Source organism: Saimiri boliviensis, chromosome 4 (assembly GCF_048565385.1).
Source record: "Saimiri boliviensis isolate mSaiBol1 chromosome 4, mSaiBol1.pri, whole genome shotgun sequence".
NCBI lineage: Eukaryota > Metazoa > Chordata > Mammalia > Primates > Cebidae > Saimiri > Saimiri boliviensis.
The window spans coordinates 157,229,741-157,518,098 of NC_133452.1; the positions used below are offsets into that span (position 1 = coordinate 157,229,741).

Genomic DNA, 288,358 nt, shown 5'->3' on the forward strand with positions numbered 1-288,358 from the left:
AGTAGTCTGGCACCTTCATGGCATAAAAAGAACTGGACTACTTCAGTGTCTACAGGACTTCTTTAGGTAAAAAGGCACATGTCAGTGTCTAAGAGTCTTCTTTAGATAAAAGTTCACACATGGAGCATTTCCTTTTAGAAGCAGCTTAGAAGCAGATGCTTGCATGTGTAATCTTACTAAGAGCTAATAGAAAGGCCAGGACCAAACCTATTTGTTTAGGGGTTGTGCAGACCCATCTAGACATGAGTTATCTAAAGCTACTGAAGGAGTCCAAAATTCACATGCCTTTGACCCCTCTGTGTGATGAATAAGAAAATATAAGGATCACAAGAAACACTTTAGATCTCAATGCACACATTAGTTCTGTAGCAGATACAAATTTGCAAAATATGGCGTTGTTTATGTTTTTGGCTTTCTTTGTTAACATGTTACTTTTAATAATCTGAAATCACAAGTTATTTAAATATAAACTAGTTTCCTAAAGAATGGACCATTAACTGCTGTGGAAAGTATTCCTGTCTTCCTCCTTAACTCCCCTGTGCATGGGCAACACAGCCAGTGGATAAGGCATGGGAAGCACTCAACTTCACCATGGACCCAGTAGCACCAAAAGCAGCAGCTCAGGTTCCCTTAAGCAAAACTTCCCTAGTATCATTTTTATAAGTCGGTTTAGTATTTAATTAGTCAAGTTTTCATCCACATTGCCTATTTTTCTACTGCACTCTGCCAAGAACACTCTTTGGCAGATGGTAAAATAATGAAATCACTGGCTCTAAAACCCAAAATCTTGGAGATAATTACAAGACTTGATACAGGTAACATTTATTAGTCATGAAGAGCTTGACAGCATGGAGAATTTCTCAACCCACACAATTTCTAAAGGGAGAAAAAAAAAATCTTAAAAAAAAATACTGATCAAATTCTGTTTCTGTGACAAGAAAGGAGAAATACACTTTATAAGACCTAGCTGGACAGCTTCTTCATTTAAGCACAGCCTACACAGAGAAGGAAGGAAAGTCTTTACAAAGTCTACTCCATTACTGAGCCACAAAGGCAAATATGCAAAATGTTTGAAAATTTCTCTCTGTTCTAGTTAAATCAATTGGAACTTCACCAGTTAGAAATGAATACCAAGAATAATCTTGGAAATCATTTAACGTAGCTATAAGTGAACAACAATGTCTTCAGATTAACAACTTTCCTCCTTTCTTAGTGTAAAGATCATTCTTGGGCTGGGAAGGAACCCTGCACAGGGGCATTCACTGGCTGTAGCAGCTTACAGTTTTAAGATGTCACCATTTTAGCTATTTTAAAACAAGAAGGCAGGAAGGGAGGCAGAAAGAAAAGCTTGTTTTTCTGTTTTCTAGCTGAAACATAATGATCTTTAAAAGAGAATTTCAAAAGAATGGCTTACTCTATAGATATTATCAAAGACTGGGATTAATTCTCGATTATGAAAATGCAATGATAAACTGGCAACGAATAAAATACACTTATAAGGACTAGGAAAAAATATTTTTCAAAGAAGATTTGTTAAACAGACACTTCTGGAAACAGGGACAGTTAAACTCTAAAACCAGGCATTATTGTAGATATCTGATACAATTTTTAAATAACTCTAATAGACAGTTTTCAAGTAAACATGACCTAGAAGGTGGTGAGAAACAATTCATCAGAAGCATAAAGCACGAAAGAACGTGATCATCATGATAGCTGACGTTTACTGGGCAGGTCATATGTGCAGACACTGTTCAAAGTGTTTTATACACATGAACTCATTGATTACCTACAACGTTTCAGTAAGGTACTTATCAAGGCTTTGGTAGATTAAATTGCTTGTCTAAGGTTGCAGAACTGTTAACAATGTAACTGGAAACTGAACTCAGGAAATATGATTTCAGAATCCATGGTCTTAACCTCTATGCAATATGACCTTGTCCTAATATAAGGATGGTAAAATAAATTTAAAATTTATCTCTCGTCTGTTGGCATAATATTTTATATGGTATTGAGACCCTTATGGAGGTATATAAGTTCTGTAATAATGGAAGAATATGTCTCGTTCAAAGGAAATTGATCTTAGAGCAAGATGTAATAATTTTTCCTGTAAAAAAGGTATACGTGATGTGACTAAAAGAAGAAAGGAAGGAAGGAAAGGCATAAAATAGTTAGGTCATAACATAAAAGAAATACACAGACATACTACAGGGTACTTTTGAAGACAAGAAAAAATAGTGATTTTATTTTAAGAACATTGTAGGCTTTCATATAACATTCCAGATATCTCAGATGATATCCATGGTTAACATTTTGGTACTTTGTATGTATATGTCTATAAGTGAATACACATATATGAATTCAATAAACATTTGCTGAGTTCCTGCTGTCAGATACTGTTGTGGTTTCTGTGTTTAGACTGAAGAACAAGCCTGCTCTCACACTTACGGGAGAAATAGAACACTGTAAAAATATTGTTACTAATAACATATGTTATAAAGAAAAATATATCAAGAAGAAAGAAGATATCAAGGAGCTATTTTATTTGAATGCTGAGGAAAGATCTTACTGAACTGAAATAAAGATGGGGAAAGAGCTGAGAAAGAGAAAGGCAGAGACAAGCAGGAGGAGGAGGTAGAGGAGGAGGGGAGACCAGTGATGGCCTGGAAAGAAAATTCCAAGCAAAGGCAAAAACATGGTGAAAGAACATATTCTGGTTGTTTAAGAATAGCAAGCTGGCCAGGCGCGGTGGCTCAAGCCTGTAATGGCAGCACTTTGGGAGGCCAAGGCGGGTGGATCATGAGGTCAAGAGATCGAGACCATCCTAGGCAACATGGTGAAACCCCATCTCTACTAAAAATACAAAAATAAGCTGGGCATGGTGGCATGCGCCTGTAGTCCCAGCTATTCGGGAAGCTGAGGCAGGAGAATTGCTTGAACGTGGGAGGTGGAGGTTGCAGTGAGCCGAGATTGTGCCACTGCACTCCAACCTGGCACCTGGTAACAGAGTGAGACTCTGTCTCGGAAAAAAAAAAAAAAAAAAAAAAAAAAGAATAGCAAGCAAGTCAGTGGAGCTGGAGAGGTTTCAGCAAGAGGTGAGGAAATTGTCAGAAAAATGAAATCAAAGAACAGGCAGAACCTTGTCATGATTATCACTGTGGGCTTCTTGCTAAAGGGTGTGGGATCCTTTCGTAAGGTTCTGAGCAGGAGAGTGACATGATTTGATTTCCACCTTAAAAATCTCATCCAGATCACTATGCAAAAAAGCAAAATCGGCAGTGTGCTGTGGCTCATACCTGTAATCCCAGCACTTTGGGAGGCCGAGGCGGGTGGATCACGAGGTCAAGAGATCAAGACCATCCTGGTCAACATGGTGAAACCCCGTCTCTACTAAAAAATACAAAAAATCGGCTGGGCATGGTGGCGCGTGCCTGTAATCCCAGCTACTCAAGAGGCTGAGGCAGGAGAATTGCCTGAACCCAGGAGGCGGAGGTGGCGGTGAGCCGAGATCACGCCATTGCACTCCAGCCTGGGTAACAAGAGTGAAACTCCGTCTCAAAAAAAAAAAAAAAAAAAAAACCAGTTAGGAGGCTACTGGAATATTTCACAAAGGAGATGATGGTATGAAGTCTGATATGCCAACTGGACTACTATGTGAAAAATATCTTGTAGACTGTTGGGAAAACTGGTCAAAACTCAAAGGAGAGGCAGGACAGAAGATATACATTTGTGATGCCTCAATATATATAAATAATATTTAAATCATCAGTCCCCTAGAAATGAACATAGGTTAAAAAAATAAAGAAAGAAAGAAATGTGAGGACTGATACCTATAAAATTCCAATACTTACAGTTAGACAATAGAAGAAGAATATATCAAGGGAGACTGAGAAGCAGTAGCTTATGAATAATCCAGAGGCCACAGTTCCTGAAAGTCATGTGAAGAAAGTGTTTTATGAACAAAGCAATTATCAATGTATTTGATTACAGATAGAGACAGAATTACAAATATGTTTGAGCTTTTTAAAACTGGAAATATAGTGAATAACATTTATTCATATTTTAAGCATTTTAAAAATTTTAATTTCTGTGTAACATTCAAATCAGAAGCCATTTTAAGAGACTATAAGATGATAAGATACAGGTCTAGAAAAATGCTTTGTTGATAACCTACCATAGATTCCCTAAGTAAAAGTCATTAGATAAGCCCCTGTTATGCTCTTATGAATGTAATAATCAGTATGAACCACAGCATAAGAGAGGAGGAAATGTGTGGTTCCTCTCAGAATCAGTGTCTTAGGAAGTAATAGATTTTGTAATTACTCAAAATCAAACAATTTAAGTAAATTACCAGTGATTCTGGGGAACTTGGAGAGCCAGGCTGACTAAGGCTGAGAGGAAAGAGGAGGGAAAATTAGTGAATCCCATCTTTTTTCAAAGCCTTGGATTGGTAGATGCTGATATTTTCCCACATAAGGCTTCTACTTGTTGAGCTAGCCATAAAGAGGTGCATAGTGAGGGGGAAAGCTATATGCCTACTGAGTTCACCCCCATGTGTCAAGCCTGTCTAAAATCTGCAACCATAACTTCCATTATATATCATTGGCCAGAACTTAGTCATGTGGCCATGGCAAAGTCCATTGAACCAACTCCAAAATGGACCCTACTATACTCAAGACACAGTGACCCTTGTGAACTGCACATGCACCTCCAGATGGCCTCCCAGAGCCAGAAAGTCTGGAGTAACAGGAAAACCACAGAGGAAGGAGAATGGCTTGCTCCTGCAGTGCCTAATTAACCAACCTTGCAACATTCTGCTATTGTTTCGGCCGCAACAGCTTTCCTGCCTCAACTGATAACCCAACCTTGTGACACTGGACCTTGTGACACCCCCCTTCTCCTGGCAACACTTTCCCTGGCTTGCAAAAAACCACCCTGAACTGTAACTACACTGCCTACCCCAAACCTATAAACTAACTCCTATCCTACCACCCTCCTCTGACTCTCTTTTCCAACTCAGCTCACCCACACCTGGGTGAACAAACAACCTTACTGCTCACACAAAGCCTGTTTAGGTGATCTCTTCATTCAGAGCGTGCCTAACAGCCATCACTCTCCAGATGTGAAAGGGTTTAGTTTTTGATTATTTGTTTGTCTTTAAGCTGAGAATACTGTTGCTCTCAAACAAAATTAGTATTCTATAGTAGGGAAAGACAGGACAATAACTAATGTGTGAACAAACAGAAGTCTCTGGGTAGAAACCTCAAGACACGCTTATGCTTCCTTTTTCAGTCCTAATTTCTCATCATATTTCTTCCTCCAACTATAACGCAATTTTATATTTGTATTTAATTTATTGTACTTTATTCTCTAGGTCTTTACTCAAAGTAAATTCACTCTGCTGAGAACACTCTTTTTCTTTCCCTTACACATGGCTTAATTCTTCCGCTTTTTCCACTCTCAGCTTGAACGTTACTTCCTCAAATATGCATTGCCTTTGTTGTCCTCATTAGCATTAGCATTTTGAATATTATTATTATTAGCTTTGCTAAACACTGAGGACAGGTTGCCTTAGTCTAGTAACCACTGGCTAGCAATTTCTCATAGAATAATTTGCTTAGTCTATACTATCAAGAAAGAGGAATGCAGAGCCCAATGCAGGTGGCTAAATTCCAGCTCATGTTTTCCTCTCTTGAGGTTCCTATTTGGAAGGCATGGGGTCATCCTTTACCTAATTACGGTCCATTGTTTCTTCTCCATTTGTTTTGGTTTCTCTTAGAGAGGCAACTATTATACATAGATTGAATCTTCATTCTTTGACCAATGCTAATGAGAGAGCTGCTTAGGTTCCTCCTTGATCATGTTGTGCAGCTGCTCTGAGCCTTGTCATTGTTTGATTCTGAAAATGCAATCACTTGAATTCTTCTCAGATCTTAGTTACAAGGTAGGAAACAAACTGACTACTCTACTCATACTAAAATAATTCAGGAGGTCTTTGTGTAGAATTTGATTTATAATCCTGATAAAATAAAGTAACATTCCAGAGTTATTAGTGCCATTGCTCAGGTTTTGCTGCTCACCAGTGTGAAATTATCAGAGTTTTCCAGGACTTCCGCAAGGTGGCTGACTAGAGATACCTGGAATTTGTTGCCCCAAGAAGAAAGAACTAAGACAATGAATAAACAGCTAAGATTTGACTGGAGTACTGAAGAGAGAACACTGGAGTGCACTGGAAGGGTAGAGACACACCAATGATGGCTGCAAGTCCAGAAGGGCAGAGTGGAGGCACTGTGCCTCTTCTGATACCCTGGCCCAGACAAAACCTCCTAGGAGTCAGGAAGGATATTTTGTGTGTGGTTAAAACAAACAAACAAACAACAACAAATGCCATCCCCCATTGCCACCACAAACATTTACAGCCCTTACTACAAAAGTATCCCATAGTCCTCACAAGCCCTGAATGTACTTTGGAGAGCTTCCAGGAATTAGTACAGATGCATTGCCCCAGACTAGGAGCATAAGGTGTGCACTCCGCACTCCCCACCTACTTGCTAGTAGCCAAGCTGCTGCAGCATGACACCACCTTGAGAAGAGAGCCACCTCTGGAGTTCACCCTGCACCCTCTCCAGCACTGGGACTCCACTGTATCAAGCCCAAATGGGTGGCTGAATGCCACAACCCCCGCTCCAAGGAGCCTAGGCTAAGGATCACCTATGATTTTTTTTTCAGTACAGTAGGGATATCAACCCCTGCTTCTACATTTTCAGGCAGAGAAACCATCTGTCAGTCCTCCACAGATTAAACCTACCCTGGAGCTGGCCAAACTGCTGCATACCCTCACAGGCAGAGGCCCTGAGCCTCTGAGCAGCTGATACACCCCCAGGGTGATGGAGTGGCTGCCCACCCATGCTTTGGACTAAGAAACAGTCCCACCTCTAGCAGGTCCAATGGTCCTGTGACCCCAGTAAGGACCACAGAAATAGTCCCATAGGGCATCCCTCAAAGGCATTCCCTCAGGCTGGCGAGGAACTGTTAGCTCATGGGCCAAGCCTGAGAAATAGCCTTATGGGCCACCTTTGGTGGGCATGTACCAAACCAGCTAAGCAGCCTTCCACCCACATCCTGGGCAGGAAAAACAGCCCTGCACGTTGCCTCTGGCAGACACACCCCCAGGCCAGCTGAGTAGCTGGGTGCCTACATGCCAGGCCTGAGAAACAGCCCTGTAGGCCACCCGAGCAGAAGCACCCTCACAGCAGCTATGCAGCCAATGGCAGACATGCCCCCAGGTCAGCTGAGCAGCTGTGCACCTGCCTACCAAGCCTGAGAATTAGTCCCAAAGGTTACCCTTGATGGGTATGCCCCTAAACCAGTTGAGCAGTCTTGCACCCATATACCAAATCTGAGAAACAGCATCATGGGCCCACTACCCCACCCAGCAGACACATTCCCAAGCCAGCAGCCTTGAGCCTACATCTCATGCCTAAGAAACAGCCCTGTAGGCTACCCCAGCAGACATGCACACAGGCTAGCCAAGAAGTTGTAAGACTGAAAACTTGTCAAGTGTTGGAGACAGTTGGATATCTGGGTCCAGGAAGCTCCAAGAATCCTACATATATTCAACCCAAACCGATCCTCTTCAAGACACATTATAGTCAAATTGTTGAAAGGCAAAGGCAAAGAAAGAATTCTTAAAAACTGCAAGAGAAAAATGTCAAGCACGTATAAGGACATCCCTGTTAGACTAGCAATGAATTTTTCAGAAGAAACCTTACAGACCTGGAGAAAATAGGATATTTTGAAAACACTGAAAGAAAAATATGCCATCCAAGAATAGTTTACACAGCCAAGATAAGCTTAAGAAATGAAGGAGAAATGACATCTTTCACAGACAGGCTATAACGAAGGGAATTCATCACCACTACATCAGTCTTACAAGAAATCCTCAAGAAAGGGTTATAACTGGAACTGAAAAGATGATAACCACCATCATAAGAACAGGTGAAACTATAAAACTTACTGGCCAAGCTGATTATAAAGGAGAAAGAGAAAGAAAACAAACCTTACAGAACACCCCACCACAAATATAAACAATAAGAGACCAAGTAAGGAAGAAAGAATATACGAAACAACCAGAAATCAATTTTTAAAATGACAGGCATAAGTCCTGACCTATCAATTATAACCATGCATGTAAACAGATTAAATTCCACATTTAAAAGATATAGACTGGCTGAATGGATGAAAAAAACAAAACCCAACAATATGTTGCCTATGAGAAACTCATCATACCTGCAAAGACATATATAGACTGAGAGTGAAGAGACAGAAAAGGATATTCTATACAAAAGAAAGCCAAAAGCAAGCAAGAGTAGCTAAACTTATATCAGACAGAACAGACTTCAAGTCAAACAAAAAGAAAAAAAGAGAAATAATGTATAACACAGTGATCAGTTCGGCAAGAGAAAATAACAATTAAAAATATATATGCACCCAACACTGAAGCACCCTGATATATAAAGCAAATATCATTAGATCTAAAGGGAGATATAGACTCCAATACAACAATAGTTGGAGACTTCAACAACTCACTCTCAGTACTGGACAGATCATCTAGACTGAAAATTAATAAAGCACATCCGATTTAAACTGTACCATAGCCCAAAAGGACCTAACAGTCATTTGCAAAACATTTAACTCAACAGCTGCAGAATATACATTCTTTCCATAAGTACAAGTAACATTCTTCAAGACAGACCATCTGTTAGGACACAAAACAAGTCTCAAAAATGTTTTAAAAATAGAAATTATATCAAGTATCTTATCTGACCACAATGGATAAAAAACCTAGATACTGATAAAAAGAGAAACATTAAAAAACATGGCACCAAAGCAAAAATCAACCAAACTCAAAATTATGAGAAAGAAAAGAATAAAGATCAGAGCAGAAATAAACAAAATAGAGACACATATATACACAAAATATACAAAAATATATTTACATACACACAAGAGATCAATGAAACAAAAAGTTGATTTATTGAAAAGGTAAATCTACAAACCATTAACTAGAGAGACTAAGAAAAAAGAGAGAAGACCCAAATAAGTAAAATTGGAAATAGAAAAGGAGTTGTCACAACAGATACCACAGAAATACCAAGGATCACTAGAGATTACTGCGAACAATTAACTATATATCAATAAATTTTAAAACTTAGAGAAAATGGATACATTCCTGGATATATATAACCTATCAAGATTGAGACAAGAAGTAGTAGAAAATGGAACAGACCAATAACAAGTAATAATGTTGGGTTAGTAATAAAAAGCCTTCCAACTAAGAAAAGCCAAAGACTGATGGATTCACCACTGAATTCTACCAAATAATTAAAGAACAGTTAATGCCAATTCTTCTCAAATTATACCAAAAAATTGAAGCATAGTGAATTCTTCCTAATTCATCCTATGAGGCCAGCATAACCCTGATGCCAAAACTGGAAAAAAAAAAAAAAAAAAAAAAAAAAAAAAAAAAAAAAAAAAAAAAAAAAAACACGCAAACACAAGAAAGAAAGAAACCTACAGGCCAATATCCCTGATAGACATAGATACAAATATCCTCCACAAAATAATATCAAACAGAAACCAACAACATATCAAAAAGATAATAAACCATGATCAAGTGGAACTTACCAGGAATACAAGGATGGCTCAATATATACAAATCAGTGAACATCATACACCACATCAATAGAATGAAGAACAGAAATCATATAATCATTTAAATAGATGCAGAAAAATGATTTTGATAAAATTTAACATCGCTTCATGGTTTTGATTTTTTTTTTTTTTTTTTTTGACAGAATCTCACTCTCTTGCCAGGCTGGAGCGCAGTGGCACAATCCTGACTCACTGCAAACTCCACCTCCCAGGTTCAAATGATTTTCCTACCTCAGCCTTGTAAGTAGCCGGGATTACAGATGTGTGCCACCACACCCAACTAATTTTTGTATTTTTAGTAGAGTCAGGGCTTTACCATGTTGGCCTTTACCATGTTGGTAAAGGCTTTACCATGTTGGTCTCAATCTCCTGACCTCGTGATCTGCCCACCTCAGCCTCCCAAAGTGCTGAGATTACAGGCATGAGCCATTGCACCTGGCTGATTTTTAAAAACCTCAATAAATTAGGTATAGAAAAAAGTACTCTAACATAAGAAAACACCATATATGACAAAACACACAGCTAATACCATACTGAACAGGAAAAAGCTGAAAGATTTTCCTCTAGGAACTAGAGTAAGACAAGGATGCCTATTCTCACAACTGTTATTCAACATAGTATTATAAGTCCTAGCCAGAGCAATTAGGCAAGAGGAAAAAAATACAAGTCATTTAGATTAGAAAAGAGGAAGTCAAATTGTCACTGTTTGTAGATAACATTATCTTATACATTAAAAATCTTGAGGACTCTACCAAATAACTCTTAGAACTGATAAATCAATTTAGTAAAGTTACAGGATACAAAACCAATATACAAAAGTCAGTACTGTATTTATACATAAACAACAAACAAGCTGATACAGAAATTTAAAGGCAAACTCATTTATAATTGCTACAGAAAAATAAAATACCTAGGAATTAATTTAACTAAAGGGGTTTAAAACCTTCACACACAAAAAAATAGAAAACACCTCAAATATATTGAAGAGAACACAAACAAATGAAAATACATCCCATGCACATGAACTGGAAGCATATTTTAACAATATTACTCATACTAACATACTACTCAAAGTGATCTACAGATTCAATGCAATTTCTATCAAAATACTAATAACATTCTTTACTTAAACAGAAGAAAAATTGTAAAATTCACATGGAACCACAAAAGATCCCATATAGACAAAGCAATCCTGAGATAAAAGAATAAAGCTAGAGGCATCAACAGACTTGAAAATATGTAACACAGTTGTAGTAAGTAAAACAGCATGGTACTGTCATTAAAACAGAGATATAGACCAATGCAACAGAATAGATAACTCAGAATTTAATTTACACATCTACAGCAAACTGATTTTTGACAAAAATGCCAAGAACACTCATTATAAAAAGGACAGTCTCTTCAATAAATGATGCTGGAAATACTGACTATCCATATGCAGAAGCATGAAATGAGAACCCCACCACTCACTCGATACAAAATGGATCAAGGACCTAAATGTTAGACCTGAACCTCTAAAAACCACTAAAAGAAAACAGGAAAAATGCTTCAGGGCATTGTTCTTGATAAATATTTTGTGAATGAGAACTCAAAAGTACAGGCAACAAAAGCAAAAATAAACAAATGGAAATAAATCACACTAAAATCACACAGCAACAGCAATAACTAACAGATTAGAAAAACAAATTACAAAATAGAATATTTGAAAACTATTCATTTCACAGATAATCAATATTACAGAACATACAAAGAATTCAAACATCTCAATGGCATTAAATGAACAATCTGATTACAAAAGGAGAAAATGATCTAAGCAGATACTTTTCAAAAGGAGACATACAAATGGCTAACAAATATGAAAAAAATGCTCAGTATCACCAATAATCAGTGAAATGCAAATCAAAACCACAATAGGGTATCATCTCACCCCAGTTAGGATGGCTATCATCAAAAAGATAAAAAATAACAAAATGCTAGCAAGAATGTGGGGAAAGGGGAACTCTTATACACTGTTGATGGGAATGTAAAACAGTATAGCCACTATGGTAGACAGTATGAAGGGTCCTCAAAAAACTGTAAGTAGAATTAATTACCACATGATCTAGCAACCCCACTACTGAACATTTATCTAAAGGGAAAAAAATCAATATATTGAAGAGACATCTGCACTCCCATGTTTATTGCAGCGCTTTTCAGAGTAACCAAGACAGGAAATCAACCTAGGTATTCAACAACAGATCAATGGATAAAGAAAAGAGTGGATATATAAACAATGGAATATTATTTGGCCGTAATGAAGAAGGAGGAAATCCTGTCATTAGTGACAGCATGGATGGAACTGGAGGGTACTAAATGAAATAAACCAGGAAGAGAAAGTTAAAGGCAAAGTTCTCACTCATGTGAAAGCTAAAAATAGCTGATCTCATAGAAGTAAAAAGTACAACAGAGGATACTTGAGGATAGGAAAGGTAGGGTAAGGGAGAAATAGGAAGAGATTTGCTAAAGGATACAAAATTACAGTTAAACTGGAGGAATAAATTCTAGTGTTTTATACCGCTGTAGGAGGACTATAGTTAACAATATGTTACATAGTTTCAAATAGCTAGGAGTATATTGAATACTCCCAACAGAAAAAAAGGTGTATAAATGTTTGAGATGATAGATATGCTAATTACTATGATCTGATCACTATGTATGAAATCACCACTATGTATCCCATAAATATGTACAATTAGCATGTGCCAATTAAAAAATTATATTTTAAAAATTTATCCAGTTGATTGTTGCTAAGCTCTTGAAAACATCACAAACCTCTAATGGGTTCATATGCAGAATCACCTAGCAGGGCTAAGTTGATTAAGAACAGGCTAGCTTGGTCTTTATTTTGTTTTGTTTAATACTAGGAACAAAGCAAGCTGAAACAGTTTTCGCATTAAGTTTGATAAGCCCTGAGCAATAAAAGTAAGGCCTACTTAGACAATACTGAGGTAAGTAAAAATATCTTACAACAGTGATGATTTCTGAGAAGGATTAAGTGGTGATTTCTGATTCTTGGCTCAGTGGGGAGAAGTGATCAGTTATTTGTCTGCTATAGGAAATGATCATTATTGTGCCCTGGGACCCACCACAGTGCACACAGCAGCATTGTGGGTGTGGTGCCTACCACAGTTCTGACTGGGTCAGGAGGTAGGTAACCAACTTACGTTTATCCACATAATCCTTTTTTTTTGGAAAATTTAAAAGAAAAAGTAAAAAGATAAGTCGCTCACCAAGAGTTTGGATATGTGACATTGAAATCAGGAAATTGAAGTGGCCATGTTTCCTGGAACAGGGCCAGTGTTGAAGAGAACATCAGTCTACCCAAATAAAGATGAAGCCACCATGGAGAGGTGAGGTCCTGCGAGTATCTAACAGTTCAGTTCTAATCTGTTCCAGGCATCCTTCTGTACTCCTGGCCTTGGGTTCTATACGACTTTCCATTATCATTTCAGTAAGAAGGCTATCTGAAATTGGCTTGTGTCACTTGTGACCAGAAGAGGATGCTTTTATTTGTTTTCATTTAAATATAGCCTAGGATTTTTACTTTTATATTCACAATTTTCTTTGCATGTACATTTGAAATATGTTGTAACTAATAAATTCTACTTTATGTGAAAACAGAAATGGACTATAATATAAATTTACTTTTATTCACCTCTTCTCTCCACTCTCTTACTTAATTTTCTTGAGACAAGGTCTCACTCTATTACCCAGGCTGGATTGTAGTGGTAGGATCTCAGCTTACTGCAACCTTCACCTTCTGAGCTCAAGTGGTCCTCCAGCCTCAGCCTTCTAATAGTTGAGACCACAGGCATGCACCATCATGCTGGCTAAGTTTTCTACTTGTAGTAGAGACAGGTTTCACCATGTTGACCAGCCTGATCTCAAACTCCTGGGCTCAAGTGATCTGCTTGCCCCAGCCTTCCAAAGTTCTGGTCTCACCACAAGGTCCTCTCTCCACTTTTCTAATAATGGTCAATATAACCTACATGTGACAACCAAGAATGCTGACACTATTGAATTCATTGGGTTCTTGATACTTAAATATTATCCACAGAAAAATTTGTTTTAAAAACATTTAAATGAGTCAGCCAAGTTGTCAGAATTTGGATACATTGGTATGTGTTTACTGTCCTTTCACCTTTCTTATCTTTTAACTTATACTGCATGGCATCAATAGCTAGACTATGTTTTGGTAAAGTGTTTCAAGAATTTTACATTGTGGTAGCTAATCTGAATTTTTCCTTTTTCTTTCTCTTTTTTTTTTTTTTTGAGATGGAGTCTTGCTCTGTCACCCAGGATGGAGGGCAGTACCACAATCTCGGCTCATTGCAACCTCTGCCTCCCAAAGTGCTGGGATTACAGGTGGGAGCCACCACGCCCAGTCCTGAATCTTTCAATGGCTTGAAACAATGTAAGAATGATGCCCTAAGAGTGTAGCGTTTGCTATCGGTGCCTATCCCTATTCCTCAGACTGTGTAATTCTAACAACAGACACCTTCTAATGCCAGAATTTGTATCTCTGTGCTCAGAGCATTTTTTCCAATACAAAGCTAGTCCTGCTTGCCTGTGCAGTAGCCTACAAGTACCAAAGAATTAACGGTTTGACAGAGCGGCTCTCAAGCAATGACAAATGATTGACATGAGATGGCGTAACTACTCCAGCTACCTACTCTACCTTTCAAATGGAATAATTCTGATATGTGGTTTTTAAAAAAAATGTTGACAGTTAAAACACACGTAACACAGAATTAACTATTTAAATTTACAATACAGTGGCATTCAGTCCATTCACAGTGGTGTATGACCAACACCTCTATCTAGTTGCAAAATATTTTCATCACTCAGAAAGGACACACTATTGCATAAAGCAATCATTCCCCATTCCCTCTTATATACAACTCTTGGCAACAAGTAATTTGCTTTCTATTTCTATGCATTTACTTAGTATGAATATTTCTTATAAGTGAGGTAATGTAATTTATGACCTTTTGTGTCAGGTTTCTTTCACTAATTTTTTTTTTTTTTTTTGTGACAGAGTCTTGTTCAACATCACCAGGCTGGAGTGCAGTGGCATGATCTTGGCTCACTGCAACCTCCACCTCCCAGGTTCAAGCGATTATCCTGCCTCAAGTCTCCGGAGTAGCTGGGACTACAGGCACGTACCACCATGCCAAGCTAATTTGTGTATTTTTAGTAGAAAGAGGTTTCACCATGTTGGCCAAGATGGTCTTAATCTCTTGACCTTGTGACCCACCCGCTTTGGGCTCCCAAAGTGCTGGAATTACCAGGTGTGAGCCACTGCACCTGGCCAGCATAATGTTTCTGAGGTTTGTCTATGTTGTAGCATATATCAGTACATTTTTTATGGCAGAGTAATATTCTATTGTATGGGTATATCATTCTTGTTTATCCATCGATTAGTTTATGGCGATTTGGGCTGTTTCCACCTTTCAGCATGATGATGAATATCTGTGGACAATGATGGCAATACTCATTTAGGATACAGTATTATATTATGTCCATTTATTTTAAATTATTTGGGACCTAGTTGTAGAATTGCTAGGTCATATAGAAATCCTACATTTAAGTTTATGAATAATTTCCAAACTGTTTGCCGTAACAGCTGCACCATTTTCCATTCCTACCAGCAAAGTATGAGAGTTCCACATCTTTCACATCTTTGCTAACACTTACTACTTTCTGCTTTTTTTAAAAAAAGTCTAGCCATCCTTGTAAGTATAAATTGGCATCTCACTGTGGTTTTCATTTAAATTTCCCTAATAGTTAATGATGTTGAGCATCTTTTCATGTGGTTAATGACCACTGTATATCCTCTTTGAAGATAGGTCTATCAAGTCTCTTGCCCATTTTAAATTGGATTGTCTTTTTGTTACTTACAAGAGTTATTTACATATTCTGAGTACTAGACATTTATCAGATATGATTTCTCTAATTATGTAGGTTGTTTTTATGTTCTTAATAGTGTCTTTTGATGCACAAAAGCTTTTAATTTTTATTAAGTCCAATTTATGTATTTTTTTTCTTTTGTTTCTTGTGTTTTTGTTATACCTTAAGAATCTATTGCCAAATCTAAGGTCATGAAGATTTTGAAGCATGTGTTCTTATACTGTCTCTCAATGTTTCCAAATTAGATGAACTCTGACGGTAGCTGCCTTAATATTTAACATTTTAGTGACTACATTCCTTGTCTCTCCGTTCCACTTCTCACTCACCTCCTGATTTTCTCCATACCCCAAAATAAAGAACTGGTACTGAAGAGCATTGGCTCAAGTTCTGATCCTGGAAGCAGCTGAACTAAGACAGCCAAGACTGGGGCTTGACATCTTTTTCTCAAAACCCCACTGAAATTTCATCATTTTCTTCTGGCACTCTGCTTTGTAAAGAAAAATGATGCAGTCTTTTCTCTATGCAGGTATTTTAAGGCTCCTTTAAAAATCCATAAACCAAAAAATGAAGCTGTATATTCATATTAAGTGGGATTTCTCTTTTTTCTAGATTGTGGCACTATTTTTTTTCTTCTCTACTTTGATATGCCAAAAAGCAAGATTACAACAAATTTAGTTTAAAGATCTAACTGGTTTTTATTTGTAATTCTAGAACTGAGCAGTATCTCAATCTATAAAACAGAACAGGTATTCTAATGTAGGTAATCTCAGAAGATGTTGACTTTATAGAAAAAGGCTGAAGAAAGCAGAAATAAGGAATGAAAAATAGATGTGATCATTTGAAAGTTACTTTCCTTACAGAGTTAGAACAAAGCGAACTTTCTTATCATGACAGCTCAGGTAAACTGGGTCCTTCTGATTGGTTATTGTGACTCTCCCGATTTTCTGGAAATCTGGCCCATTTCAGAGTTCAGTTTAAGTGGCAACTAGCATTAACAATTCAATTCTTGGGGGGTTTCCTTAACTTTGACGATAACTCTACTGAATATTTTATTGGGCAGTCATTTTTTATTGCATTTTAGGTTTGGGGGTACATGTGAATAACATGCCATATTGTTGCATTGGTACACACATGGCAGTGTGATTTGCTACCTTCCTCCCCCTCATCTGTCTCCCAGAAAGCACAATAACAAGACCAAAGGAAAAGATTATAAAACTGAAAAGAGAATCAATTTGATAGGTTTATGTTGGACTAATAGGAGTTTGAGAACAGAAAATTGAAGGGAGGAAGTTATCAAATACATAATACAGGAAAACTCTCAACCCTGAAGTGCAGAGGTCTTTAAAGAGTCCACTGAGTCCACCCAGCCCAAAGAATGAAAACAGATCCACAGCAATGCATGCCAACCTAAAATCTCAGAGTATCAGGGACAAAGACAATAAGCAAAAAACTTCCACAGAGAAAATATAAAATCCCAATAAATGTTCCAGTGACATGAGGAAAAAAAAAAAAAAAAAGAATTCAATTCTTGTGTGTCCTTTGTAGGGACATGGATGAATCTGGAAACTATCATTCTCAGCAAACTGACACAAGAACAGAAAATCATACACTGCACGTTCTCACTCATAGGCGAGTGTTGAACAATGAGAACACATGGACACAGGGAGGGGAGTGTCACACATTGGGGTCTCTTGGGGTGGGATAGAGGAGGGACAGTTGGGAGCCGGTGAGGGCGGGGAGGGATAACATGGGGAGAAATGCCAGATACAGGTAATAGGGGGATGGAGACAGCAAACCACATTGCTGTATATGTACCTATGCCACAATCCTGCATGTTCTGCACATGTACCCCAGAACCTAAAGTGCAGTAAAATATATATGTATGTATATATATGTATGTGTGTATATATATGTATGTATATATATATATATATGTATGTATGTGTGTGTGTGTATATATATATATGTATATATAAAGAATTCAATTCTGGTTTGGTCTGGTGTACTGGTGCGGCCTCATACAGAAGCTTAGTCCAAAATAATGGCCTCTTATGAATTTATGTGAAACGTATTTTGGCCTTAAAAGGTTTTCTTATATGTTGTTGACCATTGCTTTTACAGTTTTGAAAAAATTATTTTATAGAGAAAGAATTATAAATAAACTTAATGTTTAAGTTTTGCCCAGTATAATTCTTGTCTTCATTTTCTGCCACAGTGATTCTACTCTGAATTGCTTCTAACATGAATTTTAAGCCTAGCATAGTAGTTTTGGTTTGACTACATTTATTTCTCTTGTTAGACATTTCTTATATTTCACTGTTTCTTCCATATAATCCTAATTTATCATATTTTGTTTAAAACATAAGAGAAATTCATTCTAAAAACTTCTATTTTGCAGACAAAAACCTCTGCTTAATTATTAGATCTGTAGTTTTGTTTCAGACGTGATATACAAGCCCTATACTGTCATTTTTATTTTCATTCTCCTTTAAGCAAAAGTAGCTTCATTCAGAGCAACAGAATGCAAACGAGCAAGTGCTGCTCCACCCTGAACTTCATGAGGTTCCCTTCTCAAGTCCCGAAGCTCAAGGGCAAACTAATTTTTATAGGTCCAAGTAAAATGGATAGTCTTTAGCTTTAACTTATACTTTGTAGACTGCTATCCTGGGCTGAGGTAAGAGCTGCTCTGGCTCTCCTTGCCTGCTTTCTAACAGTGAGGAGGTATTTTTATCCTAAGAGCTATGAAAGCCCACAGGCTTTTCCTATCTCTTGCCCTCCCTCTTGCTTAGTGCCGATATGACAAGATAGAGAACATCACTATTATTCCCCACTCTCTACCATGTTATACCTCAAAGGACTTGCAGTTTTCTTCTGTACCATATCTGGGGGGAAAAAAAAAAAAAAAAAAAAAACGTTGTTATGTTTGAGGATGGTGAGGAATCAAAGGGACAGTGAGGAAGGTTGGTGGGATCCGAGAGCTGGGAAGAGTTTGACAGTTTCCTTTCCAGAAGTTTGCACGTGAGTTGATATCTTATTCTGATCCATGTGGATTGTGACAGGGAATTATTTCCTTCCAGGAAAACCTCTGTAGAGAGTTGGCAATCCTTAGCTTTCGCTTGTCTCATGTTTGCACATTTTTATGCTTCCGTCAATAGGAAGTTGGAAAGGGTCACATCCCAAAATTGAAAGGCAAAGCCAAAAGGCTGCAAATGAAACTATGAGGTTGTATGTCTGTGTTTGGAAGAAAGTGGGAGGTGAAAAATGTGTAGGGTCTTAAATAGAGTGCACTCTGTTCACTGCTGCCTTCTTCAGATTTGAAGATCATGGATGGGGTTTGATAATGTGGTGCCCTAGCCCAAGAGAAGACGACAATAAAATAATGAAGGAGGAACCTAAGAGCAGCTAAGCGTGCCTAAAGTAGGAATATATTTCTAGCTCATTTCTTCCCCACTCATAACTATTGAAAAGCAGCTGGCTGTTTCTTTAATTTAATCCTTTGTCTATCTTAGAGTTGACAAAGCAGGTTCTATTTAAAGGAGCCTTTTACATTTTCAAAGGAGAAAAAATGGGGTGGGGGTGGCATATTATATGAGGAAACTTTAAAAACTCTTCACAAAATATATATGTTTCAGGAGAAAAGTATCAGGGGAGAACCAAATGAGTTCGATGTTTCCTTGTTTCTGCAGTCTCTTGACCCGAGTTCTCATCTTGAATCACTACCACATGACCTTGGCAGGTCACATCATTTATTTGGACCCCAGGTACTCTTCTGATCTTCTGGAATTCTTCCTGGGGCTTTAAATGTGTACATCTTCCACTCTGAATTTCCTCTTGTGACCTGCCAAGTTCACAAATAACACGGGAGAGGCTGTCACACTGCATTTAGTTCTGCAGGATCACCAGCATGTGGGTGGATTCAAATCTATGATCTTACTATTTCATTTAACCCAGATGCTACACTTCTTCTGCTTTCTCAGCTTAAGTGAGGTACAGACTTGGACTGAGATGAACTGGCTTCATCCCAAACTGGAGAAGAAAGATATTACCTGGCAAAAACAAATATCTGGAGGAAGAGACACAGTTTGACTGTCCCTTCCATTGAAAGCACATGTCTGGCTTTAGCTGGTAACCTCTTCAGCTTTAAAGCTATATTTAATTCATAATCAGAGCACTGGAAGAGACAGTAAGAATTCACCTCTTGTGCTCCTTTGACTATTATAGAAAAATTGCATTTTCCCAGATAAATTTTGGTAAACCATCCATCCACCTTTGATTAGCCATTATAATGAAAGCAACCTTTGACATAGATGACCCATATCAGTAATTAACCCATTAGTTCAATATATTAGACCTTGAAATGTATTATGTTATTCTTTCCTCATCACCTTATACTTCTGTTCAGGAAAAGAGAAAATTCGCATATTTCATCCAAAGATGACTACTTTTTCATATTTTAATATTATGTTAAAATGCATTTTACAATTGATGTTTTGTCATAATTTTTATTAGCTGAACCTTAGAGGTAATGTTATTAAAATATTAAAAATTATTACATCTTAAAGTTGATAGTGTCTTAGATTGTATCAAATACAGAAGTTGTAATTTCTTGACAACTTTTTGTCTTGATAGTAATGGTGTTGAGGAGGCAACAGAAAGTAAACTTAGGGCCGGGCGCGGTGGCTCACGCCTGTAGTCCCAGCACTTTGGGAGGCCGAGGCGGGTGGATCACGACGTCAAGAGATCGAGACCATCCTGGTCAACATGGTGAAACCCCGTCTCTACTAAAAATACAAAACATTAGCTGGGCATGGTGGTGCATGCCTGTAATTCCAGCTACTCAGGAGGCTGAGGCAGGAGAATTGCCTGAACCCAGGAGGCGGAGGTTGTGGTGAGCCGAGATCACGCCATTGCACTCCAGCCTGGGTAACAAGAGTGAAACTCCGTCTTAAAAAAAAAAAAAAAAGAAGGCCGGGCGCGGTGGCTCAAGCCTGTAATCCCAGCACTTTGGGAGGCCGAGGCGGGTGGATCACGAGGTCAAGAGATCGAGACCATCCTGGTCAACATGGTGAAACCCCGTCTCTACTAAAGGTGCAAAAAATTAGCTGGGCATGGTGGCACGTGCCTGTAATTCCAGCTACTCAGGAGGCTGAGGCAGGAGAATTGCCTGAACCCAGGAGGCGGAGGTTGCGGTGAGCCGAGATCGCGCCATTGCACTCCAGCCTGGGTAACAAGAGTGAAACTCCGTCTCAAAAAAAAAAAAAAAAAAAAAAGAAAGTAAACTTAGGAAGTAAACTTGAAAATTAGAAATTAAATTACCATGTAAATTAAATGGTCTGTGTTTGCCCTGTCTTGCCTTTGGTCAGCTTTTTGAGTGCAGAAGTCAACAGTATATTTTACTTTTTCAATACAGTACCTCATTCATTATGAGTACTTTTATCTACATTGTCATAACACAAGTAGTCATTCATTGTGAGAAGACAAAATCACTGTAAAGAAAAGAGAAGAAATACCATTAAATTTCCAACTTACTATTTGTATTGACCAAACTTATATAACAGCAATCTTTTGCATTACCTTATACAGGAATTTTTCTAAGATAAACCAAAATATTAAACTAGGAAAATTCATTAAGTATATGTGTAATCAAGAATCTCTTATACCAGTGATTTTCAAACTTGATTGCACATGAAAATCACTATGAAGATTTTAGAAAATACCTGTGAAGTCTGGACTTCATCACACAGCAAATTAAAGCACAGATTCTGGGAGTAGGTTCTTGGCATTTTTAAAATATGCTTCTCCAACAACAGAGAAAATGAACAGTTGTATGTGAACAAATTGGATAATCTATATGAGATAGACACATTCTTGGAAACACGCAACCTACCAATACCAAATCCTGAAGAAACAGAAAATCTGAATAGACCTATAACTAGCAAGGAAACTGAAGCAGTAATAAAAAACCTTCCAGCAAAGGAAACCTTTCCAAGACAAGATGGCTTCATTGATGAGTTCCTTCAACCATGTAAAGAAGAATTAACATAAATCCTGATCATGTTTTTCTTCAAAAAAATTGAAGAGAACATTCCCTAATTTCTTCTAAGAGGCCAACATTACACTGTAAGCACAGCCAGAGACTATAAGAAAACTACAGACCAATATCTTTGATGAGTAATGAAATAAAAATCCTCAACAAAATACTAGTAAACAAAATTCAACTGCATATTAAAAGGATTATACACCATGATCAAGAGGGATTTCATCCTGAAATGTAAGAGTGGTTCAATATTTGAAAAATAATCAATATAACATATTAGATCAACAGAATGAAAGGAAAAAAAAACATGACCATCTCAATTAATACAAAAAAAGGCCTTTGACAAAATTCAAAACCCTTTCCTAATAATAAGCTCAATATTAATAATGGAAAGAATCTATCTAAAGATAGTAAAGTCCTACCTGAGAAACATGCAGCTAACATTATGCTCAATCATGAGACTGAAATCTTTTCCTTTAAGATGAGGAATACGCAAGCCTGCTTTCACCGTTTCTTTTTAACACAGTACTGGTTGTCCTAGCCAGAGTAATTAGCCAAGAAAAACATGGCACTTAAATTGGAGAGAAACAACACAATTATATCAGTCACAGGCAACATAATCTTATGTATAGGAAACCCTAAAGATTACAAATAGACACACACAATAGTTAGAACTAAAAAGTGAATTAAGCAATTTCAAAATCCAAAATTAATACCCAAAAATCAGTGGCATTTCTGTACTGTAACAATATACGGTCCAAAAAGGAAATTAAGAAAATAATTTTACTTATAATAACACCAAAAATAATAAAACACTTAGGAATAAACTTAACCAAAGAGATGAAAGATGTTTACAGTGAAAATGACAAAATGTTGCTGAAGGAAATTGAGGACACAAGTAGAAAGATATTCCATGTTCATGAATTTGAAAAATTAGTATTTTTAAAATATCCATAACACCCAAGGCAATAAAGAAAATGTGGTACATATCTACTATGGAATACTATGCAGCCATAAAAAAGAATAAAATCATACTCTTTGCAGCAACATGGGTGGAGTTGGAGGCCATTATCCTAAGCAAATTAATACAGAAAAACAATACCAAATACTGCATGTTCTCAGTTGTCAGTGAAAGTTAAACACTGAGTACACATGGAGACAAAGAAGTAAACTATAGGCACCAGGGCCTACTTGAGAGTGGAGGATGGGAAGATCGGAAGGATTGAAAAACGACCTATCAGGTATTATCCTGGTTACTCTGTGACAAAATTATCAGTACACCAAACCCCAATGACATGCAATTTGCCCATATAACAAACCTGTATGTTTGCCATTTGAACCTAAAAGTTGAAAAAAAAAAAAAAAAAAAGCAATACCCAAAGCAATCTATAGATTCAATTCAATCTGTATTAAAATCCCAGAATCCCAAAATTCTGTTTCATACAGAAATAAAAATAAGCCATTTTAAACTTTACATGGAATTTCAAGGGACCTCACATAACCAAAACCATCTTGAAATTATACCTCCTGATTTCAAAACTCACTGAATACCCATACTAATCAAAACAGTGCAGTACTGGCATAAAAACAGACATATAAATCAATGGAACAGAATAGAGCCCAGAAACAAACTCTCACAACATGTGGTCAAATGATTTCAACAAGGGCACCAAAACTATTCTAAAGTTAAAAGTCTTATCAGTGTATGGTGCTGGGTAAACTGGATATCCACATTCCAAAGAGCGAAATTGGACCCTTAACACCATATACAAAAATAAACTCAAAATTAATCAAAGACCCTAATGTACAAACTAAAACTATGTAATTCTGAGAAGAAAACACAAGGAAAAAGCTTCATGACATTGGATTTGGCAATGATTTATTAAACATAAAACCAAAACCACTAGCAACAACAACAAAAGAAAAAAAAACAGATAAATTGGACTTTGTTAAAATGAACAACTTGTATATTTCAAAGGACAGGAACAGGGTAGCAGGGTGCAATGACTCATGCCTGTAATTTCAGCATTTTGGGAAGCCAAAGAAGGCAGACTGCTTGAGCTCAAGAGTTCAAGACCAACCTGGGCAACATGGCAAGACCCCATCACTACCAATAAAAATTTAGCCAGACATATTGGGATGTGCTATGATTATGCCACTGCACTCCATCACTGATGCAGTGATACCATGACTCAAAAAGTATATGTGTCTTAACACTAGAGCAAAAATGCAACCTAAAGAATGGAAGCAAATACTTGCAAATCATGTATATGGTGAAGGGTGGATATTCAAAATACATGTTTTTTTAAAAAAACTTCTACTCAGCAACAACAACAAAAAAAGCCAATCTGATTAAAAATTGAGCAAAGGACTTGAATGGATATTTCTCCAAAGAATATATACAATGGCCAATAAGCATATGAAGATGCTCCACATCACTAATCACTAGGGAAACAGAAATCAAAACCATAATGAGGTAACACTTCACATTCATAGGATGGCTTTTTTAAATTTAAAAATGGAAAATAATAGGTGTTAGTGAAGATGTGGAAAAATTCAAACCCTTATTTATTGCTGGTGGGAATAAAAAATGGTGCAGCTGTTATGGAAAATGGTATGATGGTTCCTTAAAAAGTTAAATGTAGATCCAGCAATTCCATTTCTGGGCATATATACAAAACAATTGAAAGCAGTAACTTAAACAGGCATTTGTATGCCCATGTTCATAGCAACAGTATTCACAATAACCAAAATATGGAAACAATTCAAGTGCACATTGACAAATAAACAAAATGTAGAATATACATACAATGGAATATTATTGAGCCTTTAAAAAAAGAAAGAAAATTTGACACATGCTCTAAGATAAATGAACCTTAAGGACATTATGCTAAGTGAACAGCCCAATATAAATGACTAACACTAGGTGGTTCCACCTATATGAGATACCTAGAGTAGTCAAATTCATACAGACAGAAAGTAGAATGCTGGTGGTGGGCCGGGGGAGGGGAAAATATGGAGTCGTTTAATGAGTAGAGAGATTCCATTTGGGAAAATGAAAAAGTTCCGGAGATGAATGGTGGAAATGGTAACAGAGAATGGGATTATACTTATGCCAGTGAATTATGCACCTGAAAATAGTTAAAATGGCAAATATTATGTTACGTATATTTGCCATAATTAAACGTTAAATTCAAAAAACCCAAACCTCCCAGGTGTTTTCATACAGCCAAGTTTGAGAACCATGGAGCTGTACCAAATGATTGTCTCAAGAAAGCTTTGACCATTTGAGAGTTGAGTTCTTCTAGATGGAAACACAAACAGTTTAGCTCCACGTGGTTCCCTGCTGCTAACACAGAGCTTGTCACAAATCATAACAATCCTATCTGCTTTTTAGTAGTGGCCCCAATTATGTGTCAGAAATTGTGCAAGGCCAGTTCTCAAACATTAGATTGCATCGGAATTAACTGGATGGCTTGATAAAACTTGACCCGAAAAGTTAGGTATAGGTATTGCATTTCTAATAATTCCCTAATGGTGTTGGGCTGGGGACCACAGGTTGAGCACTACTTTGCCAGCACTTTTCATATTATAACAACATGTACGACAATCTATGTGGCAGGTATCATAGGGAGGCTGAGGCGTCAACATATTAAATGATTTATGCAGCATCACAAGCCAGGAAGTATCAGAGATGGGATTAAATCCCAGGACTCTCAGACTCCCCCTCCCCTCCAACCATTGCCATCTCACTGTGCTCTATAAACATGTCATTAAATGGATAAATATCTTGAGTAGGTTCTTAGCAGACTTCAATGGAAAACTACAATTTGCTTAAAAAATATATTTTCTAAAAATCTTTAAGTCAGTGCAGGAGACAGTCTTTTACAGACTTAGTAAGAGTCCCAGGTGGTATTTGCAAATTTCATCACTTGCCCATATTCAATGACATGCCATTTGAATCTACTAGTGAATTTCATCTGTTAGCAACTTAGACAGCAGTACCTTACCTCTGTCGAATTCTTTTCAGCCATGCTCCCTCTTTTGTGTTAGAAATGTCTTCTCTTTCTATATATTTTTCTAACTTATTAAGCTTACCACTATTCCCAAGTAGAACATTTTCCAAGCCCACAGGTTGGTTTTTGTCTCACTCCCCTCTTTAATTCCTATTTCTATTCACAAGTAGATTTAAATAACTTCTTTTTCTGCCCAAACAGTTCAAACATTATGTTATAAAAATACTGGGCAAAGAAGGATTTTCCCCTTAGTAGTATCTACAGAAAAGGGGGGAAAAGATCAAAGAAAGAGATTAAAAAAAAAAAACACACACATGTAAAGAAAAATAGGGAATAGCAAGTTAGTTGGAATTCCCAACTAGTTGATATTCTTTGTTCTAATGTGTTTAATAATAGCAACAGCTACCATTGATTGGGTGCATATTAGGTGCCAAACTCTGTGCCGAGTAAATAGCTTAAACATACTATCTGTTTTAGTCCTGCCAAGAAAAACATCTGGGGCGGCTATTTTTATCACCATTTTATAGATGTGGAAATAGGCATAAAGTTAGGTAACTTGTCAGATGTAGATAGCTGGTGTGCCTGGATCTAAAAGTCGAGGCTTTCACCCACTATAATCTTTTCTGCAAAAATGAAGGGATAGTAGTTCACTAAGGTGATCTCAACCACTTGTATTAGTTCGTTCTCATGCTGCTAACAAAAACATACCCAATACTGAGTAATTTATAAAGGAAACAGGTTTAAGCGACTCACAGTTCAGCACAGCTGAGAAGGTCCTCAGGAAACTTACAGTCATGACAAAAGAGGAAGCAAACACTTCCTTCTTCACATGGTAGCAGGGGAGGCAAACACCTCTTTCTACATGGTGGCAGGAAGCGGAAGTGCTGAGCCAAAGTGGAAAAAGCTCCTTCTAAAACCATCAGATCTTGTGAGAACTTACTATCACGAGAACAGTGTGGGGGAAACTGCGCCCACGATTCAATTATCTCCACCTGATCCCTCACATAACACGTGGGGATTAAGGGAACTACAATTCAAGATGAGATCTGGCTGGGGACACAGCCAAACCATATCACCAATCAAGGAGAACATGTTGGGATTGTTTTCTACTTTCTGAAGCTAATTTCAAAGCAGAATCCCTGGTACGAATGGCTTGGTGATCTAAGCACTAAAGCCTGATTCGTGTATAACTAAAGAATATCTAAGGAGGTGAGTCATGTATGGCTTTAGAGAATGGTCTTCAGAGTCAGGCTACCTCAGCCTGGATGCTAATTCTACCACAATATCTGTATGTCATTGGACAAAATACTGAATCTCTCTGTGCCTCAGTTTCCTTAGGGGTACCACGAGATAATAATTGTCCCTAACTCAGAAAAGTGTTGTGAAGATTAGCATGAACATCATGTACAGCTCTTAGAACAGTGCTCAGAATACTGAATGCTTAATACACATAGCTATTATTAGCGTTATTATCAAATTTTAAATAGTGGCCTTGTTTTATAATTATCATCCATTTTATGGCAAGATTTGGAGTGTTTTTTTTTATCAATTTCTAGATTTTGTTTTTCCATCCACCCTCATGGTAAAAGATAATACTGCCAAAGCTATCAGGTGGTAGGACAGATGAGTGCCTTTTCCCATTCGTTTTTCTGTAAGTACATCCTAATTCTCCTGGAGGCTATAGCTGTGAAAGAACAACTCAGATGAACCATACCACGAAAATTTGTCCTGCAATTTCATGCAAAGTGACTTCACACAAGAAAGAAATGTTTTCCTAAAATATGTGTGTAGGCTATTGTAATATTCGTGGTTGCAAAATGAAAGCTATTCCTTCCTTTTGCTACACCCTTCAATATTTGCTCAGGTGCAATTTGATTTCCACATGAACTGACTTGGAAAACTTAGCAGTTACAGAGAAGTTGTCATTCCAGCCTCTAGTAACTTCTCAAACAAAATCACATTCCCAAAAAATGCTTACATAAAATATCTCTAATAAACCTCTTTGTGTATTTATGCCTGATTATAAACCCCATCGGTAATCTGCCTTTAAGCATGAGCACATTTTTAATCAAGCAGTAAAGTATTCCGAGTATAAAGTTCAGCAGAGCTGGAGCTGCAGTGAACTGTTTTGTCCCCCCGGTGAAGGAGCTTGGCTGAAGAGTTTATTGCAGTTGCCCTAAAGTTGTGTTCCCTGGTGCGCCTGACTGCTCTTCCCAAGTGGCAGAGAAGAGCCAACTTAAAGATCATGTTGATTTTCATATACTCGGACCCTTAATTCCAGATGGATAGCTTTTTTTCTTAACGAAAGAAGAGTTCGCGAAGTTTATCCCTCAAAGACATCTTTATTCAACAATCGTATGAGTAATAAAATAATAAGTAATAAGACGGAGCTCAGTTGACACCAGAAGTAGATTTTATATTTACAACATATGAGAAGTAGGCAGATTATGTGAGGAAGCATGGAAAGCATGCAGTTTCAGCACAGGGCCACTGTAGCTGGATTCCTATGGGGTGTATGATCACTGGTGATGCCTCCTTCAAGAGCCACTACAAGGGCAGTGGCTTCTGAACTTGAAGCACTCCACTGGTAATTTTATGTCTATCTGTTTGCTGATTTATGTTTTAAATAAATGATATGTAGTCCTTTCAACTGTAGTTGGAAATGCTTCACTGTTTTTATTTCAAGCCTGCATATACAATAACACAAAAGGGAATAAAGAGTAAAGTCGCGGTCGGGCTCGGTGGCTCAAGCTTGTAATCCCAGCACTTTGGGAGGCCGAGGCGGGTGGATCACGAGGTCAAGAGATCGAGACCATCCCGGTCAGCATAGTGAAACCCCGTCTCTACTAAAAATACAAAAAAAATTAGCTGGGCATGGTGGTGCATGCCTGTAATCCCAGCTGCTCAGGAGGCTGAGGCAGGAGAATTGCCTGAACCCAGGAGGCGGAGGTTGCGGAGAGCCGAGATCGCGCCATTGCACTCCAGCCTGGGTAACAAGAGCGAAACTCCGTCTCAAAAAAAAAAGAGTAAAGTCACCTAAATATGCCCCTTCACTTGCTTTAAACTGAGGTGTGATTAATAAATGAAACAAAACATTTTTAAAGTAAATACCATTTTCGAATGCACATTATTTTATTTCAAAAATATGAGATGTATCTGCATCTCTATATGTATATTACATATATTTTTATTATTTTATTCTCTGCTGTTGACTTAAAAATAAATATTTAGACAGAATTTACAGTTAGCAGGTCAATGAGGCATTTAAAGTAGTCTACAAGTTCAAAAGCCGATAAAGTTTAGGTTTAGGACTCTGCACATCTGGCTGGTATTCCAAGTATAGTCATGTGTGACTATATATATTCTTGGGACCTTCAGATGGGAAAAGCTGTCAGCTTCTCAGCTCTTGGGCTGTTGGGGCCCTGGATAGATGCACTCTGTTGTTCTACCTGGGTGTGCCTCTCAATACCTTCGGTGCCACCTAGGTGGTGGGGGTGGGGGGTTCTCCCTACTGAGCTGGTTCTCCGTAAGTGGTGCCCAAGTGTGGGGATTCAAACCCCAGAAGACGGGTTGCATGAGCAATGGAGAAAGAGGCTAAGCTGAAGGTACCCTGGGTATGTTTGAAAAGAATGCCCCAGGTGAGTTAGGGGGAGCCGGGAAGGAGTCTGCAGGAGATTCCCAGGTGAATTAGGGAGAAACCAGAAGTAGCACGAGTACTATTGGAAAAAATTCCTGGGGTAAGTTGGGGAGCTTTGGAGGAGTCCAGGGGAAACTACCAAGTGAGTTAGGGAGAACCTGCAAACAGACCGAGAACATTTGAAAAAAGCTCCCAGGGGTAGCTGGGGGAGCTCGGAATTAGCCCGAGAACATTTGAAAAAGTCCTGGAATTGATGGTAATGTTGCTTTGAGGGAATGTGCAAATGATGAGCCTGGAGAGATAAATTAAGAAAGAGAAAACAAGCTAGAATAGTCTGGATGCAACGCATTACTTCATTATCAGATTATGATTGAATGTGTGGGTCCAAATGCTTGGTACAGTAGGTCCTCACTTAACGACGTTAACAGATTTTAGGAAACTGCGATTTAAAGCAAAACGACAAAAAATAAAAACAACTTGACCACAAGCTAACAGATATAAACAAAAGTTAAGTTCCTATGGTGTTTTTCTGGTCATGCAAACATTACTAAACTTCTATCTATATAAAAGGCCAAACACTTCTAATATTAAACACTGAAATAAATGTGGGTTACACATTCATTTAAGAAAAATGAACACAAACAAATAAGATAATTATTTATCCGCTGATTCCAGCTCAGGCTTGTGGGTGGCCAGAGCCTATCCTGACAACTCAGGAAGACCTCCATCCCATCACAGGGCACATTTGCACATTGCCACACTCACACTGGGACCATGTAGACACACCAACTAACCTAACATGCACAGCTTTGGGATGTGGAAGGAAACCAGAGGACCCATGCAGAAATAAGGAGCGCGTGCAAACTCCACACAGACAGTGGTCTTGGCCAGGAATCAACTTTTTCTCATCAGCATTAACAGGAAATGATGTTGAATGAAACTATGTTAATCCAGGACCTGCTGTATTATGCTGATTCTTACAGGAAAAATACAGATGAAGAGAGTTTTTGATCTGATGCTTTAATTCATATCTAAGTCAAAATAAGAGTAGCTGCCACTAATAACTGTAATTCATGACTTGTCTCAGCCATGAGTATCTTTTTGCCAGCCTGATTTTTCCATTGCGATCTTTCCCAAATGCTATAACCAAGGTTACTCAACTCTTGTCCCGCAGGACTCCTTAGAACCAGCGTTCTTCATCATTGGCTCATCCCAGCTCCCTCTCTTTCATAAAGACCAGTACGTCCCATTTTCTCTCTACATTCCTGTACTATATTATTATATTTTCAAATATTTTTAGGCTGAGTGGTGTCTCTTCCATTTTCTGTGAATTTTGCTATGTCCATGGCACAGACAAAAATCGTTCCATAAATACCCCCCCAATTCTCTCCCCCAAAAAACAGCCAGCTACAACATGTGCAATCAGATTTCTTAAAATGTAGAGGCAGAGATTGTCACTACTATTTGCTTGTGACCTGTCCTAGTAAAGAAAGGCTGTATGTAAGTTAAAAAAAAGTTTGAAATAAACTGAATTGAGACACTTTTGTTTATACAGGTGGAAGAGATCTTAGTGGTGATTTAGTCCCACACCTTCATTTAATAAAAGAGACACCTGAGACCCAGAAAGACGGGGTCTTATCTCTGTGCAGCCACAGCAGACCCAAAGCCAGGTTCTGGACTCCCAGGCAAGGCTCTTGCCACTGCTCCACTCAGCCCCTCTGAGCCTGCCAAGTGATGCACATTTTCGTGCTGAACCCCTAGGAATGAATTCTCAAGCCCATGTTCTTATCCATGTTTAATCACAAAATGATGGTGACTTTGAGTAAATCTCTGAAATCCTCTAGTCTCACTGTTTCCATTTGTAAAATATGTGGCCCTTCATTTGCATCAGTTCATTGAGAGGGAGACGATATAGGGGTGTATATACATATTAAACGACATACAGCAATCTTCTCAAAGCAAGTAGTAGTACTTTTGAAGGCATCATTTAGAAACTGAGTTTTTCTCAACCAGCAATAGCATAATCAAGAGAGAAAATAAATTACCCTCAGTCTTGAAAGCAACAAGAAGACTCTCTTATCCTCCAAGAGCATCATTTAATTACCTACAGTGATACCAACTCAGTGGACCACCTATCCCAATTAAGTGGCAGTGCGTGCTAATTATCGTTAGACTTAATTGGTTTCCCAATTCAGCAACTTTCCTAATCAAGTATGCCCCAGTTAAGCAGGGCTTACTGAACCACCTGAATCTTGCCTAGAAGAAAACAAAAGAAAATTTTCCATCTCAAGTTCAGCAAATAAAACTTAGTCTCACCAAGTCACACTAGGCAGTTTCTAATTAATTTTGCAAAGCATACACTGAGGTTGGGTCCAGGAACTGTAACTTCTTCCAATTAGAAACATTTTCTTAAAATGAAGTAAGATTAAGCAACACATTTCAAACAATGTTTATGGTTTGTCAAAAATGATGTCAACAATAATGAAATAAATGTGTAAAAATTAATATTTACTAATATATCCCCCCTTTCTTTCTTACACGCGTTTTTATGACCACAATGCTGTGATTATTTCATCCTTTTGGATTTTCCACCCCAACATACACTGTGTTTGGTAATAGTATATCCCGAAGGGTAGGTAAGCATAAAGAAAGAAATTATGTTCTTGGGCTCAACTTTCCCAGGGAAATTTACAGGCATATTCGTTTCCTAGCTTAAATTACACTAGTAAAACATGAATGTAAAATTTGCTACTTGAGAACCACTCAGGACGAGGGAGACCTTGGTTGACTAGGCTACGCAATCTGCATAGATCTTGAAAGATCAGGGATGAGTATAAACGGGAAGGAGATATTCCTCCTTCTGGAAAGTTGAACATTTGGGGTGGCATGTAATAGAGACACACGTGCTCTGGTATTAGAAGTTGTGTCTCTGGAGTGATTATTCCAGGTATGCTCAATGACAACTACATTTCCTCATCTGAACAGGTTTATGGGACTCCAGAAAACAGATGGGCAGTTTTGAGCTCTTTTTGGAGTAAACCTAGAATTCTTACCTTAAACCCTTCCGGCCAGAATGACAGAGAGGTAGCATAAAAAAAAAATACAAAAGGGACTCCAAAACTCCCACTCTCCTCAGGTCACCCTCCAAAATGATGAGAGAAGAGCTAAGGTGGGGAGATCTGGTGGAATCAGGTTATGTCCTGAGGTCAGATTTTGCATTTCTTTCCAGGGCAGGAAAACTCTTCATCTGTATCTAGGAAAGAGCCCTGTGGTTGCAGTGGCCTTGGGGAAAGTGGAGGTAGCAGAGACCCGCTGCACGACATGTGTGGCACCAGAAGGATGTGTTGGCGTACTGCCCAGTGGCCTTAGCAAGCCTTGCTCTTGGTAAGCATACTTACTGGGTAGTTGAGGATTGGAGATCAGCAGTGGAAACAGTGAAAAGAGCGGTGGCATACCAAGTGGGACAGGGGGGTGACAAGGTGACAGCACAGAAACCGGGAGGGGGAAGGGGGTGGGAAAGCCACTTGGGATGGAGTCTAGGGCTCTCCCTGACAAGTGCTGTCACATCTCCTATGGCTACAAAAAGGTCTATCCGGGAATTCAAGGTTAACTAAGAAGACTTTAACCTTGTGGAGTTGGCCACAGACTGCAAGATACAGAAGCAAGGAAAGGATTCTTCAGCAATTGTCATTTTCTTGCCCATTGTAATGATATTGCATCGAAGGGGGCTCTTATGCTGCTAACAGAGAAGAATAGTAACAGAAACAAATAATATTGTTAGAGTTGATCTCAGTTTTCTTTGGACTCAGTCAAAATACTTCAGTTTGGGGCTCACATTTCCAGAAAGGAAACAACATGCATAATGTAAAGTGATTTACCTCGTTTTCAATCATCTAGCACACATTATATAAGAGTTGGTGGAGGCTCTTAACGACAGTAAAGCCAGTTATTGGCAACATCAAAACGGAGGAAACCACCTACATTTCTAAGATGCTATTTAATTAAAATCAGTGTTCCCTGCAATATGTGAAATCACCTCAAACACAATTTCCATATTCTACTCATAATTGAATTAAGCTGTTTTGGCCTAAAGCAGAACTGTGAAGCAGAATCATGGAAGGTAGAGCTGGAAGGGAACTCAGATATCACTTATTCCCAGACACTCATTTTACATCTAAGGAAATAACACTTTAATCACTAAATGACTTAGCCAGAGAAAAACCAAGTTTCCCGATTATTATGTAGTACTATTTTTGTCATCCATGTTGGAGGCTTCTCCTATGTACTTTCACGATGCTCTCTGGTCTCTTCCTTCTTAGGAAGCGATCTGGTACTAAGCATACACCGTTGTGTTTTCTGAAGGCCTTTCTTCCAGATCTGATAGAGTCAAACAGCAATAGATCTGGATATGCTGAAGTCTTCTATCTGTCAATAGAACCTTCTCTGAGAAAAGAAAGAAAAGCTCATTTCTGGACATGGCCAGGTAGGCGGGGAACACCAGAGCAATCATGGCTATTCCAGGGGCTGGGGAATCACTGCAATCCTTGTCAGTGAATAAGTGATTCAGGTTCGACTGTAAGATGAGTGAAAAAAACACAAAGATCTAAGTAATTAGCAACACTAGTTACAGTTATTTATGTGGACTGCTAAACTGTTGACCTGAATTGTCATGGAATGACACATATTAAGTATGTGTCAGATTAACTTTGTTGTAAATTGCATTTCATTCATTTATTGTCATTGGCGATTATTGAACACTTGCTCTACCTCAGATTACTCTTTTTTAAAAATTTCTTTTCCCACTAAGCTCCAAGTTTCCCTTTTTAGTAAGTCTTCTGCCTTATCTCTGGCGATAACCTTATCTCTGTTAAAACTGACTTCATTGGTTGCCTGCCAATAGCTACTCACTATCTTTGCTAAAGAAACCAAATTTTGTTCCGATATACCCACATTTTTTTTTTCTCTACAGCCATATTTTTGAGGAAAGGACAGGCCCAACCCCAGTAAATTTTGGTTTGTCTGAATTAATTGTGGTCACTTCATTTTCTTTTCAATGATCTGATTAGAAAGGAGTTGGCCCTGGTTAATGAGATATGAAGGTAAGATTACTGAGAAAGCTCCACACAAATATTTCTTAGCTCTTAAAATGTGTCGAAAGGAAAATATGTGGAGTACTTTTTTTTCACCATATCTTGACTTTACATTAAAATATAAGAATGTGATGCTGGAAGCTACAGCAGCCATCTTGTGACCATGAGGAAAATTAGCCTATTTCAGGATAGCAGATAAGCACAGCAGATGCAAGAGATGGGAAAAATTTAGATCCTCTTTTTTTTTTTTTTTTTTTTGAGGTGGAGTCTCACTCTGTTGCCCAGGCTGGAGTGCAATGGCACGAACTCAGTTCACTGCAACCTCTGCCTCCCAGGTTCAAGCAATTCTCTGCCTCAGCCTCCCAAGTAGCTGGTATTAGAGGCATCTGCCACCATGCACAGCTAATTTTTTGCATATTTTAGTAGAGATGGGGCTTCACCATCTTGGCCAGACTGGTCTTGAACTCCTGAACTCATGGTCCACCCACCTGGGCTTCCCAAAGTGCTGGGATTACAGGTGTGAGCCACCGTGCTCGGCTGGATCCTCCATATATTTGAATAATTAAATTGCCCAACACTGAGCCACCCTACCCAGGATTACGTGTTATATAAGATAATAAAATGTCCTTATTATTTAAGCCTTTTTTTAAGCTTTCATTTTACTTGTTGCTAGGTGCATTTCATAATAGAGCAGTGGTCTGGTGAAGGGAAAAGATTTTGAAGTGAGACAAACTAGTGTTTAAGGTCTTACTCTACCACTCAATATCTGTTATCTATTCATCAAGTATGAAAACGCATAATATAACACATAGGATTCATTCAAAAAAGTTTGTTCATAATTAAACAGTGGCTGTGGGTAATAGCAAAAATTAACAAGGTAAAAGGATATTCAGAAGAAACATCAGGGACGATATCAAAAGCCATAAAGCATGAAACTCTGAGCTAGATTTTTTTTTTAAGTCCAGAATTTATCTTTCCAGAGCATTAAGTCAGAACTAATAAACTTCTAAAAGCTCTGACTAGGTCTAGTTTTGAAACAGAGACAAGTATTAACTGAAAGATTTTATTGAGCATCTTTTAACACATTGTCATGCCCCTTAGGTTATGCAAGAATGAATAAGACATCTAAGCAAAAGCAAAGTTTGTGAAATTGTTACCCAGGCTGGAGTGCAATGGCGCGATCTCGGCTCACCGCAACCTCCGCCTCCTGGGTTCAGGCAATTCTCCTGCCTCAGCCTCCTGAGTAGTTGGGATTACAGGCACGCGCCACCATGTCCAGCTAATTTTTTGTATTTTTAGTAGAGATGGGGTTTCACCATGTTGACCAGGATGGTCTCGATCTCTTGACCTCGTGATCCACCCGCCTCAGCCTCCCAAAGTGCTGGGATTACAGGCTTGAGCCACCGCACCCGGCAAATTACACATTCTTAATTCTGTGGTAGACTTGCATTCACGATACAATGTGATTGAAAGTGACTTGAAGGCGAATAGTTGGTCCGGGAATTGTGGAGGAAGAAGGCCGCTTATAAGAGTGAGTTAGACAGGGCAAGTATCTTAAAGGAATAATTCAGGGGTGTCCAATCTTCTGACTTCCTTGGGTGACATAGGAAGAAGAAGAATTGTCTTGGGCCATACATAAAATACATTAACACTAACAATGGCTGTGGAGCTAAGGAAAAAAAAAATCACAAAGCAATCTCATAATGTTTTAAGGAAGTTTATAAATTTGTACGTTGGGCCACATTCAAAGCCACCCTGGGCCGCATGCAGCCCACAAGCCATGGGTTGGACAAGCTTGGAATAATTGATAGGTCATACAGCTTATCCAAAAATGAAAGAGTAGAAAAGAAATGCAGTAGGAAAACCGATTCATTGGTACAATGAATACTGAATGGGCACTACATGCTAGGCAGTGTGACGGGTGCTTGGTACATGTATCTTTTCTCACAGCTGTCAGTCAGGTTTACCATTTGACAACTCATATATACCACCCACACATGTCTGATATTAACTTCTAAGGTAAAGTATTAAAAATAAAAATATTACTTATATTTCAGAATTGCTTACAGTATTTATATTGGTTATATCACAAGAGGAATTTTATCGTTGGATGTATTTTGTCTTACTTTTAATGAAAAATGAATTGTTATTGGAGAATCTCTACTAGCAGTTGCTGAAAAAGAACCTGGTTCTGGGATATTTCAGAAAGCTCTGGCTGAGTGACATTCTCTGCTGATTTACAAAGTGGCATCGGATCATCTTTCCCACACCTGGAGCAGCTCAGCCAACAGCAGCTCGCAGGTGTCACTAAAGTCTGGCTAAAGGCTGGCTCCAGTGAGTCTAGCCAGGACCAGGCTTAGCGATTCCCTGTCCTGGAGGGGCCTCCCTCCCGTGAGCATGGGCGTGAGTACATGTATGTGGGTGGCTTGGAGTATGTACATTCCCCCCTGTAACTCTCCATCCATCCATTTCAGCGTCTAAATAGTATCAGGCACTTAAAATAACATTAAGACACGTTCCAGCTTGCCCTGCCAGTCAAAGGAAAAAGGGTGGAAAAAAATGGAAACCTTGCGTTTCAGAACCCCAAGGGCTTTCTGATTTGTTAGGTTTAGCAGTTTAGAGGATTAAAAAGGCAGAAATATTAGGAAGAAAAAAGAAAAAAGAAAGAGCCAGCATACTCACTGAAGCAAATCTAATGAACTGCTGGGCCACAGGAATAAATAAAAAAAAGGTTCTACTATCTGAGCAAATCTTATTTATTATTCTTGCTTTACAATTAAAAAATTTAAAAACTAATAATAATTTCCTAGACATTTTTCTTTTTCTTGCTATGCTAGTCACATTTCCCAAATCCTTTATCAACGCTGCTCTGCATATGAATGGGCTGTAATTGAACTGTCACATTCATGAAGGTCAGTAACCTTTCATTAGGAAGAATGTGCCTTTCTTGATAAATTATAAAGTCCTGGAGGATTTGAAAGCGTATTAAAAAAAAAAGAAAAATTCTGTCTACTATACCTTGAAGAACAAAATGGAGATTTTTCTCTGTTATTTTGTGCATGAGGAAAGAGAGTGATTGCTTGTGTTTTTGTTTAATATGTTTTTGTGTGGGTTTTCTTGTCGTTGTTATTGTTTGGGTTTTGGGGATTTTTTTTTTTTTTTTTTTTGAGCCAAGGGAGGGGAATTCTCTCCACAGCCCACCAACCTTGGCTTTTTGTGCTTTGTTTTTTGTCGGCAGCACTGTGCAAAATTGTCTCATGGAAGCTTTTCCTGAGTCTTTAAGCAAAATGAAAAACTTAAATTTCCTTAAAAAAAAAAAAAAAGCACTATTCTATCTGCTGTTTTAAAAAGGAGACATTATGAATGTTACTCTTTCCCCTTAGAGTACACTTTGGTACTGGCTATGGAAAACAGCAAAGTCATTATGTGCAAATAAAGACCCACCTGAGTGATGCATATTCTGATAACCCCACCCTATGATTTAGGCAACAATTAACACAGACAAGCACTCAGTATACCCACTTTTGTGTTCAAGATGGCTGACCTCAGAGCAATCCAGGCCCTGGCGGGGATGTCTGCTTGTGCTTCTGCGTAATTTGACTTGAGACCCCTCTGGAAATTTTCAACCAAAGCTTTAGGCTCACTCAACCAGCACTAACTCCACGTTCCCCTTTAGTTCAACCCATCTTTTGTCCCAAACTACAACTTATGTGTGCCTTTAAATGTGTGCTTGTATTTTAAATGGGAGATACCTGCCAATTTTGATAACAGTTTCTTCATTCAATTTTATCAACTTTAAATTGGATTCAGAAGATTGTTCTGGCATTACTGATATTGAAAGGCACATAAACTAACAGGAAATCTGAAAGATAATAGTGCAAAGACTGAAATGAAGACACGAGGAACACACAATGTACTATGGTTTCTGACATATTGATATGATCTATGTTTATTTGATATACTTAGGGCTTCAATTCCTTAAGAACTGTCTCACAGCCCAAATGTGGACAATCATCGATGGAAAATACATAATCTGTATTTAAAATTTAAGTTTTCCGTAAAACTTAAATTTCTCATAAGAGAAACAGGAAAACAGAAGGATTTTAGCAGAGAAATTCTTTTCACAAAGAATGTTGTTATCTGTAGTTCTATGTGGTCGCAAGGTGGGAATAGCAAAAGAATTTTCTAGCAGAAAAACTAGAAATGCCCTACTGCATTAGGCAGTTCCAACTAAGAAAACAAAACTTACACCAGATAATTCAACAGAAAAAAAGGTAATTGTGGGAAATGTTTTTGAAGACATGAAAAAGCTGAGACAGCAAACAGGGAAGGTGAGTAACAACTACAGAAATTGACGACCACCATGAGGGTTGTAGGGACAGTGAGAAGAGGTGGTGTTACTGGAGCCTCAATGATGACTGCAGCTGCCAATACCTGTGCATTGGGATGTTGCAGCCAAGATGCACACGTACACTTATGAAATACGATTTCAAGGAAATCAAACTAATATTTCCACCAAGTCCATTAGAATTTGCCTCCAAACAGTTCGTTGGTAGAAGATGGTACTGTGGTAAGCCTGCCTGGCAATTTGAAGAAGGGAACCAGCTAGTGGGAGCTGAAGTCACTGATGAAACACAGCAGGCACCCTGCTAGGCAGAAAGAAATAGGAAAAGCATCTAATGACTCCTTCCCTCTTGTGCTTCAATCTCCCAGCTGAGCCCCCCTCTCCCCCTTGTTACCTAGAAGCAAGCTGGTAAGAAAGCCTGGAAAAGGTTGATGCAGGTTCAACCCCTAGTGGGACAGGGATAAGGGCATGGAATGCATTTCAGAGCTGGGAAGAATGGTCTCCAGTACCACTGGCTTATTTTTAAACATTCTCACAATGGCTAGTCTAGGGCAAACGCTATTATCGGGTCCTTCCCATAGGATATATAGGCAGGAAAATAACAGCGTTACATCATGGCATTAAAATAGACAGTCAGCGCTTTATTTCATCTTAATAGCCAACGAAAACAACTCCTGAGCGATTTCTCAAGAAGTAAAGCAAAAGGAATCTTCATAAAGAAAATCCATTTTGCCAGCAAAATGGTCAAACCTAATCATTTTCAATGTTTTCATTACATGAAACTTACCAAAAAGCATAGTCCCTGCTGTGACTCTCAGCAGGGCAAGATCAGTATTTAGTTCCCAGTTTCCTGGGATGGGTGTGATGATACTTGTTGGGTTAGTTGTTGCTCACTGCAGCTACCCATACGTGTGTGTTCAGATGCTGAGAACCACCATTGTGCTTAAAACATGATTTCAAAGAAATAAAACTACTTTTTAAAATAAAATTACTTTGAAAAAGTATGCCAGAATTCACCCCAAAGTTGTTTTTTCTTCTTTAATCCCTTTGAAAAATTTAAATATTTTAAAATATCAAACTACAAAGCTTTCCAGTACCGCAGATAAAAACAGAATATTCTTGGATGTACGTAAGATTTTATTTTGGGTTATTATTACTATTGTTTTTGTTGTTGTTTTCGGAGATAGAGCCTAACTCTGTTGCCGAAGCTGGAGTGCAGTGGCACAATGTCAGCTCGTTGCAACCTCCACCTCCCAGGTTCAAGTGATTCCCCTGCCTCAGCCTCCTGAGGAGCTGGGAATACAGGTATGCACCATAATGCCCAGCTAATTGTTGTATTTTTAGTAGAGATGGGGTTTTGCCATGTTGGCCAGGCTGGTCTCAAACTCCTGACCTCAGGTGATCTGACCACCTTGGCCACCCAAAGTCCTGGGATTACAGGCATGAGCCACCGCACTTGATCTTATTTTGGATTATTATGCAACTTTTTTTAAAAAAAGAAAAGATAATTCAGGGAATTCAAAGTTGTTTTGTTTTTGTTTGGAACTTCCAATCTTCTAATTATGCTGGATTACTTTTTCTTGTGCAGTTGAGAAAGACTTTATATGACAGACTAAAAGGGAAAGAGCTTCCAGTAACTAAGCCTTTGACATAAGCTCAGAGTTGCTAAGCCCTTGAAGAAGACTGAGTTACTCAGTCTTCACACCCACATGATTTCTTGGGTCAATGCTGTCCTTGCTCTGACAGTGGTTTTCAAATTATAATTCCGCAAGTTTCCCAAAAGTATAATATTAGAAGGGAAAAGAGAAATGTAAGGCAGAGGTGCGTGTGGAGGAAGGGGGGTGTTCTGTGCCCTCCACTCCTACCTCAATCATAGGAGCTTCACTAATGAGGGTGCAGATGTGGTGGTTGACTTCCTAAGCCATTCCATACCATGCTTTACTAATCTCTCATCCTGCATGATGAGGAGTTGATTTCTGTCCTTAAGCCAATAACGTAAACTCATTGTTCCTTTTGCTGATTGGTTCAGGAGCTCAGGCAGAAGCCAATCAGCAGATGCCATGCCCCTGTAGACATTTGAACCTGGTTGACCCACTGAGACTTCAAGGACGGAAATTAGTTCTGTTAGGAGAGAAATTCTTTCTCTCATCACACGTGAACAAGGAAGAGTTGCAGCCCTGCAACTCTTCAGATGGCCCCTGTAGCCACCATCTGATGACTACTGGGGGAATCATTCTTGGGATAAAATTACACTGGCATTGTTAGTATAGAGAGAGAGTAAGAACTGGTCCCTTGCAGAATTTATCAAAGAGTTGACTTAAGTCAACCCTGAAGCTCACCCTACATTTAGATGTCTTCTTATATAATACTTTCCCTTTTGTATAAGCCTGTTTCAGTTGGATTTTCAGTTAACAGCAGTAAGAACTATCATAATTGATACAATATCCCACCTATAAAAAAGAATAAAAAAGACTGCCCTAGGGGAGCTTCTAAAAACCCTTACATTTCAGGTAGGCATTTTAACTGGTATTTGTCACTTTTCCAATTCTAAAGAAGTATTCTGAGCCTTAACATGGATTTTAATATGGTGAATGTTCATGTTTAGAAGTCCTTCCTTTGCTTCAAAGGGCCTTCTTGCTCTGTAAGTGCAAGGCTGTACAAATGGGCTTGAACACAAATCTGTGCGGCTGATTAAGGTTTCTGTTGTTATTTTTTTTTTCATGTTTACATCCTCTGCTTCCCCTTCCTCCCTTGTGACACTTCCAACCCTTCTCTTTAGCCCACACTGTGATCACTGCCCTCACTCTGTCCCTGGGCTGCTCAGCATTTTGCTCTAGGTCCTAATTGTGTCTGTCCACTCTAAATATATATTCTGCTATGTGGTCTTCCCTGCACCCTAATTCTCACTTGAAATGTAGCTACTCTGAGTTGCTCTTCTTAAGTGAGCTTGGGGGAATCGCTGGTAAATATGTTCACGCTGAGTTCTTTATGACCAATAATGGCAAAGGAAACCTTAAGCAGGAACCAACACACCTTGTATACAACAGAACTTCTATGTTTGCTTGGTCAACGGAAAGGCCAGGGAAGCGAATATACGAACCTATCTATAGAGTATTTATGATTGATCATAGAACTCTCGAAATCAAATTATAACACCCACAAATGAATCTACAATAGAATCTCAGACACAGTGAGCACTCCTTGGACTGGTTCTGAGAAGAGGCACCTTTCTCAGCATTACTGGAATCACAGCATTTATTTAACCATGTAGTTCATACGCAAAGCCAACCCCAGCGGTAGAGGTATTCATAATCAAAAAAGCCTGACTGCTGGAGACAGGTGTTGGTGGAGGCCCCCCCGCCTTAAAGCTAGCATGAACACCATCCAACATTCAAAGAGCTGCTCACGAGTCTCTGCTGTGGCCTGGCAGCCAGTCCCTCCAACTCTCTTTCCATTCTGTGCTTCCTCATGTTTACACAGCAAAAAATGAAACTGTTGCCAGTGTTAATACAGCATAATTTATAAGCTGAGAAGAGAACTCAGCATGCATTCCCTTTTCAAGGGAAACAGACTGTTACTTTCAGAACCAACTGAAGGGTGGAGACATTTCTTGGGAACCAAGGCAACTGCTGATTCCGTACATCCTTTCCGCCTCACAGGATCTGCCTCTCACGAGGCTGGCAGGACCAACTCACAGAAAAGACGGGTAATGAAAAGCCTCTTCCCTGAATTACAGAAGGCAGATTCATCTGATGAGGCCATTTTATTAGACTCCAAAAAGTCCCTGAAACATCCATTACAGAAGAGGGACTCAGGGGACCTGAGGTCAGGGGCCTCGCTTATTAGAGAAGGACTGTACCACAGAATGACTTTCTTATGCATTAGGGATGATTTCAGAGATACTGCAAAGCGAGGTGCTATCTCTGAAACTGGACACAGGGCACAATTTCCGCTGGGTTTGGTAAAAGATGCCTGTATCCCTATGATACCCATCCTCCTTCCTTCTAACACAATAACTGAGATTGTTTAACTACAGGCGTGTACACGCACACGCGCGCGCGCATGCACACACACACACACTGCTCGTGCTCGCTCTCTCTCTCTCTCTCTCTCTCTCTCTCTCTTTCTCCCTGCCCCCCCGCACCACCACCTCTCTTCCAAACTCCAGGACCGATCTTGTCTCAAAGAGAGCAAAAGGTGAGGTGCTGGAGGGCAGTCGCTGACCAATGTTAAATTTTCTAAAATTGGGTTTCTAGCTTTTTTTCTAGGTCTTACAGTGATTTTTATCCAGTCTCCTAATTACTGAATTTAGGACACTTCTTTTAGGAATCTGCCCTTCCAGATATTCCGTCAGGGCCAAACGATTGACTTCTCTAAGAGCTTGGGTTTGAATTGGACCTTGGACAATGATACCTGCCTTCTTGCTATGCCTTGATGTTTCAGACTGAGGTGTAAGCTCACCTTCCCACCTGCCTGCTCTTGCCATCATTTCCTGCCAATGTTTAGACCCTCGGACTCTGCCTAGCTCCATGCTCTCTATCCAAATGACAACTAAACCCCAGTTTTAACAAAGTATTGAGCCCTAGATCCCCCTTGGGACATGATCTCAGGATCCTAATGGGTCAATGAGGCTGATTATCCTCACATCCCCACCATTAGTGATAAATGAGCCATGGTCCTCAAAGTATCGTTAAGGAGAAGACGTTCAGGAACAAACCGGAAGGTGGCTTCTGCCTGGGAAGAGTATGATAACGACCCTCACATCACATTCCACTGTCATGGCTCCAGCCTACACATCCCTCCTTCTGCTGAACTTGGCCTTAGTCTCTAAGATCCAACCTGGCACCAGAAAAGCATGTAACGGGGACCCCAATAGCACCTACTTAGTATGTTTTGAGTTCCTCAGTGTCTAAGTGACTGCCACACGCAATACTTTCCTTCTTTATTCCCATTGCTAAACCACACTGTCTTTAGACTGTGATGTGTTCTCTCCTACAGTTCTACTGCAATTAAAAATTTATGAAGTTGGCCAGGCGCAGTGGCTCAAGCCAGTAATCCCAGCACTCTGGGAGGCCAAGGCGGGTGGATCACAAGGTCAAGAGATCAAGACCATCCTGGTCAACATGGTGAAACCCCATCTCTACTAAAAATACAAAAAAAAAAAAATAGCTGGGCATGGTGGCGCGTGCCTGTAATCCCAGCTACTCAGGAGGCAGAGGCAGGAGAATTGCCTGAACCCAGGAGGCGGAGGTTGCGGTGAGCCGAGATCGTGCCATTGCACTCCAGCCTGGGTAACAAGAGCGAAACTCCGTCTCAAAAAAAAAAAAAATTATGAAGTTATAAGCACCAATCCATTGCTAGACTATGAGAACCTTATTGGAAATCAGCCATTCAATAATTGTTTACTGCTACTGTTTTCAAGCGTAGTAAGTGGAACATCTAGATAAAAAAGAATGAGACCAGGACAGATAAGTTTATATTGTGGAAGAAAAATAAGCCATGGAGAAATAAATTTGCCTTTGGGTTTTCCGTGAGTGGGGAGTGGAAGATACATGCTTACATAGACTAATGGAATATGGGTGTGTCTCTGGGATTCGCTCAGCTGTAGCATTGCCAGGTGCCAAACAATCCAGAACCGGTAATGGTCAATGTACACCGGACTCCCAGCTCTTTGGGGCAACTGACCTTCCCCACTATTTCCTATATTTCCTAAATACCCAGCTCATCCTAACCCACTTTCTACTAGGAAATATGTCAACCAAACCAACATAAATATAAAGACATTTTGTTCCATGTGATTTGAAATTAATCCTAGAAGCCTATAAAATGTAGTTAAGTCAAAGAAAACAGTATGGAAAACTATTTTGATTTTCCAGGGAACTTCAGGTGGAATTAAGGTAACTATTCTCTTTTCTATGAGCTTTCTAAGAGGCATACGGACAGAGACACTGACAATGTACGGTCAGAGCACACATAAAATAAAATTAAGTTTAGCCTCAGGCTGTCTCCTTACATATTTCAAATTTGGCATAAAGGTTTCTTCATACACAGTGAACCATAACCTACCTGGATATATAAACAGACTGTAATCTATTCTTGTGCTAATCACCAAGTTTTGGCCAAAGGTGTCCAACTGTTCAAACCCTGTTCGAATAAGGCCAAGGCCAAGCTGGAAGCAACCTAGCTGTTTCTGTATCTGGCTTCTGTTTTCCGTATATCACTTTCCTTTTTCTGTTCATAAATCTTCATTGACCATGGGGCAGCCCCAGAGTCTGAACCTGGGTCACAGGCTGCCCAATTCACAAATCATCCTTTTTTCAATTAAACTCTGTTAACTTTAATTTCTCTAAGGATTTTTTTTTCAAAACAAATTCATGGCTTATTTAAGCAAATCTTGTTAAAATAAATAATTTTTTAAACCCAGAAATATGTCCAAGTAGATGATCTTTATCATACTCTCTCTTGATCTCAACCTCTCACTGGTCCAGCACGTTCCTGCGTCTGCCCTTCTGCAAGCCAGGGCATCTTGATGGCTCATGGGAAGATGGCCTCTTGGGCTTGCCTCTGGCCACCTGGTTTTCTTTGCCTGCATTGTTTGATGTTGCCTCTGTGACCTTGGTGTTCCACAGACTGGCAATGTATTATCTGCTTTTAAAGCCACTGAGTTCAGGTGGCATGGGGACAAGAGTCCACAGGTGCTTCTCTAAAACACTGGCTGCCACATACAGGAGTCCTTTAGGGTAACACTTCACATGTGGTAGAAGGATTTTTAAATAATAGGTATTTTTTTTTGCTTTGTTTTAATATTTTATCTGACAAGACCCAGCAAGACCTTTCTGATCAACTAAGTAAAACCCAATTTGAACAAAACATATTTTTTCTTTCTGGTTCCCCAAAAGCTAATCAATATAAATGGGACAGATAAAATTTTAAAATGTCTGACTTTTTGTTAAAAGTGTTACAGGCTTATCTTGTTATTCGATTAATTAAACTGTGAAGATGAAGGATCAAGATGGCATTGCCCATTACATTAGAGAAGGTAAGTCTCTGCTCCAACTGATATGTACATTTTTCCTTCCATTCATTCTCTTTCTAGATAGTTTTGTAAAAAGTTTACTTGATTCTATGAAGGCCTAAGTGAGTGTTTTAATGGAATGATATTTCTGGCCAGGCGCGGTGGCTCACACCTGTAATTTTAGCACTTTGGGAGGCTGAGGTGGGTGGATCATGAGGTCAGGAGATTGAGACCATCCTGGCCAACATGGTGAAACCCTGTCTCTACTAAAAATACAAAAATTAGCTGGGGGTGGTGGCACGTGCCAGTAGTTGCAGCTACTCGGGAGGCTGAGGCAGGAGAATCGCTTGAACGTGGGAGGCAGAGGTTGTAGTGAGCCGGTATCATGCCACTGCACTCCAGCCTGGCAAAAGAGCAAGTTCTCTATCTCAAAAAAAAAAAAAAAAAAAAAAAAAAAAAAAAAGTTTACTTGGACTTTATGAAGGCCTAAGTGAGCATTTTAACAGAATGATATTTCTAACCCTAAAAAATTATAACATATTGAATAGGCAGAACACAGGATTTTTAGACAAGTGAAACTTCTCCACATGACAGTGTCATGGGAGATACATGTCACTGTAAACTGGTGCATGAATCCATGCAGAGAATGTTCAACACCAAGAGTAACACCTAATGTAAACTATGGGCTTCAGGTAATCATGATGTGTCAATGTAGGTTCCTCAGTTGTAACAAATGTACCTCTCTGATAAGGATGCTGATAATAGGGGAGGCCAGGCATATGTGGGGGCCGGGGTATAAGGGAAATCTCTACATTTTTCTCTCAGTTTTGCTGGGAACCTAAAACTCCTCTAAAAATAAGGTCTATTAAAAATTGTAAATATATATTATATATAAAAATAATACATTTTTCTATGACAACAGGATTCTAATACATTTAGACAGCTAACTAGCTTTAGCTATCAAGAATAAATAATAGGGAACCATGTTGCCTTCTCATTGTTTTGAGTTTGGGCATATTAACATAATGATAAATGCCTTCTACCAAAGTACCCTCAAGTAGATTGTGTAGCCCTGGGATGTCTTCAATAAATCAGGGACACTTTCACCATCTGAGTATCTTTTTGTTTTTTTGAGACAGAGTTTCACAGTTTCACTCTTGTTGCTCAGTGCAATGGTGCCAGCTTGGCTCACTGCAACCTCCACTTCGCAGTTTCAAGGGAGTCTCCTGCCTCAGCCTCCCAAGTAGCTGGGACTACAGGCATGTGCTACTATGACTGGCTAATTTTTGTAATTTTAGTAGAGACAGGGTTTCACCACATTGGCCAGGCTGGTCTCAAACTCCTGACCTCAGGTGATCCACCCACCTCAGCCTCCCAAAGGGCTGGGATTACAGGCATGAGCCACTGTCCCCGGCTCACGATCTGAGTATCTTATACCTTAGATGTCCCTGTGCTCAGTTCCTTCATATATAAATTAGAAATATTCTGACTTTTTGGTGTTTTGCAAGGTTTAACTAGTGGATATTAATAAATATACTATAGTCACACAAGAATGAGTCAATTATATGTAGTGGCAGGGACAGAAGACAACCCTGCCCTTCTTTTGGGAATAGTTCAAAAGGCAGAAGTGTAATACTTCTCTAATGTATGACTCATTTATTTGAACTAGTTAATATCTTATTCTTGCTCTTTCCAAATTCCTCAGGAGATTTTGGGTGTCAAACAACTGGAACATTTTAGACATTCTCAACTTCCTAGTTCTCTATCTATAACAACAATGAACATTTTAATAGAATGCTCATTTAGCAAATATTTAATAAGCATTAATAGAATGGTCATTTAATAAACATTTATTCGTCCATGCTAACATCAGATTCAGAAAAAAACAATCTTTTTCCTTACCATCTGAAATATTAAACTAAATATTTCCCAAATCTGCATCCCAATACCACTGATGGCATCAAAGACAAAAAGGGCCTGAAAGTCTAAGGGAGACTAAAGAGAAATGACAACTAAATGTTAGGCTTAATCTCTGATAGTGTCCGCTAATGGAAAAGAAAAGAAGAAAGCTCTAGTGGCCTTTATAGGGACAAACAGGGAAAACTGAGTGTTGATGTTGTTTTGTTTAGTTTTTGTTTGTTTGTTTTTTGTTTTTTGAAACAAGAGTTTCACTCTTGTTGCCCAGGCTGGAATGCAATGGCACCATCTTGGCTCACTATAACCTCTGCCTCCCGGGCTCAAGCAATTCTTCTGCCTCAGCCTCCCGAGTAGCTGGGATTATAGGCACCTATCACCATGCCCAGCTAATGTTTTTATTTTTAGTAGAGATGGGGTTTTGCCATGTTGGTCAGGCTAGTCTCAAACTTCTGACCTTCGGTGATCTGCCGACCTCAGCCTCCCAAAGTGCTGGAATTAAAGGCATAAGCCACCACACCCAGCTGATTGTTTATTAGATAATGATGTTGTATCTATTTTGAATGTCCTGGGTATGATAACTATTTTGGTGTTGTATGAGAATGTCTTTGTTCTTAGTTAGATGCTGAAGTTTTAATAGATGAAGTATCATCATGTAGACAATCAACTTTGAAATGGTTCAAGAAAAAAATGTAAACATAGATGATAGATAAATAGATTAAATAGATAGGTGATGGACATAGAACAAAGGTGTTAAACTGTTAGAGTTGATAATCTAGGTGAGAGAATGACATATGGTTGTTCTTCATACTTTTTTGGGACAATCTCTTCATAGGTTTACACTTTTCAAAATAAAAAACTAAATGAAATTAAAAATAAGCCAGGGGAGCAGAGATGTATGTAAGGTACAAATGACAAAATACTAGTCATGTGTTGATGACTGATTATGCTGGCTGAGGGGTGGTTCATCAAACTAGTCTTTCTATTGTTGCACATTTTAGAAGTTCCTTCCATAAGGATGATATTGTTTTGCTCTGTGTCCCCACCCAAATCTCATTTACAGTTGTAATTCCCAATGTCAGGGGAGGGACCTGGAGGGAGGAGATTGGATCATGGGGCAGATTTTCCTTTTGGTGTTCTCATGATAGTGAGTGAGTTCTCGCCAGATCAGATGGTTCACAAGTATATGGCACTTCCCCTTTTGCTCTTTCTCTCTCCTGCTGCCATGTGAGAACATGCTTGCTTCCCCATTGTCCTTCTGCCATGATTGTAGGTTTCACAAGGACTTCCAGCCATGCTTCCTGTACAGCCTGCAGAACTGTGAGTCAATTAAACCTCTTTTCATTATAAATTGCCCTGTCTCAGGTAGTTCTTTATAGCCAGGTGAGAATGGACTAAAAGAAGTGGTGGTGGTGTTTTTTTTTTTTTTTTCAATAGAGTGAGAATAATCCCTCTTTATCCTATCTCTTAGTTTTCTTCCATGCTTTTTTTTTGAATGAAAGCCTCTCTCCACTTTAAGTAGCCAGAAAACCAACCAGAATTATACTCCTGTTTTTCTGACAGGGCAATGGACTGTAGAATGGGATGAGAAACTTGTGTTAACAGCAACTAAATTACTGGCCCAGTGATTCCCTTTTTTCTCCCTTTATTAACGTCTACAAGAAACCGGTATTTCCAGTGCATTGGCCTCATTTGATGTTAGGCCCCGGAAGAAAAAGAAAGAACGGCATAATTGAAAAGAAAACCTCTGTGGAATCAACCCAGACACCCAGTGATTGACGAGTGAATCAAAAACATGCATATACATGCAATGGAATATTGTCCAGTCTTAAAATGGAAGAAAATTCCAGTACATGCTACATACAACGTAGATGAACTTTGAGGACATTATGCACAGTAAAATAAACCAGTCACAGGAAGACAGTTACCGTATGATCCCTCCTAAATGAGGTACTAGAAGAGTCCAATTCACAGAAGCAAAGAGTAGAAGGGTAGTTAGCAGGAGCTAGGCTGGGGGTTGGGGATTCAGTGGGTATTACTTAGTGAAACAGAGTTTCAGCTTAGGATGATGAAAAATGTTCTGAAAACGGATGGTGGTAACGGTTACTCAAAATGTGCATGTGTATAATAGGGTCTAAACTAAGGCCAGGCACAATGGCTCACACCTGTAATCCCAGCACTTTGGGAGGCTGAGGTGGGCAGATCATGTGGTCAGGAGTTTGAGACCAGCCTGGCCAACATGGCGAAACCCCATCTCTACTAAAAATAAAAAAAAAATTAGCCGGGTGTGGTGGTGGACGCCTGTAATCCCAGCTACTAGGGAGGTTGAGGCAGGAGAATTGCTTGAACTTGGGAGGTGGAGGTCGCAGTGATTCAAGATCATACCATTGCAATCCAGCCTGAGCAACAAGAGCAAGACTCCATATCAAAAAAAAAAAAGGTCTAAACTGTGTACCTAAAAATGGATAACATGGCACATTTTATGTGATACATATTTTATCAAAATCAAAAGAAGAAAGGAAGAAAAAGAAGGCTCTGTCCTTATAGATCTTCAAAGTGTTGAAGCATCCTTGCTTAAATACTTACAATGTCCAGTGGGCAAAAATGTGTTAAGTGAAATAATCCAGGCACAGAAAGACAAATGTCACATGTTCTCACTCATATGTGGAGGCCTAAAAAGTCGATATCATGGGGCTAGCTCTGGAAGGGTGTGGGGAGGCTGGGGGTGGGATGAAGAGAGGTTGGTTAATGGGCATAAATGTACTGTTAGACAGAAAGAATAACTATAATGTTTGATCATTGACAACTTACATGTTTTCAGTTAGCGACAAGAGAGGATTTGAAATGTTCCCACCACACAGGAATGATAAATATTCAAGGTAATAGATACCTCAAACACCCTGACTTGATCATTACACATTGAATTCATGTAACGAAATATCACTCCATAAATACGTACAAATACTATGTATCAATTTCAAAAATGAAAGAGAAAGGCAAATGTAAGAAAAGAAGAAGAAGAAAAAAAAAGTTGTGCTTCCCAGGGCTGTGTAAATTGCAACTACTGGTAGGAACTGCCACATTAAAAGGGAACTCAAATCAGGGTGGCTTGAGGAGGCAGCCTCCCAGAAGGGATGGCCTTTTGAGCTGCCTTGTGGGGAGACCCTGCTGTGTAGCCCCAGTTCACTAGCAGAAGACTAGCAGTGACGGGAGAGGGGAAGATTTCCTGGTAGTGCCTCTTGTAATACCTTGTTAGTGCCTGTAATCAACATGGCTAGGATGAAAGAATTCTGGCTTCAGAACAGAAACACTGTGCTTTAAATTAAATCAGCTCCCTGCTGGGAGCCACTTACTCCCCTTCTTCACCACAGCCAGGGAAACAATTCAGAGGTTTCTCTGCATGGTTAGCAGCATGAGTGACCTTCAGTCTTTCCACTTAAAATCGATTCAAGATGATCACGCTGCCTTAAACAAAAGTCTCCATCTCACTCTTCCCACCTCTCCTGCTCCTCCCAGTATCTCTGTCTCTGTCTCTCACAGAGAGCCTCATGTTTATTTGTCTTATGTGGATGTGCACAGGAGGGGCTAAACCCACCCCAAATGCATCACCCTTCCACCTGGCTCAGAGCTGACAGTGAGATTTTTCATCTCCTCACTCTCCTCTCTCTTCCCTGAAGAACGGCAAGCCAGATGGCCATTCCCCAGCCTCGCAGCATGAGTTTGACTGACAGGAGCCTTTGATAAACCTCGGAAGAATGAAGTCATCTCCGGGTCACCGCGGTTGCCTGGCCTTTAACACCCCACACAGACCACCATTATCTGTTGAATAAGAGACAAAGGAAATTAGCCCTGCTTCCCTATCATCCCGATTATTTCCAGGCTGATTTAAACAAGGAAGCCATGAGATGCCCTTCACTTTTCTCCAAAAGGTACAAATGTCAGCTGTTAAAAAATGCAAACAAGAGGCTTTCCTATGTTAATGGCAGGTTTCTTTGTTACAGCTGAGAAGTGGAAAGTACATTTTATTCACTGCCTTTGAGGAAAGACTTAACAGGCTTCTAAACAACTTCCTTAACTACACATACCTCAGAGCCACTGAGGAGTATGCCTTTGGGGTTTTAGCTGGAAAAAGAAAGGAGGAAGTGGGGCTTCATTCCCAACCTTTAACATCAAAGAACTTGGAGTGACAAAATGACAAGAGTTCTTACCCATTTAACCCTTTTTTTTTTGTAACAGTTTCGCTCTTACTGCCCAGGCTGGAGTGCAATGGCACAAACTCAGCAAACTGCAACCTCCTTCCGGATTCAGGGGATTCTCCTGCCTCATCCTCCTAAGCAGCTGGGATACAGGAATGTGCCACTACACCCGGCTAATTTTGTATTTTTAGTAGAGACGGGTTTCTCTATGTTGGTCAGGCTGGTCTTGAACTCCTGACCTCAAGTGATCCGCCCGCCTCAGCCTCCCAAAGTGCTGGGATTACAGGTGTAAGCCACCATGCCTGGCCTTAACCCTAAATTTGAAGAGGAAAAAAAAAAGAAAAAGATTTCTTTCCTCTTTCCCAAAACAATATTCTTCCACAAACTGTTTCAGTGCCAAGAGAGCAAAAAATGAGGCAAGAGTACCACAGGCCACCCTAGAATTGTCATTTAAGGGGATTGTGGCTGATTGTCTCCTGTCATTGTGTTGCAAGAGGCAGCGTGTATGTATGTGTGTGTGTGTGTGTGTGTGTGTGTGTGTGTGTGCATGCACATGCTCACGTGTGTATGCAAACAACGTATGCACATGTGGGCACTTGTGTATACACATTATAGCACAAAGGCTCATTATTGGCAAGAAATGTGTTGACAATTCCACAGTTTCTGAATATTAGGCACTGGGATAAATAAATTCTCTTTAGATGACAGCCCACACTTCTTCTAAGAAGGCAGTGCTCACGTTGTTATCATTGAGGTCATAATACTTGAAAGCGATGAACGCCACAGAACAGCTCGAAGATTTCAATGAAAGAGAAATCACGCCAATGCCGTGAATGACTGACTCAATCAGTAGACGCTTGCTGGGCATCAGGGCAAGATATTGCACTAGGTCCCTCAAGGGATACAAATTCGAAGGCATAGTCCTCACAAAAGGTTTACAGCCTAGTCAGGAAACAGGAGTGAGATCGGACCTCATTCCTAAAGTAGAACCCACAGGAGCGAAAAGGTGAGAGAAGACCCTCCGAGAAAGAGCGACACTCTGTCTCAAAAAAACAAAAAACAAACAAACAAAAAAACAAAACAAAACAAAAAACAAAAACAAAAACAAACAAACAAAAAAAAGAAACAAAAGCCTGGAGAAGAAAGAGAACTAAGTGTTGAGCAGTCTCATGGGAATGAGAAGTACTTTCATGAATTGGGTTGAATTGTTGAGGGGTTGGATTTTCCGGATGAGGAATTTACACTTCCTTCTTATATTAGTCTGCTCTGACTACCATAACTAAGCACAACGGCCCTTGGGTTAAGCAATAGAAATTTATTTCTCACAGTTCTGGAGGCTGTAAGTCCAAAGTCAAGGCGTCAGCAGGCTTGGTTTCTCCTGTGGCCTCTCTCCTTCGCTTGCAAGATGGCCACTTTCTCTCTGTATCCTCACAGGACATCTCTATGCATGCATATTCCTAGTCTTCTTCTTTCTTCTCATAAAGACACCAGTCATATTAAATTACGTCCTCACCCTAATGACATCATTTAGTCTTAATTACCTCATTAAAGGCCATATCTCCAGATATAGTCACATTGGGGATTACAGCTACAACATAAATTTGGGTTGGGACACAATTCAGTCTTTAATAGCTCATCAGGCAACAGGAATGCAGGGCTGACGGGAGAGGGGGACCCTCGGGATGAGAAGATGTTTTAGAAGCTTAAAGTGAATTAGCGGAGAGAGGGGCAAACTAAGAGATGAATTGGAAGGAAGACAAATAGGCAACAGGTAAAACAGAAAGGATCTCAACTTGACGTTGGCAATAAACGGAACAGGATGCAAAATAAATGTGTTAAGAAAAAAATCAACAGGACTTGATGACTGCTCAGATATGGCAAGCGAGAGAGAGGAAAGATGACTTCAGGTTATTAATTCTGAGAGCCTGGGGGAGTGGCTGGAAGACGAAATGGTGCGGAGGAGGCACTGATATAGAAAGAAGGAGTGGAAAGGTTATGATGTCTGCAACGTAAGCTCAGACACACTATGTTAGAAACCCAAGCTTTGTCGTCTTCTATGTTGGGACCTTAAAATTGCAAAGCATGGAGATGCTACAAGAATTTTTAGTATTGTGGGTTCCAGGGTTGTCCTAACAAAGTGCCACAGAGTGTGTGGCTTAAACATCAGTAATTGATTTCCTCACAGTTTGGGAGGCTGGAAATCTAAGATCAAAGGGTCAGGCTGGTTTCTTCTGAGGCCTCTCTCTTTGGCTTGTAGATGGCCGTCTTCTCTCTGTGTCCTGACTAGGCTGTAAACCTTTTGTGGGGAGTATGCCTTCGAATTTGTATCCCTTGGGGGACCTAGTGCAATATCGTGCCCTGATGCCCCGCAAGTGTCTACTGACTGAGTCAGTCATTCACGGCATTGCCGTGATTTCTCTTTCATTGAAATCTTCAGGCTGTTTGCAGCGCTCATCGCTTTCAAGTATTATGACCTCAATGATAACAACGTGAGCAATGCCTCTTAGAAAAAGTGTGGGCTGTCATCTAAAGAGAATTTATTTATCCCGGTGCCTAATATTCAGAAACTGTGAAATTGTCGTGAACACATTTCTTCCCAATAATGAGCCCTCCTGCGTCTCAATGTCCACTTGCCTCAATGTCCACTTGTGTCGAGTCTGGGTGACAGCAGCAACCTCACTGAGTGGTTCACGGTTTATGGATGAAAGGATATCTCCTCATTCAGCTGAGAGAAAACCCAAAATTACCATGACAGATTGCAGAAGAAGCTTAGGAACAATATATCATTCAAAGTGTAGTGAGGCCCTTTTAGGCAGAAGAGTTCAAAATCAATAAGACAGAGAACAATGGAATAGACCTAAAAGTCACACTGAACCATGAGATGAGCATGGAGGCTGTAATGGAGCTTAGAAACAAGCCTGATCTTGGGCACGGGCAACAGAAATTTAACACTTAAGAACCGTAAAATAATTATTTAAACTGGAAGGTAAGATGCATTTTTTAAAAAAATGCAAAGGAATAAAAGATGGCTAAGGAAGGGACTCATCTCATACAACCTGCTGAAAGGTTATTGTCTGGGGTATAATAATCAATTCTCCATCTCCACGGAAGGTGGGAGAAGCAAGAAAATGGACTCAAAGCAAAGTAGAAGAAATAGAAATGAATGCTGAGGAAGAACTTCTGACAAAGTGCTGAGCGTATCCTCTGGCCTGTTGAAGTCCTAACCCCCAGTACCTCAGAATGTGACTGTATCTGGAGACTGAGTGGTTAATTGGGTGATTATATTAAAACGAGATCATGAGGGTTCACCTTAATTTAATCTGAATGGTGTCCCTTTAACAAGAGGAGATGAGGCTGGGCAAGGTGGCTCACGCCTGTAATCTCAGCACTTTGGGAGGGTAAGGCAGGTGGATCACAAGGTCAGGAGTTCGAGACCAGTCTGGTCAACATAGTGAAACACCGTCTCTACTAAAAATACAAAAAAATTAGCCCAGCATGGTGGCTCCTGCCTATAATCCCAACTGCTTGGGAGGCTGAGGCAGAAGAATCATGTGAACCCCGGGAGGCAGAGGTTGCAGTGAGCTGAGATCATGACATTGCACTCCAGCCTGGGTGACAGTGCAAGAATCCATCTAAAAAAAATAAATAAATAAATAAAAGAAGCGGGGATGAGGGCAAAAACATGCACAGAGAGAAGATCAAGTGAGGACACAGAGAGAAGACGCCCATCTACAAGCCAGAGAGGGAGGTCTCAGAGGAAACCAGCCTGACTGACACTTTGATCTTAGATTTTCAGCCTCCGGAACTGTGAGGAAATCAATCACTGATGTTTAAACCACACTCTCTGTGGCACTTTGTTAGGACAACCCTGGAGCCCACAGTACTAAAGATGTAGCATCTCCCTGCTTCGCAATTTTTGAGAACAGACTAAACAGATTTGGGGGAGAGATCTCATTAAATCTTCAATTAACATTTTTATTCCTTGATGACAGCTCCTATCATTGCTAGTCCAGAAGATTCCCGTGTTCAGAGACTCAGCGTGATTTTCAAATAGTTCGAGTTACACTCAGCACCGCAGAAGCAAATGCCCCCACCTTTGCCATGACTGGTTTTATGGAATCACAGTACAGCAAAACACAAAGTGACCATCGAGGACACTGTCTAAATTCATTATGTAGCTTAATTGGGCCAATTTGAATACTTTTGTAGCAATCCTTGGGTCTCTTGGGACGCAGCGCAATTCTTAAAGTGGTGATTATTTCATGTTTTTACACTTGGAACTTGAATTCTTTGTAATTAATTATGCAAAAATTATAAGAGAGGTTTGTGGAAGTAAAGCATCTTGGTATTGACTAACAATTAGAAAAAAACTTTAATTCAAAACATGAATCCTTCTATACATGTCACCCAGTGGCTAATTAAATAAATGCCTTTAATTGTCAGCAACTCATCTTCATAAGGCTGCCCCTGTGGTTGCGTGAGGGTGGAACTCTGTATTTCTGTTCCTTTGCCTGGCGGACAGTAGCTTATAGTAGTTATTCTTTTAGTCCGCCTGACATGCCTCCCCATCCTACCCTTCACCTTGTGCATGACCCAAGCCCTGGGAAGTAAAGTCCTCTGCAAGTATTTGGCTTAGCTGACAGTAAACAGCCTTCTTTTCTCTCTGGTTGCTAAGCCTGATGAATGACAGTCCAAAGAAACACAGAGCAGTAAGAGAATATCAGGTTTGTTACAAAAGTAAGGGGTGGGGGGAAAGACAGAGAGAGAGAGAGAGAGAGAGAGAGAGAGAGAGAGAGAGAGAGAAACACTCTGGTCCTATTCTCACTATGGCTAGCCCTTTTTCTGACTTTCCCACCATTTGGTTATGTGAACCAAAAAGTCCGTCTTGCTTGCTTATGATACTTCCGATTATGTTGTCACCACATAAAAATAGGAAACTTGGCTGAGAAATAAGTATAATTCACCCTCCCTGAATGTTTGGAAGCCATCATTAGAGAGATCGTATTTTTATTGTCAAACTAAGGCACTTTTGAGAGTGAAATATAACACAAAGTGTAATTATGCTGGGACAACAGCCATAAACTTAGACCGTTCCAGTAAACTTATTGTTAGTCTTTCTACCTCTACTCTTTCCAGTTCACACATCCCTGATTTTTTTGACACTTTCTTACAAGTCATGGTTAGGAATCCCTCACCAGGCTGACTGATATTCTGTGGACACCTGGCAGTTTGCCAGTGTCTCTGTTACAATGTGGTAGCTAGAATTGAATCCAATACTCAAGATGTGGTTAACCAGGGCAGCAGATTACTTGGTTTGGAGCATATATTCCCATTAATCCCACTGATGCAGCCTCAAATTGAATCTCCTTTTGCTCTCACTCTTTCTCTTTAACAGCACTTTACACTGTGGCTAGTACCTGTTTGGTATTAAAGGACCCATAAACAAACGGCTCATTTTGAGAGGGAAGTCAACTATAATCCAGTTAACTTTTGTGGATGGAACTTCACATCTCTCTGTCTTAAATATCATCTTGTTAGCGTGAGTTTATATCTCACAATGTCACTGTTTCTCCCAGTGTCTGCTTTTAAGAGCATATCATCTCCGTATTATTAATGTTGGTATTTTATTATTACTGATGTTGATAATAGCCAATCCTTAGTGCTTCTTATATGCCAGTCCCTATTCTGAGCAGTTTAACTTAATATTCACAATACAACTATGAGATGAATATGATGACTACTCTCATTTTGCAGATAAAGAAATTGAGATACAAAAAGGTTAAGTAGATTGCCTAAGGTCACAGAGATAATAAATGGCTGAGTCAGGTTTCAGTACAGACACTCTTGCCCCGGAATCCGTCTTCTTAACCACCTTGCTATTCCTATCCAATTAATTGATTATTAAGATGTGGAACAGGACAAGATCAAGGAGAAAGGCTGTGGCATCCCACCTTTAATACACAGCACTCAATGAGTTTGTTTTGTTTCATTATCTACTACTGTACGTAACCATAAGATAATAAGCATAAGAAAAAGGCAATGTCATATGTCTTGCTGAAGCTAAGATACACTCTTCCATCCAAATGTTTTACATGCTTACAAAATATCATTTTACTAATCCAATCTAGAATTTTCTCTTGAGCTAATGTCAAATTAATACTTGTTCTTTGTATTCTTTTTTCTTTCCTTTCTCTTCCTTCTTTCCCTCCTTCCTTTCTTCCCCTTCATTTTCCTTTCTCTTCCCTGTTCTTCTTCTTTTTTCTCTTCTTTTTCCCGCCCACCCTTGCTGCCTGCCCGCCTGCCCGCCTGCCTTATCCTCTTTTCTTCTTTCTCTTCACACTTTTTCTTCCTTTCTCTCTCCTACCTTCTTTTCTTTCTTCCTTCCCTTCCCACTTCTTCTTTCCTTTCATTCTTCCCCCTGGCCTCCTTTTTATTCTTTCTTCTCTGTCTCTCCGAAGAGTTGCATTTGCCTGACTGCCTGACTCTCCTCTATTCTCCCATGCTCTGTGATTTATTTATTTACTTATTTATTTACTGTACTTTAGGGTCTGGGGTACATGTGCTGATCATGCAGGATTGTTGCATAGGTACACACATGGCAGTGTGGTTTGCTGCCTCCATCCCCGGGTCACCGACATCTGGCATTTCTCCCCATCTTATCCCTTCCCACCCTCCCCACCTCCCCACTGTCCCTCCCTTGCCCCCCACCAAAAGACCCCAGTGTGTGATGCTCCCCTCCCTGTGTCCATGAGTTCTCATAGCACTTGCCCTGGAAGTCCTCTCTAAACCCAAGCTTCTGATTTCTTTGGCTAAAAATCTGAATTTACTTAGAGACGTTAGGCATCCTGTGGCTTTTTCACCTAGGAAATTTTAGCTGTTAGCAGAATCTGTAAATTTGTATAACTGGTTCAACATAGGCTTGCCAGATCAACCGATGACTTGAACTAACTTTGAAAATCTTTCCTCCTTCTGGGAACACAATTTCACTCTGAGAAATTTGCATCTCAACCTAGCCATTGTAAGAACAAATCAAAACACAAGGCAATGATACCAACCACCATGACCGGCACACAGAAAATGTAATCCCAACCCACCCCATACCCTAAGTGATTACTAGGCCCATGGTTTCAAAGGTAACAAGACAATTATTTGATTAATTCCAAATGCAGAAAGTGAAAAATGAAGTGCCCCAAAACTGGAGAAATACCTGATGCTGTGGTCATCCTAGATACAAGTTGTTTTGGAGACAGAGAAACACAAGGTCATAAATGGAGAAGCAGCCATGGAAATTAGTCTAATCACACAAACACGAGGCCTAAAACAAATTTGGAAAATCTTGAAGGAATTAAAGAAAGTCCAGATATAAATAAAGACGAAAAACAGTACTCCTGACTGATCTGGCTATTGGATGTACAACTGCCTGCCACCAGATAGGGCAGAGCCAGCAGCAACTACTGCCAGCCAGGAAAGGAGTTTTTTCACCTCTCTGCAAGGCTGAATAGAAGGAATTTAATTTGCCTGCTTGGCTCTCATGCAATGCCAGGTAACCTTAGAATAAAGAGGGCTTTGAGGGAGAAAGCCAGACTTCCCTAACGCATTGCCACAATCATATCTTCCTCTTGTCAGATGCCTACAGACACAGCGACCAACTTGTCCCAGACTGCTCATTGCTATCAGTCAGATCCATGAGGCTGTGTCTCCCACAGAGAAGGATGGGAGATAGAAAGGCTCCAACGGCTCTCACTGTGAAAACTCCATGGTGAAATTCCATCAGACAGAAGCCAGCTCTCTGCTGAGTGAATTGGGCCTTTTATCAGTCAGATTTGTATACATTATAGAAAGAGCCAAAGAAGGGAGTTACTATACACTTTGTGTATTTTTAGTTCCCCAGGATTAGTTGCTATTGGACTGAACGTTTGGGGAAGAGAATAAAAAAACGCAACTTCAGTCCTCTGTGTATCTTGGTGGCTTCCTGAGGGCTCCAAGTTTTTCTGGACTTGCCTGTTTGCTTTTCTGATATACCACGGCGCGTTCCTCCGCACAAAGGGCATATTATCTATTTCACGTTCCAAATTTTACCTCTATTTGTTTTTCAAATAATTTACTAATGAGGGCTACTGTGTGTGTGTGTGTGCATGTGCGTGCACATGTGTGTGAATACAGGCATGCACAAAACATTTCATTCATCTGATTGTAGCTTTGAGCCTAACTCATCCTACTCACCCAAAGTGGCACAATAAAGACATTTCTGTTGGCGGAATCAGCAGGAAACCTTTGCAGTCCTCTTACTTTCTTCATTGACTTTAGTTATTGCAGAAGCAGTTCCTTGTGCTAAAGTGAAAACAAAAACAAAAACAGAAACAAAACAAAATAAGTAGGCTATGTGGATATAGAGATAGTATTGCTGCCATTAGATTTACAATGAAAAAAAACCTGACATTGTTGACTTGGTCTTTTACAGAGTTTTGTAAATTGAAACAATTCTTCTACCATTTTATTCACTGGCATAATTTTTCGATCATTCTTATTTCTCTCTCAACTTCCTTTCAATTATCTAAGGTTTCAGTTATTCAACAAGTATTTATCGAGCACCTATTATATGGTAGGCATGTACTCAGTGCTGAGAATGGGATAGGACAAGCATGGCCCTTGCCCTCCTAGACCTACAGGATATTCCATTAAAAATATAATACAGGGTATATATCCAAAGAATTATAAATCATTCTACTCTAAGGACACATGCACACAATGAACAGTGTTCATTGCAGCACTGTTCACAATAGCAAAGACCTGGAACCAACCCAAATGCCCATCGATGATAGACTGGACAGGGAAAATGTGGCACATATGCACCATGGAATACGATGCAGCCATCAAAAACGACGAGTTCCTGTCCTTTGTAGGGACATGGATGAACCTGGAAACCATCATTCTCAGCAAACTGACACAAGAGCAGAAAATCAAACACCGCATGTTCTCACTTATAGGCGGGTGTTGAACAATGAGAACACATGGACACAGGGAGGGGAGCTTGCACACTGGGATCTATTGGTTGGGGGGGGAATAGGGGAGGGACAGCAGGGGGTGGCGAGTTGGGGAGAGAGAGCATGGGGAGAAATGCCAGATATAGGTGATGGGGAAGAAGGCAGCACATCATACTGCCATGTGTGTACCTATGCAACAATCTTGCATGTTCTTCACATGTACCCCAAAACCTACAATGCAATAAAAAAACAAAGAAAAACAAATAAACATGTATAAAATACAAGGATTATTCCCATAAAATCCCTCAAATTACATTGTAGACACTATAATCAGGTATCAATGCAGGGAAGATGGCACATCTCTAGGGACAGAAAAAGAGGTATGGGGATGAAAATTAACCAAAGAAAATAATCTGTTCACCAAGGTTTGTAGACATACTATCTATATTTCTTTCAAAGGCTGTGTACAGAAAACAGGGTCCTGCTTTCTTCTTCCATCCCTAAGAGATAAGTTGATGAGTCTGATTTCCAAAATTCAGGCTGGTTTCCATTTCCTCCTCATCTACACTGTACACTCCCTTCTAGTTTTTTCACTGATGCTACTGAACCTGATGAATAAAACTTCATCAGGCTCTACTTCTTTGGGGTGCAATTTGAGTGTACTAAGGTCAAGTGCCTATCTCTTTACATCAAAGTTGCTTCTGCTCTTGGCTCAGAAAGGCCCCTAGGCTTGGTTTAAAGATCTGCTGTTGCTGTCTTAAAATTCTTGACACTTTCAAACAGGTTGTCCCACTTCATATTCATAAAGCCTTACAAAAGAAATTATGTAACCAGTCCTGTCCTTAGAATTAATGGGAAAATGGTAGAAAATTTTGGACCTAGTCGGTGGAGACACTGCTTGGATGCTAATTTTAAGCTCTTATCCTCCACCTATGATAGATGCCCAAGTTTTGGAGGTTATGTTACTGGACAATTAATCATAAATGCTCAAGAAATAGTCGGGGTGGTGGCTCATGCCTGTAATCCCAGAACTTTGGGAGGCGGGTGGACCACCTGAGGTTGGGAGTTGGAGACCAGGCTGGCCAACATGGCAAAACACTGTTTCTACTACTGAAAATACAAAAAAAGAAAAAAAAAAAAAAGGAAAAAAAAGCTAGGCATGGTGGTGGGCACCTGTAATCCCAGCTAGTTGGGAGTCTAAGGCAGGAGAATTGCTTAAACCCGGGAGGCAGAGGTTGCAGTGAGCATGATTGCACCAATGTACTCCAGCCTGGGTGACAGACGGAGACTCTTGTCTCAAAAATAAACAAACAAAATAATTAAAGTGATTACTGCCCTAATATGTATTTGATGAGAATTTACTGAGCCAATTTCTTACAGATGGACCAAATGAAGTTTAAAGGTTTCATTGACCTATCACTTACTAGCTCTTTGACAGCCAACGTGTTGTTAAAGGAGAAATGAAAAAAAGCCTACACATGATTGTTAAATCATATCTAACAATTCTTACATAGAAGACAATATATTGAATATGGAACTTAGACTCATGAGAACTGGATTAAGATGAAGATTTTGTGTCTTAACTCTTACATGACCTTGTTTGAGCTACTTAACGCATTTGAGGCTTTTACATTTTTTTCTATCTAGAAAACAGGAATAATAATAGTATGTTCCTGGGTCATTGTAAGGATTAAATTAAATAGTGTAGGTTAAAGTGCCTATCAGAATCTATGCCACACAGTAAACACTCAATAAATCATTGTACTGGTTTGATGTAATTATAACTCTTTACTTCGAAATATAATTTCTCTGTATGCATCCATTAAGAAAAATATAGTGAGTTAATTATTACAGTTTAAGAGATAATTTCTCAAAAAAGATGATCATTATATTTATTTTTACATCTCTTCTTTTCATCTTCTCAACATTAGCCAACATTACTACCAGTGACGTAGAATTATTTTCATTAAATAGGATTTATACCCTATACATTTACAGGGAATCTTTAATAAGGCTCAGTCAGATTCCAGGAATTTTGTTGATGTGGTATGTATATGTGCACAGCTATGCACAAGTAATCAGAGTTTTCAAAGTAGAATCAAGTTAACTTACCTCCAAGAGTTCCCCCACTACCACCCCACCAAATTACTACTATCACTCTTTCGAAAACCCAAGCAGTAAAGAATTTGGGGTTTATGTAGAGATGTGTCTGTATGGATTATTTCTACATCAGAAAACAAATAACCATTGTTTGCTTTAACCAGTGCCCTTTTAGTCAACCCACAAAATAGACTGTGTACTTTTTTAAATGTATAAAGCAAAATTCACATCAACTAAATTGGATTTGGCATTATTTTAAGAGGAAACGTTATTCATTACATTCAGTTCTCTAGTAATCTTCTTCTTGGCTTGCAAAGGTGAACACGAGGTTATCATGCAGGTTCATGGAAAGAAAAATGATGGTCTCGGGGGAAAGGGAAGTTTAGACATCTCCAAAGTAATGGTCAGGGGTGTTGTTCAAGAGCTTCTCTATCCAGTGCTGCCAAGAGTACATTTCATTCTAACCATAGACCATGGCAGCTATTCAAGAAGTAAATTCCAAGAATTGTGAACGTGTTTTACATATTTACTCTAAGATAATTGCAATTGTTTCTTGATACACTTGAGTGTTAAATATTTGGCTATACATTTTACATATATAACCCCAAATAACTCAGTGAAATAGCCTCATTTTACAGAAGGTGAAACAGAGGTTTAGTGAATTTGAGAAATGCTCCTGATTATACTTAGACCTGGAAAAATCAGGACTAAAACCAAGCATGTCAAGCACCAAAGGTGGTACTTTTACCCAAACGGCACTCTGTCTCCTATTCTGCTATTTACCCTCCAGCTCTAGACCTCCTCCTCATTTACAACGAAGAAATTTCCATGGCCATGTTTCCACACTGGTGCTCTTGCTGTCATTGGTACCATCTTTGTTGCAAATACAATCATTCCTCCATAATACCATGTTTAAAAGAGCCATTGAATAAGTATGATTTTGATTACCCAATATATCAGCAAAGGACAGATGTGGTAAAATGTAACTTTCTTCATTTACAACTGAGAACATAGAGAAGTGAGTTTGCCCGCAGGGCTTACCATGGAAGAGAAAAGAGTACTTAGAAACCAGTTACTTAATTATTAGATCCACAAGCACAGTGTTCAGATCAGAGGATTCCTAAACATCCTGACCTTATAGCTATCCTCATGCAGTAGTTTATCACCAAAAAATACATTAATACACACGCGTGCAAATGGATATAATACCTCCTACTAATTATCTTTTTAGAAATGACACTGGGCTTTAGTTTAGTCAATAAGTACTTTCAGGATACAGACATCTTTTAAATATATAGCATGATTTTTCTATTTAAATTAATGATCTGGGAGGAAAAAATCAATAATGGTACTAGCTCTTAAAAATAAATCTGTATTTTTCACATTCTACTATTCTAAATAAACCATTTGTAGTAGGGTTGGCAAACATGCTCATACTCAATTTCATTCTGTGCAAGCATGGCACATGTGAGGGACTCATGGTTTGTTTGTTGATGTTGGCTGAGTTAAAGCTTCCATTGCTATCTGAACATGTGAAAGTTTTCAAACCCGCTAACGTGGAGTTTGCACCTGACAGAAGGGAAAAACATTTTAACAAGCTTTATTGCATCTGTTGAGAGAAAATGAAATGAAGTTTGCAATGATATTTGCTTTCTTACAGAGCCGGTGAGAAAGCTGTGGAAAGATAAACATAGGAAAAAAAAAAAAAAAAGAGCGAGAGAACGCACTCAAATTACGCTTTTCTTTCTTCTCATTTCTTGTTTTCCTGACTCCCACCTATTTTTCTCTCTAATTTTCTGCCCAGGCTGAAAAGTATAAAATCCTTTCACATCTCTATATGCCAATTTCCACAGCTTCTGCTTCTTGCTAGCTAGCAAGTAAAACGTGGTCCAGCCATAAGACTGCATGCTGGTTGCTATGCCCTGCACACCAGAAAATCCCAAGGAAAGGGGCAGAACTGTTTCAAATGGCCACAAAAAGCGCTATCCTGGAGAAAGAAAGGGGCTGTATCTTACGGTTTTTTTAACTGGGCATCTTTGAATCAAAATAATTTCCTAACTCTTTTACTAGCTTACTATCTCCTGCCCGCTTCCAAAAAGTATATATAAAATTTGCTTTCTGGATTCAACATGCAGGGTCACTTCATTCAAGCTTCTGCTCAAATGTCACCACCTCTGAACGGCCTTTGCAAAACATGCTATCTAAGATGTCACCCTACACGCTTGACACCTTCTATCCCACTTCCTCTTGCTTTATTTTTCTTGGTAGCAATAATCATGACCTGACACTTCACATCTTTGGTTCATTTATTTATTGTTTCTCTCTCCTTCCAGCATGTACGTACCATGAGAATAGATTGACCACTGTACCCCAAATGCATTGAACAGGACCCCACATCTGATAAAGACTCAATATATATTTGAAGAATTAATTAAATACCTGTGAAAACAAGCTGAACCATATGGAGCTGGCAGCAACATACTGACATGCTATTTTCTGATGTCATTTGTTCTCACCTAATTCCGCCTGAAGAAAACCTTTTCAGGGAGGCAATCTTTAGTCCAAGTTTCTTCCACTTCTTTCTTCTGTTCTCTGTGTAGTCAGCCCAAAGGATATTTGAGTTCAATTTGCAGAGAAATGCCATAGATAGAAATGATAATGTCCCTTCAACTTAAAAGGGCCGAGCATGTTTTGAAAGTGTTTTATGAACTGGAAACCTTTCTATGAGATATTCCACTGTAGCCCCATAAAACCTTACACCCAGCTGGAATTTCATCCTGTTAAATTTGGCAGTGTTTCCTTCCTCAAGTAATGAGTTCAATTCATGTTTTCATTTAAGTTCATACCCAGATACAAATCAGTGTCACTGCCACAGGCAACGATTCGCAGAATTCCCAGGCGCCAGGGCTGAGGGATGGCGGGTTCAGAAGAATGAATGCCAAATTCTCTTTCTCACTGGGGGCTGTGTAGCATTTACTGTCATAAGCCCGCCTCATGCCAGGTCCCATGGAGGCAGTTGGCTAAGTGGGCTTCCGGCTTCTATCTCAACGCAAGCTCCTCTCCTAAAGCCTCTCTGGATTTCCTGTGGTAATCCCTTTTTGTGTCCCTCTGAGAAAGAAACAATAATCGTTCAGTTTTTTTTTTTCTTTCTTTCTTTTTTTTTTTTTTTCCCAAGAAGAGAGTTCAAGAGCACAAGTGGTTTTAGTTAGGGATTCAATAAACGCTTTGGCGAGAATGAGGGTAAGCTGTGTAGAAAAGACCTGGCGGTTCTTCCAGTTGTATTAATAGTTTAAGAGGGATATTTTCCCATGAGGAAAATAGGGCTTGTCCATGCTATGAGAGACTGCCTCCGTCCTTTGCTGATACATCAGGTAATTAAAATCTTATACTTACTCAATGGCTCTTTTAAACATGGTATTATCAAGGAATGATTGCTTTTGCAACAAAGATGGTAACAATGACAGCAAGAGCACCAGCGTGGAAGTTCCTCTCTGCCTGTCAGGGAGTCTATCCTGATTTGCAATGACGCTATGACTTCTTGCAAGCAAACACCTGGACACTGGGCAGGTAGTGCTGAGCTCCAGGACAATGCTAGCATAAGAGTCTTCGTTAAGAACACTGTAGCTAGCGCCTCCGTTCCCCAAGCCAAGTTCTCAGACTTCAAAGAGATCACACCTGTTTGGAGGAGAACAAGCAGTGGAGCACAAGGTCTGAAAATAGCAGGAGGAGAGCAGTTTGAGGAAAGTAAAAAAGAAAAAAGAGATAAACTGAAAAGTAAACTGTTTTGTCTTCTTTATATGCAAGAGTCTAGCTAATTCTCTCTCTCTCTCTCTCTCTCACTCTCTCTCTCTCTTACACACACACACACACTCACTCATATTTGACTAGCCCTTTTATCCAGCTGTAAATCTGTGGCTCTGAGCTTCCATAGTCAGAGGATTGAAGCCATTGTACTAAGAATCCCAAACCTCAGTATAAATAGTCCCACTACTTTTCTTCATGCCAGGCCAGGCAGACAACTGAGCCCACAGCGAGCTGATGGCTGACAAAACCTTCTGTGAGATCTGTCTGTGGAACTCCCTTAGTAGATAGATAGCTATGCCATGCTGTGAGACTTATTTTCTTTGTGTACAAATTGGGATAATATTTAGATGCCTAGTAATGCTTTACAAGGCCTTCTCTATTAAAATAAAATTTAAAAAAAGATAGTTATTTGGCTGGGCATGGTGGTTCACACCTGTAATCCCAGCACTCTGGGAGGCTGAGGTGGGTGGATCATGAGGTCAAGAGATCGAGACCATCCTGGTCAACATGGTAAAACCTCATCTCTACCAAAAATACAAAAAAATTAGCTGGGCGTGGTGATGTGTGCCTATAATCCCAGCTACTTGAGAGGCTGAGCCAGAGAGTCCCTTGAACCTAGGAGGCGGAGGCTGCACTAAGCCAAGATTGTGCTACTGCACTCCAGCCTGGTGACAGAGTGAGACTCCCTCTCAAGAAAAAAAAAAAAAAAAAGAAGAAAGAAGAAAAAAAAGAAAAAAGAAAAAAATAGTTATTTTTCTACTCTCCCTTTAGAGGATTCTTCTAAACCCTAATTTGGTGCCACTACTTAGAGTTCATTATGCTATAATTTGGCATAAAATTGCATGTCTTCCAAATTGTCCCATAACAGGCTGAAATATAGGTATTCATTTAATATAACTTTTATATCAATGTGATCTGTTCATTAATCAATTAATGTGTTCATTCATCAATTATTTGTTGAACATTTGCTAATTCCAGGTATTGCCATAGAAGCTGGACCCTGTGAGAAGGCATAATTAATACAAGTGCTTTGGTGTGTATTAAAAATATGAGGCTCATATGGGAAATAATCAGTCATTAATACACACTGTACATCATGCAGGAGATGTCAATGTATAAAAGCTATTTCAGATTCTAAGGCATCTGGTCCAAGGCACATTCTCTACATTACAAGCAGATTCTATTTTGCTTATTCAAATAATTCTTGCCGTTTTGAATCGTTATATTTTAAGTTGTCATATCTCAACCCGACATGCAGGAAGTGGCCTTGCTTTTCAACACTGTGTTTAATCAGGAGCTTTCATCTGGTGTGACATCAGTGTGCCTGTTGCAAGAAACTGTTTTAAGTCCAAGAGCAAAAGCCATTGTCTCCATTATCTGTGTCACACCTACAGATGAGTTGGATTTCGCTGTGGGATGTTGAAAGGTAGAAGTTCACAACCCAAGGTTTTAGTTCTGAAGGATAGGTTCAGATAGCTGCAGAAATGGAAAAATAATTAATCACCCTATAAAGAGCTACTACAGAGACCAGAATGTTCTTCTGAAACCAACGGGAAGCAGGGCCTGCCGGACTGTTTAAGATATGCGGCCAGTGATTTCTTGAAAGGAGATGAGAGGAGAGAGGGGAGGTTAGGACGGAACCAGCAAGAGCTGTGAGAGGAAGCGGCAGAAGAGAACACGGCCGATGCCAAGCTGTCAGCAGAGAAGGAGTGTGATGCTCTTACGGAGCTGGAAGAGGTCAATAAATCACCATCCTTATCTTGCAAACAGAGCCTGTGACTTCAAAAATTAGCTCATTTATTCTGCACAATTAAATTTATTGAAGTGTGACAGAAAAAGTTTAGCAGGCAGTGAAGCAGAAAGCCAGCAACAGCCGAGGCGAGCATCTGAGTGAATGACACAATTAGCTGATTTTCATTTTATTTATCAATATAATTATTGAATTGTATTTATCCTTTTTCACAGATTTCTACAATTATTACTGCTCGGGCCTCTAGGGAAAGAATTAGTTCAAATTTTCAGTCTAAGTTAATGTGATTATGGAGCTGCTAATAAAAGGAAAGTTCTTTAAAGTGCTATACAATCTTGGATTCAATGTCACTCCCATCATTGGGCTTAGAAACCAGTCCCTTTTTATGTGAATGTGGTAAATTGAATTTAAATTTGTATATGTATGGAATTCCCCCAGGTGGGAACTGAGCTGGGGCCGGCCAGTGCCCTCCTTTCTGGGACTGTAAAGGATTTGTCTTGTATTTAAAACTGGAGACAAGAACATTTTGTATTTCATTTTATTTTTTTGGTTTTGAATATGATGAAAAAAGAAACCCTCAAGAATTTCCTAACCTTTATGAAGTCTGGAAAAGAAAGAAGGGTAGAGGTGATGGAACTGCTTGCTTTTTTGTTTTATCTGGGCTTTATCAGGACCCGGCATTCCACTGTGTCCTTGTGAAAGCACGTCAGAAAGATGAAACAAATAAAAGCTGTTAAGACGGTATTCACGTTCCAGAGGACAGATGGAGTGTAGCCTGCCACACAGTTTCTGGGAACCTAGTTTATCCCCACGAAGCAGCCGTGTAGGAACATACCAGCTGTATGGATCTGAATCGTCTTCTTCCAGTACATCAAGACAATGGGTGCCGAGGCATACTGTTCCCACATGGTCGAAAAACAATCTATTTCCTAGAGTGGGGAGCTCAAGCTCATTCATCATCTCCAAGCCTTTCAGTTAAATGTTTCCTTGGTCTGAGAGATGGCCAGTTTCTCTGTTAAGGTGCAGTGAAGACAACTCAAGTTCAACTTCTAATAAACGCAAGAGAGCATATTAAGTTCCAAAGAAATCTATTGAGCAGTGATTTTCAAGCTCAGAATCTGTAAGGATCATGGAGTACATGTTAAAATGAAGATTCCTAGGTCCCGCCTCCAGAGAGGAGTTTGGCTTACATTTTATAATGATTATTCTATTGGCTGTGGCTTGGGAACCAACCTGGAGAAATAGTGACAGTGCAGAGTAAATCATAAACTTGAATAGTGGCAGCTCTACCAAAGAGAAACAGTACTGCAATCCGTCAAACTTGGAGAACTGCTGACTCACAGGTGAAGAAGAGAACACTAAATTCTGACCCTAATATATCTCCTAACATGCAAACTAAAGCAAGATTTATCGCTGCTATGTATTTGGCATGATCATTTATCTACTTATTATTAATGTGGGACAGTATTCATAGAAAGAGCTAGTATTCCCACCAACAGTGTAAAAACGTTCCTATTTCCCCACATCCTCTCCAGCATCTGTTGTCTCCAGATTTTTTAATGATCGCCATTCTAACTGGTGTGAGATGGTATCTCAATGTGGTTTTGATTTGCATTTCTCTAATGACCAGTGATGAGCATTTTTTCATACGTTTATTGGCCTCATGTATGTCTTCTTTTGTAAAGTGTCTGTTCATATCCTTTGCCCACTTTTGAATGGGCTTGTTTGTTTTTTTCTTGTAAATCTGTTTTAGTTCTTTGTAAATTCTGGATATCAGCCCTTTGTCAGATGGGTAAACTGCAAAATTTTTTCAAACATTGTGAAAGACAGTGTGGCGATTCCTCAAGGACCTAGAAATAGAAATTCCATTTGACCCAGCAATCCCATTACTGGGTATATATCCAAAGGATTATAAATCCTTCTACTATAAGGACATGTGCACACGAATGTTCACTGCAGCACTGTTTACAATAGCAAAGACCTGGAACCAACCCAAATGCCCATTGACGATAGACTGGACAGGGAAAATGTGGCACATATACACCATGGAATATTATGCGGCCATCAAAAATGATGAGTTCATGTTTTTTGTAGGGACATGGATGAACCTGGAAGCCATCATTCTCAGCAAACTGACACAGGAGCAGAAAATCAAACACCGCATGTTCTCACTCATAGGCTGGTGTTGAACAATGAGAATGCATGGACACAGGGAGCGGGGCGCTACACACTGGGGTCTGTTGGGGGGAAATAGGGGAGGGACAGCAGGGGGTGGGGAGTTGCGGGGGGATGGCATGGGGAGAAATGCCAGATATAGGTGAGCGGGAGGAAGGCAGCAAATCACACTGCCACGTGTGTACCTATGCAAATATCTTGCCTGTTCTTCACATGTACCCCCAAACCTAAAATGCAATAAAAATAAAAATAAAAAATAAAAAAAGAGCTAGTATTTATTGTTACTGTTATAACTCAAAATAATTATTTTCTTTTTTAAAGTTTTAAGTTCAGAGGTACATATGAAGGTTTGTTACCTAGGTAAACTTGTGTCACAGGGGTTTCTTATACAGATTATTTCAACAACCAGATGTTAAGCCAGGTACCCAATAGGATCTTTTCTGCCCGTCTCCTTACTCCCGCCCCCCCACCCTCAAGTAGATCCCAGCGTCTGCTGTTCCCTTCTTTGTGTTCATGAGTTCTTATCACTTATAAGTGAGAACATGTGGCATTTCGTTTTCTGTTTTCTTTATTTCTCTTTTTCTTCGACTTTCCCATTTTATCTGTCAGTAAGACCTGTCTGTTCTGCATCCAAAATATGCCTCAAATCTAGCTTAAGTCAAATCTAGTTTATGTCTAATTTAAGTCTGCTACATCTCACTCTGTAAGCTCAGTGTGGCTGAAGCAGAATGGGTAAGAGAGGACTGGTTGTTCATACCAGTGAGCTAGCCAAGGGCCAGATAACATTGGGCCCTGTAGACCCCAACTTTAGACTCCATTCTAAACGTGATGGGAAACCACTAGAGCATTGAGATGTCATAAGCATCAAGATGTGATTCATCCTTTTAAAAGGCTCATTCTGACAGCTAAATGGAGTATATGCTGTTAAAAGTATATGAAAATGAATTCAATATGAGATTAAATTCTGAAGTCACAGGACACAATTTTAGAAAGATACTTTAGTCCATTGTTAATTGCCAAATAAACAGATCTCCAAGGGGGATGGGGGAAGTCTCTTCTTTTATGACCCATTCCTTTGCAATTCATAAACTACCTTTGGCGTGACTGCACCCAATCTATGTGATACTGTAACTTAATTTTTTGTATACATATTTTGAGTTAGATTTCAAATAGTTACAAAGATTTAGCTATCATTTTTCTCCCTGTGCTTTTTGAGAGAGGCTAGCAAGGAACTTCACGGTTATACAAGATAAAGAAAACATATAATTTGTCAGAAGATAGACACAGAGCATATAAATGTCTATCATTCACAAACTTCTATCATCCTGGGCTAACAAGACAGAAATTTTTTATCAGTGTCAGAATTCTCTCTTCCTACCTACCTATTCTTTTTAAAATGGAGGTGTGGTGGGATGTAAAGAGTGAAAAGGAATATAAAGTATTCATGAGTCATGGACAAAGATCTGACTTACTTCTATGATGACTGGACTTCAACATAAAGAGCACAAGAGGCTAGGTGCAGTGGCTCATGCCTGTAATCACAGCACTTTGAGAGGTTGAGGTGGGTGGATCACTTAAGGTTAGAAGTTCGAGACCAGCCTTGCCAACATGGTGAAACCCAGTCTCTACCAAAAATAGAAAAATCAGCCAGGCATGGTGGCAGGTACCTGTAATCCCAGCTACTTGGGAAGCTGAGGCAGGAGAATTGCTTGAACCCAGCAGGTGGAGGTTGCAGTGAGCCGAGGAGCACCACTGCACTCCAGCCTGGGTGACAGAATGAGACTCCATCTCAAACAAACAAACAAAACAAAACAAACAAACAAAAAACCACAGGGGCTAAAACTATGCTCAAGTAGAATAAATGTACTTCCTGTAAGTAAAATAGAGAGGGCCAAATATTTCACTTTCAGTTAAAAAGAGCGGAATGAGATATGAAGTTTACAAGCTGATTTTCTAGTGCCTAAGATGTACCCATGACCAAGGGCTAAATGTCATATTTACAAGTGTGCACAAATTTCAAACACGGCTTTCAAGCTGTTTGTGAACAAGCTAAATGAACTCCAGCAGCTCTGTCTGAATATAATGTTTCCCTGAAATTTCAGTTTCTTTGGCAGACTGTTTAGACCTTGATATCATTTTCGGTTGAGTTCCCATTCATACTCTCTTAATAATACCCAACACCAAATGAACATATTAAAATTTTCAAGAAATTCCCATTTTCTTTTGAGTTGGGATTCCCAGAAATGTCTCTCATGGATTTTAATGCATGTGCTGTAAATGAACCAGCTTTTGCATTTCATTCAGACAACTGCTTTTATGAAACATCCTAGGTGAGGCGCTGATAACTTTCCCGAAAGAGTGGATTATAACTACATATATTGAGACACAAATATTGTTCATCTTTTCAGAGTCCCTCAACTTAGCTCTTTCTTTCTCTATCTCATCTTATCAGTGAGAAAGCCCCATGTCAGGTCACCCTTCCATTACTGGATTTTAATAAAACACTATGCTGTGGGATACAGAATCTGTTTCTGGAGAAATGGTAGATGCATCAGGTGACAAAGCCAGGGGATAGGGAGTTAGCTCCTCATGGAGTGACACTTGGCCAATTAGAAGTGAGACATGTGAGACAGCTAGCCAAATACATTTCTCATTCTTTCTCTCTCTGTGGGTTACCCTGGAGCAAGGTTCTACATATAAACTTTTTGCAAAATCCTCATGTACAGAATTAACAATTCTATTGAGTGACCTGGTATGGCTTATTATAAAGTAGTAGCCAAGGTGATAAGACATTGCATTCCCTTCTGACTTTGCTTCCTGTATCTTTTGCTCTCTCCTTCATTGCTATGGTCTTGTGTCCCCAAGTAAAATGTTAGCACTGAATCCTTGTGTTAGGATCTGCTTCCTAAAAGACCCAGTAAGACACAGCGTTTTTTGTAGATGTGGAAGAAGGAGGCAGTTCAACGTGTTTAACACAGCCATTAAGACTCAAAGACATGAGTAAAGATCAGAATTATCTGTGATTCTTTTTAAAAATACATCTCTGTCACCTAGGCTCGAGTGCAGTGGCACAATCTCGGCTCACCAGAATCTCCGCCTCCCAGGTTCAAGTGGTTCTCCTGCCTCAGCCTCCCAAGTAGCTGGGGTTACAAACAAGGGCCACCACCTTGGCTAACTTTTGTATTTTCAGTAGAGATGGGGTTTCACTAACTTGGCCAGGCTGGTCTCGAACTCTTGACCTCAGGTGATTCGCCCACCTTGGCCTCCCAAAGTGCTGGGATTACAGGCATGAACCACTGCACTCAGCCCAAAACTACAGGCCTTTCACCAACCCCCTGCCCGAGCCAACCTAACACCTACTGAATTTCCAATGGGGGTAGAGTAGCCATAGATTTAAAAATCCCCTCCAATAATTTTGATGCACTGATAGGTTGCCTACAGTCTAGGGAACTACTACTACTCTGACCTTTCCTAAGACAGGGAGTTGGGATTCAGGAATAGGAGACTATTACATCATTTCCTCTACTAGAACCAGTTAGCTAGACAAGCTTTACAAGTTTAGATTGAAATGCAAATATAACAAACAACATAAACCCTTACCAGGGCAATGTATCATGTCAAACTATAAGAAAACTATAATGTAATTTGCCTGTCTAACTCAAGAAACTCAAAGAAGTGGCTTGATCTGTAGGATCACGTATGCAGTTAATAAGCCACAAAGAATGAGACCCTGCCTCAATATTCTTCAGGCCAGTTTCCTTCTCCACTTCTGACTGTGAGGGCAAAGCTGGGACAAGAAACGACTTATCGTGAAAGATTTTCATCTTGTTGTTGGAGTTGCCTGCCCTTTATTTATTTATTTAAGAACTTTTATTTTAGGTTTTGGGTGAATTTACAGGTATGTCACATAAGTAAATTGTGTATCATATGGGTTTGGCAAACAGGTTACTGCTTCACCCCGGTGACAGTAAGCAAGGCACCTGGGAGGTATTTTGATCCTCACTCTTCTCTCTCCCTTCACCCTCAAGTAGGCCCCAGTGTCTGTTCCCCTCTCGGTGTTTATGTGTACTGCATGGTTAGCTCCCATTTATAGGTGACAAAATGCAGTATGTGGTTTTCTGTTCCTGTACCCAAAAATGTTTGAGTGTAAGAAAAGGACCAAAAAAGAAGGCCAGAAATAAGAAAAGTGGTAGCAAAATGGAAAGTAAGGTCTCTCCAAAGCTATGCTTTCCTAACTTCATCTTGGGCTTGGAATTGGCTTAGATTCCCCTCCTTGACGGAGTCACTGACAGCCACATCCTTGGACTTAATCTGACCTCTGATGCATATATTGTAGACCTCTGATGAGGTAAAAAAAGACAATGAAATACGATAAACATTTATTTTGGCTCTGCCTATCTCACTATGTAGAAAACCAAGAAGAAGAAATTTGGGGAACAAAAATCGGAACTTTGACGTAATACTTCTTTTTTTTTTTTTTTTTTGAGACGGAGTTTCGCTCTTGTTACCCAGGCTGGAGTGCAATGGCGCGATCTCGGCTCACCGCAACCTCCGCCTCCTGGGTTCAGGCAATTCTCCTGCCTCAGCCTCCTGAGTAGCTGGGATTACAGGCACGAGCCACCATGCCCAGCTGATTTTTTGTATTTTTAGTAGAGACGGGGTTTCACCATGTTGACCATGATGGTATCGATCTCTTGACCTCGTGATCCGCCCGCCTCGGCCTCCCAAAGTGCTGGGATTACAGGCTTGAGCCACCGCGCCCGGCCCCAATACTTCTTAACAATAACAAAATACGGTATTAGATTCATTCAGCTTGGATACTAAGATGACATGTTTTCACAGTTTATCATTTTGACAAGATTCTGTTAGGGTACATAGCTATTTAACAGAAAGCATTAAAATGAAGTGAGTTAATGATAATCCAATAAACAGATTACTAGAAAGCAAAACAGAATTACTATTTATGCCATGATTGCATGAGCATTTTTGCCATAGTTACTGTTCTAAGCATTTTATGTGCTTTTAAACATTAACCACTGCCACAACGTTATAAATAAGGTATTATTATTCTGATTTTACAGATAAATGGAAAAGGTAGAGTTGGGAAGGTGGGTAGTTAAGAGGTTAAGGAGTTGAATTTGCAATTCAGATCCAACTCCAAAGCCCATTTTCTTTCTTCTATACTGTACATACCATGGGGTTACCATAAATATTAGATAAACTTTAACAACTTCAGCTACATATCAAATGATATCATGAAATAAAATCCTTAATTTAGAGATTTGGGAAGACATTCTTTTTTTCTTTGCAGACTACCACATAGATAGTAGATTTGCTCCTCATATGGAAACAAAAATGTTTTGAAACATATTCAATTTTCTTGAAGTCATTTTCCATCTCTTTTCTCTGGCTAACTGTAGTGTCAAACCATAAATGGCTATGATCCTTGTCCAGCTAAAATTAGCTTTGTTTTAGTCTGGTTACAAAAAGCTGTTGGATGTGAATTCGACTAAGAAAGTTGGATACATTTCAACTGAAAATGAAAGAGCATAGAAAAGAATTTATTTTCCATCAATAAGTTGTGCAACAAATATAACAGATTCGCCAATGCCAGAGCACGTAAATCACTGATTAGTTACTGGAACAGAGTTCTGAAGCACATGTCCCATTATTAATGAGTCCTTTTTGGGTGAAGGGTTTTCTCCAGCCTCAGTCCTACTCTCTCCTCTACAGCATTAATTTCAGTAACTATCACCTTTTGTTAGAAGTACTCCCCCTGATATTAAAATGTTCTGGCTTTCTTATCAGTGGATTATCCCCCAATATTTTTTATCCAAAGTAACTTTACCAAAATATATAAAAACAAATAAAGTGTTTTATATATTTTGTTTAACCTTTACTACTGATAATATAACAACTAAAATTTATTGAGGCCAGATGCAGTGGCTCATGCCTGTAATCTCAGCGCTTTGGGAGGCCAAAGCAGGTAGATCACCTGAGGTCAGTAGTTCAAGACCAGCCTGGCCAACATGGTAAAACCCCATCTCTAATAAAACATACAAAAATCAGCTGGGTATAATGGCTTATGCCTGTAATCCCAGCTACTCAGGAGGCTGACACAGGGAAAATCACTTGAACCTGGGAGGTGGAGGTTGCAGTGAGCCGAGATCATGCCACTTCACTCCAGCCTGAGTGACAGAGCAAGACTCTATCTCAAAAAAAAAAATAATAATAATAAAATAAAAATAAAATTTATTGAGCATTTAGGTGTAAACAAGCACATTTCATACATTTTCTTTTTCACATTGCTCAACCCTCTGTGCTGTAGGCATCATGATTCCCCCCCTCTCTTTTTCTCTCTTGTTTCTTCTTTCTTTTCTTTTCTTTCTCTTAAAACTGTCCAAACTGAGACCCACCAAGCAGAACTATTTGCATAGGATCACATATGCACACATGGGAGTCATGCCTGTTCAACTTCCAAACTCAGCTCCTGTTCCTATAAAGATTGCATCTGCAGGGTGTGGGCCAGCATGTGTAAGGCTGGGGGTCAAAGAAAATAGATCCCTTAGGCTGCTTGAAGGGTGGTGGTGGTAGTAGTGGTAATTCTGTATTTGCTATCCAAAAATAACTGATATTATTAGATTAGGGCAAATGTAATTGCATTTTTCACCATTGAAAGTAGTTGCAAAAAACACAATTACTTTTGTACCAATCTAAATACTTCAATTTTCTGGAAAATTTAGGTTAATACTGAGTCTGGTCCTCACTTTTTCTCAAAAAACAAAACAAAAACATAAAACAACAAAAACTTAAATTTTTTTTTTTTTTTTTTGGCAACCTACCAAATTGATTACATGATTCAAAGGCTTAGTCAGCTTGATTTCTCTCCAAAATACCTCAGCAGGCTCTTTTTAAAAGAAGACATACTTCTAATAAATATGAATTATTTGTGACTAATATTAGATTCTCTTTTGTCTTATTCTTTTTTTTTTTTTTTTTTTTTTTTTTTTTTTTTGAGACAGAGTTTCGCTCTTGTTACCCAGCCAGGCTGGAGTGCAATGGCGTGATCTCGGCTCACCGCAACCTCCACCTCCTGGGTTCAGGCAATTCTCCTGCCTCAGCCTCCTGAGTAGCTGGGATTACAGGCACGTGCCACCATGCCCAGCTAATTTTTTTGTATTTTTAGTAGAGACGGGGTTTCACCATGTTGACCAGGATGGTCTCGATCTCTCGACCTCGTGATCCACCCGCCTCAGCCTCCCAAAGTGCTGGGATTACAGGTTTGAGCCACCGCGCCCAGCTTGTTTTGTCTTATTCTATCGAGCATATTTGAAAGGCGTTTCCATGAGCCTGAACCCTCTGTATTTTAGAGTCTTTGGTGTACGCAGCTTTTTATTACTTTGCCCATGTTGTACCCAAAAATGAAAAATTAAAGACTTTTCAGAATTTTGGAACCATTTTAGTGTGAGGGGGTTGAGGGGATGCTATTACCCTCTCCCTATTTGACTCAAACTCTCATCTGACACCCTGCGCTGAATTTAAACGACATAGCCTAGCCCTTCTGCTTCTGTGGGAGATCACAGCTCTGTCTCCACGAGCAACTGCTAGCTGTTAGAACTCTGTGTTCTCCTGGTAGATAGTTTAGGAGCTTCTGATATTCACTCCAAGTTCCAGGTGACTGTAAAACTCAGAAGAGATGCAGTAAAGAATTGGGAATGAGAACTAACAAATACCAACGTATCACTTCACCCAATTTCTGGCCAGGCAGAAAGGAGGAAAGGAGGGAAGGGTGGAAGGAAGAGAGGGAGGAGGGAAGAAAAGACAGGAGGGAGGGAGAGAAGTGAGGAAGAGAGAGAGGAAAGGGGGAGGAAGAAAGAAAAAAGAAAGAGACGAAAAAGAGAGAAAGAAACGAAAGGAAAAAATGCTTTGGTCACGTTTTTGTTGCTAGATCTACACACACAAAGCCAAGTGGAAAGCTGAAATTAATTAGGTGAGCAGACTAGATGATAAGGCTTTGTAATAGATCCAGAGAACACTACGGTATCACGGACCGTCACATCAGTCTTACTGACAATACGGTTGTTTTGGCCTAAAAAGCAGTTGAAGGAGGAGAGGTAGAAGCTGGAGATGTGTCTGGAGCAGGCAAGATGCAAATGAAGTGGAAGGCAGGGGAAGAGCAAGAAACCAAGGGGCCAACAACCTGGGTTGAGTAAGGCCTGTGAAGAGAGAAACAATATTCATCCTGAGAAAATAATTTTTTTCTTTTTTTTCTTTTTTCTTTTTTTTTAAGATGGAGTTTTGCTCTATCTCCCAGGCTGTAGTGCAGCAGCAGCATGATCTCACTCACTGCAACAACCTCCTGGGTTCAAGCGATTCTCCTGCCTCAGCCTCCCAGGTAGCTGGGATTACAGGCCTGCACCACCATGCCTGGCATATTTTTGTATTTTGGGTAGAGACGGGGTTTCACTGTGTTGGCCAGGCTGGTCTCCAGCTCCTGACCTCAAGTGATCTGCCAACCTTGGCCTCCCAAAGTGCTAGAATTATAGGTGTGAGCCACAGCTACCCGCCAGAAAGAAAATAATTTCTTACAAGCTTCTTAATTTTTTTAATATTCTAAGAAGTCACAGTAGCTATTTCCTTATTATTGTTGACATAGGACTTCATAATTTATTAACTCTTTAAGACTATAATATGGGTCTCATCTATCTGTCTCTTGAAATCTCTCTCCAAAATATATAACTTAGTCATTTATTTAATAACCAAAGTATTATTATGATCTAATCATACTACTGAGTATCCTAAAACATTAAACATCATAAATTTCTGTGTGGCATTAATAAGGAAAATACCTCATCAGGTTCATATACTTATAGTAATAATTTCAAGATCATATATATGGATATTGATTTTTAAAAAGTATTTCGAAAAAGAAAACAGGGCTTTCCAACTTATAATAATAGTCACTTGAAAGGTGTCTTGTGTTTCTTTCATTCTTGTCTTCCGTCTTATTCCTAGCTAACAAAATCTGATTCTCTAAATAAAATAATAGTAGATATGAACATCAGAACATCAGGAAAGGCTATTTTCCTCACATCTGTATTCCACACAGAAAACCCTAGAGGCTGAAATGAAAGGTCTTTTGGAAATTCCATCCTCAGTAGCTCAAAATTTTACACCATTATATTTTCTTAGAAATCTAAATATAACATTCCCAAACACAATTTCCTTTATGCTTCTTTAAATTAGATAAGAAAATGTTGTTATTCATTAACCCAGAATAATAAATCAATTGTTCTAAACATGAAAAACAAAGCAATCTAAATGGATATACTTGTTTCTGCTTTGATAATATAAGATTAGCTCACAGAGTTACAAATTAAGCTACTTAACATGTTATTGAAAATTTGATCATGTGGGTATTCTGTTTTTGCATGTTTTCTTGAACGTTTCACAAGAAACAGAGTGAAATAGATACCAAATCTAATAGATCACCTAATGAAAGACAAACAAATTTAGAAGTTGACAACTCTGTACTACTAACAGAAGAGTAAAAATACATGACAAAATCAAAATTCTTCCTATGGCCTACTGACTCTGAAAATCTGATTTTTTCCCGCAGTAGGTGTTTAAGCAACTAGTTTTAACTCAAATATACAGTTTTGTAGTTTGGCTGTTTTGTACTTGCTGTAAATTTGTCCATCTCTTTGTAACTACTGATAGATGCTCTTGACTTGAATTGTGTGATGTATGATTTGAAACAAAAATCATGTCCTTCACGTGTATATACATTTCTGTTTACAAAACACTTTCACAAACATTACCAGTTCTCACATTAAACCTATGAGCTAAATTACTGTGCCCGTATTACAGAAAAGAAAACAAATGGTTAGAGTCACAAAACGACTTTCCCAAGGACACAAAGCTAGTCAGTAGTAGAAATAAGATGGCAACCCTCCTTATCGGTGTCTCAGCCCTGTCTATACAACTGGCTCCTTCCAAGAATAGCACATGAACATAGGTACTGATTCCTCCCTTCAAGATCCCAACCGGGTCACAGAACTGTTCGGTCAAAGCCAAGTCATCTATTCCTTTTTCTTTCAGTTATCACTTCTGCACCTGCCTTTGTTTTAAGAGAGATAATAATACCCAAACTTAGGAAATAATTCACAGCCCTTCAAGCAAATTGGCCAATTAAAAGTGTGAGTTTATATGCACTACTGTAAAGGCACAATAATTAGATTGGTACCTTATATTCTTCAGGCAACAACGAATTAAAATGGCTGTGTCACTTCCAAAACTTCCAACCTTAAAACAGGGATTATCTTTTGCTTCAAAGTCACCTTCAGGTAATTTTCTCTAAACAGACAAATAAGTATGAAGCTGAATTTTAATTTTTGGATGATTCTTTGCAGTTTTCCTTGAAATGTCAATTTAAAACTTTTTTTTCATTTGTAACATATCCAAATAGAAAAACACATTAAAATTGGCATGAGACCACTAGACATGCATAATTTACTTAAACTTACTTGAATTTACTGAACAAAATTTTTTAACATTATTTCCTAGATATGACAAAATCCTTTGCCTTAGAAAAGCCTAACAAAGATGTATACTTTGACTTTTTGCTAGACAATGCAAAATCCTAAGAACATTTTAATTCCATTTATAACTACCTCTTCTCATATGCTGTTATTCTTATGTATTTTAATTCTATGTATTTTAAAATTCCACAGACATTATAATTATTATTGTCTTATATTTAATATAAATTTAGACATAGGCACATATTTATCCTTTTTCTTGCTCTTCCTTCCTTTTTGCAGCTCTGAATATCTTCTAAGATTATTTATTGTCTTCCTAAAAGGTGCCTTTTATAATTTTCATTAAGTATCTTTTGGTGAAAAGTTCTTAGCACCCCATTAGTAAAGCCTTACCTAGACTAGCCATGTCCTCCTTACCTCTTTCACTTACGAAAGATACATTCAGGATTTTTCTCATTATTTTAAAGTTATAATTTCATTGTATTCTTGCTTCTGCATTTTTTTTAGTGAAGACAACTGTTAGTATAATTTCAATTTTATACTAACTTCACTGAAGTTAATATCATTTTTCTCTGTCCAGTTTTAGGATTTTTTTTCTATGATTTTGGCTTTCAGCAACTCTGCTGTGATGTCCCAAGCATAATTTTCTTTATATTTTATAGTCCTTGAGTCTACAGACCTTCTAAAATATTGGGTTTCATATCTTCTATTAGTTTTGCAAAACTCCCAACCATTGTCTTCTGTAATATTGCTTCCACCACATTATCTTTCTCTTCTCCTTTCAGTACTGCAACTACATGTATCTCAGTCCTTTCTACTATTTTCTTCTTCCTCTTACACTCCAATTTTATTCTTTTTTACTTCAATTTGAATTTTTTTTGTCATATCTTCCAGGATATTTCTCTCTTTCTTCAATCTATCTACATTAAATTAAATATGTTATTGTTTTTAAAGTTTTTGAATTTCCATTCAGTTTTTTCTTTTTTTTTTTTTTTTTTTTTGTTGTTGTTGTTTTCTTTTTTTTTTGAAATGGAGTGTCACTTTGTCACCAGGCTGGAGTCCAGTGGTGTGATCTCAGCTTACTGGGATCTCTGCCGCTTGGGTTCAAGGGATTCTCCTGCCTCAGCCTCCTGAGTAGCTGGGATTACAGACATGCACCACCTCGTCCAGCTTATTTTTGTATTTTTAGTAGAAACAGGGTTTCACCATGCTGGCCAGGATGGTCTAAATCTTCTGACCTCGTGATTCACCCGCCTCAGCCTCCCAAAGTGCTGGGATTACACGTGTGAGCCACCGTGCCCAGACCTCTTTTTTCTATTTAAATATGTTTTAGTTTCATGCAAAAATACTAATCTGAATTCTGAACACAGCAAGCATAGATATCTTTAAATTCTTGCCTACAATTCCATTTTCCAGATACCCTGTAGGTATTTTTCTATTTTTTTGTTTGTTTGTTTGTTTCTCTTGATTCTCAGCCTTCAGTCCTGTGTCCTTGTTCTCATGTTTTTTGGTTCTTGGTTTTGTTGTTGTTTTGGGGATGCGGTCTCACTTTGTCACCCAGGCTAGATGAAGTGCAGTGGCATGATCATGGCTCACTGTAGCCTCTAGTTCCTGGGCTCAAGCACTCCTCCTGCCTCAGTTTCCAGAGTAGCTGGGACTACAAGTGTAAGCCACAGACCTGGTTATTTTCAGTTGCGTGCAGGATATTGCATTTTTTAAATAAAACGTAGAGATAATTTGAAACCTAGAATGTTATCTTTCTTAATGGGAACTTATGTTGGCTGTTGGCAGGCAGTCAGGAATACTTGCAATGCTAAATGATCTTAATCTAATCATGAATTGAAATATTTCGCAGCTGGGTTTCAATCCCTGCAACAGCTTGTTATTTATTTATTTATTTATTTATTTATTTTTTTGAGACAGAGTTTCGCTCTTGTTACACAGGCTGGAGTGCAATGGCGCGATCTCGGCTCACCGCAAACTCCGCCTCCTGGGTTCAGGCAATTCTCCTGCCTCAGCCTCCTGAGTAGCTGGGATTACAGGCACGCACAACCATGCCCAGCTAATTTTTGTATTTTTAGTAGAGACGGGGTTTCACCTTGTTGACCAGGATGGTCTCGATCTCTTGACCTCGTGATCCACCCGCCTCGGCCTCCCAAAGTGCTGGGATTACAGGCTTGAGCCACCGCGCCCGGCTATTTTTCACCTTATTGTAGCTCTTTGGGATTTCAACCAAGAGTCATCAAGTTTACTACAACACCAAGCTTTCCTTGCTAGGCTGGAGACTTCTATATTCCCTGATCTATAAATCTGTCAAAAATTCAGTTGATCTTCTTAGACTCTCAGGCACTAGTTTTTGGAATATATGATGGCCTTAAGAGAAAAGAAACTCTCAAAGGAAGCTTTTTTCTCCTGTGGCTTTCATTCTTCTCCTTGGTTTTCGCTTCCATAATTCCTCACTACCTTATCAGCTTTCTAATGCATCAGTAAAATGTACTTTTATACTATGTCCAGATTTTTTAGTTGATCTTAGTAGACAGCTGGTCAGAATTTCCTAATCCACCATTACTAGAAGAGAAGCTCTGCAATGTTTCAAGAGGAAAACAAATACAGTGGTGTGTCTATGGTACATAGGAGCTTTACATTTGCAGCCAAAAAGGAATTTAGAAATCATCATTTAATAAAACCCTCTTGTTTTATAGATCAGTAAAATAATGGTAGCTTGTTGAGCCAGAAGGATTGGAGACACCCTATCCCTCTGCATGTCCCTGTTTGAATGTAAGACCTTATACACATATGGAGGAGGCCTGAGGAGCCTCAACAGGAAGAAAAAGTTGGAGAATCGTGCCTTAGCTTTACATGTGTTCTCTAACCCACACACAGATCCAACGGTAAAAGTGGAAACTCACCAGGTATGGTGGCTCATGCCTGCAATCCCAGCACTTTGGAAGCCTGAGACAGGGGGATCACTTGAGGACAGAAGTTTAAGACCAGCCTGGCCAACATGCTGAAACCCCATCTCTAAAAAAAAAAAAAAAAAAAAAAAAAAAAAAAAAATTTATGGCATGCACCTATAATCCCAGCTACACCAGAGGCTGAGGCAGGAGAATCACTTGAACCCGGGAAGTAGAGGTTGCAGTGAGCTGAGATTGTGCCACTGCCCTCCAGCCTCGGTGACAGAGCAAGACTCCATCGCAAAAATAAAACCAACCAACAAACAAAACAAAACAAAAAACACAAAATGAAAACTTTACTGACAGAACTTGTTTAAGTGCAAGCTCTTACCAATTATTACCCGGTGATGATACTATATAGATCCAAAGGTGACCACTAAAATGTGAGGCTTAAAAATGAAAACAAAGATTTAACAAACAACAAACTGAGCAGAGACATTAGTGGGTATACTATATGGAGAGGCAGATTCCACAGAATTATTCTAAGCAAGTCACAAAACAATTAAACAAGGAAGCAAGCAAGCAAAAAATAATAACAAAGACCACCACTAGGAGTGAGGATTTGGAATTTAGAATTTCAACAATGCAGTATCCAAATTGTCCAGTGTTCAACAAGAGATTACAAGTCATAAAAGAACTATAAAATGTGACTCATACAGAGGGGAGGAGGTGTTTGTTAGAAACTACCTTTGTGAGGGCCCAAGTTGGACTTAGAAGAAAAAGCAACTATCATAATTACATTTACAGAATATTTAGAAAACCATTTTGAAAGAATTAAAGAAAAACATGACAGTTACCTAGCAAATACAGAATATAAGTGAATCAGTAAAGATTATTTTTTAAATAGAAGAAAATGAAAATTTGGATATCAAAAAGTCCATTAAATGAAACAAAAATTCACTGGAGGTATTCAACAACAGATTTGAGCTAGCAAGAGAAATAATCAGAAACATACAAGATAGAGCAATAAAAATTACCTAATGTGAAGGACAAAACAAAAAAATAAAAATAAATAGAGTTGTTGATATATATAGGAAACCATTAAACAAAACATACATGAAATGGAAGTTTCAGAAGGAGAAAAAAGAGAAAACAAAAACTATTGCTGAAGGAAGTTCTTCAGGATGAAAGAAAATAACACTAGATAGTGACTGAAATTCACATGAAGTAATAAAGACCACCAGTAAAGTTAATTACATACTAAAAAGTATATTTTTCTTTCAAGTGAATTAAAAGCATACATAATACATTTTCTTAAAAAGATCACATGCTAGGCAGTAAACAAGTTTTAATAACCTGAAAACGCAGAGGTCATGTGCTAACCTATCCTGTGTTAGCCAGACAGACTTCATTTTGCTGAGAGCCAGACTGATTCCAGCTTGACCTCCATCTCATCCCTCCTGCCATTTTTCCCATTGCATACCTGGGTCTTGCTACTGTGCTGGGTCATGTTGTACTTAGAACTATGGAAACATATAAGCTTTGTAACCATATCCTGCTTTGCAAGCCTACTTGCTATTGTGAATGCCCCCTCCGCTTGATTGATTATATGACAAAAACTGAATATACCCCTTGGTAACTGAGAATCACGGGAATGACTTGTGTATACCCTTCTTAGAAATCAACTATCATGAGAACCTCCTGCCTCCTAGTTAACAGCCTCCTTATCTAAATTGCTTGTTCTGCTTCTATAAATTCTGCTTCAGCTAGGCTCCCTCTCCCGTACATTAAGGAAGGTATAAAAAGGAATTCAGCCCCTTCCTTGGGGCTGAGAGAATTCTGAGCATTAGTCCTCTCTTAGTCGCCCACTAATTAATAAAGGACTTGTGATTCAAACTCAGAGCATGGCGCTATTCCATCTCTCTTGCCTGGGTATAACAGTTAGACCAAGTATGTTTCCTAATGACAACAGAATTAAATTAGAAGGAAAACCTGAAAGAGATTTGGGAAATCCATAAACATTAAAAATTTAAACCATACACTTCTTACTAACTCATGGGTTCAAGAAGAAATCACAAAGAAAATCAGAATATTTTATACTGAAAGAAAACAAAACAACATATCAAAATTCATGGGATGCGGCAAAAGCAGTGCTTAGTAAGAGTTGTTTGTATCTTTAACCTGATGGTAGAATAGAATAAACATACCAAATCAATAACTTAACATTCCACCTTAAGAAAATAAAGAGAAAAGCAAACTAAGCGCAAATACACCAGGAGAAAAGAAAAACAAGAAAGAAAGAAGCGGAAATCCATGAAATGGAAACAGAAAGCACTAAAGAGAAATTAATGCAACCATGAGCTGGTCATTTAAAAAATCAACAAAATTGACTAGCTAAGGGGGAAAAAAGGCGAGAAAAGATATAAATTACCAAAACCAGAAATTAAAGAGGGGACATCACACGATCTCTATAGACACTAAAAGAAAGGGAATACTATGAAGAAACTTGTGCCAACAAATTAGGTAACTAAGAAGAAATGGTCAAACTCCTAGAAAGACACAGATTACTAAGACTGCAAAAAGAAGATACAGAAAATTTAACAGATTTATAACAAGCAAAACTATTGGATTAATAACTAGAAGTTTTTCAAAAAAGAAACAACCAGGCCCAGAGGCTCCCCTCGTAAAATCTCTGGATTACTTTAAAGAAAAATTAATGCCAATACTTCACAAACTATTCAAGGTAATAAAAGGGAATCGTTTCCAACTCCTTACTGAGAAGCCAGTATTACCCTGTTATCACAATAAAAGAAAAACGTATTGGTATAAAAACCCTCAACAAAATTTTTGCAACTGAAATCCAGCAATTAAGTAAAAAGGATTATATAGCATAATCAAGTAACTGTATTTCAGGAGCACATAATTGCTTTAACATCCAAAAATCAATTAATGCAGTATATCATGTTAATAGCTTAAAGGACAAAAATACATAACCATCTCAATCAAGTCAGAAAAAGCATTTGACAAAACTCGCTCATTTATGATTTAAAACTCTCAACAAAGTAGAAAAAGGAATGAACTTCTTTAGCCTGATAAAAGATCTCTACAGAAAACCTACAGCTAACATCCTGCTAAACAATATACTTTTCCCCCTAAGACTGGAAACAACCTAAGGGTGTCTGCTGTTACCACTTCTATTCAACATATTCATGGAAGTTCTGGCCAATGCACTTAGGCAATAGAAATAAATGGTATCTAGATTGGAAATGAGTAAGTTAAACTTTTCTTATTTTGTACATGACATTAACCTGTATGAAGAAAATTTTCAGGAATCTACAAAACACTACTAGAACTAATAAACTAGCAAGTTTGCAGAATACAAAATCAATATACAAAAATCAGTTGTATTTCCATATCCCAGCACTTAACAGTCTGAAAATAAAATTACAAAAACAATTCCAATCATAATAGAATCAAAATAATAAACTAATTAGAAATAAGTTTAACAAAATTAATCTAAGACTTAAGTACCAAAAATTATAAACACATCTGAATAAAACATGAAAGGCTCTAATAAACGAAGAAACATTCCTTATTTATGGATTGTAAAAGTCAGTATCGTTAAGATATCAATTCTCTTCAAATTAATATATAGGTTTAATGCAGTACCTGATAAAACCCTAGCAAGAATGATTGCAAATGAGTAGTCTTAAAATCTACATGGAAATGCAAAAGAATCAGAGTAGCCAAAATAGTTTTGGAAAAAAACCGAGTTTGGAGAACTTACACTTCCTGATTTTAAAATTTACTGCGAAGCTAAAATAATCTAGAACAATGGATGGTTTCTAACTTATAATGGTTTGACTTATATATATATATTTTTTACTTTACAATGGAATGATAATATGCATTCAGCAGAAATCATACCTTGAATGTTGGAGTTAGAATTTTTTCCCAGACTAGTGATATGCAGTATAATATTCTCTCGCAATGCTGGGCAGTGATGACGGCCCACAGCTCCCAGTCAGGCATGCAATCACAAGAGTAGACAACCAATACTCTACAGGGAACTGTGTGGTCAGCATTTTGGGGGTATCATGTTTTGTGTTTTTGAATCCCATCACGTCAACAAAATGCTCATTTTTGACTTAACGACATTTTCAACTTACGATGGGTTTATTACTATGTAACTCCACAACAAGTTGAGAAACAACTGTACAAATCAGTGAAACAAAATTGATAGTCCAAAAATAAACCCTTACATTTAAGGTCAATCAATTTCTAACCAAGTTACTAAGGTTATCCAATGGGAGAAATGACGGGCTTTTTAATAAATGGTTTGGGGTCAGTTAGGTAACAACATGCACAAAGATGAATTTAGACTCTTCTCACATCCTACAAAACAGTTAAATTCATATGGATTACAAACCTAAATGTAAGAGTTAGGTTTATATTAATTAACTAATTATATTAATTAGTTAATACAATTAACTAATTAATATAATATAAACCTAATTTTTTAGTAAATGAATTAATTATATTAACTAGTAAATGAAGTTAACTATATTAACTAATTAATATAATTAATTAATATAAACCTAACTCTTACATTTAGGTTTATAATCCATATGAATTTAACTGTTTTGTAGGATATGAGAAGAGTCTAAATTCATCTTTGATGAATTTAGTTAATTAGTTAACACAACTAATTAATATAATTATAATATATAATATATAGTATAATATAACTAATAAAATTAATTAATATAAACTAGGTTTATAGAAATTAATTAATTAATGTAATATTAATACTATAAGTTTTCTAGAAAACAGGAGAAAATCTTCATGATCCTGGGTTAGGCAGCACATTCTTAGGTATGGTACCTAAAAAGCACAATCCATAAAATAAAATATTGACAAATTTGATTTCATCAAAAGTTAAAACTTTTGAACTGCAGAAGACATTGTTAAGAAATGAGAGCACAAGCCATATAAGTAAAAAATTATTTGTAAATGAGATATCAGATAAATAACTTGCATCCAACATATATAAAGAGCATTTACAACTTAATAAGACAAACAATTAAAATAGGTAAAAGGCCTTCTTCCCTACCCCACCTCCCCTCTGCCCCTAATGTTGCTGGACCTGTAGGTCGGTGTTGAGCCACAGTTATGAGTTTCTGTTTCTCAGGATGGGGTTTGTTAAAGTTGTCAAGAGTAAGGCCTAGTTTAAGAGATACCAAGCGAAACATAGAAGACAATGACGGGTAAAACTGATTACTGTGCTCAAAAATGCTTGGTGATATAGGCTAAAAATAAGTACAGCATGCCTAAATATAGTATGATAGTCTGTGTAACAAACAGAGATATCATTTGTCAGATTGCTTATGCCCATATAGGAGAGAATATGATAATGTATGCAGCTTACGCATTTGAACCGCCAACATACGGTGTGAAGGTTGGCCTGACAAATTATGCTACAGCATATTGTACTGGCCTTCTGGTGGCCTGCAGACTTGTCAACAGGTTTGGCATGACTGGACAAGATCTAAGAAGTCCAAGTGGTGATGACTGGAGATGAATACAATGTAAAAACCATCAATGGTCAGCCAGGTGCCTTTACCTGCTGTTTGGATGCGGGCCTTCCCAGAACTACCGATAAATTATTTTGGGTCCTGAAAAGAACTGTGGATAGAGGTTTGTCGATTCCTCACAATACTAAACAGTTTCCTGGTTATGATTCTGAAAGCAAGAAAATGCAGAAGTACATCGGAAGCACATCATGGATCAGAATGCTGCAGACTGTATGTGTTACCTCATAGAAAAAGACGAAGACGCTTACAACAAACATTTCTCTTGATAGACAAATAACAGTGTAACTCCAGACTTGAAGGAGATATACAAGAAAGCTCATGCTGCTGTATAAGAAAATCCAGTCTATGAGAAGAAGCCCAAGAAAGAAGTTTTAAAAAAGAAATGGAACCATCTGAAAGTGTCCCTTGCCCAGAAGAAATATCTGGTAGCTCAAAAGAAGACAAGTGTCTTCAGAGCTCTGGAGTAGGCTGCCTAAGGCTCAACAGAACAATTTTCTGTGAGAGCTTTTCAGATAAAGACAATAAACTTATTGACTAAACAAACAAAAACAAAGAAATAAAAAACCAAGCAAAACATCTGAATAGATATTTCACCAAAAAGGATGAATGCTAAAAAGCACATGAAAAGATGCTCAGTGTCATTAATCATTAGGACAATGAAAATCCAAGATAAATGAGATAGAATTTCATACCCACTAGATAACCATAATCCAAAATACAGACAGTGACAAGGGTTAACTAGAATGTGCAGCAAATGGAATGTTCATACATGGCTAGCAGGAATTTAAAATGCTACAGCTGCTTTGGAAACAGTTTAGCAGCTTCTTAAAAAGCAACATATAAAGTTACCAAGTGACTTTGCAATTCTATTCCTAGGTGTCAGCCCAAGTTAAAGTACATGCCCATACAAACATTTTCCTGTGAATAACACTATCCATAATAACCAAAATGTGCAAACAGTACAAATGTCCAACAACTGCTGAATGGATAAACAAAATGTGGTATATCCCTATCATGGAATACTATTCAGTCATGAAAAGGAAAGAATGACTGACACATGCAACAACATGGCATAATCTCCAAAACATTATGTCAACAGAAAAAATGGAAGGCATAAAAGACTACATTTGTATGGATCCTTTTATATGAAATGTCCAGGAGAAGCAAATCTATAGAGACAGAGCAGATTAGCACTTACCTAGGGCTAAGGTCAGAGAAGGGACTGACTACAAACACATTCAGAGGCTCTTTTTGGGTGAAAATACATTCTAAAATTCATTTTGGTGATGGGCATAAAACCCTTTAACTTTACTAAAAATTATTAAATTATACACTACCATGGGTATATTTTATAGTATGTAAATTATACCTCAATAAAGCTGCTGTTGTGATCATTCTGCAGATATAAAACAAGCACCATCCAAAATTCAGTTTCGATGTTGTGACAGATGATGCCACATACACACCAAGAGGTTATGAAAACGTTTATAATGCACATAATGAGACTTCCTGGGGACAGCAGGGCAGGCTTTCCAAGTTGGTCAAATAATGGCTTCAACAGCGAAAAGGGGGAGACCAGCTTGGGTTTTTTTTTTTTTCTTTTGAGACGGAGTTTCGCTCTTGTTACCCAGGCTGGAGTGCAATGGCGCGATCTCGGCTCACCGTGACCTCCGCCTCCTGGGTTCAGGCGATTCTCCTGCCTCAGCCTCCTGAGTAGCTGGGCTTACAGGCACACACCACCATGCCCAGCTAATGTTTTGTATTTTTTAGTAGAGACGGGGTTTCACCATGTTGACCAGGATGGTCTCGATCTCTTGACCTCGTGATCCATCTGCCTCGGCCTCCCAAAGTGCTGGGATTAGAGGCTTGAGCCACTGCACCTGGCCCAGCTTGGGGTTTTTATTGTGGCTAGGTGGCGGGACTTGAGTGAGGATTCTCTTCGTGAGCAGGACTTACATGATTTGAAACTCCCAGAATTACCAAAGAAGGGGATAGCTGGGATTTATTTTAGGCTTCTCCAAATGTGAGCTGAAGGGGATGAAATACGGATGTAACTTCAAAGTTATCAGCAAACATCAAAAAAAAAAAAATGGAGACAAATTCTTGTTTAAAACTGTTGAAAACATTCTTCCTACTAGAAGGTCTTGATTTATTCCTCAAGCCATTGTACATATTCCCTACGCATAGCACAACAAACTCTTTCAGCGGGACTTGGCAGTCTTTGCTGCCCATTCATTATTTCCCTCACCAGATGATGAGCTGCTTAAGAGTGATCCTTAAAGTCCAATTCTTTCATAATATGTGGAATATGGTAGACATCATAATTGTTAAAAACAGGTGACAAGACTATGTGGAGTGATTAAAAGCAGAAAAGAAAGGAGCAGACAAAAATGAGGTGGTGGCTGGGTGCGATGGCTCACCCCTGTAATCCTAGCACTTTGGGAGGCCAAGGTGGGCGGATCACTTGAGGTCGGGAGTTTGAGATCAGCCTGGCCATCATCGTGAAACCCTGTCTCTACTAAAAACACAAAAATTAACCAGGTGTGGGTGGGGCACACCTGTTATCCAAGCTACTTGGGAGACTGAGGCAGGAGAATTGCTTGAGCAGGAGGCAGAGATTGCAGTGAGCCAAGAGCATGCGACTGCACTCCAGCCCGGGCAACAGAGTGAAACTGTGTCTCAAAAACGAACAAACAAACAACAACAACAACAAAACAGGTGGCTAAGGAATAATCTTCCCGAGAAACCATGCTCCTCCTGTTTTCTACCTCAAGTTCTATGATTGGCTCCATCTTATTTGATTTCTTCATGTTAAGAAAATGGAAAGTAATAGTTTAATGAAAGTGAAGTTAATATTTCCTTCATTGCCAAAGAAACAATGTTATATAAATGTTCATTGTTTCTTGCTTGACTGCTAAGTATATACTTTCAATATTATGTTTTAACAGCCTTCATTCTTGCCCTTTTCCTTCATCTCCTTACATTCAGAAAAATATTAATCCTATGAATATGGGTACACCTTGTACCTTTTTCTCCAGTCTCTTATGTCCCAATAAGTTCCAGGCTTTACAATATCGTTTTTATTCAATGGGTTAACTGTAAGTCCTTATTTGCCAAAGAAAGTTCTTTTACTGGTGTTCTGAGGAAATTATTGATAGATGATTTTTAAGTGATTTAGTCTGGATATGAACTTCTATAGTCATGCTGCACATTATCTACGGATAGACTTCAGGAATTTTTAACTAAGATGGCAGACCGTTCAATTTTAGATCAATCTTGTATAACTGTATGTAGCTATGCCATAGTGTTGTAAGGATATTTAGTTTTGTTAGATCTTTCTTTATATCTCTGTGTGTATATAATTTATAACATAAAGTCACTGACTTAAGTCAGAATGCAAAAGTGCTAGTCTTGGGTATAAATCATACCCAACTCAGTAAATCATATTATCTCTTTGAGTCTCAAATTCTCTGTAAAATGAAAGTAAAAACCCTTGCCCTGTAGTAAAGCAAATACTGACATGTGGTTGGAAGCTTGGAAAAGGGTGTAATTTCAAACAATTTAAAGATATTATTAAACCTATTTTCAGCTCCTAAAGAGATGACCCAGATATATAATCAGTTGGGAACATAAGAGATTCATATACAAGTATTAACAAGAAGCCAAGAGCTTGTCCATACAGAGACTGTAAGCGGTTTTCAAGTTTGGATGAAGCAGTGTGTACTTAGATGATGTGATCAAGGATAGTCTCTGAGGTATGTGTGCAGATCCTTTTGACTCACTAACTCACACCCACTTCCAACCCATTCCTCTTGACCTAATTGAATTACAAATGTGGGAAATTTAAGTGTTAATTTGTCATGCCTCTTTGCCTATACACTTGGCAGCAATATATTTTTTGGTCAATAAGATATAAAGTAATATCTCTGGGTTCATTTGGAAAACTTTTGCTAACATGGTGAGAGGACAGATAAGGGGAGGCAACACTCTCTCCTGACTCCTTTTGTCCTTGACTTGGTTGCCGTGATGTGATGATGCCTTAGAAATCCAGCACACTAAAGATGACGCAGTGGATTACCTCCCTCCAGATCTCTTGTGCTACGTGAAAATCAATGTCTTTATTGAGCCGTTCTTAGTTGGGTTTGTTGCAGGCACAACAACTTTTTAGTAATACAAGACATTGACCGCATGAGAGGTAAATGATTTCTCTAGGACTGGCTGGAAGAAAGACACCCACATTGCAATGGCCACAGCTAGAATAAGCTGATTTAAACACAAAGGAGACAAACATAGTATAACAGGTTTTGTTTCCCTGAATTTTGCACCAGTAACTAGAGCCCTCATCTGGTGCTACTGACAGGATTTCTCACATGTGCTTAGAATACCCTCTTGGTTTTAGCCTCTGTTGTTCAGCAAGTGTTTCTTCAGAGGGATGATAAGTAGGTAGATAATAATTAAGTGGAGATAAAGATTTGAGTCAACATGCAAAAGTACTTTCTAACAACCAGGACTACTCAACATGACCCATGTGACATTTACCCTCTTCTAACAAACCAATCCATTGGAGAAGCCATGGAATGGGCTCCCTGGGTGTAAGGCAGGATGCTTTTAACTCTGAAAGTCTAGAACTATCTGATTGTGGGTCCTTATTAGATGCTATCCTTGTGCAATAAGCAGCAGCCTCTTCCTGGCCAGGCGCAGTGGCTCATGCCCGTAATCCTAGCATTTTGGGAAGCTGAAGAGGGCAGATCACGAGGTCAGGACATGGAGAGCATCTTGGCCAATATGGTGAAACCCCGTTTCTACTTAAATACAAAAAACTAGCCAGGTATGTTGGTGCATGCCTGTAGTTCCAGCTACTTGGAGGACTGAGGCAGGGGAATCTCTTGAATCTGGGACCTGGAGGTTGCAGTGAGCTGAGATTATGCCATTGCACTCCAGCTTGGGTAACAGAGTGAGACACGGTATCAAAAAAAAAAAAAAAAAAAAAAAAAGGAAGCAGCTTCTTCCCACAAGGAGTTTAGAATTTATAGCATAAGAAATTCTCTAGTGAAGAAAGAAAGATATTAACATGATAAGGAATTTGTCTATGTTGCCTTATTTAAACTTAGCTTATTTTGTTTTATATGTGCATTGGGGAGTAGAAGTTATTTTCATACAGTCACCTGGTCTGCTTCTGAGGATATCAAGTGACCATTTAAAGTGGTGCCCCAGGCAGCATGGGATTCTACTGTTATCTGGCTCAGAAAGCAGCTTATGCAGGCCAAAAAGAAATGAAATGATGATTGTACTGCAGACAGCATAACTGATCTCTTCCTTTAAATGCTAAAGGGACAAAGGTATTTGAGGATAATTTTGTCTGCATCACTTCTCCAAATCTAAATAGCCATGGAATTTCAGACATCCACAGTACTAAGAACTTTTAGTTACCCTCTGCAAATTTATTCAAAACTATTTTTTTTTTAAGATGGGGTTTCACCATGATGGCTAGTCTTGAATGCCTGACCTCAGGTGATCCACCCACCTCAGCCTCCCAAAGTGCTACGATTACGGGTGTGAGCCACCACACCCAGCCTTATTCAAAACTATTTTATGGGCCAAAGGCAGTGGCTCACACCCGTAATCCCAGCACTTTGGGAGGCCGAGGCGGGTGGATCACCTGAGATCAGGAGTTTGAGACCAGCCTGGCCAACATGTTGAAACCCCGTCTCTACTAAAAATACAAAAAGTTAGCCAGGCATAATGGCAGACGCCTGTAATCTTAGCTACTTGGGAAGCTGGAGCAGGAGAATCGCTTCAACCTGGGAGGCAGAGATGCAGTGAGCCAAGACTACACCACTGCACTCCAGCATGGGCAACAAGAGCGAAACTCTGTCTCAAAAAACGAGGAAAAAAATCTATTTTATGTTAGGCACTTTATGTGTATTGTCCAATTTAATCCTCACATTAATCATTATCCCCATATTATAGGTGAGGAAACTGAGGCATAAGAAGGATAAGTGTCTTAGCAAATTAACATGGGAACGGAAAACCAAATAAAATGTGTTCTCACTTCTAAGTGCGAACTGAATAATCAGAACACATGGACACATTGTGGGGAACAATATGCACTGGGGCCTGTTAGAGGGTTGTGGGTGGGAAAGGGAGAGGATCAGGAAGAATAGCTAATGGATGCTGGGCTTAATAGCTGGGTGACTGGATACTCTGTGCAGCAAACCACCATGGCACATGTTTACCTATGTAACAAACCCGTTCATCCTGCACATGTACCCCAGAACTTAAAATAAAAGTTAGAAATGAAAAGAAGAAGAAGAAGTGATTTTTATCACGTATCAATAGCTAATAAGGAACAAAGTAAGATTCAAATCTAGGTTTATTTTGGCTTCAAAACTTATACTCTTGCTATGTTATTTATTTGCTTTATATTATTTAATGGTGTATGTTTGTGAAGTTCCATTTAACACTTTTTTTCCTATTTATCTAGACAAGGAGAAACTGCAATCACATGGTAGCTGCTCAGTTAACACTCTTAGGGCATCACTGTGTGTGGTTAAGATCCAGCATGATATGGTGGACAAGCATGGGCCCCACAGTGGCTCATGCCTGTAATCCCAGCACTTTGGGAGGCCAAAGGCAGGCAGATCACAAGGTCAAAAGATGAAGACCATCCTGGTCACCAAGGTGAAACCCTGTCTCTACTAAAAAAAAAAATGCAAAAATTAGCCAGGCGTGGTGGTATGCACCTATAGTCCCAGCTCCTGGGGAGGCTTAGGCAGAAGAATCACTTGAATCTGGGACGCGGAGTTTGTAGTAAGCTGAGTTTGCGCCACTGCACACCAGCCTGGTAATGAGAGAGACTCCATCTCAAAAATAAATAAATGAATGAATGATAGATAAGCATGGCAAAGCACCTTATATCAAAGCAGGACAGATAGATATGTGTAGGGAACATCTGAACCACGTACCTTTAAAGTTATTCTTCAAGAACTCCAACACTTTCGTTTTATTGAAGAAAAGTATCAAGGTTAGTAGGTGTCAAGGAAAATTTTTCTTTGGACCCTTTCTCTTAGTTGCTACCCAACCTCTGACAGTCATGTTTATTATTTAATCTTCAAAGAAAAACAATATATTCAAGTATTTTAGGTAGTCAATAGTGAAGTTCAGATATTACAGTCATTTTATATTAAGAAAAGTAAAGAATTCCATGGTTTGTTTGAAACTTGTGCCATGTAATATATTCTAGATAATGATGGCTGATAGGAGTATTTATGATTATGTAAGCATTTTGAAATTCAAACAAATCCTATGGGTTAATCTTTGTCTAAAATAGAAAATGACTCAGACAAGCACACTAACATTCACACACAAGGAGAGCACTTATCTCTCCTGCATACATTTCCTCTCAGGACTAATTAAAATGCCTCTTAGAAAGATTTAAACTCGTATCTTGCTACGCTAGCTTCTCCAAAGACAGACAGCAGGTGGGGAATTTAGAAACAACATTTCAGGAGGTGAGGGGGTAGCGTTTTAACCAGGGTATATGCTTCTCACAGCCTCCGCATCCTTCTATGAGAAATGACTGAGTTGGACTTGATCTCTTACGTTTGTTCTTGGCTCCAAAATGCCACAATGCTATGAAAATAGGTACCAATTATCCATGCCAAATGTTACCCCTCTAGAGTAGGATTAGAAAACACAGCATCTTCTAAATCTGATACTTCCATTATAGAACTATTTATCCGAGTCAAAATGGATGAGTAACAGAGTTTATAAAGGCCTAGATGATCAAATGGTTAATCATGCTTAAGCAGAGGTAAGATAACGCAACTTTGAACATTCTTTCTTTTCTTCTTATTTTAAAAATTGGCTTCTATATGCCCTCAATCTTCACAAGTAAGGAAGGTACACTCCACAGACATATTGCTAGGAGGCTAAATGAACCACACAGCATGTTGAAGCATGTTCATCAGCAGATGCTGCATCCTCACCTTTCTTCACTGAGTGCTACAAACTCTTAGCCCTCAACTCTGTTAAACTCATCTCTACATGTTGTAACCAAGGCAGTGTTTGTGCAAAAAAAAAAAGGCATGCCTCTTATGCAGGTAAATCCACAAAGCCAAAGATGGCATGCATATCTCTTTATTTCTACACAAAAGAACCCCAAGTTTCCACTTCCACTTCATTCTACACCTTTTCTCTATTTGGAATCAGTGAGTGACAGCAAAAGGGGCAAAGAACAGAGGCCTTGGAGGCAACACAACACATCTACAACCATCCGATCTTTGACAAACCTGACAAAAACAAGCAATGGGGAAAGGATTCCCTGTTTAATAAATGGTGTTGGGAAAACTGGCTAGCCATGTGCAGAACGCAGAAACTGGACCCCTTCCTGACACCTTACACTAAAATTAACTCCAGATGGATTAAAGACTTAAACATAAGACCTAACACCATAAAAACCCTAGAAGAAAATCTAGGCAAAACCATTCAGGACATAGGCATAGGCAAGGACTTCATGACCAAAACACCAAAAGCATTGGCAACAAAAGCCAAAATAGACAAATGGACCTAATCAAACTCCACAGCTTCTGCAGAGCAAAAGAAACAGTCATTAGAGTGAATCGGCAACCAACAGAATGGGAAAAAAATTTTGCAGTTTACTCATCTGACAAAGGGCTGATATCCAGAATTTACAAAGAACTAAAACAGATTTACAATAAAAAAAAAAAAAAAAAAAAAAAACAAGCCCATTCAAAAGTGGGCAAAGGATATGAAAAGGCACTTTATAAAAGAAGGCATACATGAGACCCACAAACATATGAAAAAATGCTCATCATCACTGGTCATTAGAGAAATGCAAATCAAAACTATATCGAGATACCATCTCACGCCAGTTAGAATGGTGATCGTTAAAAAATCTGGAGACAAAAGATGCTGGAGAGGGTGTGGAGAAATAGGAACACTTTTACACTGTTGGTGGGAGTGTAAATTAGTTCAACCATTGTGGAAGACAGTGTGGAGATTCCTCAAGAACCTAGAAATAGAAATTCCATTTGACCCAGCAATCCCATTACTGGGTATATATACAAAGGATTATAAAGTGTTCTACTATAAGGACACATGCACACGAATGTTCATTGCAGCACTGTTTACAATAGCAAAGACCTGGAACCAACCCAAATGCCCATCGATGATAGACTGGACAGGGAAAATGTGGCAAATATACACCATGGAATATTATGCAGCCATCAAAAACGATGAGTTCCTGTCCTTTGTAGGGACGTGGATGAACCTGGAAACCATCATTCTCAGCAAACTGACACAAGAGCAGAAAATCAAACACTGCATGTTCTCACTTATAGGCCGGTGTTGAACAATGAGAACACATGGACATAGGGAGGGGAGCATCACACACTGGGGTCTGTTGGGGGGAAATAGAGGAGGGACAGTGGGGGGTGGGGAGTTGGGAAGAGATAGCATGGGGAGAGATGCCAGATACAGGTGAAGGGGAGGAAGGCAGCAAACCACACTGTCACTTGAGTACCTATGCAACAATCTTGCATGTTCCTCACATGTACCCCAAAACCTAAAACACAATAAAAAAGGGGGGCACAGAAGGGACTTTTTGAATATGTATATTAGTCTTCTTTCACACTGCTGATAAAGACGTACCTGAGACTGGAAAATTTATAAAAGAAAGAGGTTTTTTGGACTTACAGTTCCACATGGCTGGGGAGGCGTCATAATCGTGGTGGGACGCAAAGGGGAGCAAGTCACATCTTATAAGGAAGACATCAGGCAAAGAGAAAAAGAGTTTGTGCAGGAGAACTCCTCTTTTAAAAACCATCAGATCTCATGAGACTTATGCACTATTGTGAGAATAGCATGAGAAAGTCCTGCCGCCATGATTCAATTACTTCTCACTGAGTCCTCCCATGGCACGTGGGAATTGTGGGAGTTGGAACAATTTGAGATGAGATTTGGGTGGGGACATAGTCAAACTGTATCAGTATTCAAAGGCAATAACAAAACAAAATGGCAAACTACATTAGCAATTTACATGTACATAACATATATTTTTTTTTCAAGAAAAGGCTTCTTTGTTATTTTAATTTCAGAACAGCAATAAAGACTACAAAACTGAAGATTTTAAGCACTTTCCTGCTGAGCTTATGACTTAATTTATTTTTTTAATTTGTTATAACCACACAAAAACATACATTCTTTGGAGACCTCAGTAGCCTGAGTGCTGCATGTATTATTTGCTATAAGAGATGGATGAGGTAGCAGAGGCAATTTCTAATGGAATCCCTTGGTTTTCACCTCCTCCCTCCACATCCTTCCCTACAAATTTAGTTGCCAATTCAGCATTATGAATTTACTAAGTGTTCCTGGTGTGTTTTATGGGGAGAGAGAAAGAAGGTATAAACTGTAGGCTAAAAAATAAACAAAAACCAAAAACTCCTTTCTACGCTTGCCTTGCAACTTTTAGCTTGAATGCAATAGAGGACCCTCTCCTCTTCCATAAGACATGTATGTTCACATTTAGCTTGAAGCCCTCAATATTCCTAGAGGGTTTCAAAACCCTCGATGTTGCAAGAATGTTTCAGTCTGTGGTTTTAAATATTTCAGGGGACTAAGTCATGTCCCAAGTCTTGATAGAATACCCATGTCACCAGATTATGAGGTCATCGTTATTATCCTTTCTTGATAGTATTACCTTCCAGTCTAGGATTTTTGGTATTTGGATTTTTTTTTTAATCTTGCTATCTGAAAGAATAGTAAAAGGTAGTTCAAAGCTTAGATAAAAGACATAAAAGTCATCTGTGTTACATATGAGTGTTTGAAGGAGAAGTTAAAGATCTGTTTGCTAGAGGTAATGAACTAAAGCCCTCCTTGTATCCATTTTCCAGAGAATACCCCTGAGGGTAAGCACCAGAAAATGGCATGGATTCCCCATCCCGCCAGTAGCACTGCCAGCTCTGAAGCATAAAAGAGGGTCAGGTGATAGAAGCCAAGAGGATTTTGACAAAAGCAGCATTTCCCACAGCTGCAGAAGGGCTGCCACAAAAGAAAATTTAGGAATTCAAAACTTTCTCTGACTCTCACTGCAAATTTAGATGGCTACTGTGGTATAACAGTAGAAATGTAAATTGAGACCTAAAAATGTTTCTTGGATGGAAAAATGTTTACTACACAATATTTAGTGAAATAAGAAAAATGCAAAACTAAATGGTATGAACTCACATTTGGAAAGGAACAGAAATGAAGATAAAACATCAGAGAGTGAGTGAGTTTAGAAAGAGAATGGAAGTAATTAGACAAATATGTTAATAATAGATGGTAAGATGATCTATGATTATTTAAATTTTTAATACATTTTTGTGTTTACTATAAAATAGAAAATAGATATTCTAAACATATATTTAGTGGGGGGGAAGCTGTTAAGAAGCTGAATTACAGCCTTAACCGGTTTAACATATAATGATCACATCTTTCACATTTGTGCCATCTTGTCATGAATTATTTCAATTTTCATCTTGCCTCTTGGAGGCTGAAAAATGAAGGCACTAATAATTCCAAAGATCTTTCAATTGCCTTCTAATTATAACAGAGTTTAGATCGATGAAAATTTTGAAATGTTTATTATGAACACAGTATCAGGGCTGAAAATAAATGTTTCTGGAATAGCAAAGGACTGAAAGTCTCATTATGAGAAATAAGTTAGGAGAGTGTATAAGGTGGTGAAAAAAATGAAAAGAAACCATTGTTTGCAAGGAAATAAGCAGGGTAAGTTGTGTGATCATGTTTCTCACATTAGAGGTGAGATCTCTCATACGACAGTTTGTCCCTCTTGGAACATAACCACAATGTTTATTTTCCTTTTCCTTACCATGGGGAAACCTAAAATAGGTACTCCATGATTAACAACTGTAACTACTGTTTACCGGTTGTGTGCCATGTGCCAGATTTATCAGGAAACTTGTAATACAATATTTTACACATACTGTTGTATATAATTCTAAGAAAAGTTCCCATCTTTATAATAACAAAATTGTGGCTTAGAGGTTGAGCCACTTGTCCAATGACACACCCATAAAAAGGACGCAACCCACACTTGAACCCATGTCTGTCTGACTCTGAGCCTATGCTTTTTCCAACATTCTACAGAATCCTACAACAGCTAAGGGGAATGCAAGATATTATCTAAAAAGCTGGTTGGGCTAAGAGAAAGCTAGAATTCCTCTTAGGCAGATAACTTTATCTTTGGTTAGGAAGTCACTTCAATTTAATATTTGGTTATGGAGGTTGAATTAGTTGGAATAAGAAAATAGTAATTAAGTGATTTAAGGCATAAACAAATGTATTTCTCACTTACATAATGATCCAGGGTGTCCCAGTTCAGGGCGTGGCTGTCCTCCATGTGACTATTCATGAGCCCAGTCAGAGGTCATCTCCGCCATCCTCAAGATGTGATTTCCAAAATGTAACCGCTCCAACCCTTGGAAGGAGAAAAGAACACAGAGGAGCACACTTATGAGTATCTACAGGTCAAGCTTGGAAGAGGCACCTGTCAACTGCACTAGCATTTTGCTAGTGGGAGCAGAGTACCCTGGCAATACCTCCAGAAAGAGGACTCAAGTTGAAGAGACAAAGCAGAGCAGAGATTCAGAAGGCTGTAGAAACAGGAAATTGCAGTTAGAGCCAAAAGGAAAATCCCTAATCAGTCTTGGAGAAATTTGGGCAGGCTGAGTTTCACAGAGTATGGGCTTTGGGGCATCCAGCCATTTTATTGAAATATTCACTGAGGGTAGTCCCAGAATGCTGGAGAATTTGAGGATATTCTGGTTACAAATAGCATGGATAGCTGTGGTAGAGAAGAGTGATCACTGGACTTAAAAGCAGAAAGTCAGGCATCTTAATCCAGACTTTGCTACTAACTAGTTATTTGCTTTGGGGTAAATCTTTCCATCACCCTGAGCCTCAACTTTCTATGTCACTAAACAACAAAAAAAATATTAATTACTCCACAGGGTTGTTGACTAATGAAATGAGATAAAGTACGTGAAATGCATTGGGACTTGTAAAATGCTATACAAATGGAAGGTAAAATAGCACCATTGACCTAGAAAATTCATTGAATATGACCCCTTCACATGTGTTTAAGATCCGTTCATGGTTAATAGTGAGGAGAAGAGGAAGGGCTAAAAACACTATGAGGGAGAAAATACACTGAAAAAGAAGCTTTTTGGGGTTGGAGGAAGATTTGAGTGCAAAAAAAACCCCCAAAACCATATATCAATCACAGATTAGTCATGTATTTCAAATGAATTTTGCCAAAAATTTGATCAATCTCTTTGTTAATATTTGATATTTTTACCCAGTAAAAGACCAAGACATTTAGAAATACCGTGAACAAGAGAAATTGAGCATATTTTAGATTTAAAATCTAGTCGGCAATTAATTTTGCTTGTGTGTGTGTATGCACACGTGCATGCATGGGTGCATTTAAACGATGCTTTCTAATAGCTGTGATTACTGTGATTTCCTAGATTTTACTTGCATTTTGCTCTGTAGAGTTAATTAAATACCAGAGAAATGTATTTGCTATCTCAGGTTCCACACACTTGTGAGGATTTTGTCATTGACTTTGGTCCAAACAGGACACCTTTAGAAACATAGCAACACTTACGTGCTCTTGGGAAAAGCTAACACATCATTAGCATGTCAATATTGCGATTTCCCCGCTTAATATCCCTGGCTCACTCAATTATATATATATCAAAAAAAAAATCCTTGGAACTAGGAAATTAATTTCTACATACTTTTAGACTATATCTACCAGTGAAGGGTACACAGGGCTTTCTTGTACATTTTCTTACAACTTCCTGTGACCTGTAATTGTTTCAAAAATAAATACTTTTCCCTACATATATATATTAAAATAAGTATAAATATTATATATAATTATATAATTTTTATATATTATAAATTATAAACTATATAATCTATACATTATATTTAATATATAATGTTTTATATATTTAATACATGTGAAATAGTAAAATTATATCTATATATAGATATAATTTTTTTGTTGTTTGAGATGGAGTCTCAGTCTGTCACCCAGGCTGTAGTGTAGTGGCACAATCTCGGCTCACTGCAACCTCTGCCTCCCAGGTTCAAGCAATCCTCCTGCCTCAGCCTCCAGAGTAGCTGGGATTACAGGTGTCCACCACCACACCCAGCTAATTTTTGTATTTTTAATAAAGACGGCGTTTTTGCCATGTTGGCCGTGCTGGTCTCGAACGCCTGACCTCAGGTGATCTGCCCACCTTGGCCTCCCAAATTGCTGGATTACAGGCGTGACTGGCCTCTCTACATATTTCTAATACAAATTTACATTCAGATGCTATCCAAGTTATAGGACAAAAAGGATATTCTAAAAGAGAGGTTTCTTAGTAGAAGGCATCCTTTGATTCAGAAGAAGCCACCATGAAAAAAAAAAAAATGCAGTCATTACAGCTAGGTTCTTTCTTTTGACAAAACCCCCTAAGGAAAAAAAAAAAGGCACTCTGTAAGATTCTAAAAATCTGTTGGGTGGGCCTTCTCAAGGCTCTGTCATCCAATCAAAGCACTGTTATTTGGCATGTATTTTCATACTTCAAAAAATATTTACTGAACATTTTTAATGTGAGAACTACTGTGCTAGACTTGTAGAGAAAAACAAAGACATCATCCAAAAGGCTCAGTCACTGAAGTCATCGTCTTTAATCTCTTCCTCATTCTCTGCCTCCAAATAGCCTCTAAATTCTATACATTCTTTTTCGTAACTGCCATGTCATTCTTTTATTCCCATTCCCACTGCTACTTTCTGAAGTCACAGGACCAGCTCTCCCCACAATGTGCCTTAGACTTGTCTCTCTCCAACTTTTTTTTAACATCACCATCAGCACTATTTTTTCAAATTGAAATATCATGTTGCTCTTAAAATCCTTTATAGACTCACCATTATGTCAACTGGCTATTTTCAATTCCCATTTTGTGCAGTGATAAACTTCCTTAAAGCAAAGGAACCTCAACATATAAAACAGTTGAAATCAATTGGTATTATATAATAATTTATCTGTTTAGTCCAAACTAGTTTATTACAATACCAATCTATGAGAACATTGAGATATTGACATTATCACCAAAATTTGAAAACAGACTTGTGTATAAAATTGTAATCTTGTATCAGCCTCAATATCCAATTTTATTTCTGAGTTTGGTTTAAAATTCAGAGTCATTAAAAATAAAATCAACCCCAATTGACATTGATAAATACTTGAAATTAGGAACAGGTTTTTAAATAGATACTTTGGCAAACTCTTTTTTTTTTCCAATTAAATAGAATGACAGAAGCTTTATTTTGAGGGTTGTGCAAAAGGATGGGAATTGTGTCAGTCATCTTTCATATATTTCAATATGGTTTCTTATATATTCGTGAAGGGTTCCTCCTTCTATTGCAGTTATTAAAACAATTTTAAAAGATAACAATATAAAATTCAAATCAACCACCATAAAGCAGAATCAGACATGTTCATGGTTAACTTCTTAGCATATTAATATGGCCTATGAAACCTCTATTGTCTTGTTCTTACATATTTTCTCCAATTTTGTCTTCCCATCTTTGTCCCCAGGCTCTGGCCCCTATCAACTATTTCTGGCTCTTTAAAAATGCCATGATTGTCAGCCTTTGGTTTCCTTTCTCTCACATTTTCCTCTGTCTACAATGTCCTTAGAGCAGGCGTCCCCAAACTGCGGCCCCCTGAGGCCATTTATCCGGCCCCCCACCGCACTTTAGGAAGGGGCACCTCTTTCATTGGTGGTCAGTGAGAGGAGCACAGTATGTGGCGGCCCTCCAACGGTCTGAGGGACAGTGAACTGGCCCCCTGTGTAAAAAGTTTGGGGATGCCTGACTTAGAGTTTTCCTTCTATGAAATCTCACTTCTCTCCAGATGGTCTGGCTGCTCTCTTTATGCCCCATCTACTCTAGTGAAATGAATCTGCATTATGACCTTTATTGCATTGATTTGTTTTTACTTATAACCTTCATCTCCAGACTTGATGGAAGGACCATGTGTTGTTTATGTTTGTGGTAAATTTATATTGTGTTCAGTTAGCTTAGTAGGAAATACAATTCCCAGAATCCCCTGCATGGCTTTTCATTGGGGTTGGCATAAGAGAGGATTGTGCAAGATTCAGGGGCACACACGTGTCAGCATCCACTCATCCCTGGTGGTCAGTGTGAGGCATCAATGGCTGCAGCAGCTCACAAGCATCATTGCTGATTCTGGTTCATGCTTTGGTAGAGACCAGCTGAACCGACAGCTTCTCTCGGCCCTGCCAGATTCCATTCCAGAGCTTCTCCAAGTCCAGGGCCTGCCACGTTTGCAGCTTCACAGAAAAGGACAGTAGCTTCTTGTGCAGATCATGTATGCCATTGATTTTATGAGTTCCAGGTTGCCTTCACAAGTTCTGTTTGTCATTACTCCCCCTGCTTCAGATACAACTTTTCTTCCCAACTGCTGGCCTGCCATGATTTCGAGTCCACTAGACATAGAGATAACAGACTTCTGTGAACTTCTTCATGAGTGCCTACAATTGAGTAAGGTCTAATTCCTGGAATAAATTACTCACTCAGTATCATGCATAGTGTTTCTACCCCATAGACCAAGCCCTACCTACACAAGGTTATATTCCAGAATGTAAATCAATATTTGATCCTCAGCAGGTATTCATTCAATAAATACTCTTCACCCTCATTAACAATTATGGTTAACTTTGGTGGCAAAAGTAGGGAAGATGTAAGCCAGAGAAGAAATTAACAGGTACCTGGAGGTTTGGCTTTATAGATACCAGAACGATAAGTCATCTTGGATATGACTATGTACAAGATGAGTTGAGAGGAGATAAATATGTATAAAACAATGTCTGCACATTTTTTTTCTAGGGAGAGATTGGGTCCATTGCTTGTCAACAGATTCTGAAAGAACCAGTGTTATAGGTATAGCCCTTATTTTATAGATGTGAAAATTATAGCTGGGAGATCCCCACAACACAACAGAGCTTCACTAACAGCTAGTCTATACATAAAGTATATTTGATCTTAGCCAAAAGACCAAGAAACAGCTGGTCCGCAGATAATCTGACTCCCAAAATCCCACTTTAGAATCTGCTTCCTCAGACCACTTCTGGCACCAATTCTTTTAGGTTAGGTTCCTTGAAATACAGACAATGAGATGGACATTTTCATTACAGAAACCTATCAAGAAAATCTGGCGGCCATGGAGGTGTGCCACACAGATCTACCCACAAGACAACCTGCTACAAGGAAAGAGTTTGAGAGCCTCCCGATGCTACAAGTTAAGATTTTTTGCAACCTTTACACTGTGATCACAATTTCCTTGGGCTTCTCCAGGCCAGTGACTGGCCACAGCAGACATACTAAAGCCATTTCTGCCTGACTCTGGACTCCTCTGATAATCACTGTTCTGATATACTTTCTCAGCCTCATCAAGACTTTCTCAGAGCTATGCTGAAGGCAGTCTGAAGTTTTCCCTACCCATCCTACTTCCTTCCCTATTTCCTTTCACAGATGTCAGACCTGTAGCCCAGTTGGAAGGCTCTCTTGATGACTCCTGCTTCCTCTGCTTTTCATGTTTCATAAGTATTTTCCCTAATATGTACATATTTACATGTCTAATTTCAGTTTGACATCTACTTTTTGGAGAACCCTAACTGACACAGGAGTGCTCTCAGGAAGAACTCCTATCAGGGATTCATAAAAAGGAAGAATGTAAAGGGAGAAGTTAAACTCTAGTGCATTGGCAAGAAAGGGACGGTCTGCTTCTGCAGGGAGCTCTGGACCTGAGATGGCCCATCAGTTTTCCCAAATGGAGGCAAGAGGATCAATCATCTGTACCTTGCATCCATGAGTCATTGAATAAAGGCTCCCACAAGGTAGCAACACAACATTGGATGAGTCAACTTCCTTTAGCCGAGGACAAGTCCCAGGGAAAGCCTCAGCTGTGAACCACCACAGCAAACACTGCTGTCAGCTAAGTGAGTGTCTTGCTCCCCAAGGGCAGAATGTAGTTGCACACAGCATCTACTTTAAAGAGGAAACTTCAGACTATTGTTATAATTAAAGAACCATGGTAATAAACTGCCCCCTTTATAAAGGGAGAACATCACCTTTGATAACACTCTGTAATTGAGTGGAGTATACTTCTGTTATTAGGGCAAAAGTCAATGGAAGAGAATCCCACCAGCAGAGCCAACTGGGAGACAGAGATATACCACCTATCAATGGAGTGTGCTTTGTATGAGTTAGATGCATTTCTTCCTGGTGTTCTTTGTGCCACAAGGAGATGATATTTCTTCCTCTACTCTTTATGAAGAGAACAGGAGATATATGGTCAATTGTTCAGCCAACCTAAAGTCAGGCACAAGGTCAGGGTAAAGGGAGTTCCTACCCTTATTGATGCATACAAAGCATTTTCTCACAGCAAATCAAAATAGCAGTGGCTATTCTTTAGTAGTCTAACTAAGAAACAGGAATGTTTCTCGCAGCATGGCACTTGCCATATCAAGTTATTGAATTCCAAATAATCATATGAAATAAGTATCTCCATTAAATGGTTGACCCAACTGATTATTAGAACGTTGATAGTTTTTCCCAATGTTACACAGCCAAGAATCAACAGACTTGTGATCAGACCCAGTTTTCCTTGGCTCCAAGGATAATTTTCTTTACACTCTCCAATGCTTTCAAATTCACTTGGAAACTGGAGTTCCAAATGAAAATGCTTTTACTCTCTATCACACACTTCACTTTAATGGGAAGATGAAAGCCAAAGCCTCAGAGGCCCTATACCATAATGATCAAGTCCATTGATAATTATGATTACGCAATAATTTCATAGGTTGTTTGTTACGGCAGTAACAGAATTCACCTGAAGATTGGGAACTTGTTCTGTGACACGCGTGCTCTCTGCCAGCATGCATTCACTCAACAGCATTTGTTTAATAGTATCTGTATTCTTCCACCTGTGTTCCCTTATTTGGCAATTCTCAACATACAGGCTCCTGTGTGCATGTGCACACACACACAGACACACACACACATAAAGATTCTTCTACTCTTCAATTACTAGGATGCAGCAGGCTGTTAGGGGTTTTCATTCTTTTTCCATATTCAATCTTTTGATGTGTTGTCTGTACTATTCTTTCCCCATGAGCTAACGAGGCTGTCTCTAAGGAGGGACTCAGGGGTAACCAATTAGAGAGAACATGTGAGGGTGATCAGAATAGTGCAGCCTGCTGGGAGGCTGTCATTTACAGACTTAAAGGCAATGCAATCACTGCTAAAGGCTTGAGTTTCAACCAGAGCTGTAACATTCCAGCCATATTCTCAGTCATCTGAATTTGATGGGTTGTTTTTTGTGCTTTACACTGTTTAATTTTTTTCTGTTTGATGAGTAACCATTGCTTACATTAAAAAATGCCTAATCATAATGGTAATCTCTATGCAATAAAATATGGATGAAGGTAACCTGCTCATAAACTGCAAGGCTGTGAAAAGAATCTAACAACCATTTGAATATATATGTAAATTACTGATGGTTGCGAATAGAATTTCAACATATAAATGAAGAAAATGGAAGAAAATGGTGCCACTCTCTGTGTGTAAAAGCCAGAGATGAGGCCATGTTACAGTGGTAAATTCAGGTGTTCCCAAATCAGCATATGTAAAATGTAAGGTTATAGTAACACAGCCAAGTCTCCCTAAGAGTATTTGCCATCTTCAAATGTATACAACCAGACCACCGCAGAAGAACAGAGTGGGAAGGGGCCTCTTCACTTTACTTTGATGCCTCAATTTGTTCATAGTAAGAAATCAATCCTGACTTTTTTTTTTTTTTTTTTTGAGACGGAGTTTCACTCTTGTTACCCAGGTTGGAGTGCAATGGCGCTATCTCGGCTCACCGCAACCTCCGCCTCCTGGGTTCAGGCAATTCTCCTGCCTCAGCCTCCTGAGTGGCTGGGATTACAGGCACACGCCACCATGTCCAGCTAATTTTTTGTATTTTCAGTAGAGACGGGGTTTCACCATGTTGACCAGGATGGTCTCGATCTCTTGACCTCGTGATCCACCCGCCTCGGCCTCCCAAAGTGCTGGGATTACAGGCTTGAGCCACCGCGCCCGGCAATCCTGATTTTTAAAAATGTACTTGAGTCTTGGAAAAAAAAGTTGATCTGTCTTTTTTTTTTTTTTTTTTTTTGAAGGAATGAAAAAGGATGGGAATAAAATGAAGGGGGATGGTGATGAGAAAAGATCATTCTGTCTCTCTGCCACCCCACCATCTCAATAAATGATGGCCACATTCAGCAGACCACTCCCAATTTCTCCTAGCCAGAGTTCCTAAGTGTCCTGGCTAACTGATGCTGGATTGAATCTGTAACAATTTCCATCAATTATTACGGGGCACACAGACAGGTTTTGACATAATCCAGTGTTAAATGGAAACACAAACAGAAGGATGGTGTGTCTAACCAACATAAACAGATGTCAAGGAGTGCAAAATTATGCCTTTCTGTAAAGTATGTCTGTGTGTTTGCGCTAACATATGCCCAGAACATGTGTATTTTGAAAGGTAAGCACTAGAAGTAATGAGTAAAGAAACAACAAAGCTTCTCTTTGAAAAAAAAAAAAAAAAAAGGAAAGGAAAGGAAATTACTGTTGTGGTTTCAGCATGTTAAAAATGTTTTAATATTACATTTTGCATCCATTGAGGGGTGGGAGATGGCAGACAGGTTGTTGTGACTACTGAACTGGGACATCTGGGAACACAGGGATGTGGGCTGCGTTGGTGACCTCGGTCACAAGGATTCACTCTTTAGAACGTGAGATCAACTTTCTCTGATTTAAAAATGAGCTGATCTCCACAAGTGTTCTTCAAGGGCAGGACAGAAATGGAGAACCAGATGAAACTGAGAAAGCAAGTTTAAACAGGAAAAGACAGAATTCAGCTAGGAGCTCTTGAAGGGGGCTGATGTAGAGTTAATGGTGCTGGATATTACCTTAAAAAGGTGGATGAGGACACCAAGCTTCCCCACCAGAAGGCAGAATCAGACTTATAAATAGGTAAGTGAATATTCTTCAAGCAGTCCCAACAAGGGAGGGCTCAGGGAATGAATGTCCCAGTGGGTGCTCTCCGTCAGGTAATGTGCTAGGCACTTCGTAAACGTTATTTTATTTAATCCTTATAACAATTCTATCAGGGAAGGAAAATATTTCGCAATTTGCCAAGCAAAAATTTAGGGTAACACAGGATAAATGTTTTTCTGAGGATCACACCACACAGCTAGTATTTAAGCCAAGTTCTGTCTGCCTGACTTCTAGGAACTGGGACCCAAGGGACCTTCAGGAGCAGTAAACACACCTGTACCAGGGTGGTGGATGACCTGGGGGTTCTGGGGGGTTCATAATAGAATGTCTTAATTAGTGAAAGAAATTGGGAAACAGGTTCTTGAAGGTATTGGAAATTCTCCGGAACTTGCAATAGTATCAATTTGAATCTAATGCAGACAGTCTGAGGAGCTTGTTCTTACTGAAGAAGATTTGACAGGGAGACCCCAAAAGACCAAGAGGCTTCTGTGGGTCTTCAGTAGACCACTCAGAGCTCCCTTGAAGAAAGAAGCTGTGGTGAGGAGTAGACAACCTGGCTGACAACATCCAGGGCTGCTCCTTCAGGATCCGCTGCAGTGATTATGCAGAGGCAATGTTCTCCCAGCCAAGGGTGAGCCGGTAAGAGGGGAAGCACAGCCAGCTTAACCCACAGGAAATTGTGGCGATGTAAGTTAATAGAGGATAGCATCACTAGGGGTGAACCAGGCAAGCAGCCATCGAGGGTGTTGTTCAAATCTGTAATCCTCTGCAGGAAAGAATCAGGGAGCAGGAAGCAAAAGGACATTTATCCCAATAAAACATCATGAGCTTTTGCCACTGATTTGGTGAATGTCTTCCTTTCAGGAGAGAGGAGAAGGAAGAGTATGAATTCACATAATTCACATGTAACAGGTAATTATATTTTTATACAGTTTTACATCCAACTCCATGCTCATTTTCCTACGCAGTATTTTAACATAGTCCAGAACGTCTAGAGTGTGTGGACATCTAGCAGAATATCACAACAATCCATTATATCCATCAAATCAGGATGATAGGAAAGCGAGGCACAACTGGCTAACGTGCTCTTGGCATTAGTAGGAGTCACCCACTCCACAAGGACAGAAATAAACCCTACAACAATTTAAGAACTTGTCTCTTCAGTGAGAGTTTTAGAAGTCCAGGAGTCAGGGGGTACACTGAGATACCCCTTCCAAAGTAATAATTAATTTGCAGCATCTTATACTCCCTACCATTAAGGAAAAAAAGCACGATACCTGAACGAAAGACTGTTTCAATTTTGGAGGGAACACATTCTACACTTAGGATGCTTGTCCGGCCTATATGCCAGGTAACATGGAGGTCTGCCAGATTTGAGAGTTATGCAAAGCAGAAAAGAGTTCTGGATCAGGTTTAAGATGTAGTTCAAGGAGCTCTGTCTCTTGGGCCATACTATTCCATAGACATATAGTGTTGGTGGTATCGCTGGTGGAATAAGATGCAGTGTGGAGCTTATGGAAAACCAAAGTGAGAGGAATCACAAGCTCTGGCCCCTGGCTTTTTGGAGCAAGATGCCATCTGCAGCAGAAAATTCAATGCCTTTTGAGAATCAGCTCCTGGCATATTACCAGACCCAGGCACAGAAAGAACCTTTACCACTAAGCACCAAGTGAACATGTATCTGGAACTTCCCATTAAGGGGTAGGTTTCATCAAACCCACCAAGTCATAAAGGTAAACTACTCAGAAACAGTCCGTTGCCCAGGACCAAAGCCGTAAGTTAACTGCAAGAAGAAACAGCACAGACTCTCACTTCAATCACTGCTAATGCTCCTCTCCCTATTCACCCCTATGTCTGTATGGGAGTCCTCATAGGATGACCTGTAAGAAAAGGAAAAAGCCTGTTTGTTTTATGAGTGGATTAGCCTGGTACATTTGTGAAAGCTGGAAATAGATGATGGCTTCATAACAGCAACTTCCAGATGTGGCCTTCAAAGCAGTGGAAAGCAAAGCTCTTTCCGGCTAAGAGAGTTGTAAGTGGTGTATCTGCCCATCCATTTTGTACAGAAGTGGCCCAAGGCAAAAAATACGTACAGACTTCAGGGCAGTGATCAACAGCCTGGCCATTTGGTCAGGACCCTGGCAGAAAAACGTCTATGAGATTAGAGACCAGGAGGCCCAGGGTAGGGGCATGTGAATGAGTACATGGGAGTGGGCATAAATTGTGAAGATGTTTTGCTGCATGTTATTTTCCATCAGAAAGCATCCACCACACAGGAAGTACTGAGGAACCAAGTGGGCAAAATAACTCAGTTCATACCAGCCAGCCTCTGTTCGTGGATACCCTGGAACCAACACAATGGGCATGGGATCAAGTGGCCATGTAGGTAGAGACAGATTATATGCTTGAGTCTATGAGACATTTTCAGGCCAACCCAGCTACAATTGCCTCTGCTAGCAGCAGAGGCCTATGCTGAGTTGCTGGGACAACACAAGTTGAAGAGACCAACTGGCCGCTTTGTGGTACATTAACTACGTTGTCACATAGCATCTCAGGGCTAGACAGCTATACTAAGCATAATTTCCCCCTCCATACGAGCAGAGCTTCAGCCAACACCACTGCCAGAGGCTTTCAGAATGTCTGATTCACACGCATGAGATCCCACACAGCACAGATAACCCTTACCTTAGTGATGGAAGTGTGAGTTTGGGCCATGACAATGGAATCCACTGACTATATAACGAACCACAACAACTAAAAGCAAAAAACCTGTTGGGCATTAGAACAGCTTGCTTGAGGCATAGTGATACACCAGCTCAGAGCCAATACTCTGCAAGAATAAGGTGGTATCTTCTGGGATGAGTATATACACTAAGTAAGATACCTCCATATAGTACTCTTCCTACTAAAAAAAAAAAAAAAAAGGATGCAAGGCTTTTCAAACCAAGGAATGGAGCGGCTCCACTCACAACGACCTATTGGAGGCACTTGGTGCTTCTCATCCCTGCTTCTCTGAGTTCCTAAGGGATAAATATTCTGGTCCCCTAAGAGGGTGTACTCTTGTCTGGGGACAGGTTTCCTCTTGAACTACCAGGTTCAGATGCTGCCTGGGACTGCTGACATTCTTGTATACAGGACCAGCAAGAAAGAAGAGTAGCCACCCTGACAGAAGTAGGAGATCGAGCTGCTGTTGTATAACACAGGCAAAGGAAAGAACATGTAGCACCCAGGCTGTCCACTTGGACATTCTCAATACCCCTTTTCCACACTGTAACCTGATGGACATATGCAGGAACCCTGACCAGAGATGGGTATAAGAACCCATAAGGGTCTTAGACACCCTAGGAATGAAGGTTTAGATCAGGTGTCCCCAAACTTTTTACACAGGGGGCCAGCTCACTGTCCCTCAGACCGTTGGAGGGCCACCACATACTGTGCTCCTCTCACTGACCACTAATGAAAGAGGTGCCTCTTCCTGAAGTGCAGCGGGGGGGCCGGATAAATGTCCTCAAGGGGCCGCATGCAGCCCGCAGGCCGTAGTTTGGGGACGCCTGTTTTAGATCATATCCCCAGCTAAGCTACCGTATGGAAGTGACAGCTGAGGGTGAAGGGTGTTTGGAATGAAGAGTGGGTAGCACAGTAGGGAAACGATGGGTGGCAGTTGCATTTTGAGACCACTGGCAGCTGCAAGGGCTGGAGTTTGTCCCACTATCTTCCCTTTTCTCAATTTTCTTTTATGAGAAGATGAAAGAAAAGGGGCTCACAGGAGCCAGGGAGTTGCTGCTATATGGATTTGTGGGGAGGTAGAGCAGAGCGGTTCATGGGATAGGCTGTCTTGCCATAGAAGTGAACTGCCCATGAGAGGCCAAGGCGGGTGGATCACGAGGTCAAGAGATAGAGGCCATCCTGGTCAACATGGTGAAACCCCGTCTCTACTAAAAATACAAAAATTAGCTGGGCTAGGTGGTGTGCGCCTGTAGTCCCAGCTACTCGGGAGGCTGAGGCAGGAGAATTGCTTGAACCCAGGAGGCAGAAGTTGCGGTGAGCCGAGATCGTGCCACTGCACTCCGGCCTGGGTAACAAGAGCGAAACTCTGTCTCAAAACAAACAAACAAACAAAAGTGAACTGCCCATAGCTCCCTTGAAGAGAACAAACCTGTTAGGAGGAGTGCAATGAGTGGACAGGGCTGCCACAGTTTTCATGTTGAGGTCGAGCTCTCTTTGGGCAACTTCTAGCCAATGACTAAGGATGATGGTGGCGAGGCAGGCCATTTCTGCCCAGCGCAGGAGTCTTTTCCAGTCTTTGCTCTAGGGATTCCCATCAGCCTGGTTGAGACTTTTTTGGAGCAGTGCTACCACCAGAGGCTCTTGCTCTTTCTGCACATCCTTCTTCCTTCCCTCTCTTCTTTTGCAGATGGCAGACCTGCATCACAATTTGAAGCTCACCCTCTATCTTCCGTTCCCTCCTCCCTTCAACCTTCACAGATATTTCTTTCAATACATCTTTTCTTTTTTTTTCTTTTTCTTTTTTTCTTTTTTTTTTTTTTTTTTTTTTTTTTTTTTTTTTTTGAGAAGGAGTTTCACTCTTGTTACCCAGGCTGGAGTGCAATGGTGCAATCTCGGCTCATCACAACCTCTGCCTCCTGGGTTCAGGCAATTCTCCTGCCTCAGCCTCCTGAGTAGCTGGGATTACAGGCACATGCCACCATGCCCAGTTAATTTTCTGTATTTTTAGTAGAGATGCGGTTTCACCATGTTGACCAGGATGGTCTTGATCTCTTGACCTCATGATCCACCTGCCTCAGCCTCCCAAAGTGCTGAGATTACAGGCGTGAGCCACTGAGCCTGGCCAATACATCTTTTCTAATTCTGTCTTTGCACCCTTTTCTCAAAAGACGGGAAGTGACATAAGAATTACGGAAAAAGGAGTCAGAGACTAGCTTGTGAGAGCTATACTCTTGCATTTCAATAAGGGCTATATGCTTACATTTCAATAAGAATCAAGGAACCGATTCACAGTTCCTGCTTGGAGATTTCTGAGACCTTGATCACTGTCTCAGTGCTTGTTTCTTGTTTGCTGCTGTTTGGTTTTGTTGTGTTTACTTACAGTAAAAATTCCCCAAAATAGAAAGGAGGAGCAGTGCCAGTTTTAAAGAGAGAAGTTAGACACTGTGTTCTGGTTTTCTGCTACCCTGAGCAGAAAAGAATCCAGCAGAGAAAAGATGCTGCTGGCAGGGAAAGCGATAGCAGGATACTTAGCCACAGAGGAGGGGGAAAAACCAAACATCTGTGTTATACCACCTTGGGCCAGGTTGCAAACTTTCCCACTAAGATGCATTTAAAGCATTTAAGTGTCCAAGTTGGTCTTTAGTTTTCTGTAAGCAAAGTGATTTGGATTACAAGGTCCTCGGTTTGGCATTTTTGGAAGTTTTTGAATAAAACATGATCTATTTTAGTAAGCCTACTAAGGACAGGGATTCTGAGGCACAGGAAAAGAATAAGAAACAGAGCTATGTTCATAACTGTTCAGGCACATAAAAGGACATTTTCCTAAGATGATAACTCAATTTCAGAAATAACTTTTACTGTGATGAGAAGTAACAGATTAATGGAAAAAGTGGTGCTGAGGCAACTAAGGTGAGAGGAAACAGAATAGAGAATATTGGCAAAGATCGTGAAAAGGTATAAATATGAAAGTCAACTGTACGAGAAAAATCACTACCAATTAATAATAGTTGTGGTGGCAGGAGCAGACATCCTGGCATCAAGTACTGAAATAGGACATTCTCAGGAATTCTTATCAGAAACTTGACAAACACCTGAAATCAAATCACTTAGACATCATTTCTGAAGGTGACTAACCTCATTCATTTTATTTCAGCCCACCTGAGATTAACTGAGCCCTATTTAGAGAAGCACGACCACGAAATCCACCCACAGACTTGTGAGAAATATTGAGTGGATTTCTTAAGCCATTAAAGTTTGATGTGTTTGTTATACATCAATTGTTAACATACACATAGAGTAGCATCATAAAAATTTTAGATTATATTTTCTGTTAATATTTGTTTTATTTTGCATAATATTTTATAATATTTTCACCTTTTACCATTTCCAAGCCTACCAAAGAAACCAAAATAAATAGCATCATATGTATCTTCTTCTTACCTTTTTCGATATTCTTAGGCTCGCATATACACTGAAACACAGGTACCGGCTCTTTCCTAAGGGTTTTGTTTAAGAGATCATACTGTATATTTTTCTCTGTCTTCCTTTGCTCATCTAACAATACATGGTGGAGATAATTCCAAGTCAATGGATCTAGATACAGCTCATTCTATTTAAGAGCTCCACAACATTTCATTATATAAATATACCACAGTTTATTCAACCATTCTTCTGATCACAAGTATTCCAATTTTTAACAATTTCTTGTCACTACAATGCTGTCATAAACATTCTTCTTCTACTTTCCAAAAATTTTTAGTTCTATGCTTACTCTAAACCTTTTCTAAACTTCTAATATTCTTATATACGGGTGCTTTTATTATTATCACCTAATTTTCTAATATTCTTATATGTCAGAGCTTTTATTATCACCTAATATTCTAATATTCTTACATACCAGTACTTTTATCATTATCACCTAATATTCTAATATTCTTATATACTGGTGCTTTCATATCTATAATGTGATGAAGACCCGGAGGAGATAGCTAGGTCAATGGGTATGCATATTGTTTCAAATAGATATATCCAGAATAGTAGTCTGTAACCAGGAAGAAATTCACATTTCTACCAGCAATATGGGTTATGCCCTTCCCTCCACAACTCATCCCTGCCACTGATTCTCCTCTCTAGGTCTTGCCATCAATCTTCAATTTGGCATGACCATACGTGGATACTGATCGTGGCTCCCATGAACACCAGCAGGAGGGACAAAGTTCCTTCTTCCCACACTCTTCTTTGTTGCTTCTGACACAAAGGTGGAACTCTGTGGCCGCACTGATGGTTGAGTGACAGCCTGGGCTGCTGTCGCCTCCCTTGTGTGATATCCACACGGACCATCAGCAGTCCTCTCCCTGAAGATGAGAAATGTCCCTCACTTCCACTCTCCCGGCAGCTGCTGGAGCTCTCAGTGTCTTAACAGAGACTTGAGGAATTCTTCATTTTTTTTCTTTTTCTTTTCTCTGGCTTTCTTTTTATTTTCCAGAGCCTTCTCTGCTTAAAGCTCCAGAACAGATCTGCAGGGCAAAGGGTGGGAGCCAAGGATGGGGAAAGCACTATCCACAAGCACTGTGTACTGAAAATACTCCTTCATTTCACTCACTGCACATTGGCCATGTTCTCGGAAGAAGTGTCCTAGATTATTCTGTTCCTCAAGGCTCCAGTGGCTTAGACCACTACTGACCTTCCAGAGATGTCTGCGATTGTAGTGTGTATAGTCTGGGATCTACTTTATAGCCACCAAAGAACATTACTATACATGGATGTCAAAGGGAATTAGCTTTTCTTCATTATCTGTTCTTATCTTTCAAGAATTTTCAATATTGACTAATGGTCCTCACATTCACATATTTGATCCTCACAAATTAATACACAGTCGATAGCAAAAAACAGAAAAGAAGTCTAGAGAAAACTAAAGGAAAACAAGATAATCCTGGAATGACTTGAAAGTCTTTGCTCCTCTTTCAAATATAATTTCTTTTCTCTGACAAACAGAGAAAAGAATGAAGAAGATGGAATTTCTGAGCAGCAGGAAAGAATGAACAAGATGGAATTTCTGAGCAGCATCTGTAGGGATATATATGGAAGCACAGGCTACAACATGATCTCTGGCCTCTATGCCATTGGAAGTGGCAAGAGAAAAAATGTGTATAACGATGGCCAAAATCAGCCTTCTTCCTTTCAATCTGTCTTTGACCTTGAATTATTTATTATGCTCAGAAGCACAATAGAGATCAATGTGACTGACATTGTAAGAACCAAAGATTTTACTTCCATGGAAACTTACTTTTCAAAAAGTCACTGTGTCTAGGTTAACCCAGCTGGCAACATAGATATGATTTTCCTTCTCTCTACATTGTTCCTTCTTGACTAGTCAGGCAGTTGAATGGCTCTGTAAGCAAGAGACCATTGAGATATAAAACAAGGTGATGACTCACTTTGAACAGGATGGAACTGACATGCTATCATCTTGTAGAGATGTAACTGCCAGAAACACAGTTGGAATTTTGATGGGTAATAATTATTAAATCTGAATAATTAAGCATATCTATTCTTAGGGATTATTTGACCTAATAATTATTACCCAGAAAAAAATATGTGTGTCTTTGAAATCCACATTTTCTCACCAACGATGAGCCTGTCAGTTCCATCCCAATAGACAGTTTTTGTTACGGTCTAATGTTAATGTAAGGAAAGTCACTGGAAATCACAGTTTATAACAGTATACACTTACACATACTGTTTAGTGAAGTATACACTATCAAAAGACTTTGCTATTTATGCACAGAACACCTAACATTCTGATTCATTTAAAAACAAATAGAGTGTGACCAGGCAGCATTTCACACTTCTCACTCTAGCAACTTCACCACAAGAAAGGAAAAGGACAAGCGGAAGATCAACATTTATTGGCCACATATAGATGCTGATTATTTTACGTTCCTCATTCCATTTAATACTCACACTACTTTAATATTAGTCTTTGGTTATGAGGAAAGTGAAGATTTGAGAGATAAAGTCCCTTGCCTGGTTCACAGAACTGGTCAACGATGAAGGTGGGATTTGAACCCACATCAGCTTGGCTATTCCTCATGCTTCACGACATAAGATATATGTTCCACAAAGTACAATTCAATTTTTCTTAAAAAAAGCAAACTATTTGACTAATAACTTCAAGCTGCATGTCCAGTGGAATTCAAAAGTCACATGGATTTGTACAACGAACTGATGTTTCAATGCTACTTCTTGCCTATGGCAACTACTTAAATTTATGTTCTCCAATTCTCTGGGGAGTAAAAACTTCTTTTTAAAATTGGCACAAGGCAACTTTTAAAGGAAAGATGAGAACACCAAGCTGGGGCAGAAACAGACAAGTCACCTGGCAGAGGGAGAAGCCCAGGGATTACCAGTAGCTGGCATGGTGACATGGTAACAGTGGCAGCAGCATGCATTTTACCCAATTCCTCTTATTCAGCCATCAAACCAGGTGGCCAGAGGAACAATAAGGGCGTGGATTTATATTCAGGATGTTGCCAAATGTTTTTCTCAAGAAAATATGATTCAAATATGTTATATCACTGGCGTATTTACAAGGTCAAGGAACACCCATAGTCCTTTAATACTTTCTTTCTGACACATCAGAAAGGAAGTATTAAATCTGACACATCAGAAAGGAAGTATTAAATCTGGGTTTAAGAGCAGGACTGACTGTGTGAGCCCCATAAAGTATGTTTTGTTCTCTTAGGCATCGTGAATTTTGTTAGGAATCAGCCCATGATAAAGAACATGTCAATTTGACCTCCAAAAGTCTCTGGGAACTATATGCATTTGTAAGCAGTACAAGTCAACCACAGAGATTTTGTTTAGGGTAAACAGACAGAAACATGAGACAGAAAAGGAAAAGTTCTATATTTCAATGTCTTTACTTTCAATATGGGCCGATGAGTACAGATCACTGCTTTTAAAATCACCCGCCATGAAATCAATTCAGTGGCACTGATGAATGTTATTTTAAAATGAAATAAAAAAATAGAAGAGCATATTGCCTATGGTAAAAGTAAGAATAGTTTCATTAAAGTGTCCTTCAGTTACATACATACAGGCATCATATGTCTTGTGTGTACTGGGACACATACATAGAATTTTTTAATGTGTGTCACAAATAAATGTAAAAGCCACTGGTCTAGGTGACATCGAAAGTGGCTTCCAGCTCTAAGGTCACAGGATTCTGCTTTCTTGTAAGTTATTGGCATCAAGCACAACTTACTGTAGCCTCCAAGTTTCCTGTAGGTTGCTTAGAGATGGCTAAAAATGGTCTCAGAGGGGCTGATGTGTCAGAGCTGCAGTCTGCCAAATCCAGGGCAGCTCCATTTTCATCTCCGGTACACAGTGTGTTAAGCAGCAAGGTGTGCATTCATTAAGAGCAATACAGCCTCTGGAAACCAAAAACAGCTTGAAACTTACATGCCCAAGAAATCCAGAGCCTGCAATCCCCTCAACAGGCAGGGAAGAGATGCTAAAATGCCCCCTATGGGCCAAATACATTACATATATTCTGCATTACATGGTATCTATATTAGTTTATTTCACTTTCACAACACTTTAGGCTATTATGTCTCTCTTCCCTCTTTTAATAGTTGAATAAAATGAAGTTTATAAAAATAAATAAGTGACACGTTCAAGGCCATAGATTTGAATTCTGCTAGGTCTGAACCAGGCCTGTGTGATTTTAAAGCTATGTACTCTCTGAAGCCCTGCTGTATCTCCACCAACACATATTCTTTATCCCCATTGCTGATAGAAAAAAATGTTGCCAAATGTTTTCAGGAAAAGCAACATGAATTTTCTTTGGGATTACTAAAAGAATCTCAAACTTGATTGAACCTAATATTACAGTTGGAAACAAAAAGTTTTTTTTTTTTAAAGCAAAAATTAGGGGTGAAAGAAGAATAGGTAAGAATGTAGAGGAAATTATAGGCTGATAAGGTCTCCCATACCAGACAGTTCCTTTTAGAATGACTCTCTGAAAAACAAAGGGAAAAAAAGGGAGAATGCTGAATTCAGCTTTCACAAAGTCATGAACAGCTGGAGTGTTTCTGCATGATTTATCTCAATGTAACAAGTTTGGAATTTTTAAGTTTTGGGAAGGAGAGATGAAATGAAGATCACATTAGTTTTGGGCCCTTTGATGCCTAGACGTCTTCAACTTGGAAATCTAGATAATACGTTCACTGAACAGCAAAGATCTGAGAATCTTCCCTGGGGCTGGGAACATTAAGCTTCCTACCTCAGGACTACTTTACACATTGAAACCAGCCTGTTTTGTGTGCAGGCATTTCTTGGCTTTCTTGCTACAGTTTAGGACTCTCCACCGACATTTTCAGCATTACGACCAGGACAACAGGTCACGGGAGACGTTTCTTCAAACATTGAGTTTCTGATTTATTCAAATTTCTGTTGTGGGCTCCCAGAAAAGTACCATGGAGACAGGACAGATGTGCCAGTGAACTAGGAACATCTGGAGAGTTTTGCTGAGTGGGTCAGGATACGCTCCAGAGGTACAGTGACCTCTCCTTATTTGTGGTGACAGGAGCCCCTACTTCAAGATTGGCAGGGGCCCCAGAAACCTGCCAGTTTACATTGCTAGACTAATGATGAATGGGACTCTTACAGTCAGTGCCACATTTTAAAGACCTTGTTTGGACAGTAAATTGGCTTGAAATAAAACATGAAGAATCTGGCTGTGATTTCAAATGCCCAGGTGAGATGGTTTCAAAGCCTGGGGGAAAGGGCAAAGGGGATGTGAATCTCCAATCAAGAAACTAAATAGCAGCTGTTCCCATAGGCAAGAAGTACAAATGACTCCCATACTGAGACAGGCTTACACGAGATCCAAATTAATCTTGGTGAAACTGTGCTCTAAATGCTTAATATTAACAAGCATTTACTAAGACAGTTGCATTCTTTTCTCTCTTCACAATTTCAGAGCCTAGCCAACCCCTCCTGCCCTTCTATTTGTTTGTCATTCTATTACAGTATCTGGTTGGGTTTTTTTTTTTTTTTTTTTTTTTTTCACTTCTGCAGAGAAAAAAGGCCACTCCCAAGAATGTGCACAAGGCTAGAATCATAAGAAACAACAACAACAAATTGTTCATTCTCATTCAGGACACTGGCTATAGATTCCACCCAATTATTATTTCTCCCACCTATTTAGTACACATCAGGCGGGTACTTTCATCCTCAGGAGAACACAGGCACACCAAATACTTGAATATACTCTCTTAATATGCAGGAGGTGAGAATGAACTTTAGAAGTCCAATTCAAGGTCCCATCTTGACCATAAGTCTTTATTAATTTTTTTTTTATTTGACAGTGAACTTTTAACTCAAATAGTGCCTGTTTTCCTAAAGGTTTCAGACTATTGCCCAATTCAGTGATGAAAAATGCTTTTTCCAGCTTCCAACTTCTACTTGATTTAAATATTGCCCAAGTTGGTCACTCTCAGGAGCTGATAAAGCGCTAGGTACAGGCTGTGATAAGTACTTGATTTTAAAATATAAATATATGCCAGTCATCTGCCCATGGGATATCAGAGAAGTACTGAGGAATTGTTCTTATTTCTCTTTATCCTGCCACTGTAACTTAAAAAATTTTTTTTTAATTGAAACCTCATAGTTAGAAAATAGCGGCTGCAAGCACAGGAAATTAGAAGTATGAAGATTTTGCTAGAGCACATGAAGTTTTCAGTGGTCTAACTGAGGGAGTAAGGGCAGTCAGGGGCCCAGAACTGCAGAGGTAGGACAGATGTTATGTGGGAAATGTGCCCACTCTCTTTTATCTGACATTCCTTAGACTTATGCCAGTATTCCTTACTCTTAACCTGTTCCTCTTTTGTTCTTTTCCTCTTCTACCCACAAGCAAACAAACAAATTAAAATGATAACTTAATTCCAGGCTGTTGATTGAGAAATGTGGAGTAACTGTCAGAAAGCCTCACAGTATAATGCTAAGAGGAAGAGGCTAAGTTCAGATACTTGAGCTGCCATGGATTGAAAGGATCAACATTATGAAAATGACCATATTGCCCAAGGCAATCTATATATTCAATGTAATTCCTATTGAAATACCAATGTCAGTTTTTACAGAATCAGAAAAACAAATCCTAAAATTCAAATAGAACCCAAATAGAGCCGAAATAGCCAAAGGAATCCTAAGCAAAAAGCACAAAACCAGAGGTATCACATTACCTGACTTTGAACTATACCGCAAGGCTACAGTAATCAAAACAGCATGGTACTGATATAAAAGCAGATACATAGACTAATGGAACAGAATTTAAAAACCCGGAAATAAAGCCAAATACATACAAGCAACTGATCTTCAACAAAGCAGACAAAAAGATACACTGTAGAAAGGACTCTTTATTCAATAAATGGTGCTGGGAAAATTAGATAGGCACATGCAGAAGAATGACACTGGGTCCCTATTTCATATACAAAAATCAACTCAAGGTGGATTAAAGACTTACATATAAGACCTGAAACCATAAATATTTTGGAAGAATAACTAAGAAAACTCTTCTGGACATTGGTTTAGGCAAATACTTTAAGACTAAGACCTCAAAAGCAAATGCAACGAAACAAAAATAAATTAACGAGACAATTAAACTAAAAAGTTTCTGCATCACAAAAGAAATAATAAACAGTAAACAGTCTACAGAATGGGAGAAATATATTTGCAAACTATACATACAACAAAAGACTAATATCCAGAATCTGCAAGGAACTAAAACAAATTGACCAAAAAGTAATTATACCATTAAAAAACAGGCAAATGACAAGAACAAACATTTATCAAAAAAAGATACACAAATGGCCAACAAACATATGAAAAAATACTCAACATCACTGAGCATCAGGGAAATTCAAACTAAAGCCACAATGAGACACCATTTCACACCATTCAAAATAATCAGAATGGCCATTACTAAAACGTCAAAAACTGGCTGGGCACAAGGGCTCATGCCTGTAATCCCAGCACTTTGGGAAACAAAGGCAGGCAGATCACCTGAGGGCAGGAGTTTGAGACCAGCCTAGCTAATATGGCAAAATCCCATCTCTACTAAAAATACAAAAATTAGCCAGGCAGAGTGGCACGGGCCTGTAATCCCAGCTACTCAGGAGACTGAGGCAGGAGAACTGCTTGAACCCAGAAGTGGGGTTGCAGTGAGCCGAGATCACACCATTTCACTCCAGCCTGGTCAACAAGAGCAAAACCCATTCTAAAAAGAAATAAAAATAAACAACTGATAGATATTGGTGCAGATGTGGTGAAAAGAGAACACTTATACACTATTGGTGCAAATGTAAATTAGTACAACCTTTATGGAAAACAGTATGGATATTTCTTAAGGAACTAAAAGTAGATCTACCATTTGATCTAGTAATGCCACTACTGTGTAGTCATCCAAAACAAAAGATGTCATTGTACCAAAAATACACCTGCACTGTTTTTATTGCAGCACAATTCACAATTGCAAAGATATAAAATCAACCTAAGTGCCCATCAACTGATGTGAGAAATTCACATCATAGAATACTACTCACCCATAAAAAAGAAGAAAATAATGTCTTTTGCAGCATCTTGGAAGGAACTTGAAGCCACTAACCTAACATGGAACCAAATAGTGCATGTTCTCACTTACAGGTAGAAGCTAAGCTATGGTTACATAGGAGCATATAGAATTCTATAATGGACATTGGAGACTCAGAAGAGAGAGTGGGAGTGAAATGAGGAATGAAAAATTACCTATTGGGTACAATATACACTATTCAGGTGAGGACTACACTAAAAGCCCAGACTTCATCATGGAACCAAAACCCAGTTGTACCCCTAAATCTATTGAAATTTTTTTTTTTCTTAAATAAAGACACCTAAGCTGGCATCCTGGCTGTGTGGCTGGTAACTGTGACATACGAACTCCCAAATAACTAAAGAATATGATTTTTCATTTAAAATGCCCTTTCTCCACACCAGTTTGGCACTATACCTATACGTAAGGTTGTTCCTGTCGAGAGATGTGAGGACAATAAAATGGTGTGAGTGATCAAAAACCAAATATGTGACGATTTTTCTCTCTTAGTTTCAAGGTCAGTATAAGTATAAAGTAAACGTGGACTGCTTCTCTCACGGGTTTCTCCTATTGAATGAATCTCTTTCATTCATTCCTTGGGGTTTGCTTCATCTCTTGTGGTTTAATTTGGTGCCTCCGGAGCTCTCCTCTACTTTTGCCCAACTCTTCAAGCATGTCTCCCTATCTGTGGTTTTTGAATCAAGAATGATCTGATGGCTATATTCACAAACACCATGGCTTTTCTGAAAGGTTTCATTACAAGGCTTCAACCAAGTTCCCTTTTCCTTGACTTTTTTCCAGAGATATGATGCTCTGGGAGTTAAGACTCAGAGGAAGAAAGAGATACAAGTCTATGCCTATATAACATAAAGCCAGTGACTAATACATTGTTCATTAAATATATACTCTGGCCAGTGAAGCTGTCTATTAGAAAAGTTGTTTGGCAAATTATATGAAAATAAAAACATCATGTGTATGAATGTTTCATTTCTCTTATTAGTTGTCATAGTGTAGAATCAGAAATATAGAGGTTACAAATACATGAAAGAAATAGGAGATAAAAGAAATCCATCGGTTATTAGGTTGGTGCCAAACTGATGCATTACATTTAATGGCCAAAACTGCAATTACTAACCAACCTAAACATTTCTTGGGATCTGGAAAAACGAGTTTTCAGTGTACATTCTATAGGTTTCATGAACAGGACAATTTCATATACATATTTCTTGATTAGATTTCATTAAAGAAGCAAAATAAACACACACACACACACCCCACACACACACCTAAAACTTCCTCTTTTACAATGAAAATTAGGTTTCCAGATTTATTTTTTTGTTTTCCCTGTTTGTTCATTTGCCCCTTTCTTCAAAAAGTCAAAGTGACAAAATTCCAGAGTCCAGCTGTAACCTCTGGGACTTAGTTTTAACTCAGCTCCATCTTCCTTCCTGACATACTCCCTCAGTGAAAGGTAAACATCAGCTTTATTTTTTTGTTAGTCCACCCTCAATTAAAGCATTTAGGGACTCGTAATCCATATAGCATATTGTGCAGGATGTATCTATGCCCTCTCCCTTCCCCTTTTTCCTCTCTTTTACCCATTTCTCTTCCCATTAACTGTTCACTCTATCTGCACAAGAAGGAAGGAACCATAGATGCTGTTAAATGCTCAGGTAAAAGGGTCAACACTATTCTGATAATTAAAAAGAAGTGTCTCAAATGAGGTAGGTAGGGGATTGTCTGTGGCTTTTTGCATGCTCGTAATTGGGAACTGTATTTCACCATTGCAACTAGCCAAACGAAGACATAAGAATTGACTCTCTGAGCTACACCATCTAATTTAATTCTAGCGATGCTCCAAGAAAGGTCACTGTGTAAGAGATAAACCAGGGTCTCTCACCTTCCCCTTTTTTCTTCGCTCTCCTCTAATAAAAGAATAGCTATTCCATGTAAAATTTTTAAAGTAAATTTGAATGCTCTGCCTCTACTAATAAGCACCCAGAATGATAAAATACAGACATAACTCACACAATATGAGCACTGCTGAAAGTACAAACACATCATTTTCTATTGCAAGCAGAGCAAGAAATAGCTATTTTTATGGATCTGCAGAGTGATTTGATTGTGTACAAAAGAAGCAAGTGAAAATCACACCAGAGTGAAAATTGTATTACACACATGAGGAAGATAACTTAACAGTCTGTGCACAACTAATGGTTAGATATGAAATGAAGTCCATTTGAGGCCTTAACGGGAAAAATAGACTCTAGAACTTTTTGTTGGAAATGGATTTTTAAAGAACAAACATTTTGTTGCTGATGTCATAGTGGTGATTTTTTTGTTTTGTCTTTCTCTGTTAGTTTAGGGCAATTATTATTAGGGCTTTGTCAAGAAAAATACTTGAAGAACTAGTAAGTGGTGATTGCTCACCCAGGAATTACAATTCGATATATACTTTCTTGATATGGCTTACATTCATTATGGTATTTGAAAAAAAACAGAGAACCCAATGGAGTTGTTATTAGGATTAAATGAAGTACTCAACACCATAAATAAATACATACTTTAATGAGAGGCACATATCAGGTGCTCTATAAATGTTGGCTGTCAGGGATAACACATTTACAAAGCCTGATGTTTCTTACCACACAAAGAATTCCAATTTTTGCTTCTGCAAAAATTCAGTTTGGGATGAGCAATTGGTCCAGCCCCACCTCCTAACTTTCTCCGTAGAAAATACAAAGTTCAATCGGCAAACAAACAAAACGCCTACTAGTTAGAGAAGAATAATTTCTTGAGGATGTTGTTAACAGAGAAAAATACACTTGCCTCTTTTTTGCTTGACTTATTAGAGTTTTAATCATATTTGACAAAAAAAAGAAGGGAGGGAGGGGGAGATAGGTAAAATAGGAAGATAACTACCAGGCTATTTGCATGAGCAAGGTCATGAGCGAAAATAACCAACCTATCCACTAACGTAAAATAAACTTAAATTCAGATACTGCAATTTCCCCTATTTCAGTTTCCCCAATTTGCTTATGGTAATAAAATTTTATTAATTAATATTGGAGAAAAACACATTTATCTTATACTGAGAAGTATCACTTTCCATTTAGGGGTGCTTGGATTGTAATGATAAAAGCAAAAATATCTGGGATCTTTCTACTGTGCCTGCATATTTTTATGGACAAAATTTATTTAACAGAAAGTAACCATTTCACTACTTCAGGAGACTATCTTCAAATTTAGATATGTATGGACATAGGCATATATATATATATATATATATATATATATATATATACACACACATCTATATAGACACAATTGTTCCTATATACATATAGATACATACATGTATACATACAAACATACATGCAGAGAAAGTTTTGTCAACAATGTAGTTTAGTATCCTTTAAAAAATGTTAACATTTATCACAGATCTTAAATGTTCAATTGGTGTTTATGACCATCATATGCCTGTGTACAAACATCATCCAAAACAAAATAGAGAACACTTCCATCACTGGACAAAGTCATCTGGGGTTCCTTTTAAATCAACCCCCATTCTCCAGAGGCAACCACTTTCCAAGTTCCATCTCCATAGATCAGTTTTGCCTGTCCTTGGAATGTTAACAAATGGGATAATACAGTATGTTTTCTTTTGTGTCTGGCTTTTTTCACTCAACATAATGTTTTTGAAATCATTGCATGTTGTTGAGCTTATCGTAATTTGTTCCTTCTTATGGGTATACTATATGAATAATCCACAAATTATTTAGCCATGTTCCTGATAAAGAACATTTGGTTTGTTTTCGTTTTTTTTGGCTATTATGAATAAGACTATTATCAACATCTTGTAAAAGATGCTGTAGGGTCATATGCTATTCATTTTCTTGGGTAAATACCTAGGAGTACAATTACCGGGTTAAGGGTAAGTACGTGTCTAACTTTATAAGAAATTGTCAAACCTTTTCAGCATGATTGGACCACTCCTATCAGCACTGTGTTAGAGTTCCATGTGTTCCATATCCTTGCAAAAATTTTGTATTGCCTGTTTCTCTTTTAGCCAATCTAATGGGTGTTCAAGAGTCCCTGGTGATAGATTTAATATGCTTTCTCCTTGTGATTAATGATGTTGAGGATATATTATGTTTTTGGCCTCTTTTGAGAAGTGTATATTCAAGTCTCATGACTATTTTATAGTGGGTTGTTTGCTTTTTATTGTTTTGTAGGAGTTACTTTCATACTTTGGATTAAATTATTTTATGATACATACATGCTACAAGTATGTCAGGCTTGCATGTCCATGTTTAACGAAAGACGTGAAAAGAATATTTTAATTTGGATAAATTCTAATGTATCAATTTGTGTTTCCTTTCATCTTGTCTGAGAAATATTTGCCTATCTCTAAGTTACAAAAGTAGTCTCATATATTTTTTGCTAAAAGCTAGATTACTAAAAATTAGTTTTCTATATATGTGTGAGTCTATTACTAGACTCTTTATTTTGTTACAATGATTCATTTTTCTTCTTGACACCAACACCACACTACCTTGATTACTGTGACAATGTAAGTTTTGAAATCATGTAATGCTAATTCTCCAACTTTGTTCTTTTTCAGAGGTGTTTTGGCTACTCTACGTACCATGCATTTTATACAAATTTCAGAACAAACTTGTCAATATCAATTTATGCCAAAAAAAAACTGAGTTTTAATAGGGTTGTAGATAAACCATCTAACAATTTAAGGAGAATCGACAGCTTAAACATTTTGAGAATTCTGACAGATGAACAAGTTACAACTTTCCTACGTAATTTGGTCTTTTAAAATTTTTCTCAGGAATTTTTTGTAGTTTTTACTGTACAAATTTGCAAATCCTATGACAAATCTCTTCTTTCAATGCTATTGTAAATGATATAGTAACTGTCTCATATATTTTGTTACGGTAACTAATTTACTTTTAATAATTGTAAAAGTAATTATTTTAATTCATCAGACTTATGCTTCTTGAATTAATGCTTTCAGTTTGTCTTTTTTGAGTAACTTTCTATGTGGACTATGAGTTTGATTTTAAACTTTTGAGGAGATTTTTTGTATTAATGATTTTTATAGCTTTTAATGTTCTTTTCAAATTGTTTCGAAATAACTTTAGCTCTGAATATTAAAAGTAAAAAGAAACTTATTATGTAACACACCACTACACAGGAGGAGAATTTAACATCCTTTTAGGTCCTATACTCCAATTTTATAGTGCTTAGATGTATTATCTAAATTTTTAAATGCCATTTTTATATACAGTATGAATACATACTATTTCAATAATTGCTTTTTAACTTTATAATACTTATAAGGCATGTATAAAAATGATCTAGAATTATCTTCGCACTTAACTGGCTTAAATGATTGATTTTTTGATATCATGATTTGTTCATTTTATGTTTTCTCTTTTATTTCCCAGGTAACTAAGTAGCATATTTTATTATCTTGTTCTTATAGCAAAAAAAGACATTCCATATGTTTTGAATGCCCTCACACGCACACACAAAAAACCCACAAAACTTGGTTTTTAAAGTATCTAATAAAAACTTTTCTTCTGAAAACACTGCAGATTGTCTAAAGAAGTTCTAATAGCCTTTTAATTACCCTCACAATAAATGTTTTAGATATCTAAAATTGGCCATGTTTTAATCTCTTTTAGATTATCAATTTATTTTTCCATTAGGATACCTACAATTTTTTTTTTCTTGATTTCTCCATTTTAGATTTTTGTCCTAATGGATTTTTGTCTGGTTACTTTTAAATTAATTTTGCTTGGGGTGTAAGGAGATCTTTAGATTGGGAGACAATTATTACTTTTTCTCAAAACATTTTCTTTGGTTATGTTACTGATTATTGAACCAATTTTTTTTATCTTCTCTTATTAAATGTTAATATTCTAAAGGCATAATGTGTTATTTTTACTCAATGTTGATCACCTTTATTCCAATTTACTGTGTAAATTCTTGGAAGGCTTCCTCAGTTTGTCCCCAGGTAAAAAAATTCAGTCTTCCTGAGTATTCATTTGACTCCTTGCTCTCTTTGATAAGATTTTATTTCTGCTATTATATTTATTGTGTTCTCACAATCTTTCCTTTCAAAATCTCTCTCATCTCCCATTCCATCATAATACCTTTTTGCTTTGTTCTCTGGAATTCCTCTCACATATTTCTCAGTGGTGTGATTATACATTCTACTGAGACTATCCAGGGGTTTTCTAAAGCTTTATTCTGCCTTCTCTAGCAGAGATCATATTTGAAAATACAGTCATTGTTTTAAATCTTTGTAATAATGTGCCTTTTTTATTTCCAATGCTTTTTATCAGTTGTCTCAATGAATTCAGGCTATTACAAAAATATTATATAAAAAATATAATAGACTAGGTGGCTTAAACAACAAATGTTTATTTCTCATAATTCTGGAGGGTGATAAGTCCAACATTAGACACTGACAGATTCAGTTTCTGGTAAGGGTCCACTCTGGTTCATAGATGATCATCTTTCCACTGTGTCCTCAGACGGCAACTTGGACGAGAGTGTTCTCTGGGGTATTTTTCATAAGAGAAACAACCTCATTTGTAGGGGCTCCACTCTCATAATCTATTCACCACCCAGACGCTCCCAATCTTAACACCATCACCTTAAAGCTTATAAATTAAAAATAGGATTAAAAAAAAAACTTTTATTATAAGTTCCAAGGTATATATGCAGGATGTGCAGGTTTGTTACATAGGTAAACACGTGCCATGGTGGTTTGCTGCACGGATCATCCCATCACCTAGGTATTAAGCCCAGCATTCATTAGCTATTCTTCCTGATGCTCTCCTTCCCCTTACCTACCCCCTACCCACTTGCCCCAGTGTGTGTTGTTCCCTTCTATGTATTCAAGTGTTGCCAGCATTCAGCTCCCACTTATAAATGAGAACATGTGGTGTTTGATTTTCTGTTCCTGCATTCGTTTGCTGATGATACTGACTTCCAACTCCATCCATGTTCCTGCAAAGGACATAATCTTGTTCCTTTTTATGGCTACATAGTATTCCATGATATATATATATATGCCATGTTTTCTTTATCCAGTCTATCAATGAAGTGCATTTAGATTGATTCAATGTCTTCACTATTGTGAACAGTGCTGCAGTGAACATATGCATGCATGTATGTTTATAATAGAATGATTTATATACCTGTGGGTATATATCCAGTAATGGAATTGCTGGGTCAGATGGCATTTCAGCCTCTAGGTCTTTGAGGAATCACCACATTGTCTTCCACAATGGTCGAACTTATTTACACTCCCACCGACAGTGTAAAAGTGTTCTTTCTTCTCCACAACCTCACGAGCATCTGTGGGTTTTCGCCTTCTTAGAAATGGCCATTATGACTAGCATGAGACGGTAACTCATCGTGGTTTTGATTTGCATTTCTCTAATGAACAGTGATTCAACAACATACAAACTTTTACAGGGACACAAATATTCAGTCTATGATACCAGACTTGATGGATTTCAGATTCCTACTTCATCTATCCTATAATCAGAAGATTTCTAGCCACAAATGATATTTTTGAATAGAAATGATTTGTATCTTTCTCTTTTCCCCATTCAATGTCATCTTGGGTATTGGAAGAATCCTTTTAACAATTTTAACCTGGAAGATATAATTGTGATTATCCTTCCTAGTAAAATTTCTATAATCATATATGCATTTAACTCATGTTATTCTGCCTAATTATTTGGAGTTAATTGTATCTCTACTATTTCTTTCACACTCTAAACCTACTGAATACACAGCAAGAAAACAAAAGTGACCAATTTTCTGCTCTCAATGCTCTTTTTATTCTACATCTTAATCAACCACGGTCTGCTTCCTGGAACCATACGTATCAGGACACAATACACTACAAGTAATCCTGTTTCGCATTTATACCAGTTGATACTCCACCTTCTGTTGTTCTCTGGGGGTTTCAGTTTCTAAATGAATCTATGAGACGAGGTGTCAGTGAGGTAGAAGAATAAGAGTATGCTGGTTGCCTCAAGTGCACATTCATGGAGCAAACAACTAAATTCCAATGGTACGAATGCAAAACCTCAAAATCTTTCTGCTATTGTATTTAATGTGTTCTTGTGATCTTCTTTTTAAAAATGTCACTCATCCCCTTTTCCATCATAATACCGTATCAGTGGTGGGATTAGTGGTTCACCTTTTCAGGTTGGCAGTTTTTCCGGGTTTCTGGAATGTCTTCATCACATTCTCTGTTAAGCTCCACGTTAATCTTAGCTAATGAAATTTGCTCTTAGATTTGGCAAAAATGTACTGGTATCTTTTGCTTTTATTTTTGTTGTCCATTTTTGTTATTGTTGTTGGTTTTCCTTTGCCATCATACTGATTTGAGGAAAAAATCAGAACCACTATGTTAAGGACAGATTATCTGACCACATTTTAAACAGGAAGGCCATTAGAATCTTTCTTCATTGCCATGGAAAGCCTTCATTCATTTATTTCACATTAATCTGTCAGCAACCACACACATAACATTTGACTTTCTGACCTTCCCCTACTCATACTGTCAGTACAATGCAAAATTAATCACTGTTTCTGAATAAGTCAGCCTCTGATTTTTCACTATTCAGCACACCAATGCAGAAGTCTTACAGCGAAAACACCCTCTAAAACCATTTCACCAATGTCAGAGAAAGAGAGGAGACTCTTTGTACAGCCCAGGCACACCTTTGAAACACTACAGGTTCAGTTCCTGACCACTGAAATAAGCTAATATAACAGTAAAGCAAGTCACTTGAAATTTTTGGCTTCTCAGTGCATATGAAAATTAAGTTTACACTGTACCATCTAACACTAATCAGACTAGCTATTATTAAAAAGTTGAAAATATAACAGATACTGTTAAGGCTGTGGAGAAAAGAGAGTGCTGATACACTATTGGCAGGAATGTAAGTTAATCCAGCTACTGTGAAAAGCAGTTTGAACATTTCTCAAATAACTTAAAATAAAACTAGCATTTGACCCAGAAATTCCATTACTTAGTGTATACCCAAAGGAAAATAAAAAATTCTACCCAAAAGACACAGAAAGTCACATGTTCATCACAGCACTATCCGCAATAACAAAGACATGGCATCAACCCAGGTGCCCATCAACAGTGGATTAGATAAAGAAAATGTGGCACATGTACACCATGGAATACTATACAGCCATTAAAAATAATCAAATGATGTCCACTGTAGCAATATGGATGCAGCTAGAAGCTATTATCCTAAGCAAGTTAACACAGAAATAGAAAATCAAATACAGCATGCTCTCACTTATCAGTAGGAACTAAACACTGAGTACATACAGACATAAAGATGGGACCATTAGACACTCGAAATTACTTAAGGAGAGTGGGGACAAGGGCTGGAAACCTACCTAGTGAGTACTATGCTTACTACTGGGGTCATGGGATCATTTAACCCCAAACATCACTGTCATGCAATACACCCATGTGACAAACCCGCACATCTACCTCCCGAATCTAAAATCAACACTGAAATTATAAAAATCAAAACAACAACAAACTAGCCGACTCTTTGATTCACAGGCGACAGAATGAAAATTACGTTCACAGCATGAAACGTTAATCTCCTTATACATCTCCAGCAGAGATCTAAGGTGACCAAGTGCATTGTCAATGAGCAATATTTTGAGAAAAATCTTTTCTCGGAGAAGCAGGTCTTAAAAGTGGGCTTAAAACACTTAGTAAACCATACTATAAACAGATGTGCTGTCATCCAGGCTTAATAGTTCCATTTACAGAGCACAGACAGAGGACAGTTAGCATCATTTTTAAGAGCCATAGGATTTTTGGAATGGCAAATGAGCATCAGCTTCAACTTAATTTATCACCTGCATTAGCCCCTAACCAGGGAGTCAGCCTGTCCTTTGAATCTCTGAAGCCAGGCATGGACTCTCTCATCTGGCTACGAAAGTCCTAGATGGCATCTCCTTTAAATAGGATAATGTTTCATATACATTGAAAATGTATTGTTTAATGTAGTCCCCCTTCATCAGTTATCTTAGATCTGCTGGATAACTCGTTGAACTTCTCCACCAGCACTCTCTGCTTCACCCTGCACTTTTAGGTTTTGGGGATGGCTTCTTTCCTTAAATATCATGAATCAACCTCTGCTAGCTCCAAACTTTGTTCTGCAGTTCTTCCACCTCTCTCAGCCTTCACAGAACTGAAGACAGTTAGAGCCTGTGGATTAGGCTTTGGCGTAAGAAAATGTTGAGGCCAGTTATGGTGGCTCATGCTGTAATCCCAGCACTTTGGGAGCCCAAGGTGAGAGGATCACGAAGTCAAATTTTGAGACCAGACTAGCCAACACAGTGAAACCTCATCTCTATTAAAAACACAACAAATTAGCTGGGCATGGTGGTAGGTGCCTGTAATCCCAGCTACTTGGGAGCCTGAGGCAGGAGAATTGTTTGAACCTGGGAGGGGGAGGTTGCAGTGAACCGAGATCATGCCACTGCACCCAGCCTAGATGACAGAGTGAGACTCCATCTCAAAAAAAAAAAAAAAGAAAAGAAAATGTTGTAGCGGCTGCGCGCAGTGACTCACACCTTTAATCTTAGCACGTTGGGAGGCCATGGCGGGAGAATCACGAGGTCAGGAGTTTGGGACCAGTCTGGCCAACATGGTGAAACCCTGTCTCTACTAAAAATACAAAAAATTAACTGGGCATGGTGGCGGGTGCCCGTAATCCCAGCTACTCAGGAGCCTGAGGCAGGAGAATCTCTTGAACCCGGGAGGCAGAGGTTGCACTGAGCTGAGACTGCACCACCACACTCCAGCCCAGACAACAGCACAAGATTCTGCCTCAAAAAAAAAAAAAGAAAGAAAAATGAAACTGCTGTGGCTAGTTTGATCTTCAATTCAGACTACTAGAGTTTTCTTCACATCAGCAATATGTTTATTTTTCTTTCCTGTCATTCATGTGTTCACTTGAAAAGTACTTTTATTTATTTCAAGAACTTTTCCTTTGCATTCACAACCTGGCTGTTTGGCAAAAGAGAGTTAGCTTTTGGCCAGTCTCAGCTTTTGACAGGACGTCCTCACTAAGCGTAATCATTTATAGTTTTTTGTTTAAAGTGAGAGATGTGTGAGTTTATTTCACTTGCACACCCAGAGGCTACTGTAGTGTTGTTAACTGGTGTAATTTTAATACTGTGTCTCAGGACTGGGGAGGCCCCAGGAGAGGGAGTGAGATAGGAGAGTGTCTAGTAAGTGGAGCAGTCAGAACACACACATTTATCCACTGAGTTCACGGTCATATATGGTATGATTTGTGACACCCCACAACAATTACAATAGCACCAGCAAAGATAACTGATCACAGATCACCAAAAAAAAATTACAATAACGAAAAAAGTTTGAAATACTACCAGAATTGTCATGATGTAACACAGAGACAAGAACTGAGCACACACTGTGGGAAAATTGGCACCAATAGACTTATTTGAAGCAGACTTTCCACAAACCTTCAATTTGTAAAAAACACAGTATCTGCAAAGAGCAATAAAGTAAAATGCAATAAAATGAGGTATTCCTATATATGAGTGTAATGAAACAGTTTATATTCTCCCTACTTTCCCCTCATTGTTTTCACAGCCATTAATCTTATTTCCACATGACCAGCAGACACCTCTTGCCATCTTAGTGAGGTATGGAAGTAGTGGGCTGACCCAAAAGGACATTGAATCAGTATTCTAAAAACTTAAGCTAATTCTGGGTGTGTTACTAACAAGGTTTGTGACCTAGGTCGAATCACTGAACCCCACTGGCTCTCATGTTTTTTTTTTATCTATAAAATCATTTTCCCTTTCAACTCTCCTTCTATAATGAAAGAAAAATATTACACAAATGTTCATGGAGTGAAAGCCATTAACAAGGTACATCAGATTACCCAGCTATGCTACGCATTTCCAAGCCTCATAATTTATATAACCCCAACTTTCAGATCAACTCTTTCTTCATGTGGCAGAGTTTCTCTGAGCTCAGAGGCTCAGTATTAAATTAGTCTAACATCTCTTTCCATTATAACCCTACCATGCAATTCTAGTTATTAGATTCTTGACTTTTTGGACCAATCATTGCTTAGATTCATTTTCCCTTCCTAACTTCATGCACCTGTGACCTGAGCATTGCCTGGTGCCTCACATTTGGCTTACTGCTCTGCTTTTGGTGTCTTGAAATTCTTAAGAATTTTATACCTGAACCTGTATCTTGGGAGTGAAGTCCTTTGGGACTATGGAACATGTATGTGTCTTAAGCAGTTTGGGCTGTAATAATAGGTTCTCACAGATTGCATGGCTTGAACACAAACATTTCTCATAGTTCTGGAAGTTCCAGATCAGGAGGCCAGCATGGTCTGGTTCTTGTGAGAGCCGTATTATAGGTTGCAGACAACCATCTTTGCTTTCTGGGCTGTTCTTACAAGAGCACTAATCCCATTCCCCAAAACCCCATGCTCCAGACCTGATTATCTCCCAAAGGCCGCACCTCTACATACAAACACATTGGGATTAGGGTTTTATCATATGAATATATGAATTTGGGGGTAACACTAACATTCAGTCCACTGCACATATGAACAGAAGAGATATGCACAATATGCATGTCCACCATCCCTTGCAGCCCCACTTTCACATAGTATTCAGGATGCCCCACTGGCCCAGAATTCTGGTGAGCCCACGATGCCTTGGAGTTGAGTGAGACCGAGAGTGTATAAGGTAAACATGTTACATCTGCAAGTGGGGAAGGCAGGATAGGGAGGCAGGGATCCCTGACTCCAAGAGTCTCTTTCTATTCTAAACAGAACTCGCTTCCAACACCAAAAGAAGATGGGGACATGCTAAGAAACACGAACAAGGAACCTCATCATGATCTTTCTTACATGTGATTTTCCTGTATTAACTAATCATTTATGTTGAAAAGGAATAACATTCAAGGAAAGGCAACACACAGTCCTCTCTCTTTTTTTTTTTTTTAAATCCTTCTTTACTCTGGTAAACTCAAGGTACAGAGTTTTAGTAAAATGTGGGCACATCAGGAAGTCAAAAACAGTTTCACTTTTCCACTGCCTGGTAAGAACAGAATACATATGCACACATGAGCCTGTTCATAATGAAGACCCTTGGGCCCCACCTTTAACCTGCAAAATCGGAATCTCCATTTTAACAGGCCCCCAGGGTGATTTAAAAGGACTTTAATTTTTGAAAAGCATCAGCCTCAATTTAAAATGATTTTTAAATGGTGTGACAGAGAGAAAGAAAGAGGACAGAAAGGAAGAATGAGAGGGAGGGAGAAGAAGTAAGTAAAAGCAAAGCACCTCTATAAGTCTTTCATTTCATCTATGCTTAGTCTGAAGCTGGGGGCTTTGCTCCATTCTTTCCTTTACTCACTTTTCTTCTTTTTGTTTTGTTTTTTTTTTTTTCCAAGTCTTTTTTGTTGCTGTTGTTATTATACTGAAGAGCTACATGAGACAGAGAGCTTGGCAGCCTTCCCACAATCCTCAGCATGTGGGAATACCAAGTCATAAAGTGTGCGCCCTGCCAACCGGTGGTTCCATGTAAATGTCTCTGTTAACAACCAAGACTGCTGCTAGCAGCCATCGGAGCAAAGCGGCAAATCTGTTGCTCTCTCCGGTGTGGAAAATACTACCGAAAAAGTCACCTAATTACTTGATTAAGATATATCAATCCTGGGAATTGCTGATCTAGAACATTCAGTCTCTGACATTTAGTTCATTCTTGATTAAAACAGAGTAGTTTCCACCTGACTCTTTGTCTTATCTCCCAGTACTGTGTGCCATGAGGAGAATTCTAACAGAAGAACCTTTTTTTTTTACGGGGGAGAGAGAAAAAAAAAAAAAAACAACACCTCAGTTTGTGGTCAGATCCTTTCAGCTGTTTCAGTACAGACCTTCAATAAGCCCCTGTGTTCATAATGGGAAAGACTAAGGCTCTCTACCAGCCTCTGATAATAATTGAGAAAATCGTTATTTCTTTTAAGCATCCTAAAACTCTTATTTTTTAAAACCCTGAGAATTTTGTCCCATACCCAGGCTACAAAAACCCAATCCCCTCCACCCATTTAAATGCATCGTGGAGGAGGAGTTCTTCTTGCACATTCTCACACCGAAATTTATTTCCATTTCTTTCTCCCCCTAAAATGTAGTTTACCTGATTCAGCCATTATCCACCTGGGGCAGGAGTGAACGCAATTTAGTGGCAAGTGGATTCTTTTGGTCATGATGGCACACATCACTTGAAGAGCATCAGGTGGGGCCTACCTTCAGGAATCAACAGCACCAAGAATTGAATAACAATAAAAAAGTTCTTCCAAAGATTGAATTTTCTTTGAAAGCTAAAGTGAGAAGAACGAAGACCAGGATAATACCCCCAAGAAGCTATATTGCGTGTCAGTTATTTCAAAGGAGCAGTTACTATTTGCAACTGAAATCGATGGGCCTCACTTTACTCCTAGAAACACCTGCCTTAACTTAAAAAAAAGAGTGAAAAGTTATTGTTATTATCATCTTCTGATTGATATTCAAGTAGGGCTGTTTACCACAATTCCATAGTTTCTTCCTCATATGACCGCCTGGCTATTGCCACATAAACAAAAACCCCGGGCGGGGGGTGGGGGTTGTTTAGAATGATCCCAGCTTTCTATTTCCAAAACATAATGAACCACGTAGCAAGTCAGTATCATCTGGGACCGCGCATACAGCCAGAAAAAGGAACCCTGTTTGGCCCACTGCCAAAGCACCACATCTAGTCCATCCGTGTGATCTCAGGCTTTAAAAAGAAGTGACTTGGTTTATTTGGTGCTATCTTAAAACCAGAATCCAGTAGGGAAAATGAGCCTTCGGTGCCTCATTTTTAGCACCACAAGGACACAAATTTGTTTCAGCTGGCACAAAGAGAGATTTATAAGCTAGAATAATTTCCATTTTACCAAATCAATAGATGGAGTTTTCAGAGTCAAGTCATTGCTCTCCTATCCTATATGGAAATGATGTAAGAGCAAGGTGTGGTGTATCTTGACCACTGTAGTATTAGTCAGGGTTCTTTAGATGGACAGAATTAATAGCATATATATATATATATATATATATACACACACACACATATATATATATGAGAGATTATTAAGTATTAACTTACAACATCACAAGTTCCCACAACAGGCTGTCTGCAAGCTGAGGAGCAGGAAGAGCCGGTCCGAGTCCCACAACTGAGGAACTTGGAGTCCGATGTTGGAGGGCAGAAAGCATCTAGCACGAGAGAAAGAGGTAGGCTGGGAGGCTACGCCCATCTCGCCTCCTCACGTTTTTCTGCCTGCTTTACATTCGCTAGTGGCTGACTAGATGGTGTCCACCTGATTAAGGGTGTGTCCGCCTTCCCCAGCCCACTGTCTCAAATGTTAATTTCCTTTGGAACACTCTCACAGACACACCCAGGACTAATATTGCACCCTTCAATCCAATCTAATTGACAGTATTAACCATCAAAAGTCCACCATTTGTCAAGTTGAAACCATACACATCTCCTGAGCTCATACATAAACTTCAAATAAAGACAATCATAAGGTAATAATTACACCTAATACAACTACCCTTTGTATAAGTGGGAACTCACTAATCCCCAAACCAAATACCATTACATAAAGTTCACAATACTTAAATGCTGATATGAAGTCAATAAATCTTATCTCACATGATAAAGGAAAAGGAAATAAAATGAAGGCATTTTCTTAGTACAAGTGTATATATGCACTAATATGTTTTTAACAAAAGAAAGAGGAAATACTCATGACAATTACAGTCCTCATTTCTGCAGCTGGTCACAAGGTTGCAGCTGGTATTGATGACTACCTTCTTCTACTGCCCATTCTGTATTCCCTTTGCCTTCAGCAAGCACCTCAGCAGGTCATGGTGTTTTTTTTTTTTTTTTTTCCTGGGGGAGTGACCCAACCTTCATGGCTGAAGGGTCTGGGTCATCTGTAGTCCTGCCTGGGTTGGGCTGCTGTAGTTTCCCATTGACCTTCATCACAGGGCATGGTAATACTAAGAGATGCCCTAATGGATCTCCCGTATTCCATGTATACTCTTCCCTGCCTCCATTGTGGGGTAGCAGACTGATTTCATCTTGATAGTCTGGGTCAATCACCCCAGGCAACACTGTAACTCCATTCTTGGCCTGTTGCCTTAAAGGTAGGAGGAGCCCAAAGTGTCCAGGTGGCAATCTTAACTTGCAGTTCAATGGAATCGTTCTTGCGTCTCCTGGTGGCAGCGTTCCTCCTTCTGGAGCTAAGACCTCTAGGCCAGCAGAACGTAATGTTATGGGAACAGAAAGCAAAAATTTTGCAAGTGGATCACTGGGGTGATGGTGAGTGGTGCCACTTCCACTTCCACCCTTTGATTCTTGGACCCATGAATCCTGGCTATGGGAGAAACAGTATCACATATTGGACCCTGATTCAGAGCATACACCGCCTTCTGGAGAACTTTGCTCCAGCCCTGAAAAGTACTGTCACCTGGTTGGCATTGTAATTGTGACTTCAAATGGCCATTCCATTGTTCTGTCAATCCAGCTGCTTCAGGATGACGGGGAACATGGTAAGACCAGAATTCCATAAGCATGAACCCACTGTCACACTTCTTTAGCCGTAAAGTGAGTGCCTTGGTCAGAGGTAATGCTCTGTGGAATATCATGATGGTGGATAAGACATTCCTTGAGTCCACAGATGGTAGTCTTGTCAGAAGCACTGCATGCAGGATAGGCAAACCCATATCCATAGTGTCTATTCCAGTGAGGATAAATCTCTGCCCTTTCCTTAATGGAAGAGGTCCAATATAATCAACCTGCCACCAAGTGGCTGGCAGATCACCCAGAGGAATATCAAGTGCCATATCAAGGGCTCAGTGTTGGTCTCTGCTGCTGGCAAATTGGGCACTCAGCAGTGGCCATAGCGAGGTCAGTCTTGGTGAGTGGAAGTCCATGTTGCCGAGCTTATGCGTAACCTCCATCCCTGCCACCATGGCCACTTTGTTCATGGGCCCAATGGGCAATGACAGGGGTGGCTAGGGAAAGAGGTTGATTGGTGTCCACGGAATGGGTCATCCTATTCACTTGATTATTAAATTCCTCCTCCACTGAGGCTACCCACTGGTGAGCACTCACATGGGAAACAAAAATATTCACAATTTCTGACCACTCAGAGAGGTCCATCCACGTACCTCTTTCCCAAATTTCTTTGTCACCAAGTTTCCAATCATGTTTCTTCCGAGTTCCTGATCACCCAGCCGAACCACTGGCTCCAGACCATCAAGTCAGTATATAATTGCACATATGGCCATTTCTCCTTCCATGCAAAGTGCACAACCAGGTGCCCTGCTCAATGTTCTGCCACTGGGAAGATTTTCCCTTCACTGCTATCCTTCAAGGATGTCCTAGAGAGGGGCTGTGGTGCTGCAGCTGTCCACTTTCAGGTGGTGCCTGCATATCATGTAGAACCATTTGTGATTCAGGCCCTAGTCTTCTCTTCCTCTGTCAACTGATCATAGGGAACTCCCCTTGAGGCCATCGGTGCAGGCTGGTGGAGAGAGGGCAGGGTGGCGGAAGTAGAGACCATGGGCATTTGAGTCACTTTCTCATGTAACTTGTGCTTTCAGGACCTACATGAGCCTGATCACATATATACCATTTTCACTGTATATATGAAACTCTCTATTCTTTTTAATGGTTTCTTAGGCTCCTTATGGCTATCCTCTTAATTCTCTGACCACATTTTTATGTCTCATATGTTAGATGTTTTTCCTCAAACCAGATATATGTCATTCCCCAGGGTTCTCTCTTCCAGTCTCTTCTCTTCTATTTGCTCTCCTTACATAATTTAATCTATACCTATGACTAACACTTAAACTCACAATTTTCAAGTGTATAGCATCAATTCCATTCTCTTTTCTAGGCCTGAGCTCCTATTCATCTTCAATCTTATGACCTTCAGACAGTTCATTCACACCAAGTCTAAATGTAAACTCAAAATCCCATTGTCCTTAAAATTTTACCTTTCCCTGTGTTTCACTGCGGTACAATTAACAGGACCCAAGCACAATTAACAGGATCTACCTCTAGTCCATAAACTCAACTAGAAACTTAAGATCAGTCTGTTTATTTTACTAGACGATACGCTACATGATTTTAAGAACTTTGCTTCACTAGTCCCCATATACACAACAGGTGGCAAATCACCAGGTTTATGGCAGGTGTTCAATAAATATGTCATCAACAGATTAGTAAGTCCTTGACTCATTCTGTTCCCTTCTCATATTACTCACCTGGTCACTAAATTTTGTAGCTCTGTTCTAGAAGCATTTCTGGAATTCATCCTTTTTCCCTTCCCAATTTCTACTGTCCCTGCAATGGGCTTCTCACTTCTCTGCATCTTGTTCTTCTCATGGTCATACATCCTCCACACTGCCACAAAAGTTATTTTTCCAAAACAAAATTCTAATCAGGTTGCTCTCTCAAGGGAAAATTCTTGGTGATCTCTCAAACTCTTCAACAAGGGCTTCAGTCCAAATGTTTAGCTTCTCACCATCTGGCATTTCTCTAATATGCACCTTATGGTCTACCCAATTGGACTTGTTTTCATTCTAAAACACAGTGCATATTCTTCTCTTACCCATCAATTTGTTCATACTCTTCTTTTGTCTGAAATGCTCTTTCCACTCTTCTTGTCTCCTGGCAAGGCAAATCAACATTGTCTCTTCGGCAAAATTTTCTTTCCCGTAGATTCTTCCCATCTTGTTTGCCCATTGCCATTTGCTCAGCATTTTCTCAAGAACTTTTCATATTATTTTTATTTCATGTTGATTTTGTCTGCCACATCGTAAGTTTCTTAAAGAAGGAACCATGCTGAACTCATTTTTTCCACTCCCACTCACTATCCACCAAGTATAGCATATAGTGGCCATTCAGTGCATATTTTAAAGTCAGTCATTGTGTGGCATATTGAGGAGAAACTGTCCATATTGAGTATGAAGAGAAAGCATGGTGGCATGCTTGCACCAAAATTCTGGAAGACTTTAATATACCACACAAAACTAGTGATTAAAGCATTAATACTATCAAAGACTTAAATATAAAAGTACTACAATGAGACACTGGAGAAAATCTCTAGGACACTGGCCTGGGAAACAGTATCATGAGTAATATCCCACAAGTGCAGGCAATGAAAACAAATCCAGACAAATGGGATCACAACAAGTTAAAAAGCTTTTGCACAGCAAATGATACCAAAATAAACAAAGACAACCCACAGAATGGGAGAAAATATTTGCAAACTACTCATCTGGCAAGGGATTAATAACCAGAATATACAAAGAGCTCAAACAACTCTATAGGAAAGAATCTAAAAATCTGATGTAAAAATGGACAAAAGATTTGAACAGACACTCTCAAAAACAAACATACAAATGGAAAAGAGGTGTATGAAAATGTGCTCAGTATCACTGAACACCAGAGAAATGCAAATCAAAACGACAATGTCATATCATCTTACCCCAATTAAAATGGCTTATATCCAAAAGACAGGCAATAACACATGCTGGTAAGGATGTGGTGGAAAGGGAACCCTTGTACGTTGCTTATTGGGTGTACATTAGTACAGCCACTATAGAGAATAGTTTGTGGATTCCTAAAAAAAAAAACTAAAAATTGAGCTACCATATGATTCAGCAGTCCTACTGCTGCATATATCCAAAAGAAAGAAAATCAGTATATCAAAGAGGTATCCTCACTCCTATGTTTGTTGCAGCATTGTTTATAACAGCTAAGATTTGGAAGCAATCTATGTGTCCATCAGCAGCTGAATGGTTAAAGAAAATGTGATATATACACACAATACAGTACTACCCAGCCATAAAAAAAGAATGAGATTCTGTCATTTGCAACAACATGGATGGAACTGGAGATCCTTAAGTTAAGTGAAATAAACCAGGCACAGACAAACATCATATTTTCTCACTTATGTGTGGGATCTAAAAATCAAAGCAACTGAACTCATGAAAGATGGTTAACAGAGAGTGGGAAAGGCAGCAGGGGCCTGCAGAGGAGGTGGGGATGATTATCGGGTATAAAAAGAAAATAGAAAGAATAAGTAAATACCTACTATTTGATAGCACAATAGGGTGACCACAGTCAATAACTTAATTGCACATGTTAAAAGAACCTACAGAGTGTAACTGGATTTTTTTGTAACTCAAAGATAAATGCTTGAGGGCATGGAGACCCCATTTTCTATGTTGTAATTATTTCATATTGCATACCTGACCAAAACAACTCAGGCACCTCATAGATATATACATCTACTATGTACCCACAAAAATTTAGTATAATTTTTTTTAAAAAACATTATTCCTATTAAAACTCAATTTATGCAATGGAACAGGGCAAAGGGCTGAGGGAAGAGACAGAGAGCAGTTAGCAGTTTGTTTTGATGTGTGTAAGAATCATGTGGACAATTTTCACGTTACTGACCTTGAATCATAAGCCTCCAAGAACTGCACCCACACATGGTTTCCTGATGAGGTCAGCATGAGCCCTACTCCAGTACTTGCTGCTATTGTTTATCTAAGCAGGAGCAAGTGACAACTGGTACAGGTTCAACCTGCAGTGAGTGAAATGAAAAATGGTTTGGCACAGACATCAAAACTATGTTAACATCATCAAGCATCGCGGTGGTGGCGGGGAGGGGGCAAGCTTTATGCTACTTTACTTTCTGAAAATTATCTTTCCTCTATTTACAATACATTATGATTCCCTGAATAGGTGCTAATAGATGTGTGAGAGTCTATGTCATTATATACATATATCTGTATTTCATTGATTCCATCAGCAAAATAAACTGATTAAAGATGTTTCTATATCAAATAGAATTAACATTAGTTTTCAAAAACTACAATATGTTCTGCTTGAAATAATACTATGTTGTTTAAAGATCTCTGAACCGAGTCTATATATATATAGATAACAAAAGACCACAGTTGTATTTTTGAATTTTATCATAACTACATTTCACTTGACATTTAGCTCATGATATCCTAAATCTAATATAGCAAGTACTATGTTACGTATCAATTACATATGAATATGTAAATATTTGCTTGTTTGTTTTATTAAGTACATGATAAAGATTTCTATTATTTGATCTGAAATTTGCCTAAGAAAGGAGCATTGCACTTGGTAGACATATAGGAAAATGTTTCTACTCAAATGAATGATTAATATAAAGAGGACTGGCCTCCTTATTTGGGAATCTAGAGCCACATATGAGTGGGAACCTTGTGGCCCACTGCTAAGCCATAGAGTCCTGCCATGCTGGGGTTGAAGGGGGAAAGATTCTTAGAAATCCCATCAGGGCCAACTTTCTCAGCATCCATAGATATGTATCTTGCCAAAGAAGATAATCCCCCTTCCTCCCCGTTGCTATTGGTTTGATGTTATTAAGTCGTTCAATTTCAGACAGAAATTCTCCTCTCACTATTACAGGCAGGTATAAAACCCAACTGAGACAGTAACAATAAGAGTACACTGATTTAACCACATGATAATTAGGAATAAACAAAATCAGAACTTTTATAAAGTCTTTTTAAGTTACTTTTTGAATGAGTAACATCTTCAGGGAAAGTAAGCATAGGAAATAAATCTAAAAGCATGACAGAAAGGAAATTTCCAACTTGATGGGGAAGAGCATAATGAAAAAAGACTTAAACAAATGAAAATAAATTTGTACCTATTGAAATCACTTGCTCACAACTGATCAAAAATAAAAACCAATAATAGTTATAATAATTGAGTGTTATTATATGCAAAATAATAAGCTAACCATTTTTATAGGGTTATCTGATTTAACCTTCTAACAGAATCCTGGGAGGCAAGTAGTATTATCCTCATTTCACAAATAAACAAAGGTTGTAGGTGTTCATTAACTTGCTCAAGGTCATATAGTTTAAAAAATTGTTCAATCAAAATGGAATTTAGGTCTATATGCCTCTAAATCCCATGCTCTTTCTTGTAAAACACAGGCCATATTTATGTAGTGCTTTGCACACTCGAAGTTCTTATACGTGGGTGCTCCTACTCCAATTCCCATTTCAAAGTGAAACAAAATTTAATAACAGTTGTGGAAAGATTGGATTCAAGACAGAAACTGTGTTCAGCCTTAAAGATATTAAAGAAAGTAACATTTCACATATCCGAATTTTGATACTTGAGAATACCAGCTTGTGGTCATGGTGGGGTACTTTATTTGAATTCAATGGATAGGTCAACCTGGGAATTTGGTTTGTAATCTGCTGCAACTCCAACGACCAGCTGACTTCAGCAAAATAAATCAATGATCCTAACCAAATCTCATGTGGTTTAGAAGAGCTGACCAAATACATTCCCTCAACTAGAGGAACCATCCAGTTATATTTTGCATTTGATATTAACCATGTTAGACTGCCACTAATGAAGGCCAATTGAACATTTATTACTATTTTTATTATTATTGAAAAGCAAGCTAGACAGTGACTCCCTCAGGAAACAGTTATTGAGCTTCTACCGTTGACCAGGCACTGTTATAGGTGCTGGAGAGTCCACAGGAGCCATGAAGAACAAGGTAATTGATTACACAGGACTTTTGCTCTAAGAAGAAAGAGTGACTCATTAAAAAGAAAGAAAATTATAGAGAAAATGCCAGAATTAAACAGGGTGATGTGAAGGGATGTGGGGATGGTACATCCTTTGCATGTTCAAATATGGCCTTTTAATTAAATGACTTTTAATACACATCAAATGAAAAGATTATCAAACATTCAAGACAGTTTTTTTTTAAAGTCCTAAATACATTCTTAAAGTTTATTAGTAAGACAATCACTTATTCTGGGCAATAAATATTCAAGCCAGTTTGGCTATTATAAAGAAAGACGTAACAGGTAGGTTACTCCTTGAAATAGCCTATGGAATACAGCTGCCTGTCAAAATGATTTACAAATTCCACATTTGTTTTTTTATTCTCCTAAGATCACTGATGATTAATTGTACATTCATGAGTTTTAAAGAAAGAAACAATACTAATTGGGCTTTATGGGGGACCTTATAAAATTGTGCAAGAGTCAGAGAGACTGATGAAAGGAAAAGTAGTGCCAGGAGGGTGACTAATGCGATTACTTCCTTATGAGGCTGTAGCTCTCAAACTCTCGATACCAATTTTAACAGAACAAAGCAGATTTGAAGCTCATGCACTAACTTTTCGCCCAAAAATATTTGAAAATTCATTTTACTGCAATTAGAAACTTTATTCCAGGAGAAGAAGAGTTTTTCTAACCAGAATTAGATAATTCTCATACTTGTGAACAAATTGGCTTTAGCCAGTGAATAATACATGTAAACACAAACACCAAAAAATGTTACCAGAGAGTACTTTTTATTTAATATGGAAATTCTAGTCAATCAAAAGTATAAAAGCATAAGGAATTTATTCATTATGGCCATTTCCTCATATAACATCATGGTTATGAGTTGTTCTTTTTGTAATATTTATTGTACATTTAAAATTAGGATTCAATGTATCTGCATTGGATTTTTTTTTCTTTCTAAACAGAAATCTCCATCTACACTTATGTAATAATGACAATTCATTCTTTAATTAATTGTAACATTCTCAACGTGACCCTCATTATGGTATTTCAGAAATATAGCAGAATTACAACAGCTTCACTCCACTAAAAAGTGTTTCATTTTGTACTGAAGATGTATTCAACCATGTCTTTCAGCTCTTCCTAAAAAAAGTCGCCTATTAACCTTCAATACAGTCAGAAGGATTCCAGGAGCAAAATGAAGAACACTGAAAGCACTGTTTGACTTACAAGACTAAGAGAATTTAAAAGACCCTTTTAAATGAATAAAATAAGCATTTTTTAAATCCCTGTTATCTGTAGTCATATAACTAACCACCCTAAAACTTAAACTTCTCATCTCTCTCATTTCTCTGTGAATTAGCTGAGCACAGGTGAGTGGTTCTTCCTTGGGGGCTCTCAGGCAGCTGCAGTCTGACTCAGTTGACTGAGTGGCCACAGTAGGTCACCCCCATGGCTGGCAGATGATGCTGGTGGTTGGCTGGGAGCCTAGGTAGCTTGTCCACATGACTTGGGCTTCTCCTATCATGGCAGCTGAGTTCCAAAAGCAAGTGATCCAAGACACTAAAAGAAGAAATGTACTGGTTTCCCATTACCGTGTGCCAAATTACCACAAACTTGGTGGCACAAAACAATGCCCATTTATTATCTTACAGTTTCTATAGGTCAGAAACCTGGGCATGATTAGCTGGGTCTTCTGCTCAGGATTTATCAACCACAGTTACAATCTCAGCAGAGGCTTAAGATCCTTTTCCAAGCTCACTTGGGCTGTTGGCAGAATCCATTTCTGGCAATTCTAGAACTTGAGGCAATTGCTTTCTTTGAGATCAACAGGGGAATGTCTCTGACCTCAGGAAAGGCCTAATCTTTTTTGTTTATTAAAAGAAAAAGCGGCCGGGCGCGGTGGCTCAAACCTGTAATCCCAGCACTTTGGGAGGCCGAGGCGGGTGGATCACGAGGTCAAGAGATCGAGACCATCCTGGTCAACATGGTGAAACCCCGTCTCTACTAAAAATACAAAAAATTAGCTGGGCATGGTGGCACGTGCCTGTAATCCCAGCTACTCAGGGGGCTGAAGCAGGAGAATTGCCTGAACCCAGGAGGTGGAGGTTGCGGTGAGCCGAGATCGCGCCATTGCACTCCAGCCTGGGCAACAAGAGCAAAACTCCGTCTCAAAAAAAAAAAAAAAGAAAGAAAAAGCACAGCTTTAGTGAGACATAACTCACATACCAAATAGTTCACTCATATAAGGTATGAAATTCAATAGTTTTTAGCATATTGACAGAGCTGTGCAACCATAATTGCTTTCTAATTTTAGGACACTTTTGTCAACCCAGAAACAAATCTTGTGCCCATTGGCAGTTATTTTCAATTCCACCCCCAACCCCAGCCCTAGGCAACCACTAATTGATTTTATCTCTATAAATTTTTTCCTATTCAGTTATATTATATTAGTGGAATCATTCACAGTCACAAAAAACTTAGTGACTGATTCACAATCTCAATCACTAAGTCTTTTGTGATTTAGCAAATGTTCTTAAGATATAACATATCGTGTACTTGTACTTTATCCCCTTTTATAGCTGAGTAATATTTTTAAGGATATACCACATTGTTATCTATCTATCAATGTTGACAGACATTTAGATTGTTTTTATTTGGGGATTATTGTGAATAACGCTATCATAAATATTCATGCAGAAGCTTTTGTGGGCCCATATGCTTGTATTTTATTTCGTTTTATACCTAGGAGTGAAATTGCTATATCATATTGAGGAACTGCTAAATTATTTTCCAAAGCAGGCACACCATTTTGCATTCTCACCAGCAACGTATGAAGATTCCTATTACTCCTTATCCTTTTCAACACTCGTTATTCTCTGTCTTTTTAAAAAATTATTATAACCATCCTAGTGGGTATGTGTATCTCATTGTGGTTTTGATGTGCATATCCCTAATGACTAATGATATGCAGGCATCTTTTTATGTGCTTATTGGCCACTTGTATACCTTCTTTGGGAAAATGTCTATTCAAATCCTTTATTCAGTTTTAAAAACTGAGTTTTCTTTTTTTTTATTTCTGAGTTTCAAGAGTTTTTTAATATATATTATGAACACATTTCTTACTAGGTATGATTTGCAAATATTTTCCCAATTTCATGGGTTGACTTTTCACTTTCTTGATTATATCCTTAGAATCATTACAATTTTAATTTTGATTAAGTACAATTTATAGTATTTTATCTTTTACTACTTTGCTTTTGATGTTGTATCTAAGAAATAGATCAAATCATTTTGGAGCAAATCAAATTGCCTGCCCTAAGTTCGTGATGTTTACCTATGTTTTTCTAAGAGTTTTATGGTTTTAGCTCTTGTAGTTAGGTCTAAAATTCACTTTGTGTTCATCTTTGTGCATGGTGTGAGGAAGGGATCCAACTTCATTCTTTGGATATCCAGTTGTTCGAGCACTATTTGTTGCAAATACCTAGCCCTCTTTAAAAGGATCACCTGACTAGTTCTAACCTAACCAGGTTAATTCAATTAATTCAAAGCCAACTTACTAGGGATCTTAATTATATCCAGAAATGCTTTCACCACTGCCATATGAGGTAACATAATTCCTGAAGTGACATTTGTCATAGTCACAGGTCTCACCCCAAATCAAGAGAAATCTACAGAATTAGGCATGCACTCTATGAGGTAAAACTTTGCAGGACAACTTAGAATTCCCCCTACCATGGGTAACTACCACTGTCTTCAGGCCTGGACTTGAAAACTGACAGAACATCATTGCCATCATATTCTAACCATTAAGCAGTCATAGGGCCCACCAAAATGCAAAGAAGGAGTGATAGGGTCCATCTTTTCATAAAAGGAGTTCCTAAAAACATGTGCCTGCCTTTAATTTGCCACAACCTGTGGTCATAAAAAGAAGTTTTACAGATGGTTGCTTACTTATTTATTTATTGGATACAGTGTCTTGATCTATCACCCAGGCTACACAATCTCGGTTCACTGCAACCTCCATCTTCTGGGTTCAAGTGACTTTCCTGCCTCAGCCTTTGTGTAGCTGGGACTACAGGTGTGCAACACCACACCTGGCTAATTTGTTTGCATCTTTAGTAAAAATGGGGTTTTTCCCTGTTGGCCAGGCTGGTCTCAAACTCCTGACCTCAAGTCATCCACCCATCTTGGCCTCTCAAAGTGCTAGTATTACAGGCATGAGCCACCATGCCCAACATAGACATGGATGTTTATTAAAATGTTTTAATTTTAGTTTTCTTTCTATTTTAAGACTCTTAAACACTCTGAAAATCAAGAAGACAATTTATTGTAATGTCTGAAACAGAATACAATAACTACTTAAGTTTTTATACTGAAAAGAAATTAGAAACCCGATTCTTACAGCATTCTGGCCTGTTCTATTGGTGAATCACCTTGGCTGTTTCACAGTGTGCATTTCTTCTTTGTGAGCAACAGGTAACCTATGAGTGACCTTAGAAAGATGATTCAACTCATATACAGAAACAGTTTTCTCAGAAGTAAGAGCTCCAAAATGATTTGATTAGAACTGAAAGAGAAGGCCTCATACCCCAACAAATTACTGTTTACTCCCCCCTCCAGCTTACTTCTAACAATGTAGAATAAAAATACCAAACAGCATTGACTATTCTATGCCAACTTTTGTTAATGTGTACAAGAAATGAAGACCTATGCCAATATGCAAAATTCACAGATATAAGCAGCCTGTAGTGGGTAAGACATTGTGCAAAACTTGTCCTCATGCACAAAGATGGACAAAGTGGTTTTTCAAAAATTATTTTAAGCAAAGTACTTCATTCCTGCACAAGTGAACAGGCCTATCTTTGATATGTAAGAAACATACTCTGGAACTATATGAAAACCAACTCTTTCTCTTTCTCTCTCTCTCTCTCTCTCTCTCTCTCTCTCTCTCCCTCTCGTCTCCCTCTCCCTCTCTCTGTCTCCCTCTCCCTCTCTCTCCCAACCACCCCCACTCTGGCTATCTCTCTGTATCTTTTTTTCTCTCTCCCAGAAAAAAACTGAAATGTAAATCTGAGGAAGGTTGATAGAATACTATATGAAGGAGAAATCAGGATATTACAATAAAGGTAGACTTTCTTGGACAAAAATGTACAATTACTGTATTAGCCTAAGCTGGAATAAGTGTCTTTTTTTCGTGATCACAAGGCAGAAAAAAATAATGCAAAACAAAACAAAACCAAAAAGTAGGACTCAAAATAAAATATCTAGCTTGGTCCCAGAACAGTTTTTAAAACTTATCCTGATTAGTAGGCTAACAAAAAATACTCATGTCTGAGCTTGTATCTTCATTTTCTCAATGGTGATAATCATACCTGACATACTTATCTCAAATAAGAATCCAGTAAAATATGTTTGTACTTTTTAAAAATATGTTTGTACTTTTTTATAGTTTTATTTTAAATTTGGGGGTACATATGCAAGTTTGTTATATAGGCAAAATTGTGTCATGGGGGTTCATTGTACAGATTATTTTGTCACCAAGGTATTAAGCCTAGTAACCATCAGTTATGTTTCCTGATCCTCTCCTCTTCTCCCACCTTTATCCTCTGATCACCCCACTGTGTGTTATACCCTTCTTCGTGTTCATGTACTCTCATTTAGCTCCCATACACGAGTGAGAACATAGATCTATACATTGCTTTGGGCAGTTATAGACATTTTAATAATATTGATTCTTCCTATCTATGAACATGGAATATTTTTCCATTTGTGTCATCTCTGATTCCTTTGAACAATGTTTTTTAGTTCTCTTTGTATAGATCTTTCACCTCTCTGTTAGCTGTATTCCTAGGTTTGTGTGTATGCATATGTGTAGCAATTGTACCTGGAATTGTATTCCTGAGTTTGCTCTCAGCTTGACTGTTGTTAGTGTATAGGAATGTCAGTGAGTTTTGCACACTGATTTTGTATACTGAGACTTTGCTGAAGTTGTTTATCAGGTAAAGGAGTTTTGGGGCTGACACTACAGGGTTTTCTAGTTACAGGATCATGTCATCTGCAAACAGGAATAGTTTGACTTCCTCTCTTCCCATTTAGATGTCTTTTATTTTTTTTCTTTTATGATTTTCCTGGTCAGGACTTCCAATACTGTGTTGGATTAGACTGGTGAGAGAGGCCATCTTTGTCTTGGGCTGGTTTTCAAAGGTAATGCTTCCAGCTTTTGCCCATTCAGTATGATGTTAGCTGTAGCTCTGTCATAGAAGGCTTTTATTATCTTGCTGTATGTTTCTTCAATACCTAGTTTTTTTGAGTTTTTAACATGAAGCAGTGTTGAATTTTATCGAAAGCTTTTTGTGTCTATTAAGATAATCATTTGGTTTGCCTTTAGTTTTGTTCATGTGATGAATCACATTTATTGATGTGCATATGTTGAACCAACCTTGCATCCCACGGATAAAACCTACTTGATTGTGGTGAATAAGCTTTGTGATGTGCTGCTGGGTTCAGTTTACAGTACTTTGTTGAGGATTTTTCTTTGATATTCATTGATAATAATGGCCTGAAGTTTTCATATTTTGTTGTGTCTCTGCCAGATTTTGGTATAAGGATGATGCTGGCCTCACAGAATGAGTTAGGGAGGAGTCCCTCCTCTTCAATTTTTTTGGAATCATTTCAGCAGAATGGTACCACCTCTTCTTTGCATATCTAGTAGAATTCAGCTGTGAATCTGTCTGGTCCTGGGCTATTTTTGGTTGGTAAGATATTTATTACTGACTCAATTTCAAAGCTCATTATTAGTCTCTTCAGGGAATCCATTTCTTCTGGTTCAGTCTTGAGAGGGTCTATGTGTCCAGGAACTCATCTATTTCTTCTCAATTTTCTAGTGTATGTGTATAGACGTGTTCATAATGTTCTCTGATAGTTGTTTGTATTTCTTTGGGGTTTTGATAATATTTCCCTTGTTGTTTCTGATTGCGTTTATTTTAATCTCCTCTCTTTTCTTCTTTATTAGTCTAGCTAGTGATCTATCTAACTTTTTTCAAAAAAAGCTCCTGCATTCATTGATATTTTCATTGAGACATGATTTGTTGTGTATCAATCTCCTTTGGTTATTTCTTTTCCTCTTTCTTTTTTCCTTTTATTTATTTATTTATTTTTTTTTTGAGATGGAGTTTTGCTCTTGTCACCCAGGTTGGAGTACAATGGCACGATCTCAGCTCACTGCAACCTCTGCCTCCCAGGTTCAAGCAATTCTCTTGCCTCAGACTCCCGAATAGCTCAGACTACAGGCACCCACCACAACACTCACTAATTTTTGCATTTTTAGTAGAGATGGGGTTTCACCATGTTGGCCTCCCAAAGTGCTGGGATTACAAGCATGAGCCACAGCACCTGGCCTGGCTATTTCTTGTCTTCTGTTAGCTTTAGGATTTTTTTGCTCTTGGTTCTCTAGTTCCTTTAGTTGTGACATTAGTTGTTGTTAGCTTGATATCTTTCTTTTCGTGTGGCATTTTAGTGTTGTAAATTTTCCTCTTAATGCTGACATAGCAGTCTCTTAGAGATTCTGGTATGTTGTATCTTTGTGCTTATTAGTTTAAAAGATCTTCTTGATTTCTGCCTTAATTTTAGTATTTGCCTAAAAGTCATTTAGGAAACAAGTTATTCAGTTTCCATGAAATTGTATTGGTTTGAGTGAACTTTTTAATCTTGATTTCTAATTTGATTGTTTTGTGGTCTGAGACATTATTTGTCATGATTTCAGTTCTTTTCATTTGCTGAGGAATGTTTTACTTCTGATTATGTGAAAGATATTACAGTATGTGTCATGTGAATATGAAGAATATATATTCTGTTGTTTGGGGCTGGAGAATTCTGAAAATGTCTATCAGGTCCATTTGATCAGTAGGGCATTAAAGTCTCCCACTATTAATGTGTGGGAGCCTAAGTCTCTTTCAAGGTCTCTAAGAACTTCATGAATCTGGGTGCTTCTGTATTGGGTGCATATATACTTAGAAGGGTTAGAGCTTCTTGTTGAATTGAACCCTTTACCATTATGTAATAAAGCCCTTCTTTGTCTTTTTAAAATTTTTCTTGGTTTACAGTCTCTTTTTTTCTGAAACTAAGATGGCAACCATTGCTTATTTCTGTTTTCCATTTCCTTGATAGATTTTCTCCATCCCTTTATTTTGAGTATATGTGTGTCACTGCAGGTGAGATGGGTTTCTTGAAGATAGCATAACACTGGGTCTTGGTTCCCTACTCAGGTTGCCACTCTGTGTCTTTTAATTGGGACATTTAGCTTATTCACATTCAAGGTTACTATTGATATGTGGGGAATTAATCTTCTCATCATGATGTTAGCTGGTTACTTTGCAGACTTGTTTATGTGGTTGCCTTATAGTGTCACTGGTGTGTATACTTCAGTGTGCTTTTTTCGTTGCTGTTAACTCTTTCTCTGTATGTCTTTTAGCATGCTTTAAGCTGCTTTGAGAACAGCAAACTTAAATTATCTTAAACAGCCAAATAATTTCCTGTCACATGATTTCCAGAGGTAGCACTAACTTTAGACTTGATGGCTTCAGTAACTCTGTGACATTATTAGGAGCATATGTTCTTGCCAACTCTTCTTTCTGTTATCAAGAGATCTAGCATAATCCACACCAAATCTCTCATTCCCCTAGTAACTATAAAATGGCTACGAATCTCTCATTCCCCTAGTAACAGCAGGGCCTCCCTGCCTCCTTCTTTACATCCACAGAGAAAATAGAATTTCTTCCCTCCAGACTTTACACCCATTCCTGGACCAGTAACACCAATCAACGAACTATGTGATGCTTGACTTATACATGGATTCCTGAAAGGCTCTGGCTTGATTCATTGGGATCCATTTTTGGAGCCGGGAAAGGAAAAATTTCTCATGAGTTGCAAGAGCCGTGAGATGGATATAAATACATATGAGCAACACTGGAGATCTCTGAAGGGGAAATATCAGGGAGGAAATGGAGGTTGTGTAAGCAATCAACATCATTCAATATAGACTTGGAAGTCACCAGGAAATAGCACATTTTAATAAATATACAATAAGATATTGTTTAGTTGTATTTCCTTCAAAGGTACCAGTTCATCTTCCCCTACAACTTCTCCTAAACAACTTGATGGGGAGGATCTGGCTTTCATGGTGACTATAACTTAATCTACCCTATTTAAGGTAGATTTTGAAGGTGCATTTTTACACATAATGGCATTAAAATTATGATACAAGCAAGAAAAGTCCAAGATGTCAGTATAAAACATGGTGAGGGAAAATTTTGATGAGTTAGAAATATTTTCATGAGAACAGCAGCTTTTAAAAAATGTGTACACACACAAAAAAAAATGAAACATCCTTATGCTATATACAAAAATTAACTCAAAATTGATCAAAAACCTAAATTTAACAGCTGAAACGATATCATTCTAAGAAGAAAACAAGGGGGAAGCTCCATGACATTGAATTTGGTAACGATCCTTTAGCTAGGACAGCAAACCATTGGAAATAAAAGAAAAAAATAGATAAATTGTACTTCATCAACATTTAGAACTTTTGTGTATCAAAGGATACTTATCAACTGAGTGGAAAGAAAGCAACCAACAGAAGGGAATAAAATATTTGCAAATTATATATCCAATAAGGGTCTAATATACAGGATCTATAAAGAACTCCTACAACTCAACAAGAAAAAAAAAAATTTGATTTTTAAAATGGACAAAGAATTTACCCAGCAATCCCATTACTGGGCATATACCCAAAGAACTATAAATCATTCTACTATAAAGATACATGACATAGTGTACCATGCCAGAGTAAATGGCAGCCTCGAACCATTGCCCAGCCCCTTACCTGTGGGCTGTGAGCACTGAAGGGGGTTGTACAGTGTTAAAAAAATATAAATAAATAAATAAATAAATAAATAAATAAATAAAAGATACATGAACATGCATGTTCATTGCAGCCCTGTGAACAATAGCAAAGACCTGGAACCAACCCAAATGCCCATCAATGATAGACTGGACAAAGAAAATGTGGTATATATACACCATAGAATACTATGCAGCCATAAAAAATGATGAGTTTGTGTCCTTTGTAGGGACTTGGATGAATCTGGAAACCATCATTCTCAGCAAACTGACATAAGAACAGAAAACCAAACACTGCATGTTTTCACCCATATGGGTGTTGAACAATGAGAACATGTGGATTCAGGAAGAGGAGCACCATACACTGGGGGCAGTTGTGGGGGTAGGGGAGAGACAGTGGGGGGTGGGGAGGGAGAGAAGGGTGGGAAGGGATAACATGGGGAGAAATGCCAAACACAGTATGCACCTAAAGTTAAATAAATAATTTTTTTTAAAAAAAAAGAATTGAATAGACATCTCTTCAAAAATAAATATACAAATGTCCAATGAGCACACAAAATGATGCTCCACATCACTAATAATTAGAGAAACACAAATTACAACTATGAGATACCACTCCATATCCATTAGGATAGCTACTAAAACACAAACCAACAAAAGAAAATAACCAGACTTGGTGAGGATTTGAATAATTTAGAAACCTTGTGCACTGTTGGGAATGCAAAATGGTGCAGCTGATATGGAAAACAGTATGGTGATGCCTAAAATAATGAAAAATAGAATTAATATTGATCCAATAATTTCATTTCTCATTATATACCTAAAAGAATTCAAAGTAAGGTGTCAAATATATTTGTATACTCATGTGCATAGCAGCATTATTCACAATAGCTAAAAAGTGGAAGCGACCCACGTGTTCAATGACAAATTAACGAATAAATGAAATGTGGTAGATACACACAATAAAATATTATTTAACCTTTAAAAGGTAGGAGATTTGACACATTCTACAGCATAGATGAAACTTGAACAACTTATACTAAGTGAAACAAGATAATTATTATATGATTCCAAATATATGAGGTACCTAGTATATTCAAATTCATAGAGACCAAAAATAGAATGGTGGTTGCCAAAGGGCTTATTGTTTGGTGTATATACAGTTTCAGTCTGGGAAGGGGGTGAAAGGTTCTTATGATGAATGGTTGTGATGGGTTGCAACAATGTGTGTGCATTTACTACTACTGAACTGAATACTTACAAACGGATAAGATGATAAATTTTATGTTATGTGTATTTTCCCACTTTTAAAAACAGGATACAAAAAAGTTTACAATTTTGTTATATTATTTCTAAACTGTCCAAAACATATTACTTATGTAACAAGAAAAACACTGATTTAATGCAAATACCTGTTTATCTCCCTAACTTTTAAGGTCTTAAGAAGATTGAATTCCTATTCCATATCTGGTGGAAGTTGAAAATTCTCTCCAAGCTTTCTACTAATTCTTAGTTGTGAAGTCTGCCTCTGATTCTCCATTCCTAATTTCACTGAATTATTTTGTTATAAAAAATTTTATACACCCTCAAGAAAACCATTTTCCTCTACATTGTTTATACAGACTCTCTTTAATTTCACAAAAGCAAAATGAAGCATTAAAACCCCTCACAGAAACATGTATTTAAAGAGTTAACTAAGGATTTGAAGAGATGGGAAGCAGGGCTTCTTTATACCTACAGCCCAGAACATTTCAAACTGAGTATCAAGAACTTAACTCTTACAAGTCATTTCAGTTTCTCTACTCTGGTCATTTCAAACTTGTAACATCCCAACCTCACACCACATTGGCCCATTATAGCTTCTTCCTTTCATTTTTAAATCATTTCTCCTCACATATTCTCTCTTGTATGGAGTCTCCCTTTTTCTCAAAGCTCAAGATTCTTCTCTTTCATATCATCAGTTCAGACCTCTCAAGCCGCTTACCCCCAAAATCAGCTCTGAAACTGCCCATGGGATTAGCAGAATAAAGGACCCTGTGTTTAAGTTATTCTCCTTCTTAGAAGGTAGCTGTAGTCATAATGGGCATTTTCCCCTTCATTTCAAACTGAGGATCAGAGCCCCAATCTCCTTTTCCACAGTCTCCCATCTTTCCTCTCACCTACACTGCTATAAGCTGCATTCACCTCCTTGAAGACAGTAAGCTGCCATTCTTCTCTGCTGGCATAGTTTGTCTGAACCTAATCAGGCCGAAGGCCTGCGTATACAATTTTGCTGACCACCATTTGCAGGGGCATACAAGGGGTCCATTTCCCGAGTCTTTCCAACAAGTGCTGGAACTAGTTGTTGTCATAACCCATGACAATGAACTCTACTGGGAATTGCAAGAGATTATTTTTCTTCTTGCATCTGAAAAAGGAACTCCTTGGTGCTCTCTTAGGCCTTGAAAATTGAGTGGAAATAAGAGAAGACATATTTTATATTTAGCTAAAGAAACACAATGTAAAGCAAGATTCATTGATCTTAGGCACATAGGTTCTTCGAGCACTTAGTAGCTAACGCATACCACAAAAAAGAAATCCATATTATTTTGATAGTGTAAAGAAATTTACTTGTAAAAGATTTCAAACCAGTCATTTATTATTTTTTGAAGTCCATTCCATTTATTCCTTAGTCTATAAATTGAGTACCTAATCTATGTCCTTTTACCCATTAACATAACTCTCCAAAGATGTTCACAGAATGCTGTCCACTTGAGAACAAGGTAGGAGGAATGTAAAGGTAAGTCACAGAAATTACCTGAATGGTAAATAAAAAAGATTCCGTAATTTTTTAACTTCAGAAAGCAAAGAAAGAGCTCCCAGGCCAAATATAGCCAATGGATAATTATGAATAAGTCACTAATAAGAAACTTTTAAGCTATCAAACCAGAAAAGAGATTAGAAATTTAAGAATGGTGGAGAAATCATCTAGGTGTCTATAACTGTTTTGTGTGGCAGCCAGATGAATAGAAACATTTTTCCTAATGTCGTCAATATTTAAGAGTCTGAAGACCATCTACAGGTGTTCAACAAAGTGGACTTCAATCTATGAAGTGATGAAAGCAACGTGATCAGGTGAGGTACCAGAAAACCAGGTTCTAAGGTGAGAGTTGTCACTGACTCAGTAGGAGACTTCAGGTCATAGTTGCTTAGTCCCAGCCATCATTCTTTCTTGTGTTCATTCAGTAAGTATTTCTTGAAATATTTATTGCTATATGCTAATAAAATAAGTTCTGAGTTGCAAGAATTGATTAGAAATGGTCAGTGGCCTCAGATAGCTCCCAGTCTAGAGGGAAAGACAAATAATAATGACGTTTGTTCTATAAATAAATGTCTTTAGTTTTAGAGTGACATCATCTACCAAGTATTGTAGCAGAAAGCAGACCACATTATTGCTCCACATTCCCTAATGCTGTGGGAAATGTCAGGCTGTTGTGTCTGGTAGGTACTACAGCCACAATGTGAGAACCCAGGAACTTTTCAAGAGTCTATAAAAAGTGTTTTCACCCTGAAAAAAAACAAAGCCCCCCCACCCCCGAAAAAAAAAACTATTGGCTGCCAAATTTAAAAATAAAATTGCAACATGAAAAATCATTTTTCTTGCTCTGAAGTCACAAAGTTACTTATTTTTCAATGGCAACTCAAAAGATATGGTTAACACATAAATTACCTTTCAAGTTAGGTGTTTGTTTTAATATATTTGAAAGAATATGGGCTGGGCTTACAGAAGTAGGAGGGCTTAGGACTCACAAAGGTCTATGAATAGTCAGTCACTGTGTAGAAAGATACGGGTTCAATCCTGACTCAGTCACACATTGGTTGGGGCCTTGAGAAACTACCTTGGATGTCTTAAGCTATAGTTTAGTATTCTGTAACATGAGGATGATCATATCCAACTTTAAAGTATTTTAATGAGTAACAAATAATGTTTTATATGGAAGTTGCCTAGCATAATGCCTGGCACACATTGGTTGCTCAGTAACTGTTATTTTAATTTTCTTCCATGTATAGTAGGCACTACTGCTGACATATTTCTCTTTTTCTCCGTGAAGTGACATTTTTGTATTTTGTTCTTTCAAATTATATGTTTAGACATCGAGATTCTAATGTGATCTCAGTCATGTCATCTGCCTTTTTCTGAAGTTTTATTTTTAATTGACAATCATTTGTAGAATACGGTGTGTTGTTTCAATACATGTATACCATGTGGAATCATCAAATCATGCCAATTAACATGGCCATCACCTCAAATATATATATATCATTTCTTTGTGGCGAGAGCATTTAAAGTTTAGTGATTTTGAAATATACAATGCTTTATTATCAGCTAGTCACAATGCTGGGCAACAGACACCAGAACTTGCTCCTCCTGTCAAACCGAAACTTTGTGCCCATTGACCAGCGCCTCCCCTCTGCTTGCCTCTACTCCTCAATCGGCCTCAAGTGGCAGGAATGGAATCAATCACAGCATATTAACTTTAACAAAAAAATGTATCTAGTCCTGCTAAAGTCTACTTCACTCTGTGCATATCTGATTGTTGTTCTCCTCCCAAACACTGGGCTCTGAGGAAACTGTTAGGAAAACAATGATATACCCAAAGATGTCTTGACTTCTCAAGGTGAAACTGTTGTAAGAAGAGGGGTTTACCTGGCTGATGCCTACGATGGTGTTTACTCAAGAGACACTTTATGGTCTCCTCAGAGAATTTCTCACCCGACACCCAAGCTTCTCTCATTCTTTCTTTTTTTTTTTTTTTTCTTTCACTGAGACTCTGTGAAAAATAACACATTTTGCTGTTTAAAAAAAGTCATTTATCTCAATTACTGCCATGCTTATTTGTATGATTTCTTTTTAAAATTAGAAAGACTTGAATGGCTCTTGGAGAGTTTATTTTTATTTTATATTTGGTGTCTGAAATCGGGAACAAGTCCCACACCTCAAGATGTAGAAAAATCTGCATGAGGAACAGATGAGAGAAATTTTCACACCTCAGCTTGCATTTCTCTGACTTCTCCAGAGGTTGTCATTTTTGTTTCAGCATTGTTTTCTTGCTTCTATATCCCAAAGGCAGTATGTTATCCTTTCTTAAAGGTTTTATGTGCTTTCTTGTTAAATGGGCATTTAATTAGGTGATCACATTGACTTTATTGATATTAGTATTGTATGCCACCAGTAAAAATGTTACTATAGGTAATTATAATAATTAAACCAAACTCACCCACCTGGTCTCTGCCCCTTAAAAGTTTGATCTACTTTTAGCATTTTGAGTTTGGGTTGACCCATCACACCTTTGCTGTCACGGAGGCTACTCAAGAGCAGGAACAGCCGGGCGCGGTGGCTCAAGCCTGTAATCCCAGCACTTTGGGAGGCCGAGGCGGGTGGATCGCAAGGTCAAGAGATCGAGACCATCCTGTTCAACATAGTGAAACCCCGTCTCTACTAAAAATACAAAAAAGTAGCTGGGCATGGTGGCACATGCCTGTAACCTGAGCTACTCAGGAGGCTGAGGCAGGAGAATTGCCTGAACCCAGGAGGCGGAGGTTGCGGTGAGCCGAGATTGTGCCATTGCACTCCAGCCTGGGTAGCAAGAGTGAAACTCCGTCTCAAAAAAAAAAAAAAAAAAAAAAAAGAGCAGGAACAACGAATCTTCCGAATCTCCCACTTTACCCAGAAATATCACATTGTGCCATCTTTGGAGGCAAACGTATTTGGCTCCTAAAGGACAAATTTTGGTCACGAAAAACTATTTATCGATAGAAATATCATTAAAAGTGTGTATGTTTTCAATTGCAGTGAAGTCCATGAAGAATTCAAGCCATGTCAGTGAAAATCGCTTCCCAATGCATTCTGCGTAGGTTCAAAGAATCTCTAAGTCTTAGTTATAAAAGACTTATTTTATAGGAAAGAAGATTCAAGTTTAGGTGAGTTAGTGAGTTTTCCAAGGTGGCCATTGATTTGATCAGAAATAGGAATAGAATTTATGTCTTCTAGGATGCCTAGTGATCTTTCCTTCACACTAAAATGTTCTTGCACTGTGAGCCTCTGCTTATAACCTTTAAAAAAAACCTCAGGTGGTTTCTGGGAAAGAAGAGAAAACTATTATCTAAAAATCATGCCCAGAACCATGTGTCTCTGGGCCTAACTAACATGTCAGGGTCCTAAGTTGGCATCTTGCATCTTCTGCCTTTCTTAAGTTCCACTTCTTAAGTTTTTATACTAAGAGTAACACAAGGGCCAGATACTGTGTGATACTGTTGTTTCTCAGAGAAAAGTGTATGCTTTCACATATTCAGAGTAATTCCACATTGGTTTTTTTGCAGAAAAAAAATTACTATAGTTTTTAATCCACTCCCAGTTTGTGAATTTTTTAGCTGAATAAAAAGCAACTACAGTTCCCTTTTGAAGCAATATGGAGTCACAGGATGAAAACTCAGAAAAATTAAAGCATAGATAGCTGCCTTCAGCACTTAACAGTTACGGAAAAATCTTTTTTAAACACATTCTCTGGTTTGTTTGTTTGAGAAAGGGTTTCACTCTGTCACCCAGGTTGGAGTACAGCTACATGAACCTAGTTCACTGCAGACAACCTCCCAGGCTAAAGGGATCCTCCCACCTCACACTCCCACGTAGTTGGGACTGCAAGTGTGCGCCACCACACTCAGCTAATGTTTAAAGGTTTTTGGAGATGGGATCTCACTATATTGCCCAGGATGGTCTCAAACTTCTGACCTCATATAATCCTCCCACCACCTCGGCCTTACAAAACGCTGGGATTACAGGTTGCGCCACCGCACCCAGCCTTGCATTACCTTTCTTAATCCTACCAAGAACCATAGAAGATGGAGACATAGAAATCATCATTTCCATTTTGCATATTAGAAACTGAAGCTCGGCTGGGTGCAGTGGCTCGCACCTATAATCTCAGGACTTTGGGACGTCGAGGAAGGCGGATCACAAGGTCAAGAGGTCAAGACTATCCTGGCCGACATGGTGAAATCCCGTCTATACTAAAATATAAAAATTAGCTGGGTGTGGTGGTGCACACCTATAGTACCAACTACTGGGGAGGCAGAGGTAGGAGACTTGTTTGAACCCAGGAGGTGGAGGCTGCAGTGAGCTGAGATTGCACCACTGCACTCCAGCCTGGCACCTGGCAACAGAACAAGACTCTGTCTCAAAAAAAAAAAAAAAAAAAAAAATAGAAAAAGAAACTGAAGCTCAATGAAGGTACATAATTTGACCAAAGTTACTCAAGCAGCAGTGAGTAGACTGATTGTTTTAATCTTGTACACCAGCAGTAAAAATCTGAATACTCCCTTCCACATACATATCTCTTTATAAACTGCACATACATGACACTCCATTAATATGTTGAATATGCTACAAAACGTACAAAATGGGAATTTTAAAGGTAAGATAAACATAAAATAACCATTTTTTTTACATCAATGAAATAAAATTTTGTTCACACACAAAAAGTAGTACTAATGATATTTTTAGTACAAAAAGTATGACTCAACATGCTCTATCTGTTTGCAGAATTGTATTTAATACTTGTGATTTAGCAATATGAAATTCTGGTTCTAAATTCAGTTTATTTGGATACTTGATTTTATGGCCAGATAAGTGGAAAAGCCACTCAACACTAACATGTAAATATAAATAGAAGAAGTGCATTGTTGATCATACTGATTAAACTGTGGAAATTATTTTCAAGTTCATCCACTAATTATGCAATGTTTTCTCTTAAAATTCTGCTAAAAAAAGTCCCTCTTATCTGACTTCTGCTAATTATTCTTGCCAACTAATCAGAAGATATTAAGGTACTGCAACTTTGTATTATTAACAAATAAGCTCAGACTTCCAGTTTTAGCTCTGGCAGATAAAGAGCTTGGAAGTCATTGCTCTCATTTTCTCAACAAGATAAAGTTGAACCAACTGAAAAATCAATGACTTTTCTTGTACCCACGAAGTAGCAGGGCAAACCACAACCCAGAAATCTCAGCTGAGATTTGCTTATCTGGACAAGAACTACTGGAGCCTTAAACTAGTAAAAACATATAAGTAGTAATTTTGATGACTTACAGGAGATGAAACACATACTAGGTTACAACTGAAAAAAATCCAATCTTAGGAGGGCCTCATCACTTTTACATTTAGAAACTCCAACAAGCCTTCATGGAGAAGAGACGAAAAAAAATTCCCATCAGGTTCTGGCAGGGACAATCATAGTGAAACACCCCCAGAGCATTCTCCACGTCAAAAGCCTACTCTCCAGTTAGTGGGGAAAATACTTGACCAGAGTTTTATCCCACCTGGAAAAAGGAAATTTCTCTGACTTCCTGTCTTAGCTTAGAAGGGAACAAAACTATGAAACTTTTGCAAAGGTCAAATCCCCAGAACTCAGGCCTGATGAAAACAGAGACGCCATTATTAGATTACAGAACACTTCCCTTCCCCTACCTTTCCACCACACCAGCAGGACTCCAATAGAGTAACAGACTTACAGCTGAAAGAGCACATTGCTATTTATGGGCTCCTGCTAGTTTAAGCCTTCAGTACTTCCTGTCCAGATGATCCCAGCTGAGATTTCTGATCTTAGTCCAGATTCAACATTTTCGTCCATTCATGCTGCTATAACAAAATACTATAGACTGAGTGGCTTAAACACCAAAGGTATTTCTCACAGTTCTGGGAAGTGAGAAGTCCAAGATCAAAGAGCCAGCAGATTTGATGTCTGGTGAGGATGCAACTCCTAATTCATAGATGGTATCTTCTTGCTGTGCCTTCACAAGCAAGAAGGGGCAAATCAGCTCCTTTGGGCCTCTTTCTTAAGGGCACTAGTGCTAATCATAAGGGTCCTACCCTCCTGACCTAGTCATCTTTCAAAGTCCCCCGCTTCCTAATACCATCATATTAGGCATTAGGATTTCAATATATGAATTTTGTGGGAACACAAACATTGAGACCATAGCACACAAATTCTAAGTGAGGAGTTTTTCTTACGGAGGCATGAAGCGGTAGAAACATAGACACTAGAGGAATTTGAGACCAATACCACCTATAGTTATAACAAACGTTCAACTGGGCCTAACTCCTAGCCAGACTGAAGTGGCTATGTTACCTGAGGTGTATACCCTGGGGTTCGTCATCACGGGCCAGGAAAATTTAGGACATGGACACACACAAGGAGTTTAGGAGTGGAGGTTTAATAGGCAGAAGAGAAAAGAAAGAGAAACAGCTCTCTCCATAGAGAGAGGGGTCTCCAAGCAGAAAGGACTGGCTGGCAGTTAAGGGGCCAGATTTTATAGTCAGGTTTGAGGAGATGGCATCTGAACTAAAAAGAACTCACAGATTAGTCCAATCAGGCATGACATTTGTATAGCGCTCTGGAAGGCTGGTAGCCCCACCCTAATATTATGCAAATGAGATTTCCAGTTGATGGGTGCCATCTTGTCTGCTGCTTACTGTACACGTGGCTGGCAGAGAAGAGAAGATGGAGCCGCCATCTTGAATACATCTAGATCCTAGTTCCTGCCGGCATTCACCCCAGTAAGCTCCCAGCTTGCTTGTCTATGTCTGCAGCCAGACTTTACAGTCACACTCTTTGTTGGAAAATGATCTGGAGCTGCTTTTCATTAAAAAGAAAAGCTTTTCCCAGGACTTCTGTATCAAGATTAACACAAATCTTCACACTAAAGGCCCGATTACCTCAGTTCCTATTACTTTATGTCATGCCTTGTTTTCAACAACAAAACCAAGTAGAAGACGTGCTAAAAACCAAATTTAAAAAAAAAAAACCCTCAGATATAGACACAGATTTTGGAATTATCAGGCAGATAATTTTAAAATGCTGCAATTAATATGTAAGAGCTATAGGAAAAAAGGTAAACAACATCCAAGAACAGATGAGTAATGTGGGCAGAAAGATGAAAATTCTAAGAAAAAATCAAATATATTCAAACCCACAAAAAACAATCTGTTCTAATTGAGAAAATATTTTTTTAAAAAACTCATAATCAAACAAATAATGGCACCGCCCTCAGCCTCTCTCTCACATGTCAACCTAATGAATGAACCAGTATCAATCTGTCTGTTAAATGTATATGTACCTCACTTTGGTGACAACTGCACTGTAACCTAACAGCCAAGTCCCCATCTACATTGGGCAATTGATCTATGAAACAAGAGCTCATTGATGTTGTAATTCAACTATATCCTCCAATTATTGCATTTTTTTAATAGAGAGAGGAATAATACCTTCCACTTAACCTGCCAGATGCCCTAAATTAATATCAAGAATCAAAAACTAGTCACGGTAAACCAATATTTAAAAGGAGAGAAATCAGCTTCATTAAGAGTCAATTCAACCCAGGTGTGGTGGTTCACACCTCTAATCCCAGCACTTTGAGAGGCCAAGGCAGGCAGATTATTTGAGGTCAGGAGTTCAAGACCAGCCTGGCCAACATGGTAAAACCCCATCTCTACAAAAAATACAAAAAACAGCCAGATCAGGTGGCGTGACCCGGTAGTCCCAGCTACTCAGGAGGCTGAGGCAGGAGAATCGCTTGAACCTGGGACGTGGAGGTTGCAGTGAGCTGAGATCACGTCACTGGACTCCAGCCTGGGGGACAGAGTAATCTCAATAAAATAATAAAATAGTGAAAAAGGGTCAATTCACTGTTCACTTAATTTGGAAATAGAGTTGTCCAGTTAACATTTATCAATTGTTTTAACTGATGCTAGTAGGAATTAAGGAGTCTTGGGTTTGACACTTTGTCTAGTTAATTATGACAGAACTGTAGTGTTCACCCAATATTCACCTTCCACCTTCACTTCCCAGCCCTCTTTAAATAAGGCAGAGCCCCATAACTATCTCTGGCCAATGGGCTGTGAGCAGAAGTGACAGGGAGGTAAGAGCTCTTCATGTAGGTTCTCTTCCTTATGGTGGAGCCTCTGTCAGCAGTATCCCTAAGCTTCCATGAGTAAGAGAGCCTCATCCCACCTCCTTTCATACATGCAACTACACTGGAAATGTAGCATAAGCAAGAAAAACACTTGTTTGATAAAGTCATCAAGATTTCCAAGTTTCATTTATTATCTTAGCATAACTTGGCCAATCCTGAATGATACAGTAATCCTGAGGCAATTATGGTTCCTGTTTTCCTCTTCTGTAATAAGAAGGAAACTGCAAATGCACTCTATCTGCTCCATGAGTTGTCAGGCAGAAGGAGTTATAGGTTAATTAGTGGGTAAAGCCCTTATACATGGATTGGAAAATGCACCCTAGCACTACATAGGGAAACACTGTAGTTCCTATGGATGCTATCTTTCAGAAAAAAGGGATACATTTTTAGTGTAAGGATAGAGATGGCCTCAATATTGGACTAGGTCCTTCTAATCAGAATAATAAATTCTAACCTCATTTGATTTACCTTAAAGCAGCTGTCCCCAAACTTTTTACGCAGGGGGCCAGTTCACTGTCCCTCAGACCGTTGGAGGGCCACCACAGACTGTGCTCCTCTCACTGACCACCAATGAAAGAGGTGCCCCTTCCTGAAGTGCAGCAGGGGGCCGGATAAATGGCCTCAGGGGGCCACATGCGGCCACCTGGCCGTAGTTTGGGGACGCCTGCCTTGAAGTGTTTTTGCAAATAAAGGCCTTCTATTTGGAATTTATTTATTCTCCCTTCCTCCATGTGTACATCCATGCACATCTGCTGCTCCATGACCTGTATAACTATAAATGAACAATTAAATGAATAATAAACTTAATGCATAATTATAAATGTTTATTTCTTAAAACAATAAAACAATTTTGTCAGATCAAGACTCTGGAATATGTTATTCTCCAATTATGGATGTGTTGGCCTTTTGCAGAAAAAGAAAACTACGTGGAAAGATGCCAAAGTCAGAGAAGAATAGACTCAGGCAGAATCTGCCTAGATGTTTCTTCAGCTCTAAAGCTCTGAATATTACATACAATGTTCATGAATAATTAAAAACTAAAAGCAGAAAAGTTATTGTTGAGTGACATTTTAAATGACCCACAAGTTAGTTCTTTCACTAAGTTAAAAGACAATAAATACAATAGTGGAGGCAATGTTTTGTGTTATCACTATGATTCATTACTTTAAAAATAAGCCGCTGTTCAAAAAGGAAGGTATGTCAATTTTGTTTTTTTCTGTGTGTACAGCCTAATGATTTATAAAAACAAAAGTGGGTACGTGGTCTATACATTGTGTTAGAGATATTAATAATCTAACTGTTGGAAGTGGTAAAAATTTTCTCAATTCTCCTACTTTAAAAGACATTACAACACAGCATGTTGAAATCTAACTAAATGATACTATTGAAATATTGTGTTGTATGTTTTACATCTGAACCATTGTATCTAACACTGAGAGGTCTTTTTAAACAACATTCTGGGTTAAGAATTTTATAAGTCACTTCTCAATAATTTAACTTTTTAATTTTATACTGGGTTTTAAAGATTTATAGTAAGATAAGCACTTTATAATCAACTGACTGTCTATGTACAAAAAAAATGGAAAGAAGAGAAACTTAAAATTTATGAATATTCTGCACCTAACTCTAAACATTAAATGTTTACCCTAAGCATCAGTCCTGATCACAAAGGAAACATTTTTAGCATATATTGTATACTTGTCTTACTCTAAGACATGGTTTCAAGTGCCTCCTATGAGTCAAGCACAGTATTTGTCATTAAAGGACAGTTTCTGATAGCAAGGAACTCACAGACTAGTGAGAAAGACATGAAAACAGATAACTACAATGAAAGTACTGCAAGAAAAGATCCTTTGGGGAAGCTATAGAAACCCATGGGAAGAGGAGCAACCCAGGCTGGAATGGGCACAACTATGAAAAAGTGAATAGGATTTAGCTAAGAGAAAGACAGTGAGGACAATCTTGAGAGTGTCCTTTTAAGAAAAGCTTAAGCAACAATGCTGAAGAAAGTGGGTATCTTTGAGAAACTTCGAACTGCGTTGAACGCTGGCTATATGACTGAATCACAGGCAGTGTTGCCCAATGGAACTTTCTTCATCGAAGGGAATGTTTGTATCGTCTTCTGTCCAATGCAGTAGGCGACTGTAAAGCCACTAGCCACAGATGGTTGTAAAGTACTTTAAATGTGGTGAGTGTGACTAAGGAAGAGAAATTTAAATTTTATTCTATTTTAATTTATTTTAAATTACACTGAAGCAGCCACCTATGGCCAGTGGCTATCCTCCCAGCAGCACAACTCTAGATTATCAGTTGTTGAAACATGAGGCAGAACTAAGACTCCCACTTTGAAGAGTTTTGTAAGCCAGGTTAAGTAGTTTGGATTTCAGCCCAAAGGTAAAGAGAAGTTATTGGTGAAGAATGTTAAGCAAGGAGGGATGTGATCGAATTCCTTTGGAAGTATCACTCTGACAGCTGTGTTTAAGACGCAGAGGAGACTCAAGGCTTGAGGCAAAGGCAGCAGATAAGCTTATGGTTAGAGTAATACAAATGAAAAATGAGAACCCCATTAAAGACAAGGGTGGGGAGTATGAGGAGGAGGAGAGAGATGTGATTGAATGTGAGATGAAGGGACAGTAGAAAGAGACATTCTAGTGTCTGGATTAAACACATAAGGAGAAGAAGGTGTGAGTCACCAACATGCACGATAGCAGCTAAGAAAAATGTGAAGGGTTGCTGCTCGACTTAAGTGACGTTGAGTACGAACTGCCTGTGGGACAGTGAAGTAAAAAAGACATAACCAGGATTTAGGTGACTATGTTAGCAAATAAACAAACAAACGAAAATAGCACCTAGACATCCTTTGTCCAGTCTTTATATTCATTGGCAGAAATTTCACAACAAGCTGTTAACATCTTTTACCTTCAAAGGACTCAGATTTATACACATTCAATATAAAGCATTATTAAAGGCAATGCAATCAGATTCATAAAGTGCTTGTAAGTTTCACTTTATACCTCAATTATCATTAAGTAACGTTTTGAAAAGTATCCCATTTATTTAAACGTTTGGACTTGTTATATTTTGGATCAACTTGAGATTAGTAATCTCTCAGATATGAAATTAGGGTGTCTTTCCAAACTTTCCAAAGGTGCATTCTGGTGATGGATAATATTCTACATTAAATAGGTTTAATTTTAGAATAACATGAACATTCTTTTACTAGCCAATGAAATAAATATTTGCTTTCTTTAAAAAAAACCAAAAAACCTTCTCATTAAAAAAAAAAAAAACTTTTATTATTTCAGAACCTTTTCTCAGAACTGATTTGAATCCACTATTCCGTTTTCCACAGATGATAATTATGGCTCATCTCAAGGTATACAAAAGTTATAAAATAGAAAATATCATCTCAAGTCTACATAAAAACTGTTTTGGGGCCCTCAATCCACATCTGACCTCTAAAAAAAAATCTTTCTGAGAAAGTACAGTCAACTAAATGCATTTCAATTTTAGTTACAAATAGTAGCAGGGTCATTGGTTCCAAGTGCCTCTTTGGAACCTCAATGTTCCTCCAGTGATTTGTATATGCCTTTGTAATTTTCCCACTGAATGTCTCATTCTTTGTTACGGTTCCTTTAAAATTATAACACACACCTTCAAATTACAACCTTGCTGTACCCTAAAAGTTTGTCTGGGTAGGAAGCGTTGCACCCAGAATATATGTTTGCCACAGAAACTGCTGAAAAATGAGAACACATGGACACAGGGAGGGGAACATCACACACTGGGGGTGGGGGCCGAGGGGAGGGATAGCATTAGGAGAAATACCTAATGTAGATGACGGGGTGATGGATGCAGCAAACCACCATGGCACATGTATACCTATGTAACAAACCTGCACGTTCTGCACATGTACACCAGAACTTAAAATATATAAAAAAAGAAAGTGTTGTAAAGGTTGAAGAGGTTCCCAGGTAACACACAAATGCCTATCAGCCTTGTAGATGGAGCTAATGGCACTGCAGAATCTTAGGCTTTAGGACATAAGTTGTTCAGGACCCTGAGATCTGGAAGGCAGGAGTGATGACAAACCTGGGGAAGGGCTGTAAATTGAAGAGGAAGACGAAAAATAACGCTGAATGGTGCCAAGAAAAAAGACAAGGGCTGAGATTGAACGACTTTTTTTTTTTAAAGGACACAAACAAAATACTTTTGAAATGAGGAAGAGGGAGAGAGAAAAAGAGGGAGAGAGAGAGAGGCTATATTACAGTTTGAGGTTGTTTTCAATTTTGCTTTCACTCTAACCCTCTGGTGGTTACTGAAGGTGGAAATAAAGAGCAGGGGAGAAGTGAAAGATGAAGGGGAGCTTTCTGTCTCTTTTTCCCTCTCCTCCCTGTCCCAGAATTGGCTCCTTCCAGCCATGCTCATATTCCACCCCCCATTCCCTAAATCTGGTCACATCGTGTTGATATAAAAAACTGTATACAAATGTTTAAAACTTCAAAAAAAACAAAGGCTACCCAGCAACCTGGGTATATACAGATAATTATAATATTGGTTGCTGTCTTTTGGAACAATTGCATGCTGTGGTCACAGAGCTGTAATGAAGAGCTCATGCTGTGAAGTGAAAAGTCTCCTTTTCCTCTGGGATTAGATGCATATTTGCCTTCTTCCAGAATGGTTTTGGAACACGGGGAGGGCAGAAACGGCAGAAAGGAGCAGCAGAAGAAAACTGTCTTAATCTCCCGTTTTGCTAGCCTGGAGAAAAGGTGCTTTTGCAGGAAACTCAGTTTGCAAACACTGAACATCTTTTGTGTTCCTTGTTGGCAAAGCAATTGATTCTAGTTAGAGATTGGCTGGGTGCCACTGTGTAAGCAGTTTGTCTTTTCTGTTCTGAAGAGTATAGTAGGAAGAGCTACAATTGGGGCTTCTTTTCATCATTTCTTATTATAGTCTGTTTCTTCCTTTTTTTTTTTTTTTTTTTTTTTTGCCTGCTATCCCTTCTGCCAGGACCAACTGCATGGGATTCATAGGTCACATTTCATAATACTTTTTAAAAAATATAAACAACAAAAATATACCTTTTGAAACATTTTAAAAAATAAGTAGAAGAAGTCAATTTTTAACCCATATGCCTTCCTCCCTAATGTGATTCTTTTACTTTTTCCTCCTGAGAACAAAACAAAACCAAAACCTTGTGCTATGAGTAGAAAAGGTAACAGATACATACCAAAGGTAATGATACTTAACCACCCAAGAGCTATGAGCCTCCTGATCCAATAATCTTATATGACTAGCATGTATTATGCGCTTTTATAGTAAAAATGCCTTGGCCAGGCATGATGGCTTATACCTGTAATCCCAGCACTTTGGGAAGCCAAGGAGGGCAGATCACCTGAAGTAAGGATTTCAAGACCAGTTAGACCAGGCGTCCCCAAACTTTTTACACAGGGGGCCAGTTCACTGTCCCTCAGACCGTTGGAGGGCCGCCACATACTGTGCTCCTCTCACTGACCACCAACGAAAGAGGTGCCCCTTCCTGAAGTGCGGTGGGGGCCGGATAAATGGCCTCAGGGGGCCACATGCAGCCCGAGGGCCGTAGTTTGGGGACGCCTGAGTTAGACCAACATGGAGAAACCCTGTCTCTACTAAAATACAAAAACTTAGCCAGGTGAGGTGGCACATGCCTGTAATCCCAGCTACTCCAGAGGCTGAGGGAAGCGGATTACTTGAACCCTAGAGGCTGAGGTTGTAGTGAGCCGAGATCGGGCCATTGCATTCCAGCCTGGGCAACAAGAGCAAATCTCTGTCTTAAAAAAAGCCTCTATACGGACTTCACCCATGACTCCCCAGAGCTCACGCAGATGCCCTTATTTCTGGCTCAACAGTACTTGCAGCAGCACTCCTAAAGCTAGAGTGTATTCAAACTTCGTAAGGCTAACACAAAGGTGGACCACACTTGAGGAGCCAGCGACAGCTGCAGCCACCATTACTTTACTATTTAATTTCTTTCATAGATCTAAACATTGTAACATTAAGTATATTTAAATTTCAATTCAGTTGCAGAACTGTTTACAATAGCAAAGACCTGAAACCAACCCAAATGCCCATCAACAATAGAGTGGACAAAGAAAATGTGGCATATATACACCGTGGAATACTATGCAGCCATAAAAAACGATGAGTTCATGTCCTTCGTAGGGACATGGATGAAGCTGGAAACCATCATTCTCAGCAAACTGACACAAGAACAGAAGACCAAACACTACATGTTCTCACTCATAGGCGGGTGTTGAACAATGAGAACACATGGACAGAGGGAGGGGAGCATCACACACTGGGGTCTGTTGGGGGGCTCAAGGGAAGGGAGGTTGGGAGGTTGGGGAGGGATAACATGGGACGAAATGCCAGATATAGGTGATGGGGGGATGGAAGCAGCAAACCACATTGCCATGTATGTACCTATGCAACAATCCTGCATGATCAGCACATGTACCCCAGAACCTAAAGTACAATTAAAAAAAAAAAAAGAAAAAGAAAGGAATGAACATCTACTATTGATACGTTATTATCTATTAGCTCCTGTTTGTCCTCTGTTTAAAAAAGTTTAGATACTTTTATCATGGAAATAATTATTCAAATGATTATATATTAAACATTAATAATTGGCTTTGGTGTAATTGACACTTTGAAAGCACCAGGAGCTGAGATAGTTGCAGAGAAGCCACGGAGGCACTGAGGCCTCAGAAGTGCAGCTCCCCTCCCCTCACAAAGCGGGGACTACAATGGTGGCCGGAAGGGGATGGGCGAATCCACTTCCTTGAGGCAACTGCTTTCTCATTAGCAAGCTGTGATTTCAGACGGACTCTGAGCAAAATCTATTTTGAGTATGTACTTGAGTGTCTGGGCTTGGGTTTGGAAGATGAAGCCCACGCTGAGAAAGCAGATCAAAGAGGTAAGCCCTGACCCTAGAACCGGGAAGAGAGATGCCTTTTGTTTGCTTTCACATATTGAAGAAGACTTAACTGACTCTCCTTCGTGACAGTGAAACAGGTTCTGCAAAATACACACCCAAACTTGTTCTCTGAAAGGCAATATCCAGCAGGAAATCCAAGCAGGAGGCCAGCAGCAAAAGCCTTGATTGTTGCTGCATGGATTAATTGCTATCAATGCCAAAGGTACAAGGAGATTAACAAATATCTTTATGGCAACTGAAGAATCTGTTAAAGGGTTAACATGTAAGGGTATTTTATTAATATGTCATGGAATATTTTGAAAATATACTACTAATCAAGAGTTTTTCACTATACGGTTAATAGGTCATTTTTGCATTTTAATGAATTTTAAAAAACATAGTGAGCCCAGCACATTCCACTGAAAAATTTAACTTAACTATTTAGTAATACATGTTTGTGAAGCATCCTTGACAGAAAAACTAACCATTAAAAACTAAACAGTGTGGCCAGGCACACTGACTCACTCCTATAATCCCTCCCAGCACCTTGGGAGGCCGAGGCAGGTGGATCACTGAGGTCAGGAGTTCGAGATGAGCTTGGCCAACATGGTGAAACCTCGTCTCTACTAAAATTTCAAAATACAAAAATTAGCTGGGCATGGTGGAGGGTGCCTATAATCCCAGCTATTCAGGAGGCTGAGGCAAGAAAATAATTTGAACCTGGGAGGCGGAGGTTGCAGTGAGCAGAGATTGTACTATTGCACTACGGGGAGACTCTGTCTCAAAAAAATAAATAAATAAAACAACAAAAAAAAAACAGTGTATGTTGTTCCCCTCCCTGTGTCCACGTGTTCTCATTGCTCAGCTCCCACTGTGACAATGTGTGGTGTTTGGTTTTCTGTTCCTGTGTTAGTTTCCTAAGGATAATGGCTTCCAGCTTCATCCATGTCCCTATAACGCACAAGATTTTGTTCCTTTTTATGGCTGCATAGTATTCCATGGTGTATATGTACACATTTACCTGGAACTTAAAATAAAAATAAAAATAAACCTAAACACATAAACTCAAAAGTGCTTTATATTGTGATGGCAATAACCCCAGTGTTTGGAAACAAGTTTCGGGCAAAAGCATGAAGTCACATTTTTGAGTCGAAGTTTATTTCTCAATAGGAAAACAGTAAGCTAAAGGAGTTAATAAATTCTTTTAAATAATTAGGGTTGGCACGGTGGCTCACAACTGTAATCCCAGCACTTTGGGAGCCCAAGGTAGGTAGATCACTTGAGTCTAGGAGTTCAAGACCAGCCTGGGCAACATGGGAAACCCCATCTCTACAAAAAATAAAATAATTAGCCAGGTGTGATGGCGGATACCTGCAGTCCCAGCTACTCGGGAGGCTGAGGTGGGAGGATGATTTGACCCTATGAGGGTGGAGACTGCAGTGAGCCAAAATTGTGCCACTGCACTCCGGCCTGAGTGACAGAGCGGGACCCTGTCTCAAACAAACAAAAATTAACGGAGTGGTAACATCATAATTAAGACTACTTATGAGTAATTGATAGTGAAGATTATTGATTTATTATTTCATTTATCTGCTATATGGTCATATAGAAAGCCTATTCTATTTTATTTCATTTCATTTTAAAGGGTGGTTTATTTTCATTATAATATAAACAAATACATGCTCATAAAGGAAATAAAACAGAAAAATTAAAAAATGATCCATAATTTTGGCACTTAAAAACAATCTGTTAGTATTTTGATCTATTTTCCTTTGATTTTATTTCTTTATCTGTATATATTTGTAAATATTTATAATATATTGATCTATATACATACAAATTTTTGTTTCTTGCTTTTTAGTTTTTCCATACCTGCTTTTTCTTTAAACACTCATATGCATTTAATAAGACATTTCTCTTTTGCTGGTGATAAAGGACTATGGACTTTCAGATTTAAAAGATTAAAATCACCATAAATTTGCTGACAGTGGAGATAACTACATCTTGGCGTATATCCCTTTCATTGCAGTTTATGCAAATCTATCCATTCATTCATTCATTCATTCAGAAATTTTTTTGGAGGAGCTGTTATGTTCTAGCTCTGTCTCTCGTGTCAGGAATACAGCAGCGAATGAAACAAAAATTCCTCCTCTCATGGAGTTTACAGTCTAGGCAGGGGAAACAGAAAATAAATAAAGAAATAAAATATGCAGTTTGTAAACAATGGTAAGTCCTATGGATAAAAAGAAATCAGGAAAAGGACGGATAGAACGATTTGCCATTGAAATAAGGTAGTCAAGGAAGGACTCAATGAGACTAAGACATTTGAGCTAAGACAGAAAAGACATGAAGAAGCAAGAAGATGGAATACCTTACAGAAAGATGAGTAAGTGCAAAGGTCCTGAGGTAGGCACGTGGCCAGTGAATTCTAGAAAAAGTAGAAGGCTACATGCAGATAACTGAGAGTATATAAGATGAGACTCAAAAAAGGATGATGAGTGAGATTCTCTTCATTTTCTCTGCATGAGATGGGAGGCCAATGAAGAATGTTGAGTAAAGAACTGACCTGATCTAGTTTATGTTTTAACAGTCTATTCTGGAATTTTGTGTTGAGAAAAGCTACAGAGAGATAAAGAGGATCAGTAGGAGGTTATTGCTATCATCCTTGTGTGCGAGATGGTGGCTTAGGCTAAAGAGTTAAGAGTAACAGTGATTCAAAGACTTGGCATGTCTCTATAAGGTTCAGATAAGATTTGCTGATGTAGGGTATGAGAGGAAGAGAAACATTAAAGGTGAGTCCACTTTAGTCTCAGCACGTATTAGGATATAGTTGCATTTACAGATGCTCCTCAATTTATGATGGGATTAAGTGCTAATAAACCCATACTAAGTTGAATATATCCTAAGTAGGATATGCATTTGATACACCTAACCTACCAAGCACCATAACTTAGCCTAGCCTCCCTTAAACGTGCTCGGAGATTTACATTAGCCCACAGTTGGGGGAAATCATCTGGCACCACAGTCCCCTGTAGAACATCGAGTGTTTACCCTTGTGATCGCGTGAGGAGCTGTCACTGCCCAGTATCTCAAGGATGTCAAACCACATATCACTAGCCTTCATGATATGGGAAAAGATCACAATTCCAAATTCAAAGTATGGTTTCCCCTGACTATGTATCACTTTCACACCATGGTAAAATAAAAAAATGTAAATCAAACATGTAAGTTGGAGATAGTCTGTGCTAAGTTGAGAAGGACTAAAAGAGGGACAGCTTCACTGGGAGAGACATGAAATTTAGCTTTAGACATTGACTTAAATGGGATACGGGAATCTACATTTGAAGGGAGTGGTCCAGTCTAGAGATAAACCTTTAGTAGTTGTTAGAACGTTCATGATATTTAAAGCCATGTGATAGGATGAGATCATGGGAGGGGTGGCAGTGAGGAGATTGACTGGGGCAGAGAAAAGAGTGTCTAGATAATAGGGCAACAGATGTGTTATGCAGACCTCTGAAAGCACCTAAAACAGTACACTGGGGAACGGAAAGAAAGCGTCAGACTTAAATCTGGTAAGATTTTAAAATTCAATATATTATTATGCTATATACTGCTCATGGATTTAAAATAATATGTGTGCATGTGTATATACATCTAAAAACAGTTTAAGGGGTCAGAGATGTAAAATGCTTGCACAACACTGTGCTGTGGCGAAAGAACTGGCGGAAAGCTGAAAAGGTCCTTGGCTCCTGAGTTGTGTTATGGTTGATCTACAATCAACCTGTGTTTGCTTACATCCTTGTATATGAGTAAAAAGGCCACTACGTGACCAACTGCTTGGCTGCAGTTAGGATAGGCTCTGTAATGCCAGCTCTAACGTTCTTGTCCAGCACACTCACGCTGGAGGCCCTGAAGCCCTGGTGCCTGCTCAGCGTTCACTTCTGCCACCTACATTCATGAGAGTATCGTGCAGAGTGCCGTGCTGGGCCTCAGCCATAGCAGCTAGAGGAATATTGGTTGCACAGTGAAATCGGAGGGCTTGAGAATATTGCTCTGCTTCCTTTGTTCTGTTTTTCTGCAATTATTTTATCTGAGAGAGACCCTCTGAGGTCCCTGCATTTATCCTCTGAGAAGGGAGCCCAGCACAGCAAAGTCTGGAGGCTGCTTAAAAACCCTGCGTGTGGCACTGTGATCATTTCTCGTCATTTATTTTTGCTGAAGCTATGTACCTTTGATTAAACCTGGCATGGCACTTTAGAAGTCACTGATACACATCAAAGAAGTTAGCGCTCCTAGATCAAAATAGACTGAAGGTTTGGACCTGAACCAGCGCTGCTTGAACACTAAGATCAGACCACAGCAGGAGGCAATTGCTTTTGGACAAGAATCAGGAAATAACCAAATGGATTTCCTCTATTTCTTCCTTCATTAGCAGCATGGCAAATGTCTTCATCCTTTTAGAAGAGAAATCTTCATTGGATTTTTATCCATAAACCAGTTTGGGGGGTAAAATTCGAGGTGGGAAACTTAACTTCTTAAATTGTGAAACTTTATAATAAAGATGAACATAATTTCTGCTGGATGAATGGAATAAATATCCCAATTTTTCTTTTTATTTTATATGCAATTGCTAATAGAGTTCCAAAGCACTTGAAGAATGTATATTTACTTTGTTTCCATTTGGTGATCTGAGAACAATTAAAAAGATCACACAGACTGATCAAAAATAGGATCCCATGGAAAAATGATACATGTAGCTATGGCTATGAGGAGATTGTTCCAAAGAAATTTTGAGAGAATGGAGGAGTTTCATTTTTATATAATCTCTCCTCAGAGGTGAGTACTTGACTTGTAATATACATCCAGTAAGTCTTTGCATAAATTATTTTAAATGCCAATTTCTAAATCATATGTAATATAAATAAATATATTAAACAGATCATACATCATCTATCTAAAAATAAACTTAGTTGAGTTGGTAGAAGGATAAGCATAATTATTAGAGCAAAACATCCAATAACCAGTAATTCCATTTCGACTTATTTAACAATGAGATTTCTAAGTGCTGAGATTAACAACCTTATTTGTTTTTCACAATAGTTCCGTGATTTAACTGCGTTATATATCCCTTTCTACGGACAAAGCCATGGTGTCTTTGAGAGGCAATTAATGCACCTATGATCAATCAACTATTTATAGCAGGCACTGGCAAATTTTTTCTATAAAGGCCCAAACAGTAAATATTTTAGGCTTTTTTGCACCATACAGTCACTGCTGCATCTAGGTCATTGTTACAACTACTCACCTCTGCTGTTGTAGCATGTAAACAGCCATAGACTATACACAAATAAAGGACTGTGGCTGTATTCCAATAAAACTTTACGGGCTGATATTTAAATTTTATATAATTTTCATGTCATGAAATACTACTACTCAGTTGATTTTTTCTCTGATCACTTAAAAATGTGAAACACATTCTTATTTCACAGGTTGCACTGAAAGAGCTGGATCTGGGGCAGAGGCAGTAGCTTTACCAAGCCCTGATAGAAGCGGCAGGCTCAGGAGTTAAACTTAGATTTTCTATCACAGCTCATGTTCTTTCCACTACACCATACGGATTTGTTTCATAATTGAGGAGATACCCTAGTCAGAGACTTGAAATCTGGAGAGTTTTACTGCTGTTCCTACTTTTAAAATTAAGTGTAAGACTCAAACATTTTCAGCTTCTGGATCCAAAAAGAAAGATAATCACTGGTGGTAGAGTAATTACCAAAGAGAGAGCCAATAGCAAGCCCAACGAACACTTCATTGTCAGCTAGAGGGTTCGGCTAAAAGTAAATTTAATACTCATTAAGAAATGAACATTGCTTTAATGCCACTTCAGAGGCTGGTAAATTGTAGCTAGCTCTAAGCAATTCAGGAAGCTGGCCCATTACTTTAAGGCTGGCATGTACTTACAAACAAAACCTTCAGAAGGCAGGAAGATCGGAAGAAGTCCCATTGTGGAAAGATGAAGTGTCCCCTGAAACAGCCCAGACTTGGAATTCCATCCCTAGCAAAGGCAATAGGCACGGTCATAAGTAGAAGAGGGAGTGAGTGTTGGTTGTACTGAAAATATGGCATGCCAACTTCATAAAGTACAGCTCCACAGAGGAAAGGTTTTGAGAATTGCACCTGCCCATGAAAATAGTGATTAAAAACACATTCTTATCAAGGTACATTTCATCATTTTTATATTTGTTCTTCCTCCCATTTCATGATTTATTACAACCCCTCTGAAGCATGAAGCTGAAATTCATCTCCTTAAACCTCTCTTCCCTGAGTGATTTTGTTGGGATAGAGTGGTTCCTAAGAGCTTAGCAATTGCCGGTGTGCTCTGGAATAAAACTGTCAGTGTGATTTAAAAATACATGTTGCAGAAAATAAGGAAACACATTTTAAAAACCTTGCCATTTCATCTTCTGTGGAAAACAAAGGCAATGAGAGAGTTGGAAATAATTTTTAGAAAGGCTTTGTTAATTGTAAGGCATTTACAACCTCAAAATCATGTCACAGTGCCACAGGAACTAGACGGTATCCAAGTGTCTCAGATCTAAAATAACAGGAGCTACTTGCCGAGGTGATAGATGACTTTAGAGAAGTGTACTTAGATAAGTAAACCAGTGAATGAAAGAAGGCAATGTGATTAACTACATATATATACTTAACATACACTTTTTTGGATACTTTGGTTTTTTTCTGAATTTTAGAATGCAAGGAGTTAATCCTCTTGCATAGTCCCCTTGTCTTTTTGTTCTGGCTCTTCTATGACATCATGAAATTGAAATATAGAAATTAACTCAAAATGCTAGCACTGTCTTCAAGTTGCTTTTAGTTTTATATCTGCCTAAAGGCTAACCTTGATGAACTTCCTCCTCTATGGGTTTGGTAGGTGAAACATAGAAGCTTGTGGGACAAAGTTTCATCAGAATAACATTAATATATCTCTGCTCATAATGAATATTCTCTGCTGCACTACTCGGAAAGGAAAGTGCTTACTCATGCAGTATTGTGAATGGATAAAGGAAGAAAGGAAGAAGGATTCTATGCAGAAGAGAGATTATTTTACTCCTGTCACTAAGATAGATAGGTACAGAGATAGATAGAATTTAAGTGTGTCCTCTAAGCAGACAGACAGGTATTTAAAATTTTGTAGACAACTTCTTGCCACCTCATTTTCATGAAACCTATAGAAGCTGTTTATTTGTGATAACACCATGGCAGACAGCAAGGAGTATGAGAACAGTTATTAGGAATTTGGTATAAAATATTATTTTATTTTACTGACATTGTAAATTTTTGGTAAGAAAAAGAAAATGCAACATATTAGGAAAGACACTGATTATTTCTAAAATAAAACTTCAAACACTTAAAGAGAAATCTGAGCTTGCTTTTTATAATACTAGGTTTTAAGGTTGAAATGGTTCTCAATGATTCCTAGCCAAGGTCTCGCAATGATGGTGTCATCAAATTTTCAGTATTTGCTCTCTGAGATATTTCCACGTAAGAAAACAGTGTATGTTTTAAACATTTTTGAAACCAATCATTTTTGTTGATTTTTAAAATCTAATAATTTTTCATTTTCTTAAATTATCAGCTACATTACTGAAATTTCCTGAGATAGTATGTTTGGACTTGAAACCCAGACGAATTTTTTTTCATATTAAATGTTTCAGAAATGACGAAGCTTCAATATGCGAAGCATACATACAGTTGCTAGGACAGCCACCTGGAAGATAGCTCATGTGTTGCTAAAGAGCACATCCAGCAAACGGACATGAAGTATATAATTCATGTAAAGATAAGGATTCAGGGGCTGCACAGCATTGCACTCACTGTAGCCCCCCTCCTTCCAACCCTGATTTTCCACCCTTTACCTGCCTTTACCTGCAGGACACTTTTGGGCTGAGCACCACATACTCTGTCTGAGCACTCTGCACATGAAATCTAGGAGGTCTTGTACCCTGGTTAATAGTGGGCTACCACAGACATTGCAGCTGGTATAAATGCATATGTCCAGGTCTTTAAAAATCTCCTTGGCTATGCTCAACTGTCATGGTAGACTAGAATGATGGATGCCACTCATGGTCTTCTTTATTACAAAGGGGCTTTTCTGGTGGGCCTTTAATAGTTCCACAGGGTCCAAGAATACAAGGAAGAGCCCACATGTGCTTACCCAGACCAGGCCACAGCTCCATCTGTAACCTCTAGCTTCTTTTTTTTTTTTTTTTTTTTTTTTTTTGAGACGGAGTTTCGCTCTTGTTACCCAGGCTGGAGTGCAATGGCGCGATCTCGGCTCACCGCAACCTCCGCCTCCTGGGTTCAGGCAATTCTCCTCCCTCAGCCTCCTGAGTAGCTGGGATTACAGGCACGCGCCACCATGCCCAGCTAGTTTTTGTATTTTTAGTAGAGACGGGGTTTCACCATGTTGACCAGATGGTCTCGATCTCTTGACCTCGTGATCCACCCGCCTCGGCCTCCCAAAGTGCTGGGATTACAGGCTTGAGCCACCGCGCCTGGCCCTCCCCTAGCTTCTTGACTTCCTAACCAAATGGACCAGTGTCTAGCCTTAGAACACCCCTTTTCTATCCACAGATAAACTGAAGACTCTGAGGTTCTAGAAGCCACCTGACAGAATTCTATAGAAGAGATATGCTTCCAGCCAACCTTAACAAGAAAGGAGGAATCTTCTGTGCAGCCTGTAGACCAGGACCTTTTGTTGTCAACTCCTTTCCAGCCATTACACATCTCACACTTATCCCAACTGACAACAACCTCAACCAGGGAAGCTATAGTTACTTATTCCTGAGATTTCTCACCTGCCTGTTCCAAGCATGAGGCAATTGTAAAAGCAGAAAAACAGAGCTTGATCAATGTCAGATACACAACGGAAAGAACCAAGCATTAGTATTTATTATACAGGTAAATAAATATTAATGTTAAAAAATTCCCTTCTGTAAATCAAAACAATTTTTCAACTTACTGTCATAAAATCTGTGATCTTGGTGAAATCACTGAACGATAAAGAACTTTAAAAATGTTTCTAAAATAAATTACATCTCTTTCCTAGATTTTGCTTTCTCCTGAGATTTTTCATAGAAATTTTAATTTGACCTTGGATAACAAGTTAGGATTGGCATTAAAAATGTACATTTTGCATGAGATAAAAATCAGATCACTTGTAATTCCAATTTTTAGTGTTTTCAAAATAATCATTAATATATGTCAATTACTTGTTAAAATAGTCCCCATTCTTTAAGTTATCTAAATACCTAAATAGTCTACTGGTAGAAAACTCATTCGGAAAGCACGAGATTTGAGGTTCAAGTCTATGAGACCAGGGCAATTCACAGGCAACAAATCAAGCATTACAAAGCTGATCTATTTAGACACTACTTGTCATGTCTGGGTAGACATCACAGGTACCACGAAAAACAGCAGAAAGAGCCAAGACTACAGGGCTACATTCTAGTTATTTGGTTACATACATACAGCCATGGTCTAGCAATTTAAGCGGTAGTATTTAATAAAAGAGAAAGCAAATTAAAACTGAGTTGTATTGATAAATGTGATTAACGCAATTTAAATTTCAAGGCTTTAATATTTTAATAGGCTTAGTCTTTTGTTCTTAGTCACATGCATAATTACTTTTCCTCTTTCTTTTGATTTAGTGACAGAAAAATATGAATAATCTCTGTAGAAAAATATACAGTGGGAAAAACTGATCTAAATGAGAATAAATGTTGCCACAGTCTTGTGGCTACATTGTATATGACCAAGTGCCACAATAAACCCTTATAATCTCACTGACTGTGGTTAAAAATAAACACCTTATTTCCTCTAAGTATGATGAAGCAAGAGAATGTTTATCTAGTTCGTTTTTAACTCTAATAGTTTCTGTCAAAATTGAAACAGGCAAAAAAATGTCCAACAATAAATCCTAGGACATAGGCTGGCTGCCACACAATTGTTTGTTTTCTCCCATTTTCTTAAGCACAGAATACACTCAAATTCCACAGAACAGGCAAAATTCAGTGGCTTCATAAGTAGTGTTTGAGAACATACTTCAATGGTTTATCACTGTCAAATTCAAAGGTTCTCAATAAAAGCGTATTAGAATCACCAGGAGAATAGCTTTAAAATACATATTTCACAAAAGATAAAGTATGCAAATCAATACATAGTATACTTACCTCCAATCCACTCTAGTTTGGTGACCTCTTAAACTCAAAAAGACCAATACAGGAATGCTATTTATGCAGGACTACTTGGAGATTCTCTCTCTCTCTCTCTCTCTCTCTCTCTCTCTCTCTCTCTCTCTGTGTGTGTGTGTGTGTGTGTGTGTGTGTGTGTGTGTGTCTCACATCCATGAAACACATCCATACACCAGCTTCTGCAGAGATCCCAGAGCCTGCCTTTCTGCAGAAGGCATGGTTAGAATGAGGATTTGCCAAGCATACTTCCTTCTGTTTCCTGGTGGTATGATCATCACTCTGGCCATGTTTTCCTCTCTTTCCCCTCATTCTGCCATGGAGCTTATAAGAGCCCAGACTGGCAAAGGCAGAGCCAGTGCTTGCCCATAATAATTTGGGGAATTCTGTGGCCTCATTCAGAAACCTTCAAACATTCATGGGTTTTGGTAGGCCATAGAGTGGAGTATAGGAAGGGGCCCAGATTTCTCTGAGCTGTTTTCCCAGGAAACATGGGTATCTAAATATCAGAAATGGCAGTTCTGTCTTAATAGTACCTCCTGTTCATGGACAAATTCTGTAAATTTTCATTTGTCAGGATAAGTACAGTCTATGAATACTTACTTATTATGCAGTTATACTTTCCTGTTTTTTTTTTTTCTTTTTCTTTTTTTTTTTAAATAACCTAATACTCTCCTCCAGAAAAATCAATCGCACTTAACATTGACTAACAGGATCTCCCCCTTTGGCTACACATTCGGATCACCTAGAGAGCTTTTTAATATACTGGTACTTGGGAACCACTCCCAAAGGTTTTACTTTGATTGCTTGAGGGTGTACCTCGGCATCTGGATTTTTTCTAATATCACCAAGGCCCTTTTTATTAACTTTTATTTTAGGTTCAGGGGTACATGTGCAGATCTGAAATACAGGTAAATTGCATGATGCAGGGGTTGGGTGTAGATTATTTTGTCACCCCCTGATAATAAGTCTAATGCCCAATAACTAATGAGGTAAAAGACCTCTACAAGGAGAACTACAAAACACTGTTCAAAGGAATTAGAGATGGCAGGTAGCTTTTCAACTCTTACCCTCCTCCCACCTTCCACCCTCAAGTAGGCCCTGGTAGATGCACTTCCCTTCTTTCTGTCCATGTGTACTCAAATTTTAACCCCCATTTATACGTCAGAACATGCAGTATTTGGTTTTCTGTTCTTGTGTTAGTTTGCTTAGGATAATGGCCTTCAGCTCCATTCATGTTGCTGCCAAGGGCATGATGTCATTCTTTTTTATGGCTGCATAGCATTCCATGGTATCCATGTACAGCCTTTTTAAAATCCAGTCTACCATTGATGGGCATGTAGATTGATTATGTCTTAGCTATCGTGAAGTGCTGCAATGAACATATGTGCGTATGTGTCTTTTTGTGACAGAATGATATCCATTCATACACACACACACACACACACACACACACGCACACACACACAGGATTCCTGGGTCCAATGGTAATTCTATTTTAAGCTCTTTGAGAAATCAACAAACTGCTTTCTACAATGGCTGAACTTTTTACATTACCACCAGCAGGGTATAAGCATTCCCTTTTCTCTACAACATTGCCAGCATCTGTTAATTTAATAGTAGCAATTCTGATATAAGATAATTTGCATTTTTCTAATAATTAGTAATGGTGAGCATTTTCAACAAAGTAGGCATGAAGGAACAGACCTCAAAATAATGAGTCATCTATGACAAACTCACAGTCAACATCATATTGAATGGAAAAAAGCTGGAAGCATTTACCCCGAAAACCTGCAGAAGACAAGGATGCCCATTCTCACCACTCCTATCCAACACAGTACTGGAAATACTAGACAGAGCAATCAGGCAAGAGAAAGAAATAAAAGGTATCCAAATAAGAAAAGAAAAAGTCAAACAATCCCTGTTTGCAAACAATATGATTCTACACCTAGAAAGCCCTACAGTTTCAGCTCCCTGATCTGATAAACAACTTCAGCTAAGTTTTAGGATATAAAATCAAGGTACAAAAATCAGTAGCATTCCTATACACCAATGTCCAAGCTGAAAGCCAAATCCATAATGCAATCCCATTCACAATAGCCACAAAAAGAATAAAATACCTAGGGATACAGCTAACCAAGGAGGTGAAAGACCTATACAACAAGAATTACAAAATGCTGCTCAAAGGAATCAGAAATGGCACAAACAAATAAAAAGTATTCCATGCTCAAAGATACAAAGAGTCAATATTACTAAAATGACCATACTGCCCAAAGCAGTTTACAAATTTCTATAAACTATCAATGCTATTTCTATAAACTATCAATGACATTCTTCAATTAGAAAAAAAAAACTATTTTAAAACTCAAATGGAACAAAAAAGAGCCCCAAAAGCCAAGGCAATCCTAAGCAAAAAGAACAGAGCTGAAGGCATCACATTACCTGACAAAAGTATACTATAAGACTAGAGTAACAAAATCTGCATGGTACTGGTACAAAAACAGACACATAGACCAATGAAATAGAATAGAGAGTCCAGAAACAAAGCCATGCACCAATAGCTATCTGACCTTCAACAAAACTGACAAAAATAAAAAATGGGGAAGGGACTCCCTATTCATATTCAATAAATGGTTCTGGGATAACTGGCTAGCCATGTACAGAAGATTAAAACTGGATTTCTTTTTTATACCATGTATAGAAATCAACTCAAGATGGATTAAAGACTTAAGTGTAAAACCTAAAACTATAAAAACCCTGGAAGATAATCATTCTGGACATAAGACCTGGCAAAGATTTTATCATAAAGATGCCAAAGCAGTTGCAACAAAAACTGACAAATGGGATCTAATTAAATTATAAGGCTTCTGCACAGCAAAAGAGCAAACAACCTACAAAATGGGAGAAAATATTTTTTCCCATTTTTCCCAAACTATTCATCCAACAAAGTTTTAGTATCCAGAAGGAACTTGAATTTACATGCAAAAAAACAAAACAAAACAAAACAAAATTTAGAAGTGGGCAGGAGACATGAAAGACATTTTTCAAAAGAGACATATACATGGTCAACAGCATATAAAAAAAGGCACCTGGATTTTAGAAAACTTTCTAAGTAATTCTAACGCAAAGCCAAGATTCTGAATCACTGCACTACGGAGAAAATATTCTGGCTGAGAGTGCAGGGAGTTTTTTTTTTTTTTTTAAGTGAGGAAATCAACATAATCTTGTGTTCTATTTCTGAAAGAGAAAAAAAGACACCTATTGCTCTAGGGGTAAATGATAGCCTAGTCACCTTAATTTAGAATTTGCAGCTTTGTTCACTGTTTTACAGTCTCCATGTTATTAATTTTCTGTTTCATAAACCTGACAAACCTAATTGTTAATTACCTACCATACAATCCACCCTCACAGCAACGGTTTCTCTCAGAACCCTCATCTGATATAAAGCTATAGTACAATACCCACTATATTAAATTTCAATTTAATTATCTTTATTACAGCATCACCTCCTTGGAGGAAATTATTAACTCTGAGATGGAGAGAAAGGTATTGCAGGGAGCCTTGCCCTAAAGCCTTGTGCTTCTATACAGGTTACAGTTGCAGGCTCAAGAGCAGCAATAAATTGGTTGAAAAAGGAGCTTCTCTGACATATCCTTGTCTCCCCATGATGTGATCCCTCAAAGGTCCCTACTGGCACACACAACATGAGTGGCATAAGAAATAGGTCCTTCACACACACAAAAATGCACGTTTGTGTATGTGTGTATGTGTGTGCACACTTCAGTTGAAATCAAAGAATGATTCTCAAATAATTAGCCCAGGTGAGAACAGGAAGCTGTCCATGGACAGTACGTATTCATCACACTGCAGTTAATCTTTTAAGAGTTATACTTCACCTAGCACTATATACATTAAAAATAAATAAATAAATAAAAAGCTTTGGGTGTCCTGCCTTAAAACTTTTATTACTTGAAGTGACTTTCAATGACTCTCTTTAAACTTGGTTTTAAAATTAAAAGAGCTAGAACCCTACAAGCTTCCCAAAAGTAACTGAATCCCTAAATAACACGAAGGGGCTTGAATCCCATGCAACTATGGTAGTAGGTGACTGAGAAAAAATAAACTAGAAAATGGGATCACAGAGCTCTGAGGCTGTGTTATTGAAACGAAACAATGAAATAAACTTTATTTCATTCCAGCATTTAAGTAACAGGTATTTACAAAAAGTCCTTTGGGATCAACTGTTGTCAGGAGTGAACTGTAACCATGCCACACACATGCCTCACCACTCCTGTTTTGGTTCTTTTTAAACGTGTTAGGAGGTTTAGGCACAGAGAAATTCATTTGTCCACATTTCAGACAATGGAGTCCAACATAAACAGACAATACCAGTGACACTTGAAATCTTCAGTGAATTGGGGTGATCAGTATGTAGCTAGGACACCAGCTTTAGCCTAAGTTGGACTTATCATAGGATACTGACATCTTTTGGGATCCTAGAGACGTGGCGGGGAGAGGGTTCAAACTAAGAATGCTCTTTGATGAGAAGTCATTTAGGGGGAGAACATTTTGAGACATTTAAGTAAACAGCCATAGAGGAAAGGGCATTTTGAGTACACAACGTGCCTTTAATTCACATAACCCCACCCTCTGCTTAGGGAGAGAGAGTTGTAACAAAGAGGAAAACTTGAATTAGATCTGATACTAAAATTTCTGTGACAGATCGGGGCAAAAGCGCCTTATCTATTGAGGGCTCTAACAAAGTGGAGATGAGCAGAAAACACTCTTTCCAGAATTAGTAAATACTGGAAGCTAGAGGAGGTAGGAAGTGGCTTCATGGCAACCCTGCTGCTGTGCCTTTCATGATCATTAATGGATCTGATGGAATGAGACAGTGGAAAACAGTGAGTATCGAGCAGTAGCTGACATGTCTGTATTAACGGGGGGAATTATGGGGGTATGAGAAGGGCTTGTTTTTATGATCAAATTGGTATGAACTGAGTAAAGACAGGTGATTATTTAATATTTAGAATCTAAGGAAGATTCTTCCTGAATTGTAAATTGGCAGCCTCACTGGGTACACTGTGTGATGCCCATAATCCCAGCACTTTGGGAGGCCCATGCAGGCAGGTAGCTTAAACTCAGGAATTCAAAACCAGCCTGGGAAACATGGTGAATCCTTCTCTCAACCAAAAATAGCAAAAAATAGGCGTGGAGGTGCATGTCTGTAGTCCCAGCTACCTAGGAGGCTGAGGTGGGAGGATCACCTGAGCCCAGGAGGTTGAGGCTGCAGTGAGCCATGATTGCCCCACTGCATTCCAGCCTGGGTGACATAGTAAGACCCTGTCTCAAAAAAATAAAATAAAATAAATGAATAAATAAATAAGTAAATCGGCAACCTACTTAGCCAAAATATACAATCTTTCTATTCTTTATTATTATTACAAATTTGTGCAACATGTTGCCTGTAGACATTTAATAAAATTTGCTCATTAATTGAGACCTATATGAACAACCAGTATCACGTTCCCATGGTTCCTTATTTGGGCTTTCCCCTGCTGTGCACAAAGGTTCTATATGGTTTTATTATATCCATCAGTCAGAGCTCAGTCAGGGAAATTGAAACAACCTGAGGAATTTCTAATGGAGGTAACAATACAGAAAACTGGTAACTCACTATTGGAAGACCTAAAAGAGCAAAAAGGAGACGGTCTGATCAGTAACTGCAAGATGATGCTTCTATCCTGTCAGTGACAAGAATAAAAGGTAAAATACTATTCGAGAGCTCGTGATCTCTGCGATTTAAGCTGCTGGATAATCTCCTGCTGCTGTCAGAGCCACCACTGCCACTACTTGGCAAGGCCATAGAAGTAACCTGCTTCTTCGGCTACTCTGCCTATACACTGCCTGAAGCCAAAAGGGGAGAAAATGTCCACAATCTTTAAACAAACAAACAAAAACCAACAAAACAAAACTTTAATATTGGGGTACTCGTGCAGGATGTGTGGGCCCATTACATAGGTCAACCTGTATCATGAGTATTTGTTGTACAGATTATTTCATCACCCAGTTAATAACCCTCTGGTTATTTTTCCTGACCTTCTCCCTCCTCCCTCCCATCACCCTGAAAGGCCCCAGTGTGTGTTGTTCCTCTCTATGTGTTCGCGTGTTCTCATCATTTAGCTGCCACGTATCCATGAGAACTTGTGGCTCCTACGGTGGCTTGCTGAGGATAATGGTCTCCAGCTCCTTCCATGTCGTGGTAAAAGACATCATCTCATTCTTTTTTATAAAATGTTCTCAATCTTATTCCCACCTTCCAATCTCTTCGTAGGACCTCCTGCCAGAAGAGTATAAGAAAGCTGCTTGGTCAGGAGGAAATCTTGTTAAAAATAAAGTTTGCAGACTTCCAGCCTGCTTCTAAGAGAGAAACACAGATGCACGCGCATGGAGCTGATAGACAAATAACCAGCCCATTGGGTTACACAACTCAAAGTTAAGCAGGAGGCCAACAATATTGCAACAGTCCTGTTAGATTAAATTCCATTGCCAAAGGGAATCTGTTTGGTAAAAATTATACGTGATTGTCTGCTACACAGTATAACAGGCAACCAGCAATTTTCTTGTTTTGTGATCCATAGAGTTAGCTTTAAAAGGCTTGCTTCTATTAACAAAAATTTTGATTAGAAAGCATTAATAAAAAGAAAATATACATAGTATATTACAACCAATACAGTTAATATGCATAATATATGTTTTATTAGATTAAGAAAAATTGCCAGAAAAGAAATCTAATGCTTGTCACAGGGCCAAATACAGTATCTGAGGATAAAATTTGATGAAAATAGCATTATGAAAATTCACTCTCATTAGATGATGGCTTTTTTATGTCAGCTCAATAACTTCCAGGAAATAAATGAAGACATTTTAAAAATCAAAGTGATACAATCATATAAGTGGTGCCTTATAAAAATTGCGAATGGTACAGTATACAGCTCCAAACCATGACAACATTAACCACATCAGGAGAAAGGAATGGATTATCATAAGTCTGGAGGTAAGCAAAGAAGCAATTAATATCTCTCCATCAACTTTGTGGAGCTGTTATCTTAATTTTGTGGTATTTTGAATAGAATAAAAAGTATTGAGTAACAAAAGCAAGATATTAATTAACAGAGGTGATTTCTGGGACTTGTTGCTACACATGCTACATTTTGCCTTTTTATTGGAGACTAGAGTGTTACATTTCATTTTTGGAGAAAGTAATCACATACTTTTCCAAAGCAAGTTAGCAGTCAAATAGAATCTAAATGACAAATACTATTTCTCCTCAAAGGTGGTATCTGCAGACCACACATTTTATGAAAGAAGGATCGAGTCCAAATTATTACAGTTTCTTTATTCACACTGATTAGACTATGCCACACGCTGATAGGTGGTTCAAAGCAAAAGCTATATAACTGGTTTAGGATTTTCCAAGTTCCTTTATTGCTAATAAGTATCTATTGTTCCTAGACCAAGAATCCCAGCCTATGAGGAAGCTAGTAGATCACTCCTCCATGTCACAGAGATGACTCTGGTGGGGTGGACACAGTGGATTAAATATCTGAGCAGATAAGAGAGGCAGCCTTCAGACACACTCCTCTTCCAGGAGTTTAAGGGCCTGAGACTGGGGAATAGCTACTAGCACCAGCAGCAATGTCCTGGAGTCAGTCTCATGAAGCTTAGGAACTTGGAGTAATTACTCTAATTCAGGTGATCCTCTACGACAGAGAACCGTGGCGTGCAGAGAGGGAAGGCACTGTAACTAGAAGAGAATATTGGATATGCTGGCCTTATTATGTAGTCTATTAGTAATCCTAGGGCAGCCTCCAGCCAAAAAAAAAAAAAAAAAAAAAAAAAAAAAAAGGAAGTATCTTACTTTATTTGGTATTTCACCTTTCCTGTGCCTGCCTCCCTAGTCAGTCTAAGTATTTATCCTGATTTCCCCTTAGAAAAGACATGTGCCCACCCTTTGCAACATTTGCTATGTTTATGAAATACAGGGTACAAATTACATATTTCATAAAGAAGAGATATGTTTGTATTAACACGTGATCTTATGCTTATAATCTCTCTCTTAAATCTGGATGTATCTTATTGCCAAAGTGAGTTCATAACTCATTTTTGTAATGGTTTTTTCTGTTTTATCAGTACGTAAAGTGACGGCATATTTTAAAATCTTTGGTGTTATAGATTAGATAAGATATGGCACTTAGTAAACATGAAATATTGGACAAATTTCAGACTTCTACCGCATACAACGTGGAGATCAACACTTAACTAATGATTTCTTAAAGTTTCTTCCACCTTCAAAATCTGTCGGGCTATATACAAAGATCTTTAGCAAAAAAGGTATTTGATAAAGAAATTGAGATACCAATGACAAATGATCTATCAAGGAAACTTAGGCTATTGTTCAAAATTAATAGGCAGGAAATAATTTAGTTGCAGACAAGATCAGGCTGCCAGAGAGACAGAGAGAGAGAGAGAGAGAGAGAGAGAGAGAGAGAGAGAGAATAAGCTCATAATAAAACTGCATATACAATATTTAACATGTTTTCATATTTCTTAAAATGCACACACTGCATTACCCAATCTGCTACAGTGAGGAGTAGCAAACACAATCCTTCTCCATATTACATATTTTAAAGAATTGAGAAGTTACATTTATAATTTGTAAATCAAATTAGAAATTTTCTGATTGGAAAAAAAAGAAGAAATTAGATGCCCTCCGAAATGCCTGAGAATGCTTCCTTGTGGACACTGACCTAGGGAAAGCCACTCAAGTCATTTCATCTATTGAAGATATAATTATTTTGATCCTGTAAGCTATCTCAAAATGTGAATGTCTTCTGTGTTATGATAAAATGCTCTTTCCCTCTAGCCTTCTGAAACAGAGTGCACTCAGAAGGCCTGCTAGACGCCTTACAGGGACATATCAGGCATTCTGCAAGCTGAAAATTCTCCACTTTGATCTCCCAGCAAGCTGACTGTGGCACAGTGTCCCACGGAGTTGAATGCACCACACAGAAGGTTCTTTTCACTAAAGTGCACACAGGGAAATTTTCATGAGGCTCTTATGAAATGGTTTGTTTTAGCTCTGAATGGAGGAAAAGAAGTAGAGGGGAAAAGGGGAAACGGTCTTGGGACATAAAGATCCGGTTGGACCTGGTGTGATTTCTATTACAGTAAAGTCTGTTTGAGAAGACCAACCTCAAAGTGTGAGACTGTCTCAATACAGCACATGAAAAATGGAAGGCAAAAAGTAGCTGGTCTGTAAACACCCACAAATCAAATCGCCAGTTGATATTTCCTGAACAAGAATTCTTTGAGTTACAATGGGAACAGCTTCTTGGTATATAAAGAGCATGAGTCTTCTCTTTGGTTCCAAAGGAGCTTTGTCATGACTTGTAATGAGCTGAACATTGTAATGCATGTTCTAAAAAAAAAAATTGACTATGACTGTGTGTGCAAAAATACAATGCACATGCACCAGGATGTTAACAGCACCTGCACAAACTGAGATTGCAACTCTATTCTCAGCTTATCTTTGCTTTTCACTCACTGGGATCGTTTCTGTTTCAATGGGAAGGAAAGCCGCACACGCAGGCAGAATTCATACATTAAACTGGAGCTACCACTTTTATATGAATCAGAGCTCAGTAAACGAAACAAAAATCTGAAAAATTTTAAGTCCAAATATGATCTATCAGATAAATACAATAAGCTTCCACAATGACAATGTTAATAGGAACAGCTGATAAGTAACACAGGCTTTTCAACTTGAGGTTGGAATTTAAGAGAGGTGCTACACAATTATAGGCTATTTAAATTTTTTGACTATACACAGAAAAAGTAATTATTCAAACTTTAAAATAGTTCTTAAAAATAGCATCATTAATAGAGTTATGGAAATTAACATATAGGTAGGTGAAAATAGATAAATAACAAAAAATGGTTATATTTATTTGTTCTTTAAAAATGCCAATAGTTAACATAGTTCTCTAAATCTAATCCCTCATCTATTCATGGTACACAAGTGACAGATTTGCTGATTAACTGAGAATCGATAAACTAGGTAAACAATAAAAACCATGAAAACTAGCAAATAGTGACTACTTATATCCCCCAGAAGTGCCATGCCTTATGCTAAATACTTTATATTCTTATTTAGTCCTTCAGTGCTTTGCTGGATAGGTAGGATCTTGTTATGCTCTGAATTTAACAGATGATCAACCTCAGGGTTCAAGTTTATGAACCTTGGCTCCGTCACATAGCTAGTGAGCAGCAGAGCTGAGCACTGTTGCATTGCACTGCTTCTCCTAGGCCTAGTCATCACGTTTCTCAGTCGCTATACCTATAATTGGCAAAGGCCAGAACGACATCAAATATGCTGTTATTTGGGCAAAAACACATTTTTTAAACGTGCGAAGTGACAGTGCTTTCTACAGTAAGGCCAGTTGAAAGTGAAGCGTATCACTAATCTGAATCATTGAAATATTACAAAATGAAGACTCGGAACACCAAAGAACTTCATATTAGAAAGAGTCTTAGAGGGCATCATATCCTCTAAGACAGATGGCTACACTTAAACACTTCCAGTGATGGGGCATTCACCACCCACCAGGCAGTTCATTCCAATTTTGAATGACTTGAATTTTTAGAAAGGGCATCTCACTACATGGAGCCAAACCTCAGAGCTGCTATCACTTCAAGTAATTACTTTACTGCAAGCTGTATCACTTGATCATTGAAGGACCTACTGTCTCATTGTAAAATGTGGAAGGTGAAGTATATACAAGGGGCAGTATACCCAATTGCATAAGTGGCATGTCCAGGTTTGGATCTCTTTCTTAGCTGTGTCAACAACAGTAAAATCCAATGGCAAGCCTGGATTATACTGCAGAAGCCCAAATAAAATTTACCAGCAAACCAAGGGCATCCCACATCACATAATGACTGCGCTTTGCTGTATCAGCTTCATGTCTGTTGTGTTGGTAAAGACATACCAAATCTCTGAAGCAAGATTCAGAACTGGGCACGGTAGCAGCAAACATGCAGTAGGTCTGTGAACAGGTAATTGCCACTAAAACCCCTCTGAGTGAGGGGCGAAGAAGGACATGAGCTATAATTCACACGTGTAGTGTGAAATGGAGGACACACAGAGAGCCGACGGGTGACTGTGGCTCCTCACATTGCCAGCTCGCCTTAGAGAGAGGGGCTGCTGATGGAGCAAGGCATGGTGCCCATTTGCACATGCCCACTCCGCACATCCAACCAAAGAGACTAACATTCAGGGAAAATATTTGTTCTCAAAGCAAATAGAATCAGCATACACGTTAATCTGTTCTATAGATACACAGTGCCGCCTCTTAACCAAATGCCTTACTCTTGAGCAGTTCACCGCACTCTGTAACCAAGCGGCAGGACAGGAGACTGTAACTCCTTCATTTCTAGTGAGGAGGGCAAGGTTTGCTCATATTGCCTAATGTTTTATATACATTCTGTCTAAAATTAAGATACCAGCATGACTCAGGCTTGACTGTATTCTAAATAGAAGCTACATCAAAAGAACTTATGAGTACGCTTCCTAAGCCAGGGTCATGAATTGATACTTTGCTGCTGACTTCTTGTGCCCCAATCTCTAAAAGAAGCTCTAGCTGGCCTCCAGAATTGGCACAATTCTGTGATGTCTCTCTGACTCGAAAACCTATTGTTAAAAACAAACTTCTTAACAGGCTGACTGATTTTTACGAGCATTCATAGACATCCAATGTCTTCTGATATTAATTTTATTGAGTTTTTAACTCAAATGTTATGTAAAATGCATGTTCATTTCTTTCTGCATTTCAATCTATTTTTAAAATAGTTCAAAGTATTTGAATTTCAAAATAAGCTGTCACCTATTACAAGGTATCCCAAAAGTCTTAGTGCAGTTTTGAGCTTTCATAATTTAGGAAGAAACAAATGCTATGAACTTCCAAAGAGCACCATTTGTCATATTTATAGTTACCTTTCCTCTAGGCTAATGCAGTTTTGTGAATGTTTCGAAATCTGTTTTTAACTTTTTCCAGTATCTCTTACTGAAAATGGTACATACTGACTAGAAAAATAAAATGAAAAAAATCAGTCAAGATTCATAAAATTGCATACATCTTTAAAAATATAAATAATTACTATTTTAAGAGACACTTGAACAAGATGGTACATTCATACTTCCGAAGTCATTAAAGCTTAAAAGTGAACTAAGGCTTTTTTTTTTTGAAGACTCTATAGAATGTTCCAGCTCTGGAGCCCTGCAGAGACAGCCTATGTCATATGGGAATAACCCCAAAGCCATCTCTGTATTTATGCTTCTTTACTCCCTGCCTGGCAATGAACAAGCATCATAAAGGAAGACACCTCTCTTTAAGATGTCATTTCCACGTTGTGAATGCATAAATTAACGGTGGAAAAGTTTCAAAAAGAGCATCTTCCCCAGGTCAAACCCTGGGCTCTGCCCCAAGGCACATGATTAAAATTTAGAGAGCAACATTTCACCCACCATATCATTATAGAATCGAATCATAATAAAGACAGAAGAGATTTTCTTACTTGAGCACTCAAAGTCAAAGCTTACGAAGAGTCTGCTTGAGGAAATTTGGACATACGTGCAGACTTCATCCATTCTTTCAACTCTCAAGAGTGGAGAACTATAAGAAAGTTGAGTGTTTTTTGTTTTTTTTGTTTTTTTTTTTTTGAGAAGGAGTTTCGCTCTTCTTACCCAGGCTGGAGTGCAATGGTGCGATCTCAGCCCACTGCAACCTCCGCCTCCTGGGTTCAGGCAATTCTCCTGCCTTAGCCTCCTGAGTAGCTGGGATTATAGGCACGTGCCACCATGCCCAGCTAATTTTTTTGTATTTTTAGTGGAGACGGGGTTTCACCATGTTGACTGGGATGCTCTCCATCTCTTGACCTCATGATCCACCCACCTCATGTGTTCAAGTTTTTGTTTCCCTTCTTTATGCCCCTTTTCTGCCTCCCACCTTCCCAATTCCTCAAAGAGACACGAGTGTCACCACCACAGAAAAATCAAACTAGACTGTGAGAAAGCCAGAGAACTCTTTATCACTCAGCCAACATGAAATAGTCAAGCAAAAAATCATCTTCCAGCCTAGTCGCATTGACTCATTTTAAGAATCAGAAAAATAAAGGGAAGAAAGTTTTATCATACTGTGTTTTATCAACCTTGGCATAGAAGTCTGAGCTGGAACTTAAGCATTCCCCTCTCGAAAGAGTACAGAGTCAAAGACACTACAGAGATCGCTTATGTTAACCACATACACTGTAACCTAGTTACAGGTAGGGACCACACTATTCGTTGTCCAATCACTAGCACAGAGCTAGCACATGCACTACAATCAGCAGATGTTTGTTTCACAAAATGTAGCTGTCAGGACACTATAAATTCTTATATTATAAAAAGCTATTAGAGTATGTTAACTTTTTGCTTCCTGTCTATTCCAGATTGCAAAAAAAAAAAAAAAAAAGAAAGAAAGAAAAAAAAGAAAAAAAAACCCCGTCTTTTTAGAGTAAAGGGATAATATTGTATTCTAATTTTGATGGAAAGAACAAATTCCAGGAAAGAATTGAATTGCAATCATTCTTGTTTGAATTTTTAAAGGAGGAGGAGGAGCAAGGGGCATATGGGAAGACAAAGGACACCAATACAAGAAAGAAACTTAGAAAATGGCACTGAATACTGAGAGACACAGAAGAGGACCCGAAGAGACTGCAGTGGGACTGGGACTTGGAATCACTTTCTGTACATGTTTTAAGTATTACTTTTTGTGTACATGGCATGTAAGATCCTCATCCACTATCTACATGAAAGATTGGGGTGCCAAACAGGACTGCCCCATGTGGGCTTTGTTTCCAAGTCAGCTTTCTCACAGGTGTCTCTGTTTTCTGACAAATGAAAGGAACAAGTTCATTGGAACGAGGAGGGTGTACTGTCTCTATCTGCCGTTGGCTGGTTTGCTTCCTTCGGGGACTTCATGAAGGAGCAGCATTTGGGCAGGAGGGAAAGAGCTTTGGAGTTGTCAAATAGCACTAGTTAAAAAGCTTCAAACTGGATCCTGCCAGTGTGTGACTGCTGTGGAAGAAAACACCTGAAAACAAGACATGCATTTTTAATAAATAGAGACCTAAAGAGTTATTTTTATCTGAGCTGAACCTGACATTATTCTGTGTTTCTATTCCTTTGGAAACAGTAGAATTTTCAATTCCCATGTCATCTTCAGAGTGCTGTCAGGAATGTGAATTCGTGCAATTATCTTTTGGATGAATGGAAACTAAAGGTAATCTTTCCTTGAAGGATAACCCTTGCTCAGCCTTAAATATACAAGAAATGCTTCATTTGTCACTTTCTCTGACACACTGAAACTATACCAATAATTGTTTAGACCTCTTGCAGAGATTCTCTGCTCCTTTTTTGTATCAGAAGTTTGTATAAATGTTTCTCACATGAATTTTAAATTGATCGGTATTTAGGTAAACTGGAGACTTCTTTGTTTGGAATTCTCTCCCAGTCTTTTGCTCATAAATCAAGGAACTGAATGGACTTAAAGACTTCCCATCATTTTATAGATGACGAAACTGAGACCCACAATGTCTGATATTTGTGGAGGACCATCTTGCTGGTTCTGCAGACCCAAAACACACCAATTCTTCAGGCCTTCCACTGTTTCTTCTGTTCAATAATACAACATATACCATCAAAATTAGCTGCTGCTTTTAGAGGCACACTGCTAGATGCTTTAAACATATTAAGTTATTTTTATTATCTCCTTATAATTATTATTCTCTTCATTTAGATAAGAAGCCTGAGAAAGAAAGCTAATAAGAATTCAAAAAAGTAGCGTAATGCACCCAATGTTACAAAGCTGGACAGTGGCAAAACCTGAACTAGAACACAGTTCAGACTGACCCCAAAACCAGAATAGCTAAGTGAACATATCACCGAAACTCAAAATAAAATGAAAATAAAAATAGAGGCTGGGCATGGTGGCTCACACCTGTAATCCCAGCACTTTGGGAGGCCAAGCCAGGCAGATCACCGGAGGTCGGAAGTTCAAGACCAGCCTGACCAACTTGGAGAAACCCCATCTCTACCAAAAATACAAAAAAATCAGCCAGGTGTGGTGGCACATGCCTATAATTTTAGCCACCCGGGAGGCTGAGGCAGGAGTATCACTTGAACCTGGGAGGCAGAGGTTGTTGTGAGCCAAGATCATGCCATTGCACTCCAGCCTGGGCAACAAGAGTGAAACTTGGTCTCAAAAAAGAAAGAAAACAGAAATACAGGCACATGTCTCCTTGGGTACCATAACAACAACAACCACAAAAGTGAAAATCAGACTGTTTCTTGAACTAATGGGAAGAAACTCAACCTAGACATTAGAGTCCCAGCCAGCTCCATAAATCACCTGAGGAAATATTGGTAAAAATTCAGCCTCACTGAGTCCTGGAGTCATGCTCTCTAAGACCAGTATGAATGCTACCTGTTCCACCTCCTTCACCAGGCCACTGAGAGGATCAAATAAGAAAAATAAATATAAAGAGGCTTCCAAATATTTACCAGAGAATTATAATTTTAAACTCTAAGCCTCAGTGGAAAGGGTCTCAAAATGTCACATTCTTCTTTATTAATTGCAGAAATAAACAGATGAATTAATACCAAAATTAAAACGAACACTTCTGCAACGTGTTGCTTAGGGGAAAAAATTACAGAAAAAAATTGCTTCTCTGATTTGAGAATCCTCTTGCTATTTGTATCACGGCAAGAAACACTGAAAGCCAATGAGGGTGCGCTTGGTTGATGAGTGTGCTGCCCCAGTTATATCCACCTAGAACCTCAGGCTGTGACTTGATTAGGAGACAGTGAGTTTATGGATGTAATTAGTTAGAGACCTCAAGATGAAATAAGTCCTGGATTTAGGGGGATGATTTCCCTAAAACCAGTACCTGGTGTTCTTATAAGAGGGGAGGGCACAGAGACACAGGGAGAAGGAGGCCACGCGAAGGTGGAGGCAGTTATTGGAGTGATGCTGTCACAAGTCCGGGAACACCAGGAGCCACCAGGAGCCACCAGAGCCTGGAAGAGGCAAGAGGTTCTCTCCTAGAAACCTTAGGGCACGCATGACTTGGCTACCACCTTGATTTCAGACTTCTGGCCTCTACAACTGTGAGAGAACAAACTTCTGTTGTCTTAAACCACCTAGACTGTAGCTGTTGGTTCCAGTCCTAGGAAACAAATAGAAAAGGTAATGTGCCTTCATTCTTTACGTTCTCAAGTCACTAGGGAGGTGGCTTCTCCACACTCATCCTCAGGTGCTCTCCTGCATGGGTGAGGCCCCTTGGACAGTACTGTACTGGTTGTTTATAGGCAATTTCCACTCCAATTGATCAGGGCTCAGCTGCTAAACAGGATAAATATCTCAAATATCCCCTCAGCTCACAGGTATTATAGGGAAGCAGTATTCACTTGTAAATATATGATTCGGTATAGCTGCTTATCTATTATTATGTTTGATATAATTTTGTGTTCAGAGCTTTTCATGAATAGACTGATGCTGGATGGAACTAGAAGCTCATCTGAGTCAAGAATGAAAATGTTGGTGATAAAAATTGCACATTATAGATTTGGGCACATCTTATGGTCTCAACAGAAAAGGTCCCCAGGGACGATAATTACTTTTACTTTTCACCTTTGCTACAGAAAGAATATAAAAGACAGGAAATGGGAAAGAGCTGCTTCAGCTTATTAAAAAAGAGATGGTGTGCGTATCTTTTAAACTCTGTTTACATATTAAGGAGCTTGAGATCACCACCATGGTCAAAAGGTACTGGGACTCTGCACAGAAGACCCTCAATTCATATTTGATGGAAGGACAAACAAAAAATGATTTTCACACGTATCTTAACTTAGGAAAATCACTGTAGGATATGCTAGAGTGTGTGATCATACAGACTGAAATATTTGGTAAATTATAAAGCATTGATTTGTATAGGGCGCCGTGGGAGGTGGACGTTTCTTAGGCAGGGTCAGCTCCAGGAATACCCTGCTCTTCCCTTTTCTTCCTAATTCCTCCAGTGTCACTGGTATTAACGACATCTTAACCAGACAGATTAAAAAGCTAAATAACCATGAGGGGGCTGCTGAGGAGAAGCATACAGCTTAGCTGTAATGAAATTATAATGTTTAACACTCTTCACCTCACTGATCCTGTGAACATACCCTAAGGCCCCACCCCACATATGTCTTCCCCAGCAATCATGAAGGCAAAAGAATAGAAACAGGTGTTCCACATGAACGCCTACCCCGAGGGCACCACCTGTGTCCACATAAATCCAACACAAACAGTATCCAGCTCAGTTGCGAGCAAGGTTATAGGACTCATCACGCTCCCCTGCCAAGGCAGGAAAATGAGGACAGGTAATTTGGCTCTTTTAAGCATCAGAGACACAGTGCCAAATAACATCGAAGGGGACAAAATTCTCTTCCGTCTTGAAATTCTTAGGGAAAGAAGTAGAACTCAGCCAACACAAAATGAAACTTCTAAAAGTGCATTAAAAACATCAGGCCAGGCATATGGCTCATGCCTCTAGTCCCAGGACTTTGGGAGGCCAAGGCAGGAAGTTCGTCTGAGCCCTGGGCAACATATTGACACTCTCTCTCTACAAAAAAATTTAAAAATATTAGCTGGGTGTGGTGGTACATGCCTGTTGTTCCACCTACTCAAGAGGCTGAGGTAGGAGGATGACTTGATCCCAGGCGGTTGAGGCTACAGTGAGCCATGAGGCATTCCAGCCTGGGTGACAGAGCAAGATCCTGTCTCAAATATACATATATCAATTGTCAGAGTACACATAGCTTTATTTTACCACGTGGCTCATTCACAAGAATATGCCGAATTATACTCATCAGGAATTGAGGATGCTATCAGCTCCAGAAATGGCCATAGCAAGTAGCTGCTTGGGAGTCCTGTATTTCACAGGGCCCTTTTGTCCCAAGGGTTGGTGGTAAAGCTCCCTTTCCTTGGCAACAGAACTACAGGAGAAGTGGCTGGACAAGTGTAGCTTGTATTTCTAGCTTCGGTAAGGGAACCTCATGTGAAGATATACCAAATCTTCTTAACACATCTGGCAGCCTGAAGCAGCAAGGCAACATGGATATCTAAGAGCGGGGAGACATTCAGGGAAGACAGGGCTAATGGAGCCACAGGGTGAAGTGTCTGATCTGCTCCAACAACCTTCTCAGTACCAACCAAGGCGACTTCTCCTCCCAAAGCATTGCACGTGATTAAAATGCTATATTCTTCACAATATTCTGGGGAGTCACATTTATTGTGACTCTTAGAGATTTTGCCTTTAATGGACAAAAGTGAGACCTATTGTATCCCAGGCCGCCTGCTGAATGGTTGCTTTGGGGCTGCAAATCTAAGAACTTGCAGGGGGCGGGTGGAATGGTTGCCATAATTTCCTATGTTGAAAATAACACTGCCAAGCTAGATGTGCCAAAAGAAGCATTTGGAAATGATACACTAAGAACCAGAGAGCCTCCTTGAGAACAGTCAGTGTCACAATCACTGGATTCAGGCTACTATGAGTTACAGTTACAATTTCTGCAGGACAGTGTTTCTTGGGAAATATTTCAGATCTTTGGTATTTTTGCATGATGGATATTATTGACATAATGTTGGACCCAACACCTAGGCCTCATCAGCCCCACTATTAATAATTTGTGAATGCTTTATGATCTTTGGGTATGTAAAGGTGCACCCTCAGGTACACTGGCTCTGTACACTTCACGCACTCAGTGCACAATTGCCAGTGTGTGCGAAGTTCCTGGGGCCTCTCCCCGAAATGCTGTGTGAGAAAATAAGATCTCGTATCATAATTTTTTTAAAAAAAGAATGTCTAGGCTGGGCGCAGTGGCTCACGCCTGTAATCCCAGCACTTTGGGAGGTCGAAGTGGGCAGATTACCTGAGGTCAGGATTTCAAGACCAGCCTGGCCAATATGGTGAAACTCCGTCTCTACTAAGAATACTAAAATTAGCCAGATGTGGTGGTGGGCACCTGTAATCCCAGCTACTTGGGAGGCTGAGGCAGGAGAATCAATTGAACCCAGGAGGCGGAGGTTGCAGTGATCTGAGATCGTGCCATTGCACTCAAGCCTGGGTGACAAGAGTGAGATTTCATCTCAAAAAAAAAAAAAAAAAGCCCAAACTGTATATCCCTTTTAAAATTTTTTTGTAGTAGTTCGTATCTGTCTAGTGTATATAATACTTAATGTACTTTGTTCATTAAATTAGCTTACTTGAAAAATAATTCATTTAGATACAGGCAAGAATCCATTTTTTAAATTTAAAAAATCCCCTTAAAATAGGAATAGTTTCAGTCTGTTTTGTTCCTACAGTTTTAGCTTAACAGTTGAAATATCATGTCATTCCCCGTGGGTTTTCAGATATTTCTTTCCCACAACCAGGATACCAGCAAACAGAACAAACAGGTCAATGGTTTTCAAAGTGATTTCTAGATGCACTTTTTTTTTTTTTTTTGAGGTGGAGTTTTGCTCATCACCCAGGCTGGAGTGCAATGGTGTGATCTCAGTTCGCTGCAACCTCTGCCTCATGGTTCAAGCAGTTCTCCTGCCTAAGCCTTCCAAGTAGCTGGGATTACAGGCATCCACCACCATGCCCATGTAATTTTTTCTATATTGACAGTACAGGCAGGGTTTCAGCATGGTGCTCAGGCTGGTTTCGAACTCTTGACCTCAAAGGATCTGCCTGCCTCAGCCTCCCAAAGTGCTAGGATTACAGATGTGAGCCACTGAGCCCAGTCTAGCTGCACTTTTATGCAAATGGGATGCTTGGATGATAATTCCAATTGCACAGGAATGTTACTTTGCAAAATGTGTACAGATTTAAAACGTAAAAGAAAAAAATGCTTGCCAAACAGTCACTGAAAATCGCAGAAATTAAATGCACAAGACACAATTCAAGGCATTTAATATAACCAAATGGCAGTGGGGTTTGCCTACCCCATTGCCACAGACTAATGGCTCAAGTTACTGCTTTGCAAATCCAATTTCTTGCTCAGAATGTTGCTCATAATTGGCGTCTGGGCCTGGATGCCCATTCAGATGTAGGAAATAGCTGTTGTTGATATTTTGATGCCGAAAAGGGTCTGTCAGATTTTTCTTTCCTGTAACCACTCACTTTCTCTTTACCTCTTGTCACATTTCACACACTGCACCCCCCCTTCCCCCGCCACATCTTCTGCTCATTTTACCCACATTAAAGCTGTAAGTAAATAAATGACAGGCTGTGGCCTATCATCAGGTGACAGATCATCCTGCTTGGGCTCTGAAGAACAGAGACGTTGTCATCTGTCTGGTCCCCCTCACATTCCCTGTCAGCCTCACCGCATCCGGGTGGCGCGTCACAGTCATCGGAGCAAGATGAATACAGCCATGTAAACATCAGCTTGGGAGCTGAGTCAATCAAACATGGGACTCTAACTGCAACAGACGCCCTTCGCTGCCAGAAAAGAAAAGCACTCAGAGGGAAACGCCTTTCAGCGGCCTGCTTCGGCTTCCACTGCTGCTACTTATTTTTAAATTGAATTTAACAGGTTGTGGGTTTTGTTGTTTGTTCTTTTCCAAGCTGAAAGGGAAAAGTCATATTCCCGCCCCCCACCACCCCATCAAGAGTAGGAGACTTAATACAAATCTCACTGCGTTAGAGCTGATCAGTAGTTACTGGATTTGCCCAATTAGCCAAAGCAGAGGCAAAATCAAAGCCATAGCCCACAAGGGCTCTTACAGGGCTTTATAGCCTCCACCAAGATGAAAGTGAGGCAAGTTGCAAGAAATGACAACAAAGGAGATGATGAAACATCTCCTCGCTGAGCTCAAGTGGCATTTGGAAGAGTAATTTGGAGGGCTGTTCCAAAATAAATAATGAACCATGTATTAAAATAAACAAAGTCATAAAAATGTCAGGAGGAATGCCAGAATAATAATGATTTCCCAGTGCGAGAGAAAATTCAAAGGAGGATAAAGCAACTTCTTCCCTAATGGAAACAGCCAGTGCTCTCCGTCCCTATGGGCTTTCCATCTCCTTCCGGAGACGATTTAAGAAGCTTTTGGAGCTGCCATTTTAGAAGCTGTCTTTCACAGTACATAAGAAGAAAAAGTGAATGGATCATTCCTTTGTTCTGTTAAAAAAAGTAATTGTCAACCCCCACGTAGCTTTCTCATCGCGTATTTGCAGTGCATCTGAAAAGACTCATATGAGGAGGGCACCTTCTGCTGAGATTTCTTGAACACCCTGACACTCACCTTGGGAGCAGCCATTGGCAAAACAGAAGATGAGGCCCTTTGGCTAAGCATTGATCTCTGAAAACAGAGTAGTTTCATTATTTCTCTATCAGAAAGACCTTGTGTCTCTATCCAGCAGCCTAAAGCACCAGAGGAATAGAGCCAGTGACAACACAATTACCTTAAACCCTAGGGGTTCTGAGGCAGTGACACTTGCGGAGTCTATACGTAGCATCAAACTAAAAGCTACTGAATACTGAGTTGATATCCCTATGTTCCTTTATTTACCATTGAAGATCCTGAAAGTCCTGGTCCCAGCCTAAATTTTCAGCCATACTTCTTTTTCTTTTATTACTCCCCTTATACCCCACTCTCTTATTTTATTTTTATTTTATTTTATTTTTTTTTATTTTTTTTTTTTTGAGACGGAGTTTCGCTCTTGTTACCCAGGCTGGAGTGCAATGGTGCGATCTCAGCTCACCACAACCTCTGCCTCCCGGGTTCAGGCAATTCTCCTGCCTCAGCCTCCTGAGTAGCTGGGATTACAGGCACGTGCCACCATGCCCAGCTAATTTTTTGTAGTTTTAGTAGAGACGGGGTTTCACCATGTTGACCAGGATGGTCTCGATCTCTTGACCTCATGATCCACCCGCCTCGGCCTCCCAAAGTGCTGGGATTACAGGCGTAAGCCACCGCGCCCGGCCTTTTTTTTTTTTTTTTTTTTTTTTTTTTTTTAAGATGAAGTTTCACTCTTGTTGCCCAGGCTGGAGTACAATGGCGCAATCTTGGATCACTGCAACCTCCACCTTCAAGATTCAAGAAATTCTCCTACCTGAGCCTCCCAAGTAGCTGGGATTACAGGTGCCCGCCACCATGCCTGGCTAATTTTTGTACTTTTGGTAGAGACAGAGTTTTGCCACTTTGTACAGGCTGTTCTGAAACTCTTGATCTCGGGTGATCTGCCTGCCTTGGCCTCCCAAAGTGCTGGGATTTCAGGCCTGAGCCACTGCACCTGGCCTACACTATTTTTAGGAAATTATATTACTATCATTGGCCTGTGCTTTCCTATATCTGGGGTATTGCTTTTATTATCCCCATTCCTGGAATATGTCTCATTCTTCCATGTATCAGTCAAACATACAACTGGCCTAGAAATTCTACCTGTAGACATTCATCAACAAGAAAACAAATTTCCTTCAAGATACTCTTTTCAGTATGTTTATAATAAAAAAAAAAAGATAGCAACCTCAAATTCCCAACATTCTATAATACTTAAATTATATTTCAAATATTTTTATATAAATTATAATACACTATAATAAATTATAATACATTCATATATAATGATGCAATATTCAGACAATAAAAAATACCATAAATTAATACTGACTCTCATGAAATAATATTCATGATATATATTGTTTGATGGAGGAAAATAACCTACAGAACCAACCTGTACAAATGGTTTTGCTTATATAAAAAGCAACATATCTAGCCGGGCGCGGTGATTCAAGCCTGTAATCCCAGCACTTTGGGAGGCCGAGGAGGGTGGATCACAAGGTCAAGAGATCGAGACCATCCTGGTCAACATGGTGAAACCCCGTCTCTACTAAAACTACAAAAAATTAGCTGGGCATGGTGGTGCATGCCTGTAATCCCAGCTACTCAGGAGGCTGAGGCAGGAGAATTGCCTGAACCCAGGAGGCGGAGGTTGCAGTGAGCCGAGATCGTGCCATTGCACTCCAGCCTGGGTAACAAGAGCGAAACTCCGTCTCAAAAAAAAAAAAAAAAAGCAACATATCCATATTCATAATTGTATTGAGAGCATAGAAATACCCACCAATGTTTACAGGTGTTATTTATGGATCAAGAAATTATTTTGTGTATATGCATGCAGTTATCTATATTTTAAACCTTTCTAAAGTAAACATGAATGGCCTCAATATAGAAAATAATTTTAATGTAAACTATTCTTCAAACCCTAGCTCAAATGCTTTTCTTCCCACACAGAGCTTTTCCTAAAACTTCATCAGTAAGTTCTTCTTTTTCTGAACTCTGTTTCTATTTTACACTGTTTAAATTCTCTGTGGGGTTAAATATATTTGTGTATTATTAAAATATAAACTGCATGAGAGTAGGAGTCCTAATTTATTCCTGCATGTACACTTGTAGCAAATGTTTAACAAATATGCATTGTATGAATCAATATTGTGTGCCTAATCAGTAATTCTAAAATTTAGCTGCATATCAGAATTACTTGGAAAGTGTTTTAAAAGCACAGAGTCCTGGGCCTACCAACGCTTTTAGGTCAGAGGTGGAGAATTACGGTCCTACAGCTCCTCCTGGACAATTCTCAGTTTAATCTAGGAAATTCTCCTTCCTCCAGGTACGCTCATGCTATCCTGTCCACATGCTTGGGCTTTGGGTTGTTAACGCCCTGAATTAACTCCTTCCCTTGCAAAAGTGTATAAACAATCATTAACTGATCAGACTTAATAATCAAAGTGCCTGGAATATTTTGTTTAAACAAATGTTTGTTAAGTGAATGGTTATATTCTCCTGTCATGTTGCTAATGATCAGAGCTTTCACTCGTGACTTCCACCAGAGTTCGCTTTCTAATTACCTTGATTTCCCCGTGATCTGTCTCCCCAACACCCACCTAATTGTCTTCTTGAGAGCTGATTCACCTCTTAGCCTGATTGTAATATTTTTATAAGTACAGATTTTTCAGCCAGGTTGGCACAGGAAAATTAGCTGTGCAGAAGCAGGAAGCTTCGAGATCAACATCAGAAGTTCTTCAGTGGCTAACGGGATCTGGGGTTGGGTATTTGGTAATGGGATCAATTCATGATCTGAGAGGTGAGTCAGGGGCAGTTAGGAGCAGTGAAAATCATGATCTGGTGGTAGAGAGATGGCAGGAGACAAGGATATTTCAACAGCATTAACTCAGGTAGAGAGCTGCACATTGGGTACATGGCACTTCCATCCAGAAAGTTTAAGTAGGGAAATGGTTCAAAGAATTCGTCCATATACCTTCTCTACCCAATACAAAGCATAGCTAACTGTTTGTCACTGTCATTTATTGTCACTGTTCCTTATCTGCTTTGTTCCTCACCCATCTTCACTAAATTTTCACTTGCCTGGTCCTAAATCCCAGGCTCCCTTCAATCCTCTGGCATTTATTAGTCAGTCCAGTCCTGGGAGTCATTGTATGTATCTGACCAAAGAAAAGATTGGGGTAGAAGGTGCCAATGGGAAGAGAAACAAAACATGAAATTGAACATGAATTGGCCATTCAGACTATTGTATTGCTATAAACTACCCTTCACCTGAGCAATCATTATATTCAAACGATATAGTACATACAGTGTCATATACTGCAATGTGATCCAACTGCAAATCCTTCTATGTAAAGGTCAAATTTGCCTTTTCTGGGTACTCACGAATTGCAGGTTTTAAAAGCCTATTGGCAAGCACTGAGATCTGCTTATCTCAAGTTTTCTGTTTGAAACCAGTATATGCGGCAAAAATACATTCCAATTTTTATTTTTAGTAACAATGAAGAAGATAATTTGGTAACTGGAATGTGTGTGGATGTGTGCTAATATCAGCACCACACTTTTCACTGTCCAAATGTGCCCTGTTTTTAATTGAAATAAAACAACTATCAGATGCTTCAGAAATCACTTTAGAATAATTTTGAAGACATTTGTTCACAGAAAAAAAATGAGTCTTATTATCATATGATTTAACGATTTAAAAAAAAAAGTCTAGTAACTTTTAGGGAAATTAAGTAATTTTAGTTTTGAGAGCCACTTTCTCCATAAGCTAGTTATCTGAAAAATACAATTGCATAAACCACCATTCTGGGTATTTTTCTTTTGCATGCTTAATTGACTGAAGGATGTAAGTTTTTCCCTATATTTTCCATATATTTACCTTGAATTATCATTTGATGCCTCTTATTCCAGACCTCTCTTTTTTTGAGCATCTAGTCTGTGACCCTAGGTCTCAGTTTTGTTTCTGGATTCTCTGTAGAGATCTGTCATTCAGATTTTCAGAGTAAATAAACTGATACTTTTTTTTCTCTTCATGAATTGTATTTTATAAAAATCTTGAATTTGTCTACCACCCTTCCCTTTCCCTTACTAAGACAGAAAATATGATTAATCCATGGAAACAACATCCACATTAATTAAAAATTTACAATTTTCCTCCTTCTCAGGTGAAAAGATGGGCACACAGGAAAGTATCCTTTTAACCTTTGCTGCATGCATGGCAAGAGTCAGGTGCGAAGGGACTGTGCACACACAACCAAGGCAATGGTGGGAGTGTGAGAGGGAGACAGAGACAGAGAGACGAGAAGGAGAGAGAGAGACAGAAGAGAGAAGGAGAATGAGAACAACGAAGAAAAAGTACGTAGCATATATATGAACACTAAACCAGAAGTGAAAAAATACGTCATTTAAGAGTGCACACTCTAAGGCCTGAAGTCTAAAAGAATGAAGTCCAAGGGACTTTGGTGGTCAGTGAGATGGTATCTGTGCCATTACAGACGGTCCAGTTTTATCTTTTCACAAATATGCTTCTTTCTCCTGCCTACTCCCGCCCATTCACACACACACACATACAGTCACATACATGCACATTCACACACACATATATGCACACGTTCACACACCAACACTCACATATACACATTTCACACACACAATTTACACATTCACACACACACACAGACTCACACTCTCACACACACCTACAAGTTAACATACAGATACATACATATGCACAGACTCACTCACACACCTCACACAGACTCACTCACACACATCTACAAGTTAACATACAGATACATATGCACACACACATGTGCACACACATAGACACATCACACACACATATATGCATGTTCACATACATACACATTCACACACTCACATACAGACTTACACATGCACACACTCCCACACAAATACATGCATATACACATTCACACATATGCACACATTTACACACACACACACACAGGCACACATACATGCATATACACACACACACTCTCACACACCTGGGTAACAATTTAAGAAAAGCAGAGTGCAACCCCTGCACCTGGCCTACTTCTCCCAAGATGGCGTACAAGTTGGCAGGAGGAAACTTTTAGATCTAAAAGGCTCCTGCTTTGAGAAAATCTATTATACATAAATACAACCACACAGCACATATACATGGGAGTATCCAATGACTCAACCCAAGAATTCTTCATAGGTTAGAAGGATCTGCTGCAAGATTTTTCTAAGTAGTGAATACCATTAAATCATTTGAAATAACATATAATCTATAAATAAATGTTAAAAAACGAATCCCAACATCATAAATTCAGCAAGTGCTCTCCAGATTTTGGGGGCACTTTCACTTTCAAACCATATTTTTTGTCATTTTATACAAAACTATGAAACAAAATTAACTCCCATGGGCAACACACATAGTCTTATAAAGACTCTCAAATGTTGGTTCTGGATAAGTACTTTGGCTCTAATCTGCTATATTTCTCTTTCACTTTTAGCTAGCATAAAGTTATAAAAGTTTACTCTAAAAATTAAAATAGTTAATAAAGAATGTTTTAAGGAACTTTCATAAGGAACAATATACATATCCCTACAATAAGCCCCTGAATGAATAACGTTATCAGAGTAATCTAGGGTTAAAAGAATTAATTAACCTAAGTTTTGAAATTGAATCCTGAAAACCATGGATGCTGCCTTTCATGCTAGCATGCAAAATTAAGCCTGCATCTGTTTCCATTCAAAAGTTCCATCAGTGAGCAGTCTGAGTTGGCTTGTTCCATAAGTAATTCAGAAGGTAGGACAGCGAAAAGATAAGAGGGTTCATTAAGTGATTAAAGTTATTGGAATTGATAATTTTTTATAGCAAAAGATTTCACAAAGAAAATGTAACTGGAGGGAAGTTTGGATTAATTTTTTCTTTTCTTTCTTTCTTTCTTTTTTTTTTTTAACTTTGGGGGAAGGGAGAGAGTACAATTAAATTAAGGGAGGTTCACAAATAGTGTGGGAAGCCAAGATTCTAATTTATATGAAGCTCTTCAAGGCCTCATAGGGGTCATGATAAACATGATTTGGAAGATAATCAATTGATTTGAGTTGACCAGAATTAATGTGCCAGAATAAAGAAGGGAGACTGAGGCTTCTCCACCTTCTGCTTGGGTGTGGAGCTTGTACCATGATTTGAATGAGTTATACATAGACTGAGAATGCTTTTTGAACTTGACAGAGGCATCTTCACACAAGTGCCCACACAGTCAACTTATTCATGCATCCAAAGTCTTGTAAGCACTGGTGAGAGAGTGCCCTGCTTCACCAGCATGGCAAGGGATGAGGACAGCACATGTTCAGGGAGAGAAGCAGTCAGCGGCTCCTGCAACAAGGGGCAAAGGACTAGACGTCCACCTCAGTATCTCAATCTTCTCCAAACCATGAGAAAAATCTCAGTGGCTCAGAGCTTCCACCTTCTTTACTTAAAGAAGCCTATCACTTTACAGATGTTTCCTAACATATTTCGAGGAACCCTTCAGGAGTTCTATGAGTCATGCATTGGGCCTGTCTTTTACACACATCTGTGGTTGGCCAAGTTAGGGCTATGCTGCCTTAGCATGTAAGAGTTTCCCAAGAAGGCTGGGCTGCATGGAATTCTTCCCTCACTGCTTAAGACACTGTCATCACCTATGAGTAAGTGAAGAGAGACTAGAACATTATTATCTGTATGTGATGAACCTCACCTCAGAATACACTCTAAGGCCATGGTGAGTCAGAACACCACTGCAGCTTGGTGCCAGTGAGCTTGATAATACAGATCCATATCACCACTTTTGTAAAATAAGAAGTACATTTCCTCCACTGCAATTAGGAATTAGGATAGGGGAACCAGAAAACACTGCTCAAGCCTCCAAACTTTACAGAAAACTTACTAATTAAATAATTTTGTCCCTAGAGTTTAAAATACTATTAGAATGGCTAATCCAGAATTTTATTTTTGAGTCAACACACTGTACCTAGTACTATTACTTTCCCCCAAATTGTGGAGGGTGTGAGACATATATATCCATATCTATATATATAGATATGGATATATATATATATATATATATATGTGTATATATATATATATATATTTCCATATTTCCATCCCTGGGATAAACTCAGTAAGCTAGAGTATAGAAATAATATTCAATATTTACATTGATATATATTTTTTAAAAATAAAGGATATCAACCACACTGAAAATTATCTGAAAAGAGTTTGGGTAGAGAAGAGTCACAACAGAGTTGATTTAGGATTTGTTTTCAGTCCAACCCTACAGTTCCCACACTAACTGCTGAGGGAGCCCTGGTGCTGTGGTGATTCACATGGGCACTGCAGGACGGACCATATTTAGAGGGAAACATAGTGGCATTTGTCAAATACCACATGAGCTATTATTACCACAAATTTTCTTGGTCAAATTAATAACCAAGCTTGGACCTAAACTCAATAAATGGAACTATTAGGTTTAGGGTGTTTTGGTTTTGGTTTTGGTTTAGCTAGACGCACTATGGAAAAAAGCTAAGACACTAAAGATGCTGCAAATGGAGTAAGTTTGAGAACCCATGGTCTAGCTAAGTGATCATAGCTGGCATCCCCGTGCTCAATCTCTGGTAAGAAAGACAAACATGGCAAAGTCCTATTCTTTGGAATGGTTTGCAAATAAGGTAATACTTTTGCAAAAACTAATTTTCCCAAAATATGGGAATTTTGACTTACTTTCATATTGATGTGGTTAGACTTTTATGTCCCCACCCAAATCTCATCTTGAACTGTAATTTTCATAATCCCCATAATTTCCAAGTGTCAAGGGAGAGACCAGGTGGAGGTAACTGAATCATGGGAGCAGTTTCCTCCATGCTTTTCTCATCATAGTGAGTTCTCACGAGATGTGATGGTTTTATAAGAGGATCTTCCCCATTTGATACGCACTTTTCCTTCCTGCTGCCTTGTGAAGAAGGTGTTTTGCTTCCCCTTCGCCTTCTGCCACGATTCTAAGTTTCTTGACTGTGAGTCAATTAAACCTCTTTCCTTTATAAATTAACCAGTTTCAGGCAGTTCTGTATAGCAGTATGAAAACAGACTAATACATATATTTTCATTGTGAAAGCAGTTTAATATAGATGAAAAATACAGTCAACCAGCACTTCTTTCTTTTTTCTTAGTAAGTTAGAACTCGGAAAAAATTTCAAGTTCACAGACTGCCTAAATATCTTCTTCACACATCATTCAAAACCTGGTGGTTCATGAAAATGGTAGCATGAACAAGACATGCACACCCATGAGAAATCATGTTTCTTCATATAATAGGTCATGGTAGGAAACTCATCCTAAGTAGGAAGAGATATTCCTAAATATATAACACAGGCTTCCTGGAACCATTCACATGAAATTTGACCCTAAAGCAGTAGTCCTCAACCTTTTTGGCACAAGGACTGGTTTCGTGAAAGACAATTCTTCTATGAAACAGGGTGGGAGGGTCTATTAGTCTGTTTTCTTGCTGCTGCTAAGACATATCTGGAAGGAAAAGAGGTTTAATTTGACTTATAGTTCTACATGCCTGGAAAGCATCAGAATCATGGCAGGAGGTGGACAGCACTTCTTACACGGTGGTGGCAAGAGTGAAAGTGAGGATGATGCAAAAGCGGAAACCGCTGATAAAACCATCAGATTTCATGAAATGTGTTCACTATCACATGAATAGCACAGGAAAAACTGGCCCCTACGATTCACTCACCTACCCCTGGGTCCTCCCACAACACAAGGGAATTCTGGGAGATACAATTCAAGATGAGATTTGGGTGAGGACATAGCCAAATCATCGCAGAGCAGAAATGGGGTAGGAATGGTTTCAGGGTGATTCAGATGCACTACATTTATTTTCCACTTTATTTCCACTATTATTATTTTGTAATATATAATGAAATAATTATACAACTCACCATGATGTAAAATCCATAAGAACCCTGAGCTTGTCTTCCTGCAACTACGAAGTCTCATCTGGGTGTGATGGGAGACAGGGACAGATCATCAGGCATTAGATTTTCATAAGGAGTATGCAACATAGATCCCTCCCATGTACAGTGCTCAGTAGGGTTTACACTCCTATGAGAATCTAATGCCACTGCTTATCAGACAGAAGGTGGAGCTCAGGCAATAATGTGAGCTATGGGGAGTGGCTGTAAGTACAGATGAAGTTTCGCTCACTGGCCTGTCACTCACCTGCCGTGCAGCCTGGTTCCTTACAGGCTGCAAACTGGTACCAATCTATGGATCAAGGACTAGGGACTACTGCCCTAAAGAATTTACTCCACTACAGCTTTTGATACTGGATGGCCTGGAGAGCAATACCCCAAAGTGAAGGCCATAGAAGCAGCTCTCTGACCTCCTGTCCTCCTGTCTCCTACCTCTCATTCTCCCCAAGGCTAGCAATAGAAACTAGAATCCCTCTTCCCCAAGTCATGTCATATAATACAGAACTCCTTTTCCTCAACATCAGCCATACAATCTAAAAATACTGTTCTAACTTTTCCTTTATCTTTCTATGTAAAAACTAACAGTAAAGAAATTAATCTGACTTATCATATTTGACTGTAGATCATAAGACCCCCATTCTAGAGAGGGTTATGCCTAATAACCAGAAGGAAGGAATGTTGCCTAGAGAGGCCAAGAAGAATCTAGACAGACAGGCCTTGCTGCATTTTCCCACTCAGTCTATTACCATTAGATGACACCCTTTTTGTCCAACCACAGTTCTACATGGCAGTTCATACTTTATTGAACCTAAGCATAAAAATGGACAGTTTCCCCTGTATCTTTGGGTCTTCATTTTGAAGGCTCTCATGTCATGTATAATACCAAGTAAATTTCTTTGCCTTTGCTTCTCCTATTAATCTGCCTTTTGTCAACTGATTTTTAGAGAACTTTTAGAGGTTGAAGGGGAAGATTTCCCTTGACTCCTGTATTACTTTGGGTGTCATTTGTCAAAAAGGTAAATGCCGTATAATGTTGTGAGCTATAGGGTTTCTGTTAAGATGCTATTTAAAGGCTGCTGTTGAAATATTCTAAAACCTTATCATTGGCTGGGCACAGTGGCTCATGCATGTAATCTCAGCACTTTGGGAGGCTAAGGCAGGCATATCACGAGGTCAGGAGTTCAAGTCCAGCCTGACCAATATGGTGAAACCCTGTCTCCACTAAAAATGCAAAAATTAGTTGGGTGTGGTAGCACATGCCTGTAGTCCTAGCTACTCGGGCAGTTGAGGCAGGAGAATTGCTTGAACCCAGGAGGTGGAGGGTGAAGTGAGCCAAGATCATGGCACTGCACTCTAGCCTGGGCAACAGAGCAAGACTCCATCTCAGAGAAAAAAACAAACAACGAAAACAAACAACAAAAAAAACCCTTACCATTATTTTTTCCTAAGACAAATGTTTTCAAGGCATATTTTACAGGGAGGAGTTAATAATACAGAGTAGAAATGACCCTTTTCTATAGGATGTCTCTGTTTCAGTTAAATTCTGCTGGAGTTTGTGATGGGTCAACTTGAATAAAATACAACATCCACATGGCCTTGAATCCCCTTCCCTGTATAATTCCAATCTCATATTGACTCCAAAGAGGAATTTCCAAGATATGGAGCAGCGGCGAGGCAGCAGCCAGTACACTCTGAATGAAGTGGTGAGAAATGGTGACAAGATGGAAGATGCTGGTGTTCCCAGCTCATCTTCACTCTTCTCTATTCTGTGTCCAGCTCCTCTGTTTCAGTGGACACTGTTGACCAACGGCAGCCTGGGCCCACCAGCAAATGCTTGCCAGCAAACTGACAAAAGCAGCTGCCACACAGAGATATGGCCCCACCTTCCCATCCACCTTGGGTGGTGGGCTTTGCTCAGCTTCTGACTCCCTGGCGGCTGACTCTCCTGACACCCCCACTCCTGGCCATCCCCACTCCCCTAGCTCCTTCTACACTGTAAATATGCTCTTTCCTGTAATAAACCCCTGGTCCCATGGCTCATAGTAGTTCCTGACTAATACACCGTATGTGCTGTAGACATCCCAAGTGATGAAGGAAATGAAAAATGATTCTCCAGTAAATGTGAATTTTCTTGTAAGTAATTTCCTTATGGGGACATTGAACTGGAATAAAAAGTACCTTTCACTAATCAGTTCTGTTTTTAAAAACATCCTAGACTACTGCTCCTTAAATCCTTTTCATATCACTAAAGAAATCCTTTTCTTAATACTAAAGAAGACTTGGCGTGGGGGGAATAACACATATATGCACAGATTGTCTAAAATACATTGAAGTTACTCAAATATCTTATGGACGTTTCCCCCTGAGGAAGAAGAAAATGTTTCTACAGTCAGGGAAATAGTCCTATTTGCTGTAGCTTTCTCTTTCAGTGAAGCAGTTTCTTTCCAGATTTAATAAACAGCTTTCAAAAGGGGTATAAAAATGTCTGCTCAAAAGCCTGCACTCCATTATTTGTGGAAGTGCCTGTGGATTCACAGACCTGTTTCCAGAGGAGTGGATTATCATCTTGTGATAACTCATTGCTCAGCACAGAGTAATACAGTTCTGTGGTTAAACAAAAAAGCCATTCTTTTTTGGTGACAAAATATGAAGCTAGTTATTAGCAATTTGATACAAAAAAGTAAAAAGGACTCAAAATGAGAAGTCAAGCCAGGTTTGGCATCTATTATTCACAAAAAACCTTCTAGTAATGACAACTACCCCAATCATAGAAAACTCCTATTCAGAGGACTCATTATCTTGCTTGATTGTCAAAAGTACAGATGATAGATAACATCCAATGACTGTCAAAATTAAAATCAAATCAATTTTAATGAAAGAAAATAGACAATTTCTGTTTGTTGGTTTCAGGAAAAATGTAAGATGATGAATTTCTGAAACCTTTAATTTATCACTGCACCCTTAAAGTACCCGTTTGTGCAAATACTTTCTATATTATCAACATCCTTTTTTTTTAAAAAAAAAAAGTAGTATATCTGCTTAAATACTGAGCACTATTTCTCTGAATTCCAGTCTCCTGAGTTTATTCCCAGAGATATCTTTTTCTATATTATCTCAGAGTTGCAGGCTTCATCAAAGGTCATCAGATCCACTGATTTTTGTCAAATATCCCCATGTTATTTCATCTGATAAACTGTAATTTCTTATTGCCCTTTTGAAAATTGAAAGAATGGGAAACAATAGCTGTTTCTTTCCCTAAAATAAACAACCTCCACTAAAAATTAAACTGAAAACTCAGACAAATAAAAATCAAAAGAAAAATACGAGAAGGCTTACAATTCAGAAGGTTTAATCTCATTTAATAGTTCATCTGTATTTCTATTTATTTTCCACATGAACATAGGGCCAAATTCTCATCTCTGTAAATGTTAACGTAATGAGAACAAATTAATGCATGTGACAATTTCCTTCTGAAGTTAATATTTTCAAGATGAATTTATCTCATATCACAAAGATCACACACTATAAACACTGGAAGGTTGAAGCCAGCCATGTCTATTAGCCATATGTTATGTTAGCATTCTTTTAAAGCAATACTTACACTTAATTTTATGTCACCACTGTGGCCCTTGCGAACTGTGGAGGACATGAATGTATTAATATAATGCATTTTTCTGTTTCTTGCAATACATAAAAAACAAAACAGCCAAATAAGTGAGTATCAGATGGCTGGCCCCGAGGTTTCATGTGCCTTATCACAGCTGATCTGACCCCAAGCAGCATTTTATTTATCAGTGTCATTACATTATGTATATTTAGTATGGCTCAGGAAGCAATACTTTAACGCTTTCACATTTCTGCAGCTTATGAGTGGCCAGCATGGTTCTTATCAAAGGAAAGGCATTCAGTATATATTGGCTAAAAAAAAAATGGATCAGGGCCGGGCGCGGTGGCTCAAGCCTGTAATCCCAGCACTTTGGGAGGCCGAGGCGGGTGGATCACGAGGTCGAGAGATCGAGACCATCCTGGTCAACATGGTGAAACCCCGTCTCTACTAAAAACACAAAAAATCAGCTGGGCATGGTAGCACTTGCCTGTAATCCCAGCTACTCAGGAGGCTGAGGAAGGAGAATTGCCTGAACCCGGGAGGCGGAGGTTGCGGTGAGCCGAGATCGCGCCATTGCACTCCAGCCTGGGTAACAAGAGCGAAACTCCGTCTAAAAAAAAAAAAAAAAAAAAAAAAAAAAAAATGGATCTGAGAAAGAAAGCAACCAAAATAAACTAATTTGAGTAACACCCTACACTGCTCCCAGTGACCTCAGTGTCTTTGTTTTTAAAAGGGCTAGTACCATGTTTGGTAACTGCAGCCTGTCTCGATACCTTCTGTCCCTGAATCTTCAGACAATCTCTAAATCTATTTACTGCAAGCTCATTGCTTACATTAAAGATGTAGCAAAAGGTTTGGCTAAAAGTTTATCTGAATCAGCTATTTTAGAAATAATTTACAAGTAAATACCTACAATAAGGTATGTGTAATAAAGTATATACATACTTTACGTGTTAGAAGCCTACCAAGGGCATCAATGCTAGTGATTTAAAGACTCTGAGCTTGAGGAAGCTCCTATAAATCTGTTACCTTGACGCTAGTACATCAGTAGGAAAATGAGGAAAGGCATTAATGGACTGGGTACTGAGGAGTAAAAAAAGTACAGTGTCGTTTCCACATTGCTTTTCTGTACAGATGCTACATATAAAGTGAAATAGTTTTGCCAGCAATAAAAATTATAAATAAAAGCAAAATACAGTTTTTGGATAACAGAATAGCAAAGTGTTTCTTTTCTCTTTCCCTTCTTTTTCCTCTTTCCTTCCCTCTTGCTTTCTTCCTTTTTTCCTTCTAGATTTTTTTTCTTTCTTTTTTGTTGTAGGTGGAAACTAAGTTGGTTCAAATATTCTCAATAGTCATTTAACATCTTCTTGAAGCTTTTAAATATCCATCATTACAGGCGAAAACGGGCATTCTAATGCTCTGCTCATCAGACTATAACATTAAAAAAAAAACTTTACAAAGGAAAATTTATAAATATATTTTAGTATTTCAAATGTTTACATCTATTGAGCATTTCTACTTACATCAGCTTTTTCTAAAAGAAAGTAGTCTCACAAATGTGCAAAGGTACATAATGGAGAGAATCTGATAACAATCCCAACATCTATCAATCAGTAAAGGAAGTGTTAAATGAAACTCTAGTTCATCTGTATAATGTAATAGTAGGCAGGGATTATAAAAACTAGACACGTGAATATATTGATAGAAACATTGTTCAATATATGATGGCAAGATGAAAAATAAAAAGTAAATTACAGAACAGTATACTAAATGTAGTCTAATTTTCAAATATTAAGAAGAATATATAGTAGCATGTCTTTCTGAAACATTTAAATTTTCAGAATTTTATATTTCATTTATAATTGGGGGGGAGAGAGAGAGAGAGAGAGAGAGAGTGTGTGTGTGTGTGTGTGTGTGTGTGTGTGTTGAATTTGACTCAGAAATTTCATTAGTAGAGATTTTTTCCTGATGATGAATAATATGCTTCTTACAACAAATTATTTAAGAGGAGAATGAGTTGAATATTGCATGCATATACTCAAATTCTTTTTTTATTATTATACTTTGAGTTCTCAGGAACATGTCCAGAATGTGCAGGTTTGTTTTACAGGTATACACATGCCATGGTGCTTTGCTGCACCCATCAATCTGTCATCTACATTAAGTATTTTTCCTAATGGTATCCCTCCCCTAGCCTTCTAACCCCTGATATGCCATGATGTGTGATGTTCCCCTCCCTGGTTACATGTGTTCTCATTGTTCAGCTCCCACTTATGAGTGAGAACATGCGGTATCTGGTTTTCTGTTCTTGTGTCAGTTTGCTGAGAATGATGGTTTCCAGCTTCATTCCTGTCCCTAAAAAGGACATGAACTCATTCTTTTTTATGACTGCATAGTATTCCATGGTGTATATGTGCCACATTTTCTTATCCAGTCTATCATTGATGCACATTTGGGTTGGTTCCAAGTCTTTGCTATTGTGAACAGTGCCACAGTAAACATACGTGTGCATGTGTCTTTACAGTAGAATGATTTATAATCCTTTGGGTATGTACACAGTAATGGAATTGCTCGGTCAAATTGTATTTCTGGTTCTAGATCCTTGAGGAATCACCACATTGTCTTCCACAATGTTTGAACTAATTTATACTCCCTCCAACAGTGTAAAAGCATTCCTGTTTCTCCACATCCTCTCCAGCATCTGTTGTCTCCTGACATTTTAATGTTTGCCATTCTAACTGGCATGAGATGGTATCTCATTGTGGCTTTGATTTGCATTTCTCTAATGACCAGTGATGATGAGCTTTTTCTCATGTGTTTTTTGGCCACAAAAACCTCTTCTTTTGAGAAGTGTCTGTTCACGTCCTTCACCCACTTTTTGATGGGGTTTTTTGTTTTTCTTGTAAATTTATTTAAGTTCTTTGTAGACTCTGGATATTAGCCCTTTCTCAGATGGATAAATTGCAAAATTTTTCTCCCATTCTGTATGCTGCCTGTTCACTCTGATGATAGTTTGGGAACCACTGGCTTTGCTGATGTGAGAAACCTTCTGTCCTCAGGAAGACAGGGCTGAAATTATGGCTATCTGTGCTGGCTTTGGCCAGAAGATCTGAAGGAGAGTCTGGGATCTTTCAGTGGGCAAATTGCTGGTCTTGCCACAAATTTGCATCGTTTCAAATGGTTTTAACACCAGAGGCATAAAGTTGCTTATTGTGTTTGCAGAGTTTGGTTCTGAAAAGGAATTGGGAAATGGTCTGATTTTCTACATTTTTAAAGAATAAAAAAAGACACTCAGCAAGGTGAAGTGATTTGATGGAGTCTCCTCATCAGACAGAATATGAACTGAAGTCAGCTATCAGTTTTATATCACACACTATTGTCTACCCATCAAAAAATCATAATAGGAATCTTTCACAATTATTCTTCTAAAAGTCAGTATTATTTTATATCCCAAACAAATGAATATAAACTTTTATTTAATAAAATCTCCAATGTATCTTCCAGTCATGCTATAAAACATCTGTCTATTTTGAACAGCACTGGGATATTACCTATTCAAAACATAGCTAAAGAGATGCCGTGAGTTGGAAGAGAACTGAGAGCCCAAATAATTCACAGCTAAGGAAACTAAACGACATAGAAATTATTAAATTATGTTAATATTTTTAAATTGTGCATCCACTAGGATCTTGTAATTCCTAATGTGGTCAGTGATGCAGGTAGCATTGACAACCTATTTAGGATGGTAAAAAGGCAGGCAAAAGGTATGGTGTATGTAACTGACAGTGCTGATTTTAAGAGGCATTGGTAGAATTTACCAGCCCTACAGGTCCAGGGAGTGTTGGTAACCACAGTCCCTAAGCCAGGTACTTTTAGCCACATGATGAAGACTTGTGTTCATGATTAACACCCTGGTTGCCTCTGATGCTTTAGTAAATATAATTGTGCAGTGTCAAAATGCCCTTTCTTCTTAAAATTATGGTGATAATATATGATAGATGCAGTTTTCCCCCCTTCCTTGCAAATGTAAAAGCTAGTCACCCAATGTCAGCCCCTCGTATTTTCAGGGCACAATCTTGTAAGACTCAATTATGACACTGACCATCTCTCAACTAAAGTGTTTCTTATTAACATTATGATTATGAAACTTTCAGAATGGAAGAAAAAGTTTTGGGAGCAACATTAAGGAGGTTTTAAAGGTGAAAGACAAAATCATGCCAACATTCTGCACATAACATAATAAATAATTTCACATGGAGTATATTCTTTTCCATCTTTGTTCACATGATTACATATTTTAACACAAATATAATCATGGCATAACTGTAATTTTGAGCCCTGTTTTATCACTTTAGCACCATGCTGTGAACATTCTCATTAGAATACCATTAAACAACAAGTGTTCAGGTGAAAGATACGAAAGCAATGAACCCCCTGAAGAACTGATAACCACATGAAAATTTCCTGTTCAAGTCCATATATTTTAAACCACTCAGGAATTGGAGAAATTGTTTCTTTTGCTTTAAATTTAGCTTTTATTGACAATCCAAAATCGGTAATCACGCATTAAAGCCCCTAAAAAATATGGCGCTGATTTTCAAAGAGAAGATATGCATTGCAAGAAGCTAATGGGCCTTTTGGCTAAAGACAAAATTCTCTTCATTCTTTGCTCTTATTAGGGAGTTTGTGATTACGCTCATTCTGGTATTTGATGATGTTTCATAGATCTGTAGTGTTAACAAAAATGGAGGCAACAGTTTAAACGTACCCTACGTCCAACCACCGTAACCAGTAACTACACAGGCAAAACTTGTCATCCTGAAAGCTAGCTCTAATTATAAACAAAACAGAAAATGTAAGCTTTACACCCTTGTCAGAATGATTCAGTGAAATGAAACCAATCAGCTAGAGACAAATCAGCTTAAACAGCTCGGCTTGCCTTACAAAGGATGTTAATGTATAACAGCCAATTGCAAAAAAGGTCAAAACATTTCCTCCTTTATGCTTTATAAACTGTGCTGTAACTGCCGTAAGCAGAGCTTCTAACCATCTTCACTTCAAAGTCTCTCAGTTGGCAAACAGCTCTTTTGTATACACAGTAAAATTTTCTAACTTGATCAGATTTGATTTTTGACAGTAGAAATCTTTGCCACGTGAGGCTAAAATGACATATGTGTGTCTGTGTTCTAAACGGAAAAAATGCTAACCGTGTCCAGTCATCCCAACTGATGGTCATGAGTGAGAAAGATAAGCAGATTTAAGAGACCTGCGGAAAATGACATTTCCCCTTCTTTCTGTGCTCAGAAGTACACAGGGCATGGTTCCACCAGAATGCTGCATGGGGAGGAAAGAGTTTCACATATGCACTGCTGATTTATATATATAATTGTACTTTAGGTTCTGGGGTACATGTGCAGATCATGCAGGATAGTTGCATAGGTACACACATGACAATGTGGTTTGCTGCCTCCATCCCCCCATCACCTATATCTGGCATTTCCCCACAAGTTATCCCTCCCCAACCTCCCTACCCCTTGCTGCCCCTCTCCTAGTCCCCAACAGACCCCAGTGTGTGATGCTCCCCTCCCTGTGTCCATGTGTTCTCATTGTTCAACATCCGCCTATGAGTGAGAACATGTGGTGTTCGATTTTCTGTTCTTGTGTCAGTTTGCTGAGAATGATGGTCTCCAGATTCTGCTGCCCATTTCCTGAGCTTCCTCAGGCTATCATCCTTCACACCTTACTCCCCCACTAGACGGTCAGCTCCTGTATCACATATGAGTGCTTTATTCTTCCTTGTACTCCAAGCCCTAACCATAGTTGTGAACATACTGGTGCTCACTGAATAGTGACTGAATTTCCAAATTAATCATGAAATAAATTTTTATTTGGTTTGGTTTTTACTGTTGTTGTTGTTGTTGTTGTTGTTGTTGTTGTTTTGAGACAGAGTTTCGCTCTTGTTACCCCAGGCTGGAATGCAATGGCGCGACCTCGGCTCACCGCAACCTCCGCCTCCTGGGTTCAGGCAATTCTCCTGCCTCAGCCTCCTGAGTAGCTGGGATTACAGGCACGCGCCACCATGCCCAGCTAATTTTTTGTATTTTTAGTAGAGACGGGGTTTCACCATGTTGACCAGGATGGTCTCGATCTCTTGACCTCGTCATCCACCCGCCTCAGCCTCCCAAAGTGCTGGGATTAGAGGCTTGAGCCACCATACCTGGCTGGTTTGGTTTTTTGAGATGGAGTCGCATTCTGTCGCCCCAGCTGGAGTGAAATGGCTGGATCTCAGCTCACAGTAACCTCTGCCTCTTGGGTTCAAGTGATTCTCTTGCCTCAGCCTCCCGAGTAGCTGGATTTACAGGTGCCTGTCACCACGCCCAGCTAATTTTTGTATTTTTAGTAGAGATGGGGTTTCACTTTATTGGCCAGGCTGCTCTTGAACCCCTGACCTTGTGATCCATCTGTCCTGGCCTTGCAAAGTGCTAGGATTACAGGCATGAGCAACCATGCCTGGCCAGAATTTTTTTTTCTATTTCTACAAAAAAAAAAATGCTATTGGGATTTCATTAGGGATCATATTGAAGCTACAGATTCCTTTGGGTAGTATGGACATTTTCACAACATTAAGCCTTTCAATCCACAAATACAGAATATCTTTCCATTTATTTGTGTCTTCTTTAATTTCCTTAATATTTTGTTATTTTTATGTATAAGCATTTCATCTCCCTAAGTTTATATTTAATTATTTTATTCTTTTTTATGCTATTGTATATAAAATTGCTTTCTTAATTTCCTTTTTGGGTACATTGTTCTTAGTATGTAGACACAAACGATTTATGTATGTTGATGTACCCCACAACTTCAAAGAACGTGTTTATTCATTCTGACAGGTGTGACTGTGTGCCTGTGTAATCTTCAGGGCTTTCTATACATAAGATCATGTCACCTGTGAACAAAGATACTTTTACATCTTCCTCTTTCATCTGAACTATTTTTATTTCTTTTCCTACACTGATTTCTCAGGCTAGGACTTTAAACACTATGAGTATCATCGACTTGTTCCTGATCTTAGAGAAAAAGTTTTCAATTTTGCACAATTGAGTTTCACTACTGAGTCAGAAGTTGACTTTTCATGTATGATCTTTATAATGCTGAGGTCGTTTCCCTCTATTGCTAGTTTGTTGAGTGAGTTTATCATTAAGAGTATTATATTTTATCAATGCCTTTTCTGCATCAATTAAGGTGACATTGGATTTTTGTTATTCATTCTGTTAAGGTGATGAATTACTTTGATTTTCACATTTTGAATCATTCTTACATTATAGGAATGAATCCACTTGATCATGGTGTATAATCCTTTTAACGTGGCATTGCATTTGGATTGCTAGTATTTGGCTGAGAATTCTCACATCGGTATTCATTAGAGGTACTGGTCAGTAGGTTCTTTTTCTTGTATTATGTTTGGCTCCAGTGTCAGTGTAATACTGGCCTTATATAATGAGTCTGGAAATGCTTCCTCCTCTCCAATTTTTTAAAAGAGTTCCAGGATAATTGGTATTAATATTTTAAAAATATTTGGTAGAATTTGGTTGTAAGGTGCAGGGGAACCCTGTTGGTGACCACGTACTTGGTTAAAATGACAGTGGTGTTAGCACAGGGGCAGTGGGGTGCTCAATATTTTCTAAATTACTTTGCGATTTTTTCAACCCATTGGTTTTAAAAGAATGTGTTTTACAGTTTTTACATATTTGTAGACTTTCCAGTATTCCTTCAATAGTAATTCTTAGTTGTATTGCATTATAGTTGGAAAAGACACCTTGCATGATTTCAATTTTCTTAATTTGTTAAAATTTGTTTTGTGGCCTAAAATGTAGTCTATCCTGGAGAATGTCCCACACGTACTTGAGAAGAATGTGAATTCTCCCGTTGTTGGAAGCAATGTTCTGTACATGTCTCTTAGGTACAATTGGTACACAGTAGTCCCCCCTTATTCTTGGTTTCTCTGTGGTTTTAGTTACTCATAGTCAAACAAGATCTGAAAATATGAAATGGCAAATTCTGAAAATAAATAACCTAAGTTTTAAACTGTGCATCATTCTGAGTAGCATCTTGCTCCATCCTGTTTGGAACATGAATCACCCCTTTCTGCAGCATATTCATATTTTAGATGTATTTTTCCTTCCTTTCACGTATAGCTTATGTGTGTCTTTAAAACTAGTCTACTGTAGACAGCATATGGATGGATCATGGTTTTCTGTTGTTTTTTATCTTTTTTCTATTCAGCCAATCTGTCTTTTGATTAGTTTAATTCATTTACATCTAAAGTACAGTTGACCTTTCAACAACATGTGTTTGAACTGTGCAAGTCCACTTACGTATGGGTTTTTTTTTAAATAAATGTTACACCCTGTGCCTGCCTCTCCTGCCTCCCCTTCCACCTCCTCCAGCTCCTCCACCACTGACACCCCTGAGACAGAAAGACTAATCTCTTCTCCTCCTACTCCACCTCAGCCTACTCAATGCGAAGACAATGAGGATGAAGAACTTTATGGTGTCCATGTCCACTTAATTAATAGTAAATGTATTTTCTCTTCCTCAGAATTTTCTTTTTTATTTCACTTATTTATTTTTTATTATACTTTACATGCTGGTGTACATGTGCAGAACGTACACATTTGTTGCATAGCTATACATGTGCCATGATGGTTTGCTGCACCCATCAACCTGTCATCTATATTAGGTATTTCTCCTAATGTTATCCCTTCCCCATGACCCACTCCCTGCCAGGCCCCAGTGTGTGATGTTCCCCTCCCTGTGTCCATGTGTTTTCATTGTTCAATTCCCACTTATGAGTGAGAACATGTGGTGTTTGAGTTTCTGTTCTTGTGTTAGTTTCCTGAGAATGATGGTTTCCAGCTTCATCCATATCCCTGCAAAGAACACGAACTCACCCTTTTTTGTGGCTACATTGTATTCCATGATGCATATGTAACACATTTTCTTATCCAGTCTATCATTGATAGGCATTTGGGTTGGTTCCAAGGCTCTGCTATTGTGAACAGTGCCACAGTAAACATACCTGTGCATCTATTTTTACAGTATATTGATGTATAATCCCTTGGGTGTATACCCCATAATGGGATTGCTGGGTCAAATGGTATTTCTGGTTCTAGATCCTAGAGGAATTTCCACACTGGCTTCCACAATGGTTGAACTGATTTACACTCCCACCAACAGTGTAAAAATGTTTCCATTTCTCCACATCCCCTTCAGCATCTGTTGTTTCCTGCCTTTTTAATAACCATCATTCTAACTGGCATGAGATGGTATCTCATTGTGGTTTGGATTTGCATTTCTCTAACGATCAGCGATGACGAGCTTTTTATCATAAGTTTGTTGGCTGTATAAATGTCTTACTTTGAGAAATGTCTGTTCATATCTTTTTCCCACTTTGTGATGGGGTTGTGTCTTTCTTGTAAACTTGTTTAAGTTCTTTGTAGATTCTAGATATTAGCCCTTTGCCAGATAAATAGACAGCAAAAAATGTCTCCCAGTCTGTAGGTTGCCTGTTCACTCTGATGATAGTTTCTTTTATTGTGCAGAAACACTTTAGTTTAATTAGATCCCATTTGTCAATTGTGGCTTTTGTTGCTATTGCTTTTGGTATTTTAATCATGAAGTCTTTGCCCATGCCTATGTCCTGAATAGTACTGCCTAGGTTCCTAAGGTTTTTATGGTTTTAGGTCGTACATTTAAGTCTAAATAAAACAAAGCGTGAAGATAAGATTACAGAAAAAAGAATAAAAAGAAACAAATCCTCCAAGAAACATGGGACTATGTGAAAAGACCAACTTATGTTTGATTGGTGTACCTGAAAGTGATGGGGTGAATGGAACCAAGTTGGAAAACACTTTTCAGGATACTACCCAGGAGAACTTTCCCAACCTAGGAAGACAGGCCAACATTCAAATTCAGGAAATGCAGAGAATACCATAAAGATACTCCTCAAGAAGAGCAACCCCAAGACACATAAGCATCAGATTCACCAGGTTGAAATAAAAGAAAAAGTGTTAAAGGCAGCCAGGGAGAAAAGTCGGGTTACCAAAAGAGGGAAGCCTATCAGATTAACAAAAGATCTCTTTGCAGAAACCCTACAAGCCAGAAGAGAATGGGGCCAATATTCAACATTCTTAAAAAAATTTTTCAACTCAGAATTTCATATCCAGCCACACTAAGCTTTTTAAGTGAAGGAGAAATAAAACCCTTTACAGACAAGCAAATGCTGAAAGATTTTGTAACCACCAGGCCTGCTGTACAAGAGCTCCTGAAGGAAGCATTAACACACAATTGGTACCAGTCACTGCAAAAAAAAAAAAAAAAAAAAAAAAAAAAAAAAAAAAAAAAAAAATTGTAAAGACCATTGATACTATAAAGAAACTGCATCAACAAATGGTCAAAATAGCCAGCTAACATCACAATGACAAGATTAAATTCACACATAACAATATTAAACACAAATATAAATGGGCTAAATGCCCCAAACAAAAGACACAGACTGGCAAATTGAATAAAAAGTCAAAACCAATCAGTGTGCTGTATTCAGGAAACCCACCTCACATGCAAAGATACAGATAGGCTCAAAATAAAGGGATGGAGGAAGATTTATCAAGCAAATGGAGAGCAAAAAAAAGCACGAGTTGCAACTCTCATCTCTGATAAAATTGACTTTCAACCAACAAAGATCAAAAGAGACAAAGAAGGGCATTATATAATGGTAAAAGGATCAATGCATCAAGAAGAGCTAATGAGCCTACATATATATGCACCCAATACAGGAGCACCCAGGTATATAAAGCAAGTTCTTAATGACCTTCAAAGAGACTTAGACTCCCACACAATAATAGTGGGGAACTTTAACACTCCACTGTCAATATTAGATAGATCAACGAGACAGAAAATTAACAAGCATATCCAGGACTTGAACTCAGATCTGGACCAAGTGGACCCAATAGACATCTACAGAAATCTCCACCCCAAGTCCACAGAATATACATTCTTCTCAGCAATTGACCACATAAATTGTAAGTAAATCACTCCTCAGCAAATGCAAAAGAATGGAAATCATAACAAACAGTCTCTGAGACCACAGTGCAATCAAATTAGAACTCAGGGGTAAGAAATTCACTCAGAATGGCACAGCTATATGGAAACTGAACAACCTGCTCCTGAATGACTATGAGGTACATGACAAAATTAAGGCAGAAATAAATAGGTTCTTTGAAACCAATGAGAACAAAGACACAACGTACCAGAATCTCTGGGACACAGCTAAAGCAGTATTTAGAGGAAAATATATTTCATGAAATGACCACAGGAGAAAGCAGGAAAAATAAAAAGTCGATATCCTAACATCACAGTTAAAAGAACAGGAGAATCAAGAGCGAGCAAATTCAAAAGGTACAAGATGACAAAAAATAACTAAGATCAGAGCAGAACTGAAGGAGACAGAGAAACGAAACACCCTTAAAAAGAAAATCAGGCCAGGCGCGGTGGCTCATGCCTGTAATCCCAGCACTTTGGGAGGCCGAGGTGGGTGGATCATGAGGTCAAGAGATCAAGACCATCCTGGTCAACATGGTGAAACCCCGTCTCTACTAAAAATACAAAAAAAAAAAAAAAAAATCAATGAATCCATGAGCTGGTTTTCAGAAAAGATCAACAAAATATACCACTAGTCAGACTAACAAAGAAGAAAAGAGAGAATAAAATAGACACAATAAAAAATAATAAAGGGGATATCACCACTAATGACACAGAAATACAAACTACCATCAGAGAATATTATAAAACCTCTACACAAATAAACCAAAAAATCTTGAAAAAACGGATAAATTCCTGGACACATACACTCTCCCAAGGTTAAACCAGGAAGAAGTCAAATTCCTGAATAGACCAATAACAAGTTCTGAAATTGAGGCAGTAGTTTATAGCCTACCAACCAAAAAAAAAAGCCCAAGACCAGATGGATTCATAGCCTCATTCTACCAGAGGTATGAAGAAAAGCTGGCACCATTTCTTCTGAAACTATTCCAAACAATAGAAAAAGAAGGATTCCTCCATAATTCATTTTATGAGGCCAGTATCATCCTGATACCAAAACCTGGCAGAGACAGAACAAACATAGAAAATTTTAGGCCAATATCCCTGACGAACGTTGATACGAAAATTCTCAATAAAATGCTGGCAAACCAAATCCTGCAGCACATCAAAAAGCTATGCATCACAACCAGGTTGGCTTCATCTCTGGGATGCAAGACTGGCTCAACATATACAAATCAATACATGTAGTCTGTCATATAAACAGAACCAATGACAAAAACCACGTGATTGTCTCAATAGAGGCAGAAATGGCCTTCGACAAAATTCAACACCCTTTCATGCTAAAAACTCTCAATAAGCTAGTATTGATGGAACATATCTCAAAATAATAAGAGCTATTGCTGCCATGTAAGACATGACTTTGCTCTGTACTCACCTTCCTCCATGATTGTGAGGCCTCCCTATACATGTGGAACTGTGAGTCAATTAAACCTCTTTCCTTTATTAGTTGCCCAGTCTCAGGCATGTTTTTATTAGCAGCATAAGAACAGACTTTTATACCATTCCTCACATTACTGCCTAAGCTCCATCTTCTGTCAGATCAGGGGTGCCATAAGAGTCTCAAAGGAGCATGAACTCTATTGCTAACTATGCATGTGAGGAATCTAGTCTGTTCACTCCTTATAAGAATCTAATGATCTGTCATTGCTTCCCATCACCCCCAGACAAGACTGTCTAGCTGCAGGAAAACAATCTCAGAGCTCCCACTGATTCTATACTATGGTGAGTTGTATCATTATTTCATTATATATTACAATGTCATAATAGAAACAAAGTGCACAATAAATGTAATGCACTTGTATCATTCCAAAACCATCCCCTCCTCCTTGGACTGTGGAAAACTGTCCTCCATGAAACCAGTCCCTGACCCCAAAAAGGTTGGGGACCACTGCCCTAAGAGGAAATGAATAAAGCACAGTGAAAACAAAGATGAATTTGCAGGCAAATGCTGAGCTCCAATCATCTCACAGGATATGGACAAAAACTGGTTCAAGGGTATAGCTCTCCTGGTTAATAAATGTGTTTTACTCTTCACTCATCATATTTGGGAAACCTCGGGCAATGATAAATTAATTGACCTCATGCCATTTAGGTTAGATATGGAACCACAGCAAAGAAAATTCTTGATATAATATATGTAAGTTTTTACACAGTATATTTGTATATAATTACCTCTAAGTTTCATGACAGAAGTCCTTAAAAGAAACAGAGCTAGTTGAAACATTACAATATAAAAAAATTCCCTTGAGGCCTAAAGGTTTTTCATTGACTTCAAAATGATTTACAGATCACTTTGCCTACTTTCCAATATTGGATACTTCCCTTTTATTACACCCACCTTTTGCATTTCCATACCTTTGTCTGTCTCTCTACTCAATGTGTTATTCTTCTGTTAATTATCCTTATTATCACCTCTTCTCAAACAATGCAATTTCTACACTTGTTTTCCTACATGCTGCATTAATTTATTTCTTCCCATCCATTTCCCCATCTCCAGACATGATGTATAAAATCACTGAATGGATAATGAAAGCCCGGATTCTATTCTTGGTTTTGCCATGATTTCTTCTGGCAACTTAAGCAAATCTTCTTATTACACGAGTGTTAGATTCACCTGAAGCAGAGTAGATTGACCCAGTATCTCTAAAATATGTCAAAAATGTGTGGATAAGATAAACTTTAAACTATTTGCTTCTCAGCAAGGAAAGTAACAAGTAACAGGTGTTTTAGAAGCTATGAGTGCAACACTTCACAGCAATATACCAGATGTATATGGGCAGATTATCTTCAGAGCTGCCAAGAAGATGCGCAGAGGCATTTCCATCAAGGACTACAAACCGTGCACTAAGCTCTTCCAGCCATATTGCCAGACATGCCTCTAGAGCCAACAAAACTGGGTCTGATTTAACACAATTCAGCATCCCTATTTTCTGAGAAAATATACGCTGCAGACTATAAAAGTATATATAATTTATATAAAAGATAATTTTATTAATTTTTTATACATAATTACATAAAATTTATATAAAATATAAATCTGAATATTGGATTACTAAATACATAATATAATTATGTAATGTCATGCACAATAATTGTATGTATTTTACTTACATTATTTCCAATTGGTTTGTAGAACTACAGACACGTTAGTCTCTAGTTCCTGCCTCTGCCCTCTCTCATTGCTACGTCCTTGTCCTGAGCTTCTAGCTCACAGAAGTAACTAACTTTCCTCTTCACAGATATGGTTACTAATTATACCAATACTTAACACTGGATACAGGCAGGTCAATCCATATTTCATCCAGCAACTCACAGGGCAGCCTGATTAAAGGTAATTAATTAGCTAGTCGATTACTTGAATTGCTCTAGAATTTCGAGTAGCGAATATAGCTATTCCCAAAGAAGAAGGAAACAGAGAAGATGAACAGTAAGAAACAGTGTTGATATCAGTGGGATCTTATCAGCCATGAAAGGAGGTAAAAGGATTAGAGTGTGCTACTCTCTCTACAACCCTCCAAAGCTTTCCTACAGCTACTTAGAGAACTCAGGCATCTTTCCTCTGACAAAATGGTCCAACACATTTGACGTTTGTCTGTCTCCCACATCTCATCTCTGTCCACTCTTTCTCTTGTTCCTTACACTCCAGTCATACCATTTTCTGATTTTGTTGTTGTTACTGTCTTTCTTGTCTTAGACAACTGTGTTTCTTATAACTTCTACTCGGAATAAATTTCTTTGCATGGTTGGCTACTTCTCACTCTTCAGAATTTAGCTTAAATGGCACTTGTTCTCTTACTAGCCAACCTACATTAGAATCTTCCTCGTCATTCTCAAACCCATTGGCGTGAGCCTCTCTTCTGCTAAATTAGATTTTTTCCTTTTTTTATTGTCTACCTCCTCCTACCACAATAAAGTACATGAGAGAAGAAGGGCCCTTAATTCTCTTATTTTTTGTTGCATCTTCATTGACTAGAACAATGAATGGCATTAGTATTCACGAATTACTAATAAATACATGAGTGAAAAGATAATAAGGTAATGACACCCTAATACTGCCATATATCTGATGGATTTCTGATTACAGTCCCAGGTTACAATAGAGTCACTTTTTTTTTAAGTGACTTGCATTTCTGCCCTTGCAACCAAAAGCCTTCATGAGACTCTGTGTGAGTTTGAGAGACAGGTAGGTCATCTGCCACCACACCCACTGGAGACTTCTCCCACACTGGGCACATTCCCAAAACAGTCCTGTGGATTCTCTGCATGTTTCTATAACTGGTCATACAGGATTTCTAATTAATTTGCACAGGCTTTGATTTCATACAATTTTTGGAGGACAGAAAATACGCTTTTTATAATCACATTTTATTTTTGCAGTTGGCTGAGTTTATATCCTGACATTCTTGGTTTTTTAATTTCATTAATTTGTATTCTACCACAGCTGGTAGTCTACTGGGAAGTTTATTTTTTAACTTTATGAACTTGGTTAAGGCAGAGAGATTTCAAATATGGCAAAAAAAAATTCTAACTAAATGTATTCATTGGTAAGTTAAAGTACATGGCATTGCAAATAATGAGCTTCAATATTCAATTGTAACTCCTTGTGACAACAAAAGTTGTGACTAATTGAAGATATACAATGAGGTATTGATTATGTTGAAGATGCCCTTGTGGGAAGAATAAGGGCTAGAGTCATCCCTTTTATTTCTAAGCCCTTATAACTGTAACTATCCTCAGCTATTTTTAGATTTTAATACCATGATCCCAAAGCATTCCATTTCCATCTAGAGGTGCTCAGCATCTTTAACCACACTGCCCTCCACCTGCATAGAGGTGAGGCACCCACTCCCTAGAAAAGTTCCCTTCTCTCCATGTGCTAGTAATTTCTAGGAATTTCTCCAGAATCTGGGTGCTCTATCTTCACCTACTGTAGTTGCTTGGAATCTGGTTCTTGCTGGTTTTTTACTTTTGGCCTGTCCCTTCAGATTTCATTGGTTCTGTGGCTTGTGTCCACCGAAATTTTTATTTTTAGTTTGTTCTATATCTTATAGCTGAGAGTCATCCCTGTCCACTTCCACAAAAAACCCAGCTTCTTGAAACCCCTCAGAGACCCAATGCAAGGTCCACCAATTACTTTGGAAAGGAGTTTAAATAAATTTTCCTGTATCTCATTACAAATCATTATCAGATTTACTTGTTTCAAAGTAATAAAATAATTGTGTAACACTAAAATCTTGCAGTGAAACAACACTACACTCACTGAGTTTTCAGGGTCTATTCCATTTATTCACTACTAGAACAATAGAAAAAAATGTTTATGTCTCTATGGGTAACTAGAGAAGTTGAAAATAACACAGAAATGGACTAGAGGGCTGACAGTGGAAATGTAAAGAAAAAGAAGTGAGAGATTCTAGAACTGAAAATGTGATAAGGACCTGGCTACTGTATATATATTAGGCACAAAGGAGATAAAAGTTTCTATAGTAATGACAATTTTTCCAACCTGAATGACTGAATGCTTCATACCAGTGGCAAACTGGCAGGTGAGAGAGACAGTGTGGTGATTTCTCAAGGATCTAGAACCAGAAGTACCATTTGACCCAGCAATCCCATTACTGGGTACATATTCAAAGGATTATAAACCATTCTACTATATAGACACATGCACTCATATGTTTATTGCAGCACTGTTCATAATAGCAAAGACTTGGAACTAGCCCAAATGACTATCAGTGATAGATTGGATAATAAAATACAGCACATATACACCATGGAATAGTATGCAGCCATCCAAAATGACAAGTTCATGTCCTCTGCAGGGACATGGATGAAGCTGGAAACCATCATCTCAGCCAACTGACACAAGAAGAGAAAACCAAACACTGTATTTTCTCACTCATAAGTAGGTGGTGAACAATGAGAACACATGGACTCAACAGGGGAACATCACACAGCAGGGCCTGTCAGGGAGTCGGGGTCTGGGGGCGGATATCATTAGAAGAAACACTTAATGTAGGTGACGGGTTGATGGGTGCAGCAAACCACCATGGCACGTGTCTACCTATGTAATGAACCTGCATGTTCTGTACATGTACCTCAGAACTCAAAGTATAATTTAAAAAAAAATAAGCAAGTAAAGAGGAGAACAAGAGCAGAGTGAGTTGGTAATTAAGGCAATTATTTAAAAAGTAAAACAAATAGTCAAAAATACATGTAGTTGTGTATTTTTAACTAATGTGGGAGTGGTCAGGGAAAATTATTAAATCAACTCATTCATCCCTGCAACTCATATTTTAAACTACCCCTTGGGTTCTGCTACCAAGTTGAGCATAAGGTAAAAGAACCCAGGAATTGAAGAGAAAAGAAGTGCTCGATGAGTTAAAAGAATCAAGCAGGTGCAATGTTAACTAAGCCAAAACGTAAAGAAATTTCAAGAGAAAGAGAGTAGAAAACAATTTGAAATGCTAGAGATTTCAAAACAAATGCATTTGTAGCTTGAAGATTACTAAATAGTCAATAAACAGATAGAGCAGGAAAGGGGGAAATACTGCTGTGTAGCACAAGAACTGACTGCATTTGCCTTTTCAGTCTATGACGATAGTATTCATTTTGGGAAAACATTCTACATATAAAAAAGTACTTCAGTGATCTGTTTGAGTGCAAGTGTGAACAAAAAAGGCACTTTCCACCCTTAAAAGAGGGTTTAAAAAACAAATAATTTCTATGCAAAGCAGAGTGAAAAAATACATATATTGTTGAAAGAGAGGATCTGTCAGGCATGGTGGCTCACACCTGTGATCCCAGCACTTTGGGAGGCTGAGGTGGGTGGATCTCTTGAGGTCAGGATTTCAAGACCAGTCTATGTAACATGGTGAAACCCTGTCTCTAGTAAAAACACAAAAATTAGCCGGGCATGGTGGCATGTGCCTGTAATCCCACCTGCTTGGGAAGCTGAGGCAGGAAAACCGCCTGAACCTCGAGGTGGAGGTTGCAGTGAGCCAAGATCATGCCACTGCGCTCCATTGTGCGTGAAAGAGTGAGACTCAGGACAGGACAGGACAGGACAAAGGAAAGAAAAGGAAAGGAAAAAGAAAAGAAGGCCCGGAGCCTAAAGATAAAATTAAAAATAATAATAATGATCAATGTGAAGATGAGCTAGGTAAAGAAAGAGCCCTAGTACCAAGTTAAGGGCCTTAAGAAGAGAGGAAGTGAATGCCCTATTTTCAGCAATGGCTGATGATTTTTTTAAGACTATGACGTCTAATAATAAATTAATGTCCACATGGTATTTACTATAACTATTCATAAGAGAATAGAGAAATTAGCGTGGTGTCTACCATGGGGAGAGCCAGACACCAAGAGAAAGAAACTTCAGGTACTGCGAGTGATGATTAAGAAGAAAATTACTATGTGGTCCAATAAACAGTTACCAATCTCCATGAAATCCATGGGAATATCAGGAATAGTTTCAAGACCTGACACGGTGTTGCTATAGATGAAATGTTTGTATACCCTTCAAAATTCATACGTTGGAGCCTTAATCTTCAGTGTGATGGTTTTTGGAGGTGGAGCTTTGGAGGATAATGAATGAAATTAGTGCCCTTATGTGAAAGAGACGAGAGAGAAATGATCTCTCTCCACCACGTGAGGACACAGAGAGAAGTCAGCAGTCTGCTAACCAGGAAAAGGGCCCTCACCAGAAACCAGGCCATACTGGTCACCCGATTTCGGACTTTCATCTCTCAGAACTGTGAGAAACAAACGTTGGTTAAGTCACCTAGTCTATGACATTTGCTATAGTAGCCCAAACCAACTAAGACAGGGATAGAGTCTTGCGTCAACACATCTGGATATTAAAATAAAGGGTGATCTTCAAAGTCCAGAGAACTAGATGACATCAAGTCATCAGACTCGGGCTACAAGAGTTTCACCGTTTGCACTTTTCTTTTTATAATCCGTGCTGCCATCACATGCCTGTACTAAGCAGGTAATGGCTTATTTGGTGTCATTTAAGGAATTACTCTCTGCTTAATATGATTACTCTCCCCACACTTTCTGAATATTACAAGTTATCGATTAATGTGGATGGTATAGGAACATATCAGTTACTTTCACATTGGTCTATGAATTCGTTAAAACAAATTCTCCTTCCTCTAGAGGCCAGCTAAGATTATCCGAAAGTTCTGATGAGAAGAGAGAGGGGAGAGAGAGAAGACACCGAGAGATGGAAACCCAGTCCACAGCAAGAAGTTTCAGGGCCCAACTAGCAGCACTAACGCCCTGGGTGCTGCAAATGATGAGGCAGGGTGAGAGGAGATGGGTGTAATGGTGCCCAAGGTAATTCCAACTATTTAGAAATTTTACCTAGAGCACTGCATTTTTTTTTAATTCAAATTGTCAATTTCCCCATCATTCTTTTTTCTTAATCATTTCTGCTTCTTCACATTCCGTTCTTTCTAAGTGATCTTTAATTATTTGTTTTAGCTCTCTTTTCTTTCTCTGGGTGTCTGAACAAGCTTAGAAATGGTTAAATTCAAGCTACAGGAAAAGGAGGTGAGATTAACAGAGGGACCTGTCAGCTAGTTGCCATTGAGTTGCCTCAAATCCCAGAATCTGGCAACATTTTTCCTCAATTTTGACTGTAGTATCTGTTTAGTTCACAGACAATCCACCCATATACAGTCAACTCTTCAGTAATTACACACTGAAGATAGGCTTTGAGACCCATCCAAGAAGTAGAGAGTCGAATTGTCTTCTGAGTCTAATTTCTCACCTCATCTGTTTATTTGCTCTGAATAAAGCCTGTTGGATTAGAAAGGGAATCACTTACACATCCCAAAGCAGCTCTTTTAGCTACAGCAATCAGTCTGAAATCCTGAGTTCTGACGATGATTAACATCTCTATGATCTTCTGTGTTGGACTGAAGTCTCTCCATCTAAGAAGAATACTTGGTAAAATATTTTAAAGCAATCACAAAGCTATTGCTTAGAACAGGTTTGAGTAAATTATGACCCACAGGCCAAATCTGCCCTGTTACCTGTTCTTATAAAGTTTTCTTGGAACACAATACATGTTCATGTACTGTCTGTTGCTGCTTTTAAACAACTGCAGCAGAATGGAGTAGCTGCAGCAGAGATCATCCGATCTCTAAGGCCAAGAATATTTATTATCTGGCCCTTTATAGAAAAAGTTGGCCAATCCCTGACTACAACATCACCTCTTCCAATATAGGCCTCCTTAAATTTGTATGGTTCTTGTTCCTCAATCATGCTTAACTGATTTACTGCTAAAAGGATATGAATATCATGGGAACTAGCAAAATCATAAATGAAAAATAAATATTTGAAGTATCCCCAAAGCTGCACGTGCCACAGTCAGTTTGGTGATTCTCCAACTCTCTTTGACCATTTTGAGGAGAACACAGGACTTCCAGAAATCTGCAGCTCTCCAGTGGAGTATTTTCCAACCCTTACACAAGTTCTTCAAAGATTTTCAACTATTACTTAGCAAGCCTGAAGCAACTTACTGTTATCAGGAGGTAGGATTTTGATTTATAAAACAGTGCAGCAGAGCAAAAGGTATTAGTCACATTTGTACTAGATGAGATATTTATAACACAATTGCTATCAGCTCCCAAATTTCAAAACCTTTTGAACCACTTTAGTTTAGAATACATTTCAAACACGATTCAACTAATGATCAACATTCAAAGGTACTTTAAAAAATACAAGTTAGAGAAGATATTCAAACTCTTTAGTATAAATATAGCATCTTAATATCTCTAATTATACTCGGTAGTGTCAGATTTTCTCATTATTTACTATTTCCTGGAAGCAACTTCATGACCATAATCTCTAAAACCTGCCCATAAAGTGAAAAAGAGTAATGTTCCTAAAACAAGTATTCTTTTATAGAAAATACCAATGGCGTGAGCTTGAAAATGTGTGATTTTAAAAAAGAGAAATGTGGTTGGACCATTTTGTGTATAAAATAAATAAAATTTGAAAAATATTTTCATATCCCAATTGGCGTATTTTTCTCAGGTTTTTAGATCTGCTTATCTGAAATGTTAATACCATTTTTTTTAACTCAATATAGGCACTGCTGTGTCTGCCTTTTTCTTAAGTTCTCGTGCCTTTGTTTTTAACCTGTTTCTAAAGGCTGTTTCAGATCACGATTAACGGGTGAGATAATCCTAAGTTTATAATTTTTGTACTCATTACATGTTGTAACAAATATACTGCCAGGCTTCCATAGTCCAGAATTTCTTAAGATTCTAAGAAACTGATTTTAAAATATTTTCCACACATTACATTTAGAGAACATTCAGGCTTTAATTTGATGTATCTCAGATATCTTAATTTAACAAAACAGTTCTAACTGGTTCCAAAGATGATCTAGTTCAGAGTTGGCCACCTAAACTAAGATGATATGCCAAATGGCAGCGTGTTCACTCCTTGCTTGAGGAGAGTCCTGTTCCTGTGATTTAAGGAGATTTTTCTGGGTTTAAGAATCTCCTTCTGACTGGTGCAAAGTGGTGATACCCCATTAATGATCTTTCTTTTTTTAATTTTTCCATAGGTTATTGGGGTACAAGTTGTGTTTAGTTCCATGAGCAGGTTCTTTAGTGGTGATTTGTGAGATTTTGGTGCACCCGTCACCTGAGTAGTATACACTGCCCCCTATTTGTATTCTTCTATCCCTAGCCCCTCTCCCACCCTTTCCCCCAAGCCCCCAAAGTCCACTGTGTCATCTTAGGCCTTTGCCTTTCTCATAGCCTAGCTCTCACCTATCAGTGAGAACATATGATGTTTGATGTTCCATTCCTGAGTTATTTCATTTAGAATAGTAGTCTACAATCTCATACAGGTCACTGCGAATGCCATTAATACACCTTTAACAACTGAGTAGTATTATATCATATCCGTATCTAAATATACATACAGATATAGATAGCTATATACATAGTTTCTTTATCCACACATTATCTGATGGGTAATTGGGCTGGTTCCATGATTTTGCAATTGTGTAAACATGCGTTTATGCATATGCAAGTATCTTTTTCGTATAATGACTTCTTTTCCTCTGGGTACATACCCAGGAGTGAGACTGCTGGATCAAATACTAGCTCTACTTTTAGTTCTTTAAGGAATCTCCACACTATTTTCCACAGTGGTTGTACTAGTTTACATTCCTACCAGCAGTGTAGAAGTGTTCCTGATCACTGCATCCACTCCAACAACTACTGTTTTTTTTTTAACTTTTCTGATTATGGCCATTCCTGCAGGAGTAAGGTGGTATCTCATTGTGGTCTTGATTTGCATTTCCCTGATCATTAGCGATGTTGAGCAATTTTTTGTTTGTTAGCCATTTGTGTATTTTCTTTTGAGAATTGTCTATTCATATCCTTAGCCCACTTTTTGATGGGATTGTTCACTTTTTCTTGTGAATTTGTCTGAGTTCATTGCAGATTCTGGATATTAATCCTTTGACAGACGTACAGATTGGGAAGATTTTCTTCCATTCTGCAGGTGGTCTTTTGACTCTGCTGACTGTTCCTTTTGCTGTCTAAAAGCTCTTTAGTTTAATTAAGTTCCAGTTATTTATTTTTGTTTTTATTGCAGTTGCTTTTGGGTTCTTGTTCATGAAATCCTTGCCTAAGCTAATGTCTAGAAGGGTTTTTCCAACATTGCCTTCTAGAGTTTTTACAGTTTCAGGTCTTAGATTTATGTCTTTAATCCATCTTGAGTTGATTTTGTTCCCCTTAATTTTAAATGTAGCAGAAGCAGCTTAGGGTTAATCTGTAAAATTCTCCTACATGTATTATCTTATTCATTCCCGAGAATAGTATGTTGTTATTACCTGTTTTTTGCGAATGTGGAATGTGAGCTCAAAGAGGCTAAATTACTGGTTGTGAAGCAAGATGGATACATAATTTGTATTCAAACCTGTATCTTCCAACTCCAAGATCAGATCTTACAAAAAGAACAGATGTAATTAGAGTTTGGACAGATATCAGAGGTCAATGCAAGACAAACAGGTAAGCAGTGCTAATCTCCAGGACAGTCTGGGTATTAAAGCAGGTGGAACTTTTGCAAAGTCAGGGTGCACAGTGGATTCAAAGCTAGGAAGACAAGGATCATAACAATAAAAATACTAAAAAATGCAGGAAAACAGAAGACCCAAAATACAATGGGAACGAGGGAACACTCAGAAGCTGAAGAGGAAAGCAAAGCTGATGACCAAAAGTCCTAGCAAAGAGTCAAAAATCAGAAAGTTACAGGAATTGGGCCAGGCATGGCAGCTCACACCTGTAATATCAGCATTGTGGGAGGCCAAGAAGAGGGGATCAGCTGAGGTCAGGAGTTGGAGACCAGCCTGACCAAAATGTTGAAACTCTGTCTCTACTAAAAATACAAAAATTAGCTGAGCATGGTGGCACATGCCTGTAATCCCAGCTACTCGGGAGGCTGAGCACCTGGGAGACGGAGGTTGCAGTGAGCCGAGATCATGCCATTGCACTCCAGTCTGGGCGACACAGCAAGACTCCACATCAAAAAAAAAAAAAAAAAAGAAAAGAAAAGAAAGTTACAGGAATTGATGAAACAAGAGAAAGCAGTAGAAAAATATGATTTCCTCCATTTATTCGTCAAGACTTCATTGACTATTTTATTTCTGGCACATTGCTACGCTGAGAATGCGTTAACTAAGCGCTATCCTGGCTCTCCACAGTGTTATAATATTGCAGGAAAGATAAAAATACAGCCAAGTTAACATCCTCTTCTTTTTTTCGGGGGGGGGGGGGTGGGGTGAAGAGAGTGCAGTGTCACTCTGTTGCCCAAGCTAGAGTGCAATGGCAGAATCTCAGCTCACTGCAACCTCCGACCCCCGGATTCAAGCAATTCTCCTGCCTCACAATCCGGAGTAGCCGGGATTACAGGTGTGCACCACCACACCCAGCTAATTTTTGTATTTTTAGTAGAGACGGGGTTTCACCATGTGGGCCAGGCTGGTCTCCAACTCCTGACCTCAGGTGATCCGCCTGCCTCATCCTCCCAAAGTGCTGGGATTACAGGCATAAGCCACCATGCCCGGCCTCAACTTATCTTCTTAATACCACTAAACTGTATGCTTAAAAATGGTTAAGATATCAAATTTCAAGTTGCACATATTTTAGCAGAATTAAAAATAATTCTAAATATACGTTTTAAAACAAGATAAAGATATATAAGCACATAATTACTCTATGATATTACAAATCCTAGCAGGAATGTCATCTATAAAATTGTGTAGGAGTACCAAGAAGAAATCATATACAGCCCCAATGGCAAGAGATAATCTTTATAACTGCTTCACGAGCAGAAGCTCTCATATCATTCTTAGCTGAATTGAGTTTTGTAGAGCAAAAAAGCTTAAGAACTCTTCACTGATTTATGGATGAAGAAGGCCGAAAGGAATATAGTTTCACCAATGTTTAGCAGCAACCTACTGATAACCAGCTGAGACAGAATAAGAGGATATAGCACAGAGGTTAAAAGACCCAGGAGATGCAAAAGCATGTCAAGAGAGAGGAATGGAGGTGACCTGAGAGATGATGCAAGAGAGACCCACAGACTCCTCCTGCTTCAGTGTTGTTTCAAATCAATTCTCGTGCTAATTAATTAGGGTGACTGTACCATCTATTGACCAAACCTAGTATCGAGAGCTAAGTGGACTTCTGTTAACAATTATCCAGGGCAACTGGGATAAATGGTGATCTTATATATTTGACTCTGGCTGTGGGAATTTCACCAAGTTCCCTTTGGGAGCTTCCATTTAAGTGGGAACTATAATAACTACTCTAGAACTGTGAGCTTTTAATTTGAAAGAGCGTGTGTGTGTGTGTGTGTGTGTGTGTGTGTGTGTGTGTGTGTAAAATGCCAGTTTATTGTAGACAACTCAAAAAATATTAATGATAAGTAATTAACTAAAAGTATCTATTTATCCCAATTCCAACTTCGGCCTTATGCCACTAATACACATTCATTAATGGCAAGCAGAAATGACAGCGTAATCACGAAGTTTAGCAGCTGAATGAGTAGGGAAGCCCACTTGCACGAGAACATTCTTGATCTATTTCTGCCTGCCAGGGGGCTTCTGCTGCAGCTGATGTAACACTGCAGACCTCTGCATGGCAAACGGAGGTCATCCGAAGGGAGTTATTGCAGATGCAGAACCAGACAGGGCAGTCACGTCAGGGAATAGCTTTATGTTCAAAAGAAACACCAAGCAATTTGTACGTTCTTAGGTCTGACCATCACAAGTGATCCCTTTTTCCAACTCATGGATTCCTTCATCCCTGCTCCTTGTTTATAATGGCTGTATGGAGCTAGGAGAGTCATTGTTGCAAAGGAGCAGATCTTACGTTTGTTTCTCTCTTGTTTTGTCCGAGTAGCCAAGTGAATGTTGCAAAGTTATAGCAAAAAGTAGGTGGACAGTTCGCCAAAAATAAGGGAAAATATTTTCTTTGCTATCGTAGGTGACGATCAGGACCTTGGGAGATTATGCTATAGACAAGCCAGAGCATGTGGACCCACCTCTACTTCAATTTCATTTAGGGTTTATTTATTAATAGCTCAGGTTCCATTTTCAATATGGCTTTAGGGCTGAAGGCACAATGTAGGGAGAATAAAATTAATTTTCTCAATCTGTACTGGTCCTAAAAACCCACACTTGTAGCCCAAATGTATCTAATAATTTACATGCAGGTTTCTCTCCTTGTATATACTTTATATGACAGGTTTTGTGACTAAGTATCTGTTGACCTTCACTTTGAATCGCTTGACCTCTCAGTATCTCTGCTTTGCTTAAGCTTAATGGCAACAATAATTTCTGCGCTCTAAGACAGGTAGAACATGTTCTTATAAAAAATAAAACCCTTTATAATAAAAGATGGTAATGTAGTAAACCAGAAACAAGTTTCAGGTTTTCTTACTTCCATGAAATTACATGACCTTAGACAAGCCACTTTATTTCTCTGCGCCTTGTATTTCTCATCTGTAAAATGAAGGAACTAGGCTAAGTCCCTGCTAGTTCTAATGTCCCTTAAAACCCCTTCTAGTTCTAAAGCTCTAGCATTCTATTGTTCTAAAGCCAAGCCCTTCAGACAAGCAGAGTATGAGGAAGAAGGTAAGTATTTCTTATACCCTGTAGATATTTTTTAAAAGAAAAGAAAGGACAAGAACATTGTTGTTCATTATTGAGATTTGGCAAAGCAGGACTAGACAGATCTCCTCTCTTACGGAATAATTTGTTTTCTCAAGAAAAGATGCCATGTGCCTTTCTTGGGTGAGCACTTAATTTTCAGAAATAGAATCAATCCCAATGAAATGAAACATTCCTCACAAGCGATAAAACACAAAGATACTTGTCACAGCTTTAATAATACATGGCTATATTTAAAGCAACTCTATTGACCTGGCAATGACAAGGTGCTCTTCTGAAGAGCCATAAGAAATTTCCAAAGCAACAAGCACACACTTTCACTTTATACTCCAGGGGCACATTTTGCACATTTATAAGGCAAACACAAACACACCCACACAAGAAGTAAAAAATATATATATATATATTATGTATGATGGTTGATTTTAGGTATCAAGTTGACTGGATTAAGGGATATCCAGTTAACTGGTAAAGCATTATTTTTAGGTGTGCCTGTGAGAGCGTCTCTGTACAAGATTGGCATTTGAATCAGTAGACTGGGTAGGGAAGATCCACCCGCAATGTGAGCAGGTACCATTCCATTGGCTGAGGGTCCAGATAGAACAAACAAGCAAAGGAAAAGTGAATTTGCTCACTCTCTCTGCTAAAGCGAGATTCCCTTCTGCCCTCGGACATCATAACTCCAGGTTCCCTGGTCTGTGGATTCCAGGACTTGCACCAGTGCCTCCCCGCCCTCCCTCCCACCCCCTGCCCCCATCCCGCCCCCATCCCTGATTCTTGCACCACTGACTTATGCCATTGACTTCCCTGGTTCTGAGGTTTTTCAGACTTGGACTGAGCCACTCTAATGGCATCCCAGGGTTTTCAGCTTACAGACAGCCTGTCCCATGGGACTTCTCGCTTTCTATAATCACCTGAGCCAATTCTCCAAATAAATCCCCTCTTATCTCTCTCTCTATCAATCTGTATCTATCCTGTTTTTTTTTTTTCCTCCCTGGGAAACCCTTACTGATATACTAAGTAATTTTCTTTAAAACCTCAAAGAAAAACGAAAGTAAAAAATTTATTTCTTACACGTTTTGAAGAAATAGATAACTTACATTTTGATTTAATAAACATGATTTCAAGTTCTGCAAAGGTAAAATACTTTTTTAGGTTTAAATATCCAAAGTAGGGAGAAGCTTCCAGAATTATTCAGCTTGATCTCCTGCCTATGTGAACCACCCCAGAGTCTGCTGCACAAAAAAATACCTCAATACTGGTGCTTAGGAACTGAAGTTCTTGTCCTGGTACCTGGGCGAAATATAGGCTGAATTCCTTTTTTGCAAAGGAACATGTTTGCATACCAAATATTATACATTATTCAAGTCATTCCAGATAGGTGGTGGTTTGTCCTTTGCTGAAACAACGAAAAGTACAATGATGACGACCACAAAAGCAACAGACATTCAGAGAAACAAGCTCTATAAAACCGAGCATCAGGAGTGGACTGAGTCAGAGTAAAAGAACTTTCTTAAACTTACTTCTAATCCCTCAGTTTAGTTGAAGTCCGTTTCTTTCCTCAGTGAAGACATAATTGCTAGGCCTCCTTAAGCCATGGTTTTCCATACACGTAAAGAAAGTTATTAGTTAAGCTTTTGCTTTCCTTCCTTTGCTTCTAGTGTCAATTAGAATTTTTTTTTAAGTCACACTTCCCTGTTTTCGGGATGGAAGGCAGAGTAACTGCTGTTTCTAGAAATGCCTTCTCTAGAAATGCTGTTTCCAAAAGAGCATTCTTAGAAATGTCAAACTGACTGGTTTTTATGACCCAATAAAGTAGAATCATGCAACCAAATTGGAAACATCACTTTGAGATCTATTTGTTTTCCTGAGTATTATATACAGTTCTTGCTTGATTCTTTGTACAACATTACCCAACACAGTTTGGGACCCTCTGTCTATAGCTTCCTTTCCTTTCCTTCTACAAGCTAAGCATCCCTCATCTGAAAATCTAAAATATGAAATTCTCTGAACTCCGAAACTCTTTCAGCACTGATTCAACTCCACAGGTAGAAAATTCCACACCTGACCTCATCTACAAACTTTGTTGCATACGCAAGATTATTTAAAATATTGTGTAAAATTACCCTAGCTTATGTACATAAGGTACATAAGAAATATAAATGAATTTCATGTTTGGATTTCGGTCCCATACCCAAGATATTTCACTATGTATTTTCAAATATTTCAAAATTGGAGAAAAGAAAAAAGAACAGAAATTCAAAACACTTTTGATCGCAAGCATTTTGGATAAGGAATACTCAACTTGTATTGCTATTTGGCTGTCAGTCTAAGGGAGAGCACTTTTCCATCAGGGAAAGAAGGAAAAAGAAGCTATTGGCTAGCCTGACCCTGCTCTCGTATTTCCACACATTTCACTACTGTGATCCCTAAAATGTTGAGATGACACTGGTTCCACCAAAGGTGGAGTGTATTGGTGGAAATACCAGGTAAAAACAACTATCCAACATTCTTGTCTCACCCCACTCCACAGACAAACCCATGGCTTCCCATAGGCCCTCTGAAGCAGGATGACACAAGGCAAATATTTTCTTTATTAAAAGAAAACTGTTCAAAACCTTGCTGCCAAGAAGTGAGCCACAACTTGTAGCTAAAAGTAAGAAAACAAACAAACTGAAGTAGGCTTTTCAGTAAAGCTACAAAGAGATTTTCAGGCAATGAAATTTTGCTAAAGGTTCTATCAACAAAGGATGGTGGACATTTTCCTGAACACAAAGTTGTGGATATTTTTGCATGCTGGAAATCATGTGATTGCCTAGGAACACAGAAGAATGCCATACAAACGCCCCGGGCCCACTGGAAGAGAAAACTCTGTGAAGTCTACAACTGTGATATTTTAAGATACTTTTACAGAATGTACCTAATTATGTCATTCTCAACCTTAAGCCTACATGAACGCATATCAGAGCCAACATCTTTACATCATGCACACATGTTTAACATCTCACTAATGCCTATAAGCAGGAAAATAAAGTCTTTGTGTTAACAAAAGGATCACACAGCTTCCTTCAGATGACACCCACTTCTGTGTAGCCAGACCATCCAACTCCGAAGCTTTTAATAAGCCACTTGCCCACAAATTAAAAGAGATTCTCCAATTCCATCACTAAAAAAGAATGTTATTTCAGCATCACAAGAGTAAATAAAATAGTAATCCTAGTGCTATAAATTATGCATTTTTCATCTCAAAGGACAAAAAATAAAGCATCTTTCATTTCTATGAATCCTGAAGCAGTTAACAATTTATACACTAGCATGTGGGAATCAGTTGATTCATCAGTGAAAGCCAACCTGCTCTGGAATGTTGTGGTATTTTGTTAATAGCACACACAAGCCTTATTGAAAGATGAGAAGCAAGGAAAGGTTACTCCATTGCTTTATGTTTGAGAGATTTGAGTAGAGGTGATAGGACTCTAACTGCAATTCACTCATAAGAGTTCTCTCTCATTTGAGCTCAAGACTTCCCAGATACAAAGGTATAATTCTTCAAAGGTCATTGTGAGCATACCCATTTCTTCTCATCTGGATTATTACAATACACTTTTTTGAAGCAAATATTTATTCACATAATTCAACCATTGAAATATCTTGTCACTGTCCTTTGCCTAGTGTGAAACTGCTTAGTATGGCATGAAGGGTTCTCTACCTTCTAGCTGTTGATTTTGAAAGATCCTCCACCATTCAATAACCCTGGATGAGTTCTTCTCAGCTTGTCGGAGGGAAGGATCCAGGGTAAAGATAAGGTGACCATATACCTCGTTATTCAAACTGAGACCCATATGACAGTACGAGGAACACACAGCAGTAATATTTACATCAGAACATCAAGAGTAAACCTGGGAATGTCCAAGGCACACTGGACTATGGCTTTCCCCCGTTAAGGGAACCATCTCATCAGAGTTTCTAAAAGGTTTGTGTAGGGGGTCATACGCAGTTTGATAAAACATGTTTAATATTCCTGGTACCTTTGCAACAGAATTCACAGCTGAACGACATATTTATGGCTGGCTTAGCTTCTCTAGAAGACTGGATGAGAAAGCGTTATAGGAGTTTTGAGTTTTGAAAAGGCTGGATAACACTGTTCTAGAATCAGGACGGCAAAATTCTTTCTGGAAACCCACCAAGCTCTGTGAGCTGCAGGTACAGCCATGTAGTCCCACTTCAGTGCTCCTGAAGAGAGCTGGCATGATCGGAAAGAGGAGCTCTTCTCCCAAGCCCTTGTCTCTGGCACTGAATGAAATTCTGGGTGAGTGCCAAAGGCATCACACAAACGTTGTATTTTCCTCATTCACACATTAGAGATATAACATCATTGCTGATGACTAGTACCAAGGGCCCTATTTTCACATTCCATGCCAAATATGGCATCTCCTTAACGAACTAGATGTCTGTCCCTATATTTTAGACCGTGGAGTTAGTTACAATCAAATAGGAAACATTTAATCTACTGAACTATTAACATCACTCTACAGGTATTTACAGTTTTCTTTAAAAAACATATTTTCAAATACATATTCAACACTGAGACTCTATAGTACCACAATACAGCAGCGGACTGACTTGGCTTCTGAAAAGTACCTTAAAGCTCCCTTCCCCAGCCTTGAGCTCTGTTTGTGTAAGAGTTAGGTTTTCTGCTTGTTTGGTTTTAACTTAAAAAAAAAAAATGTGGCCGGGCATAGTGGCTCATGCCTGTAATCCTAGCACTTAGGCAAAGGCAGGCAGATCACCTGAGGTCAGGAGTTTGAGACCAGCCTGGCTAACATGGTGAAACTCCGTTTCTGCTAATAATACCAAAAAATTAGCCAGGTGTGGTGGTGTGCACCTGTAATCCTACCTACTCTGAGGCTGAGGCAAGAGAATCGCTTAAACCGGGGAGGCAGAGGTTGCACTGAGCTGAGATTGCATGACTGCACTCCAGCTTGGGCAAGATGAGTGAAACTTCATCTCAAAAAAAAAAAATTGTAATCTAAACTCAAATTGGGCTGCACTCTGAGGTATATGAAAGCACATACCCACAGCCCACAGAAAATAAGCTGCTTTCACAGCTGCAAGTCTTAGATTTTGCTAACATTGACAACGTCAGCTTGTAAGAGCCTTTACACATGTACACATTCAATCAATACATGGATTGATACTTAGGACGGATCTAGAGGCAGTTAAAAAGAGCAGTGTTCAAGAATAATGAGGAAGAATGATTTGTTTCCAGCCCTGGTTTCTGAACACACTGCAGAGCTCAGAATAGAGTAGGTGTTCAATAAATATTCGTTGAATAAGTGTTGAAAGAACACCTATAAATCTCTCTCTTCTCACAATGACTCAAACACATAAAGCAGAATGATAGCCCTTGGGCTAGGAAGGTTGGCCTGCCTGATTCCAAGTGGGAAGAAAACAGCTTGGCTGCCTCTGCTTAACCTCAAGCTCTTAACTTTCCTATAGCTTTATTAGACAACTCATCTTTCCCTCACCCAAGACACATTCAGGAACATACGCATATCCTAGGTTGAAAAAGCAGTACTCTGCACAGGACAGAGTCAGCTGTAATGACAGGCCATGAATCAGGAGAGGGCAGCTGGTTTCCAGTATTCACCCTTCCTTCTGTGAACCTAAGTAATCTGCTAAGGCCAACTCTTAAAAACGCTGGCTAATACACATTGAGCCTATCTTAGCAAATTAAGTGCAGTTCAGGACCACCATGATTCTGCTATACACGTTCTGTTCTGTGGTACACAGTGACGCTGTGGCTCTCCACTCACTGAGAGCTTTCTTAATCAAGTGGAAGGAAAGACCCCTAAGTGTACACCACTTGACCAGGCACAACTACTACCACCAAAAGAGGAATCGGCATTCGCTTAGGGGAGAAGTTTTTATACATCTGGCATTATTTGGGAACAAGGTGTTCCAGATCTATGAATCTGCCAGAGTTCAGGAAATGGCAGACTCTGTATGAAGAAGATACGGAAGCGACGTGCGGTACCTAAGGATGGAAATCACACCTGTGCCAGGAGGAAGTGGGGGCGGAGACAGGACAAGAGAATCAAACCTCTAAGAGCTCGTCAAGAGAATGCCGGGAATTCTGAGTTTCTCAGGACGCATAGGGATTGGGGCAGATTTCACATGAGTCTGAATGACAGAGTGACTCTCTAATAACACTGGGGAATCAAGAAACTTGCAAACAGATGTCACATGAGCCTGAATGACAAAGTGACTCTCTAATAACACTGGGGAATCAAGAAACTTGCAAATTTGGAGCTAGAACCCGGGTGTTTTCAACCAGTCAGGAGCTCTTTCCCAACATCATTTTGCCCTTCACATATGCGATAACACGCTCTACAAAGTTGCCCAAGTTTGAGAGGAATTTTTAGAAGATAACTTTATAAAGGACAGATGTGTTTTATATTTATATTTATGTAAAACACATGTATATGCGTGTGTGTGTGTGTGTGTGCGTGTGTGTGTGTGTCAGAGAGAGAGAGAGAGATGGGGGGCTTTATATAACGCACAGTGCGGGTTTTATTTTCTCCCTTCTGCATCTGTAAGCTCATTTTTAATCAGAGAGCCCTTTCACAACCCAGGCAGCTGAGGAAGAAGATCGGCCCTTCAGGGCTTCAGGGCCAGCCGGCTTGTTCCCACTTGCTACAGAGGTGAGGAGCAGTGGTGCTGCCAGCTGCCCCGACAGTGACTCCGTCTGCCTTGCCCCCACCATCGCCCCGGGCAGTGCCAACACCTCCCCAAGCCAACTGCTGGGTTTCTGAAGGCACCCTGAGATCCCAAGCGTTACCTGGCAACTGCGCACCTGTGAGCCGGGTCAGCCAGGCAGGTGGTGCTAACCTGTGTGTTCAGGTCTGAGGGCGCCCAATGCATCCGTGTGCTTCCTCATTACAGCTCACTCCCTCAGCCCAGAGCAAAAAGAGCTGATTGTTTTCCTTCTCGGTTTCCTAGAGACAACAGATGCACTGATTAGCTCTCTCCATTGAGTGTTCAAAAAGGCCACACTACACACCACAGCATTAACCTTGAACATAGAACTCTGAAGAAAGCGCCCAGTTTTATTTGGGGAAAATATCTCTGCCAGCAAACCCAATCCTTAATTTGAGAGATGTAAGGCAAATAACTCAGAGTAGTTCATAATAAATAATAATGCATGGATGTAAAAAGAGAAAAAAATTATGTAACAACTATGCTTTCATTTTGTTTGGTTTTGCTTTGCTTTGATCTCTGTTCTTCCCCAGTCTGTCGCCACCAGAAGAGGAGAGGAAAGATGGCTCTGGGATGGGCCTCTCCGGCCATTTCAGGGAACCCTAGCAAGCACCAAGCCGCTCAGGGTTCGACTGGCTGTGACTCTCCCCTGTATCCAGAGTTCCCGCTGCTAGCATGGAAACCTGACATTGACCTCGCTTCCTGTCTGCTGACCTTGCTTGTCTCAGGCACCACTTTCCGGAAGCAGCTGAACAACTCCAAGGACAGAGAACGAGGCTGCTGCAGTGGCGCCCCCTTCCGTCACCCCAAGGGGCATCAGCCGGGCAGGGAAGGACCCACCCAGTCAAACATGGTTGTCTGTATGCTGCTGGGGCAACCCCAATAAATATTTTGTAAATGTTTTCTCAGTCCCCCTTAGTGCATGTCCCATAACGCTAGCTTTGTAGCTGTAGGAATCGATGAAGTTATATTAAAGATCTGACTTCCTTTATTACATTACTCTAGTTATCTCTTCTGTTCTCTGCCCTTATTTTTTCCCCAGCTGTTGTTCCTCTCCTCTCTCTTTCCACCCACATGTGACTTTTTGTCCTTTTTTTTTTTTTTTTTTTTTTTTGGAGGCAGAGTCTCGTTCTGTTGCCAGGCTAGAGAGCAGCAGTGGCATGATCTTGGCTCACTGTAACCTCCACCTCCGGTGTTCAGGCAATTCTCCTGCCTCAGCCTCCCAAGTAGCTGGGATTACAGGTGCACACCACCATGCCTGGCTAATTTTTGTATTTTTAGTAGAGACGGGGTTTCACCACGTTTGCTAGGATGGTCTTGATCTCTTGACCTCGTGATCCACCTGCCTCGGCCTCCCAAAGTGCTGGGATTACAGGGGTGAGCCACTGCACTGGCAACTTTTTGTCTTAACCCCTGACTTTTTGCTGTTCTGTCTCTTTCATCCCATTCGTCCTTATCCCATGGCTTGTGTGGCCTGAAAATGTCCAAATTAGGTGTTTACACCTCCATAAAAAGTGTTTTCTGAATCACCCTGTTAGTTCAAAAAGGTACGAGTATTAAGGAAGCCAAATGGTAAAGTCAGTCAGTTCGCAGCCCACTGGATTCCAAAGACTTTTTATGAGTAGGTAATCCTCAGTCTAAAGATGCAAATACTGGTTGCTTTTGTTCTAATCAGTTCCATTTCTTGTGTTTCGGGGGTCACTTCTGAATCACGTTATTTCCTTAAATCTTTCACTGTGAAACTTCGCCGCTAAGAGGGCTTGTTCTCTAGTTACTTTACACGTACTGCTTCCAGGTTAAAGCCTCGCCAGCTCTGAGCTGCCAGAGGTAAGGTGAGACACTCCGCAGAGCTCCTGCACAAGTATCTGAGCACGATCATGTGAGGTTGCAGGTGACTCTGAGATTCTTCCACTTTTTCTTACTTCCAGGCTTCTTACAGGGACTCAGATGTTTTCTTGCAGTTGAGAAAACCGTTGTGCTGCTACTGTTGGTTTTTCAAATGTGATACTTTAAAAAATTTTCAGTGCAGGAATGGAATAACAAACAAGTTGTTTTTTAAGAAAACAGAATCGCTCCCTTTAGGGGTCTTCTATAATTTACTTTGTTTCTCAACACTGGGATTTCACAAACCTGTTCCTGGCTTGCAATCTCACTTGGAGAAAGAAAATCTCCAGCTTTTGTTGATAAGGTTGATTGTGTTTTGAGTTTTCTTGTTTTAAAATAAGAAACATTTACATGTTTTATGTGCTCCATATATATAAAAAAGAAATCATTAGCAGTGCCCAAAGTTAATAGCCTAAGAATGTAAAGCATAATATATTGCAGTGTCACTGACAGAGTGAAAAAGATTTAACATAAGACTCAGGGAGAAAGTATAAACAGTATGAAACTATTACTACTCCAACTAGTTCTGAAAGAGCTCAATGTGAAACCGACCAGAAAATGATCATCCCACGACCATAAATATAAAGCACTAAAAAAGACAAAAGGTCTCCAGCATTCTGAAAAATCCATAAATAAAAAGCACCCCCAAAGCATTTGCTGGCAAAAGTATTTAGTGCAGCAATAAAAAAGAGTATTCATTTTCTTTATATTAAGTGATTTTTTTGATGGAATCTGTACAATTAAACACTACATAAGAACATCAGAACTGGAGTTTGCGTTTGTACCTAATTGAGTACAGAATCAGGACAATGAGGAATCTGAAGAGGCTATGTGCTTTACATTGCAGAGTCAAGGTTACTTGTAATATTTTGTTAAGTAAAAAGTGTCCCATACTGAAAAAAATCATTTTTGAATGCACATATATACATGCTGACACACAATATGAAAACAAGGTTCTCTTTTATAGCTTTATATTTAAATATAAGAGTTGCATTCTGAGGTAGATAGCTCTGCTCCAAAAGACAATTCTATCAGGCCCATCTTCCTATCAGATATATTTTAGTTAAGGAAGATGCTATCTTATTTCATTTTGTTGATATTTATTAGGCTACATAAGAAAGGAAGATTTTTCTTAAAGGTGAAGTTGTCAGCTCAAAGGAAGCTACAACAGACCTCAGCACTAAGTCCTAAGCACTTAGAATAAGTAGCAGCAAATTAAATAATAAATGTGACAAATTACATACAATATCATCTTCATTCAGCAAGTTAAAGACTTGCACATCTTAATAGAACATCAGGGATCATAATGTCACTAATGAACCTAATAATGCTAATCATAACAGTAGTGTTACCTTATACGTGTTTTGTCCTTTGATGAGTCCAAGTGACTACAGTGGATGAGTCAGCAGTTGCACCCCTCACATTCCTTTTATGGTGTACAGAGGCCATTAGGGCCCCCAAATGGACAGAACTGCTGGTAATGAAGGCACAGTGACAGAAGCTGGGATAACCTTTGCCTCCACCCCAATATCAGTCACAAAGGACTTGCTAGTGCAATGTCAAGGGGAACCATGTGCCCTTCCAATGTCTCGACTCTCCTGAGGACATGCAAAAGGGAAGTATGATCACCGCTGGTTTGGATCATTTGCAGTTTCCAATAACTGCCTTAAAAATTACCCACATGGATAGCGGTTTCATGTGGGTGCAAACTAGTAACTGACAAACTCACTACAGGTCTTGATCCATTGAGAACAGTTTGCCTATTGCAAAAGGGGGTTCTTAAACTGGTCCAAGCCTACTTGTTTTATACAAATCTTTTCTCTCTGACAACAAGAGCAATTTGAGACATAGACACCTGGTTATACCAAAGAGTAAATCGAACCATGCCACTTCAGAATTTACAAAGAACTTTCCAGATATTAGGCTCTGTAACCACACAATAATCCTTTAAGATCATTATTGCTATTACCTTTTTTCAGACAGGAAACTGAGGCAAAGAGAAGTTCAGTGACTTCCCAGAGATCACAAGGCACTTAATGTTCAAGCCAGGATTCAAGTACAAATCTCCTGCTTTGAAATGCAGTGTTATTTCCACTTTATTCCAGTGCCTGTATCAGCAATTGTGAATGCCTTTTAAACATCTACAATGTGGAATGCACAATGATCTGTAATGATTATATATGGATGGAGGTGGATCAGGGAAAAGCAAATTTAAAGCTAATTCTCAGGTTCCAAATCTATGCAGTGGGAAGGATTTCCCCTGTATCAACAAATATAGGGCATTATTGAAGTGAAATGGGGTTTAGAGGCAAAGACCATAAGTGTAACTTTAAGCTCAGTGTTTGAAATTTTGTAGTATATCTTGGAGGTGGCCAATAGCCACAGAGCTCAGGAAGGAAGCTGAGAATTGGGATGAGATTACCGCAGGAAGCTGGATGAGATCAATTACAGAAAAGAAAGCAAGGGAGGAACTGCTGTGAATAAAATATCAGGGAACATAGATGGTGGGGAGGAACACACATATTAAGAAAGACAGAAAAAGCAGTCTCATTACAGAAAGTGGAAAAATTAATCTTAAGATAGGGAAGGACACTACATCCTCAACGACAAAAAAAAAAGACAATGAAATGTAGTAACTGTGTAAAGAAATTGTGACCTGGAAGGAAGTAGCACTGAGGAAGTGCATGCCGCATAATCCCAACTTTCTCATTAACAACACACGAAAGAGAAGGGATATGTCCTCAAGAGTAACATTTTGGGATGGCTACTGCAGGGGAAATTAGAAGGAAGTAGAGATAAATAAAAGCAAATCTGCTCAGTAGGGAGGACCTAAGTGTATTGAGTGAATTTGAGTATGTAGTAGAGAAATCATCATAGTTACCAGGAAATCATCCCAAGGATAGAGAAACAGAAGAATTTAACTGGGTTTAGGAAATAAACAAGAAATTTACACTGTAAGGTAAAAAGAATGAGAGAGATTTTAACATGACTTGACAAGTTAGCTAAGATGGCTAAACATAAAGTCTAGGCTATAAAGGCAAGAGAGAATGGAAATTTAAAAAAGATTTCAACAAATCAGGTTCAGTAGGTACGGGGGGATAGAGTATACAAATACAGTCTGTGTTGATTTAGTAGGCTGGACGTGTAATCTCAAATTCTCCATTATTTTTCCTTCCCACTTTCATTTTCAACCATTTACATTATCTGCCTGTCCCCTGAGAACATTTGAGTTTGTAACTATTTGTTAAAACTTTGTCTCCCTTCTCTCTTCCTCATTATCTCCTAAATACCCTTTGTATTAGCTTCCCGTAGTAGCTGTAAAAAAAAATAGCACAAACTAGGCAACATAAAACAATAGAAGTATATCCTCTCACAGTTCTGAAAATCAGAAGTCAGAAATCAGGGTGTTGGTAGGGCCATGCTCCTTTTGCAGGTTTAAGGAGAAAACTGTTCCATGCCTCTTGTCACCTTCTACTGGTTGTCACAAGGATGTATCTTTGGGGCCACCATTCAATCCACTTTATACTTCAACCTATCATCTATCCACATCCACTCCAAAACACACACACACACACACACACACACACACACACACACACACACACTGCCACTTAACCAATCTTCATTAATAGCACTGTTGGCTTTCTAATTTTTCTTTTCTAATTTTTCTTTTCTAATTTTTCTAAGCTTTGGTTTTCATGAGGTTTTCTACAGTATTGGACATCATTAACAATTGCAGGTGTCTCCAAACATCTCCTTGCTGGACTTCTAGGATCCTACTTTCTTTTTTCATTCTTCATGCCATTCCTGTTGGGCTCGTTTGTTAATACCATCTACTCCCCCATCTACCTCTTAAATGGTGATGTACACCAGAGAGCTCCCTCTTCTCTCCTCATGTTTTACTCTCTGAATAAAGTCACATTCACAGTGTCAACTACATCTCTGTGTTCACTATACCTCGTCTATATCCAACCCTGACTTCCTGCCTGATTTTTACACTAGCACCACCCAATGGAATTCGCTGTCGATGGACAGATTCTGTATCTTCATTGTCTAATGCAGTAACCACTAGCCACATGTAGCTACTGAACACTTGAAATGTGATCAGTGCTACTGAGGAGCTACATGCTTAATATTTTTCTTTTAATACACTTAAATTTAAATAGCCACATGTTATATTGACTATCTTGCTGGATAGCGCAAATCTAGTCTCCTCTACTCTGTATGTCAGTCCTAGCAAATTTGTTGCCAGCCATACGGTAGGTCTTTGCACATACTCTTCTCTTTGCTTGGATAAGCCGCCATTTATCCTTCAGGACTCAGCTCATCTGTGAAACCTTTTCAACAACTCCAGGTTGAATGACTTTACCCCACTTTCTTCTTTCCACAACTAATTTTCAGTAACGTATTTATATATAAATACATAAACTTAATTTATATGTTTATATCTATTTCCCTCACTACACCCCGAACTCGTTGAAGAACAAGGTTCTATCTCTCTTTCTTTACAAGCCAACACAGGACCTGGCCCTTGCTCAGTGAATCAATTAAGGCAATGAGTGACTGCCCTGGGCTTAGAAGTCACCCTGCATTGTCTTAGAGATAAAGCTTATCAAGCTGCCAACTTTAAAATACAAGGGGCTTCCACTCTCTTACATAATCTCCTCATGAGAATGGCCAGGTAGGGACAATTCAGGAAGATTTTAAATCTGTGCATTAGGTGACACAGAATCTTGTGTTGTCTTTGTTTTGGTTTGATCTTTGTTTTAGTTTTTAATGTTGCACTTTTAGAAGCCTTAAAAACTACAAGTTGGCTAAAAACTGTAACATGGCTAACAGGGCACATGAGCCATTTGGCTGTCTCTCTTCAGGCTTAAAGTGCAAATCATTCTAGGAATCACTCTTTTCTGGAATCCGAAATACAGTCATTCAGAGAATTCCAAACAGTGATGCATGATTTTTCAAAAACATGCTTTTAAGAAAAGAGAGCTGACATTTTTTTTTTTTTTTTTTTAGCCAGAGAAGAAAAGGAGAGAAAAAGAGAAATTCTGCTCTCATTTTGGCCATAGGATGTGCATGGAGCGTGTGCATCGGTTAATGGGGTGAAGAACAGCATTAGTAAAGGGTTAGGCAGGCATGCACACTGTAGAGAAGGTAACTCATGGAGCCTTTTCCTGTTTCTGTGCATTCAGCCCAGTCTTCATTGCCTATGGCTGCTCTTTTTATGAAAATTGGCTCATATTTAACTGCTATAGCTGTTGGCATTGAGGCTTAGTTTCACCCACAGAGGAGGCATTCATTCACATTTTAGCTATCATTTCCACTAAAGCTTGCAAGTACAAATGGTACCCAATCTAAATGGGTAAGGCACAACCAAATAAATATATCCCCTAAATACCCTAAATATGGGGTATCTAGAAATACAGTGGTGATACTTATTGAAAGTGACATTAACTACAAACCTAAAATTTGCCTTACTAAGTATATAGAAAAGCCAACTAATCTTTGTGCAGAAGGCAGGGAGTAGCAATTCCATTAAGATATTATATGGAAAAAAAAAAACTTCAGTCACATTTTGTCTATTTCAAGCTCCATTTTATTCATATTGTAACTTACAGAATCATTCAGTGAAATAGAGTGGGAGGAAGAATATGGGCTACAATTTCCTTGGAACCTTGGTTACATTTTTCTTTCCTGTTTTATCTTTGCATGCAGGCGACATCTCCTTAATGAGAGTCTTCAAACTTCTTTGCCTTTTAGAAGTATCTCTGCTGTGCCCTGGGACACCAGTCACTGATTTTAGCTTTTAAATACGCATGATATAAAGTAATTTTTCCTTAGCACTATTCATTTTTTTAACCTGTCTTAAGGAGAATTATAAGTCTGATTAATGGGCAGAAAGATTTGGCCCTTGTTAGAGTCCTTATCTCTATTCCTCCCTGATGCATGATGCTTCCAACAGCCTCTGAATACTTAAGAATGATATCTGCAAGTGAATATTAAAATAAAAGTAAAAAGAAAAATGTGATTGTTTATCCACAGTCCTGGCATTAGTGGTGACCATTTATATTAAAAGAATTCATAAATATATGCATACATTCAGTCATACATTCATGTATTCATTCAACAAACAAGAGGCAGTGTGCTTGGCACTGTGAAGAGTATGGAGTGACTTTAGGTTCTATTAAATTAAAATGAGACAGTGGCCAACCATTAAGCTTTACATTATATGATAATGAAAATGGATATGGGAAGGGAAGTAAGCATGGAAGGTCCTATTTCTTCTGTTTTAATTCGGTAGCTAGCTATGTATACTTAATTAAGTAGATAATCAGGAAACACCTGGGTTCAGTGAATTAATAAAAATCAATGACACATACTTGTGATGAAACAAATGACCAATCTTGGAATCCACAGGTGCTACAAAAATATCCACAAATAACTAGGCAACTAGTCCCATCATCACCAGGAGGGAATGCTTCGAGTCAAACATGCATATTTATCACCCAAGCAGTTCTTAAAGGTGAAGTAATCCTTGTAGGTTTACTCATGAGCTCAAGGAAGAAGAATTACTTAAAAATACTAAGTACTTAGGTGTGGGAAGTAAAATTAAAACACAGGATTTCAGTGAGAGCTTCGACTTGACTTATATAATGAATAGAAGTGTGCTATTTGGCCATGTCTACACCTTCATGTGCATTCATAAAACCAGACAACTATGTGAATTTCTTTTGTCTTTGGAGTAATCAAGCAAAATAATATTCTACCACTAGAATGGCACTAATACTAACTCTCTGGAAAACAGTGTATTTTTTCTCCACTTGGGCAAAATATGAGTAAGTTAACTAAAATAAGCTGGAAAATATTCCTGACTCGTTCAAATGCAATCTGTGAGCTCCAAAAATAAATAAAGATTGCTCCTAAGAAGTCTAGAACATGATAGGATGCAAAGCAGTGGTAACAGATTAAGTACTCTGGTGCTTTCAAACATCTGAATCAGCCTGTTCTGCCTGGTTAACATGAAAATAAGATGTGAGCAAAGATCTTAAATTGTAACTTTTCTCACAGGTCCTCAGATTGGAAATTTTAAAAATACAGTTGATGAAATTTAAGTAGTGATCATTGGTGGGTGTAGGGGGCCATTTACAAATGAAACATATTACAAATTATTATTTCATAGTTGCTGATGGATATCAGGTACACTTAACAGCACTGCCACTAAAAAAGAGAAGAGATTATACTCAGTTATAAAATAAATATGTTCTGCTTAAACATACACATTTATAGGTACATACACACACAAAGACTCATGCAAGTGCCGTCTCTCTCTCTCTCTCTCTCTCTCTCTCTCTCTCTCTCTCTCTTCCCAGCCCCTCACCAATGTCTTATCTAATTCTTAATAAAGAGGAATTCGAGCCCAAATGACAGTGGATATAAAACTGATTACAAAGCAAAATTTTCAGGTGATGCAGCCTGGGAAGATGTAAATGTTTCGATGAGGAATTATGATGTCACTTATGTTTCTGCCCAAAGGAGGGCCCCATTTCAGCTCAATCCCAATCAGGAAGTTATTCTTCACACCAAAGGAACATATTTTATACATGGCTGCGTAGAAGACAGAGCATTTAGATGCTAGAGAGCTAGAGCAGAAGGGCCTTATATACTCAGATGAGCAAATTTCTGTGATGATAATTTCTTCCTGGAAAAGGATTTTTTCACATGGCCCTGGAAGAGGAAAATGCCATCTTTCAAATATTCTTAACAACGGACTTTGAGTAGATACAAAAGCTGAGACTTGCAATCTTGTGGAAATGGTAATAAACTGACCCCAGCTAGAGGGTGAGAGCTCATGTGAACTTATATCAGCCTAGACAGCTGCAATCAGCTGAACCTCAGCCTACCCTCATATCTGTGAGAATAAACACTTATTTTTTTCACTCACTTAAATTTTCATGATTATTTGTTATGCAGCAGTAGCTAACTGATACAAAGAGAATAACTATCATTGGGTATATGAAGACGTTTTCCTTCCTTTCTGGAGATGAGAAAATGCTAAAAAAGATTCACGTTAAAAATAAGAAAGATTAGTATTGTTAGCACCTTTATATGAGGGTTTCAATAGTGGGAAAGAAAAATGTTGAAGCTTTAGACCCTAGAAAGAACAAACTAAATGATCTTTTTTCCTTCAGATGTATTGATTTCAGACACAAAGTCACAGATAAGTCTATAAAAACAGAAATGTCATTTGAAACTCTGTCAGTTTCTAAAAACAGGTAAGAAATGTGTCCTTTATGCTGAGCTACTCTGCCACAGTATAGCAGGTCAATCTAGTACTTTTGTTGAGACATACCGTTTATCCTGGTCCTCCTTAACTTGAAACTAGTTTCTCAGAACAAATATTCTCTTAAGAAATGACAGACAGCTGCCATCTTGCGTCCCCACGTGTGTGCGCCTAATCTCAGCTGGTCCACCCGAGACCCCCTGAGCACCAACCCTAGTCCTCCGCGTGACCCCTTATCCACTCCGACAAGATGAAAGAAACAATCATGAACTAGGAAAAACTCGCCAAACTGCAGGCACAAGTGTGCATTGGTAGGAAAGAAACTGCTCGCAGCAAGAAGGTGATTCATAGAACAGCCACAGCTGACGATAAAAAAACTTCACTTCTCCTTAAAGAAGTTAGGGGTAAACAGTATCTCTGGTATTGAAGAGGTGAATATGTCTACAACCCAAGGAACAGTGATCCACTTTAACAACCCTAAAGTTGAGGCATCTCTGGCAGCGAACACTTTCACCATTACAGGCCGTGCTGAGACAAAGCAGCTGATCTTAACCCAGCTTGGGGCAGACAGTCTGACTAGTTTAAGGAGCCTGGCTGAAGCTCTGCCCAAACAGTCTGTGGATGGAAAAGCACCACCTGCTACTGGAGAGGAGGAGGAGGATGACGTTCCAGATCTTGTGGAGAATTTTGATGAGGCTTCCAAGAATGAGGCAAACTGAATTGAGTCAACTTCTGAAGATAAAACTTGAAGAAGTTACTGGGAGCTGCTACTTTATATTATGACTGCTTTTTAAGAAATTTTGTTTATGGATCTGATAAAAATCTAGATCTCTAATGTTTTTAAGCCCAAGCCCCTTGGACACTGCAAGTCTTTTTAGTTTTTTGCTTATACACAATTCATTCTTTGCAGCTAATTAAGCTGAAGAAGCCTAGGAATCAAGTTTGAAACCAAGGTTAATAAAGTTATTTGCCTAGTTAAAAAAAAAAAAGAAAGAAAGAAAGAAATGACAGAGAGGCCAGGCACAGTGGCTCATGACTGTTATCCCAGCACTTTGGGAGGCCAAGGTAGGCAGATCACTTGAGGTCAGGAGTTTGAGACCAGCCTGGCCAACATAGCAAAATCCCATCACTACTAAAGACACAATACTTAGCTGAGTGTGGTGGTGCAGGTCTGTAATCCCAGCTACTCAGGATCACACCACTCCAGCCTGGGTGACTGAGTAAAACTCTGTCTCAAAAAAAGAAATTACAAAGAAACATTTCAAAACTAGAATATTAAACTTTTAGTTAAACTAAAGTTTGAGTTAAATTAAAATATTTTACTTTTTCAAATTGTATATTGATGACAACCAAGAATCTCTGGCAAATACATTTGCTTATATTTGCAAATTAGAGCATATTTGTTAAGGCTCTTTCTACAGTCAGATACAGTAAATTCAGATATCAGTTCTGACATGGATTAGTCATGGGGCTTTTATAGGAAGTTGGTTTCTGAGTCCTGGATGTCTATGATGTAAGAAATTACAACAAAATAAGTAGTTAACAAAGAGAAGCCACTCCACTATCATAACCGACGCAATCATCATCATCATCATCAACACCACCATTATCATCAAAAGTTTAGGGGAAGAGGAGACAGAATCAAAGCTGTGCCTTAGAATATGAATTTAGCAGGAGTATGCAGAATGAACTGGACCGAGTGAGCAAACTAGAAACACTAATGGTTTTATTTAGAATAATCCTATCTTTTATATCACCCTCTTGAGATCTCTTTTACACCCACACACATCAGAGGTGGAGTGGAAATCCTAATTGTAAAACATATAGAAAACAAGGCTGGCATTTCTGCCTGAAGTACACAAGAGCCAAAGATGCAGACCGAAACATTCCCTATGCCCACTTTGCTCCGGAGCTCAGGGTTGGCTAATGGACAGACAGACTCCAGGCTGGTGCCTAGAGCTCTTGCCCTCAGCACTCCCTTGTAATGCTCTCGCATGGTATCTTTGCTGCCTACACTCCTGGCCATCTGTTACAATGGCAGCACGCCAGCTTACAGGATAGCTTGCTGGCTTTGCTGAACCCAGAGGCCAAGGAAAGGGTTTAGACAAGAAGCCCTTACAAAAAACTCTCAAGGGTACCTGAAGAGAGCTCCAGGTTGCCTCTCCCTTTCCCTCTACGGCAAGGCTGAGAGCAGTTTTCTGCTTCACAACATCTTATCTCACCTGCTGATTTAACCAGTTGGGTCTCCAATCTAAATCTTAAAATCTGGAGAGGAGAAAAACATGAACCATGTGTAGGTACCTGTGGCTGCCAAGCAGACAGGTGGTATTATTGCCTGTTTCTTGGCAGGGCTAACGGGAAGCAGCAGGGTTGCCATCAATACTCCACTAGAGCCTCCTCCAGCTCCCCAGTGCACTCCTTTCTCTCCCATGATTCCCTCTTCTTTTCCCCAGTCATTACACTGCCTTTAAGATTTAGCAAAGATGGCTTTGTTTGACTTGTTTTCCAGCCGTATGCAACTAATTTATATGAAAAATACTGAAACCTATCCACGTAAGTTATTCTTACAAGACATGAGAAAAGACTTTTAAATACAACCAGTGTTACAAACTAATGCTTTATGTGAGACTAAAAGATGTTTTATAATTACATGTAAAGACATATACCACTGCAACAGATAGAACCAAAAGAGTCAAAGTCAATTGGAAATTAATACAATAAAAATCTTCACCCTAATGACTAAGAACATTTTCAGTTCATATTCAGTTATTTATTAACTTTAAAAAACAGGCACAGTGACTCATGCCTGTAATGCCAGCACTTTGGGAGGCCGAGGTGGGAGGATCATCTGAGGTCACGAGCTTGAGACCAGCCTAGCCCACATGGTAAAACCCCATCTCTACTAAAAATACAAAAATTAGCCGGGTGTGGTGGCATATGCCTGTAATCCCAGCTGCTCGGAAGGCTGAGACAGGAGAATTGCTGGATCCCGGAAAGCGGGAGGTTGCAGTGAGCCGAGATCACGCCACTGCACTCCAGCCTGGGTGACAGAGCGAGACTCCATCTCAAAAAAAAGAGAATTTACTCAAATGTCTAGAGCACGTGCTAATAATAATTACAATAAAAACAGTCTGGATAGTCCTAATGATAGACAAGTGCACCTGTATGAAGGAGAAAGCATAGAAACAACTGGAGTTTAAATCTTACCTGATGATAAAAGAATGTTGATTTTTCTAGGCCAATATACACTAATTCATTCATTCAACAACTAGGGATTGAGCATCTACCAGATGTCAGTCACTGAGCTAATGTTTAATAATAGGAAAGAAATCATTCAGAACATCGCCGATTGAGGATTTCATTATCTAATGTCATATGTGATTACGTGACCAGACAAATAGAAAGCAAAGAACAAATGCAGTGATTGTGATGTAGTCAGGTATTATGAGAGTACTTACTCCAACCCAGAGGGACTCAGAAAAAGCTTTCTGAAGAAGATCAAAGACCAGTTTTGTTAAAAATTTGAATACATAAGGCACAAGAAGAACTAGATACCACTTGTCTTTACTTATCAGGTTGAATAATTCTGCACTATTCACTATTCAAATCTTGCCAAATTTCTGGGTTAGATTAAAAAGAATCTATGAAAGGGAAATAATTCTTGTTCTCCGTCACCACAGGGTGGATGTAAAAACCAACCAAGATAAAAGATGTGAAAATACTGAGGAAAAGTGTACAGCATTGTATAAATGAACGTTACGGTTATCACTTATCTCTGGTATTCTTTTTTATTTACCTGATAATTAAAACACAAACACAAAAGCCTGCAATAAATGTACAGAATGTTCTCTGCTTATCCATTCTGAGGTGTAGTTTTCTAAAGATTATGAAACCTCTGCACCAGCAGAGGTTTTGCAGAAGGAAGGGGACCTGGTTGTCCATTTCCCTGGCCTCAGAGGAAGGACAGAGCCCCACGTAGCGGCCAGCCTCTTTCATTCATCCCAACACCGACAAAGCTATTTTCCTCTCCAGAAACCTCCTCCATACCAGAACGCAACACTGTGCACATTTAGAGTGGGATATACAATACAGGAGAAGTTGCAGATGCTGACTACTGCTCTGACTTCTCAGGAAACAAACACACAACAAACAAGACGAAGTTTCAAGTTCTTGAATACAGATGATTACAGCTGATATACTTTCTTCTAAAGAATTCAAGTTGCCTCCTGATACTCAGTTTAGAGTCAAAGAAAGAGCCCTTTAAAAAATATGTCTAGTCCCTGTATGAATAAAAGTCACTCAGAGGTTTATAGTGGGTAACTGAGGGGAAATGGACAAAATAGAAAACAGCCGTAATATTGTATAGTATATTGGTACTGGCCAGAGGGGCAGAAGACTTAAATTCCAGACCCAGCCTAGTCACTACTTCGCTGTAAAAACATCTATCTGTAAAACACTCAATGGGATCCTCATTTCTTTATCTATTACATAAAGGGAACAAGCAATTCTCAGGCTTCCTTCCAGCTCTGGATTCTAAATCTTGAACCAAGAAATTCCATCCACAAGCTCCATCCATGGGAATAATGGTTTCTCCTACCAGTCTCATTGACCCATGAAGGCTTTCTAATGCTCATGAGAAGCCCGTTATGACGGGCTATAAATCTCTGTGAATTATATGACAGCTTTTCAATTTCTGTCATTAATAAACTTCCAGTTAACTCTCATCAATAAGTATCTTATTTAAAGATTATTACCTCTTATTTAAAGAGGTGAAATGAGTAACTTTCTTAAAATGTCTGATTTCTTTGCTTCCTTCAATTACTGCCTAGTACTATTGGTATTAATTTTTCAGAAGCAAAATAAACATGGCACTTTTCTTTTTTAGAGTATCCAAGAAGAGTTAAGTTCTTGGATTATATATGAGTCAACATTTAGGATTTGCTATTTCCCAGAAGGTTAGAGGGGGAGGTGATATTTTAACATCTAAATATTTGAAACAAAAAATAAGTGAGTCAATTCACACAGATGTATGTATGATTCACAAGCATGTACGTATAGCTTCCCTGATGTACGATCTCAGTAAAATATCAGAGAGAAAAAATGTCAGACATACATAGCATAGCAATCAAGAGCTAATGAAGATCCAGGTATTAAATCAATTAAGAAGTATCAAAAGCTACCTAATCATCAAGGAACAAAATTGGCACCACAATATGTAGTGAGTATGGGAAAGCCTAATTTACTAAACATACCCTGCAGTCACATAATTGCATGTAATTTTACCAGCATAATTAACTAATTTAATTACCACTTCTCAAGTGCATCAATTATTGACATTACAGAGTTTTCAGACAGCAGAATTACTGTGTGGTACATCCAGAGAATGCAAAATGCTTTGTACGCCTATTTTCCCAGTCCCAGTCAACTATTGAAGAGGAATGTGAAGGAGGAGGTGGAAATAGGTCCCATCCTAAAAGACTCAGTTGGAAGGGCAGGTTTAAAGATGGAATGAATGACTCAAAGGCGTCTGGCAGGAGGCAGAGAAGGGGACAAAGCCCCAAGACTATGCTCTTCAAAGCAGTTATTTGCAAGGGTGCAGACAAAATATGCAAAGCTCAGTCAGAAAAAGCATAAAAGTCTCTAAACAAACAAACAAAAATACGCAACAACAATTCAAAATGTGCCTAAGAATACTTTCAGAAAGGAAAGCAAATTAAAAAAAAAAAAAAAAAAAAAAAAAAAAACAGAAGTTTGAAGTAACAGTTTATGAAAAAACAGAAGCTTGCTCTTGAGAATAAGGCGTTTCCATTTTGTATCTTTTTGCTTCCACTGTTACTCAGACACTTAATATAAGGGATTTTCCTTGAAAACTGCTTGAGCTTATCACGTCAGAGCGATGTCATTTCATGGCTGTTTTTTTTAAAAAGTGGGAGACAGTATCCGTCAAGAAATTCCATCATGTTATCAGAGCGATGTCATTTCATGGCTGTTTTTTTTTTAAAGTGGGAGACAGTATCCGTCAAGAAATTCCATTATGTTATCGAAGCTGTGACCGTGACTGGCTGAAAGTTCTAAGAGCTATGACATGGCTTTCTGTTGCTTTTCACATTGCCTTCCTGTACCTGACCTTTGTACAGCTGCTTCATGGTATGTGGAGGTGGCTGAACTGTCAAATAATGTCCACATCAGCAAGGCATTTTAATGAGACAATGTAATATGGAGTAAAAGATGTTAGACTAACATGTCTTTCTTACCTTTTCAGCCCTTGAATATCTACATTGTCTTCGGATTTAAATAAAGATTTTTTAGGTCCATTGTTAAGTCTGGAAAAGAAAGAAAGAATTTTTTACTTACATCTTTAAGGGTTGACCTTTGGTATTAATTTTAAATGATTTAGTCAAGAAATTCAGAGATAAACTCAAAGAACAGAAAATCAGGCCAGTGCAGTGACTCATGCCTGTAATCCCAGTACTTTGGAAGGCTGAAGCAGGAGGCTTCCTTGAGCCCATGAGTTCAAGACCAGCCCGGGTAACATAGTGAGATCTGATCTCTACAAAAAATTTAAAATATTGCCAGGCTTTGTGGCATGAGCCTCTGGTCCCACTACTCAGGAGGCTGGGGAGTGAGGATCACTTGAGCCCAGAAGGTAGAGGCTGCAGAGCACTGTGATCCTGGCACTGCACTTCGGCGTGGGCCACAGAGCCAGACTCTGTCTCAAAAAAAGACGAAAAGAACAATATGTTTTCACTCATGGTTGGAAATCAGGTTATATTTTAAAGACCTGACCCATATATTGAGAGAAACATTCAGAGCTTGGGAATAAATGGTTACAAAGGAATCAGGCTGGGTTTTACAAAAAGATAACTTCAGTAAATCTCATTTATTCACCTTCCGTAAAAAACCTGCTGAAACTGAAAGTTGGAGACCTAGAATCATTACCTCTCCCTTAGCATGTGTCATTAAGCATAAAGTTATCAAATGCATGAAGTTCTCCTCGTCCCCACCACCCGTACTGTATTTTTTTCATAACACTTCTTCCTCCCTTACCACCTGAACGTCACAAAGCTATTTTTCATCCTCTCTTACCTTCTACTGTAAACTGACATAACTTGAAGTCAATGTATTATCTCTCCTAGGGGTAATTAATGCAAGATTTCTCCAAAATTTTATATGTACAATTTTAGGCCTTTAGAAACGATTATGGCTTTTTAATATGATTTCTAGTATTAATAATCAAGTGAGAAAAGGTAATGGTGGGGGGAGACAGGAGACAGGTGGGGAGAGGAACTTCACTGCCGTCTTAACACCTTTTCAGGTTAGTAATTCTCTTCTTCTGAAAAAGGTATTTTCTAGTCTTGGGACACATACATGTGAATCAGGTTTACTGATCTTCTTTAGCCCTTATCCAATTCTCTACTAAATGGATTAATGTAGCCCATAAAAGAGTCAAAAGGCCCAGTGCAGTGGCTCATGCCTGTAATCCCAGCACTTTAGGAGGCCAAGGCAGGTACATTATTTCAGGTCGGCAGTTCAAGACCAGTCTGGTCTACATGGTGAAACCCTGTCTCTACTAAAAATACAAAAAATTTAGCCAGGCATAGTGCTGCACGCCTGTTGTCCCAGCTACTCAGGAGGCTGAGGCAGGAGAATTGCTTGAACCTGGGAGGTGGAGGTTGCAGTGAGCCAAGATCATGCCACTGTGCTCCAGCCTGGGCAACTTGAGTGACTCTGTCTAAAAAAAAAGGAGTCGATCCAAGATGGCCAAATATAAACAGCTCTGGAGTGCAGTTCCCAGTGAGAACAACACAGAGGGTGAGTGAACATCACATTTCTAAATGAGTTATTACTATCCAAAGGCCAGGAGATTCCTGGGGTGAAAAGCACCATGAGTCTCAAGCACAGCTGTTTCAGCTGCTACAGTGGGTCTTCACACAGAAACTCACACAAATCTTGACAGCCACTTCAACTGGTGCCTGGAATGCCTGGGAGACAGAGCCACACATTCAACTGAAAAAAAGGGGCTGAAACAGGGAGCCAGGTGATCTGCCTTGGCAGCTCCCATCCTCACAAAGACCAGCAATGTGAAACGTTCTAGATTAAGAGTTTCGCAGCAAGCACAGCTGGACCTGGGAAGGGCATCCACCATTACCAAAGCAGCGTGCCACTACTGAGGCAGTCCATCATTACCAAGGCAGTCTGCCATTACTGAGGCAGTCCGCAATTACCGAGGCAGACTGCCATTACTGAGGCAGACTGCCATTACCAAGCCAGTTCTAACTATACCTCTATAAACAAAACCACAAGGAAGTTCACACAGCAGCTGGGCCGAGCCCACAGCAGCTCAGCAATGCCTCTGCTGCCAAACTGTGACTAGGCTACCTCCTTGCTGGGCAGGGCAGCTCTGAAAAAAGGCAGAAGCATGTCAGGAACTTATAAATAAAGCCCTTACTTCCCAGAACAGAGCAGCAAGGGAAAAAGGCAGTTATGAGTCCCACTGCAGCAGACTTAAAGGTACCTGCACAGCAGCTCTGAGCAGAACAACAGAGCTCACAGCTCAGCACTTGAGGTCCTATACGGGAACGACTGTCTCCTCAAGCAGATTCCTGACCCCTGTATATCGAAAGAGTCACCTCATAAAGGAGAGCTCAGGCCGACATCTGGCGGGTATCCTACTGGGATGAAGATAACAGAAGAAGAAACTGGCAGCACCCCTTACTGTTCTACAGCTGCCACACATGATCCCAGGCAAGCAGGGTCTGGAGTGGACCTCAGCAACCCTACAGCAGAGGGGCCTGACTTAGAAGGAAAACTAAGAAATAGAAAGAAATAACTTCAGCATCAATGAAAAGGACATCCACTCAGAGACCCCATCTGAAAGTCACGAACTACAAAGACCACAGGTAGATAAATCCACAAAGATGGGAAGAAACCAGCACAAAAAGGATGAAAACACCCAAAACCAGAACGCCTCTCCTCCTGCAAGGGATCCCAACTCCTCACCAGCTAGGGATCAGAGATGGATGGAGAGTGAATCTGATGAATTGACAGAAATAGGCTTCAGAAGGTGGGTAATAACAAACTTCTCTGAGCTAAAAGAACATGTTCTAACCCAATGCAAAGAAACTAAGAATCTTGAAAAAAGGTTTGACAAAATGTTAATGAGAATAAACAACTTAGAGAATATAAAGGACATAATGGATTTGAAAAACAAAACATGAGAACTTCATGTACACAAGTTTCAATAACTGAATCGATCAAGCAGAAGAAAGGATACCAGAGATTGAAGATCAACTCAATGAAATAAAATGAGAAGGTAAGATTAGAGAAAAGAGAGTGAAAAGAAATGAACAAAGCCTCCAAGAAATATGGGATTATGTGAAAAGACGTAATCTACATTTGACAGGTTAATCTGAATGTGATGGAGAGAATGAATCCAAGCTAGAAGACACTCTTCAGGATATTATCCAGCAGAACTTCCCCAACCTAGCAAGCCAGGCCACCATTCAAGTCCAGGAAATACAGAAAACACCATAAAGATATTCCTCAAGAAGAGCAACCCCAAGGCACATAATCATCAGATTCAACGGGGTTGGAATGAAGGAAGAAATGCTAAAGGCAGCCAAAGAGAAAGGTCGGGTTACCCACAAAGAGAAGCCCATCAGACTCACAGTAGATCTCTCAGCAGAAACCCTAAAAGCCAGAAGAGAGTGGAGACCAATATTCAACATCCTTAAAGAAAAGAATTTTCAACTAGAATTTCATATCCAGCCAAAATAAGCTTCATAAGCGAAGGAGAAAGAAAATCCTTTATGAATAAGCAATTGCTGAGGGATTTCCTCACCACCAGGCCTGCCTTACAAGAGCTCCTGAAAGAAGCACTAAACATAGAAAGGAACAACCAGTACCAGCCACTCTAAAAACGTACCAAATGGTAAAGAACATCAACACAATGAAGAAACTGTGTCAATTAATGGGCAAAACAATCAGCTTGCATCGAAATGGCAGGATCAAATTCACACATAACAATATTAACCTTAAATGTAAATGGGCTAAGTGCCCCAATCAAAAGACACAGACTGGCAAATTGGATAAAAAGTCAAAAGCCATCGGTATGCTGTATCTAGGAAACCCATCTCATATGCAAGGACATACATAGGCTTAAAATAAAGGGATGGAGGAATATTTACCAAGCAAATGGAGAGGAAGAAAAAAAAGCAGGAATTGCAATCCTAGTATCTGATAAAATAGACTTTAAACCAACAAAGATCAAAAGAGACAAAGAAGGGCATTACATAATGGTAAAAGGATCAAGGCAACAAGAAGAGATAATGAGCCTAAATACATATCCACATACATCCTCCCAAGATTAAACCAGGAAGAAGTCAAAATCGTGACTAGACCAATAAAAAGAGATGAAGTTGAGGCAGCAATTAATAGCCTACCAACCAAAAAAAATCTGGGTCCAGATGAGTTCACAGTTAAATTCTACCAGACATACAAAGAGGAGTTGGTACCACTCCTTTTGAAACTATTCCAAATAATCCAGAAAGAGGGAATCCTTCCCAAATCATTTTATGAGACCCACATCATCCTGATACCAAAACCCGGCAGAGAGTCAACAAAAAAAGAAAACTTCAGGCCAATATCCATGATGAACATAGATGTAAAAATCTTCAATAAAATACAGGCAAACTGATTGGAACAGCACATCAAAAAGCTTATCCACCATGATCATGTAGGCTTCATTCTGGGGACACAGGGCTGGTTCAACATATGCAAGTCTATAAACGTAATTAATTGCATAAACAGAACCAAAGACAAAAACCACATGATCATCTCAATTGATGCAGAGAAGGCCTTTGACAAAATCCAACAGTCCTTTATGCTAAAAACTCTCAATAAACTAAGTATCAATGGAATGTATCTCAAAATAATAAAAGCTATTTATAACAAATCCACAGCCAATATCATACTGAAAGGGAAGCATTCCCTTTGAAGTCTGGCACAAGACAAGGATGCCCTCTCTCACCACTCCTATTCAATATAGTATTGGAAGTTCTAGCCAGAGCAATCAGGCAAGAAAATGAAAAAAAGGGAATTCAATTAGGAAAGGAGGAAGTCAAATTGTCTCTATTTGCAGACGACATGATTGTATATTTAGAAGACCCCATCATCTCAGCCCCAAATCTCCTGAAACTGATAAGCAACTTCAGCAAAGTCTCAGAATACAAAATCAATGTGCAGAAATCACAAGCATTCCTATACACCAATAACAAACTTAAAGAGAGCCATATCAAGAATGAACTGCCATTCACAATTCCTACAAAGAGAATAAAATACCTAAGAATACAACTAACAAAGGATGTAAAGGACCTCTTCAAGAAGAACTAAAAACCACTGATAAAAGAAATAAGAGAGAACACAAACAGATGAAAAAATATTACATGCTCATGGTTAGGAAGAATCAATATTGTGAAAATGTCCATACTGTCCAAAGTAATTTATAGATTCAATGCTATCCCCATCAAGCTATCTATGACCCTCCTCACAGAACTGGAAAAAACACCTTAAACTTCATATGGAACCAAAAGAGAGCCCACACAGCGAAGACAATTATAAGCAAAAAGAACAAAGCTGGAGGCATCACACTACCTGACTTCAAACTATACTACAAGGCTACAGTAATCAAAGTGGTATGGTTCTGGTACCAAAACAGAGATATAGACCAATGGAACAGAAGAGAGTCCTCAGAGGCAATGCCACACATGTACAACCATCTGATCTCTGACAAATCTGACAAAAACAAGCAATGGGGAAAGGATTCCCTGTTTAATAAATGGTATTGGGAAAACTGGCTAGTCATGTGCAGAAAGCAGATACTGGACCCCTTTCTGATACTTACACTAAAATTAACTCCAGACGGATTAAAGACTTAAACATAAGACCTAACACCATAAAAACCCTAGAAGAAAACCTAGGCAACACCATCCAGGACATAGGTCTGGGCAAGGACTTCATGACTAAAACACCAAAAGCACTAGCGACAAAAGCCAAAATGGACAACTGGGATCTACTTAAACTCCACAGCTTCTGTACAGCAAAAGAAACAATCATTAGAGTGAACTGGCAACCAAGACAATGGAAAAAATTTTTTGCAATCTACCCATCTGAAAAAGGGCTAATATCCAGAATTTACAAAGAACTAAAACAGATTTACAAGAAACAAACAAATGAACCTATTCAAAAGTGGGTGAAGGGCATGAACATTCTCAGGATTTTTCCTCCTGATGCCAAATAACTAGCATCTTTTCCAACATCCATCAATTTGCTCATTATTCCATATCACATGGGTGGCCAACGGTTTAAATCAATTCTGATACTAACTCCCTGAGTTAGCATCAGACCCCATGGATCAAGGCTCAGTCCTACAAGACTGCCCCACTTAAGATGTCAGCCACAATGGGGTGTCTTCGAGATAGGCAGGCTGGTTGATTCCTTATTCTAAAGTAGGGAATAAGATGGTCTGGAAGAAAAGGATAAAAAACCCTCACTCAAGTTCTAGCCTGTCTAACTCTCAGCCAATCAGTAACAAATGATGAAGAAACTATTAACTGCAAACTACTTTTTACAGAGGATAGGGATTTCCCCAGAATCCCACATGCGCAGTTGGAACCTAAAGTTACCCCTTCCTCATTTAAAATGAGGCCAAGATCAAAGAACTGAGGACCAAGATCAAATATATATATATATATATATATATTTTTTTTAATTACACCACAACCGCCCTATCTAGTGTTAACAGGGCATGTTGTGATTTTTACCTCCTGGTTCTTCAATAAGTGCTTCCTGCTTTTGGTGCAGAAGGGATGCTTAGAATGACCCAAAAGAGAGGATACTTCTTATAGTGACCCCTCTGTCCAGGACCCTATTCATGAGCTACTTGAAGTTCATAAAGGCATACCACGGGATAAGTTCACACATCTGAAAGATTGAGGATAAATCAAAAAGAGGATATTTTTTAATTTTTAATTTTTGTGGGTATGTAGTGTGTGTATATGTGTGTGTGTGGGGGGGTACATGGGATATTTTAATACAGGCATGAAATGCATAATAATTAAATCATGGAAAATGGTGTATCCATCCACTGAGCATAATTATTCATCAGAAATCCATGGCTGTTTTCACAATGTTTAGTTGTTTGCCCATTGTTCATTTCACAATCTGCATTTCCCTCAGATCTCATCAAACAGCAAGGATTCCACTGAAGATGACATTTTTGGAAAAGCCCTTCAAATCCACATGTCAAAGTCTCTCTGCTCAACCTAGGGCTTCAAAAACAGCTAAAAGGTGTGCATTTCTTATTGAATATGGCAATATCACTTTTCTCCCAACACATCCAACCTAGACATATCATCTCCCCCTGAAATAAGATTCCTACAAATTCCTCCCAGTTTCTTTTTGATTTCTTTGTCTTGATTTTCCATTTTGGCAATAGGACCACTATTCATTCTCCACTTTTCAAGTTCACAATTCAGGACACAAATTCTATGTTTTCTTATTCCCAAACCCTACATACAAGCAGTCATCAATACTGTCAATTCTTTCTCAGGAAGAATTCTTATATATGCTCATTTTCTTCCATTTCTCTGACAACCTTTAGTCATGAAGGTCAACTCGACTCCCTAAGTGTTGGAGTAAACATGCCTGTTACCTCACAGCAGGATAGTGGCTAATCTCTTGCCAACAGTATCTCCATCTTGAGCTAACTTTGCATATTACCATAGGATTAATTTAAGAAATTGTTTTCTTTACTAAAATTCTTTCATTGAAAATGTAATGGTTCCCATTGCCAAATTTCTTAGCCTAGTCTTTTATTTTATTCTATGTTACTTTAAGTTCCAGGGTTCATGTACAGGATGTACAGGTTTGTTACACGTGTAAACGTGTGCCATAGTGGTTTGTTGCACCTATCAGCCCATCGCCTAGATAAAGCACAGCATGTGTTACCTATTTTTCCTGGTGCTCTCCCACTCCTGGCAATCCCCTACCAAGTCTTGGTGGATGTTTTTCCCTTCTGTGTGTCCATGTGTTCTCAGTGTTCAGCTCCCACTTACAAGTAAGAACAAGTGGTGTTTGGTTTTCTGTTTCTCCATTAGTTTTCTGAGAATAATGGCTTCCAGCTCCATCCATGTCCCTGCAGAGGACATGATCTCATTCCTTTTTACAGCTGCACAGTATTCTATGGTAAATATGTACCACATTTTCTTTATCCTGTTTATCATTGATGGGCATTTGGGTTGATTCCCTGTCTTTGCTATTGTGAATGGTGCTGCCATGAACATACACATGCACATATCTTTATGGTAGAATGATGTATTTTCCTTTGGGTATGTAACCAGTAATGAAATTGCTGGGTCAAATGGTATTTCTGGTTCTAAATCTTTGAGGAATCGCTGCACTGTGTTCATCAATGGTTGGACTAATTAGCATTCCCATCAATAGGGTAAAAGCATTCCTATTTCTTCGCAACCTCCCCAGCGTATGTTGTTTGACTTTTTAAAAATCACCATTCTGACTGGTGTGAGATGGTATCTCATTGTGGTTTTTATATGCATTTCTCAATGATAAGTGATGATAAGCTTTTTTTCATATGTTTGTGAGCTGCATAAATGTCTTCTTTTGAAAAATGTCTGTTCATGTCCTTTGCACACTTTTTAAGGGGGTTGTTTTTCTTCTAAAATTGTTTAAGTTCCTTCTTAGCCTAGTCTTTAAGAGCTTGCACAGTCTTAGCCTTGCTAAATGTTTCAGATGCTTTTTCTTTTCTCCTATACATGTAAACCTCACTCCAGTTATATTGTTCTACCTATTCTGGTGTGATGGAGATGCTACTAGACCTGAAATTGAAAGACCAGAGTTCAAGTCTAACCTCAGCCACCTGATTTTTATGGGACTTATTTCTCTCTCTGAGAATATTTCATAGGAATAATAAATACCATCGTTAAGGTTATATTCATTAAAAAACTAAATAGAAAAAAAACAAAAAAAAAAATTTAACAAATCCCACTGTACTACATGAGCTAAAGTATGTCTTAGTTACTAATTGAAACAGGAAACAGAAACTGGTCCCACTTACTGCTTTATTTCTGGCCCCAGACATAATGCCTAACACATAGGCCCTCAATAAATATTAACTGAGTTAAATGCACACATGAATGATATTATAATTAGCTTTGCTATCTCCTGAGATTTGTGAAGAACTTTTTCTGACTCCATAACTTACTTCCTCTGACTCTTATGCCTTTATGGGCTATAAAATTTTAGCTACATTTTTATGTGAGTTTGACTTGTCTTCCCAGCTAGACCTTAGTTGAATTGAGAATGGGGATTTTATTACATCTCTTTGTATTTCTGCATAGTTATCTATCATCTTAGCAGTAACTTCGTATCTTTTAGCAATAATATAAAACACTGACATTATTCCTAATAAAGTTAAATTATCAAGAACGTGTGTGTATGTGTGTGTGTGTGTGTGTGTGTGTGTGTGTACACAACAGATCTAAATAGGCGAGGGAGCTAAAATCACTTCTTAATTAACTGGACTCTGAAATCAAACATCTCACCCTTATTAGCAGGTATTTCCAGATTCAATGTCTTTCTCTGCTACTAATTTGAGGAAAATACGTTCCATTAACACACCTTTATTCTGCCCACCAAAATGTTATCTAAGATGTCATCCTTGGACAAATATGTTCTTCATCAAAGTTTTCTACTTGACATGTGTTTCATTTCTTTTCATTCCTAAATATCCAAAATATTTAATTTTATAGAAATATGAGTACCTCTTATGCATATTACCTTAGCCTTTTTTTTTTTTTTTTGCTTGTTTAAAAATAAGTCTATTTGAAAGGGATAATTGACAGAACGTTCAAATGGTTTCTTTGGAGCTTTATGGCAATGAGAAGAAGAAAAAGTTTTTCTAGGCTTCAGGAATAAGATGAACAACCATCAGTATCTCATCTCGCCAATTGAAATTTTAATTCATGCAACTGACTTCTTCACTTTAGCTTTTTACCATCAACATGAGGGATCTTGCAGCAGAATCTGAACAATTTACATCTCCTGTCACTGTAACAGCTTTTCATTTTGTTACAGTTGAGGCTGGTAGAAGCCTAAGAGTTAATTTTAATAAGACTAATCAGCCAATCTTGACAATAGAGAGGAAGGAACAGGGACAGGTAGATGACTGTATGTTTTGACACTGGACCATTAACATGCAAATCATATGCAAAATCATATGCTAACAACTTTGCGCCTTTGTTTGTGGTTGGACACTTTTTTCCCCCAAATGGACTAAAGCCTTGATTCAATCCTACACAGAAAAGCACTTAGCAAGACATCTGATGTGCACGAGAAAAATATAAAATGCTCTCTGAGTGCTTGTTTTGACCTCTTTGGAAAAGTGGAATTCCTTTAAATTTGACTTTATTGCCTGCTCATGGGCAGGATGCACCGAAGCATGGCAAGGAACAGAAGCCCACGTAATGCCCATACCCACTGCACACAGTAAATGACAGTAGTGAGAATGCAGGGCAGCCGGCACAGACTGCGTCCTTCACATCATCCAGAGACCACGGCAGAGCTCCCAGGGACAAGCAGCATTAATTATAGACTAATGATTCCATTTGCATGCACATTTTAAAACAGTAGTGAACGTAGTCCTAATAATTGAGGATGAGTGAGATGAGGCTGCATTACAATGCTCCACTGAGTCTCTTATCTCACTTTTTAAAAAGACCTCTGTCACTTTGGTGCTCCTCAGTACACATCAATATTGGGTAAGCATGTGGTTTGGAACATTATGGTGGTTCTTTTAAGATTCAGTCACTTCATCAACTTGTTTTTGAACCTTCTCTACAACCTCTTACAATCATAAACTCAAAACTGTGGTTGTGGATAAAAATAATACATCCTAACTTTTGATGTAAGTGGTTAAGACAAAATGAAATATAAGAAATCTTGAAGTAGGTAGGAAGAGAAGAATTGTACAATTAAATAATAAGTCAAACATTTTGTACATATATTGGGATTTTGTTCTGGTACAATCAAGTATCAGTTCACATAGTTCAGGTAACCATACATCAGGAGAACAGGAGGGGAAATAATCAAGTTAGCAGACTAACTCATCTCTAGCCTCAAAGCCAGGAAGGGTCTTCTCAGACCATTATGGGATCAAAAGCATACTTTGTGCCCTCAGAAGAGGACATCAGCCAAACCAAGAGCTGAGACCTGCAGTTTCTGAGGGCCAGAGGCCAGGGATGTCCTCGGCTGGACTTTGTCTCCATAGGCTTTCTCCAGCCATTGCCAGAAGAGCTGCTGGTCATCCAGAAACCTTTTTATGCAGAGTGATTTGGGTTCTGAATTTAGAATAGTCAGGCAGATGGAAACTCAAGGAGATCTGTGTTTCCTTTTAAAGTATCTTCTTTTTAGAAACTAATTTTCATAAGACTTGTTATAACATCCACACTCTTTGTTGTTTTTTGTTTTTGTTTTTTTCATTTCATTCATACTCAGATTTGGGGACAGAAGCATTTGGAACAAGCTGAAGTATTGGTTCTAAGCCCACATGGGTGGCATCCCTCATTTTCACTTCCTAGACGCCACAACTTCTTGACACTACAATTATTTTGAAGTTTTCTCACATGGAATAAAGATAAAGTTCATTTAGCAAAAGAAAAAAAGGACAACTCCTCATTCTCCTCATAACAGTTGTCAATATATTCATGTTCTCCCAATATTAGGAACACTGAAAACTGAATCATGGCACCTTACATATTTAAAACCTGTAATTTCAATAAGGCCTCTTAATAAACATCGTGGCATAGTGGATGAAGACCTCTGATGTGCTAGAGTTTGTCTAGGACATGCTAAATAAGGGCCTGATGTCACTGTGATTGTCCAACCTCACGATTAAAAGAAGGCTTGGGTGATCAAAAATCAAAGGTCCTTACAGGAAGGCTCAAGGAAAGTAAACACGTTCAGAGAATATTTACAATCAAGAAACACTATCAAAATTATCTCTTCCTATGTCCACATTTTGAAGACGAAAAAACTGGCACCCAGAGATTATTGCCTACCACTGACCATCACCAGGCTTGTTAGTAACAGAACCAGAATTAAAACACCAGTCCTCTGGCATTCATTCCAGAGTTTGAGTTTTTTGGGGTTTTTTTGTTTGTTTGTTTGTTTTTTAACTCTCATGTGACGAGTTATAATAAAATTTTTCACAAGAAAATGGAGCTATGGAAGTTTGTGTCTCTTCATTGTTTCACGGTATGTACATGGAATGGGCAATTCTCAAAGCCTTCCAGGTATGTTTTTCCATTCACAGGAGATAGGTATTAGAACCTCACCTTAGAAGGATCTTTTAGCCTTATTATTAATTATATCAGTAATAACATTTTATATTGCTATAGATGTTTCCCTTTATAAGCTTCATTCATTTACTCTATTACTGTTTAAGTACTAGACAATCAGTTGTCTTTTATCTACATTATTTTATTTATTAGTTTTTAATCTATATTATTTTATTTAATTATTAGTTTGTTTTATAGGCTGAGAGAGATAAAGTAATCTGTCCCAGGTTATTGTTACTGGTCAGCATCAGAATCATGTATCAAACACTGGTCTCTCTGACTCCAAATCGCAAGTTCTTAGAGATGATTTATTCACTCCATTCATTCATTCATTCATTCATTCAACAACTATGCACAAAGCCCTACCATTGCTAAGCGCTCTTCTAGTCATAGTTCCTGTCCTCATGGAACTTACTTTCTAGGGGGAAAAACAGGCTATATGAAAGCAAATGTATAAATAAAAGACATGATTTAATGCCAAGAAGAGAAAGCTAAGCAAAAACAGAGGGATGGAGTGGTACTGGGGAGTATTTTTTAAATAGAGAGAGAAGGAAAGGACATTCTCAGCAAATGATAGGTAAGCAGACCCTCTATGATGAAAAAGAATGAGGTATAGAAATCTCTAATGACATGAAGACTTAGAAAATTAAGCCAAATCATAGAAAAATAAAATCACCCTGCCTCAAGTCCCATAGCCAGTAAGAGGCACAGTGGGAATCAAAGCTGAGACTCCCACTCCTGCCTTCTTTCTACTACAACACACACGGTTTTCTGCCGCTCGACCTTAAACCAATCAGTTGTGTCATTTTATTTTTCTTATATTCTCCCTAAATGTTTCTTAAAAAATTTTCACATAGAGACAAACAAAGGAAAGATATGTCTTCCCTTTGCCTGGTAGTTAACCAATAAATTTACTAAACATCTACTAAGAAGCAGTTCTCAGAAGATATCAGGCATAAGAATTCTTCACTTTTACTAAAGGCAGAGGGGAGCGAACATTCTCATACTTGACGTGTCTTCTTGAATAATATTTATTCCTACTGATATGACTAGGAGTGGTTTCTATGCTATACTTGTATCTGTTTTATTTATTTTTGAAATTGTACTAAGTCTTGTTTGTTCCCCGCTAGCCAAAACTGGAAGAAAATTCAATAAGAAGAACATTACAGGGATTGGCCCCTACTGTGCTGGGATTATCTGAAAACCCTGGGCTGGCACAGTCCAGGAGTCCTGGGAGAGGCGCCGCTGCCTCCCCAAGCAATGCTCATTATCTAAGCTCACAGGGCACTCAGAGACGTGGAATGGCTCTAGTAGCAGGGTCCACGCTTTCCAAGCCAAAGACAGCAGTCAGGACCCTCCCTGCCACTCCCAAGACCACAGATATGATGACCGGGCTCCAGGCATTCCCATGGAATAGAAACCTGCTACCTACAGGGGGAGCCCACGGGAACACATGCCATTTGCCACCTACAGAGCTCACTGCCTTCTATCTTCCAAGTGCGGGGGACTCTAGCTGTCTTTCTTACATTGGCTCCTGTCTGTTTCTTACCTTCTACTATCTGAGACCATTTGGATGGTGTATAACCAGAAAGATTATCTCCTGCCTCCCCATTCCTTCTCAGACTTAGATGTCACAAAACTCGCTTGGAGAGTTTATCAAAACACGGATTGCTGGTCCCCACCTCAGAGATTCTGAATCAGTAGGCTTGAGATAGGGCCCAAGGACTGACATTTCTCGCAAGATTTTAGAGGATGCTGCTGCTGCTGGTTCCTGGATCAGCCTCTGAGTTGTTCTTCTTATGTTACTTTCACTTAAAAGGGAGGAAAAAAAATTATCTCTTTTATTCTTTTTGTGAAGTATAGGGCAGCAAAAGGACAGGACCCTAATTAATTTTTCAATAACTCACACCGTTACACAAGCAAAGACAAGAGAGGGAGAAATTAACAAAGGATATTTTATTCTCTGCAGCACAGGTGTGGAATGCTTTTCTGAGGGGGGCTTCACTGGCAGGTCCTCTTAACCACTGTTACCACCCCTCACCAGAGCTTGGCTCATAAAACCACTCTCAGGTAGACCAGCTGCAAGGGGAACAGTTGAGTAATTTCTCATAGGCAAGTCTAGGCATCTCCTTTTCACTACCAATTAGCTAGCCACAACTAGAATGCTCAGCCGCCCCAGCCCAGAATGCAATCCACACAAATACTCATTGTGTGGCAGATAGCATCTCTGGCAGCATCAATAATTTCATATTAAAAGGACACGGGGAGGTAAGAGCGGAATAAAGAAAAATATATACACATACAACACATTTCAAAAACCAAGAACTTTATGTCTTGCCACCATGATTTTTATACACTTTTGATTTCTACATTAAACTATAATCTTGTATACGGATGGCCTCTGCCTTCTATTACAAGATCCCACCGAGGCTGTCTTCTTTTACCTTGATGCTTTGCTGGCTTTCGGCAAGGGAGCAGCTTGGACTCTTAGCAGAGAACAGTTATACCTAATGTATCTTTTCATAGTCTGCACATTTACCCAACCTCATTTTTAAAAATGGTCCTGGACCCTGCAAGAAATGCTACAAACATGCACCACTGTGCAAAGAATCAAAGAACTCAGGCAGAGAGTATATGACGTTGTGTGGAAAGGTTTGCTTCCCCATGATATATCTATGTGTTCCTAACAAAGCTGGGCAAACCAGAATGAAGAGTGTGTTCCGGAGGCACTTAAAAAAAAAAAAAAAAAAAAAAAGCCACCTCTAAATCAGCTCTGTCTTGATCAGCTGTTTTCTCTAAGGCAGAGTAATCTTGAGTTGCTTGTGGGATTCTAAGATACACTCTGCAAATATGCAAAGAATTAGCCCAGTGCCTGTGTCAGGGCACAGGCCACAGTTCTGACAGGACGTCTTCGATATAGCCAGAGAGCCTCTAATGGGGCAGGAGGAAGTTGGAGAAAGATCCCCGTCAATGCCGTTCCTATAGAGCAACTGGAGATTGTTACGGCAGCGTAGTTCTGCAATTCGATCTCATCATGGACACAACCAAGAAAGAGAAAAGAGAATTACTTGCATTTTTCCCACTCTGAGGCTATGCTCAACTTAGGTATCCTGTCAGACAAATTTGGCCTTTTCCCTTCCTCAGCAACCTTTAGATGAGAGCACCAGACATCACAATGCATCGTTCATTCATTCATATTCCACCTCTCTCGCACATTCTCTCTTCAAGTCAGGACCCATCAGGGTGACAGTGACATTCTTGATGGGAAGGGTTTGCTGAGGAGCCCCAAGGTAACTCAGTTTCCCTCAACAACCGGAAGATTATAAATTCAAGAGAAAACAGAACATTTTGTGGATTTAGGCTCAATAAAACAACCTCCACAAATGTTAAAGTAAACAAGGAAAAATATAACTTTAAAAAATGGACAACTAGGAGAATTTCTTTTCACATAGCATGTAATTTTCTCCTCACAGTGACAGTCATAATTTCATACCCTTTCTATATGTGAGAAGAGACAGCTGAACATTTTAGCCCTCTATTTGCTAATTAATATTCCAACCAAAAATGCTGTGCTATAGTTATTGGAAATCAAGTTTCCCAAAGGACTGTCACATTGTGTTTAACCCAAAGCAATGATGTTTCTGCTTATGACTCTGAAGGTTTCACGACTGTCTGCTGTGTCTTCATTCTCCTTTGGAACTTCTCCAATTTCCCCAGAAACACAGGTGGTCTTTTGAATAAACAGAACTAACATATTGAGCTCCATAAGCTCTATGATGATATGCATTTCTCTCATTCACAGCTGTTGCTTGCACAGTTGGAATAATGTGCAGCTATGAGGCAGCTACTTAGTGAACTGGAGGTTCCTATTTAGAGTGTGAATTCTTAGAAAGGCATCTCAGGTAAAGAAGAAATAGAAAATAACAAGTGATGCTCCACAGGGATCTGTACACTTTTCATTATCTTTGTGAGGAAAATGAAAACATGTGTTCAGGAATCCATTGAAGAAGCTGATGGTATTCAACCTGTTTCAGAGGAATCCCGTGCCGAGAGGGTTTCTTTCCATCATAAAAATAATTGGTAAAGAAGGCCCTGAGCAATCATGCTCTATAATCCTGGCATTTAATAGAATTCAAATGTTAGCTGTAATAAAATATTTTACCACCTCTCATTCATCTAAGGCTAAAAAAAATGAGAGGCATTCATAGAAATATTTTATGAAGTCCATTTTACAGTGATGCCAATGTCAACGTTCAAGGGTTTAAAGAACATAAGCAGAATCAACCACAAAGCAGAGACAATTATGTTTATACCACAAAGTCGTGTCATCTCTCTCAATGCAGCAACCTAGAAATTTTCTTAGCTATGATTCCTTTCTGAATATAAAGTTAATCATGAAGACTTTCAATAGCTTTACTAGCTAAACTGCATGTCATTATTTGCAGGTACCAAAGGAAAGGTTTTAGCAGATCAGGCAATGTCACCATATGCCTAAAAGGTGAAAGAAAATTTCCAATTAAAAAGAAACTATTCACAATACACAAATATATTTTATATCAGAAGTTTGAAAATGACATATGAAATTTAAACTGAACTTTCCATGTAGGATGTATAATAAGCATGAAATGAACTCTCATCCTTTTTTGCTAAACTCAAAGAAATTATAGAAAAGAGAGTAACCTAATCAATACATATTTGTGCTTGAAAACCAAAGAATATCTCCATAAATTAGAAAGACACATTTCAAAGTAGCAAAAAACAGAAAACTAAAGTGATAAAAAAAAGACCAATGGTTTAAAAATATTATACTGCTCTGTGTGTGTGTGTGTGTGTGTGTGTGTGTGTGTATGCATATTTGCAACTTTATGAAACAGACCCTCTAGTTGTTTATACCCTAAGGATCACTGAAAACTTGAGCTTTAAGTTCTCAAGATTTGAGATGGTGCTGCTACAAGATGATTGCCTTAGGAGATCATCATAATCCATAATTAACAAGGAAAAGTTCTTTCTTAGGAAATGAAAACAGAACTGCAAGACACCAACCAACCGGAAATCTAACACCTGAAGGAGGGAAAACAAGATCCATGTGTGGAATAATTTAAACTTAAAGGAATAGTCATAATAGAATAATCTGAAAAGGTTTGTTTAAAATACGTATGTTAAGTATCCAAGGAGATAGTAACTAAACATGGGAATAGTTTTTTGTTTTTTAAAGAATGTGGAAAATGTCACTATTGAGTGATGCCTGACATACATTAAGCAGTCTATGAATGTTAGCCATTATTTCTTTTCACTACAATATTGAATCTATGAAGGCAGATAATTTTATTTACTGCTGTATTCTACAGCATCTAGAAGAATTTCTTATATGAAGTGAAAATTAAGCAATTAATTTTTAGGAAAAAGAATAAATTTGGTGTTTGTATATTTAAAAATACAATAAATTATTAAATAAGAGTAGTGGTTGTAAAACAAAAATAGGTTTATATAAAAATGAATAGGTATCATAATTATGAGAATAATTGAAATAAAAAATATGAGGTTCAGAATGCATCATTAATCATTGTTGCTATGGAAGACTCATCTTCTCACAATAACTAGACTCTGGGAAAAAACTTACTCTTGGAGGTATTGTTGTTATTACAAAAGATAGGAGCCAGGTGTGGTGGCTCACACCTGTAATCCCAGCACTTTGGGAGGCCAAGGCAGGCAGATCACCTGAGGTTGGGAGTTCAAGACCAGCTTGACCAACATGGAGAAACCCTGTCTCTACTAAAAAAACAAACAAACAAAAAATAGCCTGGTGTGGTGGCCCATGCCTGTAAGCCCAGCTACTCGAGAGGCCAAGGCAGGAGAACACCTTGAACCCGGGAGGCAGAGGCTGCAGTGAGTCGAGATAATGCCATTGCACTCCAGCCTGGGCAACAAGAGCAAAACTACATCTCCAAAAAGAAAAGATAGGAGAATTCTCCAAAAAAGCTCTCAAAGAAATATGAGCACTGCCAGGAATACAGGGCTAGGGTTTCTGAAGCTACATCTGAGATGGGAGAGCTCAAGAATCGGGTTAGGAATACACAGGAAAAGTAGGCTAGGGTAGGCAAGATTCAAGCCCACAAAGTTGAGAAGCTGAGCCAGGGCAGAAGAGACTTACAGCATTGGGAGCTGGAGAGAAACTAATATAAAGGAAATCTACAAGTCTGCAGAAAGATAGTCAGAGATAAAGTGTTCTGAAGTTTTGAGTATTGTTTGAGATGTACAGTTATTAATTTTAGATTCTGTGATATTAACTATGCCTGATGAAAGTTGAATGGTAAGTAATAGGAGATTAAAAGAAGAG

At 38.8% G+C, this 288,358-nt stretch overlaps 1 long non-coding RNA gene, 1 other non-coding gene and 2 pseudogenes across 2 annotated transcripts; 3 read left to right on the forward strand and 1 right to left on the reverse strand.

Moving 5' to 3' along the window:
• Positions 1-59,035: 59,035 nt before the first annotated feature.
• On the reverse strand, positions 59,036-192,980 carry LOC141584405 (uncharacterized). Its single transcript, XR_012517454.1, has 4 exons — positions 181,942-192,980; positions 145,978-146,107; positions 102,132-102,254; positions 59,036-60,241 (listed from the first exon to the last, which is right to left on the reverse strand). It is a non-coding gene; the product is annotated as an uncharacterized LOC141584405 (long non-coding RNA).
• On the forward strand, positions 89,351-90,220 carry LOC101035775 (large ribosomal subunit protein uL18 pseudogene; annotated as a pseudogene).
• On the forward strand, positions 157,902-158,040 carry LOC120361196 (small nucleolar RNA SNORA42/SNORA80 family). The gene has a single exon (XR_005577540.1). It is a non-coding gene; the product is annotated as a small nucleolar RNA SNORA42/SNORA80 family (small nucleolar RNA).
• Positions 192,981-263,858: 70,878 nt separating the features above from the next.
• On the forward strand, positions 263,859-264,450 carry LOC101040562 (transcription factor BTF3 pseudogene; annotated as a pseudogene).
• The last annotated feature ends 23,908 nt before the right edge of the window (positions 264,451-288,358 follow it).